We start from the raw sequence: 288,358 nt of genomic DNA, 5'->3' as shown, positions 1-288,358 counted from the left end.
TAAGAGGGTTCCCTTTTCTCCACACCCTCTCCAGCATATATTGCTTGTAGACTTTTGAATAGCAGCAATCCTGACTGGCGTGTAATGGTACCTCATTGTGGTTTTGATTTGCATTTCTCTAATAATGAGTGATGTTGAGCATCTTTTCATGTGTTTGTTAGCCATCTGTATGTCTTCTTTGGAGAAATGTCTGTTTAGTTCTTTGGCCCATTTTTTGACTGGGTCATTTATTTTTCTGGAATTGAGCTGCAGGAGTTGCTTGTATATTTTTTAGATTAATCCTTTGTCTGTTTTTTCATTTGCTATTATTTTCTCCCAATGTGAGGGCTGTCTTTTCACCTTACTTATAGTTTCCTTTGTAGTGCAAAAGCTTTTAAGTTTCATTAGGTCCCATTTGTTTATTTTTGCTTTTATTTCCAATATTCTGGGAGGTGGGTCATAGAGGATCTGGGTATTGAATTTTATCAAAAGCTTTCTCTGCATCTATTGAGATGATCATATGGTATTTATCTTTCAATTTGTTGATATGGTGTATCACATTGATTGACTTGTGTATTTTGAAGAATCCTTGCATCCCTGGGATAAAGCCCATTTGATCATGATGTATGATCTTTTTAATGTGCTGTTGGATTCTGTTTGCTAGAATTTTGTTGAGGATTTCTGCATCTGTGTTCATCAGTGATATTGGCCTATAATTTTGTGTGTGTGTGCTATCTTTGTCTGGTTTGGTATCAGGGTAATGGTGGTCTTGTAGAATGAGTTGGGAGTTTTCCTTCCTCTGCAATTTCCTGGAAGAGTTTGAGCACAAAAGGTGTTAGCTATTCTCCAAACTTCTGGTAAAAACATCCTGTGAAGCCATGTGGCCTTGGGCTTTTGTTTGTTGGAAGATTTTTTATTACAGTTTTGATTTCCATGTTTGTTCTGTTGTTCTGTTCATATTTTCTATTTCTTCCTGGCTCAGTTTTGGAAGGTTTTACTTTTCTAAGAATCTGTCCTTTTCTTCCAGGTTGCCCATTTTATTGGCATAGAGTTGCTCATAATACTCCCTTATGATCCTTCATATTTCTGTGTTGTTTGCTGTATGTCTCCTTTTTCATTTCTAATTTTATGGATCTGAGTCTTCTTTTATTTTTGATGAGTCTAGCTAATGGTTTGTCAACTTTATTTTCTCAAAGAATCAACTTTTAGTTTTATTCATCTTTGTTATTGTCTTCTTCCTTTCTTTTTCATTTATTTCTAATCTGATCTTTACAATTTCATTCATTCTACTAATTTTGGTGGGGTTTTTTGTTCTTTTTTTCTAGTTGCTTTAGTTGTAAGCTTAGGTTGTTTATTTGATGTCTGTTGTTTCAAGGTAGACTTGCACTGCTTTAAAATTCCCTCTTAGCATTGTTTTTACTACACCCTATAGGTTTTGAATTGTCGTGTTTTCATTGTCATTTGTTTCTAGGCATATTTTGATTTCTTGTTTGATTTATTCAGTGATCTGTTGGTTATTCAGGAGCATGTTATTTAGCCTCCATGTTTTTGTGTTTTTTATAGTGGTTTTTTTTTTTTTTTTTTTTTTTTTTTTCTGTAGTTGATGTCTAATCTTACAGCATTGTGATCAGAGAAGATGCTTGAAATGATTTCAATTTTTTTAAACTTACCAAGGCTTAATTTGTGGCCCAAGAGGTGATCTATTCTGGAGAATGTTCCATGTGCACTTGAGAAAAAAAAAGCAACGTGAAATCTATTGTTTTTGGATGAAATGCCATGTAGATCTCAATCAGGTCCAACTGGTCCAATGTATCATTTAAAGCCTATGTTTTCTTGTTAATTTACTGCGTGGATGATCTGTCCATTGCTGTGAGTGGGGCATTAAAGTCTCCCACTATTATTGTGTAACTGTCAATTTCCCCTTTAATTGGTATTAGCATTTGCTTTATGTGTTGAGGTATTCCTATTATGGGTGTATATATATATTTATAATTGCTATATCTTCTTCTTGGATTGATCCTTTGATCATTATGTAATGTCCTTCTTTGTCTCTTGTAATGGTCTTTATTTTAAAGTCTATTTTATCTGATATGAGTATTGCTACTCCTGCTTTAATTTGATTTCCATTTGCATGGAATATCTTTTTCCAGCCCCTCACTTTCCATCTATATTTGTCCCTAGGTCTGAGGTGAGTTTCTTCAGACAGCATATATAGGGGGTCTTATTTTTGTAATCATTCAGCCAAAAAGCCAACAGTCTTTTGCTTGTCTGTAAAGCTTTTTTCTCCTTCAAATCCGCATGAGATCCTTGCTAGATAGGGTAATTATGGTTGTAGGTTTTTCCTTTTTATCACTTTAAGTATGTCCTGCCATTCCCTTCTGATCTGCAAAGTTTCTGTTGAAAGATCAGCTGTTAGCCTCATGAAAATCCTTTTGTATGTTGTTTGTTTCTTTTCCCTTGCTGCTTTTAATATTTATTCTTTGTGTTTAATTTTTGTTAGTTTGATTAATGTGTGTCTAGGCATGTTTCTCCTTGGGTTTGTCCTGTATGGTATCCTCTGGGCAGTCTGGATTTGGGTGGCTATTTCCTTTCCCATTTTAGGGAACTCTTCAACTATAATCTTCTCAACTATTTTCACATGGCCTTTCCTTTTGTCTTCTTCTTCTAGGACCCCATGATTAGAATGTTACTACATTTAATGTTGTCTCATAGATCTCTGAGCTTGTCCTCATTACTTTTTACTCTTTTTTTTTTTTTTTTTTTCTTTCTTATATTCTGTTTTAGTTATTTCCACCATTATATCTTCCAGCTCACTTATGTGTTCTTCCACCTCAGTTACTTTATGGTTGGTTCCTTCCAGTGTATTTATAATCTCAGTTGTTGTGTTGTTCATTGTTGATTGTTTATTCTTTAATTCTTCAAGGTCCTTGTTAAACATTTATTGCATCTCCTTAATCTATACCTTTAGTCCAGTTATCCATGCCTCCATTTTATTTTCAAGATTCTGTGTCATCTTTATTATCATTACTCTGATTCTTTTTCAGGTAGACTGCCTATTTTCTCTTCATTTGTTTGTGAGTTTTTACCATGCTCCTTCATCAGCTGGATGTTTCTGTGGCTTTTCGTTTTGTTTAATTTAATGTGTTTGGGGTCTCCTTTCTGCAGGCTGGAAGGTTGTAGTTCCTCTTAATTTTGGAGTCTGCCTCCCCTGGGTGGGGTTGGACCAATGCAATGCCTTGTGCAAGTTTCCTGGTTTGTGGGATTTATGCCTGTGTTCTAGTGGATGGAGCTAGATCTTGTGTCTCTGAAGGGCAGTGCTGTGTCCAGTAGTGTGTTTTGGTGTGTCTATGGGTTTCGTATGGCTTTGGGCTGCCCATCTGCTAATGTGCAAGGTTGTGCTGTTTTGCTGAAGGATTGGTGTGGGGCATTCAGCACTGGAGCTTGCTGGCTTTTGGGTGGGGCTTTGCCTCAGTGTTGAAATGGAGGCTTTTGGGAGGGTTCTCATCTATTAATGTTCTGTGGGGTCAGGAGTTCTCTAGTGGTCCAAAGTCCTGGAGTCGAGTCTACCACCTCTGTGGTTTAAGCCCACCCCTTACTGTAGCATCAAGATTTCACAGGACACACAACAGAAGACAAAATAGCAAAGATCACCCAAAGAGATTCACACAGAGAAGAAAAGAGGGGAAAGAGAAGGAAAGAGGGGAAATGGAGAAAAAGATAAAAAGAAGAGTCAAGAGAGAGCAATTAAGCCAATAATTAAACCCCTAAATGAAAATGGATACAAAAAATATTAATAGACTCTCAAAGATACAAAACAAAAACAAAAGATAAAAAAAAACCCATATCAAAAATGTAGAAAAAATTAGACTCTCAAAACTGCAAAATCAAAAATAAAACATCTAAAACAAAAGTCGAAAACTTGGAGTTTATTTTTAAAATGGTTCTTTAAAAAAAAAAAAAAAAAGAGGGAAAAGTAGGTTATAAAAAATAACAATTAAAGGAGTAATAAAGAATGACATTAGGACAGTATGAGGAAAAAAATAAAAAGGGGGGAAATGGAGGGGAGAATATATATATATATTGAAAGGTGAGAGGAATATAGTCAGAGGAATGTGCACGTAGTTTCTCTGATTTCCTGCTCCAGTTGATTTGTCTACTCAGAAAGTCTTCCAGTATATCTAAGAAGGTCTCTGGACCTGTTTTGGGCAGTGCGGGGGTCTGCTCAGTCTCAGGTCTTGTCTTGCTCCTGCTTGTACTTGCTCTCATAGTCTACAATTGCTCCTAAAGCATAGTCTCAGGCTAAATGCTGGGATTTAAACCACCACAGCTATAACTTCTGGGATGACTTCCCCTTTTTTCCTTTGCTCACACAGACCCTGGTGTTCTGCTTTGGTTTGGGGCCCACCTTTGCCTTTAAATCTCTCTCTGACATCTGTTCACTGACCAGACAGGAGGTGGTGAAAGGAGCCACTTATTCAGGTTCACTTGCTCAGTTGTGCTGGGGAGAGGGGTTCAGTAGACTCTGCTGTGGTATGTGGGGAGTACTCGCCTCAGCTGGGCTGCACGGGAGGTCGCCACAATCTGAGGCGGTAGTGTACTTCCCCAAAGGAGTTGGCTCTGGGCTGTGGGGCACACCCAAGCCCCTCAGGCTCCCAGGTAGCCGTGGGTGGTGACCCACAGCCACTCACAGCTTGGCAGTAATTGCAACCTCTGGGACCGAGATCGTAGCTGTCTCCTGCCTTCTGCCTCAGGCACCACACCTGACTGTCTCTGGGGCCACAGACCGCAGCTGGCTTGCCACGCTTCCGCGTTCGCTTGGGCAGGGTCCCTTGTTCCGTGAGTGGGTGGATCAAAGCCTGGCGTTAGAGCCTTCCTGGGGGAACGATTCTTTGCTTCTCACAGAACCAGAGTTTTCCTTGTCTGCCTCTCCTGTGCTGTGCCAGCCCCCTCAAAATATCTTAACGTCAATCAGCCCCGGCCCTCTCCCTGAGGCCCGGAAGCCTGGGCCTCAGCACCCAGCTCCCTCTCCCTGTTGGCAGACGCGAACACATGAGCCGCTTCTCAAATGGAAAGTGCCATTAGGTGCAATCTCTGTGCTGAATTTCCTCTGCTTTGCCTTTGGAGCACTTGTCTTGCTGTTTTGCACTTCTCTCTGAGGTTCTGAAACTTCCACTGACTCTACCTGTGACGGGGTTTCCTAGTTGTGTGGAAACCTCCTCTCCTTCACGGCTCCCTTCCCCAGAGTGCAGGTCCCCATCCCGAAATCCTTTGTCTCTCTTTTAGGCTCTCTCTTTTACCCTACTTCAAGGAGATTTGTTTGCCTTCCTGGAAGTCTGGGGTCCTCTGCCAGCGTTGAGAAAATGTTCTCTGGGGGTAGTTCTACATGCAGGTGATATTTTGATACATTTGTAGGAGAGAAGGTGTTCACCCCATCCTATTCCTCTGCCATCTTGAAGGTCCCCACCTTTAAGCCAGATTTTTCACACTCCTCTTTCACCTTCATCAAGAGGCTCTTTAGTTCCTCTTCACTTTCTGCCATTAGAGTGATATAATCTGCCTATCTGAGGTTGCTGATATTTCTTCCAGCAATCTTGATTCCAGCTTGTGATTCATCCAGCCCAGAATTTCGCATGATTTACTCTGCATATAAGTTAAATAAACACGGTGACAGTATACAGCCTTGATGTACTCTTTTCTCAATTTTGAATCGATCGTTTGTTCCATGTAAGGTTCTAACTGTTGCTTCTTGACCAATATACAGGTTTCTCAGGAGACAGGTAAGATGGCCTGGTACTACCATCTCTTTAAGAATTTTCCACAGTTTGTTGTTGTTGTGCCCGGCATGCTGCAGTCCATGGGGTCGCTGAGAGTTGGACGTGATTGAGCGACTGAACAACAACACAGTCAAAAGCTTTCATGTAGTCAATGAAGCAAAACCAGATTTTTTTCTGGAATTCCCCTACTTTCTCTATGATCCAACAAATGCTGGTGATTTGATCTCTGATTCCTCTGCCTTTTTGGAACTCAATTTGTACATCTGAAGGTCTCAGTTCACACACTACTAAAGCCTAGCATGAAGAATTTTGAGCATTACCTTGCTAGCAATGTGAAGTGAGCACAATTGTACCATAGTTTGACCATTCTTTGGCATTGTCCTTCTTTGGGATTGAAATGAAAACTGACCATTTCCAGTCCTGTGGCCACTGCTGAGTTTTCCAAATTTGCTAACATGCTGAATGCAGCACTTTAACAACATTATCTTTTAGTATTTGAAATGGCTCAGCTGGAATTCCATCACCTCCACTAGCTTTGTTTGTAGTAATGCCTCTTCTGTTTTGTTTTGTTTTGGTGGTTTTTTTTTTTTTGTAGTAATGCTTCTTAAGACCCACTCGACTTCACACTCCAGGATGTCTGGCTCTAGGTGAGGGACCACTTCATCATGGTCATCTGGATCATTAAGACCTTTTTTGTATATTTCTTCTGTGTATTCTTGCCACCTCTTCTTAATATCATCTGCTTCTTTTATGTCCTTACTGCTTCTGTCCTTTATCATACCCATCTTTGCATGAAATGTTCCCTTGGTATCTCTAATTATCTTGAAGAGGTCTCTAGTCTTTCCCATTTTTACACTGTTCATTTAAGAAGGCCTTTTTATCTCTCCTGGTTATTCTCTGGACCTCTGCATTCAGTTGGGTGTATCTCTTCCTTTCCCCTTGCTTTTCTCTTCTCTTCTTTTGTAAGGCCTCCTCAAACAACCATTTTTGCCTTCTTTCATTTCTTTTTCTTGGGAATGACTTTGGTTACCGCCTCCTGTGCAATGTTATGACCCTCTGTTCATAGTTCTTTAGGCACTCTGTCTATCAGATCTAATCCCTTGAATCTATTCATCACCTCTGCTATATCATATCATAAGAGATTTGATTTAGGTCTTATCTGAATGGCCTAGTGGTTTTTCCTACTTTCTTCAGTTTTAAGCCTGAATTTTCAATAAGGAGCTCATGGCCTAAGCCACAGTCAACTCCAGGTCTTGTTTTTACTGATTGTATAGAGCTTCTCCACCTTCAGCTGCAAAGAATATAATCAATTTAATTTCAATATTGACCATCTGGTGATGTCCATGTGTAGAGCTGTCTCTTGTGTTGTTGGAAAAGGATATTTGCTCTAACCAGTGTGTTCTCTTGACAAATCTGTGTTAGCCTTTATCCTGCTTCATTTGTATTCCATGGCCGAACTTGCCTATTATTCCAGGTATCTCTAGACTTCCTAGGATGAAAAAGGTGTCTTTTTTTGGTGTTAGTTCTAGAAGGTATTGTAGATTTTCATAGAACTTCAGTCAACTTTAGCTTCTTTAACATTAGTGGTTGAGGCATAGATTTGGATTACTGTGATGTTGAATGGTTTGCCTTGGAAACAAACCAAGACCATTCTGTCATTTTTTTAGATTGCACCCAGGAACTGCATTTTGGACTCTTTTGTTGACCATGAGGGCTACTCCATTTCTTCTAAAGGATTCTTGCCCACACTAGATAAAATGGCCATTTAAATTAAATTCTCCTATTCCCTTCTATTTTAGTTCACTGATTCCTAAGATGTCAATGTTCTCTCTTGCCATCTCTTGCTTGACCAAGTCCAATTTACCTTGATTCATGGACCTAACATTCCAGGTTCATATGCTATATTGTTCTTTATAGCATCAGACTTTACTTTTACCACCACTTTCACATCTGAGCATCATTTCCACTTTGGCCCAGTCACTTTATTCTTTCTGGAGCTATTAGTAAAAACCTCTGCTCTTCTCCAGTAGTGTATTGGACACCTTCTGAGTGGGGGGGGGTGGGGGGGGGGATCATCTTCTGGTGTCATATCTTTTTGTCTTTTCATACTGTTCATTGGATTCTCACAGCAAGAATATTGGAGTGGTTTGCCATTCCCTCCTCCAGTGGACCATGTTTTGTCAGAACGCTCCACCATGACCTGTCTGTCTTGGGTGGCCCTGTATGGCATGGCTCATAGCTTCATTGAGTTACACAAGCCCCATCACCATGACAAGACTGCAATCTATGAAGTGGTAGGCTCCTTTGCATAGAACTAATGGCGCCTAGTGACATGCAAGTTCCACCTTTGGGCAGAGCTTCTAGCATGGTAAGGGGCAAAGGCAACTTTTAGACACTTTGGGTCTTCTGGGCAGCGACTGCATTCATGGTCAGGTGAAACTGGTTCAGGGCAGTTGACTCTCCCCATCTTGGGCCTTTCTGACTCCAGCTGGTTCTGTGGTTTTGCTGTGTCATCTGCCTTAGTTTCTGTTAAGTGAGCACAGATGTGGGCATAGATCAATGGATTGTGGTGGGGAAAGAGAAAGTAGGTTAGTTTCATATAGGTATGGGTCTCCTCCCAGTGATAGTTTCATGTTAACTTCTGAATTAGCTTTTCTGGGGCTTGATAAACTCTATTTCTTCATCTTCACCTTAATCAGACTTTCAGATAATGATTTTGAAAGGACTATAGGCATCTCCCAGGCATTTTAGAAATTTTAATTATTATCTATGGAGGAAAAAGTGAACTGCAGAATCTAAGCATCTTTTTTTTTGAGAATATCTGGCATGAGAAATCTCAAGAGGAGCAGTCAATTTAGAGGAAAAGAGTAGAATGTTTTATGGGACTTTAGCAAGCCAAGTGTGTCAAAGTTCAGATTGTTCTGGGAATAGAAAAGAATCATTCTTGAGGATTAGCAGCCATTATCTTTAGCAATCTGCAGTTTGCCTGCAGTGCTAGGGAAGAACAGATAAGGGCTAAAGTCCTGTGCCTGAAGGTTGGGCAGAAGAACTGTCGGGACAAACACCTTCCAGGTTCTCAATGGAAATTTTCTAGTCTTTCTTTTCTAGTCTTTCAGTCCCTTGTTTTGGTTGATGGGGATACTGAGTTTCATACTAGGTCTTACTACATCTTGGCTTGTTCAATTCACTAGATCTATGTTGCCCCTGAAGACTCTCTGAAACACAGACATTCAGGATTCCCATGACTTTTGCCTTTGTAACTCCAGTCACCAGATGAGTGAGTGCTTGCCTAGAGGAGAAAATAGTAAATGAATGTCAGCTGTCATGGACTGCCCATTTACATTCCCCCCACCCCCCCACCCCCCCGCCCAATTCAGATTTGAAACCATAATCTCCAGTGTGATGGAATTTAGAGATGGGGCCTTTGGGAGGTGATTAGGTCATGTGGATAGGGCAATCATGATGGAATTAGTGCCCTTAAAAGAAGAGACAGGAGAGAGCTTGTTCTTTCTGTTCAGCACCATGTGAAGATGTAGATAAAAGATGGCTGTGTGGAAATGGGAAAAGGGTCCTCATCAAGAGCCCAACCTGCTGGCCCCTGAGTCTATAGAGAAATAAGATTCTATATTAATGTGTTTTTGTAACACTCTCTTTGCTCATCCTTCTCATTTTCCCAAAGTAACAAACATCAAGGGAAGAAACTTTAAGAATTTCATTTTAGCAATAAGAGCTTTAAATTAACACACAAAGAAGAGATAGCCAAGCAAAAGAAGAGAAAGAGACAAAGAAGAGTGTGGCAGTCACTGACTTCAGGTACACCTGGATTCTGATTCCCAGGTATTGGGTAGAAGTTACCCACAGCTAGCCACCTGCTGCATAGTCTGAGGCTCTTGGGAAAATGGTTTCCTTCTTGATGCTTCTGTTTCTGATAAATTTCCTCCCAGTGATGCTCAAGACAGTCTTACAATGTTATGATTTTCAATAAGCCAAACTCTCTTGGGTGAAGGTCATGCAGAGGTTTACCTTTTAGAAAAGTGGCTGAACCCATTTTATAAATTGGGAAATTCTGCATTCACCCTCACCTTTTGCCATATCGGACTGTACAAGAGCAACCTCAAGGGTAAGGGTGAGATCCACAGATACTGAAGAGTTCAGTGAGTAGCTCACATGGGGATTGTCTATGAGTTCTTTTTGGAGTGACCCTAAAGGCCAGGAGAGCCTTTGGCTGCAGTAACCGGAGTTCCTTTGGTAGTTTCATAAATTACCAATTATTCAATTTTCCCTGAGGACTAATGGTGATAAGGCAGCAAAGCTTATGTGTGACAGAGACCTAGAGAGTTCCCTAACTATTTCAGTGAATTGGGTTCCTCTATCACTAGGCAAATTAGGTGGATTTTCTCCAAGTGGGAACATTAGAACTAAAAAAAATTTTACTACCATGAGAGCAGTTGCTTTATAAGAGAAGGCTTCTACCCAACCAGAAAACAGAGACAGAGTAGTAAGAACACATTTAGAATTCCATGAGAAAAAAGCTGAGTTAAATCCATCTGTAGAGGTTTAAAAGGACATAAAGGTTTTTGGCTCACTTCAATGTTCCTTCTTTAAAAGGTTTCCTAGGAATATGGTTTGGATGGATGGATCACATTCCAGAGATATCATCTGAAATCTTACAGAAGATTTCCTAAAGGCTTATAAAAGACTGTGATATCATAAGATATATATATTTGGTCATTGTTCCTGGTACAGATTGTAGCTTCACCCTACCTGACAAAATTTGGGTTAACAGTGAGGTAGCTATATTACCTAGTGATAGAAACAGCTCACTAATCTTATAACCCTTTACTATATGAATCAGGGTGCACTGAAGGGAGGTTCCTGCTAGACTGGTTTTGCTGCCTGCAGACTAAACCAGCAGTGTAGCCAAACCCTATGTCCTTCCAAAGGTGGAGAAATTTGGGTATAAGTAGAGAGGAGGGATGGAGAAGGCAATGGCACCCCACTCCAGTACTCTTGCCTGGAAAATCCCATGGATGGAGGAGCCTGTTAGGCTGCAGTCCATGGGGTCGTGAAGAGTCGGACATGGCTGAGCGACTTCACTTTCACTTTTCACTTTTATGCATTGGAGAAGGAAATGGCAACCCACTCCAGTGTTCTTGCCTGGAGAATCCCAGGAATGGGGTTGCATAGAGTCGGACACGACTGAAGTGACTTAGCAGCAGCAGAGAGGAGGAATAGCAGTATAGGAATGAACAAATGAGTTATTAAATAAGGGAATCCCAATATTACATTAATACCTCAAAAGAGATTCAGAGCAAGAGATGAATTTATCAAATGCCTGAAAGGATGAAGCCAGATACTGCTTGCAGTGCTCCTGCTTTTAGAACCTGACAAGATGAAATGGAAGTTTGCAAACCTGAGTGACTTTCCCTGGAGAAATTTTTCCCTGGAGACGTTTTTGTTCAGTAAGGATTCCAGTCCAGAATAATTATTAATGACTGAGTCGGTTCTAGTCACGTGCCATATCTCTTAACTGTTAGGATCCTCAGACCTGTGGCATATATAAAAATATGTGTTTGGTCTTTGTCCCCAGTTCCTGGCACAAAGTTTCTAAAACCCTTGGAATTTCCTGTTATAGGAGCATCTTTTATTACTCATAACAAGCCCTTTTCAACCAACCCTGAGTTTAAGTGGATGAACTGATTCTTGGTAAACCTTTAGACAGCTTCAGGATGGGGGCAGGTCATCAGAGGAACAAGCCTTATGACTGGAGAGCTGGAACATTCAACCCCACTCCCAGAACTCAGGGGAGCAGAAACAGACTGGAGATGGAGCTAATTACCAATGGCCAATAATTTAATTGATCGTGTCTACCTAATGGAACCTCCATAAAAGCCCCTAAATGATGGGGTTTCGGAGAACTTCTGGGTTGGGAAACACATCAGGATTGTGGAAGGGTGGTACTCCTGGAGAGGGCATGAAAACTCTGACCTACCTCCCTCCTCAGTACCTTCTACTACATATTTTTCCATTTGACTGTTCCTCAGTTGTAACTAGTGCTGTGCTGTGCTGTGTTCAGTCATGTATGACCCTTTGCGACCCCATGGACTAAAATCCATCAGGCTCCTCTGTCCATGAGATTTTTCAGGCAAGAATACTGGAGTGGGGTGTCATTTCCTCCTCCAGGGAAACTTTCCAACCCAGGGATAGATTGCACATCTCCTGCATTGGCAGGCAAATTCTTTACCACTGAGCCACCTGGAAATCCCAGTAAGGTAAATCACTTTCTTGAGTTCTGTGGGTTGTAGTGATTTACTGAAACTGAAAAGGGGGTTGTGGGAAGCTCTGACTTCATAGTCAAGTTGGACAGAAGTGCTGGTAACCTGAGGACTGGGTCCCAGTGACTGGTGTCTGCAGTGAGGGCAGTCTTGTGGGACTGAGCCCTTGGACCTGTGAAATCTGATGCTAACTACAAATGGATGGTGTCAGAATATCCCAAGATTCATCTGTTGCTGATTTTTATTTCATTCCATTGGAATTAGAGAGCACACTTTGTATGATTTCAATACTTTTTATATCATTGAGACTCACTGATATCATTTTTCACCCAGCATACTGTCCATCCTGCAGAACTTTCCATGTGCACTTGAGAAGGATGTATATTCTACTGTTATTGTCTGTAGTGTCTATTGCTGTTCAGTAGCTAAGTCTATCCAATTCTTTGTGACCCCATGAACTGCAGCACACTGGGCCTCCCTGTCCTTCACTGTCTCCCGGAGTTTGCTCAAGCTTATGTCCATTGAGTTTGTGATGCCATCCCACCGTCTCATCCTCTGCCAGCCTCTTCTCTTTTTGCCCTCAGTTTTTCCCAGCATCAGGGTGTTTCCAAAGAGTCATTTCTTTGCATCAGGTGGCCAAAATATTGGCGCTTCAGCTTCAGCATCAGTCCATCCAATGAATATTCAGGGTTTGATTTCCTTTAGGATTGACTCGTTTGATCTCCTTGCTGTCCAAGGGACTTTCAAGAGTCTTCTCCACCACCACAGTTCAAAAGCATCAGTTCCTTGGTGCTCAGGCTTCTTTATGCTCCAACTCTCACATCTATATATGACTACTGGAAAAAGCATAGCTTTAACTATATGCACCTTTATTGGCAAAGTGACATCTCTGCTTTTGAATACATTGTCTAGATTTGTCATAGCTTTTCTTTCAAAGAAAAGTCTTTTTCTTTTTTTAATTGGAGGCTAATTACTTTATAATATTGTGGTGGTTTTCACCATACATCAACATGAATCAGCCATTGGTGTACATGTGTCCCCTCATCGTGAACCCCCTTCCATCCTTCCTCCCCACCCCATCCTTCTGGTTGTCCCAGAGCACCTGCTTTGAGTGCCCTGCTTCATGTATCAGACTTGCACTGGTCATCTGTTTTACATAGGGCAATATACATGTTTCAGTGCTATTCTCTCAAATCATCCCACCCTTGCCTTCTCTCACAGAGTTCAAAAGTCTGTTCTTTATGTCAGAGTCTCTTTTACTGTCGTGCATATAGGGTCATTGTACTGTCTTTCTAAATTCCATATATATGCATTAACATACCATATTGGTGTTTCTCTTTCTAACTTACTTCACTCTGTGTAATAGGCTCCAGTTTCATCCACCTCATTAAAACTTACTCAAAAGTGTTCTTTTTTATAGCTGAGTAATATTCCATTGGGTATATGTACTACAGATTTCTTATCCATTCATCTGCCAATGGATGTCTAGGTTGCTTCCATGTCCTAGCTGTTGTAAACAGTGCTTCAGTGAACATTGGCATACATGTGTCTCTTTCAATTCTGGCTTCCTCAGTGTTTATGCCCAGCAGTGGGGTTGCTGGGTCATATGGCAATTCTATTTCCAGTTTTTTAAGGAATCCTCGCCCTGTTCTCTATAGTGGCTGTACTAGTTTGCATTCCCACCAACAGCGTAAGAGGGTTCCCTTTTCTTCACACCCTTTCCAGCATTTATTGTTTGTAGACATTTTGATGTCAGCCATTCTGACCTGCATGAGATAGTACCTCATTGTGGTTTTGATTTGCATTTCTCTAATAATGAGTGATGTTGAGCATCTTTTCATGTGTTTGTTAGCCATCTGTTTGTTTTCTTTGGAGAAATGTCTGTTTAGTTCTTTGGCCCATTTTTTGATTTGGTCATTTATTTTTCTGGTATGGAGCTGCATGAGCTCCTTGTATATTTTGGAGATTAATTTTTTGTCAGTTGTTTCATTTGTTATTATTTTCTCCCGTTCTGTAGGCTGGCATTCTTTTCACCTTACTTATAGTTTCCTTCATTGTGCAAAAGCTTTTAAGTTTAATTAGGTCCCATTTGTTTATTTTTGTTTTTATTTCCATTACTGTGGGAGGTGGATCATAGAGGATCTTGCCGTGATTTATGTCAGAGAGTGTTCTGCCTATGTTTTCCTCTAAGAGTTTTATAGTTTCTGCTCTTACATTTAGATATTTAACCCATTCTGAGTTTACTTTTCTGTATGGTGTTAGAAAGTGTTCTAGTTTCATTCTTTCACAGGTGGTTGACCAGTTTTCCCAGCACTACTTGTTAAAGAAATTGTCTTTTCTCCATTGTATATCCTTGCCTCCTTTGTCAAAGATAAGGTGTCCATAGGTTCATGGATTTATCTCTGGGCTTTCTATTCTGTTCCATTGATCTATATTTCTGTCTTTGTGCCAGGGCCATACTGTCTTGATGACTGTAGCTTTGTAGTAGAGCCTGAAGTCAGGCAGGTTGATTCCTCCAGTTCCATTCTCCTTTCTCAAAATTGCTTTGGCTATTCGAGGTTTTTTGTATTTCCAAACAAATTGTGAAATTATTTGTTCTAGTTCTGTGAAAACTACTGTTGGTAGCTTGATAGGGATTGCATTGAATCTATAGATTGCTATAGATTGCTACTCATTTTCACTATATTGATTCTTCCAATCCATGAACATGGTTTATTTCTTCATCTAATTGTGTCATCTTTGATTTCTTTCATCAGTGATTTATTGTTTCCTATATAGAGGTCTTTTGTTTCCTTGGGTAAATTTATTCCTAGACACTTTATTCTTTTCATTGCAAAGGTGAATGTGATTGTTTCCTTAATTTCTCTTTCTGTGTTCTCATTGTTAGTGAATAGGAATGCAAGAGATTTCTGTGTATTAATTTTATATCTGGCAACTCTACTATATTTTTTGATTAGCTCTAGTAATTTTCTGGTGGTATTTTTAGGGTTTTCTATGTAGAGGATCATGTCATCTGCAAACAGTGAGGGTTTTACTTCTTTTCCAGTCTGGATCCTTTTATACCTTTTTCTTCTCTGATTGCTTTGGCTAGGAATTTGAAAACTATGTTGAATAGTAGTGGTGAGAGTGGGCACCCTTGTCTTGTTCCTGATTTTAGAGGAAATGCTTTCAATTTTTCACCATTGAGGATTATGTTTGCTGTGGGTTTGTCATACATGGCTTGAATTATGTTGAGGTATGTTCCTTCTATGCCTGCTTTCTGGAGAGTTTTGATTGTAACTTGGTGTTGACTTTTCTCAAAGGCTTTCTTTGCATCTATTAAGATAATCATATGGTTTTTATCTTTCAGTTTGTTAATATTGTGCATCACATTGATTGATTTGTGAATACTGAAGAATCCTTGCATCCCTGGGATAAAGCACACTTGGTCATGATGCATGATTTTTTAAATATGTTGTTGGAGTCTGTTTGCTAGAATTTTGTTGAGGATTTTTGTATTTATGTTCATCAGTGATGTTTGCCTATAGTTTTCTTTTTTTCTTTGTGGCATCTTTTTCTGGTTTTGGTATTAGGGTGCTGGTGGCCTCACAGAATGAGTTGGGAGTCTACCTTCCTCTGCAATTTTCTGAAAGAGTTTGAGTAGGATAGGTGTTAGCTCTTCTCTAAATTTTTGGTAGAATTCACCTCTGAAGCCATCTGGTCCTGGGCATTTGTTTATTGAAAGATTTTTTATTACAGTTTCGATTTCTGTGCTTGTGATGTCTCTGTTAAGATTTTCTATTTCTTCCTGGTTCAGTTTTGAAAGGCTATACTTTTCTAAGAATTTGTCCATTTCTTCCAAGTTGCCCACTTTATTGGAATATAATTGCTCATAGTAGTCTCTTGTGATCTTCTTTATTTCTGTGTTGTCTGTTGTGATTTCTCCTTTTTCATTTCTAATTTTATTGATTTTTCTCCCTTTTTTTCTTGATGAGTCTGGCTAACAGTTGGCCTATTTTATTTATCTTCTCAAAGAACCAGCTTTTAGTTTTGTTGATTTTTGCTATAGTCTCCTTTTTTTTTTTTTTAATTTATTTCTGCTAGATTTTTATGATTTACTTCCTTCTACTAACTTTGGGGTTCTTCTTTTCTTCTTTTGCTAGTTGTTTTAGGTGTAAAGTTAGGTTGTTTATTTGTTATTTCTCTTGACTCTTGAGGTAGGCTTGTATTGCTATGAACTTCCCTGTTAGCACTGCTTTTACTGAATCCCATAGGTTTTGGGTTTTCATGTTTTCATTTTCATTTTCATTTGCTTCTATGCATATTTTGGTTTCCTTTTTTATTTATCCTGTGATCTGTTGGTTATTCAGAAGCATATGGCTTAGCCTCCATTTGTTTGAATTTTTAATAGTTTCTTTTCCTGTAGTTGACATCTAATTTTACTGCATTGTGATCAGAAAAGATGTTTGAAATGATTCAGTTTTTTTAAATTTGCCAAGGCTAGATTTATGGCCCAGGATGTAATCTATCCTGGAGAATATTCCACGTGCACTTGAGAAAAAGGTGAAATCCATTGTTTTAGGGTGAAATACCTATAGATATCAATTAGGTCTAACTGGTCCATTGCATCATTTAAAGCTTGTGTTTCCTTGCTAAATTTCTGTTTCATTGATCTATCCATAGGTGTGAGTGGGGTATTAAAGTCCCCCACTACTACTGAGTTATTGTTAACTTCCGTTTTCATACTTGCTAGCATTTGCCTTATGTATTGAAGTGCTCCTGTGTTGGGTGCATGTATATTTACAATTGTTATATCTTCTCAGATTGGTCATTTGATCATTATGTAGTGTCCTTCTTTATCTCTTAGCATGGTCTTTATTTCAAAGTCTATTTTATCTGATATGAGTATTGATACTCCTGCTCTCTTTTGGTCTCCATTTGCATGAAATACCTTTTTCCAGCCCTTCACTTTCAGTCTGTATGTATTCCTAGGTTTGAGGAGGGTTTCTTGTAGATAGCATAAATAGGGGTCTTGTTTTTGTATCTATGTGGCCAGTCTTTGTCTTGGTTGAAGCACTTAGTCCATTTACATTTAAGGTAATTATTGATAAGTATGATCTCATTACCATTTATTTTATTGTTTTGGGTTCATTTTTATAAACCTTGTCTGTGTTTCCTGTCTAGAGAAGATCCTTTAGCATTTGTTGAAGAGCTGGTTTGGTGGTGCTGAATTCTTTCAGCTTCTGCTTGTCTGTAGAGCTTTTGATTTCTCCTTCATATCTAAACGAGATCCTTGCTGGTTAGAGTAATCTTGGTTATAGGTTTTTCACTTTCATTGCTTTAAATATGTCCTGCCATTCCCTTCTGGCCTGAAGAGTTGCTATTGAAAGATCAGCTATTATCCTTATGGGGATCTCCTTGTGTGCTATTTGTTGCTTTTCCCTTCCTGCTTTTAATATTTGCTCTTTGTGTTTGATCTTTGTTAGTTTGATTAATATGTGTCTTGGGGTGTTTTGCCTTGGGTTTACCCTGTTTGGGACTGTCTGGGTTTCTCGGACTTGGGTGGCTATTTTCTTCCCCATTTTAGGGATGTTTTTGACTATTATCTCCTTAAGTATTTTCTCATACCCTTTCTTTTTGTCTTCTTCTTCTGGAACACATATGATTCGAATGTTGGGGCATGTAACATTGTCCCAGAGGTCTCTGAGGTTGTTCTCATTTCTTTTAATTCTTTTTCTTTTTTCCTGTCTGCTTCATTTATTTCCACCATTCTATCTTCCACATCATTTATCCTTTCTTCTGCCTCAGTTATTCTACTGTTGGTTCCTTCCAGAGTGCTTTTGATCTCAGCTATTGCATTGTTCAATATTGATTGACTCTTCTTTATTTCTTCTAGGTCCTTGTTAAACATTTCTTGAATCATCTTAATCCTTGTCTATAGTCTGCAACTCCATTTTGTTTTCAATATTTTGGATCATCTATACTATCATTATTCTGAATTCTTTTTCAGGTAGACTCCCTAACTCCTTTTTTGTTTGGTTTGGTGGATTTATATCATGTTCCTTTACCAGCTGAATATTTCTCTGCCTTTTCATTTTGTTTACACTTCTGTGTTTGGGGTGCCCTTTCTGTAGGCTGTAAGTTCATGGTTCCTCTTAATTGTGGAGTCCCTGTGGGTGGAGTTGGACTAGTGGCTTGTCAAGATTTCCTGGCTGGGGGAGCTTGCATCTGTGTTCTGCCAAGTTTAGCTGGATCTGTTTCTCTCTGGAGTGCAATGAAGTGTCCAGTAGTGAGTTTTGGAGTGTCTATTGGTTTGGCATGACTTTGGGCAGCCCATCTTTTAATGTTCAGGATTGTGTTCCTGTTTTGCTGGAGAATTAGCATGGCACGTCTTTCACTGAAACTTGTTGGCTCTTGGGTGGAGCTTGATTTCAGTGTAGGTATGGAGACTTTTGGGTGAGATCACAATAAACTGTGGAAAATTCTGTAAGAGATGCGAATACCAGACCACCTGACCTGCCTCTTAAGAAACCTGTATGCAGGTCAGGAAGCAACAGTTAGAATTTGGACGTGGAATGCTCGCTTCGGCAGCACATATACTAAAATTGGAATGATACAGAGAAGATTAGCATGGCCCCTGCACAAGGATGACATGCAAATTCGTGAAGCATTCCATATTTTTGCTACCAACGGTATATTTCACAGAACTAGAACAAATAATTTCACAATTTGTATGGAAATATAAAAAACCTTGAATAGCCAAAGTAATATTGAGAAAGAAGAATGGTACTAGAGGAATCAACCTGCCTGACTTCAGGCTCTACTACAAAGCCACAGTCATCAAGACAGTATGGTACTGGCACAAAGACAGAAATAAAGATCAATGGAACAGAATAGAAAGCCCAGAGATAAGTCCACGAACCTATGGACACCTTATCTTTGACAAAGGAGGCAAGGATATACAATGGAAAAAAGACAACCTCTTTAACAAGTGGTGCTGGGAAAACTGGTCAACCACTTGTAAAAGAATGAAACTAGAACACCTTCTAACACCATACACAAAAATAAACTCAAAATGGATTAAAGATCTAAATGTAAGACCAGAAACTATAAAACTCCTAGAGGAGAACATAGGCAAAACACTCTCCAACATAAATCACAGCAGGATCCTCTGTGACCCACCTCCCAGAATATTGGAAATAAAAGAAAAAATAAACAAATGGGACCTAATGAAACTTAAAAGCTTTTGCACAACAAAGGAAACTATAAGCAAGGTTAAAAGATAGCCCTCAGAATGGGAGAAAATAATAGCAAATGAAGAAACAGACAAAGGATTAATCGCAAAAACATACAAGCAACTCCTACAGCTCAATTCCAGAAAAATAAATGACCCAATCAAAAAATGGGCCAAAGAACTAAACAGACATTTCTCCAAAGAAGACATACAGATGGCTAACAAACACATGAAAAGATGCTCAACATCACTCATTATCAGAGAAATGCAAATCAAAACCACAACGAGGTACCATTACACACCAGTCAGGATGGCTGCTATCCAAAAGTCTACAAGCAATAAATGCTGGAGAGGGTGTGGAGAAAAGGGAACCCTCTTACACTGTTGGTGGGAATGCAAACTAGTACAGCCACTATGGAGAACAGTGTGGAGATTCCTTAAAAAACTGGAAAAAGAACTGCCATATTACCCAGCAATCCCACTCCTGGGCATACACACTGAGGAAACCAGATCTGAAAGAGACACATGTACTCCAATGTTCATCACAGCACTATTTATAATTGCCAGGACATGGAAGCAACCTAGATGCCTATCAGCAGATGAATGGTTAAGGAAGCTATGGTACATATACACAATGGAATATTACTCAGCCATTAAAAAGAATACATTTGAATCAGTTCTAATGAGATGGATGAAACTGGAGCCCATTATACAGAGTGAAGTAAGCCAGAAAGATAAACACCAATACAGTATACTAATGCATATATATGGAATTTTAAAAGATGGTAACGATAACCCTATATGCAAAACAGAAATAGAGAAACAGATGTACAGAACAGACTTTGGGACTCTGTGGGAGAAGGCGAGGGTGGGATGTTTTGAGAGAACAGCATTGAAACAAGTATACTATCAAGTGTGAAACAGATCACCAGCCCAGGTTGGATGCATGAGACAAGTGTTCAGGGCTGGTACACTGGGAAGACCCAGAGGGATCGGATGGGGAGGGAGGTGGGAGGGGGGATTGGGAGGTGAAACACATGTAAATCCATGACTGATTCATGTCAATGTATGGCAAAAACCACTACAATATTGTAAAGTAATTAGCCTCCAACTAATAAAAATAAATGGAAAAAAAAAAAAAAAAAAAGAGCTGGACTTGGAACAGACTGGTTCCAAATACATCAAGCCTGTATATTGTCAGCCTGCTTATTTAACTTATATACAGAGTACATAATGAGAAACGCTGGACTGGAGGAAGAACAAACGGGAATCAAGATTGCTGGGAGACATATCAGCAACCTCAGATATGCAGATGACACCACCCTTATGGCAGAAAGTGAAGAACTAAAGAGCCTCTTGATGAAAGTGAAAGAGGAGAGTGGAAAAGTTGGCTTAAAGCTTAACATCCAGAAAACTAAGATCATGGCATCTGGTCCCATCACTTCATGGCAAATAGATGGGGAAACAGTGGCTGATTTTATTTTTCTGGGCTCCAAAATCACTGCAGATGGTGATTGCAGCCATGAAATTAAAAGATGCTTACTCCTTGGGAGGAAAGTTATGACCAACCTAGACAGCATATTGAAAGGCAGACATTACTTTGTCAACAAAGATCCATCTGGTCAAGGCTATGGTTTTTCCAGTGGTCATGTATGGATGTGAGAGTTGGACTATAAAGAAAGCTGAGCACCAAAGAATTGATGCTTTTGACCTGTGGTGTTGGAGAAGACTCTTGAGAGTCCCTTGGACTGCAAGGAGATCCAACCAGTCCATCCTAAAGAAAATCAGCCCTGAATATTCATTGAAAGGACTGATGCTGAAGCTGAAACTCCAATACTTTGGCCACCTGATGTGAAGAGCTGACTCATTTGAAAGGACCCTGATGCTGGGGGAAATTGAGGGCAGAAGGAGAAGGGGACGACAGAAGATGAGATGGTTGGATGGCATCACCGACTCAATGGACATGGGTTTGGGTGAACTCTGGGAGTTGGTGATGGATAGGGAGACCTGGCGTGCTGCGGTTCATGGCGTCATGGAGAGTCAGACACGACTGAGTGACTGAACTGAACTGAACTTGTCTATTAAAGTTCCCTGGAGTCAGGAGTTCTCTGATTTTTAAAGTTTTGGAGTTAAGCCTCCTGCCTCTGGCTTTTGGTCCTTCTCTTACAGTAGCCTCCAGCACAGAAGATAAAATCCCTAGGTTAATGGTGAAACAATTCTCCACAGCCAGGAACACCCAGAGAGATTCACAGGTTTATATAGAGATGAGAAGAGCAAGGAGGGAGGGAGAGGTGACCAGGAGGAGAAAAGGGAGAGTCAAAAGGGAAGAGAGAAATCTAGCTGGTAATTAAATCCCTAAGTGCTCTCCACAGCCCAGAATACCTGGAGAGATTTGCTAAGTTATGCAGAGATAGGAAGGAGATAGAGGTGACCTGGTAGAGAAAAGGGAGAGTCAAAAGGGGAGAGAGCAATCAAGCCAGTAATTAAATCCTTAAGTGAAAATGGATACTGATTAGTTTCTTAAAGGTAAAAAATTTATAACAAATATAAAAAGCAAAGATTAAAAAGCTAGAATACAGGTTAGACTCTCAAAAACACATTATAAAAAATACAACAAACTCAATTACAAAAATTTTAAAATATATATAAAGAATTTGTTTAAAAAAAATAGGGGGGTTTTTGGAAAGGTAATAGCAGGCTATAAAAAAAATGAAAGTTAAAGGCATAATAAAGAACTAAAATTTTTTTAAATTAAAAAGTGGTAATAGTAAAAATGTATCTAGGAATTTCTCTGGAGCTGTTGTGGGCAATGTGGGGTCAGTTCAGTGTCAGACAGTCCCTTGTTCTGGCTTGTACTTGTTCTCAAGTTCTATAGGTGTCCCTCAAATGCACAGTCTCAGTATTAATTGCTGGATTTTAATCTGTTGCACCTGTCACTTCCAGAATGGTTCCCCTTTCTTTGTTTATTTTGGCTTCCTCTGTTTGCAAGTCTCTTCCGTATCTAATTTCCGCCCTGACACAAGGATGAAGGTGGCCACTTATTTAGGCTCACTTGTTCAGTTGTGTTGTGGGGAGAGAGAGACACTGCAAACAAATACTGCTGTCATGGGTGGGGAGCGCTCTCAGTGGATGGACCACACTGCGTTTGCCACAACCCAAGCCAGCGTGTGCTTCCCAGGTCTCCACTGCTCAGGCTCCAGGCTGCTCTGCAAGGGCACTGTCCCAGGTGGGCCCTGCATGTCGTGCACTTCCCAGGTCCAAGCCACTCAGGTTCTCGGGTGCTCAGCAGGTCACAGACCCAGATGGGCTGTGCATTACAAAATTACCCATCCCAGGTCCGGGCAGCTCAGTCAACTGGGTGCTTGGCGAGTGCACTCTCCCGGGTGGGCTGTGCATCTTATCACCTCCCTGGTCCAGGCTGCTTGGTTTCCCAGGTGTGCCACGAGAGCACCGTCCCAGGTGTGCCATGTGTCTCTTCTGGGGAGCTGTTCTCAGGCGGTGACACTCCTGGCAGATGTCAACCATCCAGGATCCCAGGAAGACGTGGTTAGCAACTGGGAACCTGCTCATAGTTGGATGGAAGATGAGGACTCTGGGGCCGAAAGTGCAGCAGCCCCTTGCCTTCCAGGTCAGGCTGTCACATGCCTGCCTCTACGCCTCTGGGGAAGGAGGGCCCTATGAGGCAGCCAGTTTGCTCTCCTTTGGTATTCGCTCAATCCTTTGTTCTGTGAGTGCACCTGGGATCACTGTGCAGGATTAGAGCCTTCATGGGAAAGGTCTCTTTTTTCCTTTCTTTCCTTTTTTTTTTTTTTTTTTTTTTTTTTTTTTTTTGTCCTCTGGCAATTCCACAGTTTGGGTTGCAATCTCACATACGATCCCTCAGATTGTCCTCAGGGCATTCAGACCCAGTCCTTATCCTAAGGACGGATGATGCAGCCTGCACGTCCCTGCCCAGCCCCCACTCGCTGGTGGCAGATGCGAACAGCTGTGCCACTTCTTTGTCTTCACTTGTAGTTGCAGTTAAGCGCATATTCTGTGGAGTTTTTGGAATTTTTTTGTTTGTTTGTTTGTTTTCCCTCCCAGTTATGTTGCCCTCTGAGATTCCAAAATTCCCCACAGACACACCTGTGAGAGAGTTTCCTACTGTGTGGAAACTTCTCCTCTTTCATGACTCCGTCCCCTAGATGGGTCTCTGTCCCTAAATCTTTTGTCTGTTTTTGTCTTTTATATTTTGTCCTACCTCCTTTTGAAGAGATTGGGCTGCCTTTCAGGGATGTCCTGATGTCCTCCACCTGTGTTTAGAAGTTGTTTTATGGAAAATGCTCAACATTGAAATGATCCTTGGATGAATTTGTGGGGGAGAAAGTGGTCTCCCTTTCCTATTTCTCTGCCATCTTTGGACCACCCCCCAAAGAGCAACCGTCTTAATTTCATGGCTGCAGTGACTGTCCTCCATGATTTTGGAGCCCAAGAAAATAAAATCTGTTACTGTTTCCATCTTTCCCCATCTATTCGCCATAAAGTGATGGGACAGGATCCCATGATCTTTGTTTTTTGAATGTTGAGTTTTAAGGCAGCTTTTTCATTCTGCTCTTTCACTTTTTATCAGGAGGCTCTTTAGATCTCTTCACTTTCTGCCGTCAAAGTAGTATCATCTGCATATCTGAAGTTGTTGATATTTCTCCCAGCAATCTTGATTCCAGCTTGTGATTCATCCAGCCTGGCATTTTGCATGATGTACTCTGCATATAAGTTAAATAAACAGACTGACAATAAACAGCTTTGAAGGACTCCTTTCCCAATTTGGAACCAGGCTGATTCTGGTTCAGACATGATTCCATGTCTGATTCTAACTGTTCCTTCTTGTCCTGCATACAGGTTTCTCGGGAGACAGGTAAGGTGGTCTGGTATTCCTATCTCTTTAAGAATTTTCCATATTTTGTTGTCATGCACACAGTCAAAGGCTTTAGCTTAGTCAATGAAGCAGAAGTGGATGTTTTTCTCAAATTCCTTTGTTTTTTCTATGATCCAACAGATGTTGACAATTTGAGCTCTGGTTCCTCTGTCTTTTGTAAATCCACCTTGTACGTTTGAAAGTTCTTGGTTCACATATTCCTGAAGTCTAGCTTGAAGGATTTCAAGCATAATCTTGCTAGCATGTGAAATGAGTGCAATTGTACAGTAATTTGAACATCCTTTGGCATTGCCTTTCTTTGGAAATGGAATGAAAACTGACCTTTTCCAGTCCTGTGGCCACTGCTGAGTTTTCCAAATTTGCTGACTCATTGAGTGCAACACTTTAACAACATCATCTTTTAGGATTTGAAATAGCTCAGTTGGAATTCCATCAACTCCACTAGCTTTGTTCATAGTAATGCTTCCTAAGGCCCACTTGACTTCACACTCCAGATGTCTGGCTCTAGGTGAGAGACCACTCCATTGTGGTTATCTGGGTCATTAAGACCTTTTTGGCATAGTTCTTCTGTGTATTCTTGCCACCTCGTCTTAATCTCTTCTGCTTCTGTTAGATTCATACCATTTCTGTTCTTTATTTTGCCCATCTTCAGATGAAATATTCCCTTGGCATCTCTAATTTTCTTAAAGAGATCTCTAGTCTGTCCCACTCTATTGTTTTCCTCTGTTTATTTGTATTGTTCACTTACAGCTTTCTTAGCTCTCCTTGCTATTCTCTGGAACTCTCCATTCAATTAGGTATATCTTTCCATTTCTCCTTTACCTTTCATTTATCTTCTTTTCTCAGCTATTTGTAAGGCCTCCTCAAACAACCACTTTGCCTTCTTGTATTCTTTTTCTTGGGGATGGTTTTGGTAACCACCTCCTGCACCATGTTACAGATTTCCATCTACCAGATCTAATCCCTTGAACCTATTCATCACCTCCACTGTATAATAAGGAATATGATGTAGGTCATACCTGAATGGCCTAGTGATTTTCCCTCCTTTCTTCAATTTGAGCCTGAATTTATAGATGCCTAGTTTGTCTTCTATTTCTTTATTGATCCTCTGTCTATTTGTTCTGGTTATTATTGAAAATGAGTTATCCCCACTTCTTACTAAATTTTCTACTTCTTTAAATTCTGTCAGTTTTTGCCTCATCTATTTTAGGGCTTAATTATTAGATGTGTATATGTTTTTAATATTAACATATTTTTGATGGATTGGCTATTTGTCATCATATACTGTCCTTCTTTGTTTTTTGTAACTATTTTTTGTCTTAATTGTCTAATACTGTTACAGCCACTCTTTGCTTACTCTTGTCATAGAATATCTTTTTCCATTCTTTTACTTTCTTTTATTTCATGTCTTTAAATGTAAAGCAAATCTCTTCTGGACAGCATATAGTTAAATCATGATCTTTAAAAAATTCATTATGCCAATTTCTGCCTTTTAATTGGCATTTTAATCCATTTAAGTGTATACTGCTAAAACAGGACTTACTTCTGCCATTTTGCTACTTGTTTTCTCTGTCACATGTCTTTTTTTTTTTTTTTCTCTGTCTTTGTTCTTCCATTACTGCCTTCCTTTCTGTTACGTAGATCTTTTCTGGTGTACTATTTTAATTCTCTTGTGGTTTGTTCTGGTATTCATTTTTTTGCTATTTTCTTAGTGGTTGCTCTGGGATTACAATTAATATATTAACTTATAAAACCAGTTCAGATTAATGCCAACTTAATTCCAATAATATCCAAAAATTTTGCTCTTACATAGCTTTATTTCTCCCCCTCTCTTTTGTGCCATTGATGCCATACATACTACATCTTTATACAGTCTATGCCCATTCTGCCCATGAAATCCTCCAGGCAAGAATACTGGAGTGGGTTGCCATTTCTTTCTTCAGGGAATCTTCCCAACACAGGAATCAAACCCAGGTCTCCTACATTGCAGGTGGCTTCTATACTGTCTGAAGCCCTTCTATGCCTATTAGCATAAATTTGTAGTTATTGCTTTCTGTAGTTGCATTTTAAATCATTTAGGACAAGAAAAAAGTGTTACAACAAAAAAACATATTTCTAGTGTCCCTTTATTTCAACCTCGAAAGATTTATTTTACTATTCATTTGCTATAAAAAAATTCTCTTGGTTTTTTTTTAATCTGTAAATATCTTAATTTCTCTGACATAGACAAATTTGAACTTCCCTGGGTGATCCAGTGGTTAAGAGTCTGCCTGACAATGCAGAGTACATGAGTTCCATCCCTGGTCTGGGAAGATTCCACATGCTCCAGGGCAACTAAATCCGGGTGCCACAACTACTGAGCCCCAGTTCTAGACTCCACGAGCCACAGCTACTGAACCCACATGTTGCAACTACTGAAGTCCATGGGCCCTAGAACCCATGCTCCCCAACAAGAGAAGACACCCAACAATGAGACATTCACATGCTGCAACTACAGAATAGCCCCCATTCACTGCAACTAGAGAAAGCTGTGAGCAGCACAAAAACCTAGCACAGTCATTAATAAATAAATAAATAAAATCTTTTCTAAAATAAATAAATACAATAAAATAGACAAGTTCGCTCAGCTCACAACCCACCTTCTTGGTAACCACCTTTCCTTCAGGTCATAGAAGGACCCGTGCTATGTTCTAGAGGGTTGTCTCCTCCAGCTTGTCTGCACTGTGACCCTGCCTCCTGATTCAGATGGCCTAAGAGAGGAAATGACTGAATTTGGACTTGGAACCAAGAAGACTCCTTGGAACCACCTGACTACTAGCAGCTGTCAGAATATATTTCCCACCAAGTGAAATGGACAGTAGATACATTGAATAGATAAAGTCATGCTTGGAGAGGTACAGTGTAACCAGGGCCTATGGAAGATACAAAGAACTATTAAAGTGTTCTTATCTTCAAGGAAGGGACAAGAAAGATAAATTGAGCAAAAGGGAGTTCATATTGTGCCCAGGTCTTAAGGTAGTCCCTAAAAGTCAATAATAAGTTAGTCAAAGTCCTCAGGAAACTTATCATCTTATGGAGAAAATTATCAGAAGGACAATCACAGTTTGATCAATTCTAGCACTAAGTATAGGATGCTGAAAGCACTCAGAAGCAGTCTTCCTAATCCAAATTCAGGGCCAGGGAAGAAGCTTCTTTAAGAGAAGCCTAAGCTAATTCTTGTTATAATAGTAGTTAGCATTATTTAACAGATCATTGTCTCATTTAATCTTCTCTATAACACTATGTGGCTTCCCAGGTGACCAAGGGGTAAAGAATCTTCCTGCCAATACAGGAGACACAGATTCAATCCCTGGGATGGGAAGATCCCCAGGAGGAGGAAATGGCAACCCACTCCATTATTCAAGCCTGGGAAATCCCATGGACAGAGGAGCCTGACAGGCTACTGTCGATGGGGTCGAAAAGAATCGGACACAATTTAGCAACTGAGCACATGCACAACACTACGTGTTAAGTACAAATATTATGTCCAATTTACAGATGAGGAAACTGAGCTTTGGTGAAGTTCAGGGACTTGTTAAAGGTCACACAGCTCTGAAGTGGTAATGCTGAGCAGCTCTAACCAGGCAGAATGAGTTTAACCACCCATACTCATAACCACTGTGCTGCTGCAGCTCTCTAGCAGTTCATGGGGCTGGATTGGGAAAGGGGAACTTCAAGTCAAGGGGGTCAGGAGGAGAAAAGTGGATGGGTGAGAGTGCAGGATGTGTTCTGGAACTGAAGTTCAGAGTGGCTAGACTGAGAGAGTGAAGGGGAAAAGGGCAGGAATAGTAGGTTGGAGGAGGGATTCATAAAAGAGAACCACTGATGGTTTTAAGCATCAAGAACTAAGCTAAGATTTTGACAGTATGCAGAACGGATCATGGAAAGTGTATGACTAGAGTCAAGGAAATCAGACAAGAGATGGTTGCTTAATTCCAGCAAAAATGATGACCTTAATGAAGATTGCAGCAAGAATGGAGAGAAAGAACAGATTCAAGAGACACAGAAACATACTCAGAAATGTGGCGGTCAGCTGTTTTTCTACCTGAGCAACACACTGTAAGAGGCCTTTGCAGATTCTTGGTAGAATCTAGAAATTTTGCAGAGAACTAAGGCAAATGCACTGTAGACTCTTTTCCTTTGATGATAACACCCACCATTCTGACTTGAAGAATTGTATGTGTGTTAAGCTGTACTTACCTTCTCAGTCATGTCCGACTCTTTGTGACCCTATGGACTGTTGCCCACCAGGCTCCTCTGTCCATGGGGATTCTCCAGGCAAGAATATTGAAGTGGGTTGCCATGCCCTCCTCCAGGGGATCTTCCCAACCCAGGGATTGAACCCAGGTCTCCTGCACAAACCCAGGTCTCCCTCATTGCAGGCAGATTCTTTACCATCAACAATGGGAAGTGGCAATACTTCCCTAAGTAGAGAAGTCCAAGAAAAAAATTTGCATGGAATATATAAATTCAGTTTGAGTTCATCTTGAGTTTGAGGTAACTGAGGGAATCTGGGATTAAGGAATATTCTAGAGGCAGCTGGGTATATTTCTGGAGTTCAAGAGAGTTCTGGTTTAGATGTGGTGTAGACAGTCTGCAAGATGACCAGGTGCCCAGATCTGAGAGGTTTCCTGGAACATGAGATTTTCAGTGCTAAAACCAGGACAGTTGCAGGCAGAGCAGGACAGCTAGTTACCCTTGGACAAGTCTGGGACCCCAGAGAGAAAGCTGAGTTAGAAACATATGTGTGGGCAGCACCAGTCTATAAGTGACAGCCAGGAAGGGATGGAATCACCCAAGAAAGATATTTGTGGTATAAAGAAAAAACTGCAAGGAACGAATCTTGAGGATTGCTAACACTAAATGAAAAGGCAGAGAAATAAAAAACTGGCTCTCTGTTGGTTGTTTACCCAAGAGCCATTCTCCTTTCTTTAATTTTGGGCCACAATGTACTCAGCTGAGGGTAAGTGGTGGACAATTGTCTCCCCCTTTCCAGGGATGGGTTTAAGGGTGGGCATGTGACCCAGTTCTGATAAATGAGAGTCATTGGTCCCTTCAGCAAGCAAGGACTGATTGCCTACCAGTCATCAAAGCTGTGGGGATACTTTTGAGATGAAAATCCTTAACTTCACGGAGTCTACTTTTTCATGGATAAGAAAGAAAGAAAGGCATGTGTCGGCTATTGATAATCCCTAAGAAGAAAAAGCAGAATAAGGGGAATAGGTTAATGTGGGTTGAGCTAAACCAAAATTTTATTTGGAGGAATGGAAAGGCCTCAGTGGTAAAATGATATGAAATACATGGGACACTGTTCTGGTGGCAGATACCTACCAGAGATTTCAGCGCCACCTGGTGACCACAGAGGGAGATACCACTGAATCAAATCCAAGGGAAAGAGCCTGGATTCTTGATGACATCACTGAGCAGCCAAACAGGGGTGGAAAAGGAAAGAAGGAAAGGAGGGAAGAAAGTCATAAAGCTTTGTGTCCTAGAAACTAAGGGGAAGGAAAGTTAACAATTTCAAATGCTACATGGAGGCCAAGGAAGATAAATGTTTGAAAAGTGTCTAATGGTGATCTTGATCAGGGCCATTTCAGCAGAGCTATGATCACATGATCACACATTTTTTGGGACCCTGGTGTGGAAATGGAAGGTGAGAAGAGGACACAACCGCCAAATGAGGGATATAAACCAGAGGGTGAAACTCATAAATCCATCTAAGCTTGTTTTACATTGAGGAAAAGTAAAAAACAATAGACAGGGGGAAAGCTAAAGACATGGGAGTTAATTGATAGAGACAGTATTCAGGGGCAGGGAAATCACAAATGTACAAACTGCTTTTCTTCTCATAGAAAGCCAAGTCCTTTCCGGCTTTCAAGGCCCCCTCTACAGCTCTGCTCCCGTCCCCAGCCCCCTCCCCACACTCCTTTGAGGCTTCCATCCAAGCCTTCTTGCCGCTCCTCCCTCCAGCTGCTCATCATTCTTCCCCCAAATATCTAAGTTCTCCCTTCCTTCCTTCTATGCTTTGCTCACAGATCACCTTTTCAAGGAGTCTCCTTGACCAACTGATATAAAGTAACACCGCCATGGGCACTCTGCACTCCCAATCCCTTGCCTAATTTATTTCCGTGGCACTTATTACCACCCTTCTTCTTCTCACTTTCCATCTACCATTCTTCTCACTTTCTTAATCGTCCACTGCCTGTCTCCCCACAACTAGACTACAAGCTCCACGAAAACAAGGCCTTTGCTTTGTTCTCAGCACTGAGAACATTGTGTGGCACATAATATGCATCCAACCAATATCTGTGGAATGAATGAATATGTGGCAAACAAGGAGCAGAGACAACATATGAACTTAGAACATATGAATTGCTGGGACGTGGTGGTCAGAAAAGGCCTAGGTCCAAGAAGGCAGCACGAACAATAGGAGCTCACATACTGCCCGCTAGATTTTGTTCTAAGTACTTTACATAAATGGTCTTTTAAGTTTCAAAATGGGTCTAGAATGCAGGTGTTCTTGTGACCTCTGGAGGCACAGAGAGGGTAAGTCATGTACCTGAAGTCTCATACATAATTCACAGCAGAGCTGAGATGACAGATATAGGCAGTCTGGCTCCAGAACTGAGCACATAAAGATCAGGCTCTATTCCCTTAGCCTTTAAGGATTTAGACTTGGGGGTGAGAGAGGAGAAAGATATTTCGGGCACAGAGTGAAAGGCCAGAATTTACAAGTTCATTATGGAAAGAATAAAGAGCCCAGCCTAACTGGAGAGGAGCATTCATGAGCTCCAGGAAATGGGAGACAAAATTAGAAAGACAGGGTGGGGCCAGCTGGCGGGCAGCTCAATTGCCAGACTTAGAAGCTTAGATTCCATTAAGAATTTCAACCGGGAGTCATGGTAGACATGTGATCAGAGGAGTGACAATATGTCAACAGCAGTGCAGTAGCTGTGGGCATGTTAACGGCCTCTGAAAATAAAGCAGACACAGTTAGGAGTATTGGGAGAGTGAAAGAAAAGCTTTACTCTGTATTTTAATTATGTGTTTTAAACAGATGAAGGGTACTGACAATCCTCACCAACTTCCCTGTCTCCAGCAGACAAATTTAGACCTCCTAGTCAGTCCATAACTGGGATTCCCAGGTGGTGCTGTGGTAAAGAATCTGCCTTCCAATGCAGGACACAGGCGATGCGGGTTCAACTCCTGGGTGGGAAAGATCCCCTGGAGGAGGGCATGGCAACCCACTCCAGTATTCTCGCCTGGGAAATCCCATGGACAGAGGGTCTGGCAGGCTGCAGTCCATGGGGTTGCCACTGTGAATAGTGATGATGCAGTCATGACCGGTAGCACCCGAGTACTGCATTTCACATCATTTACATGAAGGATTTCATTTAATCTGCACAGCAACCTGTTCATGAGAGGAAACTGATGCTCAGTTCTAGAATCATAGACTATTAGAATGAAAAGCAACTTGACTATCATCCACGCTATCATTTAGTTTTCTCTACAACATGTGAAGCTCACCAGAGCCTGGCCTGTCCAGGTCTAGCTGCTACTGAGAAGAGGGACAGGCGGTATTTCACAAAGTCAGTCTCTCACTCTCAGCCCAAAATGATCCTTAGAAGCTTAAAGAACATTGAAGAAGAGACTTCCCTGGCAGCTCAGTGGCTAAGACTTAGAGTTCCCAATATGAACAAGGGGCCCTGGTCCGATCCCAGGTTAGGGAACTCGACCCCACACACTGCAATTAAAGATCCCGAGTGTCACAACTAAGAGCCAGCACAGCCAAATAAATAAATAAGTACATTTTAAAAAATCAAACAAAAATATCATAAATAGCTCAAGGATAGTAAGTGTTGTTACTTCAGAAATTAGAATATGTATATCTGTACACAGAAACATTGTAATAGATAATATTCAGTTCCTAGGCCCTCAAACAAATGACTGTTTAAGCCATGCTGTCACTTAAGACTTTCAGGTTTGCAGTTTAAAACAAATTTAAAACCATTCTTTTGGGAGCGAAATGGGAGAGAGGTTCAAATGGGAGGGGATATATGTATACCTAAGGACTGATGCTGAGGCTTAAACTCCAATACTTTGGCCACCTCATGTGAAGAGTTGACTCATTGGAAAAGACCCTGATGCTGGGAGGGATTGGGGGCAGGAGGAGAAGGGGACAACAGAGGATGAGATGGCTGGATGGCATCACCGACTCGATGGACAGGAGTTTGAGTGAACTCCGGGAGTTGGTGATGGACAGGGGGGCCTGGCGTGCTGCGATTCATGGGATTGCAAAGAGTCGGACACGACTGAGTGACTGAACTGAACTGAACTGATGGCTGATTCATGTTTAGGTTTGACAGAAAACAACAAAATTCTGTAAAGCAATTATCCTTCAACAAAAGAAATAAATTAATTTTAAAAAATGAAAAAAACCGTTCTGTTGTAATAGCAGAAAATAACAAAAAAATTATTCTAAATATAATCAGTAGCTTTTTATTTATCTTGAAAGCTGACACTTTAAGAAAAAGAAAGTAGACTTTTAATGAAAAGGAATATGGAAATTCCTGACAAGATGAAAAGAAACATCTGGGTACTTGAAAGGCTTTAGAAGTTGACACTGTATGTTTTTAGAAAGTCTTCTTTCACTCAGGACTTCTACGGCTTCTGTCCCCAGTCACTATTAGCAGTGGTCTTGCAACTGTACATGGAATTAAAAGAAACAGAAGAAGACATTTTCCTTAAAACAATATCTATACATGTGGAAAAGAAACCTGGAAGGCAAGTAAATCCATTTTAAGAAAAAAAAAAAAAAGAATCTCCAAAAAGAAAAAGAAAATATTATAACAGTTGTTGATTTTAAAGCACTGTACATTCACACCTACACTTTTAATGATAAACAATGGTACCCAGCAAATAATGCAGCTGGGATCCTGTCCAAAGCTTCCTGCCAGCCAGAGGTACAGGGTGCCATCTGTGGCACTGTTTGCCCGTGTGGTTTAATACTTTCCTGTTTCCTCTTATTTTATTTTTTATTGTTTGCCTTTTAAAATTTATTTTTAACTGGAGGATAAATGCTTTACAATATTGTGTTGGTTTCTGCCATACATCAACATGAAGCAGTCATAGGTACACATATATCTCCTCCTTCTTGAAACTCTCTGCCACCTCCCACCCATCCCACCCCTCTAGGTTGTCACAGAGCACTGGTTTTGAGCTCCCTGAGCTCTGATTTTGCCTTATATCAATGAAAAAAATCAGAGAAAATTCTAAAATGAAAACAACATGTAGACCACATTAATAGAATACAATTGAGACAGAGAGGGTTCTCAAAAGAGCACCTCTTGAGTTTCAGTTGAATGTTCACTAGTCAAACTATGAAAGAAAAGAAAAAAAGAATATGAGCCAAGTATTAGAAATAAACATTTGAAGAGTGTGAAATAAAATTAAAGATTTGATTACTCATTTTAGTTCTCTTTAGTTTTAACAACTAAAACTCCCATAACACATAAGTTCATATAGAGTACCTAAAGCCAACTTTCAAACTTTTGATTCTCAGAAATGCTGCACTGTAAGTACAAGAGTAAAGAGATTAAAAAAAGATATTAAAAAAAAAAAAAGATAAAAAAAAAAAAGAGTAAAGAGATAGCCACTACAAAGCAAGGAAGCACTGTGCCAGGTGATTCCCCAGGGCGGCCACCAAGGGGCACCATCCGGTCATTCATAAATAACTTGCTCAGGGAGCTGTAAGTGAGGCAGGGCTGTTTCCAGTGTGGTTTAATAAGGAGCTGTTTCACGCATTCATTCAGTTGGGACTTGTAAAACTTAGTATTTGCAGCTGAGAGACTGCCAGAGATTCAGAATGTAATTTGATTTTTGCTGTGGCACTGAACACATCTCCTGTATAAATATAGTCTTGATTCTCACTTCTCCATTCTCTTAAGGGCTTACAGAATTTTTCCATTTCTGACAAGGCCCCAGTAGCTTCATCTGCTAGAGTGAATTCTCTTATCTCTTTGAACTCTGAAACACCGAATCTAAGTAAGAATATGACCTTAGATTTTTTTATTTAAATTAGATAAACTGTTGCACTTACATTTATCTGCATAAATGCTATTTGTGTCAAGACAGGAGGCAGATTCTAGACCAAACTAAACTCTCAGTCAAGAAAATGGCAGCCCTCTCGGTTCCCACGGCTCTGCTCCCAGGAAGACATCCAGTGTTGCTGAGTGATCTTGCACTAATTGCTGTCCAGCATGCTTTCCCTTTTCAGGTGTTTCCTGTTGCTGACAATTGCTTATTTTAAGGCCTAAGGTGCTATAAACAATTTAAAAGACAACTTGGTGTGAGAAGCTTTGGCTGGTAAGCCTTGCTGCCTGCTAAAGAGGGTCTTCCTGGGAGGCAGAAAGCTGGTGGGAACCTCACATTCAGGATCTGGCCCCAAAGTCAGCTTTGATAAGACACAAAGATAGAGACTTACACTGCCACATTCCCAAGAGTCTACTGTACAAAGAACAATATACATTTATTACAGCATAATGAATAAACAAGGTAAAGGGGCACTGACGGAGGCTCCTCCATTGTTTGATGGAAAGAGCTCTTATTGAGTTGTTTCAACTGCCTGATCCATCAGAAGCAAGTTTTGTTTGTTCATTTCTCAAGGGGCACATCATTTCCACATGTGGGGAATGCATTTTCCTATAATATCCCTCACATACTAGACTCTGTGTGTGTGTGTGTGTGTGTGTGCGCGCGCGCGTGTGTGTATGCACACTTAGTCGCTAAGTTGAGTCCGCTCTGCAATGCCATGGACTATAGCCCACCAGGCTCCTCTGTTCATAGAATTCTCCAGGCAAGAATACCGGAGCGGGTAGCCATTCCCTTCTCCAGGGGATCTTCTCAACCCAGGGATAGAACTCGGGTCTCCCGCACTGCAGGAAGATTCTTTACCACCTGAGCCACCAGGGAAGCCTTTTAAAGTTAAAAGTAAAAGCGTTAGTCACTCAGTCATGTCCAACTCTTTTGTGACCCCATGAACTGTAGCCCTACCAGGCTCCTCTGTCCATGGGATTTCCCAGACAAGAATACTGGGAAATTGCCATTTCTTCAGTGGGTCTTCCCAACCCAAGGATCAAACCCACATCTCTTGCAGGAGATCCTGCATTAGCAGGCAGATTCTTTACCACTGAGCCACTTAGGAAGCCCAGGGAAGCCCTTAAAACAGTATGAATGTGCCTTATTGTGCAGTCACTCACCACACTGTACATCCCACACACTCTCCCTCCTCATGTTGAGGTGGCCCCTCTTTCCAATAAAGAGTAAGGATGAACATAGCGTGGTGTTAAGATAGTTAGGCTCTGCCAGGTAACAAACAAACCCTGAACTCTCAATGGCTGAATAGTATAGAAATGTGTTTCTCAATCGTGCTGATGTTCCTGGTCAGAGGGTTTTCCGGGACAACTGTTCTCTAAGCAGCGACTTCCAGAATTGGCGCTGCTCCTATCACACACCTCTGCCATCTCACAGTCTTTGCTTTCAGCCTTACAGATGGAGAGACAGCCCAACTAAAAGAGCATGAGGAAGTTTTATGTAAGGGGTCCTGGGAAATGTAGAGTTCCTGTGCATTCAAAAGGAAATGAAATGATTTGGTGAACACATAGAATCAGCTCTGCCATGATCATGAATCATTATTTCTATTTTTTTTTTATTTTATTACTTCACAACATTATTTCTAAAAAGGAACTTTCTGTAAACATCAAGTTCATCTTCCATTTTAATCTCACCTTCTTGGATTCTATAACATTTCTAATAACATGGAGAAATTAAGTCAAAATTTTTCATCCTTGTGATTTTATTGCCTGTATAACCTACATAAGTATCTTAATCTATGTAAGATTTCACTTAACCTGGAAGAATATTTTAATTATAAGCCACCCTTTGTAGATGGAAGAACATTGACCACACTGTCCCTCACCCTAACATTCCACCTTGAGACTTCACAGCATGTTACAATTGGAACCCACAACCATTTGCAAGGCCTTGCTTCTCCACAGTTACAAAGCCTTAACCCTCCCAAACACAACAGAGAACATTAAACTAGAGTAGAGTTTTCAAATTCCTGACACATATTAATCTTTGGGATTTAGGAATGAGATATCAGAATCCCCAAGAAGCCCAGAAACCATTTTCCTTAAAATACTGCCAACATTCTTCCTACTCTTTATTCATGATTATGAATATTGGAAACAAATATAATAATTAATAAATATTAAGTTTAGTGGTATTGCAGATAACTACAGCCAGTGGCAAATATTAAAACACTGAAGAAAAGTGGGTGAATGTTAGTAGATTGAATAACTTGATAGTACTTGAATTCACATCTCCCAGCAAGGTTAACAGCACTATCAGAATCACGAGTGAAAATTGCCAACTTAAGCATTCGTTGTACTTCCCAAACATGTTATTTTTGTAACAGCACTCATAGGATTTGTGTAAGGTATATGATGCACATAAATGAATTGATACTTTCTTTGCAAGAATGACTCAGTTAGCAGCAGATGGGACCATGAATACACCCGTGTAACATGGCAACAGCTGCAAGCAACACGGCCTGATTAGATGGTGACCACTTCTCTCTAAGTGTTGACTCCAGTCTCAGCTCCATGCATCAGCAAAACCTTACTAAGCAAAGCTCAACAGAATTCTGGCACAGACATGGTGAATCGGGACAAGTTCAGCTAACTCCTGCACTAGAACTGTCTGCTCCCGCTGATTGCCAGTCTCTTGCCTTTGTCTGACTTTTGATGAGTCCTTTGCCTTCTACCCTCTTCCCAATGCTGACTAATTCCCATCCACTTGGTGAGACCCCCTGAGTTCTAAATGCTTCTTTCCCCTAGGTGTCCCTTCTCAGGCTCCCCGCCCTCCCCAAGCCCCTGCTTTACCTACTGCCAGCTTCCATTACCACTGATGCCTCCCACTGATCCTGATAACTAACCTTCCTCTGTGGGCCTTCATGGAAGATACAAATATAAACAATATCTTAGAAAAGGGAACCCTCCTACACTGTTGTGGGAATGTAACTGGTACAACCACTATGGAAAATAATATGGAGGTTCCTCAGGAAACTAAAATAGAGTTGCTATATGATCCAGCAATCCCACTCCTGGGCATATATCCAGAGAAAACTCTAATTTGAAAAGGTACATGCACCCCAATGTTCATATCATTATTTACAATAGCCAAGACATGGAAGCAAACTAAAGGTCCAAATATATTCAACAAAATACTAGTCAACCATAAAAAAGAAAGAATGCCATTTGGAGCAATATGGATGGACCTCAAGATTATTATACTAAGTGAAGGAAGTCAGACAGAGAAGACAAATATCGTATGATATCACTTTATATGTAGAATGTAAAATATGATACAAATGAAATTATTTACAAAACAGAAACAGACTCACAGAAAACAAACTTACAGTTACCACAGGGAAAGGGGGGAAGGGATAATCAGAAGTTTGGGATTAGCAGATATAAACTACTATATATAAAACAGATAAACAACAAGATCCCACCGTACATAGCACAGGAAACTATATTCAGTACTTGTAATAAACTTGTAATAATGGAAAAGAAAAAACCAATATATTAAATCTACAGATTGAAATAAAATGCTTTATATAAGATCTCAATCTTAACACATCTGAGAGATGAAAACAATGATAGCATTATTTCCTCAATCTTAAGATGAGAAAAAATGGTGAATATGAAAGTTGTGGTAAATTTAAACAGGTCAACTTTTAATACAGCTGAACCGGAATCAGTGTTTCTTTTTTATTCTTTGAATGGATAACTGAATGCCTACTAGTGCCGGGCACTTAAAGCAGTTTCCTTTTTATTTCTTTATATTCTCTATAAGGGAATGTGCTTACATCAATGGTGAAGGATAGTGCTCTACCACTATGATATTTTAACCAGATATTCACAACAAGAGGTTACAGAGGTAGAGTCTGTGTTGGTTCAATGTTATTTAGAAAGCATTAATCATATCTGAGCACTTTCATTAACAGTTTCTTAATGATTGATGCTAAGAGCTAATTCATCCATCTTTGCAGCCCAGAGAGGAAGGCTTGAGGAACTGTCAGAGAAAGGAACTTGGAGCACTTTCCAACTTATAAAGTGTTACTAACATATCCTCTAATATAATCCTCAAGTTTCTGAAGGGATATGGCCAGGATTATCTTTATTACATAAATGAAACAAAGACAGGGGCATAAAAAGAAATCCAAGGACAAACCTACTCTTTCACTCTTGATAAATTTTGGAACAGTCTTTGTGGAATCCCATCCGCCCCCACCCACCCCACCCCCCCCCCCCCCCCCCGCTTGACTCCCCTGGTCAAGAATGTGGCAAGAAAGTGACGGTGATGAAATATTCCCAAATTTAGTTTTACCCAACTGACAGAAGTAAGTAAATCTTTCAGTTTGGAGAAACCCATCCCAGTTTTTGACAATACATAAAGGCTTAGACTGACTGTACCAACCCCATTTGTTTGTTTTTGGCTGCGCTGGGTTTTTGTTGCTGGGTTTTGGCTGCATTCAACATGCCAGCAAATTTGGAAAACTCAGCAGTGCTTACAGGACTGAAAAAGGTCAGTTTTCATTCCAATCCCAAAGAAAGGCAATGCCAAAGAATGTTCAAACTACCACACAGTTGCACTCATCTCACAAGCTAGCAAAGTAATGCTCAAAATTCTCCAAGTCAGGCTTCAACAGTACGTGAACCATGAACTTCCAGATGTTCAAGCTGGACTTAGAAAAGGCAGAGGAACCACAGATCAAACTGCCAACATCCACTGGACCATCAAAAAAGCAAGAGAATTCCAGAAAAACATCTACTTCTTCTTTATTGACTATGCCACAGCCTTTGACTGTGTAGATCAAAACAAACTGTGGAAAATTCTTAAAGAATAGGAATACCAGACCACCTGACCTGCCTCCTGAGAAATCTGTATGTAGGTCAAGAAGCAACCGTTAGAACTAGACATGGAACAATAGACTGGTTGCAAATTGGGTAAGGAGTATGTTAAGGCTGTATATTGTCACCCTACTTATTTAACTTAAATGCAGAGTACATCATGCAAAATGCCAGGCAGGATGAAGCACAAGCTGGAATCAAGATTTCCGGGAGAAACATCAATAACCTCAGATATGCAGATGACACCACCCTTATGGCAGAAAGTGAAGCGGAACTAAAAAGCCTCTTGATGAAAGTGAATGTGAGAGTGAAAAAGCTGGCTTAAAGCTCAACATTCAGAAAACTAAGATCATGGCATCCGATCCCATCACTTCACGGCAAATAGATGGGGAAACAGTGGAAAAAGTAACACTATTATTTTGGGCTCCAAAATCACTGCAGATGGTGACTGCAGCCATGAAATTAAAAGACACTTGCTCCTTGGAAGAAAAGCTATGACCAACCTAGACAGCATATTAAAAAGCAGAGACATTACTTTGCCAACAAAGGTTCATCTAGTCAATACTATGGTTTTTCCAGGTGTCATGTATGGATATGTGAAAGTTGGACTATAAAGAAAGCTGAGTTCTGAAGAATTGATGATTTTGAACTGTGGTGTTGGAGAAGATTCTTGAGATTCTTTTGGACTGCAAGGAGATCAAACCAGTCAATCCTAAAGGAAATCAGTCCTGAATATTCATTGGAAGGACTGATGCTGAAGCTGAAACTCCAATACTTTGGCTACCTGATTCGAAGAACTGACTCATTGGAAAAAGACCCTGATGCTAGGAAAGACTGAAGGCAGGAGGAGAAGGGGACAATGAGGATAAGATGGTTAGATGGCATCAGCGACTTGAAAGACGAGTTTGAGCAACCTCCGGGAGTTGGTGATGGACAGGAAAGCCTGGTGTGCTGCAGTCAATGGGGTTGCAAAGAGCTGGACACGACTGAGCAACTGAACTGAACTGACTGGGTTTTTGTTGCCACCCTCGAGCTTCTCTTGTTTTGGCAGGGCTCAGTAGTTTCACCCACTGCATTTGTTGCTTCAAGTTAGCAGCGCTTTCTATTGCGTTCCTATTGTATTTACACCACAGTGAAGCTTTGTAACAGCCTGGATTCAGCTGCACATAGTTTCCGGGTGACCACCGTTGCAGTCTCATCAGTTACCACAGAAAAACCACATAGCAACAAGCATGTAACCCACTCAACTCCTATGGTTAAAACCAAAAAGCAGCTACGGTAACATTGAACTTGATACAGAGTTGTGATTGAGAGTTTGGGACACTGAGCCCAGTCAGCTCAAGATCTGGCTTCATTATTTACCAGTGGTGCAACTTGAACTGCAAACTCCTCTGTGATTCTGGCTCCTTATCTGTACATGGATAACTAATAGCACAGCCTCGGAGGTGGCTGTGAAGATGAAGGGCAGCAGAGTAAGCCTGCTCAAAACAGGCCACTTTGGCCTGAGGATTATTTTGAGCTAAAGGTACACAGCAAGTGAGCTGACCAGCTCTCTTTTCTTCCTAAAAGCAGGAGATAAACTGCCCTATGGCCTTCCTGATGGCTCAAGTGGTAAACAATCCGCCCTCAATGCAGGAGACACAGGGGACTGGGGTTCGATCCCTGAGCAAGGAAGATCCCCTGGAGGAGAAAACAGCAAGCCACTCCAGTATTCTTGCCTGGAAAATCCCATGGACAGAGGAGCCTGGCGGGCTACAGTCCAGGGGGTTGGACACGACTGAGCAGGCACACACTGTTGGAATTGGAAACCGGCCCATGAGAGATGTCCTCCTACTGAAAGGAAACAACGATATCATCAAGGGTGGGAAGGGGAAGGCAAGAGACTTCTGTGCAAGCAGACCTTGTTAAAATAACTCTTATCTTTCTTTAGCTTCCCTGTTTATTTTAGTTAGTTTTCCACAATTACCTGTCTTTGTTCATAATGAGGTCTTTATTTCCTTATAAGGGCTTTCCTGTCACATTAAAATTATACTAAATAAATATGCATGCTTTCTCTGGTTAATCTGCCTCATGTAAATTTAAATCTAAAGCCCAAATGAAAACTCTAAGTTGTTCAGTCACTAAGTCATGCCCTACTCTTTGCAATCCCATGGACTGTAGCACACCAGGCTCCTCTGTCCTCCACTGTCTCCCAGAGTTTGCTCAAATTCATGTCCATTAAGTTGGTGATGCTATCTAACCATCTTATCCTCCACTGCCCCCTCCTCCTTTTGCCTTCAATATTTCCCAGCTTCAGGGTCTTTTCCAACAAGGCTTTTCAGCTCAAGTGGCCAAAGTACTGGAGCTTCAGTTTCAGCAACAGCCCTTCCAATGAATATTCAGGGTAGATTTCCTCCGAGATTGACTGGTTTGAGCTCCTTGAAGTCCAAGGAACTCGCAAGAGTCTTCACTAGCACCACAATTCGAAAGCATCAATTCTTCAGCCAAAGGTTAGGTAACATTTTGCCTCCTCTACAGGGATTAAACAGGATAACTGTATCTGAAACACCTTCATATGGAAGAAACACTATTATTATCTACTAAATATATGCATATACGCGAATGTGAATGTAAATGCCAAAAAAAAAAAAAAAATGCTCTGGAAGGGAGCACGCAAAAATGGTAGTAGTTGTCATTCTAGGGAAGGGGAGTGAGATTCAGGGGAAGGGATGGGAATGATGGGTGACTTTTACCATTTACTCTGTATTTTTCTGAATTTTAATTTTTTTCAATGAGAATTTCTTCATCAATGAATTATTTGTGGAACTTTAAAAGTGATATATAGGGAATTCCCCAGCAGTCCAGTGGTTAGGACCTTGAACTTCTACTGCATGGGGCATGTTTGATCCCTGGTAGGGAAGCTAAGATTCCCACAAGCCTCATGACCCAAAAGCCATGTGAAACGGCCAAATAAAAAAAATTTTTAATTAAAAAAACTGACATATAAAAGTCAACCTTTGCAGTAGTGTTAGAAAAATCACATCATGTACTAAAAGTACATATCATTTAATCAAGTAAAACAGGTTTTGTATTTTCTAAAATAACCTGAAAATATCTTTTAAAAAATATAAATCTGATATTTTTTAAACCATATCGGTTTTACCATAGGAGAGGATTGCCTTAGGAAGTAGCTAAAACAGTGTCATAGGAAAATGTATTAATGTGCTCCAATCACAACATCTTAGAAACCTCTTGTGGTGTAATTATAATGGAAGTTCTTACATGATGATGCCAACCTTTTTCATTACTGTGTCATTGTCTAGAACGGTCATTGCTTTTAGTCTTCTGCAGTCATATCATCATGACTATTTGAGTTTCCACACCATAAATATATTTATATGACAAAAAAAGAAACATACCGTTGTCGTTACTTCACCTAGGCCACAGCCATGCATTATTATATAGGACACGTTTTATTATAGGTAATAAAAGTCACAACAAAAATAAACTTTTAAATCTAAAGCCAATATTCTGCACTAGTCCAGGGTATTTCTGGTGACTTTTGTGCCTCACTTTTGGGAATATTAAAACAACAATTTACCTGAGCAGTTTATCCCTTATTTCAAGGGTGTAAACTCTGGGAAGAGAAACTGTGGTAGAGATGCTTCTGGAGCTCCTATTCCCCCAGACTGAGCCTAACTGTACCCCCGGAGGCCCCTGCTGACCCTTCCTCCGTTTCCAGGTATATAGAGAAAGTGCAGGGGCGGTAAAGGCTGAAGCTTGAGATTCCCCAGCTGATGAAATTGAGTCGAAGATAACTAAATTAGAGAAACTTCTTCAGTATGGTCAACCATTCACACTATCCCAAAGGAAATAAAGCCTTTTCCAGAGGGATATTAGCGGGGGCGGGGGTTGGGGACAGATGTGTGTGGGGTGGGGGGTGGTGAAGAATCCCCTTGCCAATGCAGGAGACGGGGTTCAATCCCTGATCAGAGTAGTCCCACATGCCCAGGAACAGCTAAGCCCAAGGACCACAACGACCGAACCTGTGCTCTAGAACCTGGGACCTGCAACGACCGAGCCGAGGTGCTGCAACTATTAAAGCCAGTAGGCCCTAGAGCCCAGGCTCCAGAACAGAAGCCACCACCATCAGAAGCCACCACAATGAGAAGCCCTCCCACGGCAACTAGACAGTAGCCCTACTCACCACAACTAGAGAAAAGCCCGAGCAGCAATAAAGACTCAATACAGGCACAAAAAAAAAAAAAAAAGAAAGAAAGAAAGAAAAAAGAACAAACAAAAACGTCTGCCTTAAAAAAAGAGAGAGAGAGAGAGAGAAAGGGAAGGAAAGGAGTGGCCTTTGAGAAACCAGCCCAGATGAAAGCTCCTGCGATTGCATAACATCACCACCAGGTGGCGCGCGGGAAAGCATCAAACTCGGGCCTCGGCGGACTACAGTTGAGTCACTCAGTCCTGTCCGCCTGTTTGTGACCCCACGGACGGCAGCACGGCAGGCTTCCCTTTCCATTACCAAATCCCGGAGCTTACGCGTGTCCATCGAGTCGGACTACAGTCTTGCGTTGAAGCCACCAGCCCCTTCGGTTCCCACCAGTAGTCAAACAAAGCAAGGGTGGTCTCGCTTTGGCAGCCCATACACTAAAACCGGAACCATATAGAGAAGGTTAGTATGGCCCCTGCGCAAGGATGACACGCAAATTCCTGAAGCGTTCCATATTTTGTGCCCTTCCCCACCGTCCAGACACCGTTTGCGTCTTAGCCCCCAAGGAAACGCTTTTTTATCAAAACCACAACGCCTGGCACTTAATTCTGAACCTGTGATTTTTCACTCTAAAAAATAGAGCAAGGGTGACTGTAAACGCCGTGGAATTGTGCCGCATAGATAGGAGGGAATTGGGAGGGGCTCATAAAAGGGTTTGGGTGTCTGTTAGATGATTTAGGGAAGAGTTCATCAGGGTGAGGCTTGCTCTGGACCAGGTGCCGTCAGAAAGGAGGGGTAATTTGGTGATTATCTTGATGATTTTCATCAAAGGCATGACAGGAAGGGGACCAAGCTAACGCCGTCATTCAGAAAGAACCATAAAGAAGCGGTAGTTAACGTGTTAGCTAGGAAATGGCGGGGGGGCGAGGGGCCCGCGGGGCAGGAGGCGCGGGAGTTTGGTTGTTTCTGTGGTTCTAAGAGCCGCTTTGGTTTGTGCTGAAGGCATGGTTGCAGAATGGTCTCTGTCTCACCCCACAGAGGGCTCTCAGGAGACAGTGCCTTTCTGAGAAAAGGTTTATGATTGGTAGTACTAAACCAGTTCCCAGCTATGGGGGCCAGGCCGGTTGCCAGCTGACAGCTGTGGAAACTTCTTTTTTTTTTTTTTTTTTCTTCACATGTTTCTGCATGTCCTCCGGTTCCCCGCTGTCAGAAGGAGCATCCTAGGAAGTCATCCCCAGAGAAGCCTGTGGCATGGTAGCTAAATGGCTGGACCATGGCTTTAGACTGACCTGACTGTGCTTCTCAAGTCTACCATTCACACTGGCTGTGGGACCTTGGATAAGTACTTAACTTCTTTGTGCCTGTTTCCTCTTTTGTAAAAGAAAATAAAAATAGTACATGGAAACTGAAACTGGGAAACTGGGAGAATGAAATGAGATAGCATATGTAAAGCACTCACAACAGTGCCTAACACATGATAGGCATTTAATTAAGACTAATCTACCCTGTTCTGGAGGAGGAAATGGCAAGCCACTCCAGTATTACTGTGTGGGAAATCCCATGGACAGAGGATCCTGGCGGGACTACAGTCCATGGGGTCACAAAAGAGTCCGACACGACTTAGCCACTAAACAACAACAACCCTGTTCATTATTTGTCAGAGGTCACAATGCTCAATGCACTCTGGAAACCCATCAGGGGACTGAAGAATCAAGTAATATTCAGTTTGTAAAAACACTTCTACTATCAGAAGATGCTCATGCATATACCACTACTATATATAAAGTGGATAACTACTGATAATAAGAACCTACTATATAGCACAGGGAACTCCATCAATACTCTATAATAGCCTATATGGGAAAAAAGAAGGGATATGTGTATTCGCTTTGCTATTCACCTGAAACCAACACAATATTGTAAATCAACTATACGCCAGTAAATTTTTTTTAATGTGTTCATTACATAATGCTTCTTTTTTCTGACAACTTGAAAATAAAATCAGAATATTAAAAAGAAAACAAAAAAGATTACTCATAAATGAAGTTGAAGTGTTCTCTTTTATTTCAAGTTTGTCCAAAGCATATCTATTCCAGACTTAGTAAAAAGAGACTTGTATTCAAAAGGATTACTGCAAGGGGGGAAGGAAAATACTGCAGTGAGAGAAGGCTGTGACATAGGTTTGCCGCAAGCATCTCAGAGATGGGCAAAAGGATTTTCCTCTGTTATAGAGAGGAGTAAACAAGGCTGGGAAGAGCCAGACTCAGGGAAGTGGGATGAAACAGTGGTGTGAGGACCTCCCTGGTGGTCCAGTGGTTAAAAATGTGCCTGTCAATGCAGGGTACACAGGTTCAATCCCTGGTCCAGGAAAGTCCAACATGCCACGGAGCAACTAAGCATGTGTGACACAACTCTAGAGCCCAGGCACCACAACAAGAGAAGCCACTGCGATAAGAAGCCTGTGCACTGCAACTAGAGAGTATCCCCTGCTTGCCATCACTAGAGAAAGCCAATGAGCAGCAATGCAGACCCAGTGCAGTCAAAAATAAATTGAGGGGAAAAAAAGAAAAGAATTTAAAAAAGAGTGGCATGAATGGATGGTAGATTAGAGAATATTTGACCCTGTTCTCAGAAGCTGTGTGTTGTGATGTGTGTTCAATCATGTCTGACTCTTTGTGACTTCGTGGATTGTAGCTCACCAGGCTCCTCTGTCCTTGGGATTTTTCAGGCAAGAATACGGGACTGGACTGCCATTTCCTTCTCCCAAAGGATCTCTCTGACCCAGGGATCAAATCTGCATCTCCTGTGTCTCCTACAGATTCTTTATCATTGAGCCACTGGGGAAGCCCTTTCTCAGAAGCTGAAGTGAAGTGAAGTCGCTCAGTCGTGTCTGACTCATTGTGACCCCATGGACTGTAGCCTACCAGGCTCCTCTGTCCATGGGATTTTCCAGGCAAGAATACTGGAGTGGGTTGCCATTTCCTTCTCCAGGAGAGCTTCCCGACCCAGGGATCGAAACCGGGTCTCCTGCATTGCAGGCAGATGCTTTACCGTCTGAGCCACCAGGGAAGTCACTGAGGGTGGGCCAAAGTTCAAGGACCTCGAGGAAGGAGAGAGCTTACCCAAACTTTGGTTAACATTAACCAAACTTTGGTTAACTTTGTTAACACATTAACATTGTGTTGCGTTATTTGGTGGGGACAAGAAGTTCAGCTAATCATTTATGAGGCAAAGAAAGGAAATCATGAGGGTCTATGTCTGGCCTTGTCACAGTGAACAAGGGACATCTTGCCTACATTGGCCAGGAAAGGACAGGTCTTAGTATTAAGCAAAGGCTGCTGGGGGATTTCTGAATCCTGACCAATGTTTTCCAGGATAACAGGGCTCAGGTAAGATTCAGCATTTATTCAGGTTGCAAATTATAATACATGTTTCCTATTTCTTAAATTGCTATGTTTCACATAAAGGAGGAAATATCCTGAGAGATCATGAAGTGCGTGTCTGTAAGGCAGAAGGGCCAGGGAAGGGCTGGTTTATTTGCAAAGCCCTTGGCAAATTGAAGTGTTTAGAACGTATACCTTGTGTGGCACTTGCATTTCTTTGGGCCTACAAGTGAATCCTTGTGACTCAGTGGTGAAGAATCTACCTGCTAATACAAGGAGACACTGGTTTGATCCCTGGGTCGGGAAGATCCCCTGGAGAAGGAAATGGCAACCCACTCCAGTGTTCTGCTGAGATAATCCCATGGACAGAGGAGCCTGACACGCTATAATACATAGGGTCACACAACTGAGTGACTAAGCATGCATGCACGCACAAGTGGATCAATAAAAACTAAAACTTGAAATGAAGCAACATCCACACATATGTTGAAACCTCATTTTAGTTCAAACCCTGTTGAGGGCCCAGCTCTCTTCCAGGGCTTTGGGGAGTCTCAGTGTTAAAATCCTGCTCAGCCCACACCCCCTGCAGGGCGATTGCTATGCTGCCTACTTCCCTTTGCCTGTAAGGAGTCCAGCCTTCATGTAGACCATCTCCCTCTCATTCTGTTCTCTGCTTTCAGAGCCTTTCCATTTGCAGTGACACAGCTTGAGGCTGCTCACATATTCCACTGTGGAGCTGGGCGATCTTGTAACTCCTGCATTTTGCAATGTGTCCTGGAGGCAGCCTGGATCTGCGGGAGACCTGAGAGGCTCCCCATGCCTGCCCTCCACCTCGGGGAACGTCTTTATTACACGCTCTTGTCAGGTTCTGAGCAGTCAAGCTTTGATTTACTTTCCCTTCCGAGAGCCAAGGGAATAAAACTGTCAAGTACAAGCTGATGATCTGAACTAGTGCTGAAGATTTATGAAAATGCTCAAAATCCAAGCAGGGCGTGAGGAGAAACAGCCTGACATCCTCAGCCAGGAAGTGCGTGCAGTGGGTCTCACCACTCTCCGCACTTGACCGCCCCTTCCTCTTTCCTGAAGAGATTCCTCTCCCCCTCCTCCCCGCCATGTCAGGAGACAATGCTCTCCCCGTCTTGAAAACAAAACCAAACCCTGCCTGTTCTGAGAGAGAGGATATGAATCAGAGGATCCATAACTGGAAGGAACTTGACTGACTTGTCTGGTCCCCCTCCCGCCTTTGGAAAACTACTTGTGGCTCCACATTTGGAAAGTTAGCTCCGCCCTTTTTCTTTACATCTAGGAAGGTTCTAACTACGAATCTTTCAAGGGGCTTCCCTGGCAGCTCAGACAGTAAAGAATCCACCTGCAATACGGGAGACCTGGGTTCGATTCCTGGGTTGGGAAGATCCCCTGGAGGAGGGCATGGCAACCCACTCCAATATTCTTACCTGGATAATCCCCATGGACAGAGGAGCCTGGTGGGCTAACAGTCCATAGGGTCACGAAGAGTCAGAAACAACTGAGCTACTTAAGAACAACTGCAGGTGTCCTCACATACTCAGTCCTCTCTGGTTCCTTTCTTCCCGTGAGCTCAGAGAGTGTTGTGTGTTTAAATTCTAAATAGATGAATGGTAAGTATTAGTTTTGCTTGAAGATGAGCAGAGCTTACAGTGGGGGATTGACAGGAAGCAAACTAGAGGCATGAGCTAAGAGAGCCGAGGAGGACCTCCTCAGTGAGTGACCACCTATTCAGATGAAAGGCAAAGTAAAATTCCTCCCAAAGAGACACAGGAACGGTTGGAGAACAAAATCCTTCTAAGGCTTGCACCTTGACAAGCATATAGACTTTCTGAGGCACTGCAAACTATAAACTGTTTCAATCCTCTTAGGAATGCATTTGTTAGCATTTAGAGAAAAGAAAATTTTACCTTTTGACCCACGTTTTAAATGCCTATTAATAGCTAACTATCACAAATTGTAAGGCTTAATATAACCATTTTTTAAAAAGATTTATTTATTTATTTGGCTGTGGTGGGTGTCTTTGTTGCTGTGAGAGGGTTTTCTCTAGTTGGGTCGAGTAGGGGCTACCCTGTTGCAGTGTGCAGGCTTCTCATCGTGGTGGCTTCTCTTGTTGTGGAGCACGGGCTCGAGGCACATGGGCTTCAATAATAGCAGCTCATGGGCTCAGTAGTTGTGGTTCTCAGGCTCTAGAGTGCTGGCTTAGTAGTTGTGGTACATAGGCTTAGTTGCTCTACAGTATAGGGGATCTTCCTGGACCAGGGATCAAACCAGTGTCCCTTGCATTGGCAGGTGGATCCTAAACTACTGGACCACCAGGGAAGCTCTTTTCAACCATTTGTTTTGCAAGTAGTTTTACAGGTAAGCAATTTGAGGACTCCACAGGGCAGTCTGTCTGCCTGACTTCATGTGGGGGCAGCAAAGTCTAGTGACAGCCTTCTAGGTGGTGTCTTTGCTCATGTGTCTGACGTCTCAGTGATCCTTGGGCTTTTCTTGATGCCCACCTGGGGCTTCAGACCCCAGGGCTTCTTCATGTGGCTTGAGCTTCTCATAGCATGGTGGTTTCAAGAAAGCTGCACTTTCTAGAAGTAGGAAATAGATGTTACTACGGCCAATTAAGGGCTATATCTAAAACAGGAACAGTGTTACCACTGCCATATTCTAATGGTCAAAATAGTCACAGAGCCCATCTAGGTTCAAGGGGAGTGTCAAGTCCTTATTGCAGAAGAGCTATGGGGTTGGGAGATATTATGTGGCCATCTTTAGAACGTGCAACCTATCACAACGCATAATCTTTTTAGGAATATATCACATGGAAATTATGCCAGAGAAGTACAAAACAGAGAAGTTCATCACAGCTTTTGTAGGAAAAAACCTCCAAACAGTGGAAACAATCTACAAGTCTACCAATAGGTAAACAACTACATCAATTGTCACGCACCAACTAACAGGAATAAAAAGCCATAATAATTTAAAAGATTATGAAACAACATGAATAAACGTTACTTATAGCTCAGTTGGTAAAGAATCTGCCTGCGGTGCAGGAGACCCGGGTTCAATCCCTGAGTCAGGAAGATTCCCTGGAGAAGGAAATGGCAATCCACTCCAGTATTTTTGCCTGGAGAATTCCATGGACAGAGGAGCCTAGCAGGCTACAGTCCATGGGGTCGCAAGAGTCGGACACGACTTAGCGGCTAAACTACTACTACTATAAAAGGAGAAAATGTACAATTGAAAAGCATATGTACTATGATGATAATTATATAAAACCCTGCACACATCTGGGTAAAGTCTGGAAGGAAATATGCAGAAATGGAAATTATTGCCTTGAGGTGGTAAGATTCTACATACCTTCCATTTTCCTCTCTATTGTTACAGCTTCATGAAAAATGAAATTGAGAAGAAAAGAAGTAAAGCTTTAATTGTCAGTGCTCAGTGCTTGGCAGGTACATGTAGAAGTCCAGGGAAGGTATAGGGAACACACAGCTCTCCCTGTAATTCACTCATTCAGATAAACTGCCAGGTTGGAGGATCCACAGACATTCTTCTTGTATAATTAACTTTCTGCTTTGACTTCTCATTTTCCGAATGCTGATTGTCATGGAAGCAATAATTGTCATATTAGCCTTGCTATGTTCTTAAGGCTGTTCATGATATGAGACTGTAAATACTTTAAAAAGCTAGTATAACATAAAACATAAGGTGATATTTTAATCTTTTTCATAATAATTCCATCTACCCCACCCCTACTTCTAACCCTGTCTCCTATGAAACGCTCCCAGTAGTGAAGCCTCTACGCAGTCTCCTGAATCTGGGCTGACGTTGTTGACCCTATTAACCAATAACATACGCCAGAAGTGATGCTGTGCTAGGTCCAGGCTTCAGTCTTGAAATGATAGTAGCTTCTACTTTTTGCTCTTGGGAGCCCTGAGCTGCCATGTACGAAATCCAATTACCTTGTTGTAGAGACCACATAAAACTAGGAGGTCAGCTGACCAGGGAGAGGGGAGGCCTCACTCAATATGCCAACTGATTGCAGATACACAAGTGACCACTGGCAAGATCAATAGAAAGATTACTCAGCTGAGCCTAGCCCAAGTGAACAGTTGATTTAAAACACTAAGTTTGGGGATAGTTTGTTATGCAGCAACAGAAACACCAGATACCTGTGCCTTTTTTTGATGTACTCATTCCAAAATATTTATTGAATCTGTTGTTGTTGTTGTTCAGTAGCTAAGTCATGTCCGACTCTTTGCGACCCCATGAACTACAGCACTCCAGGCTTCCCTGTCCTTCACTATCTCCCTGAGTTTACTCAAACTCATGTCCGTTGAGTCAGTGATGCCATCCAACCATCTCATCCTCTGTCGCCCCCTTCTCCTCTTGCCCTCAATCTTTCCCAGCATCTGGGTCTTTACAAATGAGTCAGCTCTTCACATCAGGTGGCCAAAGTATTGGAGCTTCAGGTTCAGCATCAGTCCTTCCAATGAATATTCAGGGTTGATTTCCTTTAAGATTGACTGGTTTGGTCTCCTTGCTGTCCAAGGACTTTCAAGAGTCTTTTCCAGCACCGCAGTTCAAAAGCATCAATTCTGCAGCACTCAGCCTTCTTCATGGTCCATCTCTTACATTGGTACACAACTACTGGAAAAACCATAGCTTTGATTATATGGACCTTTGTCAGTGAAGTGGTATCTCTGCTTTTTAATACACTGTCTAGGTTGGTCATAGCTTTTCTACCAAGGAGCAAGCATCTTTTAATTTCATGGCTACAGTCACCTTCTGCAGTGATTTTGGAGCCCAAGAAAATGAAATCTGACACTGTTTCCACTTTTTCCCCCATTTATTTGCCATGAAATGATAGGACCAGATGCCATGATCTTCATTTCTTGAATGTTGAGTTTTAAGCCAGCTTTTTCACTCTTCTCTTTCACCTTCATCAAGAAACTCTTTAGTTCCTCTTCACTTTCTGCCATTAAAGTGGTATCATCTACATATCTGAGGCTGTAGATATTTCTCCCAGCAATCTTGATTCCAGCTTGTGATTCATCGAGCCCAGCATTTTGTATGATGTACTCTGCATATAAGTTAAATAAGCAGGGTGACAATATACAGACTTGACATACTCCTTTCCCAATTTAGAACTAGTCCATTGTTCCATGTCCAGTTCTAAATGTTTCTTCTTGATCTGCATATGGGTTTCTCAGGAGGCAGGTTAGTGGTCTGGTATTCCCATCTCTTTAAGAATCTTCCACAGTTTGTTTTGATCCACACAGTCAAAGGCTTGAATCTCTAACAGTTCCAGTTCTAGGAACTGGATACAGTGTTGAAAATTAACAATTAAACAAATAGATAAACACTTCCTAAGGAAGTTGGTTTTGAGTAGAGATCTATATGATTAGATGGAGCCAACTATACAAAGATTAGAAGGAAGCATGTTGCAGAGATGGTGAAGAGATGCAGTCAAAGAGGTAGGCAGGGACTAGATCATGTTTCAGCCCTGGAAGAGTTTGGATTTTATTCTATGTGTAACAAGGAGTTTATTGGAGAGTTTAACAAAATGGAGTAATATTGTCTAATGTTGTCCCTTTAAAGATGATTCTGGCAGTCATGTGGAATAAAAACTGTAGGGTCACCAGACAGGATCAGAGAAATTAGCCAACTCTTGCCATAGTCCAGGTAGTATGTAAGTCCGGTTCAGACTAGAGAAGTAGATCTCAAAGTATGGTCTTGGTAGTTTAGTGTTTCCTTATAAAACTAAATATTGAATTGCTATACGACCTAGCAGTTCTACTTCTTGGTGTATAACCAAGAAAACTGAAAACACATGTCCACACAAAAGTTTGCACACTGATGTCCACAGCAACATTATCGATAATAGCTAAAAAGTGGAAAGAACTCAAATGTCTATCAACTAATGAATAAATAAAATGTAGTATATAGCCATGTAATGGAATATTATTAAGCCATATGAGTAAATGAAGTGCTGATAGATGCTACACATGAACTTTGAAAATACTATGCTAAATAAAAGAAGACCACTGAATTGAAAGTTCAATTCAGTTTTTATAAAGCACCCAGAATTGGCAAATCCTTAGAAAAAGAAAGTAGATCAGTGGTTATCAGGGGCTGGTATGAGAGTCAATGGGTAAAGATTGCTAAAGCAGAGATAATTGCACAACTTTGTAAACATGCTGAAAACTATTGAACCATCGGTCTTTCCTTTCCTTTTTTTTTTTTTGGCTTCTCCACACATCTCATGTGCTCTTAGTCCTTCCACCAGGGATTCAACCCAGACCCCCAGCATTGGAACCTTGAGTCCTAACCACTGGACCATCAGAGAATCCCCTGTTGGTCTTAAAAGAGTGAAGTTCATGGTATATAAAGTATAGCCCCCCCCCTTTTTTTTTTAATGTTAAAAAGTGCTTTCTGGGGAGCCCTGAAGATCCCTCTGAGACATTCTTGTGGGTTTGTAAGGTCAAAAGTACTTTCACAATAGCAGTAAGACATTACTTGCTTTTCTTATTCTCATTCTTTCATGAGTATACAGTAGAATTTTCCAGAGGCTATGTGACATGTGATATTGCAGCATACTGAATGCAGAATTAGCTATGAATGAAAATGCAGCCTTTTTTTTAAAAAAGTCAGACATTAAAGAGATTAGCAAAAAGTAAAGCAATGCTACTATTATTACTAAATTTGGGGGGATATGTCTACTTAAAAAGTGTATTATTTATATTAACATGATACAGACTTATTTTTTAAAGGGTAAATAAATATTTTAAATTGTTTCAACTTTGATTTCTGAAGCTAGTGATAATTATTAATACAACTCACATAAACATAACAGGTCTTTGGAGTCCAAAACAGGAATTTCCAAGAGTGTGAAGGAACCCTGAGACCAAAATGTTTGAAGATTGCTGAAGTAGAATGATAGCAATGGAAACATTAAAAAGTGGTTTGAAATAAGCTCCATTACTGAGGATTTAGATGTTAGCAGTAAGAGGAAGAAAGAATCAAGGATGGCTTCTGGTTGGGGGGCCTAAGCAAGTATGCATGGTGGGGCCATGAGCTGAAATCAGGAGAACTTCAATATGTCAGCAAATCTGGAAAACTCAGCAGTGGGCACAGGACTGGAAAAGGTCAGTTTTCATTCCAGTCACAAAGAAGGACAATGCCAAAGAATGTTCAAACTACTGTACAGTTACACTCATCTCACATGCTAGCAAGGGTATGCTCAAAATCCCTCAACTTAGGCTTCAGGTGTACATGAGAACTTCCAGATGTACAAGTTGGGTATAGAGAAGGCAGAGGAACTAGAAATCAAATTGCCAAAATTCATGGGATCATCGAGAAAGCAAGGGAATTCCAGAAAAAATGCTTACTTCTGCTTCATTGACTACGCTAAAGCCTTTGACTGTGTGGATCACAAGAAACTCTGGAAAATTCTTAAAGAGAGGAATACCAGACCACTTACCTGTCTCCTGAAAAACCTGTATGCTGGTCAAGAAGCAACCATTAGAACTGGACATGGAACAACAGACTGGTTCAAAATTGGGAAAGGAGTACGTTAAGGCTGTATATTGTCACCATGCTTCTTTATAACTTATGTGCAGAGTATATCATGTGAAATACCGGGCTGGATGAATCACAAGCTGAAATCAAGATTCCTGGGAAAAATACCCACAACCTCAGATATTCGATACCACTCTAACGGCAGAAAGCAAAGAGGAACTAAAGAGTCTCTTGATGAAGGTAAAAGAGGAGAGTAAAAAGGTGGCTTGAAACTCAACATTTAAAAAAACCAAGATCATGGCATCCGGTGTTATCATGTGTGTGTGCTAAGTCGCTTCAGTCCTGTCTGACTCTATGCGACCCCAGGGACTATAGCCCGCCAGGCTGCTTTATCCTTGGGATTCTCCAGGCAACAATACTGGAGTGGGTTGCCATGCCCTCCTCCAGGGGATCTTCCCAACCCAGGGGTTGAACCTGCATCTCTATGTTTCCTATCTTGGCAGGCGAGTTCTGTGCCACTAGTGCCATCTGGTGCCCTAGGGTGGAAACCCTCTGGTGCCATCAGTTCAGTTTAGTTCAGTTGCTCAGTCGTGTCCCACTCTATGGACTGCAGCATGCCAGGCTATCACCAACTCCTGGAGCTTACTCAAACTCATGTCCATCAAGTCGCTGATGTCATCCAACCATCTCATCCTCTGTCACCCCCTTCTCCTACTGCCTTCAATCCTGCCCAGAATCAGAGTCTTTTCCAATGAGACAGTTCTTCACATCAGGTGGCCAAAGTATTGGAGCATCAGCTTTAGCATCAGCCTTTCCAGTGAACATTCAGGTCTGATTTCCTTTAGGATTAACTGGCTTGATCTCCTTGCAGTCCAAGAGACTCTCAAGAGTCTTCCACAACACCACAGTTCAAAAGTGTCATTTCTTCAGTCCTCAGCTTCCTTTATAGTCCAACTTCACACACATACATGATAGCTTTGACTAGATGGAGCTTTTTTTGGCAAACTAATGTTTCTGCTTTTCAATATGCTGTCTAGGTTGGTCATAGCTTTTCTTCCAAGGAGCAAGCATCTTTTAATTTCATGGCTACAGTCACCATCCACAGTGATTTTGGAGCCCAAGAAAATGAAATCTGACACTGTTTCCACTTTTTCCCCATTTATTTGCCATGAAATGATAGGACCAGATGCCATGATCTTCATTTTTTGAAAGCTGAGTTTTAAGCCAGCCAGCTTTTTTACTCCCTTTCACTTTCATCAAGAAGTTCTTTAGTTCCTCTTTGCTTTCTGCGTTAAGGATAGTGTCATCTGCGTACTTGAGGTTACTGATTTTTCTCCTGGCAGTCTTGATTCCAGCTTGTGCTCATCCAGCCTGGCATTTCGCAAGATGTTTGCCCATCTTTGGATGAAATGTTCTCTTGGTATCTCTAATTTTCTTGAAGAGATCTCTAGTCTTTCCCATTCTACTGTTTTCCTCTATTTCTTTGCATTGGTCACTTAGGATGACTTTCTTATCTCTCCTTGCTATTCTTTGGAGTTCAGTTCAGTCACTCAGTCGTGTCCGACTCTTTACAACCCCATGAATCACAGCATGCCAGGCCTCCCTGTCCATCACCAACTCCTACTCAAACTCATGCCCATCGAGTCGATGATGCCATCTAGCCATCTCAGTTTGTGACATTGTACAGGAGACAGGGATCAAGACTATCCCCATGGAAAAGAAATGCAAAAAGTCAAAATGGTTGTCTAAAGAGGCCTTACAAATATCTGTGAAAAGAAGAGAAGCAAAAAGCAAAGGAGAAAAGGAAAGATATTCCCATTTGAATGTAGAGTTCCAAATAGCCAGGAGAGATAAGAAAGCCTTCCTCAGGGATCAATGCAAAGAAATAGAGGAAAACAACAGTATGGGAAAGACTAGAGATCTCTTCAAGAAAATTAGAGATACCAAGGGAACATTTCATGCAAAGATGGGTTCGATAAAGGACAGAAATGGTATGGACCTAACAGAAGCAGAAGATATTAAGAAGAGGTGGCAAGAATACACAGAAGAACTGTACAAAAAAGATCTTCACAACCCAGATAATCTTCACAACCCAGATAATCACAATGGTGTGATCACTCACCTAGAGTCAGACATCCTGGAATGTGAAGTCAAGTGGGCCTTAGAAAGCATCACTATGAACAAAGCTAGTGGATGTGATGGAATTTCAGTTGAGCTATTTCAAATCCTGAAAGATGATGCTGTTAAAGTGCTGCACTCAATATGCCAGCAAATTTGGAAAACTCAGCAGTGGCCACAGGACTGGAAAAGATCCGTTTTCATTCCAATCCCTAAGAAAGGCAATCCCAAAGAACGCTCAAACTACTGCACAATTGCACTCATCTCACACGCTAGTAAAGTAATACTCAAAATTCTCCAAGCCAGACTTCAGCAATACGTGAACTGAGAACTTCCAGATGTTCAAGCTGGTTTTAGAAAAGGCAGAGGAACCAGAGATCAAATTGCCAATATCCACTGGATCATCGAAAAAGCAAGAGAGTTCCAGAAAAACATCTATTTCTGCTTTATTGACTACGCCAAAGCCTTCTACTGTGTGGATCACAATAAACTGTGGGAAATTCTGAAAGAGATGGGAATACCAGACCACCTGACCAGCCTGTTGAGAAACCTGTATGCAGATCAGGAAGCAACAGTTAGAACTGGACATGGAACAACAGACTGGTTCCAAATAGGAAAAGGAGTACATCAAGGCTGTATATTGTCACCCTGCTTATTTAACTTATATGCAGAGTACATCACGAGAAATGCTGGGCTGGAAGAAGCACAAGCTGGAATCAAGATTGCCAGGAGAAATATCAATAACCTCAGATATGCAGATGACACCACCCTTATGGCAGAGAGTGAAGAGGAACTAAAAAGCCTCTTGATGAAAGTGAAATAGGAGAGTGAAAAAGTTGGCTTAAAGCTTAACATTCAGAAAACTAAGATCATGGCATCTGGTCCCTCATGGGAAATAGATGGGGAGACAGTGGAAACAGTGTCAGACTTTATTTTTTTGGCCTCCAAAATCACTGCGGATGGTGATAGCAGCCATGAAATTAAAAGACGCTTACTCCTTGGAAGGAAAGTTATGACCAACCTAGATAGCATATTAAAAAGCAGAGACATTACTTTGCCAACAAAGGTCCATCTGGTCAAGGCTATGGTTTTTCCTGTGGTCAAGTATGGATGTGAGAGTTGGACTGTGAAGAAAGCTGAGTGCTGAAAAATTGATGCTTTTGAACTCTGGTGTTGAAGACTCATGAGAGTCCCTTGGACTGCAAGGAGATCCAACCAGTCCATCCTAAAGGAGATCAGTCCTGGGTGTTCATTGGAAGGACTGATGCTGAAGCTGAAACTCCAGTACTTTGGCCACCTCATGGGAAGAGCTGACTCATTGGAAAAGACCCTGATGCTGGGAGGGATTGGGGGCAGGAGGAGAAGGGGGTGACAGAGGATGAGATTCTTTGGAACTCTGCATTCAAATGGGATTATCTTTCCTTTTCTCCTTTGCCTTTCACCTCTCTTCTTCTATCAGCTATTTGTAAGACCTCCTCAGACAACCTCAGACAGCCTTTTTGCCTTTTTTTTCTTGGGGATGGTCTTGATCACTGCCTCCCATACAATGTCATGAACCTCGGTCTATAGTTCTTCAGGCAGTCTATCAAATCTGATCCCTTGATTCTATTTGTCACTTCCACTGTATGATCATAAGGGATTTGATTTAGGTCATACCTGAATGGTCTAGTGGTTTTCTCTACTTCCTTCAATTTAAGCCTGAATTTTGCAATAAGGTGTTCATTATCTGAGCCACAGTCAGCTCCTGATCTTGGTTTTGCTGACTGTATAGAGCTTTTCCATCCTCAGCTGCAAAGAATATAATCAATCTATTCCAGCATTGACCATCTGGTGATGTGCATGTGTAGTCTTCTCCTGTGTTGCTGGAAGAGGGTGTTTGCTATGACCGGTGTAGTCTCTTGACAAAACTCTGTTAGCCTTTGCCCTGTTTCACTTTGTACTCCAAGGCCAAACTTGCCTGTTATTCCAGGTATCTCTTGACTTCCTACTTTTGCCTTCCATTTCCCTATGATGAAAAGGGCATCTCTTTTTGGTGTTAGTTCTAGAAGGTCTTGTAGGTCTTCATAGAATCATTCAGCTTCAGCTTCTTCAGCACTGGTGGTTGGCACATAGACTTGGATTACTGTGATATTGAATGGTTTGCCTTGGAAACCAACAGAGATCATTCTGTCATTTTTGAGATTGCACCCGAGAACTACATTTTGGACTCTGGTTGACTATGAGGGCTACGTCATTTCTTCTAAGGGATTCTTGCTCACAGAAGTAGATATAATGGTCATCTGAGTTAAATTCACCCATTCCAGTCCATTTGAGTTCACTGGTTCCTAAACTGTCGATGTTTACTCTTGGCTCTTGCCATCTCCTGTGTGACCACTTCCAATTTACCTTGATTCATGGATCTAACTTTCCAAGTTCCTATGCAATATCGTTCTTACAGCATCGGACTTTACTTCCATTACCAGTCACATCCACACCTGGGCATTGTTTTTGCTTTAGCTCCGTCTCTTCATTCTTTCTAGAGTTATTTCTCCACTCTTCTCCAGTAGCATATTGGGCACCTACTGACCTGGGGAGTTCATCTTTCAGTATCATATCTTTTTATGTTTTCATACTGTTCATGGGGTTCTGAAGGCAAGAATACTGAAGTGGTTTGCCATTCCCTTCTCCAGTGGACTGCGTTTTGTCAGAACTCTCCACTATGACCCATTCATCTTGGGTGGCCCTACATGGCATGGCTCATAGTTTCATTGAGTTGGACAATGCTGTGGTTCATTTGATCAGTTTGGTTAGTTTTCTGTGATCGTGGTTTTCATTCTGTCTGCCCTCTGATGGGTAAGGATAAGAGGCTTATGGAAGCTTCCTAATGGGAGAGACTGACTTTAGGGTTCACTGGTGCCTCACTTCATGGCAAATAGAAGGGGGGAAAGTGGAAATAGTGACATTTTAGTTTCTTGGGCTCCAAAATCACTGTGAACAGTGACTCCAGCCATGAAGTTAAAAGACCCTTGCTCCTTGGAAGCAAAGCTATGATGAACCTAGACAATATATTAAAAAGCAGAGACATTACTTTGCTGACAAAAGTCTGTATAGTCAAATGCATGGTTTTTCCTGTAGTCATGTACGGATGTGAGAGTTGGAGCATAAAGAAGGCTGAGCCCAAAGAACTGATGCTTTCAAACTGTGGTGCTGAAGAAGACTCTGATGAGTCCTTTGGCCTGCAAGGAGATCAAGCAGTCAATTCTAAAGGAAACCAACTAACTACTCACTGGAAGGGCCGATGCTGAAGCTGAAGCTCCGATATTTTGACCACCTCATGGGAAGGGCCAACTCACTGGAAAAGACCTTGAGTCTGGGGAAGATTGAGGGCAGGAGAAGGACTTGACAGAGGATGAGATATTTGGATAGCATCTCAACAATGGACATGAGTTTGAGGAAATTCCGGGTAATGGTAAAGGTCAGTGAAGCCTGGTGTGCTGCAATCCATGGGGTCACAAGTACTGGACATAACTTAGCAACTGAACAACAGCAACATGTGAGGAAGAAGTTTGGCAGAGAAAAATTAACTTCTACATCAGAAATTTAGATACTCAGACATTGAAGGACGACCTTATTTAATGCTCTCTCCAATCTGATGAATTAGATATTTTATCTTCATTTTACATATGAAGACATTGTAACTCAGAATTTGCCTAGAAAGCAGGAGATGAATCCTACTCTGAACAAGGTCTGACTGAAATCCACGCTTATCTCAGTTTCCCTAAACTAAATTCACCTAAACTCCCAAATGACCTTCCCTGATGGCACAGTGGTAAAGAATCTGCCTGCTAATGCAGGAGGTACAAGAGAAATGGGTTTGATCCTCGGGTCAGGAGGGTCCCCTGGAGTAGGAAATGGCAACTCATTCCAGTATTCTTCCCTGGAAAATTCAGGGAGGTTGGAGGACAGAGGAGGTTGGAGGGCTACAGTCCATGGGGTTGCAGAGTCAGACATGACTGAGTGCACACACACACACACACACAAACTCCCTAATAGGAGGAACTAATAACGGGGTTTAGGTAAAAGTGATATTTAAAGTGTGTAGCAACCATTTTGGTACCCTGTGAAGGCTTCAGTTCCCACAAGTAGCCACGGCAAGTTTCCTGTGAGATGGTACAAGATGAGAGATCAAGTGGGCACCAAGCATGTCCACGAGGTGTGGCCCATCAGAGCCCAGTCCTGCACTGCAGAGGGCCAGAGAAGCCAGGGCCTGGGTCAGGGGGAGAAGGAGGGGGAAGAAGTGCTAGGGTGAGTTTTCACCTTTTAGGAAGAATTTTAATATTTTAACAGAGTGCAACAACTGCAGTGTAAAGCCAGCTGAAGGTCAGCTGTGATGTTAGTAAGGTTGGTGCTAAAATATTTCCCCTTTCTTTCTGGACTCAGAGAAATTGTTTTCAAAATCAGAGATTGGGCTTCAGTTTTTCTCTTTTTCTTGTCTTGCAAATAATCAACTTGCTCTATTTCTAATCCTTGGATAAAATAAACCACCTACGCAACCAATCTATCAAATATGGGAATGTGATTTATAAGATATATTCATTTTAATATAATTTCAGCATAACAAAACAATACATGGAGACAAACTCAAAATTCAAATTCCTGCAAGTTCAATCTGAAAAAATGTTTGTATTACTATTGTTATCTAAACTAGGTGACTATCAATAAGACCTTAATATTGCTTACTGTATATTATTTGGTATTAAAGTTTTCATTTTTTCACATTTGTAAATGGCATTATGATTGCGCTTTTTAAAAAAAGTCAATATCTTAGATGTACATACTACAGTATTTCTGATGAGATATTTTATATCTGACAGTTAATTTCCAACAATCTAGTGTGGTGGAGTGTGGGGTTATAAATGAAACAAGATTGGCCATATATCAATAAATGTTGAATCCAGGTAATCAGTAGATAGTAGCAGTTTAGTCACTAAGTTGTGTCCAACTCCTACAACCCCTGCCAGGCTCCTCTGTCCATGGGATTCTCCAGGCAAGAATACTGGGGTGGATTGCCATTTCCTGGGAATCTTCCCGACCCAGGAATTGAACCCAGGTCTCCTGCACTGCAGGCAGATTCTTTTCCAACTGAGCTACGAGGGAAGCCCAGTACATAGCTTTGCGGGAATCAGTACATAGGGGCTCATTATTTCATTCTTTCTACTTTGTCTATGTTTGGAAATTTCCAAAACAAAAAATTTAAGAAAAAAGTTCAATATTTATGCAATCTTTGGAGAGTCCTGCTATTCAAAAAAAAGGGACACAGGATACCAGACAGTAAATTATTTTCTGTATTTCACTTGCTTTAGGTTCTTCTTTTTTTTTTCTTGAAAGGGTTCTGTGAAATCGTACATTTCAAGATGAATATAAAAAGTAGTATGTATTTATCCATAATTTCCTTTTAGTAGTTTCTGGGTGTCTTCTATATACTTCTGATTATAGCAATGAGAGTAAATAATTCCCCCTAATTTGGTCTTAACTCTCAACTGCTGTCACATTAATTGCTACCTTTGTGTAGCTGCTGCCTAGCAATACATTACTAGACAAGACAGATATTTTAGAATCTAAATTTAGAATCTAAATCTAATATTAACTTAGCAAGTTTTTCATTTCTTATTAATTTACTTTTTTTAAGGTGAAAAATTTTTAATTCTGTTATTGGCTTAGCTCTTTCTTATAATCTGGGCACATTTTGTCGTAGAGGAGTCTCCAGAACTCACTTTTTACCCAACAGTGTTCGAAAGATGGTTCCACAATATTTTAACATTTCTAGCTATCAATTAATTTTTGTATCCCTAAATTAGACACTCTTGCCACCCTTACCACCAACACCCCCTCACCACCATGTGAAGATATAACTTGAAGATGGTTGTCTGCATACTGGGAAGAGCACTCTTCCCAAACAACTAAGCTGACCCTTTGATTTTGGATTTCTCAGCCTTCAAAACTGTGGGAAATAAATTTCTATGCTTAAACCTCCCAGTCTATGATAATTTATTACTTGCAGCCTTAACTAAGACATGGAGCTTGGTGTTTTATAAGCCTAGATAGCAATTTTGTAAAGTGATAAAAGTTAAGCAAACAACAAAATTTAAGGACAGAACAGCTAAATACAGAGAGTTGAAACTGTATTATCTAGCTCAAACCTTGAAGAAATGGGAGTGTAAATTTAAAATGGTTGTTTCCTGCTCTTGGTTCTTCAGTACTAGACAGTGTTCTTTCCTACTGTTAGTTAATAACATGCATATCTAAAATTAAGCCTCTTGTGTTGCCTTGGATTCTGTTACTTTAAATAGGCACCCACCAGATTATAATTTTTACTTGTTTGAAGATTGTTGGAGTCTGATATTAATTCTTTCCTGCCAAAGAATCACAATGGGCAAGCTGGAAGTCAGAAACAATTATTCAGGATAGTACAATTAAATTGGCTTTTCTCCCAGCATCTTTCTTGTTACCTTTAATTATCGTTGGAGTCTGAAGTTCAAGGAAATAGTCATAGGAGAAGAATTCTCTTTTTTTTTTTTTTTTGAGAAGAATTCTTTTACAAAGAGAGGGGGAAAGGGAGAGAGATTGTGAGAGAAAGGGTCCAGTTTTCCTAAAACAGAAGCGGTACTTTCCACAATGTATTCTAAAAACTGTTACGTAATCTAAAATTGCTCCCTGGAAATGATCAAGGGAGTTCTAAGCTTGGAGGATTACAGTTGCTTAGAAGCAACTAAGGTGAATAAACATCCTACGATTTCTTTCTGAGATTTCAAGGCTAATTCAATGATGTGGTTATGTCTAAATTGCTAAGCTTAAAATAATTGCCTCATGAATAGTCTTATTGATTATGACCGAAAAACACAGAGGATCTGTGTTCTATTTTTAGTTTGAACATATGCTCTTTGTCGAGGAAGCCGAGGGATGCATTTAGTCAACTTTTTGAAAGAGTAAACTGTCATGCGTGGATGTGAGGAGAGAGAAAACAGTTCCTAACCTCCATAAGCTCTCAGCTACACAAGTTGGAAGAAAAAGATATATATATATATATGAATTAATTAATATTGCAGGAATACACTGTGTGGGACTAAATACAAATGCCTCTGAATTCAGAGTGGGAGAAAGTAGATGAGTGAGAGTTTTGTGATTTAGAGAAGGTATTCGAAATTGTATACGAAGTCTGAAACTGAGAACTCAGGTTTAAATTCCGGCATGTGGTAAGAGTCTAAAAATGGTGGATCCGAAATACACCCAAATCAAGATTGGTAGTTTTATTTAGTTGGCTCTTCAATTTGGTGCTTTCAACCATGAAATTTATAGTTGAAACTGAGGAAGATTACACATTTATAACATGAAATTGAGTTCATTACTGAATAGCCAAATTAAATAGTTTTGATGATTGAAAATTATGCATACATAAACATTAAACCCCGCTATATTTCAACATTTATAGTTACTTGTATTCCTGGGACTATTTTGGATCTCCTTATGTGCAACACTATGAATCTATAGGACTCTTTGACACATCACTAAAACACTGCCGGACGTATAGTAGGCACTCAGTAAGAATTCTTGAGGACTTCCCTGATAGTCTAGGGATTGGGAATCTGCCTGCTAATGCAAGGGACATGGGTTTGCTCCCTGCTCCGGGAAGATTTCACATGCCTTGGGACAACTGAGCCTGTGTGCCACAACTACTGAGCCCACATGACCTAGAGCCCAGGCTTCGAAACAAGAGAAACCATCGCAGTGAGAAGCCTGTGCACTCAACTAGAGAAAACCCGCATGCAGCAATGCAGCAATGAAGACCCAGAGCAACCAAAAATAAATAAATGAAATTATTTATAAAAGAATTGTCAATTCATTCTCCATTATGCATGCATGTGTATGTATGCATATATTCAATATGACTTTATCTATAGTCATTCGAATTACCCTAAAGAATAAGTCAGCAAAATAGTTGCAAGTGTGAGTTATGTATATGAGAATGTCTATGATTCACAATGTTGATAATCTTTTCTCAGAGAAAAATACACATACACACTTAAAAAGAAAGATTTTGAATTACAGAAAAGCAATAGATGACTGTTGTACAATTTTTAATAATTTATAAATTTAATATTCAGAGATATAAAAAATAAAAAGTGGATGCTTTTCATATTTTTAAGCACAAACATGTATAGTTTATTTTTAACACAGAGTCATACTACATATTTTATTTCTTGATTTTCCATTCGACCATGTAGTGGTTAATTTTTTTTTTTCCATCAATGCAACTTCTTTCTTAGCATTACACCACATAAATATACTATAATTTATATAACCACTTCCTCTTGGTAGAAATAAGATTGCCTCCATTTTTTTAAATATCATAAACAATGTTTCAGGTAACATCATTGCACACATATCCTTTATGTGTATGTTTTTGTAGGAGAGGTTTTGAGAAGCAGAACTGTTGAACCAAAAGGCAGGAGTGTTCTAAATTTTGATGGAATATCTGTATTTTAATTGCTACTCTTACATTCTCAATCTTGCTTTGTGACAAGGAATCCATCCAACCAAAAAAACTATCAACTTCTTCCTCATTCTATGGGCCCTGATTCTCAGTGGGGAGCCTGCCCTAGTTGCCCAAGATTCTAGTGGCTTATTGTTGTTACCTCCTTGGGAAGAGATAAGCCTGGGTTGTTTTTTCCTCCAGAATATGGACTTACATATTCTTTCCTTTTAGGTATAGAACATGTACAATTTTTTCTTTAAAACTGGCAAGGATCTTACAGATCAGTCCCCTTATTTGGGGGGCATACTTTTAGTTGCAAGTAAAAGAAAAATAACCCAAACTGGTTGAAACACTAAAAGGAATGTATCGGCTCACATTAACCGACAAATTTCAGATACTGAGCTGGCTTCTTGTGTGATTTGACCCAGAGTTCACGATACAATCTGCTTTTCAGAGTTTCTCTGCTCTCTGCACTGACCTGTATGTTGGCTTCATCCTTGGTCTGGCTTTCCCCTATAGGGCTACCAGCAATTCTGTATTCTTCCTTACTGACATCCAAAATGAGAAGATGGTGCTCCTTCCTCTAACTGTCAAACAAATGTTCTGAACCTCACACTAAGCAGACAAGCTTAGGACAATTGCACATCTCCAAATCATTAACCCTTGAAAGGGTCATAGGTTCACAAAGCCTCACCCTAGAGTTAGTGGTAAGGCCAATCCCACCCAAACATCCAGGCTACACAATGAAGGGAGGGGAATGGATTCTGATTAAACAAACACTCCTTAGGGAGGAACTTCCTTTCCTCTTGCCTCATGTTTCCATAAGGAGGGACTTCTACTACTGTAACACTCGTAGCACCTCATTTACCCTTACTGTTCTTGTGGGTGACGGATAACAAAGTCTAACATTCATGGTCCTCATTTCTCTGATGGAAGAAGCTAATCTAATTAAATGTTGCAAGCATTGAAGATTCAGCTGTTTTCTTTCCTCCTAGAACTTACATGGGATGGCAATACTAGGGTAAACGTAGATGCTCTGCAGTCTCAAATGTTCCCTTCTGTGTGCTGTGTCAGAGTATGGCCTGGGGGAAGATTTCTGAGCACAAAATGCAATCTATCAACAATTGAGGAAATAAATCTATGATATTTTAAATATAGTTTGCTATTGTTTCAAGAAGTAGATAGATAAGGTACACTTAGTTTCTATAGGTTTATGTATTTATAGTTATATAGAGATCTTGAGGGCTTCCTAGGTGGTGCTAGCAGTAAAGAACCTGCTTGCCAATGTGGGGAGATGTTAAGAGACTCAGGTTCGATCCCTGGGTTGGGAAGATCCCCTGGAGTGAGGGAAGATCCCCCACTCCAGTATTCTTGCCTGGAGAATCCCATGGACGGAGGAGCCTTGCAGGCTGCAGTCCACAGGATTGCACATAGTTGGACACGACTGAAGTGACTTAGTATGCACACACACAGAGGTCTTTAAAACATACAGAAATAGAGCTTCTCTTCATAGCTTTTGAATCAGGGGCTGAGTGGATGTGTAGACAAGTCTTTATACTTTTTAGCCTGGGGTAGCCTGAAGGTTTTGCCCAATTCTTCCTATCAACATTCTCCAGGCCAAATTTTGGCTGCAAGTGGCAGAATCCAAACTTAAATTACCTTAGGCAAAAAAAAAAAAAAAAAAAAATGTCAAATTCACAATAACAATAGAGGATGTTTGCTGAATTTGTCTTCTCTGTCTTGGGTGTCAGTCTCATTCTTCTCTCTCGCTGCAGACTATTTTTCTTCACATAACAGAAACATGACCACTGGTATCTCCTGAGGTTTTCAGCTTACAACACTGGCCATCTGCAGAGAGATCACCTCAACTCTCTGGGCCCTAAGTCCAAAACCAATGGGGAATCGCTTATTGACCCAGCTTGAGCCATAAGCCTTCTTCTAGACCAATCAATTCTTCTGAGAGGAGTGTGTGTGTGTGTGTGTGTGTGTGTGTGTGTGTGCGCGCGCGCGCGCACATGTGTGTGGCGTTGTAGAATATCATTGTAGCTCCTGAGAGAGCAATTTGGTTGGAATGAAAGGAAGGAGGTTCTCAGAAGGAGGCAGTCCCGAGAAAACAATTACACATAAATCTACTAAAGTATTATTGGGAAAAAGAGAAAGAACAGGACTAGATGATGAAAAGGAACTAATGTTGGGTATTTTATGTGAGGTAAAAGGAGAAAAGAAAGTCTAGATATTTCATTGAGAAAGTAAGGAAACATTTACGTGAAACTTTAGATACGACAGACATATTCAAAATGTTGACTAATCTTGTACCTTATTTACTTTGAAATACTTCAGTCAAATGGAGGAGGAAATGGCAACCTGCTTCAGTGTTCTTGCCTGGAGAATCCCATGGACAGGGAAGCTTGGTGGGCTATAGTCCACAGGGTCACAAAGAGTTGGGCACGACTGAGTGACTAACCACCCACGAAGTTCAGTAATAAAACAATTAAAGGGCAAAATGTTAATATTCAAACTGGGTGACGGGAGAATAGTCAAATTCACAGAATCATAAAGTACCCTGGTAGATGGTAGAAGCAGGAGGTTGGGACGGGGGAGGGAGAATGGGTAGTTGGTGTTCAATGGGGACAGAGTTTCAATTTAGGAAGATGAAAAATTCAGGAGGATGATGGTGAGAGTTGCACAACAATGTGAATGTATTTAGTGCCCCTGAACCATACTGTTAAATATAGTTAAAATAGTATATTTTATATAATGTGACTTTACCATAACAAAAAAATTTTAAAAACTAAGTGATAGGTATACAGGTGTCCATTATTCTAGTCTTTCCATATGCTTGAAAAATTTTCTTCACAAAAGAAAAAATAATCAAACTCTGAAATGGACCTCTGATGAGAAGTCATAAGCAGAACAGAGGGAAAAGATTAGTCAACTCAGGTAGAGAGATTTCATAGACTTACAGACATCAGAGGGCTTCCCAGGTGGCTCAGTGGTAAAGAATTGGCCTGCCAATGCAAGAGACTCAGGAGACACAGGTTCGATCCCTGGGTCTGGAAGATCCCCTAGAGAAGGGAATGGCATCCTACTCCAGTTTTCTTGCTTGGACATTTCCATGGACAGAGGAGCCTGGGGGACTACAGTCCATGGGGTTGCAAAGAGTCAGACATGACTGAGTGTGTGTGCACACATACACACAGACATCAGAGCTGACAAGGCCTTAAATAGTCTACAACCCAGTCTTTGGTTTTGTTCCCGGTCCCACCACTGACAGTGTGTGTTTGGGTAAGTCACAAAAATCCCATGGAACTTAAGACATTTTCATTTGTAAAATGAGGGAGATAGCTTAGTTGATTTCAAATATTCTGTGTTAAATTCATTCAAAGCTAGCTAAGCCGAGCTCTCAGGTATCAGCAAAACCAAGAAAGTGAGTCACCCCTACCGCCTGGCATTCAAGGCTCTTCATGCTATGGCTCCAACTGAACTTCTGTCCTCTGTACACTTTTATACTCCAGTCATTTCTTCTGTGTCTGAATGTTCCCTCCCAGTTCTACCTCCTATTTCTCTTATAAGACCATTTCAAATATGACCACTTTCGTGGCGTCATACTGGATTCCTTAATAAGATCTGACTTCTGTTCACTATATCCCACATATTTATAGAACGTGTCACGTGGAGTATACAATATTTTATTTTTTACTATTTTTAATGGTATTTTAATTTGTTTTGAAAAATATTTTCCTTCCTTGTTGTTGTTGTTCAGTTGCTCAGTCATGTCTAACTTTTTGCAGTCCCATGGACTGCAGCATGCCAGGCTTCTCTGTCCTTCACCATCTCCTGGAGCTTGCTCAAACTCATGTCCATTGAGTCTGTGATGCCATCCAACCATCTCATCCTCTGTCATTCCCTTCTCCTCTCCTCTCCTCCATGCCTTCAACCTCTCCCAGCATCAGGGTCTTTTCTAATGAGTTAGCTCTTTGCATCAGGTGGCCAAATATTGGAGTTTCAGCTTTAGCATCAGTCCTTCCAATGAATATTCAGGACTGATTTCCTTTAAGATTGACTGGTTTGATCTCCTTGCAGTCCAAGGGACTCTCAAGAATCTTCTCCAACACCACAGTTTAAAAGCATCAATTCTTCAGCACTCAGTTCTCTTTATGGTCCAACTCTCACATCCATACATGACTACTGGAAAAACCATAGCTTTGACTAGACAGACCTTTGGCAGCAAAGTAATGCCTCTCATTTTCAATATGCTGTCTAGGTTGGTCATAGCTTTTCTTCCAAGGAGCAAGCATCTTTTAATTTCATGGCTGCAGTCACCATCTGCAATGACTTTGGAGCCCAAGAAAATAAAGCCTGTCACTGTTTCCATTGTTTCCCTATCTATTTGCCATGAAGTTTTCCCATCTATTTTCCTTCCTGCTAGACTATAAACTCCTGAAGAAGAGGGATTGTGTCTTATTTAGTTTCATATTCTCAGATCATTAGCATAATGATTTAGACAAAAGGTTTTTTATAATCTTAGACCCATCGTTTAAGGTGGAAACAGATTTATGTAAAACTGTGAGTTGGCTGTTTTGCTTCCAAACTCTACTTTTTTTTTTTGGTTGCATTGGATCTTCGTTGCAGTACAAGGGCATTCTCTAGTTGTACCTTGCATGGGGCTTCTGGTTACAGTGCTTGGGCTTCTCTTGTTGTGGAGCATAGGCTCCAGATTGCATGGGCTCAATAATTGCAGAGTATGGAGATCAGTCCTGGGTGTTCATTGGAAGGACTGATGTTGAAGCTGAAACTCCAATACTTTGGCCACCTGATGTGAAGAGCTAACTCATTTGAAAAGACCGTGATGCTGGGAAAGATTGAGGGCAGGAGGAGAACGGGACAACAGAGGATGAGATGGTTGGATGGCATCACCGACCCAATGGACATGGGTTTGGGTAGACTCCGGGAGTTGGTGATGGACAGGGAGGCCTGGCATGCTGCGGTTCACGGGGTCGCAAAGAGTTGGACACGACTGAGGGACTGAACTGAACTGAACTGACAGGCTAAGTTGCCCTGAGGCATGAGGGATCTTAGTTCCCCAACCAAGGATTGAACCCGTGTCCCTTCATTGGAATGTGGATTCTCAACCTTTGGACCACCAGGGAATTTCTGCCACCAAACTCTTATTGGCATAAACTAATGCTTTTTCTGAAACTAATGATGAGGGAATATGATTATTGATTTTCCAAATAATTTTTCATTGCAGTAAGATTTTCCCAGAAAGCTTTTTAGCTAGCAGAAGAAAACGTTACTCAAAAAAATTCTACCACAAGAGAGAATCTTTTGTTGGAATTGTGATTATTTGGCATGTTTGGTGCTATGGGATTGTTGCCTCCACTGTAGGTTTCCAGTCGGGCAGCATATGTACCAGGAACAGCAGCAAAATGGAAGGCAATGCTGTAAGTATTTGAGCAATGATCTCTAAAGGACTCTCTGGTAAAACCTCCGATGGGGGGGATGACTTATGTGTGGAGAGGTTCAGCCATGCCAGGGTTTGCTGCTTGCAGGCTGCACAGGAATGAGGAATTAACTGATTACTGCTAACCTGGCACAACATATGGTGACTCTGACTACTAGTAAACTGTGGTCGAAGGAATGTCTAGGGCTCTGAGTAGTTTCTTTAGCAATCCTGTGTCTCTTGGTTATGAATATGTGTAGACGACATGGTGGAAAGGAAGAATGGTACCAACAAGGGTTATCTTAGCCTGGGAATAGGGATATGATCTCTCCCCTCCTCAACACAGTTTAAATAACTTGTAAGATTTAAGTCATTTTATTCACTTAGCTAATTTATTTCTGTGTCATCATTTTAGAGGAAAACATATGTGCATTGATGTATAGTTAATTCTTTTTTTTTTTTTTTTTACTGAGATCTTCATCATGCAGGATCTTCTGTTGTCTTAGGCTCTCCAGCTGTGGCACACAGGCTTAGGTGCTCCAAGGCATGTGGGCTCTTACTTCCCTGACCAAGGCTCAAACCCGCTTCCTCCGCATTGCACAGCGGACTCTTAAATACTGTACCGCTAGGGAAGTCTCTCTTGGTTATTCATTCAACTTTGTTTTATTGCAGCTTAATGCAGAATATACCACAGTGTTGCTTCGATGTGATAATTAGGAACATACCCAGGTATTTTCAAATTAGAGTTTTAACCTTGTAATGTGTGATAACTCTATTGAAACCTTTAGGGAAGATTTTAGCCATGACTGAAAGATCCCACATAGCACAACTAAGATCCGGCACAGCCAAATAAAAGTTTTTAAAAAGTCAGTTGCTTTTCAAATCAACAAAAGTACCATATCCCTTGGCTAGTTCAAACAGTGAATTCGTTTTTTATTGTCCTCTATTAATCTAGAATCAAACAAACATTCTGTAAGGATCTACCAGCAAAGATAGGAGAAACACATACATATCCTGTCATTCCCTCCCCTCCTTATTAGTGAAATTGTTTTACATATTTCAGTTCTGTCTATATGAGAAAAAGCAATCATTTTATAACAGCAAATTAGCATATGTTTATAAATATGTCACAGATAGAGTTTCTGTATTTTCCTAGTAGCATCAACAACTTGTTACTACTGAGATAACCACCCTTCTTTCATTCATTTAATAAACATGAATTGAGGGGCTAGATGGATCAGGGTTCTGCTAGACACTAAAAATAGAAACAGGCTGAACCTAGCAGGATCCTGACTCCAGTGGAGCAGACAGACACAGAAAAGGTCATTGTAAGTGTTTTGAAGGAAAAGTGCAGGGTGCAATAGGAGCTAAAGGTGCATTACCCAGGCTGTGGCTCATTCTGATTTTTTTAATTCTTCTTACACTTCAAACCTGAAGAGAAAGTGAGGGTACAAGCTACAGTAAATGATGGTACGCATGTGTGTGCTCCATGGACTGTAGCACATCAGGCTCCTCCATGAGGTTTTCCAGGCAAGAATACTGGAGTGGGTCGCTATTTCCTTCTCAGAGGGATCTTCCCAACCCAGGGATGGAGCTTTCGTCCCTGGGGTCTCCTGCACTGGCAGGCAGGTTCTTAACCACTGAGCCACCTGAGTGAGTGTTCAGTCGCTCAGTCGACTCCGACTCTTTGCAACCCGGTGAACTGTAGCCCGCCAGGCTCCTCTGTCCATGGGATTCTCCGGGCAAGAATACAGAGTGGGTTGCTGTGCCCTTCCCCAAGGGATCTTCCAGACTCAGGGACCAAACCCCTGTCCCTTAGTCTCCTACATTGGCTGGGGGGCTCTTTACCATTAGCGCCCCCTGGGAAGCCCACTGAACTTCCATACATATCTTTCAGGGAGAACATTTTCCAGTCAAATAACTGAGGTTCGGTCTCTCAGTCCACCTTCCTGGAGTATTTGCTTGTGTGTCTACGAAGTGTCACGACGCACACCCACACGCTCCCCTCACCCCACCGCGTACCTTATACCCAAATCCCTAAAAAAGCGTACCGAAGTGGTGTGGAAGGGGTGACAATGTGGAGATAGTATGGATTTAGTTTTTCACTTTTCAAAGGAGTAAGAGAAGATCTGTGATGTCGTTGTAAAGAGGGGGAAGTCAGAGGAAAGAGCAGAGTAAGAAAGCCATAGCCTTGTGAAGAGAAGAGTTCAGGGTTTAATTCCTTTTGTCTTATCAGCCGCCGATTGTACCTGCTGGAAGAGCAGATAAGTTCAAATGAGTACAGAGCTGGGGAACTGGAGCGCCTTGACTACATTACACTGACCTGGAAAATGTCAGGATAAATTACGGAATGGGTCGGCTAGGGGAAGTTGATAACTGTGGTCATTTTAGAAGTCTTAAAGCTTTGTGGATATTGAGTGGGTTTTTTTGTTTTCTTTGTGCCATTGAGTAGGCACCGATTCGGTGAGGAAGGATGGCTTGTGAACGGGGTTGAGCGCTGGTGGAAGGATTTAAGGACTACGATCTTAAAAGAAGATGGACATCCGCACTTGTCAGTTTAAAGTATGTTGATGGTCCAGATCGTTGTGGGAAATGATTTCGGAGCAGCCGTTAACCTTTCCCCAAGCTGCATTTCTTTTTTAAAAATTCAGGATAGGAAGCATCCCCTCTGCGGCTTTGCCTCTTGCTGGCAGCCGGAGGCGCGTGTGTGGGGTCGCCCTTGAGCCGCAGCCCGGGCCGCCGGGCTGGCACGAATTCCGCCAGCATCCGGTGCTCCCTCCGAGCCCGCTGGACGCGCGCGCACGTACAGCCGAAACGCGCGCTCCCGCCCCCTCGCGAGCGCGCCCTCCCCTCCGCGCCCGCGCCCGCGCCCTCCCCGCGCTCCCACCGCCAGAACGCCGCTCAGCTGACCGGCGGGCGCCAGACGCCGAGGCTCCCAGCTCGCGAGCGCAGCTGCGGCGACGCGGGCCTCTCACGGCGACACTCCCCCCGTCTGCCCCTCCCGCGCCGGGCACCGGGAGCGGGACCGACCGGGCACGAGCTCGAGGCCGCTTCCCCGGCGCCGAGCGAGGAGCGAGGCTGCGCTGACGAGCGGCGGCTGCGCGGCCATGGGCTCGCCCGGGTCGCCCTAGGGCGGGCGCGCGGAGACCGAAGCCCGAGCGGCAGCCTCAGCAGCGTGTCCTCTCAGGCGACGGCGGCGACAGGAGCAGCGCGGCCGGGATGAGCGGGAGCGGCGCGGCGCCCGGCCCGGCCTCGGGCTCCTCCCCGGCCGCCTGCCGCTTCGCGCACTACTTCGTGCTGTGCGGGATCGACGCGGACAGCGGGCTGGAGCCGGACGAGCTGGCGGGTAAGGCCGGGCTGCGGCTGCGCGGGGTCCCCTCAGGGACGCGGGGGACGCTGCGGGGACGCGCGGGAGGCGGGGTGCCGGCTCCAGACAAAGTCAGCTCCCGGTGGCGCTCGCTCGCTGGCCGGCCAGGCTCTCGGGCAGCGATTTAATGACATTGTTATTTATTCCGCGTGCAGGGTGCTCTACTGAGCCCGCGGGTGCCCGCAAGCCGGCCCCCTCGCCCGCAGCTGCCCGCGGGGGCGGCCGGTGAGTCACCGGGCGCGTTAACTCCCGGCCTCGCTGCGCTCCCGCCCCCCACCCTCAGCCCGGACCTCGAAGTTTCAGCCTCTGCACGTGACGCGGCGCCCCGACCCTTCGGGGAGGGGGTGTCCGAGGCCGCGGGGCCGCGGGGCCGGAGTCCACCCAGGCGGCGGCGGCGGCCCGCGGGGCGAGCGCCGGGCGGGAGGCTGACTGGACTTCATCCTTGAGTGTTCGCGGTCTGCGCCGCCTCCGGCCTCGGGTTCTGCGCTGACGGTGGAGTCACCTTTTGGAATCCTGTCGATTTGGCAGTATCGCGGGGGCTGGCGAAGATCTTTGAACCTCGGGACTTAGGACGATGCTTTGTTGATACCGCCTATAGCGTTCCGAGTTTAAGTAGTTAGTAGACATTTCCACTCAGCTGGGTGCACCGAGTATTGCTGCCTGGGTTTTCCCGGAGGGGCATCGTGCGTCCTCTTGACTCATTATTTGATGGCGCACTGCGGGGCTGAGCTGGGGAGCAGCCTCTGGAAAGGGGGCTGTTAAAGGCTGGCGGTGGAGGGGGCAGGGGTGTGTGCGCAGTGTCAGGAGGAGCCTAGGGAGAAATGACTGATTTCATTTTGCACGCCTATTTCTTTCTGCTTGCCTTCTTGGATTCTGAATCTCGATTTTTTTTTTTTTTTTTAACGTGTGAGACAAGTGACATCTACCGCTTGAACTTTATCTGTGTCAGTGTTAAACACTTAGGTCATAGCCTTTCAGAACAGCTTTTTTGGACATAGCATTCTTGATTGCACCAGTGTGTGTGTGTGTGTGTGTGTGTTTTCCTTTTTTGGCGGGGAGGGAGTGACTGTGAAGAATGTATTAAATAATAAACAGTAGTAAACAGGACTGTTCAGCCTTTAGAACAATACCCACCAACTCACCTCTTGGCTAAATGAATATCTTAAGTCAGTTTCACAGCAAAACATTTTCAACAAAATCTATGTCTAGTTTTACTTAAAAATTTTATTTGAAAAGATAGATGAGTACCAGGCTGTGTGTAATTATATATTCCTGTCGTTTCTTCATGTACCTTTTAAGAATGGCTTTGTTAAGTGTTATGGAGTTAGAAAAAAGAAATGTTTGGAGAGATTCCTCTTTAAGGATTGGTGAAGGGGTTATTTTAGGTTTCTAGAATTCCTTTCCCCCTAGACATTTCCCTAAACATTTATGACACTGAGTCACTTGGAGACCTTCTGTCAGTGGCTACTGATGACTGGAAAAAGCCTGTATTTTTTTCTTCATTGAGTCTGTATGCCTAGTAAAGCTAAAACGACACCTGTAAGTGTGACCTGAGTCTGTTTGGGCATAGTGCAAATGGCTTTAACAAAACAGTAAAAAAAAAAAAAAAAAAAAAAAATTTAATGTATTCATTCAGTAAGTAGTTTTGAAAGCCTTTAGGTGTAGATTGTGTTCTAGGCGCTGGGCTCAGCTGTAATCAAAGCAGTCAAAAAAATCACTGCCATCATAGAGCTTACATTGTAGTGTAAAGAAATAATAAACGTATGTAATTTTGTCAGAGGTTATTAAGTGCTGTGAGGAAAAATACATCTGGGAGATGAGAGTAGGCCAGTGCCAACAGAATGATGAAATTTGTAGGGTTGTAATGATTTTAAATAAGATGGTTAGGGAAGGCTTCACTGATAAGGTAATGTTTGAAAAGAACCCTAAAGGAGCTGAGGAAGCTGGCCATGTGGATTGTCTCAGGGAACAGCATTGTAGGCAGAGGAAACAGCATGTGCAAAGACCTGAGGTGGAAGAGTTCCTAGTTTTGTGGTAACAGCAAGGAGGCCATACTGATACCGAGTAAGAAGGAGAGTAATAGCTGTTGTCATTGAGAAGAAGTAGGGCTTCATAGACTGTTAGACTTACAGATGGGAAACCATATCACTAGGCTTTGAGCAGTGTATTGAGATCTGATCTGTCTTCTAAAAAGATGGCTGTGGCTGCCATGTTGACTAGACTATATCAAGAGGCAGACCAGTTAGGAGACTCTTTTTCACTCTTTGAGACGAAAGTTGTTGGGGGTTAAACCAAGTTATGTGGTTAGAAGCTGAGTATATTTTGAAGGTAGAGCCAGCAGGACTTCGTGATGAATTGGGTATGGTATTCATAATAAAAGAAAATGATTAAAAAAAAATGACTCCAGGATTTTCTCCCTAAACAATTACAAGCACCTGTTTACAGAAATTGGACGACTGATGGAGAAGCTGGCTGGAGATTAGTTTAGCTTTGGACATATTAAGTTTGAGGTGCCCATTAGACATTCAGATAGAAATACCAAGTAGGCAAGACATCTGTCAGGGCCCCTAACTTTATTTTTAGGTGTAAGTTGAAAGCCTTGAAGTTGGGTGTTGTCACCCAGGGAGTGGATATAGATAGAAAAGAGAAGAGGCTTGAGGATTGAGTCCTGGGGATATTGGAACATTCTGAGGTAAGAAGGATGAGGTGGAAACAACCGAGGAGTTTAAGAAATGCGGCTAGTGTGACGAGAGGAAAACAAGAGAAGGTAGTATCATGAACCCAACTACTAAGTTCTTACCTTTTTCCACAGAGCTACATTTAGGGATCAGGAAATAAGGCTGGTGAATTAAGCAAATTAGTCACAAGGTTGTTTCTGTTTTGCTGCATTAATTTCAAAGTTAATGATAGTTAGGTTTCTATTTTACTTTTCTGGAACTAATCTATTTTTATCATACTGTTTCTTAGCAAGTTGTCACCCTGCCTTTAGAAGATCTTAATTGACTTCTATTAAACATAAACCAGTTGCTTTGTAGACTTTTTCTTAACATATACATATTCCTAGACTTTACACTTTGCAGGTGGTGGGTCATTGTTATCAAATGACGAACTTGAACCATATGATGAAGTAACAGTTAAATAGACTGAGATCTTATGAGAAATGAGATCTTGTAATTCAGTGATCTGGGCTCTAGCTTGCTTTTTAGACACTCCTCCAGTAAAGCTTTGCTTTACCAACATTGGAAAAGACTTCTTTCATTGCATATAGGTCTTTTAACAACTGAAAATAATTTAAATATATATAAATTTAAAATATGGAAGTCCTAGAGATTTTATGGAGGTGTCTCTCTCTATATGTATACTGATATAGCAGTATTGAGCTTCCCAGGTGGTGCTAGTGGCAAAGAACCCACGTGCCAATGCAGGAGATATAAGAGATATGGGTTCGATCCCTGGGTCAGGAAGATCCTCTGGAGGAGGGCATGGCAAGCCACTCTAGTATACTTGCCTGGAGAATCACATGGACAGAGGCGCCTGACGGGCTACAGTCCATAGGGTGGTAAAAAGTCGGACACAACTAAGTGACTTAGCATGCAATCACACACAGCAGTATTGCCTGTTGTTCTTCTCTGCCATGTCTTAGCTGTTGTGTTTCTCCTACTCACTGTGTATTTTCAAGATGTATTTGATCCATAAACAAAAACGTTCCTTAAATGTTAAAGCAGAAATATTTAAATTTCCTTTGATGTTAAAGATAAGATGTTTCAGACTGACTATTGCATAAAGAAGAAAGGAGGTGTAAATAGAAGTCACTGGAATTAGTTGATGTGAAGGGAAGTAGGTCATTTTGAAATTTTCCTTTATGTCTCTCATTTCCTCTAAGACCAAGCTGTAGGAATTTATGTGACTTGATTTACAGCAACAGATCTTTTAGGCAGTGGAAAAATGAAGGATGTAATTAGACCTTTATCCAAGTAAAGTAAATGTGCAAGCCCCCAAATATTCCTTCCCTCAAGAGGGAAAGTCTTTGCTGCTCTCTTTCATAGTACCTTGTACATAGTGTTTAATGAGTCTGAAAATTGTGTGGTGACCAGAATATTCTTAAAGCTTTTCCATGGTATCTTGGATTCAGGAATGCTGATAGATATGGAAGTCTGATGGATGAGATCCCTGCTTTGTTTTGAGATCTTCCTTGGTGCCTCCAGCTGTTTATTTTTAGCTTTGGTGTCTTGGCTGTGGTTTAGAGCTTAGAGGCAGTGGAGACCATGTTCTGAATTCAGATATAAAATTTCATTAAAACTGACAGTATCATGCCACAGTAGTACTGGAAGGGACCTTAGACATCATTTAGAGTGGAGAAACCAAGATTGAGAATTTAAGATCTCAGAGATTCCTTTTGATCAGAACAGGCACCAGACTAAAGTCTGGTTGTTCTTTTTTTTTTTGGCCGTGCCATTCAGCTTGTGGAACTTTGCTTCCTTAACCAGGAACTGAAACCAGGGCTCTAGCAGAGAGAGCAGCAAGTCCTTAACTACTGGACCACCAGTTCCAAGCTTGGTTGTTGTAATGCACAAAGCTGCATAGTTATTTAAACTCAAAAAAAAGATGAGCTTAAACTTGGTTCAGCAAGCATTTCAGGGTTACTCTTAATCCAGACTGAATGTCATAGTCAAGACTGTGCTAAAGTCTTTTAAAAACCAATGCCAGTGGGGGGCGGATCGGGATGGGGAATACATGTAACTCCATGGCTGATTCATGTCAATGTATGACAAAACCCACTGCAATGTTGTGAAGTAATTAGCCTCCAACTAATAAAAATAAATGGAAAAAAAAAAAAAAAACCCAATGCCAGGCGTACAGGGCTGGGTGGGATAGGAGCTTCCCTGATCTGAGCACAATTGGTAGTGCCTCAGTTGTTAACTTTGCTGACATCCTTGGTCCACAGTAGATGATGTTTGGGAGTTTGGAAGGTCTGGCCTGGTAACTGGGGTGCTGGGGAAGGAATAATACAAGGATCGATTTCCGTTCGAATGGGGCCAAAGAAGATTCAAGGTCTAATTGCTGTGGTATAGTGATACTTGATTTTAAAAATCCACTTGGAATAAAATTCTTTACAGTGAAATTGTCCCAGCAGTGAGGGCAGCTACGTCCGTGTGGTAACCCTAGGGCTCAGGCATCTGCTGCCCTGGTTCATGCAGGACATACCAGCATAGGGAGCTCAGAAGAGCAGAAAAGATGAGATGGTTAGGAAAGAGGGGAGGACGGAGGAACATAAGTGTCTTTGGAGGAGAAATAGTAAGAGAAAGGGGAGGAAAGGGGACGAGAAGATAAAAAGGAGGCTGGAGGAGGGCACGTACATAATATCCAGTGCTGAGGAGTTGAGACAGACTGTCCTGACATCCCTGAGTATATTCTTTGATTTGCATTTCCACTTCTGGTCACAGACACTCTTGGAGTAATAGAAGTAAATGTCTAGAATACAATGCATTGTTAGTCATAATTTCCATTGAACTCCATATGGAAGAAAACATTTTCTTCTATAATTTGTTAGAGGGTAGAGGCAGTTCCTACGTAAGGTACTTCAGTCAACTATACTTCAGTTTTAAAAAATAGGTACTTTAGGAAACAAGTGCCATATGTCCAAATCCTTAACAGTTTTGATTAATAATGACCTAAATTTTGTTTTTGGTAAAGCCATAGCTAGCCTTTATGCTTTGGATTAATTTTTCAGTGTTAAATGCTTAGAGTGTGCCACATTGAGGAGTATATAGGTGACAGTCACTGTTTTGAAAGAATCTACAACAAAATAGCAATAATAAAATAACTTTTTGCATGCTAAGCACTGGCTAAATGCTTCATAACTATTACCTCATTTCATCCTGACAACACCCTTAGGAGATGGCATTATTTTCTTTATTTTACAGATGAGGAAACTGACGCTAGAGAATTTAAGTACTTTGCCTAGGTTCATATAAGAAGTGAGAAGCCTGAATTAAAAGTCTGACATGATCCGTCCATGCTTGTAACCTCTACATTCGATGCCTCCTTCATAATACATACTGTATCACACAGGTTATAAATTCTGCCAGTACCCTACATAGATAACCTTATAATAAAATGTGATTATTGTTTAACACCTCTGTAGAAAAAAAGGTGTTAAGAAGGAGAAGACTAGTCTTTATTACCTTTTAAGACCTGGCCTGGCTTGTCTCCTTGCAGGCAGCACTGCATGTATTCTTTTATTCATTTATCAAAACAAAAATAAAAAAACAGTATATATTTGATACTACTCCTGTTCTTATTAATGAATATAAGATATAATGGAAGTGTAAGGTATTTACTGCACAAATAAAAATACTACTTCCAAAAAATTTTAAACCTTTTGTCCTTCTTATTGGATTTTATACCTATCTTTTCTTGGCATAAATTACCTGTCCTTAGATAAGTTTATAGTTTTTAAAAAGAATGTTGCTTATTTGTGAAACCTTGGCTGGTGTGACTGTCAGTACAATTGTTAAAGCTGTACGCACAGTCAGAAGCTGAGAATCTGGTTCTGGGTCTGTTATTTAGGACAGCTGTGGGTCTCACATGTTTTTATATGTATTGAAGGTGTTAAATGAGGTACTTGGTTTCTGAATTTGCCACTCCTGTCTTTATGGGTTGGAAATTGTTTTTGAATGAAAAACTAAGTGTATCAGTTTTTTAAAAAGTTAATCCTAAATGACATAGAACATGAAGACTGAATATACCCCATATTTCACATGAGGATTGATGAGTAATTATAATCTCAGCCACACGGAATGGAAGAAAATAAGTTAGTCTGTGTTGTGCAGTTTTTTAGTAAGCTTTTTGAAATGTTAGTTCATGCGCACTCAGTTGTTATCTGCATGGACTCTTAGAAATCCAGAGATCTCTGTTTGAAATGACCATGTTAAGTAATCTCTAGAAGTCTGTATTCCAGCAGTGTGGATGATACTGCCAGTTCTCCATAAAATAGCCAGTGGGATCTTAGAATAATTTTTTCCACTTAAAATTCTTCAGTAACTGTCTTTGTATTCAGATCAAGATTCAGATTCTTTATTGGTATCTTAGTTTATTCAGGCTACTATAAAAGAATACCATGTACTGGGTTGCTTATAAACAAGAAAAATTTGTTTCTGACAGTTCTAGAGGTTGGGAAGTCGAGATGAAGGTGCTGGTAGATGAAGTGTTGATGAGTTCCTACTTGCTGGTTCCTAGATGTCTGTCTTGTGTGAAAGGGGTGAGGGTGTGTCTGAGATCTCTCTTATAAGGATTATGTATGAATTCCATTCATGAGGGCTCCACCCTCGTGACCTAAGCACGTCCCAAAGGCCCAAGCTCCAAATATCATCACATGAGGGATTAAATTTCAACATAGGAATTAGGGGGGTGGGACACAGATATTCAGTCTGTTCACCCTGGTTGGCAGAGCCCTTCATAATCTGCTCTCTGCCTGTCTTTCCAAACTTTTCTGATTGGAACAATCTTTCCTGTTGCATTGGTTTTCTTAAAGGTTCTTAAACATGGCAAACTTCTTATCTCATGGCATGTTTATCTTCTGTTCTCTCCCTAGAACCTCTTCCCCTAGACGAGCATGGTCCATTATAATTATTAATATAATGTGAGACACATTTATAGTTTTAAAATTTCTAGCCACATTTAGAAAAGTAAAAAGAAACAGGTAATATTAATTTTAATGATATATTTTATTTATATATCTAGATTATTTCAACACATAATCAACATAAAAATTATTCGTGAGATATTTCACGTTCTTTTATTCTTAGAAAATGTTCAAAATCCAGTGTGTATTTCATGCTTACAGAATATCTCAATTGGACTAGCCACATTTCAAGTGTTTGGTAGCCATGTTTCAAGTGTTCAGTAACCACATGTGTCAGGTAGCCACCCTTTGCACAGGGTAGCCCTACATCTTTGCAAGATTGACTTCTTCCTGTTCAGGTTTTTGCATAAGTGTTGCCTTCTCAGAGTAGCCTTCCCAGACCATCCTATATAAAGTTGTGTCCTTCCTCTCTATGCCTGCCCAACCCTTGCAGTCTCCCTGCTTTATTTCCACATTATTTATTTCCAGGTATATTGTACTTGGCATGTCAATATTTCCCATTCGATTGTCGGGTCCTAGAGGGCAGATTGTTTGAATAAATGAATGAAATCACTTGAGATGGGCTTTCATGATAGCTCAGTTGGTAAAGAATCCACCTGCAATGCAGGAGACCCCAGTTTGATTCCTGGGTCTGGAAGATCCGCTGGAGAAGGGATGAGCTACCCACTCCAGTATTCTTGGGCTTCCCTTGTGACTCAGCTGGTAAAGAATCCACCTGTAATAAGGGAGACCTGGGTTTGCTCCCTGGGTTGGGAAGATCCCTTGGAGAAGGGAAAGGCTACCCACTCCAGTATTCTGGCCTAGAGAATCCCATGGACTGTATAGTCCATGGGGTCACAAAGAGTCAGACATGACTGAGCAACTTTTGCTTTCACTTTCACCCAGTGACTAGATTGTTTGAATAAATGAATGAAATCACTTGAGATAGATAAATATAGAACTTTTCTTTTTGTTACCAATAATAAAAGTTAGTATATTTGGTTTATTTGTGGGTTTTTTAACCTCTAAAGTGGACTAGCTTTTTTTTTTTTTTTAAATGGGAAACTTGAAATTGATAAAGATGCAAGAGAATAGAAGAATGATTAATCTTTTAAAAGGTCTATGTCAGCTTTGTGGAAAGCTATTAAAATTTCTTATGTTTATAATATTTTTAGTCTATTCCTTTCTTCTTGAAATAAGCTATGATAGGTAAATAAAATTAATAAACTTTTTTGTAAACACCAATTTTAAGCAAGCATGAAGATACCAGCAAGGTATCAAAGGATTTTTCCTCTTAAGCAGACAACATGTCTTATTTATTTCTAAACTAGTGCCGAGTGATGAACACATAAATGGTAAGTAGTGTTCTTGAAGTTTCAGAAAGTGGCTGTATGAAAGAACACTGATAACTTCAGTTGTGTCTTTAGAGGGATACTTCAGGAAATTGCGTTTCATTTCCTCCTTTGTGGACATGCACATCGGTTTTGGGCCTGGTCAGCCAGGACAGTTTTCTTTTTCTATAAAGTTTAATCCTTTGTAATTTTTCCGCATTTATATTTTGTTTTTATTGTACTTTGTATAATGTTCTCTTCTGCCTGAGACTTGACTTTTTAAGATTTAATAACCTCTTAGCCAGAGAGTCCAGAAATTTTCAGTATGAGGCTGTATTCTACACTACTTTTCAAACAGAATGCAAGGATAGCTGTTTTAGTGTGAGGAGATAAGAACTGAGAGTTCTAGAAATAAAAATGGAAATGTTTTATGTACTGCTGAGACAGCACATCATGAGGCTAGAAAAATATGAAACAGTTGCTTTCCCCTTCATTACTGCACTTTTCCCAAGAATCCATGATTTTTACTAACTTTTTCTGAATTAAATATTGTAACTTTTAATTAATGGATTTCTTAAGTTAGTGCCTTTTATTTTCCTTTCATAAATTTTTATACATCACTGGTGTAGAAAGTTAAGTTTGAAATAATGCTTTTTTTTTAATGACTTTCAAAGATACATGCTAGCACCATTAAGTCAGAAGTAGCTCCAGGAAATCCCCTTTATATAACGAAGCTATGAAAATAGTTAATGTTTATTGGGCCATGAGCTGTGGTTGATGATTTATAAACATTATCTTGAATCCCCACAATAACTTGAATGTATTACTATCATCACTTTATAGGCGAGGAGGCTGAGCTTTGGTGAGTTGCTGCCCAGAGTCACAGAGACAATGAAGGCCAAAGCTGGAATTGCATCCTGGTGGCCTCTTCCACTGTGCCCTGCTGCCCCTCCAAGTCCTCCAGACCAGCTGTCCTCAGCTGCTGGGTGGTGACATATTTCCAGGCCTGGCGGCTGTGAATTGGGTCACAATTATTAATAATAGTTGAGGACTTTCTGGTGGTCCATTGATAAAGAATCCGCCTGCCAATGCAGGGGACACAGCTTTGATCCCTAGTCCAGGAAGGTTTCATGTCCCATGGATCAGCTAAGCCCGTGTGCCACAACTACTGAGCATGTAGTCTAGAGCCAGAGCTTCGCAACAAGAGAAGCCACTGTGGTGAGACGCTCTTGCACGCAGCAGAGTAACCGCTGGTTGCTGCAACTGGAGAAAGCCTACTGACAGCAGTGAAGACCCAGCGTGGCGAAAAATTAATCAATAAAACATAGGTGAAATGCTGAGGTTTTAAGTGGTGTTTTTAAATAAGTGGAGTTAATTCAGTATCCGCCCTCTAATGATGTCATTCTCACTTCCATTCCTATGTGCTTTTATTAAGTGGTGGAAGAGAAAGTTGGCATTACATGCACTATGCCAGCAATTGTGAATAGCCCCACACAGGATAGGAAATCTATCTTGTTATGCTACCGCCAAGCTGGTTATTCATGAGCTGTGAACAGTTTTCACATATTCCTATTCTATTAGGAATACCATTGCAAAAGTAGTCTATTTGCTTCCCTTCCATGTAGATTTTTTTTAAAAGATTATTCATAGTTCAAGGACACATATGGGAGTATGTTTTTGAACTCTTCATGCTGATCTAGATTATTTCTCGATACTTTTCTCAATTATGAAATGTGACAGTGTTTTGCCAAAGAGCTTTCTAAACTATAGGATAAAAATATGAGGTATAATTATAATTTTAGAGTTGTAGAATTTTTTAAGTTCAACCCTGCTGTGGACTAGTAGGCCGAACCCTTAGATACAGCTTGTAGACCTCTAGGTTTTAAATTTGAAACCCAGTTTAGAGATATTTTAACTTTTTTTCTATATCCCAGAGGCCTTGTGATGTAAGTCCATCTGTCTTGCATAATTTTCTGGTGCTCTGGCCGAAAGAATCCAGGTTTCTGCTACGAAGATCTTGTTTTCTTCCCCTCTTTATCTCCCTCTTTTCTAGTACAGGACACGCATACTGTCATTTATTTAACACAGAAAATTATTCTATAATTTGAAGAAATATCATGTAGAACTGGTATCTAAATTAAGTTTCAGATAGTCATCATGGCACAAGTTTGCTCACAGGCCAGGTTTTTGTACTTTTTTCCCCCCAATTCATTCTTCAGAGATCACCCTTATTTTCACTTTAGTCCTCATGAAGCCACAGCTTGCTCTTTTGGTTCTTTTGTCCGTAATAATGGGGAGAAGCTTTTTTTTTTTGGCATAATTTTTAATTGTCATTAAAATCTCATAGGGAAGAAATTCTGAGGTCTCACTGAATCCTCCAGTTACCTTCATCCTTAGCAGAACAAGGAGGAGTTTTTATTTTATTTTTTTTGGCCTCACTTTGTGACTTGTGGGATATTTATTCCCTGACCAAAGATGGAACTCCAGCCCAGCAGTGAAAGCACCAGGTCCTAACCACTGGACTGCCAGGGGATTCCCAGGGAGGAGTTCTTATTTCCCACAGCTATTCAGGTTTCATACTTTTTGTTTCTAGTATCCTTTCCATTTCCCTCCTTTTTCTTCCCTCATAGTCTTTTGGGAAAACAGGGACAGTCTGCTAGATCAACAGTCTTTCTCTATATTAAAATTATATATTTTTTTCTCCCAGGACTAAAATAACAGAGATCATGTCCCTATAGGCAGATGAAACATGATTGTTTCATAATCATCCCATTCAGTCAGTTCAGTTCAGTCGCTCAGTTGTGTCTGACTCTTTGCAACCTCATGAATTGCAGCACGCCAGGCTTCCCTGTCCATCACAAACTCCTGGAAGTCCTCCCTGTTATAAGAATCAACACCAACATATCAACTGGAATTCCATGAGAATAATGTATTGACTTTAATAAGAGTAGTTTGGGCAGTAGGAATTTAGGACTGTGATTGAGTTTGATCCCTGGGTTGGGAAGATCCCCTCGAGAAGGAAACGGCAACCCACTCCAGTATTCTTGCCTGGGAAGGCCCATGGACAGAGCAGGGGGTGATAGTCCATGGGGTTGCAAAAGAGTCTTGTCGACTTAGTGACTAAAAACCACAACATATGTTTAAAGTTTATGGATGATGCACTTCTAGCACCACGTTTTGTTTTACTTTCTTGGTTAATTTGCTTCATTTTAAGTTTAATCCTAACTTTTAAGGAAATTTAAATGGCTGGGGTAACAAGATAATAAATTGTTTAAAAATATTTCCCCATCTATGTCAGGTATGTTCTTTTTCCGAATAAATAAACTTTTGTTCAGATTTTTAAATATTCTGGCTCAGCTCCAGGGAAATGAGCTTTGGTACTTGACTGTTCGCTTTGTGCCATTGTTCGTTAGAACAGTGACCGTGATTTCACAGTTTATTAAAACAAAAGCATTGGTACCATTGAGGTGATTTGATTATGCCAAAATAGGTTATTTTGTTTAGTTGTTCTCACTCCTGTCTGGCAGTGCTTATTTTTCCATTGGCAGCCCTGTTGTAATTCTGTTTTAAATAAATACCTGAAAGCTGTGTGGGCTCGAACGTAAAATCTTTCTTATTCCTCACAGTGAAGGATTGAGAGGTCTCATTTACTGTGAAGCACTAGTAAGCTGTCTTGTCCCTGGTAGAAGGAGCCACAGGGCAGAGAGGTAAAGTATGTATGTAGAGAGGGTGGAAGGTAATGGAAAACAAAAAGTTAAAACCTTACTTATTATTCCGAAATCTTCTATTCCTGATCTTGCTGATCTGGTACTGTTACCCTGTCTTCTGGAACACAGTTTTGTGGTTGGAGTATGATAAATGGTACACAGATATCCAGACAGATGCCCTAGATCCTGGAGTTCCCACAGTAATTGTGTGAAAGAAGTCATTACAGAGTCTCCTGTACAAATGTCACACCTGCTGAAAGTTTAACAGAATCGTAGTCACTCTTCCCTGGAATGAAATCTCCTGTAACTGAAATAAAAATGTAGCTTTTTCTGAATGTGGCCATAAGGTCAAGAAGTAGACATATTTTGTTGAATCATTAGGGAGTAGAAGCCTTGCTGTGAAATGTCTGTTGACATGTATGTATATTTAGTATTTATTTCTGTGCCCCAGTGAACCCTGTTGAATAGATCAGGTGACAGCTTTTATCTGAAAGTCAGTCTTAGAGGGGCAGCTGAAGCATGGGCCTGTGAGTGTGAGGGATTGGTGTTTTTTCAATGTCGGGGAAAGAAGTAACTTCTTAAATTCCTTGCTCTTAAAAATAAGGAATATTTTCATAAAATTTCAGATTTGCTCTGGGACTTAAAGGAAATGGTTGTATTATTTTAATGTGTGTGACTGAATAGTTTTTTAATGTCTTCTGAAATAATGAGATATAGGCTCCTCTCAAGTGTGGGAACTGTTTTGCACCCTGTTCCCCTGTTCACTGACCTCTGCCTTCTGACCCTGCTGCTTTGTGACGAGATTATGGGCCTTTGAGCTTTTCACCAGTCCACCCAGATTTAGGTTTCGTTACACAGAAACATAAAGCTTTAAGCTTCCTTAAAAGATGTTCTTAGAATTGAGGCGAACATTCAGATTTAATTGTGGGCATGAGCTTTTATAAATATTTTTTCTTTAAAAAGTTTGTTTTTTTCTGTCCAAAGTATTATATATTTTCTAATAGGAACTTTAGAGTTTTGTGGATGTATATATGACTAAATATGTTTTTTTCCCCCTTCAGAGTAAAGTGTCACACAGTAACAGTGTTTATTTAGGGAGAGACTTAAAATTCAAGTTTTCTAGCTTAAGGGAACCAAGGGAGACCCAACTATTTGCTCTCCATTGTTGTCTTTTTAGGCATGAGAAGTTAAAAATCTGTATTTGGAGAGTGTTATACAAGAGCAACAAATCAAATACTTCCAGAGAGAATCAATGCTTTCACCTGTTAATCTTACAGTAAATACTTTTTAGACACCTTGCCAGATGCCCAAAATAGAGAAGGAAGAAAATCAGGCACAGACAAAAAGAGATAAACTCATTTAGTTTTGCTACTTATTTGTAGTTAATGTGATAGTTTTTGTTTTGTTTTTGGAAAGAGGGTAAATTTAGTGTCAAAAATAAAGGTTTGTTGATTGTTTGTGTATTTTATTATTGTTTTACATACTGTCTTCAAGATTATCCAGAAAACTATGCATTTGATCTTCAAACATTTTCTGAAGAATGTCTGTTTACACGCTGTCCAAAGGATTTATAATAATGAAGCTTTTGGACTTTTGTTTACATGGCATTTTCCTGCTACTGAATATCCTACCAAAGTGAGGATAAGCAAAACAATTGTCTTGAGATAATAAAAGACAAAGTGTTTTTTTAAAAAAACATATGGCTTTTAAATTATAAAAATAATGTATGTTCAATTTAAAAACTGAAGTAGGTAGAGGATTGTAACAAGCATTTGTTATCCCAGAGGGGTGGAATTTAAAATAAGAATAGAAGTTTTGATTTCTGATCACCAATTAGAAGCCACAGTGATCGTTTTACTAAGGTGTTGTGGTTAAATGAGCTGAGCAGTAATCTGAGAAACACGTAAGATTTTCTTTTGTTCAAGTCATTGCCATTGATTTAGTAAGACAGTTGTGATGACCTCTGTGAAGAACTGTTGAAGGAGTGAATGAATAAATAATATGGAGTTGTCTACCTAGGTGTTTACTTTGAGGGATAAAAATTAAATACTTAGTACTTAACAGAATTTTTAAAAAACCAAAATCCTCTGTAAGATCAGTAATTACAATGAAATAGGAAAAGAAATAGTGGCTTTGAATCTTAAGAGTTTGACATTAATATATATTTTTTCATTATGGAAAAAGAAAAGTGACAAATGAGATAGGTAGAGCAAGGAGAAACTGGTAAGCAAAAGAGGCGGCTTGGTAACAAATGAGGTAAACTCTTGATCTCCATCTTACTGGGAATCCAGTTTATTTATAGTCACGTAGTGGAATGGGAATGTGTTTAGATGGCATAAGAAACTTCTGATGGAAAAGCTGCTTGTCCCCCCTCAGGTTGCTGAGCCTGGAAGCAGCAGCAGATCTGACACTTGTCCCTCACAGCTCCCGGCCTGTCTCCCAGGGAGGGCTGTGTAAACATTTCAGGAGCAGTGCTGGCACTGGCTGCAGAGAGGGCTTGCTGTTTCCTTTTTCATGTAGCAGAATAATAACAGGGACAGTCTTTTGATTGTCTTGCAGTGTTTTGGCTGTTAGTTCTTTTAGATCTTTTCTGTTAACTACTTTCCTCCTAAAAGATACTTAGTCAGATGTTTAAAGTCATATGTTTAACTAACCAACCAGAGACCTTCACATACCAAAAGGGGGATGTTTGTCATCGTAACTGAAAAAAACTTTACAAGAACAGATGTGTTGCTCTCATTTTCCTTAAACCTGTCCGTTTCCTGCCGTGAATGTGAGTTTTGTCAATAATGACTATGCATTCTAAAAATTGTATGAGTAAATGAGGCAAAACTCCTTCTCCAAGAGAAATTTTTTTAAGGGGAGAGAGAGACAGATAAGGAGGGAGGGAGGGAGAGAGGGAGAGAGGACTTTAGTTCTTATCTGGAGAGGTATTATTTGCATTTTTGTTTCTGTTTAGTTATTTTTATTTTTTTAGGATGGGCTGAATTGAGGTGAATTTTAGTTGTTCTAAGGTCTGTGTGTAGCAGTGATTCTTGAAAAATTTTTTTGAGAATATTAACACATTCACAAAAGAAAGTAGAGAGGCAAACCATGGTGAAGAGAGGGTTTATTTATGCCCAGGTCTCTGCTCCCACTTTTTGTTTCTGTAACTGGATATGTACCTTACCCACTTAAAAAGAGGTATATAGACTAGCCTCCTTTAAGCATCTCATACAATGGAGATGAGTTGAGTCTAGCTTTTAGAAGTTTTTTCTGTCAGTTAGAATGCTTGTGACTATAGGTCAAAGAGGACCTGAGAAATGAAGGAATTTGACTGGTTCACACAACAGTTTTCTTCGGGAGAAGGTGATCAGGTCTAGTTTAAACAGAGCACTCGTCCCAGTTCACTGCAGTTCTTTACGCTCTGTCTGTCCCCAGTGTTTACTTCCTCTTCAGTTTGGCTTCCTTCATGGTATTAAAATGGCTTCACATTTGCACCTCATGTCTTCCCTAGGGGAGATTTAACTTTTCCTCCTCCACTCCCCACTCATGTCTGAAATAAGAACCTGGGTCTTTGCTATGACCGGTCCACTTTAGGTCACACTGCCTTGAGGGCATCCTTGAACCATTAGTGTGGCCAAGGAAAATGGGGTTAAGCTAACTGTTTAGAGACCAGTTTGGAATGAAAGTATAGGATCTCTTCACAATGGAAGAGTGGAGGATTGGCTGCTGAAGTGCAGCCTCTTTGAATGCTAGACTTTGAAGACAGAATGTGCTTCTGGGCTGAGTTCTAAGAATATCACTCTGGATGAGGGGTTAGAATAGAATTAAACTGGGGAGAAACTAGAGAAGGGGAACCAATTAGATTGTTTTACAAAACAAACTAGAGAGGAAGGGCCTGAATTAGGGTAGTGGTGGTGGGAGTAAAGAAGCAAGGATGGATGTAGGAAACAGAATAGACATACACTAGTGTATGTGAGGTTAAAGGGAGGTGAGATGCACATGACTAGACTTTGCCCCCCGGGCAACAGGGCTCTAAGAGTGTCATTCATAGCAGGAATACAGGAGGAAATAAGTTTGAGAGACGGAGATGAGTTTAGTTTTGAATTTGTGGTAGTGATGGTGCTGGTGTGATGTTATTTTTCTTTATATTGGGGTGGACTGAAACCACATTCTCCACATCTTATAATAATAGTGATTAACTGTTAAAGGGTGTGTGTGTGTGTGTGTGTGTGTGTGTGTGTGTGTGTGTGTGTGCGTGTGCAAGTATTGGAACTAGAACTTGAATTCAGGGCTTCAGACCCAGAATTCCATAGCCTTTATATTATGTCACATTTACCACTATTTATAGACATAACTCATGCACTCTTTGTTCTCCTTTTCTCTCCCTCCTTTTTTTTCCTTGGAGCCAAGAATGTATGTGTGTTCATTTAAATCTCTGTTTTTAAACATGAAGTATTAAAAAATACCATAGGGACTTCACAGGTGCTCCAGTGGTTAAGACTCCGAGCTTTCACTGCAGGGGGTGGGGATTGGATCCTTGGTCAGGAAACTGAGATCCCTCATGCTGTGTGGTGCAGCCAAAACAAAGCAAAATTATTATTAAGGAAAATATGGAAACTGCCCAGGACACAAGCTGAGAGACGTGTTTTTTGAGTTAGGATAATTCATTGGGCATTAATTAGTGAATAATTTACCTTTCTCCCCAGCGCTTCAGTTCGTAGTTAAATGCACAGCTTTTGTGGCAGGCTTTAGTAGAGCATTTAGAACGCATCTGTATTCTTCAGCTGTGAGGCAGTGAACCATATGCTGCATAAACTCTCTGGAGTTTGTACATCAAACAACTCCCTCACCAGTTCGTAAGTGCTTGTACAGGGTTCTAGGCATTCCTGCCTAGAACATTCAGGCCTTTTGTTACTGCGGTAGAGCTCTGCCTACCAGTGGGCTGAAGCTGCATGTGTAGTGCGTACTGTAGAGGCTGGTAAGATATAATCGCTCAATAAACAGTAGCGACTACTCTTATTAACATATTGATTGGATTAAACCCCAGACACTGGTGAGGTTTAAGGTGTTTCTGGAACTCTCCTTTAGACATTAAAAGATAGTCCCTAGGGCTGTGTCCTTTCTTTAAAATGACAGCTAATTTTATCCATTATTTTTGTTTTTAAATGTTTATTGATTGATTGATTTGGCTGCCTCGGGTCCCTGTTGTGTCATGTGGGATCTTTCACAGTGTCGGGCAGACTCTCTGGTCGCTGTGTGTGTGTTCGGTAGTCGTGGCCTGTGGGCTCCCTAGTTGTGGCACACAGCTTGGTTGCTCAATGGCCTGTGGGATCTTAGTTCCCTGACAAGGGATCAAACCCTTATCCTCTGCTTTGCAAGGTGGATTCTTCACCACTGGATCACCAGGGAAGTCCATAATTATTTTTGAAATAGATAATATACTCATGTGGTATCATTTTTAGAAGATACAAAAAGATTACATTAAACAATATGTCCCTTTTCCCAGCTGTCTAGTTCCTTTCCTCGAGGCAACTTTAGTTATCACTTTCTTGTGTATCCTTCTGGAGACATACTATGTTCCATGACATGTTTCTTATCAGTTTCAGAGTGTACTCTTAACCTCTGATCTTTGATATATTTCTCTTATCCATATTAATTGCCCTTTTACCCCACTTTAGTGAGTAACATTAATGATAAAGATATTGCCCAAGTTATATTTTTTATTGCTTATAGCAGGTCAGGTACTAACCCTGGCTTGCTGTTGGCAGTCATGTTCAGAGATTTTAAGTAATATGCCTAAATTTGCATTGCTTGTGGTAAAAAAAGAACCAGAAAGGGTCTTCTGGGTTCAAATTTAAGCCCCTTTTCCTACAGAAGAACTTAACGGTTTTCATGAGTAAAAGAGCCCACCCCTTTAATCTGATAGAAAGTATGGCACTTACATTGTACTTAAAAAGAATCATAATAAACTCATTAAACTTAAATCACATTCTAAATGAACACAGGACCAACTTTGGGCTGTTGTACACATGAGAATTACAGATTTTATTGGTTGACCATCTGTTTTAGGGATAGATTATCTACACATACAGACATGATTTTTGTGTGTGTGTGCACTTTGCTTTATTACTTTTCATCTTATGGACTGTTTTTTTTTTTTACCCTGTGTCCAGCAAATCTGTTGATGCCATTTTTCCAATAGCAGCTGCTCACTTTCTGTCCCTTTGTCACATTTGGTAATTGAAGTATTTCAGACTTTTTCATTATTACTGTAATATTTGTTATGGTGACCTGTGATAAGTGTCTTTGATATTACTATTGTAATTGCACCACTAACCAAGCCCATGTAAGATAGAACTTAATCGATGTATGTGTGTATTCTGACTGCTGTTTGAATCCACTCTTCCCCTGTGTCTCTCCCTCTCCTCAGGCCTCCCTGTTTCCTGAGACACAGCAATATGGAAATTAGGCCAGGAAACCCTACAATGGCCTCTGATGTTTAAGTGAAAGAAAGAGTTGCATGTCTCCTGTTTTAAATCAAAAGCTAGAAATGAGTAAGCTTAGTGAGAAAGGCAAGAGCCGAGGCAAACAGAAAGCCAGGTCCCTGTGCCTAACAGTTAGCCAGGCTGTGAATGCAAAGGAAAACGTCCTGAAGGAACTTGAAGGTTCTCCTCTAGTGACTGCATGAATGATGAGAGTGAAGCAGCTTTATTGCTGATGTGTAGAAAGTTGTAGTGATCTGGATAGAAAAACAGGCCGCAACGTTCCCTTAAACCAAAGCCTAATTTGGAGCAAGGCCTTAACTCTCTTAAATTCTCTGAAGGCTGAGAGAGGTGAGGAAGCTGCTGAAGAAAAGTTAGAAACTAGCAAAGGTTGGTTCATAAGGTTTAAGGAAAGAAGCCATCTCCCTAACATAAAAGTGCGAGGTGAGGAAGCAAGTGGTAATGTAGAAACTGAAGCTGTTTATCCAGAAGCTATTGCTCAGATAATTAATGGAAGTGACTACACTAAACAACAGATTTTCAGTGTAGATAAAGCAGCTTTCTATTTGAAGAAGATATCATGTAGGACTTTCATAGCTGGAGAGGAGAAGTCAGTGCCTGGCTTCAAAGAATGGGCTGACTCTTGTTAGGGGCTGATGTAGCTGGTGACTTGAAGTTGAAGGCAGTACTCATTTACTATTCTGAAAATCCTAGGACCCTTAAGAAAATGCTAAATCTACTCTGCCTGTGCTCTGTAAATGGAACAACAAAGACAGCATCTGTTTACAACATGGTTTACTGATTATCTTAAGTCCACTGTTGAGACCTGATGAGAAAAGAAGATTCCTTTCAAAATATTGCTGCTCACTTGACTATGCACCTGGTCACCCAAGAACTGTGATGGAGATTTACAATGAGAATTCATGTTGTTTTCATATCTGCTAACACAGCATTCATTATACAACTTATGGATCAAGGAGTAATTCTGACTTTCAAGTCTTATTATTTAAGAAGTACATTTCATAAGACTGTAGCTGCCAAAAACAGTGTTTCTTCTGCTGGAACTGGGTAATGTCAATTAAAAACCTTCTGGAAGGGATTCACTATTCTAGATGCCATTAAGGACATTTGTGATTTATGGAAAGAGGGAAAAATACCAACATTTATAGGAGTTTGAAAGAAGTCAGTTCCAGCTTTCATGGATGATTTGGTGTGGAAATAGCAAGATAAGTAGAATTAGAAGTGGAACCTGAAGATATAACTGGGTTTCTGTAATTTCATGATAAAACTTGGATGGATGAGCAGCTGTTTCTTACGGATAAACAAATTGGTTTCTGGAAATGGAATTTACTCCTGGTGAAGATGCTGTGAAGATTGTTGAAATGACATATTACATAAACTGAGTTGATAAAGCAGCAGCAGGATTTGAGAGAATTAACTCCAATTTTTAAAGTATTCTCACTGTGGGTAAAATGCTATCAAACAGCATTGCATACTACAGAGAAATCATTCAGGAAAGGATGGGGCAAACTTTACTGTTGTATTATTTTAAGGAGTTGCCACAGAAAATTCCATGGTGGTCCGGTAGTTAAGATTCCGAGCTTTCATGGCTGAGGGTGTGGGTTTGATCCCTGGTAGGGGAACTAAGATCCGACAAGTCACACAGTGCAGCCAAAAACTAAAAACTAAAACAAAAGAAACTGCTGCAGCCACCCAAGCCTTTAACCATCCACCACCTGATCAGTCAGCAGCTATCAGCCTCAGGACAAGAACCTCCACAGAAAAAAGATTGCAACTCACTGAAGACTCAGATGATAGATAGCACTTTTAGCAATAAAGAATTTTTAAATTATGGTATGCACATTGTTTTTTTTAGGCGTAGTGCTGCTGCACACTTAGACTACAGGATAGTGTAGCTGTAACTTTACTATATGCTGGAGAACCTAAAAGTTCATGTGACTCACTTTATTGGAATATTAGCTTCAGTGCTGATAGTCTGGAACCAGACCTACAGTATCTCGGAGGTATGCCTCTGATTGACCAAAGACACCCACATACGCAAGACTTACATATGTATGTTGGAAGGGCTCAACAGCATAAATGTAAAAGGACTCAATAGATATAATCCTTTCTTTTTTTCCCCTTCATATTAAGTGTCTTCAGGGCTTCCCCAGTAGCTCAGCTTGTAAAGAATCTGCTGGCAGTGCAGGAGACCCTGGTTCAATTCCTGGTCAGGAAGATCCCCAGGAGAAGAGAACAGCTACCCACTCCAATATTCTTGCCTGGAGAATTCCATGGACAGAGGAACCTAGCAGGCTACAGGGTCAGTCAAAAGGGCTGTATGTCGGTCAGAAGGGATCAATGACATAAATGTAAAAGGACTCAATAGATATAATCCTTTCTTTTTTTCTTTCATTTTAAGTGTCTTCATATTTATTTATTTTTTGTTTATAGTGAAAGCCCAGTAGTTGCAATAGCATAGTTTTAGACAAGCATATTGTTTCAGATTCCATTTCAAATTACAGAGAAATGCCTGGAATCTCATTAACTGTGTTTTAACACATTTAACACAAATTTTCATGTTTATGCCTAACTGCAGTTGCATCCTTCCTTGCTGACACAAGTATCCCCTGGGTGGGCCTCAAAGTCTATGAGACTGGCTGGCCAAGTATGGCAAAATAACAAAGGACTGGAAAATAAGATTATTCTTTCTTTTAATAGATACTTGAAAATAATTCAGAAGTAGAACTACATGTGCTGCATTGATGAAAATTTTACTTTAAAAAACTTTATTATCAGGAATTTCCTGGCTGTCCAGTGGTTTCACTGCTGAGGGCCTGGGTTCAATCCCTGGTTGGGACTAAGATCCCACAAGCCACACCTTGCAGTCAAAGCAAACAATATTATCTAAAGAAGTACAGAACACACGTTTGATTAACCTTTTTCTTTGGTAAGATGCATTTCTATAAATCATGTGACATCACCTTGATTTCATGGAGTCTTGGTATGCTGAATGGACGTTTTGGTGGATTTTGGTAGTTAAGTAGGAAATTAGGCAGTGTAGAGTATATTTTGTTCTGTCTCCTTAGGAAGGAAAAAAAAAAAAAACAGGCCAAAACAAAAACTAAATCCCTCATTAGTATGGAGGGTTTAACACATACTTGAGAAAGAGTAGTTTAATGAACCCTCATGTGCCTCCATGGACAGAGGAGCCTGGTGGGCTGTAGTCCATGGGGTCACAAAGAGTCGGACATGACTGAGTGATTAAAAATGCACAAACATATGTGCCCATCAGCTTACTAGCATATTATTTTAGCTTCCCCCTCTTTCCTCCTACCTACCAGTATAGAATTACTTGAAATAAATGTCATATATTGTCATTTCAACCACAATCTTTTAAATGTTACTCTAAAGATTAGTACTTTTTTTTTTTCCATTTATTTTTATTAGTTGGAGGCTAATTTACAATATTATAGTGGTTTTTGTCATACATTGACATGAATCAGCCGTGGATTTACATGTGTTCCCCATCCCTATCCCCGCTCCTGCCTCCCTCCCCATCCCATCCCTCTGGGTCTTCCTAGTGCACCAACCCTGAGCACTTGTCTCATGCATCCAACCTGGGCTGGTGATCTGTTTCACCCTTGATAGTATACTTGTTTCAGTGCTGTTCTCTCAGAACATCCCACCCTCGCCTTCTCCCACAGAGTCCCAAAGTCTGTTCTGTACATCTGTGTCTCTTTTTCTGTTTTGCATATTGGGTTGTCGTTACCATCTTTTTAAATTTCACATATATGCATTAGTATACTGTATTGGTCTTTATCTTTCTGACTTACTTCACTCTATATAATGGGCTCCAGTTTCATCCATCTCATTAGAACTGATTCAAATGAATTCTTTTTAATGGCTGAGTAATATTCCATAATGTATAAAAATATGGAATGCTTCACAAATTTGCATGTCATCCTTGTGCAGGGGCCATGTTAATCTTCTCTGTATCGTTCCAATTTTAGTATATGTGCTGCCGAAGTGAGCACAAGATTAGTACTCTTTTATGTACACTTTTAGTAAAATGAATTTTGGTTTTCTATTTAATCTTCAGATCCCAATTGCAGTTTATGTGATAGATAAACAATATGAAATGTCTCATTAATAAAATGTAGTAATTAAATCTAGAAGTAAATCTTTTAACATTTTGAAAGTTAAATTGACATAGATTTTAAAGATGTGACTAATCGGGGGGGGGGGGGGGGGCCCACACCATGTGACATGTGGGATCTTAGTGCCCAGACTAGGACTCAAACCTGTTCCCCCTGTGGTAAAAGTGTGGAGTCCTAACCACTCAACTGCCAGGGAATTCCCAAGATGTAACTAATTATTTAAAGCACCAATGTTATTCTGGCTTAGAAATTTAGACCTTTTTTTGCTGATCTTTTTCTACTTCTTTTTTTATAATTGAGATTTAGTTGATTTACAGTATCATAAATTTCAGGTAATTTTCAAGAAAATTAGATACCAGGAGAACATTTCATGCAGAGATGGGTACAGTAAAGGACAGAAATGGTATGGACCTAACAGAAGCAGAAGATATTAAGAAAAGGTTGCAAGAATACACAGAAGAACTATACAAAAAAGATCTTAATGACCCAGATAATCACAATGCTGTGATCAGTCACCTAGAGTCAGACATCCTAGAATGCGAAGTCAGGTGGGCCTTACAAACTATGAATAAAGCTAGTGGAGGTGATGGAATTCCAGTTGAGCTATTTCAAATCCTGAAAGATGATGCTGTGAAAGTGCTGCACTCAACATGCCAGCAAATTTGGAAAACTCAGGAGTTTTCAGGACTGGAAAAGGGCAGTTTTCATTAAAGTCCCAAAGAAAAGCAGTGCCAGAGAATGTTCAAACTACTGCACAGTTGCACTCATCTCACATGCTATCAAAGTAATGCTCAAAATTCTCCAAGCCAGGCTTCGACAGTACATGAACCAAGAACTTCCAGATGTTCAAGCTGGATTTAGAAAAAGCAGAGGAACCAGAGATCAAATTGCCAACATCCATTGGATCATCGAAAATGCAAGAGTTCCAGAAAAACATCTATTTCTGCTTTATTGACTACACCAAAGCCTTTGACTGTGTGGATCACAACAAACTGGAAAATTCTTCAAGAGATGGCAATACCAGACCCCCTTACCTGCCTCCTGAGATATCTGTATGCAGGTCAAGTAGCAACAGTTAGAATCAGATTTGGAACAACAGACTGGTTCCAAATCAGGAAAGGAGTACATCAGGGCTGTATATTGTCACCCTGCTTATTTAACTTATATGCAGAGTACATCATGAGGAATGCTGGACTGGATGAAGCACAAGCTGGAGTCAGGATTGCTGGGAGAAATATCAGTAACCTCAGATATGCAGATGATGCCATCCTTATGGCAGAAAGCAAAGAAGAACTAAACAGCCTCTTGATGAAAGTGAAAGAGGAAAGTGAAGAAGTTGGCTTAAAACTCAACATTCAAAAAATGAAGATCATGGCATCCACTCTCACCATTCATGGCAAATAGATGGGGAAACAGTGGAAACAGCGACCAACTTTATTTTATTGGGCTCCAAAATCACTGCAGATGGTGGCTGTAGCCATGAAATTAAAAGACGCTTGCTCCTTGGAAGAAAAGTTATGACCAACCTAGACAGTATTTTAAAAAGCAGAGATAGGAGAAGGAAATGGCAACCCACTCCAGTATTCTTGCCTGGAAAAGTCCATGGACAGAGGAGTCTGGCGGGCTGAAGTCCATGGGATTACATGACTGAGCATGTGTGCACGAGGGTGGAGGGAAGTGCGTTGGTAGCAATAAAGTGGTAGAACTAAAAAAAAAAAAAAAAAAAAGCAGAGATAATACTTTGCCAACATAGGTCTGTCTAGTCAAAGCTGTGGTTTTTCCAGTCGTTGTGTATGGATGTGAGATTTGGACCATAAAGAAAGCTGAGCACCGAAGAATTGATACCTTAGAACTGTGGTGTTGGAGAATACTCTTGAGATTCCCTTGGACTCCAAGGAGATCAAACGAGTCAATCCAAAAGGAAATCAGTCCTGAATATTCATTGAGACTGATGCTAAAGCTGAAATTCCAATATTTTGGCCACCTGATGTGAAGAGCTGACTCACTGAAAAAGACCCCAATGCTGGGAAAGATTGAAGGCAGGAGAAGGGGGCGACAGAGGATGAGATGGTTGGATGGTATCACCGACTTGATGGACATGAGTTTGAGCAAGCTCTGGGAGTTGGTGATGGACAGGGAAGCCTGGTGTGCTACAGTCCACAGGGTCGCAAAGAGCCAGACATGACTGAACGACTGAATTGAACTGAAAGAGAATGCTTCACTTACAGTTATTATGAAATATTGACTGTATTCTCTGTATTGTAAAATAAAAGGCTCTTTCTATTAACATCTGTTTTAAGTAAGCTGTCAGTAGGGCCACTTGCTTGTATTAGTTAACTATTGCGATGGAACAAATTATCCTAATATTTAGCACTGAACAGAAGTGTTTATTATCTTGCATACTTTCTGAGGGTCAGAAATCCAGGGGGGGCTTAACTGGATGGTTCTGGCTCAGAGTCTGTCTATTACAAGGTTGCAGTCAAGCTGCTGGCAGGGAGTGCAGTCACCCCAGGGCCCTGCCCAACTGTTCCTGAAGAGTCTGCTTCTAAACTCAGTTGTGTAACTGTTAGCAGCCTGTTTCTTACCACTTGGGCCTCTTTGTAGGCTGCCTGTTCATCCTAATTACACGACTGCTGACTTCCCTCAGAGCAAGTGGTGAGAGAGACAGACAATCACAGATAGACTGATGGAGAGGGGGCTTATGATGGAATCTGTGGGGTTTTTTATACCTTATCTCAGAAGTAAGATACCATGGCATACCATGGTTCCTGTCTTATGTGTAGGACCCACAGTCCTGCCCTGGTTCAGTGTGAGAGGGTATCCTCAGGGCTGTGAATGTTGTCAGATGACGGGGATTGAGCTGTCTTGCAGGTTGGCTACCACAATGATTTTGGCAATATTAAAGCCTTTAAATTTCTGATTTAGGACTTAAAACCTTCAACAGTGATTTTAAATAGAATGTGTCAAAGCTGTGGTAGTAGTGTGCAGGATTTTGAGCAATCTGTATTTGAAAGAGATAATACTGATCTGCTGTTTCAGAGAGGCATAGCGAGCAGAATTTGAGTGCAGGCTCTGAAGCAGACTGCTTTGGGCAAGGCACTTAAATTTCCTCTACCTGATAATAATAGAACTCTAACTCCTCTTGGGATTTGCTGGTCAAATGCTTAGAACAGTGCCTGGCACATGAAAGTGAAAGTCACTTATTTGTGTCCAACTGTTTGCGACGGCTTGGACTGTATAGTCCATGGAGCTCTCCAGACCAGAATATTGGAATGGTAGCCTTTCCTTTCTCCAGGGGATCTTCCCAACCCAGGGATCAAACCCAGGTCTCCTGCAGGCAGATTCTTTACCAACTGAGCTATTCTGGGCACACAGTAGGCACTTAAATCTTATTTGTAATTTTAATTTTTATTGTTAAAAGAGCTTGAGTGAATTCGGCTGCTTTTGTCTCTGGAACATAGGTTAGAGTGTTAGAAGATGAGTCTGGAGAGGTAGGCAGGGACCTGTGTGCTCTGGGAAGGATGAAGCTTCACCTCTGCTAGCTAAGCAGAGCTGATTTGTATTTATGCCTGATAACGCTTGGCAATTAGTGTTTATTTTAAACTACTTTGTTTAGAAAAGAGTAGTTAGGATTTTCTAGCACTTCCTTTGTTCATTTTTGCTTCAGTAATAACACCTAGACTCATACTTTGTCCTCAGCAGTACAGAGGATACAGGTATTCTTTTCTTTAAAAATTAAAAAAAACACCAAACCAAGAAACAGTCCCATTTGAAAGAGAAACGATGGTGGTATCGCTCTTTAAAAAAGGAAAATGAAAAAAGAAAGAACGAAAAGGGTGGTAGTAGAAGGGAACTGAAAAGTGCTTGATAAATTATGTAAGGAAGCATTTAGCTTTGGTCAGAAATTTAGTTGTTAGCCAGCTGCAAGCAAACCCATCTGGCACCCTTTTTCATTATTCTTCTGAAATATTCATGGGCTCTAACAGGCCTGCCTTGTTTCCATTAGTTCCTCACATATTCTCATGTTCGGTAGCCAATCTGGAGTTGCAGTGAGTTGCCCTTGTTTTGTTTCCTTGTTGCTGTGGATGTAATCAATAAAGAATAGACACCCAAGGAAAACTTTGTGTATACTCAAATTCTCTTGAAAAATAAACTGTGAGCCAAATTAAATAATGTAGGATTTGAACAAAGTAATCACTACAGTTCATTATGCTTAAAAGTATCTATGATACTCTAAGCATTTCTGAATTATGCATCTCTTTTGATCATCAGCAGTACCATTCATGTTCATTAAAGAAATTTTATTTTTTATTTAGAGAGTATAGGATTAGTAAAGTAAACTTTAAAAAATTGTTTGTAAAGGTATTTGCATGTTTCTTATTTCTCAGAGATCTCTTGGAGTCATTTAGAATGTAGGTCAAGAGAATATAAGCAATCCTTTTATATTTTAAAATTAGCTTCTTTATTGAAGTATAGTTGGTTTATGATATTAATTTCAGGTATAATACAGTGATTCAGTATTTTTACAGATTAAACTCCATTTAAATAATGGCTGTATTTCCTTGTGCTGTACACTGTATTCTGTTGCTTATCTATTTTATACAAGTAGTTTGTATCTCTTAGTTCCAGACTCCTAACTTGTCCCCCTTCTCTTTCCTCTCCCACTAACCACTAGTTAGTTCTCTGTGTCTGTAAGTCTGTTTCTTTTTTGTTATATATATTTGTTTGCTTTTTTTTTAGATTCCAGGTATAAGAGATAAGAGTATTTGTCTTTCTCTGTCTAACTTGAACATTAGAGTGCATGTATCTTTTTGAACTAGTGTTTTCATTTTTTTTGGATATGTACTCAGGAATGAAATTGCTTTATTATGTGGTAGTCCTATTTTTAATTTTTTTTCCTATTTTTAATTTTTTGAGCAATCTCCATACTGTTTTCCACAGTGTCTGTACCAGTTTACATCCTTACCATCAGTGCACAAGGGTTCCCTTTTCTCTACATCCTTATTTCTTGTCTTTCTAATGATAGCCTTTCTGATAGGTGTGAGATGATATCTCACTGTGGTTTTGATTTTCATTTCCCTGATGATTAGTGATGTTAAGCATCTTTTCATGTGCTTATTGGCCATCAGTATGTTTTTGGAAAAAATGTCAATTCAGAGCTTCTGCCCATTTTTTAAATTGGATTGTTCAGGGTTGTTTTTTTTAATATTGGATTATATGAGCTGTTTATATATATTGGGTATTAACCCCTTATCAGTCATATCATATGCAAATATCTTCTCCCTTTCAGTAGATTGTTTAACTTCTTTTACCCCATATCATTGATATTGGAATTGTTTTTAATATTCAGAAAAAGGTTCTGAAAACTGGTCATATAAATTTCTCTCCAGGTTCACAAAAGTGCTCTTTTTACACATCTGTTATAGTTATTCCCATTTTTCTCTCCCCCCACCTTTTTATTTGGCTTGCTGTTACTGTTTTATCTCAAATTCTTTAATGTGGGCTTTAATGGAGGGATATCCAGCACTTTGGAGGGGATATTGATGTCTTAAAAGGGCTGTCTTGTGAGAAGCTTAAGAGCCCCATTACTCCGTGCTTCTTTTTTCTAAAAAAAATTTTGTTTTTGTTTTTAATTTTATTTTTTCTTTTTACCTTTTGACTCCTTTCAGCAATTTCTCTAACTTCTCCCCACCCCTGCCACCTCTGGCACCACCAATCTGTTCTGTGAACTTGGGTTTATATGTGTGTGTGTGTGTGTGTGTGTGTATACACATATGTATATAATATATATTATATATAATTTTTATATTTGCTATATGAACTTCCCTGATAGCTCAGTTGGTAAAGAATCTGCCTGCACTGTGGGAGACCTGGGTTCAATCCCTGGGTTGGGAATATCCGCTGGAGAAGGGAATGGCTACACACTCTAGTATTCTGGTCTGGAGAATTACATGGACTGTGTAGTCCATGGGGTCTCAAAGAGTCGGACACAACTGAGCTATTTTCAATGTGTTAAGTTTTCTTGCCTGGGAAATCCAATGGACAAAGGAGCCTGGCAGGCTATACAATCTATGGAGTTGCAGAGAGTCAAACATGATTGAGCACACACACATCTATATATATATATACACTTATATATGTGTTTGAATAGTTTTTAGATTCTGTGTGTAAAAGACATCATACGGTATTTGTCTTTGTCTGGCTTTCTTCACTTAGTATAGTGCCCTCGAGGTCCATCCATGTTGTCATAATGGCAAGATTCTATTCTTTTTATGACTGAATAATATTCCATTATATGTATATGTGTCTGTGTGTATGTCTCAGTTTTTTATTCATTTGTCCAGTAATGGACACTTAAGTCGTTTTAGTATGTTGGCTGTTGCAAACAATGCTGCAATTAATATTGGGGTGCAAATATCTTTTCAAGTTAGTGTTTTCATTTTCTTCAGATAAATGCCCAGAAGTAGAATTACTAGGTCATATTGTAGTTCTGTTTTTACTTTTTTGAAGAACCTCTATACTATTTTCCATAGTTTCTGCACCAGTTTAACTTCCTTTCTTTTGGCCCCGCTGCATGGCTTAGAGGACCACCCAGGGAATTCCTGTCAGTTCAGTTCAGTCCCTCAGTAGTGTCTGACTCTTTGCAACCCCATGGGCTGCAGTACACCAGGCTTCCCTGTCCATCACCATCTCCTGGAGCTTGCCCAAACTCATGTCCATCGAGTCAGTGATGCCATCCAACCATCTCATCCTCTGTTGTCCCCTTCTCCTCCTGCTTTCGATCTTTACCAGCATCAGGGTCTTTACCAATGAGTCAGTTCTTTGCATCAGGTGGCCAAAGTATAGGAGTTTCAGCTTTAGCATCAGTCCTTCCAATGAATGTTCGGGACTGATTTCCTTTAGGATGGACTCGTTTGATCTCCTTGCAGTCCAAGGGATTCTCAAGTCTTCTCCAACACCACAGATCTAAAGCAACAATTCTTCGGTGCTCAGCTTTCTTCATAGTCCAACTCTCACATCCATACAGGACTACTGGAAAAACCACAGCTTTGACTAGACGTACCTATGTTGGCAAAGTAATACCTCTGCTTTTTAAAATGCTGTCTAGGTTGGTCATACCTTTTCTTCCAAGGATCAGGTGTCTTTTAATTTCACGGTTGCAGTCACCATCTGCAGTGACTTTGGAACCCAATAAAATTAAGTCTGTCATTGTTTCCACTGTTTCCCCATCTATTTGCCATAAAGTGATGGGACCGGATGCCAGGATCTTAGATTTTTGAATGTTAAGTTTTAAGCCAACTTTTTTACTCTTCTCTTTCACTTTCATCAAGAGGCTGTTCAGTTCCTCTTGACTTTCTGCCATAAGGGTGGTGTCATCTGCATATCTCCCAACAATCTTGATTCCAGTTTGTGCTTCATCCAGCCTGGCATTGCTCATGATATAAAATAAAGTAAAATAAGCAGGGTAGCAATATACAGCCTTGAAGTACTGCTTTCCCAATTTGGTACCAGTCTGTTGTTCCATGTCTGGTTCTAACTGTTGCTACTTGACCTGTATACAGATATCTCAGGAGGCCGATAAGGTGGTCTGGTATTCCCATCTATTGAAGAATTTTCCATAGTTTGTTGTGATCTACACAGTCAAAGGCATTGATGTAGTCAATAAAGCAGAAGTAGATGTTTTTCTGGAATTCACTTGCTTTTTCTATGATCCAGCAGGTGTTGGCAATTTGATCTCTGGCTCCTCTGACTTTTCTAAAACCAGCTTGAACATCTGGAAGTTCTCAGTTCACATAGCTGGTTCACAAGCCAGGTTGAAGCCTGGCTTGGAGAATTTTGAGCATTACTTTGATAGCATGTAAGATGAGTGCAATTGTGCAGTAGTTTGATCATTCTTTGGCATTGCCTTTCTTTGGGATTGGAATGAAAACTGACTTTTCCAGTCCTGTGGCCATTGCTTTGTTTTTCAAATTTGTTGGCATGTTGAGTGCAGCACTTTCACAGCATCATCTTTAAGGAATTGAAATAGCGCAACTGGAATTCCATCACCTCCACTAGCTTTATTCGTAGTGATGCTTCCTAAGGCCCACTTGACTTCGTATTCCAGGATGTCTGACTCTAGGTGAGTGATCACACCATCGTGATTATCTGGATTGTGAAGATCTCTTTTGTATAGTTCTGTGTATTCTTGCCACCTCTTCTTAATATCTTCTGCTTCTCTTAGGTGCATACCATTTTTGTCCTTTATTGAGCCCATCTTTGCATGAAATGTTTCCTTGGTATCTCTGATTTTCTTGGAGAGATCTCTAGTCTTTCCCTTTCTATTGTTTTCTTCTGTTTCTTTTTGTTGATCACTGAGCAAGGCTTTCTTATCTCTCCTTGCTATTCTTTGGAACTCTACATTCAAAATGGTATATCTTTCCTTTTAACCTTTGCCTTTAGCTTCCTGAGGGTTCTCTTTTCTTTACATTCTTGCCAGTGCTTGTTATTTTTGTTCTTTTTGATGTTAGCCATTCTGACAGGTGTAAAGTAATATCTCATTGTCGTTTTGATTTGTATTTCCCTGATGATTAATGATGTTGATCATCTTTTCATGCACCTGTTGACTATCGGTATGTCTTTGGAAAAATGTCAGTTCAGATCTTCTCCCCATTTTTAAATTGGATTTTTTTTTTTTTTGCTATTGTAAGAGTTCTTTGTATATTTTAGATATTTACCACTTATCAGATATATGATTTGCAGATATTTTTTTGCATTCAGTAACTTGCCTTTTATTTTGTTGATGGTTTTCTTTCCTGTGCAGAAGCTTTTTAGTATGATATAGTCCCACTAATTTATTTCTGATGCTATTGCTTTTGGTATTAGATTTAAAAAAAATCATTGCCAAGACCTATGTCAAGGAGCTTACTGCCTATATTTTCTTTTGGGATTTTAATGGTTTCAGATCTAATGCTCAGATCTTTAATCCACTTGATTAAATCCATGAATGGTGAATTTAATCCATTTATGGTGTAAGATAGTGGTTGAATTTTGTTTGTTTGCATGTGGCTGTTCAGTTTTCCCAACATGGTTAGCTGAAGAGACTGTCCTTTCCCTATTGTATTCTTGGCTTCTTTGTTGTAAATTAATTGACCATTTATATTTGGGTTTGTTTCTACATGCTCTCTTCTATTCAGTTGATCTGTGTGTCTATTTTTATGCCAGTCACATCTCTTTTAATTGCTATAGCTTTGTAATATAGTTTGAAATCAGAGAGTGTGATGCCTCTAGCTTTGTTGTTCTTTCTCAGGATTGCTTTTACTATTTGGATTTTTTGTGTGTGTGGTTCCTTATAAATTTTGTGGTTTTTTTGTTCTGTTTCTTTGGAAAATGTCATTGGAGTTTTGATAGAGATTGCAATGAATTTGTAGATTGTGTTAGATAGTTATCATATTTTAATAGTCTTGATTCTTCCAATCCATGAGCATGGAATATATTTCCATGTATTTGTGTCATTTTCAATTTAAAAAAAAAATCTTCAATATACAGATCTTTGATCTACAGACATTTTCAATATACAGATTCATTTGTGTCATCAATTTTTTTATTAATGTCTTTGATATATACAGAAAATTTTGATATATAGGTCTTTTTCTTCCTTGGTTAAATTTATTCTAGATATTTATTCTTTTTGATGCAATTGTAAAGGGGATTTGAATTGCAACAGTTTTTTTGTATATTGATTTCATGTCCTACAACCTTACTGGATTTGTTTATTAGTTCTAATAGAATTTTGATGACTTCATCAGGGTGTTCTATACATACCCACTTCTTTTTTAAGAAGAAACCTTGCCACTATTTAGGGATGTCTTTAGTGGTCGTATATGACATTCTTCTATTAGCTCCCTGTTCTACATGGGAAGAAAACTCTTGTATATATTTTAAAGGAGATTCGCAGTTTTTATGCATACCAACTGCTGAGATTTTACCTACTTGAATGATAGATTAAAATTTTTAACAGAGTGAGGTCAGTCTTTTCGTTTTTGTAGGTTAGCATTATGACAGTGGTGTTAATTAAAAAACAGGGGCTGTTTGTGTCACAAATTTTTATGATATGGATTTTAATGTTTATATGATCTTACTTTGGTTTCTCTTTTAGCTTTGGCTCCTTTGTCTGCTCTGGTCTTGCAAGATGAAGAGACATAATGACTTTTTTGGGGTCAGTGCTTCCAGAAACCTGGCTGGCTTTATTGGTCAATAGGACCCATTTGCCACCTTTTTAAACAAAGGATTTGAAGGCCTTGCAGGCTGCCCATCTGTCCTAGGAAGTTTTGTATAGCTAACGTGTAGAAAGAAGTTTTACTTAGAGGCAGAAGGAAGCCTTTTCTATATAAGTATTTAGAATTTATGAAAAAAGTTTCTAGGTAAATACATAAAAATGACTTTCAGTTTCGTTCTATATTCCAAGTCACCTGATTTTGTTTTCATGTGTTAGAAAGAGATAAGTTGAACAGAACTGAAGGTCTTGTCACTGAAGGAATTAAATTATGGCACAGCAGTCTTTTTAGAGTAGAAAGGACTTAGTTGCTTTTATGTGTTATTTTCATTCATTTTATTACTCATGTAAAATTGCCATCATTATGTGCAAGCCATTTATTTCTTTAAGTTTGTCCTTTAGGGAGTAATTCTGTACTGTAAGATGTGTGCATTCTTTACCTGTGTATACTTAATTTGCCATTTTTATTTTCCAGGTAGACTTTGGGGCACTAATGAGGTGGAGCTGGCCACATGTATTAACATCATTTCTAAGCTCATGTTTCTGTCCTCCAGACTTAAAGCTAGTTGAGGGAAACAGTTTAGCATAGCAGTTGAGTGTATGTGTTCTGGAGTTTGAAGTGTCTGAGATTAAACCCCAACTCTGACTCTTGCTAGTTTTGCTTCTTAAATTTTCTAAGCTTTCATCTCTAAAACAAAGAAGTTTAACTCATAAAGTTGTTAGATTAATAAATGAGATAATATGCACTGTCTGGGATACATAGGAAACAATAAATATAATCTATTGTTTACTTTTGTAATCCCTCAGCATCTAGTACAGTGCCAGAATGCATAATCATTGTCAATATAATTGTTAAGTATGCTTAAAAGCAAATGCTTATGATTTGATATTTGTATCTTATTTTGACTGTAGTCACTACACTCAAGGTCATATCAGCTCCTATCACAGACCTGACAAATATTAGGTACCCAAGATGTGTTTGAATAAATTGTTGATTTTTCCCTTATCCTTGAAATGTCAAGTTTTTCTGTTTGTCACTTTATGTTATTCTAAATAGAATGGAGCTTTTGGTGTCCTTTTTGAAGACTGAAACTATAAATTCAGGATGTTAGATGCTGTCTAAGATTTCAGAATGGTGATGAGTCTTGGTTTTGTTTTTGTTTTTTGTTTCTAAAGCTGATCATCTCAGCTTTAGGTTTGCAGGTAAAACAAACTGTTACAGGTATATACTTCTAGCAGAAATTATTAATTTATTTGCATTTACCTGGCATTGAGATGTATTTCCTTATTTCTCTTTTGCCATGTTTGGGTAAGGAAATGCTTGCTAAGCTTTAAATTATATTTGATTTGCTTTTTTTTTTTCCCATGAAACTCTTACATTAGTGCGTACCAGGTATATATACATATATATATACACACACACACATATACATACACACACACATATATATATATATATACACACATATATATCACATGACTCAGAGCCTCTGAGTGTAGATCTTTCTTGGTAAGAGAACTCCTCCTTTCTTTGTCCTTTGCACAGAGTTCTTCTTTTCAAGTCTCTAAGCATGACTGGAGTCTTGACAGAAGGTTCCAGCTAATCTCTTACTCCATTTTCTCATGGGAATATACTCCTAGTTCTAGTACTATCTTCCACAGTCTTTGCAAGGTGAAGTGAGTTCACTGAGGGTGAATTTCTTCCTCCCTTCTCCTTTCTTTCCTTCCTTCCCACAATATTAAGCATACTGGCCAGGGTAGGCCTCACTGAGAAGTGATCTTTGAGCAAAGACCTTAAGGAAGTAAGGAAGTTAACCAAGTGAATGTTTGGGATAAGTGTCTTCCAGGTAAGAATTTTTATTCCATTTTACTTATGTTAAAGTTAGATTTATTGAGGTTTATTTCCACAAAGTAAAATTAAACCATTTTAGCTCATGGTGTTGTGCATTTTAACAAGCTCATACAGTTGCATAAACACCACTGTAATCAAGACACAGAACAGTTCCAACATTCCCCCCAACCCCTCAGCACCTGGCAGTCACTAATCTGTTTTCTGTCACTATAGTTTTGGCTCTTCTAGAATATCAGGTAATGTATGGCTGCATGCATCAGTTTATTCCCTTTTCTTGCAGAGTAGTATTCCATTGTGTGAATGCAACATAGGTTGTTTATCCATTCACCCATTTAAGAACATTTTGCTTATTTATGGATTTTGGCAATTACAAAAAAAAACCACTACGAACATTCTTGTACAAGTTTTTGTGCAAACATAAGCTTTGTCAACCAAAATTTTGACAGATAATTTCTGTATTTACAGAAGATAGAAAAGGAAAAGGAGAGGGAGAAAAAAAAACATTGAAGTCTGAGATGACCATTCCAAGGAGCTTCTCTTCACAGGGTGTTTCATAGTAGGAATTAAAAGAGTTTTTAAGGATGGATAGAAAATCTGATGATGTTTGAGGGCCTTTCCAAAGGAGGAGGGAAATTCTTAACAAAACTGGAAATTGGGAGTAAGAAAAGCAAATAAATTGGATTCAAGATGAAAAGAGAGAACAAGAAAAGCACGGACTCTCGGTGTGATTCTGGTGGTTGTCTGTGTCTCCAAGGAACCTTAAGGATCCTGGAGGAATGAACAGGAGGAAGGATAACAGGAGAGGAGGACAGAAGGGTCACTATACAGTCCATGGAATTCTCCAGGCCAGAATACTGGAGTGGGTAACCTTTCCCTTCTCCAGGGAATCTTTCCAACCCAGGGATCGAACCCAGGTCTCCCGCATTGCAGGTGCATTCTTTACCAGCTGAGCCACAAAGGAAGCCCCAGAAGGGTCACTATGAGGTCAGATCCTGAAAGGCCTTATATCACTGAAAGGACTTTGGCTTTTAACTCTGAGAGATGAAGAGCCATGGCAGGGTTTGAACAGAAGAGAGACCTCTGGCTTAGTTTTAAAAAGATCATTCTGGCAGCTGTTTCAAGACTGAACTGTAAGGGTACAAGAGTGGAAGCAGGAAGATCTGTTAGGAATCCTGTAGTAATCTAGGTAAGAGATGGTGGTAGCTCAGAATACATGGTGAGATATGATTAGTTTTTAGATATATTTGGAAGATTGAAGCAATAGGATTTCATTACCAAATTTTGGGATGTGACAGCAGGGTAGGAATCAAGAACAACTCCAAAGGTTTGAACTTCAGCAACCTGAAAAATGGAATTGCTGTCAGCTTAAATGGGGGAATACTGTGGGTTACAAAGGTTGGAGGGGTGGCAGTGCAGATCAGGACATGGACATGCTGAGTTTGAAATGCTTATTAGATATCTTGGTCAAGTATGTTGTTAAGTGTATGAGTTTGAAGTTAGAAAAGACTGAGCTGAAATTAAAATATAATTATGCATGTATTTAAATCCTTGAGACTGGATAACACTACCTAGAGAGAATTATAGTTAGAGAAGAGGAAAAGAGCCAAAGATAGCTCATGGACACGCTAACATTAATACTGTATCAATAAGCAAATATAAAGTATTTTAGGGAAAAATTATGAGTATTTTTTAAAGAATAGGATAATAAAGGATGGTGGCTGTACTCAGAGACTGAACTGTAGGGGTTCTTTTTTCTTCCTGTTCTTCCTTTGTTTACAAAATTCTTAAAAAATTTTCCTTTGGTAGTAAGCTGAAGGTCAGAGTGAACCTACTCAGTTCAGTTCAGTCGCTCAGTCATGTCCGACTCTTTGCAGCCCTATGGACTGCAGTATGCCAAGCTTCCCTGTCCATCACCAACTCCTGGAGCTTGCTCAAACTCATGTCCATCGAATCAGTGATGCCATCCAACCACTTCACCCTCTGTCGTCCCCTTCTTCTGCCTTCAATCTCTCCCAGCATCAGGATCTTTTCCAGTGAGTCAGTTCTTTGCGTCAGGTGGCCGAAGTATTGGAGCTTCAGCTTCAGCATCAGTCCATCCAATGAATATTCCGGCCTAATTTCCTTTAGGATTGACTTGTTTGATCTTGCAGTCCAAGGGATTCTCAAGGCAATTTGATCTCTGGTTCCTCTGCCTTTTCTAAAACCAGCTTGGAACATCTGGAAGTTCTCGGTTCATGTACTGTTGAATGCCTAGCTTGGAAGATTTTGAGCATTACCTTGCTAGCATGTGAAATGAGTGCTAAAATATTTGTGTTTCAATAATTTTATGTAGTTAAGCAGTATTCATAATGAATGATAGAAAGTAGCTGATCCAGCAGCTGGAAAATTCTTAGTGATAATTTTAGTGAGTTGAGTGGAGCTGATTCTGTACTATAATGTGACTTAGAGGACTATGTCCTTTCTTATCTCTTCTTCCATTCTGTATCCAGTTCTTGAGCTTGTCTTTGAATTTGTTGAGGAAAAGTACTTACGGAGAGTAGCTTGACTTGCCATCAGTTCATTTCCTCTACTAATTGATCAGCTAAAATAGGCTGGAGACTGATTATTTTTCCTTCACTAGTAATAAGGATTATCAGTACTAAAATGATAGAAAGTTTGCTTTTCATTTTTCACCTGTTGTTAAAACTTCTGTTCTGAATGATATACTTAGCATTGAATGAAGGTATATTTGGTTATTGAACGTGTGATATTTGGGAAGACAAGTGTACTTTTTTCCTCTCCTCACAGGTAATGCTTCAACAATGCTGATTAAGTTGGCAGTTAAGAGTCTTTAATCACTCCTGGTGAGGAATGAAATTGTGTTAGTTGCATTTGTTAATAAAAATCAGTAACAGACCATATTCATGAGGTTTCTAGTTTGAAGAATCACAGAGTTTCAAATACTAAAACTTTCAATTGCTAAATGGATTCTTAGTCATTAGGCTGATTGGTTTGGGGGCTTTACTTCTATAATTAAGTCAGTCCTTTAGGAGGAGGGAAACAGAGGGGAGTTGATTTAGAGTACTGTACAAAATCATTGTAGGTATTATTCTTCTTTTATTCATGAAGTCATGGGTTCAAAGAAGTTTTAAATGCCCAGTTTTATTTCCAAAGTCAGAATGAACTTTGAAAATAAGTTTGTAACACTTGGGTACAAACTGAAAGTCTAGGGAAGGGAGTAATTTGGATCTTGCATCTAAAATTTAGAAGTTCTAGGGAAAACTTTCTGTCTGATTTTGGATATCTGTAAGTCTCCATAGATCAAAGAGCTGGGGTTCACTTTTCTTCTTTTGCTATTCCTTCACTTTCACTGCAGTAATCTTTGTGAAATGATATCATTGCAGTTGTTTTTTGTTCCAAGCCTAGGAAAAAGAAAAAAAAGAGGAAGAGAGAAACTCTCTGTAACCCCATGGACCATAGCCCGCCTGACTCCTCTGTCCATGGGATTTTCTCAGCAAAAATACTGGGGTGGGTTGCCATGCTCTCTTCCAGGGGATCTTTCCAACCCAGGGATTGAACCTGCATCTCCTGCACTGCAGGCGAATTCTTTGCCGCTGAGCCACCAGGGAAGCCCCGTTGAGGAAATTTAGAACTGCCCTTTATGAGGAATTAGGTAATTTTACTGTAAATATCACAGTAGAGCTTTGTGATATGTTTCCATATAACTTTAGAACAGGTTCAGTGTCTGAGGATAACCAAAGCTAGATTATCGTGATGGTGAGCTCCTGAGACTGGTCTCTGTGGTTGGTTTTGTTTTGGGTGGGGTGGTGGGCTTAAAAGCAGCTTCCCTTGTGCTGCTTCTGCTGTGGTAAAAGTGGTGAGCATCTCTCTGGCCTAACAGGTTGCTCATTGTTCCCACTCTTTCAGTTGTTTTTCTCATTTCTCCTTTTCCCTACCCTCCAAGAGACCGGAAATGTAGTAGAGAGGTGGGGAGGGCTTTGCGTTTCTATTATTTTTTTCCATTGTTAAGCTTCCTTATTTATTCTAAGCCTTGAATTTGCACTTCTACTTTTTGGCTTTAAAAATGAATATATTGGACTTAACTGGTGGTCCAGTGTTTAAGACTCTGTGCTTCCACTGCAGGGGGTCTGTGTTCAATCTTGGTCTGGAAAGTTCTGCATGCCTTGTGGTGCAGTCAAAAAAAAGAGAATAGTATTTTTTAACTGATTATAAATATATATGGTTTGTAGAAAATTCAAGCAGTACAGGGAAATATAAAGGAGATAAAAATGAAAAGCAGCCCAACAATTGAGGAGATAACCACTGATGCATTTTATTGGATATCATATCTCCACTCTCTATACATGAAGATACAACATATAATAAATTATTTATTTAATATTAATAGTAACTTTAATATATATGATTTAAATGTGTCATTTAATATATTTTCATAGTTATAATGTTTTTTTCACTGTACAGAAACAATGGGAGGGCTTCCCAGGTGGCACTAGTGGTAAAGAATATGCCTGTCAATGCAGGAGATGCAAGAGACTCAGGTTCAGTCCCTGGGTCAGAAAGATCCCCTAGAGAGAGAAATAACAACCCACTTCAGTATTCTTGCCTGGGAAATTTCATGGACAGAGGAACCTGACAGGCTACAGTCATGGGGTTGTACAAGTCAGACATGAGTGAGCAACTAACACTATTCTTTTAATAGTAGAATACCATGTGTTTTATCCATCCAATGAGATGGTTGGATGGCATCACCAGCTCAATGGATGTGAGTTTGAGCAAACTTCGGGAGATGGTGAAGGACAGGGAAGCCTGGCGTGCTGCAGTCCATGGGGTCACAGAGTTGGACACGACTGAGTGACTGAACAGCAACAAAATATATTTTATGATGCATTTATTTATTTACATATTGTCTTCCAAGAGGTTCTTAGGTTGTTTTGAATTTTTTATTGGTAAACAGTATAGTGGGGTGGAGTGGGAGAAGCTCAAGAGGGAGGCGATGTATGTATCCTTACCGCTAGTTCATGTTGTCCTGTGGGAGAAGCCAGCAAGCACACTTGCTTACAGCATTGTAAAGCAATTGTCATCCAGTTAAAAGAAAAACAGTGTTGCATGAAACTTCCTAGTAGGAAAATCTTTGCACACATTTTAAATTATTTCTTTAGGTCATTTTCCTAAGGGGGAAGTTACTGGGTCCAGTGGTATATATATTTGATTTTTTAATGTATTTTGCCAAACTGCCCTCTATAAGGGCTATACTTGTTTACCAGTGCTATTTTTTAACCTGTATTCTTGAAGGAATATTAATGGTTTTGACATTTTTTTAATCCTCCACTATTTATTTTGTTAAGAAAACACATTCCACTGAAGGTTTCAGAATCTCTTTATTCTGTAGAAGATGGATTTCCTAATAGTGTCCTGCAAAACCTCTGGAATTTCTGGTGCTGTGAAGTTCTCTGAAAATTAAGAGGGGCCTCTTAAAGAAACTCATTTGGTCAAAAAATTTTTTCTAAAGAAATACGTAGATAACATTAATTAGTATTTGCCTTCTAAAATAATTTTAATAATCTTAGGTTTTGTGCACAACTTTCAAAATTATAATTCCTTTTCTTAGAATGAAGAAAAAGAAGTTGGTGCCTTTTTAGTGTAATGAGGAGACTTGGTTATCATTGCTGATGCGAATGGATGATACATTTTAACTCATTTCTGAATTTTCTTACTGAAGCCACATTAGAAAATGAGTTTGGCTTTCACTACTGTGCTTATTGATCCTACGATGAAAGGCTTAAGTTTTCAGTTGCACCTAATAATATATTTTCTGCATAAGGAAACTGTAGTACTGACCTTTCAAAAATACATAACCATAAATTAATTAAATTGGTTCTCTTGAGGGCACTCTTGCTGAAAAGGTCCATCCTTTTACACAAAGAAGGAGGAAGTTTGATTAATATACAGATTTTACTGTAGCATATTATGTAGTATTTGGGAAAATGTCAGGCTCTCATGAATTTAAAAAACCTGTACTATGGGAAATTTACTTACTTGTTAATTGAATTAGTTTCCAGAAGGATGTGAAAGCCTCAGAAGGTCTTGTGATGGGAATCAGGTTTGTTGAGAGGCAGTATGTCATGTAAGAAAAAAAACCTTCTCTCGGAATCAGATATTCTGTGTATTACTCCTGTGGGGAGACTCACTTGATCTCTCTCAGCCTCAGTTTTCTCAGCTGAGCAGTGTTGGTTCAGTTTCTGGGACTTAAGTAAGCATCCCTGTCTTGGGGACAGAGTTGGTTCAGTAATTCTGGGCTGAGTCTGAAGTTCTGCCTTTTGAACAAGCTCCTAGGTAACGCCAGTGCTTCTGGCCCAAGTCTGTTTCTGTAGCAAGGAATATATGTTTCTTCTAGCTCCAAAAGTCTAACTGAGGCTATAGTAGCATGCATACTCACTTGTGTTCCACTCTCTGTGACCCCCTGGACCATAGCCCGCCAGGCTCCTCAGTCCATGGAATTTTCCAGGCAAGAATACTGGAGTGGGTCGCCATTTCCTATTCCTGGGGATTTTCCCAACCCAGGGATGAAACACACATCTGTTTCACTACCTGCATTGGTAGGCAGATTCTTTACCACTAGCACCACCGGGGAAGCTATAGTAGACATTGTTTAATATCTTAACATTTAAGTTTTTTTTTGGCCATGCCACACAGCATGTGGAATTTTAGTTCCCGTACCAGGGATCAAACCCAAGCCCCCTGCAGTGAAAGTGCAAGCAGGGATCTTAAACACAAGACCACCGGGAAGTCCCCATTTTAAGTGTTTTTAATATTGTTAGCTTTAAGTGAAAGAAGACAAGTATCTTTACAAATTTTAAGTTTGCTAATGAGAGACTTTCTTCTGATCATGTCCAAGATTTGTTTTCAAGTAGTCCAGTATTCACTCCCTCCCTTAAAAAGTTGTGAGGGTGGGGCATGGGGCATAGATAAAACCAGAATAACAAATGTTGGTAATTGTTGAAGCTGGATGACGGACACATAGGGGTTAACTATACTTTTCCGTTATTCTCTGTCCTTATGTGAATGTTTGAAAATTTATTTTTTTTAAAAAAAGAAATCACAAGCAATAATAAATTAATACATACATGTATAGTTTTAGGCACCATTTCTCAGTACTAAATTGTCTAATATGAAACAACAGTGGCAGTGATCTGAGAGAAGCTCTTTGAAGGAAAAAAGCACAATAGCTAATGAAGCGCATTTGCTGGAAAGAAAACTCAGAGCTGCCATCCTCCATGTGCAAGTCTTAAGACTGTTTGTTTCTTTTAAACATTGCAAATATGCTTCTGCCAACTAAACTTCAGTATGTTAAAATGATATTTTTGGAAATTGACTTTGCAAACTGTAAACTCAGAATAAATTTTGGTCGCTATAGTTGGATATATCAAATTTTGTATTTTTTTAATAGAACAAAGATACTTAGTGTACAGGAAGTACACATTCAACAGATGTTTCCCACAAATCCAGGGGCTTTTAGATATGGGGTTATAACGTTGCTTTTAAAGCTAGAGTGATTTTTACACTCTGAGCATCAAAAACTTGATTCCCACTAAACATGTATTTTTCAGGGAGGAGTTGAAAACAAAATGGAGAAAGAATATCAGAGCTTTGTTTTGGTAAGATTTCAAGGAAATGATCAGAAAATAGTTATAGAATGGTACCCTATTTAGGAAATAACATTTTCATATGAGATAAACAACTATCTAGATTAGTTATTATATAGGTCACAATATAGTTTATACTTTGAAAATAAATACTTAAAAAACACAAATTTTGCTGTTAATAACAAAAACTAGAAAAAAAATTTAGAAGTGTAAGCCCCAGGTACAACCATTGTTAATATTTCTTTGTATGTCTGTTTTTAGTGGGATTTTTTGTTTTTAATGTGATTTTTTATAGTTTTCTCCTTCTTGATTAATCCTTTTATCCTGTTTTTTTTTTCATTCACTATCATAACATATGCACTTTTGTTATTATACAGTCTTTTATAGATATAATCTGAGTAAAGTAATTCTCTGTTAGGTCAGGATAAAGACCTTCATGGCTCTCAAATGCATAGTTTAGAAGTATCCACTTTGATTAGGTCTAGGTTATCTGTTATGATGAGTGAAATGGAGATAGAAAGTAATTTTCTGTTGGAAAAAACAAGGCAGTTGCAAAGTTTATTCGATATTTTGAGTTTTGAACTGAATGAAATTTTTATATTCATCTGAGAAAGAATGTAATCCCAGGTTGAACGGAGCCACACTGGACTTTTATAAAGTCCAGACAAGTGACAGCTCTGATGCCAGGATTCAGCACTTGGAAGGCTCTTCGTAGGGAAGTCACACTTCTGAATCAAACCCCAAAGTGAACTTTTGGGGATAAATAGGATACGATACTGGTGATTCTTGTCAGTCCAGGGAGTTCAAGTCTCAGCAGACAACAAAACAAAAAGTCTGTATACACAAACATGGATTAAGTGAACTGATATCAATAAAGTGCTTAGAATAATTCTTACCACATAGTAGGAATATAAATGTTAAATACTGTGTAAAGAACTGAAGAGAGTTTATGGCAGCTTTATGTTTAATGTTAAAAGTAGTGTAAGTAAAAGTTCAGTTTCTTTGAACACTGAATATGCTGAACCAAGTTGAAAATAATGATTAAGCCCGTTTGCCTCTCCTTCTCTTTCATGGTTTACCCCTGTTATTGATGACCTTTCTCAATGTTACCTATTTCTCTATTTTAAGTCTTTTTTTAGATTCCTAGAGTAGAGTAGGAGGTGAATCTTACTATTAGAAGCAGGGGGAATTAGCTAATAACCTCACTGGTAACTGAGAGCAGTAACTTAAATTTAAGGTCCTAGGCTTCTGTTCCTTTAAGGTTTAAAGTTTTCAGAAATAAATGTACTTACTCTGTTAAGGACATTCTTTGGAGCATGCTTTCATTAGAAAATTTTCCTGGTATCTAAACCTGACTTGAACTTGACAGATCTCCCTTATTATCAATGCAATTGCTTTTAAAGGTGTGAAAGTATATTCTTTTCCTAAAATTCAATAAATATTTCAATCCTGACACATTCAGCTTGTGGTTTATTTTGATTTCCAGATCTCTAGTGATGTTAACTTTCAAACCTGAAAGTTTATACTATGTTAAAATATAATAAAATATCTGAACCTTCTTTTTCTGGAAAGATGTATGTACATTCAAAATGTTGTATATAGTGTGAGACTTTTCACATATATCCTGAAACTTATCCATATATTGTTTTTAAAAACTGTTGCTCCTCCTAAGTTAAAAAAATAAAATAAAGATTCCTTCTACCAAAAAAGAAAAAAAAAGAAAAACTGTTTCTCTTCCTTAGCTATATTACTAGTCTATTTCCATTTCGTTAATGTCTTATTATATTAAATTTTAAAATTGAACTACAATGCTATAGTATTTAATTTGCATAACACAAAAGTTCTAGATTGTCTGTTTGTAAGTAGTAATAAAATAGAGGAAGGCTAGTTGTGTTCACTGGATTTTTTTTGGAGGGTACAGAATTCAAAGCAGTGACTACTAAGGCAAATATAGCTATCCTTATTTTATATGATTTCCCTGGTAGTTCAGCTGGTAAAGAATCTGCCTGCATACCAAAAATTTAGAGAAGAGCTAACACCTATCTTACTCAAACTCTTCCAGAAAATTGCAGATGAAGGTAAGCTTCCAAACTCATTCTATGAGGCCACCATCACCCTAATTCCAAAACCAGACAAAGATGCCACAAAAAAAGAAAAGTACAGGCCAATATCACTGATGAACATAGATGCAAAAATCCTTAACAAAATTCTAGCAAACAGAATCCAACAACATATTAAAAAAATCATACACCATGACCAAGTGGGCTTTATCCCAGGAATGCAAGGATTCTTCAATATCCGCAAATCAATCAATGTAATACACCACATTAACAAATTGAAAGATAAAAACCATATGATTATCTCAATAGACACAGAGAAAGCCTTTGACAAAATTCAACACTCATTTATGATTAAAACTCTCCAGAAAGCAGGAATAGAAGGAACATACCTCAACATAATAAAAGCTATATATGACAAACCCACAGCAAGCATCACCCTCAATGGTGAAAAATTGAAAGCATTTCCCCTGAAATCAGGAACAAGACAAGGGTGCCCACTCTCACCACTACTATTCAACATAGTGTTGGAAGTTTTGGCCACAGCAATCAGAGCAGAAAAAGAAGTAAAAGGAATCCAGATAGGAAAAGAAGAAGTGAAATTCTCACTGTTTGCAGATGACATGATCCTCTACATAGAAAACCCTAAAGACTCTTCCAGAAAATTACTAGAGCTAATCAATGAATATAGTAAAGTTGCAGGATATAAAATTAACACACAGAAATCCCTTGCATTCCTATATACTAACAATGAAAAAACAGAAAGAGAAATTAAGGAAACAATACCATTCACCATTGCAACAAAAAGAATAAAATACTTAGGAGTATATCTACCTAAAGAAACAAAAGACCTATACATAGAAAACTACAAAACACTGATGAAAGAAATCAAAGAGGACACAAACAGATGGAGAAACATACCGTGTTCATGGATTGGAAGAATCAATATTGTCAAAATGGCTATTCTGCCCAAAGCAATCTGTAGATTCAGTGCAATCCCCATCAAGCTACCAACGGTATTTTTCACAGAACTAGACCAAAGAATTTCACAATTTGTATGGAAATACAAAAAACCTTGAATAGCCAAAGTCATCTTGAGAAAGAAGAATGGAACTGGAGGAATCAACCTGCCTGACTTCAGACTCTACTACAAAGCCACAGTCATCAAGACAGTATGGTACTGGCACAAAGACAGAAATATAGATCAATGGAACAGAATAGAAAGCCCAGAGATAAATCCACGAACCTATGGACACCTTATCTTTGACAAAGGAGGCAAGGATGTACAATGGAAAAAAGACAACCTCTTTAACAAGTGGTGCTGGGAAAACTGGTCAACCACTTGTAAAAGAATGAAACTAGAACACTTTCTAACACCATACACAAAAATAAACTCAAAATGGATTAAAGATCTAAATGTAAGACCAGAAACTATAAAACTCCTAGAGGAGAACGTAGGCAAAACACTCTCCGACATAAATCACAGCAAGATCCTCTATGACCCACCTCCCAGAATATTGGAAACAAAAGCAAAACTAAACAAATGGGACCTAATGAAACTTAAAAGCTTTTGCACTACAAAGGAAACTATAAGTAAGGTGAAAAGACAGCCCTCAGATTGGGAGAAAATAATAGCAAATGAAGAAACAGACAAAGGATTAATCTCAAAAATATACAAGCAACTCCTGCAGCTCAATTCCAGAAAAATAAATGACCCAATCAAAAAATGGGCCAAAGAACTAAACAGACATTTCTCCAAAGAAGACATACAGATGGCTAACAAACACATGAAAAGATGCTCAACATCACTCATTATTAGAGAAATGCAAATCAAAACCACAATGAGGTACCATTACACACCAGTCAGGATGGCTGCTATCCAAAAGTCTACAAGCAATAAATGCTGGAGAGGGTGTGGAGAAAAGGGAACCCTCTTACACTGTTGGTGGGAATGCAAACTAGTACAGCCACTATGGAGAACAGTGTGGAGATTTCTTAAAAAACTGGAAATAGAACTGCCATATGACCCAGCAATCCCACTTCTGGGCATACACACTGAGGAACCCAGATCTGAAAGAGACACGTGCACCCCAATGTTTATCGCAGCACTGTTTATAATAGCCAGGACATGGAAGCAACCTAGATGCCCATCAGCAGATGAATGGATAAGGAAGCTGTGGTACATATACACCATGGAATATTACTCAGCCATTAAAAAGAATTCATTTGAATCAGTCCTAATGAGATGGATGAAACTGGAGCCCATTATACAGAGTGAAGTAAGCCAGAAAGATAAAGAACATTACAGCATACTAACACATATATATGGAATTTAGAAAGATGGTAACGATAACCCTATATGCAAAACAGAAAAAGAGACACAGAAGTACAGAACAGACTTTTGAACTCTGTGGGAGAAGGTGAGGGTGGGATGTTTCGAAAGAACAGCGTGTACATTATCTAAGGTGAAAACAGACCACCAGCCCAGGTGGGATGCATGAGACAAGTGCTCGGGCCTGGTGCACTGGGAAGACCCAGAGGAATCGGGTGGAGAGGGAGGTGGGAGGGGGGATCGGGATGGGGAATACATGTAAATCTATGGCTGATTCATATCAATGTATGACAAAACCCACTGAAATGTTGTGAAGTAATTAGCCTCCAACTAATAAAAAAAGAAGAATCTGCCTGCAATGTGGGAGACCTGGGTTTGATCTGTGGGTTGGAAAGATCCCCTGGAGAAGGAAAAGGCTATCCACTCCAGTTTTCTGGCCTGGAGAATTCCATGGACTGCGTAGTCCCTGGGGTCACAAAGAGTCGGACATGACTGAGTGACTTTCACTCCCTGAGTCTTTTTATTTTTTGATGCGTCAAGTCACTCTGTCCTCTGCTTATCTTAAACTTACATTGGTCGAATTTCAAGGTTATTCCTTCTTTTGTAAATGTCAGAGTGTTGTGGCTAGCTCACTTGATTGATTCATCCAATGTTAAGTAAAAAATTATTGAGGGCTTACTTCATTCCAGGAGTTCCAGGCCTCAGTGAGGGGGGTACATCGGAGCAAAAGCAGGGAAGGTCCTTGCTTTTCATGTACCTTATTTTCCAGTGGGGTGATTTTTGTACGAATGAAAACCTGCCCATTAGAGGCTGCCTTTATCCAGCATTTCAAGGCTTGATAAGCAAATCCAGGTCTACTTTGCTCATGCTGTTGCTGATTTTGTTGGCTTGGGTCATAGCACCTTTCAGCTTTCAGTTTTTCAGACCAATGTTTTAATTTTTAATAATCTCTTACACAGCAGGAGCCTGAAATCCTTCTTGGCATCCTTATTCCTCTTTTTGGTAGTGTTATACTTGAAATTTTTTTCCACTGTTGTTTGTAGGAATTACTCACAAAGTCTGATGAAACATAAAAGTTACATAAATATTTTAAACATTTTCTCTTAGAACATACTATGTATATTTCATAGGTGTTTTGTTGTAGGATCAAGGCTTTTCATTTGAATAAGGATCTGCTGACTGTGATTTTCTATATTTATTTTTTTAATATTCAGTTATTTGTTTGGCTACGTCGAGTCTTAGTTATGAAACACAGGCTCTTCGTTGCCGCGCACAGGCTTCTTTGTCACAAGCAAGTTCTATGATGTTTCTTATGTAAACCTTGCATAAAAAAATGAATCACCTATGGTTTTTGGTTTCCATTTCTGTACAGTAGAGTGAGAATTTAAAGCCATTTCAAAGAAATCTGAGTGCAAAATCTATTTTTATGATTTTTCCACCCTCATCTAATTAGATAGCTTATTATTTTTGTAGCAACTTGCCTATGATTTAGCTTCATTTTTATAGAAATTCTGAATCCTTTCACAACCATATTTTATAATTTATTTACTGATTAAGTTATGAATTAAGTATCATATCAGGCTGCATAAACAGGTTGGAAATGGCTGTGGCAAGCAAATTCAAGGACGGAAAGCAGAAGCGCTACTGAATATGACCATTTTTGGCTCACTGTGGCCATCAGCCATAATGTTTTACAGAAGCAGGATTAGTTCAATCCAGGCTATTGGTTAAGGAGAAATGGTTAGGATTGTTGCTTTTATATATTCCAAGCTAAGTCCTCTTCCACTGTTTTCTCCTAGTACTCTATGGAGACCTCTTTTATAACACTTACACTGCTCTCTAGTCATCTACTTGTTTGTCTTCCTTATGGGATTTCATAGTCTTTGAGGGAAAGGTATACTCTCTTGTTGTTATATTCACATATTCATAGTTTCTAGTATATTCTTGGTATGTAAATTATTCATTCAGTTTTAAAAAACAATTGACTGTAAGCTCAATATAATTCAATAATATGACCAGTTCAGTGTGATTCCTAGGTTGCACTTAGTTGTTTATAGTGTTCAGAATAGTTCCACTGTATTCATGTTGTTTTGAACTAGGGTGATAGATTTTAAGATCCGTATTGACTAACTTGAGCACATCCCTTAAAAAGTTAATTCAGTGTGACTGTGTCTGTTTTATGTACTACTGTATCCCCCGTACATTATAAGATAGAGTATTAATGCCTGGCAGACCAAAGGTATACAGTTTCTTAAATTTTTAAATTACTGAATCCAAACAATGGAGGATAAGATGGTGACATTTCTTTAGTATTTCTTGAGGAATGGTAAAATGAATAGAGTGTGCTTCCTTAGAAAAGGAAGTCAGTGAATATATCAACCAAATTTGAGGCCTAGTGATACAGAAGAGAATGTGGATCTCATTAGCTCTAGAACTGAACTGAAACTAGAGAATATAAATGGTAGAAAAGCAGATGGTATCTTAACTTTTTTCTAATTATTAGGACTTAAAAAATAGAAAAATAGAATGAATTGTTTCCTGAGGTCACTGGGACAGAAGTTTAATAACTTATTTCAGGGATGTAAGAAAAATAAATTTTTGTATGAAGTGTGAGACTGGTTTATCTAGACAAGCCAAATTCATCCTGATTTAGGCCCTGTAATCTCTAGTTTCAGTCTTCCATAGCATTAATATTCTTCATCAGTCATTTACTTATAAGCTATTATAGGTCTTTGGACATTAAGGAGAAAAAGTGACTTTTTATCTCCCCAGTTAATTTTTAAGTTTGATGGAAAGCAGATACTGTATCATCAATTCAGTTCAGTTCAGTCACCCAGTCATGTCCAAGTCTTTGCCACCCCATGGTCTGCAACACACCAGGATTCCCTGTCAATCACCAACTCCTGGAGCTTGCTCAGACTCATGTCCATCATATCCGTGATGCCATCCAACCATCTCATCCTCTGTCTTGCGCGTCTCCTCCTGCCTTCAGTCTTTCCCATAATTAGGGTCTTTTCCAATGAGTCAGCTCTTCGCATCAAGTGGCCAAAGTATTGAAGCTTCAGCTTCAACATCAGTCCTTCCAGTGAATATTCAGGGTTGATTTCCTTTAGGATTGACTGGTTTGATCTCCTTGCAGTCCAAGGGACTGTTAAGAATCTTCTCCAACACCACAGTTCAAAAGCATCAATTTTTCAGTGTTCCAACTTTCTTTATGGTCCAACTCTCACACTCATACATGACTACTGGAAAAACAATAGCTCTGACTAGGCGGACCTTTGTCAGCAAAATAATGTCTCTGCTTCTGAATATGCTTTCTAAGTTGGTCATAGCTTTTCTTCCAAGGAGCAAGCAACTTTTAATTTCATGGCTGCAGTCGCCATCTGCAGTGATTTTGGAGCCCCCGAAAATAAGTATCTCACTGTTCCCATTGTTTCCCCAGTCTGATTTCCAGGAAGTGATGGGACCAGATGCCATGATCTTAGTTTCTTGAATGTTGAGTTTTAAGCCAACTTTTTCACTCTCCTCTTTCACTTTCATCAAGAGGCTTTTTAGTTCTTCACTTTCTGCCATAGGGGTGGTGTCCTCTGCCTATCTGAGGTAATTGATATTTCTCACGGCAATCTTGATTCCAGCTTGTGCTTCATCCAGCCCAGAATTTCGCATGATGTACTCTGCATATAAGTTAAATAATCAGGGTGACAATATACAGCCTTGACATACTCCTTTTCCTATTTGGAACCAGTCTGTTGTTCCATGTCCAGTTCTAATTGTTGCTTCTTGGCCTGCATACAGATATCTCAGGAGGCAGGTAATGTGGTCTGGTATTCCCAGCTGTTGAGGAATTTCCCACAGTTTGTGGACTGTGTGATCCACACAGTCAAGGGCTTTGGCGTAGTCAATAAGGCAGAAGTAGATGTTTTTCTGGAACTCTCACATTTTCCTGTAATCCAGCAGATGTTGGCAATTTGACCCTCTGCGTTTTCTAAACCCAGCGTGAACATCTGAAAGATCTCAGTTCAGGTACTATTGAAGCCTAGCTTGGAAAATTTTGAGCATTACTTTGCTAGCATGTGAGATGAATGCAATTGTGTGGTAGTTTGAACATTCTTTGGCATTGCCTTTCTTTGGGATTGGAATGAAAACTGACCTTTTGCATGGTCATGGCGCCACTGCTGAGTTTTCCAAATTTGCTGGCATATTGAGTGCAGCACTTTAACAGCATCATCTTTTAGGATTTGAAATAGTTCAACTGGAATTCCATCACCTCCGCTAGGTTTGTTCGTGGTGATGCTTCCTAAGGCCCACTTGACTTCACACTCCAGGATGTCTGGCTCTAGGTGAGTGATCACACCATCGTGATTATCTGGGCCATTAAGAACTTTTTTGTATAGTTCTTCTCTGAATTCTTGCCACCTTTTCTTAATATCTTGTTTCTATTAGGTCCATACTGTTTCTGTCCTTTTTTGTGCCCATCTTTCTATTAAATGTTCTCTTGGTATCTCTGATTTTCTTGAAGAGATCTCTAGCCTTTCCCATTGTATGGTTTTCTTCTATTTCTTTGCATTGATCACTTAGAAAGGCTTTCTTTTTATTTTATTTTTCAAATTGCTAGTAAATTTATTTTAACAATGTACATAAAGGGCAAAACTGGGGTTACATGGAGCAATGCAAGCTTGTTTGGCTTTCTTTTTTTAAAAAAAATTATTATTGTTATTATTATTAATTATTTATTTTAATTGGAGGCTAATTACTTTACAGTATTGTAGTGGTTTTTGCCATACATTGACATGAATCAGCCATGGGTGTACATGTGTTTACCATCCTGAACCCCCCTTCCACCTCCCTCATCCCATCCCTCAGGGTCATCCCAGTGCACCAACCCTGAGCACCCTGTCCCATGCATTGAACCTGGACTGGCGATCTGTTTCACATATGATAATATACATGCTTCAGTGCTATTCTCTCAAATCATCCCACCCTCGCCTTCTCCCACAGAGCCCAAAAGACTGTACTTTACACCTGTATCTCTTGCTGTCTCGAATATAGGGTCATCGTTACCATCTTAGAAAGGCTTTCTTATCTCTCCTTGTATTCTTTGGAACTCTGCTTTTCTATGGGTATATCTTTCCTTTTCTTCTTTGCCTTTTACTTCTCTTCTTTTCTCAGCTATTTTTAAAGCCTCCTCAGATAACCATTTTGCCTTTTTGCATTTCTTTTTCTTATGGATGGTTTTGATCACAGCCTCCCATACAGTGTGTTACAAACCTCTATTCATAGTTCTTCAGGCACTCTGTCTATCAGATCTAACCCCTTGATTCTATTTGTCATTTCCACTGTATAATTGTAAGGGATTTGATTTAGGTCATACCTGAATGGTCTAGTGGTTTTCCCTACTTTCTTCAGTTTAAGTCTGAATTTGGCAATAAGGGGTTCATGAACTGAGCCACAGTCAACTCCCAGTCTGTTCTTGCTGACTATAGAGCTTCTCCATCTTCAGCTGCAAAGAATATAATCAGTGTGATTCTGGTATTGACCATCTGGTGATGTCCATGTGTAGAGTCTTCTCTTGTGTTGTTGGAAGAGGGTGTTTGCTATGACTAGCACATTATCTTGGCAAAACTCTGTTAGCCTTTGCTCTGCTTCATTTTATACTCCAAGGCCAAACTTGCCTGTTACTCCAGGTATATCTTGACTTTCTTACTTCCTACTTTTGCATTCTAGTCCTCTATGGTGAAAAGGACATCTTTTTTTTTTGGTGTTAGTTCTAGAAAGTCTTTTAGGTCTTCATAGAACTGGTCGAGTTCAACTTTGACACCAGTGGTTGGGGCATAGACTTGGATTACTGTGATATTGAATGGTTTGCCTTGGAAACAAATAGAAGTCATTCTGTCATTTTGAGATTGCACCCAAGAACTGCATTTCAGACTCTTGTTGACTGTGAGGGTACTCCATCTCTGCTAAGGGATTCTTGCCCACAGTTGTAGATATAATGATTGTCTGAATTAAATTTGCCCATTCTAGTCCATTTTAGTTCGCTGATTCGTAAAATGTTGATGTTCACTCTTGCCGACTCTTTTTGGATCACTTTCAGTTTATCTTGCTTAGTGGACCTAACATTCCAGGTTCCTATGTAATATTGTTCTTTACTGCATTGGACTCTACTTCCATCACCAGTCACATCCACAACTGGGTGCTGTTTTTGCTTTGGCTCAGCTTCTTCATTCTTTCAGGAATTATTCTCCACTCTTCTCCAGTAGCATATTGGGCACCTACCAACCTGGGGAGTTTATCTTTCATGTCTTTTTGCCTTTTCATACTGTTCATGGGGTTCTCAAGGCAAGAGTGCCAAAGTGGTTTTCCATTCCCTTCTCCAGTGGACCACGTTTTGTCAGCACTCTCCACCATGACCCCTCCATCTTGGACCCTACACAGTATCTTTCATAGTTTCATTGAGTTAGAGAAAGCTGTGATCCATGTGATCAGTTTGTTTAGTTTTCTGTTTCTGTGGTTTTCATTCTTTATGCCCTCTGATGGATAAGGATAAAAGGCTTATGGAAGCTTCCTGATGGGAGGGACTGGCTGTGGGGGAATCTGGGTCTTGTCCTTGATGGGCGGGGCCATGCTCATGATTTAAATATTAAAACCAATTTTCTGTTAATGGGTGGGGCTGTATTTCCTGTTTTCTGTTGATGGGTAGGGGTAATGGTGTTAATTACTAGAGAAATGCAAATCAAAACCACAGTGAAGTATCATCTCACACCCATCAGAATGGCCATCATCAGAAAGTCTACAAATAATAAATGCTGGTGAGGGTGTGGAGAAAAGAGAACCCTCTTACACTTTTGGTGAGAATGCAAACTGATAAAACCTCTATGGAGATTCATTGTGGTTTTACTTTGTATTTTGTGTGAGTTGCGTGTGTGTGCATGCTCAGTCTTGTCTGACTCTTTGCTATACCATGAACTGTAGCCCACCAGGCTCCTCTATCCATGGGATTTCCCAGGCAAGAATACTGGAGTGGGTTGCCATTTCCTCCTCCCTCGAATCTTTTCGACCCAGGGATCGAATCCATGTCTCCTGCTTGGCAGGCTAATTCTTTACCATTGAGCCACCTCGGAAGCCCTAATGACTAATGATGCTGAGCACCTTTTCATTTGCTTATTGGCTTTTTGTATATATAAAATTTATTCTCTTGTTCAGCTCTTTTGTCCATTTTTTTTAAAATGGGTTGTCTTTTTAAAATTACTGATTATTATAGGAATTCTTTTAATCTGGTAAACAAATCCTTTGTTAAATGTAAGGACTTTTGGTTTTAAGAATTAATAAAGTATTCAATTTAGATGTTTCGAGATTCTTTGGGCATCAGAATAATAGGTCAGTTTATTATTGGCAGAAATTCCATTCCAATTCTAAATCTAGGGTTCCAGAAGAAAATTGGTTAGGGGCATGTGGATTTTCCGGTTATCTATTGCTGTGTAACAAGCTATCCCATAGTGGCTTAAATCACCAGTGATTTGCTGTTTCTCACAATTTTCTGGGTCGGTTAGGCAGGTTCTCTGGTTCACGCAGTGCCTACAGGAGTTGCTTATTTGGCTTGATGTCCCAGGATGGCTTCTCTCACTTGATTTGGGTGGCTGTAATGGCTATAGACTAGGTCGACTTCTGCTTCTCCATGGCATCTCTCACTGTTATTTAGTAGTTTAACCCAAGTCTCTTTATGTGGTAGCTTGATTCTAAGAACAAACAGGAGCTGTCAGGACTCTTAAGGGCTAGGTGTAGAACTGGCACACTGACACTTCTGTCACATTCTACTGGTTAAAGCAAATCACAGGGCCAGCCCAGATTCAGGGGGAGGAAAATACAGCCCTTCTTTTGATGGAAGAGGCAGCATGTACACATTCGGGAAAGGGGAGAATTTTGGGTGGTCATTTTTTGTGGTATTTTATCACAGTGGAGGAGATGTTCAGAATTCCCTAATAAAAGATGATTTCATTAAAAATATAATCTGTAAGTTATCCCTATATTATTTCTAAGTATCTTTCTAATTTGTTTTTATTTCATGCATTTATTTATCCCTACTGCATAAACTCTGCTAGCAGTGTTTCTCAGACACGATTCAAAATTAGAGATGATTAAAAAAAAAACCTCAGTAGTTTTCACTGAAAAAACAGCAAGGAGGCTTACTGAACTATTACAGATGTTAATTAGGGTTCATTTCCTTTAATATGCTAGAGAGAGGTTATGATGCCACTTTACTGATGAACAAAATGAGCTTAATCACATCCTGGGTGCTAAATATTCTGACATTATAATCTTTTTTCTCAGAGCCCATCAGAGCAGTCTTAGGATTCAGGATAAGATGCTGGGTGACATTATAGGGCCAAGTGTGTCATGTACAAACAGTGAAGGACAGGAGGAAGGCCTTGGTAGTCCTGCAGTGTTTTTCACTTTCAAAAATTGGGGTAAAATTTCCCTAACATAAAGGTAACCATTTATCATTTAAAAGTGCACAATTTAGTGGCATTTAGTATATTCACAGTATTGTATGTATCCTCTCCTCTTACTTTATAAAGGAAGTGTTTATTTCAGGGAAATGAACAATAAAATTCGGGCCTCCCAGGTGATGCTAATCCACCTGGCAATGCAGGAGATGGGGGTTTGATCCCTGGGTTGGGAAGATCCCCTGGAGTAGAAAATGGCAACCCACTCCAGTATTCTTGCCTGGGAAATCCCAAGGACAGAGGAGCCTGACAGGCTACAGCACATGGGGTCCCAGAGAGTCAGACACAATTGAGCACACTCTCATGAAAACTAGGGCAAAACAGACTAATAAGATGTCTAAACATTAACTCAGAAAGAATTCTTCTTTGGTGGAATGCTTTAAGAGATATGCTGGGACCACTGCCTTCCCACTGAAGTGCCAGTGTCTGATCAGCAACAGCGTGGCCTAAGCATTCTCCTTCTCATCTCCTGCCAGTCTCCTAAATCCTCCAAAATTGCAAGATTAGTTCAACTTTATCTTACCTTCCTTCTTCTAGGGACGGTAAGCAGTCTCAGGGAATTCACCACATTGGTCCTCTGTATCACAAGGCTTGGGAGTTTCACAGATCTTTATTCCAGATCTGAGAGAAGCGCTTTTCCTGGGAGCAGGGATTGTGGGCATCGTTAGCCTCTCCTGGTCCTTTTCTCTGCCTCAGAATGACTGACACACAATTGTCCTGAGGTCCAAGGCCACCTGAAGTAAACTTAAAGTTTACTTGAAGAGGCCCAGCTCCCTTTTCCCCTAAACATGGAAAGATATTTAGATGTTTTTGTCATTGGTGCTTTACCTGGGACCTGGTAAGACCTGAACAGATATGGTAAGTCATTCGAGATTATAAAGATGTCTTAAAAATTTAGCTATACTTGCCCTTACACACTTAAAATAGTCTCAGGACTTAGCTGCCACCTCCCTTGACCTAAAAAGGGGTGGAGAGATGGGGAGAAGGAGGAGACATCTGTGAGGAAAAAGAGATACTTTGCCCAGAAGAATGAGTCATTCCAATATCCATCTTAATGATTAGAATAGGATGGAATAGAAGCAAGAAGATTAAAAAGAATATAACCTCCTTGCTGCTGCTGCTAAGTCACTTCAGTCATGTCTGACTCTTTGTGACACCATGGACTATAGCCCTCCAGGCTCCTCTGTCCATGGGATTCTCCAAGGAAAAATACCAGAGTGGGTTGCCATGCCCTCCTCCAGGGGAATCTTCCCAACTTAGGGATTGAACCATGTTTCTTAAGTCTCCTATATTGGCAAGTGGGTTTTTTACCACTAGTGCCACCTTAGATAGTGGTAATGCAGTAATTTTTTTTTCCAACAAGATGTTGGAAAAGCAGTGCTGATGATTATGGGGCACACCAAGAATAATATTAGCAACCTTATTAATTAAAATGTAGTACCAGTCATAACTTATTTGATATTTCCCTCATCTGTGAAATGGAGATCTACCTTACTCCCAGAGAAAGGTGCATTTAGAACTGCAGAGTACAGCGAGTTTCCGTTCTCAATAAGGCCATGGTATCCTGAGAAATTTCCAGAGGTATTTTAACCTTGATTTTGGCCTTCTGTGATCACATTGTAGACAAAGCCTTGTAAAATTTGGCTCCGATGCACACCGTGATAGGTGTTGAAAAGGAGGTTTAGCGAAATGCATCTAACATTCCCTGGCAGCATTTCCCTGAGATTGTATCACTGAACTAGGAGCAGATGTTTGCTAACTTGGCAGGGATTGAGGGGAGAATGTCTTAAACTGAGTGAAAATATTTGTAAAGGCAGAAAGGGGTAAGAATATGACAGAAGTAATTCACTCTAGCTAATGTGTGAGGGAAGAAGATGAGTTGTTAGTAGAACTGGAGAGGTAGTCAGGGACCAGATGTTCAAGTTAAGGAATCTGGGGCTTCCTAGGTGGTGCTAGTGGTAAAGAACCCACCTGTAGGAGACACAGAGACTCAGGTTCAATCCCTGGGTCCGGAAGATCCCATGGAGGAGGACATGGCAACCCATTCCAGGATGCTTGCCTGGAGAATCCCATGGACGGAGGAGCCTGGCAGGCTACAGTCCATAGCATTGCAAAGAGTCCGACATGACTGAAGCAGCTTAGCACGCACACAAGGCATTTGGGTTTTTATTCAGCATTAAAGGGCCACTGAAGGATTTCATGCACAGGATTGTAACGATCAGACTAGAATAATAACAGCAGTATAGAGGCCAGATTGACAAGGAGGCCAGTTCGGAGTCTACTGGAATACTCTGGGCAAGAGATGATGACTACCTTAACTAAGGCACTCCTTACGTTGAATTAAAAGAGAAGCTAACTTCAGGAATCTAATGCTGTGCTGCTGAGTATGGGGGCACTTAGCCAAACATGGCTCTTGAGCACTTAAAACTTGACTATTGCAAAGTGAGATATGCTATAGATGCAAACACTCACCAAATTTCAGAGGCTTGGTGTCTCAGCAGAATGTTCTTGTATATTGATGACAAGTTGAAGCAATATGTTGAATACATTGGGTTAAGGAAAGTGTATGAGTACAATTAAATTTTCCTGTTACTATTTACTATTTCAAGATTGTGGCTACTAGAAAATTTTAAACTACATGTATGGCTCACATTGTATTTTTACCTTTTTCATCGCTGACTAAATTTATTTCAGTTTAGTTGCTTGCCTAATTTATGCTAGCTGTTTGACTAGAAAGTGTTTCATTTTAATTTGTAATAGGTCTTAAAACTGCAGTAATGCAAAATGAGTTTCATATATTTGGGAAACAAGGTTGAAAAGCTCTGTAAGACCATATTTTTATTAATTTATTTATTTTATTAATACGAACCTCGACACTTGAGTATCTGCAGGAACCTGGCTTTTGCAGATGAGGTCACAGGGCATTTTGAAATTCATTGTTAGATAATGTTTATTCACTCTTCTACAAATAAATTATTTCTACAACAAATATTCCAAAGCTCATTCATGGATAAGAATGGACCAGAGAAAAAGTTTTATCTGAAAAACATTTTTTGAAACTTTTTAGGTGTTGTCTGAACACTCTAGAATTTTTCCTACCATGTTCCAGTTGATAAGGCCAAGAAATGCCCTCACAGGTAACAAACTTTCATAGCTAACAGGGATGGCTGTTATTGTCGAAAAACTCTTGTCTACTTATAGGTACAGAGGTTTTGGTTTGTTTTTTTTTTTTTTTTCAAATGATGAAACATTCTAAAATTCGGAGAAGGCAATGGCACCCCACTCCAGTACTCTTGCCTGGAAAATCCCATGGACAGAGGAGCCTGGTAGGCTGTAGTTCATGAGGTCGCTAAGAGTCGGATATACAACTCTGTGACTGTCCCCCAAACCTCTGAATTTTATACTTTAAAAGGGTGAATGTTAGTGTGTATGAAACATATCTCAATAAAGCTGTTATTTAAAAAGCTCAATCTTTACATGCACATCTATTGTAGTTACTGATTTCCTAGTTATTTAATGAGAATTATGTGAGCAGATACAGAAAAAGCAACCATATGTTCAAAAATTACTGTGATCAGACAAAAACAGTTTATCCTGTTTTGGCTTCTGTACTGGCCTCACAGACCTGGCGGTACATGGGGAAGCCTAGTAGCCTCCTTTGGTGAGTACTTGTGAAGCTATTAAGCATTGTTTAGCTTAAGAGAGTGAAAGATTGAGTACACTTGATTCTCATTCATGTTCTAGTACACAATGAATGTGAGTAGAAAAAATAATACTCTGATATTTGATCATTTGATGTTGAGGAATTTCTTAAAGTTTTTAGACAGAGTTCTAAGAGTTGGTTTTTATGTACTCTGGATTTTGTTAGGCACGTCTCCTGTTTCTTGTATCTTGGTTCATCCTGTAGAATACCATGCCGTCTGACTCACTAGATACCCAGAGGACAGCCATGGACTGTTTTCAACTCAGAAACTGGCAGAGGATGCCTTACTATTTCTTTTCCATTTGCTACCATCTGAAGGAGGATTTTCTGGCTCATCACCACACACCTATCATCTCAGAAAGGAAGAAGCAGGGTGGATTTGGTGCAGCTTTTTTTCTCTCTACAACCTCTTTCCGAGTCATTTCCACAGAACTGCCATGGTACAGGAGTGAAGCTAGGCACCAGTTTTTCTGTCAGAAGCAGAGCTCTTCAAATAGATTTTTACACAGCTGCTGCATTTGTCCTAATCCTTTTCCTTGTGCAGCCTTGTTACCGCAGCCTTGCTCTAGAGCTGCTTTCAGCAACCTCTCTGACACAGGTTTAATGCTGATTAGTTCCCAAACAATTCTAGGGCAGAGCTCCCTGCCAGGATAAAGAATGAACAAAATTGGTTTGCACAAGGCCAGCTGCAGTTGCTGCAACTTGAGCCTGTCAAATACGGACCATTTTCTTGTTTACCAAGATGAGGATAACTTAGCACAGCATGAAGCAAAACGGATAAAAAAAAAAATTAAACTAGCTATGCTAGTTGAGTAGGATGCGGTGAGTGTGGAATTCAGGTGATTTTAAGTTAATTTGAAAAGGTAAGGTAGTATACAGCACTAAAAGCTGATTAAAAGTCACTTGACAGATTGCTTGCTCTATATGGGGCGGGGGTATAAGTGGACTGTATAATCTTTGAAGGGTTATTCAGGTCTACCATGGTATGAATTACTCATTTATGAAGTTATTTTCTAAAATATTTGAATCAGGTTTTATGCGTTTATAGAGCGATCTCTGGCAGACAGACTTCCAGACTAGATGAGAAAGCAAGGTGAACTATGTAATAAGAGAACCCCGAACCCAAGAGGTTTCTGACTTCCAGAACTTAAGTATACGAGACTCCCTTCCTCTTTCTTTTGTGCGGAGCCTGTGCACAGATCCTCTCTTGGGAACCCAAAACTTCCATCCGTTACATTCAGGGCAGGTTGAGGGGAAGAGGTAGAATAATTAGCTGAGGAGTGGAAGAAGAAGTATAGGAGTAGAAAAGGAAGAAAAGGCACATACAGAGAAGAGTGTGAGACAAAAAGTACAGTGTCTCATCTGACTCCCGAGCCACTAAGCTTCACTCCCTCGTCCTTCATTATCTGTGGATTTGAGAGCTCCAGATCTTCTCTTTGCTCTGACCATCCCAAGTTCTTGTCCTAGATTGTTAGGTGTTTTGCCCCTGCTAGTTTAGGGCTGGAGAGAGAGAGACACTTAACCACCTATAACATTGTTCCTAAGGGAAATGAATTCTCTTATAGACCAGTCCCTGAGTGTAACCATTAATTAAATTAAGGCTATTAAACTGCAGGTTGTGTGGTAGAGAGAGATCTTTTTACCAACTCTGCACTTCTCATTCAGCACTGTACTGTACATTTCACTATCCATCACCTCCACTGAGATAATGTACTTAATGTCTCAAGACAAGGAAGCAACAGGAGTATTAAGACACAGCAGCATAATCAGCAGGTTACCTACTCACAGGGCATTATCAGTTCAGGCTGGAGAGAACTCACAGAAAAATAAGGTCTGCCTGTATTGGAAATAAAGTGGGTTGGATTTAGAGAAAAGAGGAATCATTGTGGACTGTAGTAGGGTAGTTTATAATTTAGACTGTGTCCTGAAAGAGGATTGACTGAGTGAGGGCGGACTAGTGTTCTTAGTTCCAGGCCTAAAGGGGTCAGGGAGGGACATAAAGGGGACTTTTATATCTAAAGTTTTATTTCTGTTTTTAAAAAATTGTGAAGAAGCTATAGCAACATGTTAACATTTGTTAAATTCACGTAGAAGATACCCACACAAGTGTTGATTATTCTTCTTTTACTTTTCTCTGTGTTTGAAATGTTTTTTAATTACAAAAAGGAAAATAAATAGCCTTAGAGCTGGGCAGTACAAGAGAAAATTGGGCTTCCCAGATGACTCAGCGGTAAAGAATCTGCTTGCCAGTGCAGGACGCAGGTTCAATCCCTGGGTCAGGAAAATGCCCTAGAGGAGGAAATGGCAACCCACTACAGTATTCTTGTCTGGGAAATCCCATGGCTGGAGGAGCCTGGCGGGCTACAGTCATGTGGTTGCAAAGAGTCGGATGTGACTTAGTGACTAAACAACAGCAACAAGAGACAAATGAAAGAACTTAAAGAACATACAAGTCAGTAACCAACTCTTGAGTAGGAAGGTGGTAATGGTAGTCATTTTATCAAGGGTCTTGAAGAAACATACAAATAGTATATTTTTCTCCAAGCAAAGAACTGATAAATGATCAAAATGATCCATAATGAAAGATCAAATTAATGAAAAAGTAAATAAACCAAAGCATCTTCATGGCTTGGGCTTAACCACCTTTAGGTCTGGAGGTATGCTAACACAGAAAATACGTTGTGTATCATTGGAGGAAGTGAATTGTTGTTCAGTCGCTCAGTTGTGTCCGACTATTTGTGACCGCATCGACTACAGCATGCCAGTCTTCCCTGTCCTTCACCATCTTCCAGAGCTTGCTCAAACTCGTGTCCTTTGAGTTGGTGATGCCATCCAACCATCTTGTCCTCTGTCATCCCTTTCTCCTCCAATAAATTATATATTTTAGTCACTATAATCAAAAGGAGCAAGTTCAGGAGCAAAGGAATTAAGCATAACCACTTGGTTTTCACACCTATGTTTATCATGAAAAATAACCATAGGCATAAGAATTATTTTTTTGAGAGATTGACTTTAAAACATATATATATAGGGATTCCCTGGTAGTCCATTGGTTAGGACTCTCCTCTTTCATTGCAGAAGGCAAGGGTTTGATCCTGGTTAGGGAACTAAGATCTGATATGGTACAGCCCCACCTCGAAGACCATATATTTAAATTCTGTAAAAATATACTGTATGGCCTCTCTTTTTCTGATATAATTCTCTCTCTTTACCAGCTTGAATTATTGCCCTCCCAGGAATTTCTTCTATAAGCATTGAGGGGAAAACCATTACTAATAATCTTTCTGTATTCCTAATATGCTTGATTAATTTTATAGAAAGAGCTAGATATATTTGTTGGTTGGCAATAGAGAATTGTGAGCAGTATTTTAACTACTGGTTATACTGTGTTCTGGGCTTCCGTGGTGGCTCAGATGGTAAAGCTTCTGCCTGCAATGCGGGAGACCCAGGTTCGATCTGCAGGTCAGGAAGATCCCCGGAGAAGGAAATGGCAACCACTCCATTAGTCTTGCCTGGAAAATTCCATGGACGGAGGAGCCTGGTAGGTTATAGTCCATGGGGTCTCAAAGAGTTGGACATGACTGAGCTACTTCACTTTGACTTTTCACTTTCATACTGTGTTCCTAGTGAATAAAACAGTTTAATCTTAGTGCGAAAACTATGTCCATGTAATGTAGTTTTTCAAACTGATATACTACTGATTATATGTAACTGAATGAAGTTTGAATTTAATGGATTTTTGTTCATTCATTCATGCAAAATGGAAAGGCCTTTAAAACTCATTCTAAAAGTACCTCTCTCCTATTAGGATGTCTTTTTTCTAAAAAACCAGAAGCAAGGAATGTTGGTGAGGATATGGAGAAACTGAATAATTGAGTTAATTAGAATGTAGAATGGTACACTTGCTGTGGAAAACAATATGACCGTTCTTCAAAAAATTAAAAATAGAATCACCATATGATCTAACAGAGGGCATATACCTACCTGAAAGAATTGAAAGCCAGAGTCTCAAAGAGATATTTTTGTCAGGTTCATAACAGCATTATTCACAATGACTCTGACAAGGAGGCAGCCCAGGTGTTCATCAGTGGATGAAAGGGTAAACACATTGTGGCTTATGCTATACAGTGGAATTATTCAGCTTTCAAAAGGAAGATTCTTCAGTACGCTGCAACATAAATAAACCTTGAGAATATTATATTTAAGTGAAGTAAGCCAGGCATAAAAACACTCTGTGATTCCATTTATATGAGGTGCTTAGAGTAATCAGTCATTCATATGAGGTACTTAGGAGTAGCCCTCATAGTCAACAAAAGAATCTGAAATGCAGTAATTGTGTGCAGTCTCAAAAACGACAGGATGATCTTGGTTTGTTTCTAAGACAAACCATTCAACGTCATAATAATCCAAGCCTATGCCCAAACCACTAATCCGAAGAAGCTGAAGTTGAACATTTCTGTTGAGACCTACAGTCTTCCCTGGTGGTTCAGATGGTAAAAAGTCTGCCTGCAATGCAGTAGAAATGGGTTCGATCTCTGCGTCAAGAAGATCCCCTGGAAAAGGAAATGGCAGCCCACTCGAATATTATTGCCTGGAGAAACCCATGGACAGAGGACCCTGGTGGGCTACAGTCCATGGGTCACAGAGAGTCAGACATGACTGACAGACTTTCATTTCACCTCACTTCATTTCATGAAGACCTACAAGACCTTCTGGAACTAACACCAAAAGAAAAAAAAATGTCCTTTTCATCATAGGGGACTAGAATACAAAAGCAGGAAGTCAAGAGATACCAGGAGTAACAGGCAAGTTTGGCCTTAAGTACAGAATGAAGTAGGGCAAAGGCTAACAGAATTTTGTCAAGAGAACACACTGGTCATAGCAAACACCCTCTTCCAACAACCCAAGAGATGACTATGGACATCACCAGATTGTCAATACCGAAATCAGATTGATTATATTCTTTGCAACCGAAGATGGAGGATCCCTATACAGTCAGCAAAAACAAGACTGGGAGCTGACTGTGGCTCAGATCGTGAACTCCTTATTGCAAAATTCAGGCCTAAATTGAAGAAACTAGGGAAAACCACTAGGCCTTTCAGGTACAACCCAAATAAAATCCATATGATTGCACAGTGAAGGTAATTAATAGATTCAAGGGATTAGATCTGATAGAGTGCCTGAAGAACTATGGATAGAGGTTCATAACATTGTACAGGAGGTGGTGACCAAAACCATCCCAGAAAAAAAGAAATGCAAGAAGGCAAAGTGGTTATCTGAGGAGGAAGACTGAAGGCAGAAGGAGAAGAGGGCGACAGAGGATGAGATGGTTAGATGGCATCACCGAATGAGTGGTGAGTTTGAGCAAACTCTGGGAGATAGTTAAGGACAGGGAAGCCTGGCATGCTGCAGTCCATGGGGTCACAAGTACTCAAAAGCTAATTAGTGACTGAGCAGCAACAACAATAATAATCAAAACCATAAAGACAGTAGAATGATGATTGCCAGGGGCTGAGGGATGGGAGCGAATGTGTAATTTTTTTTTTTTAATGGCAATAGGGTTTCAGTTTACTAGATGATAAGAATTATATAGATGGATTGCAGTGATGGTTGCACATTATAAATGTGTGTAATGCCACTGAATTGTATACATAAGAATCGTTTAAATGGTATATTTTACATTATGTGTATTTTGCTATAATGAAAAAATTGAAGGAAAAAATTAATCCTAAAAAGAATTTGACTTGTATTCTGTCACAGAAATACAAACATTATGGCAATAAAATTTAACCACAATACAAGTTTATCTACAAAATTATATGTATCTGTAATGGTCATGGCAGGAGCACAGAATCCATAATGTACTTCCCTGGTTATTTCTCACCTATTTCTGCATAATTAATTCAGTTCAGTTGCTCAATCATGTCCAACTCTTTGCGACCCCATGGACTTTTCGACCCCATGGACTGCAGCACACCAGGCCTCCCTATCCATCACCAACTCCCAGAGTTTACTCAAACTCATGTCCATTGAGTCGGTGATGCCATCCCACCATCTCATCCTCTGTCGTCCCCTTCTCCTCCCGCCTTCAATCCTTCCCAGTATCAGAGTCTTTTCAAATGAGTCAGTTCTTTGCATCAAGTAGCCAAAGTATTGGAGTTTCAGCTTCAGCATCAGTCCTTTCAGTGAATATTCAGGACTGATTTCCTTTAGGATGGACTGGTTGGATCTCCTTGTAATCCAAGGGACTCTGAAGAGTCTTCTCCAACACCACAGTTCAAAAGCATCAATTCTTCGGTGCTTGGCTTTCTTTATAGTCCAGTTCTCACATCTGTACATGACTACTGGAAAAACCATAGCTTTTACTAGGTGGACCTTTGTTGGCAAAGTAATGTCTATGATTTTTAATATGCTGTCTAGGTTGGTCATAACTTTTCTTCCAAGGAGTAAGCGTCTTTTAATTTCATGGCTGCAGTCACCATCTGCAGTGATTTTGGAACCCAAGAAAATAAAGTCTCTCACTGTTTCCACTGTTTCCCCATCTATTTGCCATGAAGTGATGGGACCAGATGGCTTGATCTTAGTTTCTTGAATGTTGAGTTTTAAGCCAACTTTTTCACTCTCCTCTTTCACTTTCATCAAGAGGCTGTTTAGTTCTTCTTTGCTTTCTGCCATAAGGGTGGTGTCATCTGCACATCTGGGGTTAGTGATATTTCTCCCAGCAGTCTTGATTCCAGCTTGTGCTTCATCCAGTCCAGCATTCCTCATGATGTACTCTGCATGTAAGTTAAATAAGCAGGGTGACAATATACAACCTTGACGTACTCCTTTCCTGATTTGGAACCAGTCTGTTGTTCCATGTCCAGTTCTAACTGTTGCTTCTTGACCTGCATACAGATTTCTCAGGAGGCAGGTAAGGTGGTCTGGTATTGCCATCTCTTGAAGAATTTTCCATAGTTTGTTGTTGACACAGTCAAAGGCTTAGGCATCGTCAGTAAAGCAGAAGAAGATGTTTTTCAGGAACTCTCCTGCTTTTTCGACCATCCAGCAGATGTTGGCAATTTGATCTCCGGTTCCTCTGCTATTTCTAAATTCAGCTTGAACATACGGAAGTTCACAGTTCAGATACTGTTGAAGCCTGGCTTGGAGAATTCTGAGCATTACTTTGCTAGTGTGTGAGACGAGTGCAATCGTGTGGTAGTTTGGACATTCTTTGGCATTGCCCTTCTTTGGGATTTTAATTAAAACTTACCTTTTCCAGTCCTGTGGCCACTGCTGTGTTTTCCAAATTTGCTGGCATGTTGAGTGCAGCACTTTCACAGAATCATCTTTCAGGATTTGAAATAGTTCAACTGGAATTCCATCACCTCCACTAGCTTTGTTCATAGTGATACTTCCTAAGGCCCAGTTGACTTCTCATTCTAGGATGTCTGACTTCAGGTGAGTGATCACACCATCGCGACTGTCTGGGTCATGAAGATCTCTTGTATAGTCCTTCTGCGTATTCTTACCACCTCTTCTTAATATCTTCTGCTTCTGTTAGGTCCTTGCCATTTCCGTCCTTTATTGTGCCCATCTTTGTATGAAACGTTCCCTTGGTGTCTCTAATTTTCTTGAAGTGATCTCCAGTCTTTCCCATTCTATTGTTTTCCTCTATTTCTTTTTGTTGATCACTGAGAAAGGCATTCTTATCTCTCCTTGGTATTCTTTGGAACTCTCCATTCAAAATGATTTCTCTTTCCTTTTCTCCTTTGCCTTTTGCTTCTGTTCTTTTCACAGCTATTTGTAAGGCCTCCTCAAACAACCATTTTGCGTTTTTGCATTTTTTTTTTCCTTGGGGATAGTCTTGATCACTGCCTCTTATACAATATCACGAACTTCGTCCATAGTTCTTCGGGCACTCTGTCTATCACATCTAATACCTTGAATTTATTTGTCACTTCCACTGTATAATTGTAAGGGATTTGATTTAGGTCATACCTGAATGGTCTAGTAGTTTTCCCTGCTTTTTTCAATGTAAGTCTGAATTTTGCAATAAGGAGTTCATGATCTGAGCCACAGCTACCGGTCTTGTTTTTGCTGACTGTATAGAGCTTCTCCATGTTTGGCTGGAAAAAAATATAATCAATCTGATTTCATTATTGACCATCTGGTCATTTTGGTATTGACAGACTGAAAACCACAGTTACAGAAAACTAACCAATCTGATCACATGGACCACAGCCTTGTCTAGCTCAATGAAACTATGAGCCATGACATTTAGGGCCACCCAAGATGGATAAGTCATGATGGAGGGTTCTGACAAAATGTGGTCCACTGGAGACGGGAATGGCAAACCACTTCAGTATTCTTGCCTTCAGAATCCCATGAACAGTATGAAAAAACAAAAAGATAGGACACGTATAGGATAGATGACCTCCCCAGGTCGGTAGGTGCCCAGTGTACTACTGGAGAAGAGTGGAGAAGTAACTCCAGAAAGAATGAAGAGGCTGAGCCAGAGCTAAAACTGTGCCCAGTTGTTGATGTGACTGGTGATGCAAGTTAATTCCGATGCTGTAAAGAGCAATATTGCATAGGAACCTGGAAAGTTAGGTCCATGAATCAAGGCAAATTGGAAGTAGTCAAACAGGAGATGGCAAGAGTGAATATTGACATTTTAGGAATCAGCGAACTAAAATGGACTGGAATGGGCGAATTTAACTCAGATGACCATTATATCTACCACTGTGGGCCGGAATCCCTTAGAAGAAATGGAATAGCCATCGTAGTCAACAAAAGAGTCTGAAATGCAGTACTTGGTTGCAAGGCAAACCATTCAGGATCACAGTAATCCAAGTCTATGCCCTGACCAGTAATGCTGAAGAAGCTAAAGTTGAACAGTTCTTTGAAGACCTATAACACCTTCTAGAACTAACACCCAAAAAAGATTTGTACATATGTGAAAGAAACAAATACTTTACAGTAGTAGTAGTGATAATTTTTAATATTACTACAAATCTGTTTTCCTAAAATTGGTATAAACATGATAAAAATCTTTACACAGTGTCAGTAGTGACTCATGTTCTTTCTGCTAGCCTGTGTTCATACTTGTTTGCTTACTTAGTGAGTGGTCCTTGAGTTCATGTATCCTTGGCCCTGTGTAGGTCCTGGGGATTCAGTAGTGAGCAACTCTTACCTTCACAGAGCTGCAGCCTTTTCCAGGAGAAATGACTATAAGCTTAGATCTGAAGTGTGGTCAAGAATTTACAGGTGGGCTATGGAGTGGGGGTAATATTAAAAGAAGTGTTTGTGGCAGACAGGCAGCATGTGTAAAAGTCAGCTAATTTAAGAGAGCATAGTAAATATGGAGTACAGAAGTATAGTACTGGAGTACAGAATACAAAGCATATGAAAAATTCTGCAGAAAGGGTTAAGACATAAACAGTCAGGTTGTGAGAAATTTTGAAGTGATACTAGGCAATTTGAGATATAACATCAGGATAATGAAGTAGTATTGAAGGAAAGTATTGGATTTGCATTTAGAAAGTTTTCTTGGCTGCATTACAGAGTAGGGTTGGTAGGGAGTAAGCCTGGAGGCAGAACACATTTTTAATAATTCAGGTGAGAGATGGCATTGGATTGGATTAGAGCAGTGGCAGAGGGGGTGGAGAGAGCTAGATAGAGTTAAGAAAAATAGGAGGTAAAATCAGTAGGATGAAGCAACTGATTAGATGCGGGCAATCAGAGGGAAAAAGGAGTCAAAGATGACTACAGCTATCCATTTTGAGCCGCTGGTTAAAATGATTGTACTAATTGGGATGGAGACATTACAGCTCAGGGCTTTGGAGGTGATTTCCTGTTTGATCTCTAAGAATTGTCCTATTGTGGGGAACAGTTCTCACAAATCTCAGAATTTGTGATTCTTAACTTCTCTAAGGAAGCTCATTATATATCCTGCAGATTGGATCATTTTTATTGCCATTTACACGAAAGTCATTCCTGAGATGCCCGTATCCTTAATTACTCTTGGAATTCATTGTTAGAGCTCATTGGCTTTCTTGTTAAAGAGAATATTGTTTTCTGTAGGTAGTGTATAATTTTGTCTAGTTGCATTTATAACTGTTATGTATAACCCTTTGTAGGCAACATAGCCATGTATCAAATGACTCCAAAACTAACTGTAATGATAACAAAGGCACTGTTGACAAGGATGACATCATAAACATATCTGAATAAGTTAATGTTAAAAGTAAACATTTGACAATTCTCATTCATTGCCAGTGGAAATGCAAAATGGTATAGCCATTTTAGAAGTCATTGTGACAGTTTCTTACAAAACTTAACATACCTTAACCATCTTTCATTAGTCACACTCCCTGTTATCTATCCAAAGGAATTGAAGGCTTCAGTTCAGTTCAGTTCAGTTGCTCAGTCGTGTCTGACTCTTTGCGACCCCATGAATCGCAGCACGCCAGGCCTCCCTGTCCATCACCAACTCCCGGAGTTTACTCAAACTCATGCCCATCGAGTCGGTGATAACATCCAGCCATCTCATCCTCTGTCGTCCCCTCCTCCTCCTGCCCCCAATCCCTCCCAGCATCAGGGTCTTTTCCAATGAGTCAACTCATCCCATGAGGTGGCCAAAGTACTGGAGTTTCAGCTTCAGCATCAGTCCTTCCAATGAACATCCAGGACTGATCTCCTTTAGGATGGACTGGTTGGATCTCCTCGCAGTCCAAGGGACTCTCATGAGTCTTCTCCAACACCATAGTTCAAGAGCATACATCTACACAAAAACCCTTACACATGAATGTTTCTAGCAGTTTTATTCTTAATTGCTCAAATTTGGAAGTATTCAAGATGTCCTTAAGTAGGTAAATGGATAAAGAAGCTGTGGTATGTTCATACAATGGAGTATTATTCAGTGCAAAATTGAAAGCCTCTACAAAGCCTTGCAAAGATGTGGAGGAAACCTAAACGCATATTACTAAATGAAAGAAGCCAGCCTGAGAAGATTTCAGTTGTGTGACTTTCTTGAAAAGACTAAACAATAGAGATGGTAAAAAGATCCTTATCAGGGATTAGGGAGGAGACGGGAATGAATAGGCAGAGCACAGAAGACTTTAAATGCAGTGGACTGTTCTGCACCATCCTACAACAGTGGATACAAGGCATTGCAAATTTATAAAGACCCCTAGAATGTACATAACCAAGAGTGAACTCTATCGTAAACTATGGACTTTGGGTGATACTGATGTGTGAATCATCTCTTGTTCAGGGTTACCTTTTATTTAAACACATACACACACACGCACACACACACACAAATTAGTCAAATGGTTGTTTGAGGAGGCCTTACAAATAGCTGAGAAAAGAAGAGAAGCAAAAGGCAAAGGAGAAAAGAAAAGATATACCTATCTGAATGCAGAGTTCCAAAAAATAGCAAGGAGAGATAAGAAAGCCTTCCTCAGTGATCAGTGCAAAGAAATAGAGGAAAACATAAGGTGTCCATAGGTTCGTGGATTTATCTCTGGGCTTTCTATTCTGTTCCATTGATCTATATTTCTGTCTTTGTGCCAGTACCATACTGTCTTGATGACTGTGGCTTTGTAGTAGAGTCTGAAGTCAGGCAGGTTGATTCCTCCAGTTCCATTCTTCTTTCTCAAGATTACTTTGGCTATTCGAGGTTTTTTTGTATTTCCATACAAATTGTGAAATTCTTTGGTCTAGTTCTGTGAAAAATACCGTTGGTAGCTTGATAGGGATTGCATTGAATCTATAGACTGCTTTGGGTAGAATAGCCATTTTGACAATATTAATTCTTCCAATCCATGAACACGGTATGTTTCTCCATCTGTTTGTGTCCTCTTTGATTTCTTTCATCAGTGTTTTATAGTTTTCTATGTATAGGTCCTTTGTTTCTTTAGGTAGATATACTCCTAAGTAGCCAAAGAACTAAACAGACAGTTCTCCAAAGAAGACATACAGATGGCTAACAAACACATGAAAAGATGCTCAACATCACTCATTATTAGAGAAATGCAAATCAAAACCACAATGAGGTACCATTACACGCCAGCCAGGATGGCTGCTATCCAAAAGTCTACAAGCAATAAATGCTGGAGAGGGTGTGGAGAAAAGGGAACCCTCTTACACTGTTGGTGGGAATGCAAACTAGTACAGCCGCTATGGAAAACAGTGTGGAGATTTCTTAAAAAACTGGACATAGAACTGCCATATGACCCAGCAATCCCACTTCTAGGCATACACACTGAGGAACCCAGATCTGAAAGAGACACGTGCACCCCAATGTTCATCGCAGCACTGTTTATAATAGCCAGGACATGGAAGCAACCTAGATGCCCATCAGCAGATGAATGGATAAGGAAGCTGTGGTACATATACACCATGGAATATTACTCAGCCGTTAAAAAGAATTCATTTGAACCAGTCCTAATGAGATGGATGAAGCTGGAGCCCATTATACAGAGTGAAGTAAGCCAGAAAGATAAAGAACATTACAGCATACTGACACATGTATATGGAATTTAGAAAGGTGATAACGATAACCCTATATGCAGAACAGAAAAAGAGACACAGAAATACAGAACAGACTTTTGAACTTTGTGGGAGAATGTGAGGGTGGGATATTTCAAAAGAACAGCATGTATACTATCTATGGTGAAGCAGATCACCGGCCCAGGTGGGATGCACGAGACAGGTGCTCCGGCCTCGTGCACTGGGAGGACCCAGAGGAATCGGGTGGAGAGGGAGGTGGGAGGGGGGATCGGGATTGGGAATACATGTAAATCCATGGTTGATTCATATCAATGTATGACAAAACCCACTGGAAAAAAATAATAATAATAATAATAAAAAAAATAAAATAAAATAAAATAAAATAAAAAAAAGAAAGAAATAGAGGAAAACAATAGAATGGGAAAGACTGGAGATCGCTTCATAAGGAATGCTGAACTGGATGAAGCACAAGCTGCAATCAGGATTGCCGGGGGAAATATCAATAACGTCAGATATGTGGATGACACCACCCTTATGGTAGAAAACGAAGAACTAAAGAACCTCTTGATGAAAGTGAAAGAGGGGAGTGAAAAAGCTGGCTTAAAACTCAACATTCAGAAAACTAAGATCATGCCATCACTTCATGGCAAATAGATGGGGAAACAGTGGTAATAGTGAGAGACTTTATCTTTGGGGGCTCCAAAATCACTGCAGATGGTGACTGCAGCCATGAAATTAAAAGATGCTTGTTCCTCGGAAGAAAAGCTATGACCAACCTAGACAGCATATTAAAAAGCAGAGACATTACTTTGCCAACAAAGGTCCATCTAGTCAAAGCTATGGTTTTTCCAGTAGTCATGTATGGATGTGAGAGTTGGACTGTGAAGAAAGCTGAGCACCGAAGAATTGATGCTTTTGAACTGTGGTGTTGGAGAAGACTCTTGAAGAGTCCCTTGGACTGCAAGGAGATCCAACCAGTCCATCCTAAAGGAGATCAGTCCTGAATATCCCTTGGAAGGACTGATGCTGACGCTGAAACTCCAATACATTGGCCACCTGCTTTGAAGAACTGACTCTTCAGAAAAGACCCTGGGAGAGCTAGCTTTGTACGTCAAGAATGCTTTTTAGACATGCTTGCTATTGTGTTCTCTTTTCCTAGCATTTGGAGGAGGATTTTGAAACTAACCTTTATAATATTTATAATTTTTATGGTATAACTTCATTCATCATTGCATTTTCCTTTCTGGAAAGCACAGAAAAACTTAGTTTGCTGAAGGTCACATATGGCTTGCTCATTGTATATATATTTATGTTCCAGAAACAGAAAGCTAATATTCATTCCCCACATTGTGGGAATGTTGAACTCTCTTCATTTCAGAAAATACTTTGTATGCTAGATGAATTCTACTTATATTCATTCTATTTTTTCAACCTTTTTCAAGAGAATAGAGTCAATCCCAGGTCTTGGCTTGGATGATTCTTGGTCTGTCCAATATTATAGCTACTAGAAATGTATCTTATGCTGCTGAGGAACTAAATTTTAAATTTTATTTAGTTTTCATTAAAATATAGAAAAAAATAAAATGTAGATAATCCATGTGTTAATCATGGCTACTTTATTGAGCAGTGCAGCTCTAGATTACCGATTAGAAGAAAGGACCATGTTAAACTCTAGTAGGGGGAGGCAGTCAGCACAATTTAGACTGTGGGAAACTCTGTCAGGATCTTCAACAGAGAATCTCCAAGCGGGGAAAAAGATGTGGAGGGAAAATCCTAAGATTAAAAGAGACTTAAAGGGCATATCAGCAAATCACAATGTATGGACTTTGAGTCCTGACACAAACTGTTAAAAATATTTATTACATTTATGAAATAATTGAATAACAGCTAGATTTTTGGTATTAGGGAATTATTGTATTTTTTTAAGCATCATGATACATTGTAATTTTCTAACAAAAGGAGGAGGGTGAGTCATTATCTTTTAGAAAGATGTTGAAGTATTTACTTCCTGCCCTTTGAAGCTAGGCTTATATTTACCACATTTTCCATCAATGACCTGTTTTCTTTTAGCATTGATTTAAAAAAAAAAGAAAAACTTCTTATATGGAGAATTTTGAACACATGCAGGTGGATAGAGTAGTACAGTGAATCCCCATATACCCATTATCCAGATTTAAGAATTATCAATTTATGACCAACATTGTTTCCTCTTCACATCCCCATATTGTGTTTTATAAGCAAATCCTAGACGTTTTATGATTTTATTTGAAATATCTCAGCATATATCTCTGAAAAGTAAGGCTGTAAACAGATAAGGTAGGGAGTTTCTGAGAAAGAGAGCCAGCATTGCTTTCTTGACGTAAGAGAAGCCATTTTTGGCCTGAGCCATTTTGTGATCTAAGCCTGTCCTAGTGCTTGTCCTTGAATAGGTCTCAGAAATTATCTTGAAGGGACAAAAATAATGCACAAACAAACTGTAACCGAGCAAAAGAAGTAACTTTGCTGTTGTTGGAAAGATATCAGTTGTAAACGTTGCTAGTTCTGTTAAAGTGGTATAAATTAGTCTGAAGTGTTCAACCACTAGATCAACTGAAACTCAAAGGATAAATATATTGAGCTTTTCTGACCTTCCTGACTTCAATCAGGAAGCTTGGACTCTAGACCTATCAACTGCCCAAGCCTTTTCATGAATATGCATGCATCTTTAGCTTAAAACTTCCCAATTTTGCTGTTCAGGAGACACTGCATTGGGAAAGATCCTTGGTGTTCTCCTTGTGTGTATGTGTGCTAAGTCCCTTCAGCCGTGTCCAACTCTTTGCGAACCCATGGACTGTAGCCCACCAGGCTCCTCCATCCATGTTATTCTCCAGGCAAGACTACTGGAATGGGTTGCTGTTAGCTTCCTCAGGGGATCTTCCGACCCATGGATTGATCGTCCCAACCACGGATTGAACTGTCTCTTAGCCTCTTGCATTGGCAGACAGGTTCTTTACCACTAGTGCCACTTGCTGTAAATAGTGGGTCCTTTTCCCAATCTTGGCTTGACACCACTGAGAGGCAGACCCAGTTTTCAGATAACATGGCCTCTTTGGTTTTCCATTTCTTCAGTACAATTACCAAACCTAAAATTTTTAAATAATATTATTTTTAAAATACCATTATTTTATATTCAAATTCCCACTTGCTTCAAAAATTTATAGTTTACATCTAAATGACCAAACATGACAATTCTGTAAATAAACCAAGTTACATGATCCATTTTATGTTAACAAAGTGGCAATGTAAAACAAATGTTGCATGAAGTTACTAATTATGTAAAGGATTGTGTAGAGCTTTGTGACAGTTATGAATTAAGCCAACAATAATGTAAGGTAGCATTGCATTTGTCAAGTTGATAAGTCTCGTTGTAAAGATACTTGAAATGTAATGGGAAAGCTTTTTTAGAAATTTTTCTTTTAAATTTATTATTTAGTACTGGGTCTTTGTTGCTGTGCACAGGCTTTCTCCAGTTGCAACAAGCAGGAGATACTCTCTAGCTGTGGCACATGGGCTTCTTGTCGCAGTGGCTTCTGTTGTTTTAGATCATGGGCTCTGGGGCCTGCGGGCTTCAGTAGTTGTAGTACATGGGTTTAGTTGCCTCAGAGCGTGTGGAGTCTTCCCAAAGCAGGGATCGAACCCATGTCCACCGCACAGGCAGGTGGATTCCTATCCACTGGACCACCAGGGAAGTCTGGGAAAGCTTTTTAGAAAATAAATAAGATATTAGAGTGGAAACTACTCGAAGGCCTCTATAAAACTCTTTGGTTTGGACAACTTGAATCATAGAGTTCATGAGAAGTTAAATAATGATTGTACAGTATAGACAAAATGGGATAAGATGAATAAGTTTTAATAGTAATTTACCTTGAGTGTTGCTGAAAGAGCGTAGTGAAGAGATTGCTAGGGAATAGAAATTTTTTTTCTTTAAAATGCCCTCCTATATAATAATGTGAAAGAAAGTGAAGTCGCTCAGTCGTGTCCGACTTTTGCGACCCCATGGACTGTAGCCTACCAGGCTTCTCCGTCCATGGGATTTTCCAGGCAAGAATACTGGAGTGGGTTGCCATTTCCTTCTCCAGGAGATCTTCCTGACCTAGGGATTGAACCCAGGTCTCCTGCATTGTAGGCAGACGCTTTACTGTCTGAGCTACCAGGGAAGTCCCCTATATAATAATAAAAAATACATTTTTCAGTATTTGAAAGATTTAACACCATCCAAAATAAAAAATTCTGAAAAATACAGGAATTCCACAGAAATACGGATATACTCATTTTGAATTTACTCATTTCTTGTCTTGAATATGCTCAATTTTTGTCTCCATCTGGCATGGATGAGATTCATAAAATCTTTTCACATGTGGGCAGCATAGGGTATTATTTGCATTAAGAGTTTCACCTGTTTTGCACCTACATTTGTACAAAACTACTTGTAAATTTATATAAAATCAGTTATTAAGTCTATAAAAATATGCTTGGCATCTTTTCTCTGAGGATCTCAACAAAGATGTTAAAAATTGTATCTCCCATTGATCCTCCAGGTTAAGAATTGAGGAATATGTAGAGATAGGTTATTAGAGTAGAGGAGAATGGTGCAATCATAATATGAGGCAACTGCTGAAAATATTATAAAGAACAAATCCTGTATAAGATATTGTTGTGAAGAAGTTTAAATTTTACTTATAAATTAGCTTTGCCAACCATCTCCTATTTCTGAATATTTAAGTGGAAGATAAAAACAAGTTAACTTCTAAAGGGCTTAGATGCAATGGTATCCCAGTACAAATGAGTGCCCAGTCTTGATTTCTAATATGATTCCCCAGTTAATGGATTAAGAGAGATCCTTGAAGAAAGGACTAACTCTTGAACTAGAGGAAGAAACAAAGATGAGCCTCGAGCATCTCATAGAGTTGGAAATTAAGGAAATGCTAAAACCAAAATAAATAAAACACATAAATAGGAGTATGTCAAAAGGCCACAAGAGCCAAATGAAAGAGTTCCCATTGGCCATGTGAACAGCAAAATAGAAGTCCCGTTGGTTATGACCCCAAATATAAAATATCATAAGTTTTCACTGATATAAATAAACAATCCAATATATTAATAAATAGAAGAGGAGAGACACATCTCCCTTGCAGAAGAATTCCAAATAATTTATGTAGATACTCTGCCTTCAAGGACATGGAGCACAACTCTCTTCTCCAGTGTGGGCTGGTTACAGTGATTTCCTTCTGAAGATTATAGTTGGAGAGGAAGAAAATAGAGGACCTTTACAATGGATAAATGTTGTTTCAGGTAATCAAAGTGATCATCAACAGTTATGAGTCATGTTGATATGTATTCCTAATATGATGTGATGAAAATGGTACTTTACCTTCATGGTCTTCTTTCCCAAACCCATAACCTCAGTTTCATCATTAGAGAAACATCAGGCAAATCCCGTTTGAGAGACTTTCTACAAAATACCTGACAACTACTCTTCAAAACTGTCAATTGATATCTAAAACAAGGAAAGAATGAGAAATTGTCACAGCCAAGAAGAGCTTAGAGAGACATGATGCAATGTGGTATCCTGTATGGGATTCTGGAGCAAAGAAAGGACCTTAGATAAAAAATCTGAAAACCTAAATAATGTGTGAAAGCATTTAGTCACTCAGTTGTGTCTGACTGTTTGCAGTCCCATGGACTATAACCCACCAGGCTCCTCTGTCCATGGAATTTTCCAGGCAAGAATACTGGAGTGGGTAGCCATTCCCTTCTCCAGAGGATCTTCCTGACCTAGGGATTAAACCAAGGCCTCCTGCATTGCAGGTGGATTCTTTACTGTCTGAGTCACCAGGGAAGCCCTGAAAAATGAATAGATTGGGTAATAATAATGTGTCAGTATTGCTTCATTAATTATAACAGAATGCTTACTGATAGGGGAAACTGGTTGGAGGGTATATTGGAACTCTATACTTGTCTTCCCAGTTCTGTAAATCTAAAACTATTCCAAAAACTAAAGTTTACTTTGGGGGAAAAAAAAAAAAGTTAGCCATGAAGTCCTGGGTTCAAAGCAAAGAATAATAAAGTTCTGGTTGTGTGATACCACCATGGGCATATGATATGATAATAATATCCTTATGTCTTATGTTTGACATAAGGTAGGTATCAAATTTTAATGTATAAGTTGGTACAAATTGGAAAAGAAAATGTTCTAAAGAAAATGGACTAATTTTGTTCCTTTACTTATATTACTTTTCAGTTTATATAGTCAGAGTTTGGAAGTGAGTCATTTTCACAGCTATCAGTTCTTTAAATAAGTTTTCCAAATTGTGGAGTATATGGTTCAGATCCAAGTACAATTTTCATTTTCATTTATCCATTTATGCAGCAAACATTAATGAACATATGTACCAGGCACAGTATTAAGTAGATGCTGAGGATGTAAGAATGAATAATATGTTGTATAGATTAAAGTCTAAAGGAGGAGATAGAATTGAACAGTTTTAATACAGTATGTTAAGTGGATAGCAATATGCAGAGCAATTATGAGAACAGAGTTCCAAAACCTAAACAGTTCTATTTCTTTAAAAAAAAAAAATCATTATATTTACGTATTATGTGTCAACCAAGAAGAAAAATGCAGTGTCCTGAACCTTAATATCAAGGAAAGTTTTTATTTTAACACGTCAACTAATACATATTTAGTACAATGTCTGTACAATTGTGATTTACTTAAAAATTAAGCTCATGGAATTTAAAAGATGTTGGACCATAAAACTTATCTGTTCTAATTAAGGTTTTGTGTTGAAAAAACTCCTTACTCTTTCTGTGCTTAAAGACTTTGTGAGACCTGGAGCAAAGGAACTGCTGGGCCACACTGTGCCCAGACTTCTGGCCCACAGAAACTGACGAGAAGTGTGGGTGTTGTTTCAAGTTGCCAAGTTTGTGGTAATTGATTAAGGGGGTAATAGAAAATCAAGATGGAAGAAGCCATTCCAGACACAAGACCACAGTGCTTAAAGGGAACTGCCAGTCATTGAACTTAAGTGCAGGTGTGTAGGGAGCGGGGAGATTCAGAACCTGGAGCCAAACATGTAGGCTGGGGCTGGATCACAGTGGTCCTCAGGTGCCACCTGAGGAATCTGGGCTCTGGGTGACAGGGGTCTGAACTCAGGAGATTGGTGTCTTTGATTTTCCTGAGAGACAAGATTAATTCACTTATCTTCACTTGAGTCTCTGCCCAGACATCATCATCTTAATGAAGCCACCTGACCTCCCCATTTAATATTGCAGCTGGTGCTCTATGCTGCCCTTCTTACTCTGCTCTCTTACCTTTCCATTGCACTTGTTGTCTTTCAACATACTGTATAATTTAAATTTATTATTTTTGTTTATCTCCTCCTAGAATATAAACTCCATGAGGACAAGGATTTTTTTTTGCCTTTTTGTTCACTGTTTGTTCCAGTTATTTATTGTTCCATAACAAACCAGATAGAGAACTCTCTGCTTAAATGATGGTCATTTACTTGACTCACGGGTCTGCGATTTGGGCAGCCCGTGGTGATGCCACCTTGTCTGTGCTCCATGCTGCATCAGCTGAGTGGCCTGGTAGGGCGAGAGCACACACTTGCAGGTGGCTCACTTCCAGGACTGGCAAGCTGTTGCTCACTGTTGGCTGGGCCCTCAGTTTCTCTCCTTCCCACAGCATGTGACTGTGTTGTAAGGGCATGTGTCCCAAGAGCATACAGTGGAAATGCCTGGCATTTTTTATGACTTAGCCTTAGAAGCCATAACCTCATTTCTCTGGTATGCTTATGTTTGAGGCAGTTTTAAGGTCCTTCCAGCTTTAAGAGCAGGGAACATGGACTCACCTCCTGATGGAGTCTCAGAAGAGCATGTGGATAGGAGATATTGTTGTGACCATCTTTGGAAAATATAGTCTGTGTGCTGTTGTATCTCCAAAGCTAGAACAGTGCCTTGGCTGGTAGAGCTCTATAAATGTTTGTTGAGTAAATGAGTAAGTGAGAGAAAGAGAGAGAGGAGGAGGAGGAATTAGAAGGGAATTGTGTACAGTGTGTGGCAGGGAGACTAGAATTTTGGAAACCGTAAGTATTCTGAGCCCGGCTTGAGATTCAGAATTAACAAAGTGGCAGTGAAAGTAGAAAGGAAAGGCTGATTGGGAGGGATAGTAAGGAAACATAAATTATAAATTTTAATGACTGTTTGAATATAGAAGGAAAGGGATGGGGTCCAGATGAGGGAAGGGGGAGAAATCTAGAATCTAAATCTAGAATGACTTGTAGTCAGTCAGCTATCCAAGCTATGTGCTAAGTACTAGAATAAAAGTAGTGAATGTGATACCTTTTTGATAGAATTATTCTTAGAGTTAAATTCATCCCTCTTCAGAGATGAATAGTAGATAGTAATATTTGAAAACAACATGGATTATGGCACTGTTAACAGCAGAAAACCTTTAGGGGAGGGAGTTTAGCTTTGAAAATGAAGTTAAGGCTGATGGTACTGAGACAGATGAGTGAAGATTCTTGGTGAGAAGAATTGTGAATTGAAACTCAGGGCTAGAGATCATCTTGAGGGTTTTCTTCTGTGTTTTTATGGTAGAGAGAGGAAGGAAGAGATTGTTTTTTCTGTGGAGAAGAGGAAAATTCTACTCCTCCCTCCCATTTTTATCCTTCTTGGTAGGTTTTGTTTCATGTTAATTTTGAAAACTTCAGAAAGTGATTGAAAGGACTTTTTTCCCCCGCCAAAGTTGATTTTCTTCTTTCGTAATATACTACATAGTAGCTTTAGGAATCACAGTCCCTTGTAGAAATGAAAAGTCTTAGGTATCATATAGGTCACATTCCCTCTGACCCCCACCCCCACCCCACCCCTAGTGTATGTGGACCATTGGGTCTGTGCTCAACCTCAATGCCATTTTAAAACATAGAGTTTAGTTAGTTCGTTTTAAAGCCTGAGTGTTCTAGTTTACACTCAGCATATTAGCGGAGGCCTGGAAGGCCTTTGGTGAATGCACACCGATGCAGGGAGAGTCAGAGGTGGTCACGTCAGTGAAACATTCTGGCTGCCAGCAGCTTCAGGTAATTGTTGGAATGATAGTTCTTCTCTTTGATTCTTGTAGGAATATTCTCTTTCCCAGTGAATCCTGTTACTGATACTTATTTTGCCTGATTTTGCTGATGTTAGAACAATTTCATATACCATGGGGCAGTAGCGTTAGTAAAACAAATGTATCCTTCCCTGAGAACATTGTTGATTTCTTATGCAGGAATTTTTTTGTTTTTGAAAAGTGTAGGGGGAAGGTAAAGGGGTATTCCTGTGAGAGTTAATTGCTATTCCTGTGTAAACTAACTGTGTGTATAGGTAAGCATAGTACTGAATGGAAATGGAGGGAAAAGTCTGCTTGAGCTCTGTGCAGACAGTGCTTCTTGGAGTCATGCCGTAGAACACCTTCAGTTTGAATGAATCAACTCTAGCTCTGTAGTATTACTTGTCAGCTATAAATATTTTAACAGTGGGTGACTTTCTTTTGTTCCTAAAGGCAAAGGGTGGCTCTCTTATAGGCTCTTTAGCAGAGAATAAGTTCTTTAGCAGTAGAGGAAGATTCGTTTTATTTTGTATGATAAAAAGCAGCATGAATAGTAACATTGACATGCTTTTTTTTGGAAAAATGATTCTCACAGCAGAGAGATATCTAATAATACTACATGCTAATAATGTGTTGTTATAGTAATAAAATAATCTGTATTTTATGTATGAGGATATTTTTGTTCAAAGAAATTCTGATTTGCCCTAGGCTACTAGAACTAGAATCTTGTTTTCTTGGGTATAATTATTATTTGAAAATCACTTCTATATAAAAATAATAGAAATAATTTACTAAACACTAGTGAACACATGACACTTGCTTGATTATTAACCTAAAAATTATGATACTTTCCTCTTAGAGAGTTTCATGATATCACTTATACTATTTCAATGGCTTTTTAAAGTTTTTTTTTTCTTTTTTCTTTCTTTTTTCATCATTTTATTGCAAAAGGGATATTATGACAAGCATGGGTTACGATCAGAATGATTTGTTATTTCATCTTTAGCAGAGGACCATAGAACCTGGTTTCATTGTTAAGATTTTTTACAAGTAAATAGTATACTGTTATATTCTACGCTTGGTGGTAGGAGGCACAGTGCCTCATAATAATTTATCTGGTCTTTGTCCCAAGTTCCTGGAGCAAAACTTCCAGAACCCTGAGTATTTCCTGGTAACAGGAGTGTTATCCTAATGAAGCAACTACTGATGGGCTCCTAGATAACTTCAGGTAGGACTTGGTCACAGAACCAACCTAGCAGAGGGGAGGAGGTTGGAGATTGAGTTTCAGTAACATGGCTATGATTTAACAAGTCGTGCTTATGTAATGGTGCGCTAATAAAAACTTCAGACACTAGAGCTTAGTGGGGCTTCCTGGTTAATGAACACATTGTTGGGAGTAGGAGTGTGACACACCCTGATTCCACAAGGAGAGAGCATGAAAGTTCTTCTCTGATCTCAATCTGTGTATATCTTCATTTGTCTAGCCCTTCTGATTTGTATGCCTTAAAATGAAACTATAATCATAAGTGTAGTGCTTTCATGATTTCTGTGAGTTGCTGTTCAGTCGCTAAGTTGTATCTGACCCTTTGTGACCCCATGAACTGCAGCACGCCAGGCTCCTCCATCCTTCACTGTCTTCTGGAGTTTGCTCAAATTCATCTCCACTGAGTCAGTGATACTGTCTAAGTATCTGATCCTCTGCCACCCTCTTCTCCTTTTGCCTTTGATTAAAGGCATCAGGATCTTTTCCAGTGAGTTGGCTCTTTGCATCAGGTGGCCAAAGTATTGGAGCTTCAGCTTCAGCATAAGTCCTTCCAATGAATATTCAGGGTTGATTTCCTTTAGGATTGACTGGTTTGATCTCCTTGCTGTCCAAGGAACTCTTTAAGAGTCTTCTCTAGTATCACACTTTGAAAGCATCAGTTCTTTGATGCTCAGCCTTCTTTATAGTCCAGCTCTCACATTTGTACATGACTGCTGGATAAACCATAGCATTGACTGTATAGACCTTTGTTGGCAAAGTGATGTCTCCGCTTTTTAATATGCTGCCTAGATTTGTCATAGCTTTCCTTCCAAGGAGCAAGCATCTTTTAATTTCGTGGTTGGAGTTACCATCTGCAGTGATTTTGGTTATTAATTGCCTAACCTGAGGGATTTGGGGGAACTTCAAGATGTATATCCAGTCTGTGAACAGTGCAGGTGGCCTGGGGAACCTCTGAAATCAGGGCAGTCTTATTGGGAACGGTGCCCTTGGAGGGTTAATACCTGGCACTAACTCCAAGATTAAATTGGGATACCTCTGGTTGAGTTTAAAGCAAAATATCTGTATTGTGTACTCTTTTGATTCCCAGTGAATAAACTTCAGTATTATGAGTCTCTTAGAAATTAAAAACTTACTGGATTGCTGTTGATGTACTTTATTAAGCTTTTAATCGAGATAAACTTTTAGGATTACCAGAATTCAGGTTTCTTTATCGATGAACATTCTTCAGTAGGGCCTATGAATTTTCAGAGACAGCTCTACCTTCTTTTGCTTGATATTCTTTGTGACCAGCAGCCTGTACCTGCAAAATTGCAAATTGATTTAGAGTTTTTAGATTTAGAATGACTAATAAGCCCATCATGAATTAATACCTCTTGTCTTGATTAGTAGCTTAGTGATTGGTATATGAAAGATAAAGAGCATTCACAGAAAATGGGTTAATTCTATCCTGTATTTGAAGGACTATACTCATCATGTATTTGAACACAGTACCAGGCAATGTAGAACATTACTAAGGAAGCGATGGTGGAATATAGTCAGGGATTGATGTTAGAGTCAGAAGGTCAAGACTAATGCAAGTTAAAACTCGGGCTAATCCAGAAACATAAAAATAGCTAACTACTGTAATAACAACCACAGACTGTCAGTGGCTCAAAACAATAGAAACTTACTTCTCATTCGTTGTTTAGTCTAATGTAGGCCAAGGTGGAGAGAGGCTCTAATTTGCAGAGACATTCAATGACCCAGGTTTCTTCCATGTGTGACCATCCATCTTTACAGCCCCATTTCCATTTGCATTTAGCTGGTGAGTCACAGAAGAAAGACAGATTGTGTGCCTCAGGCTGGAAGTGATACACATCACTTCTGCTCACATTTCATTGGCACAAGCTAGTCTTTTGGCCCCCACCCAGATGCAAGGATGTTGGGAAGGAGAGGAGAATAGGGATGTTGGTGAGCACCTGCTGTCTGTCATAAATTCAGGATCAGTGATAGCTATTCCCTGATGCTAAGATAATTGGCATGGCTTATCCAGTGAGAATGATTTGGGATTGTTTCAAGGAGTGCCAGAGGGAGAAAAGATGCAATCCCTTATGGATTTAGTGTCCTGTATAAATGTTATCAAACTCAGGTTTGGCTGCTCAATGCTTGAAAGCCAGTACAGGTGCTGGTAGGAATGGAAGTGTTGCTGCATTCAGGAGACCAGCAACTTTGGACACAAGCAGGCTTGTGTCCAAAAACCAGCTCCAGGGATTTTGCTTTATCATGAAATTTTTTAAAGGAGAATTACTCAGGGAAGGGTTCAGAGTCTTTGTTGTCTTTCATTATGTGCAGACGTTCTTCTGATTGATTAGTGGTGAGGTAACAGGACAGTGTTCCAGGACTCTGGAGCTCAGCCTGAAGTTACCATTCTCTATCTAGGTAGGGGCTTTAGTTCTTGCAGAGGAACTCAAAGGTGTTTTGTTATGTATGTTCCTTGTGGAGGAACCAGACACAGCGTAGGCACAGGGGAAATGTTGCTTGAATGTGTTAACATTCTCCTGTCTTTAAGAAAACAAAATCTGAAACCCTTCCTTCAACCCCACATTCTCCTCCAGTATTATCACTCATCATCTTTCCAACAGAACTCCTCAGTTCAATTCAGTTCAGTCGCTCAGTCGTGTCCGACTCTTTGCGACCCCATGAACCACAACATACCAGGCCTCCCTGTCCCTTCACCAACTCGGAGTCCACCCAGACCCATGTCCATTGTGTCGGTGATGCCATCCAACAATCTCATCCTCTGTCGTCCCCTTCTCCTCCTGCCCTCAATCTTTCCCGGCATCAGGGTCTTTTCAAATGAGTCAGCTCTCCACATCAGGTGGCCAGAGTATTGGAGTTTCAGCTTCAACATCAGTCCCTTCAATGAACACCGAGACTAATCTCCTTTAGGATGGACTGGTTGGATCTCCTTGTAGTCCAAGGGACTCTCAAGAGTCTTCTCCAACAGCACAGTTCAAAAGCATCAATTCTTCAGCGTTCAGCTTTCTTTATAGTCCAACTCTCACATCCATACATGACTACTGGAAAAACAATAACCTTGACTAGACAGACCTTTGTTGGCAAAGTAATATCTCTGCTTTTTAATATGCTGTCTAGGTTGGTCATAACTTTCCTTCCAAGGAGCAAGCGTCTTTTAATTTCATAGCTGCAGTCACCATCTGCAGTGGTTTTGGAGCCCAGAAAAATAAAATCTGACACTGTTACCACTGTTTCCCCATCTGTTTGCCATGAAGTGATGGGACCGGATGCCTTGATCTTAGTTTTCTGAATGTTGAGCTTTAAGCCAACTTTTTCACTCTCCTCTTTCACTTTGATCAAGAGGCTCTTTAGTTCTTCTTCACTTTCTGCCATAAGGGTGGTATCATTTGCATATCTGAGGTTACTGATATTTCCCCTGGCAATCTTGATTCCAGCTTGTGCTTCATCCAGCTCAGCGTTTCTCATGATGTACTCTGCATATAAGTTAAATAAGCAGGGTGACAATATACAACCTTGACATACTCCTTTTCCTATTTGGAGAAGCGTTAATTATACTCTCTTCCTTGACTTCCTCTCTCTTGCAGTCTTTCTTGGAACCACACCAGGCAGGTTTTCACCTCCACACCCCGCAGAAATCTCTTTGTCCAGGTCACAGTGACTTCCTTGTTGTTGACAACCTTCTTTAACTTGGCTTCCATGATACTTCTGGTTTTCTCTTATTTTACTGACTGCTTTTTCTCTTTTACCTTTCTGCCAGTTCTTCTTCCTCTTCCCAGCCTGTTAATGTTGCTTGAGTGCCCTAGGGCTCTGACCTCAGACTCTGTCTCCATTTGCAGTCATTTCCTAGGTGATCTTATCCAGCACTGTGATGTTAAATATGGTCTCTTTTATGTAGACCCCTGAGTTTCTAAACTTTTCCCTTGAATTTAAATTCATATATCTAAATGCTTATTCAGAAATGTCTCTTGGTTATCTAGTAGGCTTCTCAGACTTACCATATCCAAAACTGAATTCTTTTTTTTTTTTTTTTCTTTTCTTTTTTTTTTTTTGGTGGGTTTTGTCATACATTGATATGAATCAGCCATAGATTTACACGTATTCCCCCTCCCGATCCCCCCTCCCACCTCCCTCTCCACCCGATTCCTCTGGGTCTTCCCAGTGCACCAGGCCCGAGCACTTGTCTCATGCATCCCACCTGGGCTGGTGATCTGTTCACCATAGATAGTATACATGCTGTTCTTTTGAAATATCCCACCCTCACATTCTCCCACAGAGTTCAAAAGTCTGTTCTGTACTTCTGTGTCTCTTTTTCTGTTTTGCATATAGGGTTATCGTTACCATCTTTCTAAATTCCATATATATGTGTTAGTATGCTGTAATGTTCTTTATCTTTCTGGCTTACTTCACTCTGTATAATGGGCTCCAGTTTCATCCATCTCATTAGGACTGATTCAAATGAATTCTTTTTAACGGCTGAGTAATAATTCCATGGTGTATATGTACCACAGCTTCCTTATCCATTCATCTGCTGATGGGCATCTAGGTTGCTTCCATGTCCTGGCTATTATAAACAGTGCTGCGATGAACATTGGGGTGCACGTGTCTCTTTCAGATCTGGGTTCCTCAGTGTGTATGCCCAGAAGTGGGATTGCTGGGTCATATGGCAGTTCTATTTCCAGTTTTTTAAGAAATCTCCACACTGTTTTCCATAGCGGTTGTACTAGTTTGCATTCCCACCAACAGTGTAAGAGGGTTCCCTTTTCTCCACACCCTCTCCAGCATTTATTGCTTGTAGACTTTTGGATAGCAGCCATCCTGACTGGCGTGTAATGGTACCTCATTGTGGTTTTGATTTGCATTTCTCTAATAATGAGTGATGTTGAGCATCTTTTCATGTGTTTGTTAGCCATCTGTATGTCTTCTTTGGAGAAATGTCTGTTTATTTCTTTGGCCCGTTTTTTGATTGGGTCATTTATTTTTCTGGAATTGAGCTGCAGGAGTTGCTTGTATATTTTTGAGATTAATCCTTTGTCTGTTTCTTCATTTGCTATTATTTTCTCCCAATCTGAGGGCTGTCTTTTCACCTTACTTATAGTTTCCTTTGTAGTGCAAAAGCTTTTAAGTTTCATTAGGTCCCATTTGTTTAGTTTTGCTTTTGTTTCCAATATTCTGGGAGGTGGGTCATAGAGGATCTTGCTGTGATTTATGTCGGAGAGTGTTTTGCCTATGTTCTCCTCCAGGAGTTTTATAGTTTCTGGTCTTACATTTAGATCTTTAATCCATTTTGAGTTTATTTTTGTGTATGGTGTTAGAAAGTGTTCTAGTTTCATTCTTTTACAAGTGGTTGACCAGCAAAACTGAATTCTTCATTCCAGCTCCCTGACTGCTATCCTCCCCCCAGCAAAACCTCGTCTTCCTTCTTTCAGTAAGTAGCTACACTGTTAATCCAGGTGCTTAGACCAAAATTCATGGTATCACAATATCCTTCTTGACTACTTCTTTCTCTCAGATCTAATTCATCAGCAGATCATCTATTTTATGCCTTCAGGATATATTTAAAATCTTATGATTTCTCACCACCCTAGCACTTAACTGTCTCTCTAATCTGTACTGCCATCATCTCTTACCTGGACTGTTGCTGAAGGTCCTAACTGATCACTTTTCTTCTACTCTTGCCCACTATAATCTGTTCTCTCAGCTGCCAGGGTGATCTTTTTAAAACAAACTCGCTTCTCTGTGGAAGACACTGCAGTTATTTCCCACAATGCATGCTAAGTTGCTTCAGTCATGTCCAACTCTGACCCTATGGCTATATAGCCTATCAGATTCTCTGTCTGTGGGATTCTTCAGGCAAGAATACCAGAGTAGGTTGCCATTTCCTTCTCCAAGGACTTCCCGGGATACTTAATATAAAATCAGAAATCCTCACCATTGCTTACAATCCTCACCTGTTTTATCTGACTATTGGGTATCTCTGACTTCATCTTCTACCACCTCACTAGATGCATCTATGTCCTGGTCTTACTGCAGCTCAGCTGGGACAAGCTCACTTGTACCGCTGGGATTGTCCACTTGCTATTTCCCTTGCTAGAAATACTCTTTCCTGAGATGACCTCGTACATAGAATTAAGAGCACAGGCTCTGAAGTCAGACTGCTTAGGTTTGAATTTCCTTGTTATCTGACCTGAGCAAGTTATTTAACCTTTTTGTGCCCCAGTTTCTACATCAGTAAAATGAGAATGATAATAGGATCTACTTCATATAGTAATTATGATGATAAAATGGGTTGATATATGTAGAGCACTTAGAATAACACCTGCCTCTAGTAAGCTCCGAGTGTTAATTGTGTGATGGTTACTACTTCATAAGGTCTCTACTTATACATCACCTGTTCAGAGGTGTTTAGTTGTGGGATCATCAGAATGAATATTGAATATATGCAGCCTCCTGGGGGACCTGCTTTGAAGAGGACAGCTTACTTTGGTGTAGAGACAGCACATGTGTAGCAAATGTCTTTCTATGAATGTCACAGAAGTGCCCCCTTATTTTATTTATCACCCTGATGGTGCCCTCTCCTCCTCACCCACGCCTGCTTTGCTTTCCCTATGAAAGTGAAAGTGAAGTTGCTCAGTCATGTCAGACTCTTTGCGACCCCATGGACTGTGGCCCACCAGGTTCCTCCATCCATGGGATTTTCCAGGCAAGAATACTGGAGTGGGTTGCCATTTCCTTCTCCAGCTGATCTTCCCAACCCAGGGATTGAACCCGGGTCTCCCGCATTGTAGGCAGACGCTTTACTGTCTGAGCCACCACGGAAGTCCCACTGCTGCCCTAGTGTTCCCCTTCCCAGCTCCTGCTTATGCCAATTCAGGTTGGGTCTTCGGAGACAAACATTTGGAGACCTGTCGGGGGAGACATGGGAAGGAGGAGTTGTCACCATCACATCATTCCTTTTTCTTTGCCTCAGCATAGGTTTCATCATAGGTAGCATCCATAGTGTCTCCATTTCCTTCTGTCACCTTTGTTATCATACTGAGGAAGATTTACTGATTGTGAGTATTCTGTCCACATGTTTGTGTGTTTTAACTTTCCTTTAGAGAGAAAAGGAATAAAATGAAAAAAGACAGGGCAGAAGAGATTACCTCTTTCAACTTCCCTTCTGTTTTCATTGTTCCGATCAACAAATTTTCTTTAAAACATCTAGACTTCAGTGATATCCTTCAGGCACATAGGGAAGTATTGGGAGCCTTGGCCTTGTTTTGTAGAGAACTACACTGCTCAGAAATAGGCTGTGGTGGAAATGGATAATGAGGGAGGGAATTCATTGGGGCCCTAGGAGTGAGAAGGTTCAGAGAGGAAATGAGTGAAGAAATATATAACAGGGACACTCAGCCTGAGAAATAGCTCTGAGATTCACAGATCTCTCTCTGCTTACAATGTCATGCACAGACTAGAGAAATCCTCACCGGTAGCTTGGAGCAGGGGCAGTGTCCCTACTCCCTTTTGCCAGTTGAAAGGAAACGTAGAGATTCCAGAAGATCAGATCTTATGCTCCCAACCACAGGGGAAAGAGGTATGTTATTGATATTCTCACGTCATCTGTAAAGTGAAAGGAGGCTCAGACTCTTTGTAATATGCCATATTTCAGAAACTCTGAGAGTTTAAGAAATGTTTAGAGCTCAATCCTTCTGGACCTGCCTGTATACATTTTTGTATGTTAAGTGAAATATTAGTCACATTTCTTTTGTAGTTATACATTATCTTTTTAAATATATATGCTATAAAGTAGACTGAAATCCAAATTTGGTCTAATGGTGATTCTCATTATAGCTTTGCATGAAGTAGATGCACTCATTTCACTGGAAGTTCTCTCAATTATTTAGACCATTGTTAATTGGATTTTGTTGATCTGGAGGTAGTGATAAAATAATTGAACCTCAAATCTGTTAACATTAATTTTGCTTATGTACCATTTTCTGTATAACTGGTCAGAATAAAATGATCTGAAATAACTTTCGTATTTTTTTATTTTGGGCCAATGAAACCAGAAACAACGGCTATATGAAATAATTGGGACTATTGGTAAATATAATGGCATCGATACTCTGAACACAGCCAAGAATTTCTACCTTTATCAGGGCAGATTTAGGGTTTAGATGAGAGCTGGGCAGAATTGTCAGACCGTTGAATGGATTAGTTTCCCTGCTTTGTGTCTCATTTTTATAAGAAGGATATTCAGTATCGGTAGTAAAGTTCATGCTCGCTTTTCCAAACGGGGAGATTTTTGTGCTGCTTGGAGTAGTCCAATACTATTCTACTCTGCTACTCAGTTCAGTTCCGTTCAGTCGCTCAGTCGTGTCCGACTCTTTGCAACCCCATGAATCGCAGCACGCCAGGCCTCCCTGTCCATCACCAACTCCCGGAGTTTACTCAAACTCCTGTCCATCGAGTCGGTGATGCCATCCAGCCATCTCATCCTCTGTCGTCCCCTTCTCCTCCTGCCCCCAATCCCTCCCAGCATCAGGGTCTTTTCCAATGAGTCAGCTCTTCCCATCAGGTGGCCAAAGTATTGGAGCTTCAGCTTCAACATCAGTCCTTCCAATGAACACCCAGGATTGATCTCCTTTAGGATGGACTAGTTGGATCTCCTTGCAGTCCAAGGGACTCTCATGAGTCTTCTCCAACACCACAGTTCAGAAGCATCAATTTTTCGGCGCTCAGCTTTCTTCACAGTCCAACTCTCACATCCATACATGACCACAGGAAAAACCATAGCCTTGACTAGATGGACCTTTGTTGGCAAAGTAATATCTCTGCTTTTTAATATGCTGTCTAGGTTGATCATAACTTTCCTTCCAAGGAGTAAGCGTCTCTCAATTTCATGGCTGCAGTCACCATCTGCAGTGGTTTTGGAGCCCAGAAAAATAAAGTCTGACACTGTTTCCACTGTTTCCCCATCTATTTCCCATGAAGTGATGGGACCGGATGCCATGATCTTAGTTTTCTGAATGTTGAGCTTTAAGCCAACTTTTTCACTCTCCTCTTTCACTTTCATCAAGAGGCTTTTTAGTTCCTCTTCACTTTCTGCCATGAGGACAGTGTCATCTGCATATCTGAGGTTGTTGATATTTCCCCCAGCAATCTTGATTCCAGCTTGTGCTTCCTCCAGCCCAGCATTTCTCGTGATGTATTCTGCATATAAGTTAAATAAGCAGGGTGACAATATACAGCCTTTACGTACTCCTTTTCCTATTTGGAACCAGTCTGTTGTTCCATGTCCAGTTCTAACTGTTGCTTCCTGACCTGCATACAGGTTTCTCAAGAGGCAGGTCAGGTGGTCAGGTTTTAGCATCTCTCTCAGAATTTTCCACAGTTTGTTGTGATCCATACAGTCAAAGACTTTGGCATAGTCAATAAAGCAGAAATAGATGTTTTTCTGGAACTCTCTTGCTGTTTCAATGATCCAGCAGATGTTGGCAATTTGATCTCTGGTTCCTCTGCCTTTTCTAAAACCAGCTTGAACATCTGGAAGTTCACAGTTCACGTATTGCTGAAGCCTGGCTTGGAGAATTTTGAGCATTACTTTACTAGTGTGTAAGATGAGTGCAATTGTGTGGTATTTTTAGCATTCTTTGGCATTGCCTTTCTTTGGGATTGGAATGAAAACTGACTTTTTCCAGTCCTGTGGCCACTGCTTGTAGTTGTTAATCTTTTGACCCAGAAAGAGGAAAATGCCATAGTGTATATTTAGTGAGTGAGATCTGCTTCTCCAGTTCTTGCATGTTGGTCCCAGTTATAATAATATTGCCTCCCTGGAATCCCAGAGAAGTGAAGGAGTGCACTGACTTGTGTCCCCACTGGTACACCTTCAGCCGAGGGCTTTGCATGCTGGGTATATGCGTAGGGGCTCTTCAGAGGTCTACTTTGGGTCATCTATCCCTGATAGTAGATGGATGTCAATTCACAGTTCTGACTATCCCTAAAGATCCAAATAACTTCCGTCGTGATTTCAGAGTACCTTCAGCCATTTATGAGCTTCCCTTGTGGCTCAGCTGGTAAAGAATCCACCTGCAATGCGGGAGACCTGGGTTTGATCCCTGGGTTGGGAAGATCCCCTGGAGAAGGGAAAGGCTACCCACTCGAGTATTCTGGCCTGGAGAATTCCATGGACTATATAGTCCGTGAAGTTGTGAAGAGTTGGACACGACTGAGCAATGGACTTTCACTTTTGCTTTCAGCCATTTTTAATGAATCAGCTCCTTTATTCCTTCAGTTCAGAAGCTCCACAGGCACCTTTCCCAGTCCTGTTTTTGTTTTATTTCGTGGAGGGAAGGCATAGAAAGTTTCTGCAAACCTTGTCTGGAATCTGGAACTGTCACAATATCTGTGGGTAAATAGCCCCCCAAAGTAGCAGCTTAGCCTCTTGGGATCATTCCAGCCTTTGAGATGTGGATGGGAAGATTTGGACCCATGATTATCATTATTTGGCTCTTTAAAGGAAAGACTCTGACATCTTTTTAAAGATGTCTAAAAACTGTAGACATCTGGGTAACCCATAAAATACGGAAGCTTGAACACTCTCCAAAGCTTCCAAGTCACAGAGCTCTATTGTACATTCCCCCCTTCATCCACAGGTGTGAATATTTTAGTAGCCTGTGTCCTCATTGTAGTAAAACTTTTCCCCAAGAGTTGATAGTTCTTAGATAAAGTACCTAAGAGGATATAGTTGACTAATGGAATCTCTACTGAGCAAACTTCAGCTCGTGTTTGCATGGTAATTTACAAAGATATAATAATTAAAAGATTGGATGCAATATATGTTTTTGTCCTTACATTAAATCATTTTAAAATTTTTTTAATTTTTTAAAATTTAAACTTTATAATTTTTAAAAATTTTAAAGACTTGTTTTTAAAATTTTTTAAAGCAGACTTGATTTTTAGAAACAGTTTTAGATTTACAGAAAAATTGAGAAGATAATGCAGAGTTCCCACACACCCCCCTCCATCCATGCACATAGTTTTCCGTATCATTTACATCCTAGGGTGGTGCCATACCTGTGTTGCAATTAATGAATCAATATTATTGTTAACTAAAATCTATACTTTATTCAGATTCCCTGGTGTTTACTTAATATCCTTTCTCTGTTGGAGGAGCCCATCCAATATACCACATTACACCTGTCTTCTCTCCTTAGGCTCCTCTCAGCTGTGATAGTTTCTGAGACCTTACTTGTTTTTGATGACCTTGACAGTTTTGACAAGTATTCATCCAGGTGTATTATAGGTTGCTCCTCTTGGAATTTGTCTTACTTTTTTCTACTGGTTAGACAGGGGTTGTAGGATCATATGGACTATGTTTAGCCTTGTAAAAACTGCCAAACTGTCTTTCCTAAGGGGTTATACCTTTTTGCATTACTGCCAGCAGTTTATGAGAGTTCTGTCTCTTTGCATACTTGTCAGATTTTGGTATAGTCAGTTTCTTCAACTTCAGCCAATCTGATAGGTTTACAGAAATTGGGATGCAATTTCCATAGTTCATCATTTAGTCTTACTATCATATTTTATTGTATCTGGCTGTAGAAACATTAGCTTTCTCCTGATACTTCTTTTTAAATTAGCATTAAAGAAAAGAACATGTACCTTTTCCCATACGAATAACTGTTACAGATGTTTAAATGTCATTTCACTTATTACATTAAAATGCAATTACTTATTCTCTTTGCTTTATCACTAATAGCCTATAAGCTACATACTGTTGGTGTTGTGTTCTGTTGATGTTAATGCCTCATGTTTAATTGCTTTTGTTTAATTTTTTAAATTCTTATTTTCCATTCTTCAAAGTCATTATTGCTTTTTTGTTTGTGTTTCTTTGTTCATAAAAACTTTTTTGTTTCTATTACATTATGTAGTTTTATACCAATGGCTAGAAGCAGATCGTCATGGCAAGAGCCAAGATGCTGCAAATACGACTTCAGGTAAAAATAAAAAGTTGAGGTATTAGAAGTTATTATTTTAATTCACCACAAGCCCATCATAATTGTTTCATTATTCAGTTTTGCTTAGGCAAAAAAAAGTGTTATTTTGTATTTCTGTTCTCTTATTTACATCTTAATTTTTGTAAAGATCTCATTTGCTTCAAGCCTTGAAGAAATTAATTCATTAGTCTTTAAGCTCTCTTGGCAGATATGTTCTATTTTCTTAGGAGGAAAGGCTCAATTGTAGTTTAAGTTTAGTAGGAGGTTATTTGACAATATTACTTGAAATTAAGTCTACTTGTAGTTGTTGCGGGAATATTAATAATTGCACAAACTTATATTCCTTGTTTATTTCAGGATAGTGTTTGAAAGGTGGATTTTAGGTTAATTACAGCATCCTTATGTAATTTCCATTTCCTGGGAATCAGATTCTTAGACTGGTTCATTTTTCCTGCTAAGTCCTAACAGTAAATTCCAAGTTAGAGGTTTATGGGTTCAAAATGCAAAAGTTAGGTTGTTCCTCTGTCTCACATCTCCAAAAGTCATCTCCACGATTCTTTTCTTTGACTGATATTAGTAGGAATACCTGCATTTACTCACTTCTAAATCCCTGACAGTGTTATCAGAATTTCCAGTCAGCTTTTCTTCAAAATAATATTTGCCAAGACAGCTGTATGTATAGCAATGATCTTCCCCGCTTTTAGAGCAGTCTGATAAGTGGTGCTGGTGCTGGTGCTGGTGGTGCTGGTGGCGGCGGCGGCTGTGGCGGTGGCGGCTCTGTTTTTCTTTTGTTAGATTTGTGTTTCTGTTTCCTGGGGTTTTGTTTTTGTGAAATTCTTTTTCTCTCGAGGTGGTTTTCTTTCTCTCTCTTCTGGTTGATTCATTGTTCCTCGAGGGTGTGGTGTTCCTTAGTTAACAGGACAATTATATTGAAAATAGCAGTGTCATGACTTTTTCTGACTTATTTCCTGTCACATTAATAACTTGATATATGAATGAAGATAAAGTTACTATTTTAACCAAACTCAGGCAGGAATTCATTAAAAGGTAAGTGTTGCAAGGATTTATATCCTCATTATATGCTGTTTCCTCTGCCCCTGCAGTATTTCATCTTTTATTTACATTTGTGAATGATAAAATAAGCATTTTTGGTATTTGAGGGCAGGTAAAGGAGAGGGTTTCTTGATGGCTAGGTATTATCTAAGGTGAGATTATCCTTTTGCTATGTCACTGGCACAGTCAGCAGCATAAACCTTAGAACCACGAGAGAATTTTAGTTTTGCTTTTTCTCTGACTTAAACTAAAGTGAAATGTAACCTTTTTTAATGAAGAAGTAAATAAAAATTCTTAGTGTCTGCCTAAGAATTTAGTGCCACCTTAAAGATACCAATTACTCTTTCTGAAATCAATCATGAACCCTGACTCATTTCTTTGGACATAGTAACTCTTGAATGGTTTCACATTTTCCACGGACTTTTCCCATGTTCACATACCCTAGAAGCATGGTGCAGCAATTGATAAACTTTCACTGGGGACACCTTTGACAGTTTCTCTTTCTAGAAGTGAAAGCTCTTTACTCTGTCACTTAGAAGATGAAAATATGAGGTAGAAAGAGAGATGGAGTGCTTGCCTAAATAACTAAAAGAAATCCAAAGGAAAAAGATTGTTAGCCAAGGGCCTAAATTAGAAGTAATAGGTTAGTTGTTGCAGCAGATCTGTTTAAATTATGTGCCTTTATTCAAAAACACTCCTGTGTGTTTTATATTGCATTCTCCAACAAAATTTTAAAGTGTGACTTTTCCCTCCATCTGAGATCTGTTAAGTTTCACACTGAAAGGTGTTTTAGTATACATCATTTAGATTTTTACCAGAGATGGAAACTGAATCTAACTAGGTGTCCACATGTGACTCATGAATTGCTTTATGATATTTTTGCTTGTACAAATACTTGTAAATAGCATTTATCTTTGGATATATCAGCTTGTGTTTTGTAATTAGAACCTAAAAAGTAGAAAAAACACAGGAGACAGATGGTATTGCTCCCAAGGTCTTTCTAATTCCTTAATCTCAACTTTTTGACACAGAATTTAAAATCCATCCATATTAAAATATTTTATGAAACTAAGGCATTTGGAGGTAGCAGGTCTCATGGAAGTTAATTTGGTTAAAGACTTTAAAGAACTGAGCTGACAGCTTTTCTGAATTTTGTTATATGTAATGATCAAGGCGTAGCCTTTTACCTTTTTAGGATTTTAACATGTGATGAATTTGGCTTAGAATAGCTTCTTTTTAGAGGTTAGTGTTCTTTAATGTGTCCTGTCTACTAAACCAGATAGCTCAGTAATGATGTTTCTGATTCTATTAATTCTTGTAAAAGCATGGAGAAGCAATGACATTTATCAGAGGATTTTGTGGAAACTCAAGCAAACTTACCTCCTTTGGGCACTGTACCGTTAAGTTTATCTATATAAAAATTTCAGAATCTTAATTACAATTAGTTTATTTTGAGATGTTTCTTTAGTGAGTTAAATGTTTCCAAATAGGATTTTTTTTTTTTTTTTTTTTTGCCATCATGTGTTGAAATGAGGACAGTAATTAGGTCACAGCAAGGATTATTTTAGCATATCTTGATTTTTAGTATCAGCTGTCTAGCCAGGATTTTAAAATTTGTATTCTAAAGTTTTAAATGCACATCTCTTATTAAAAGTTCCTTTTTAGTTGTCCATGGAAAAATTTACAAGCCAGACTATTAGAGGTAGAAATTGAATCAGATTTCAACATTATCACTCAGCGTATCTACAAAATAAAAATAAAATTATGACATGCTTTTGAAAAAATTCTAGATATTAACTAATTATTAATTATCTGTTGTAGGTGAAAATTTTGACCAGAGTCCTTTGAGAAGAACATTCAAATCCAAAGTTCTGGCTCACTATCCTCAGAATATAGAATGGAATCCTTTTGATCAAGATGCAGTAAACATGGTATGTGGGTTTTTTCTCCTCTTAAGCCTTCTTTTTATTTTATTAATATGACAGTTGTCACTATATTTTGAATTTATATGTTATTTCATTTAATTTAGCCCTTTAAATAAAAAAAATTTTTTTTAATGGTATTATCCTCATTTTATAGATGTGGAAAATGAAGCTCAGAGAAGTTAAGTAACTTGCCTATGATCCCCACAGCTAATTAGTACGTACAACAGACCTTCAGCAGCCCATTTTCTTTTCCTGCCATTAATCTGTGTGGTGAATTTGCATTAATTAATACATAGATGCTTTGATAACAGTGATAATAGTTTGTTTCCTGGAGAGGAGCCTGATGGAAGCTGCATGATTACAGTTTTTATATTTCCAGGAATGTTATATGATGGGTCTGTAATTTATCATGTTCACAAAGTAAGGTAGGAAAGGAACTTAAATGTCTCATTTAGACATTAGTAGGAATTTGTTTATAAGGAATGTAAAATAATGTAATGAGTTACCAGTGGTGATTGTAAGTCCCATTAGAGGTTCTTAAAAATTTAGTCGGTCATAATTTTCAGGTCAGTTAGGAACAGTTCTTCCTAGAAGTCTGGAAAATATTTTGTACCTCCATGAACTCTGCAATTATAAAAATCAGGGGGCCCCAAAGTGAGCAAATCAGAGATGAGGCACCATAGGCACAAAAATGATTAAAGGTGGACTAAGACACATAGATGTGGTTCTTTTTGAGTATTTTAAAGGTGGAACCAAAAGATCCCATTATGATGTGGTACTGTAAGGGAAGAAAATATTTGGTGGGTATCTGTTAGGTCCCTTATGTGTTACTTTCACACACTTGCTTACATGTGCCCGGTGAGGAGGATTATTCGTATTTTGCAGAGATTGTTGCCCAGAGTTGTACAGGGAGTCTCAGAGATTAAATACAGATTATTTTCACTCTGCATGCTGCTTCCCCCAAAGAAAAACTATATATTTTTAATAACTTGGTTTTCACCTGCTCAGTGATATATTTCTATATCACAGTAAACCCATTCCAGTCTGATGTTACTCCAAGAAGGGAATATCATGGTACCTTTTCTAAGGACAGATGACTAAGGTACATGGTACTTCGACTTTGATTCTTTCCAGAGCATGGTATAGTTACTTCTCTAAACTGTTGCCCTATTCCAGAGTAACAGGAGATGTCACTTTGCTAGAAGTTAATACTGTAGGGCCTAGCCTCATCTTTGGTGAAGATAGCACTGTACATATTAAGTAGAATACAACTGTTAGTCATACTTAGGAGACTTGAAGAAGTGCAGACAAGCTTCTGACTAAAATAGTCAGCAAACAGCAGTGACAAAAAATAAATTATCAGCTGCTTATGCCAGAAAATTAATGGAAATATATTAATGATATAAGAGTACCTAAATGAAACAATGGAAAAATGGATGAGAATGTAAATAGATCATAACACGAATCTTCTTAAATTAGTAATATGTTTCAAAGTATTTATAAATTATTCTGTGAGAAGTCAGAATGGTGTCCAAAACTAGATTCTTATTATCATATGAATCCACAGTCATTTTGAACAAAATGCCACACTTGATGTGTTTTATTAATCATTTGGGTGTCTTCATAGTAATATATCTGTGTTAACCTTTGCCTCTGTCTAGCATTTATCTTTTGGAGAAGGAAATGGCAACCCACTCCAGTACTCTTGCCTGGAAAATCCCATGGACGGAGGAGCCTGGTAGGCTACAGACCTTGGGATTGCGAAGAGTTGACACGACTGAGCAGCTTCACTTTCACTTTTCACTTTCATGCATTGGAGAAGAAAATGCAACTAGAAAATGCAACTAGGCTAGGCAACCCACTCCAGTGTTCTTGCCTGGAGAATCCCAGGGATGGGGGAGGCTGGTGGGCTGCCGGCTATGGGGTCACGCAGAGTCGGACACGACTGAAGCGACTTAGCAGCAGCAGCATTTATCTTTAAAGCAATTGTCTGCTTCCTTGACTGTCTTTAATATTTTCTTTACCTCTTTTCTCTGAGTTATTTTATGTAAATAGGAAACATTTCCCTCTGAAGAATAGACTCGTAGGCTTGTGTTTGGATGCTTAAACACAATACAGCGTTTTGTTTATTGCTGCAGATCTAAAAGGATTTGCTAGTACTCCTTGAAAATCTCTGTAATGCATTCCATTAAACTAGTCTGCATTTGGGTCATAGATTTACTGCCCTTAATTTCCTCTTTGATTTATTAGTAAGTGTATTTGTATGAAGCTATAATTTATTCCCACCTAAAGGTAGAAAGCTTTGTTCTTAGCTTTAGTAAACCCCCACTCCAGTAAGTTACTGCCTTCTATAATATCACTCATTCTGCTAACAAAGTGGAGCTTTGAATAAGAATCATTAATTTCATACAAATTAAGTCCCCAAAAGCAATGAAATTTGTTAAACAAACGAACAAAAAAAATCCATGTATATGAGTGCAGTGCATATGTAACAGAAAATAGGTATGTGACATTTGAAATTTTCTGAATTAATTGCTTTTATATCTCTTTTGGTTGTGGATTCACAGATTTTTGTGGGGGAAAAAATGGAAATATCATAAAACAGAGCAAAACAATCATATACCCACCACCCAGAAATAACAGATGTCAACATTTGACAAATTTGCTTCAGATCCATACCTTTCCTCTTAAATGAAACAAAGCAATGCAAATGGAGCTGAAGTTCCCCGCCCCCTCACCCCTCCATTTCACATCTCCTAATGAAATGGATAGGGAGGCCTGGCGTGCTGTGATTCATGGGGTCGCAGAGTTGCGGACACAACTGAGCGACTGAACTGAACTGAATGAAATCTGTGTATTAGTGTTTGTGACTGACTGTCTATGTAATGTTCTAGTAGATAGAGCTTATCCTTAAGAATGTAGTGAACCTAGGAATGGTTAGGAAGAAAATGTGGTCAATACCTTTTTAAGCATGTTCTGTGAAATATAAAGATTCCATTTTGTGTATATGTCCTGTAAATAAAACATCTGATATATAAATTTTGAGATAATTGAAGAGTAATAACTATTATATAGCTCTTTATAAAGCTCAATTTACTGTTTACTTTGATCCCAAAGAAGAGTGGAGTGGAAAGATGAGTAAAGAGTAAAGGATACATTGTAACTGGCCCCCTGCTGCCTCTCTTTTTCATTCTCCATACTACAGCTTCTGTTTCTGCTTTCCTTCCTCTCTGGAACGCTCTTCTACTTCTTCCTCTAGTGAATTCTTCATATTGACATTTCAGATTTCATTTCATTTCATTTATTTATTTATTTATATTGCTTTATTTATTTGGCTGCACCGGATCTTAGTTGCAGCATATGGGATCTAGTTTCTTGACCAGGGATTGAACTCAGGCCCCCTGCATTGGGAGTGCAGAGTCTTAGCTACTGGACCACCAGGGAAGTCCCTCAGATATTTAAACATGATTTCCTCAGAGAAGCCATCCTTGACCACCACCTTCCACCACCCTTCCAACATTTAGCCAGGTCCCCTTAAGTTCTCTTGGCACCTTATACCTTTTTATAGCACCATTACAGTTACAATTAATTAACTGTATAGCTGGTTGTCCTACTCCTTGTCTCCTGCTATAAAGTAAGAACCACTAGGACAGGAACACACACTTATTCATTGTGATAGGTGGCTCAGAGTTAAAGAATTCGCCTGCTTAGCAGGAAATGCAGGTTTGATCCCTGGATCTGGAAGATCCCTTGGAGAAGGAAACGCAACCCTCTCCAGTATTCTTGCCTGGAAAATTCAATGGGCAGAGGAGCCTGGCAGTCTACAGTCCATGGAGTTTCAAAGAGTCAAACACTACTTAGCGACTAGACCACCGTATCCTTAGCTTTGCACATAGTTGAGGTTCAGACCATTAAATAAATGAAGGACTATATGCTCACTTATAGAACTTCACTTCCCCATCTTTGATCAGGTATCACCTCCATTGCAAAACTGTCTCTTAAGCAGAATAGTTAAGTGCTCTGTCTTCTCTGTTCCTGAAACACATTGAATACACTCTGTAGCAATAGGGATCACATTATTTTGTAATTGTTGGTTTATATATCTCTCTTTCCTATTAGAATGTAAGCTCCCAGAAGTAAAGAATTATTTTCATATTTGTCTTCTGAGTTATATGACATAAAGTAAATGTTTATTAAATGAAGAAGGGAAAGAGAAGGAAAGAAGGAATGGAAAACTGACTCATTAAGAGTTTTCTGAATAGCTTTTATTTGTAGTATAAGAGAAAAGGAATGGGATTAATAGAACCGTAGAAAATGGGGGAAAAAACTGTTATAGTTCTAGCCACACTGACTAAAAGAGTCCAGAGAGATAATAAGGATATTTGGTCTCTCAAACCAGGAAAGGTACACAGCATTGTGAGCCTACTGTGGCTCGAGTAATCTAGCCAGTGACAATCTGGTTAAGTTTTTTAGTTGTGAGAGTTGGGTGGGGAAAGGATATTGTTAGTAAACATCAGTATTAGAGGATAAAAGATATTGATTGTCATGGTGAGCAAATCTTGATTTATAGCTTAGAATTATGAAAAATAAACAATTCATATGATTCTCACTTTTAAAAATGAAAAAGCAATAGCATTTTCCAATTATGGTTCCCAGATTAGAAATATAATTCTTAGTTTTTTTTATTTGTAAGAGAGTTTAAGAGTTCTTAATCTCTGTTATCTGTAGCATGGAAAGTCATTCTTCACTTTGGGCACAACTTTTGGAAAGATTTTCCTGTAAATGTTTGAATGCATGCTAAAGAAAGCCACAGACCCTTAAGGGAATATTTGGCAGCTCTTCAAAAACAGTTTGAGCTTTAATTTAATGGTTTATGATGTCAGGAAAGCCTGACAATTAAATTAAGTCTTTATGTTGACTTTGGAGGTCACTGTGTTTCTGTATTGCCTACTTGATGTATAAAGAGAACCATGGACTGAATGAAGAGATGAACTAAATCTGATCTTGTACCCTGAGCTGTTGTTTCTGATTGTTTTCTTGTTCGTTGATTTATTCATTCATTTAAAAGATACTTATGTATCCTGTGCACTATGCTGTGCAGGTTTGAGCTTAGCCTGAGGCAAGACTGATTCAGATCATCCTTCCTGTAACCTTTATTGACTCTAGTAAATGTGTCAGATGAATTTTCATTCATAATCAGTAGAGGATCTCATTGACTTGTTATAACGAAAGCAACCTGATTCTAAAGGCCTAATTATGAAAATATCCTGCCATGGCCTTTTTTTCCAAGATTAGGAATAAGCAAAATTTCCCCCCAACAAATCCAGATATTCATGTGTTTTATCTAAATCTGTATCTTATTCTGCCCAAATATACGCAGTAATTTAATTTTTGTCAACATACATATATAATAATGATTAAAGCTACTATAGCTGTTTCCAATTCTCATGTTCAGTGATGTGAAATATAAAAACATTTTCACTGAGATATTTATGCTGAGCTTCACAGTTTTTGCTTTTTACCTTTATCAGTCACCATTTATTATGGCCCAAATACTACATTGTTCCATGTGTGGTACTCTTGAATGGTTAGAGCTATTACCAGTCCTTGAGTAGTTTTTCAGTCTAGAGATGAAACAAAATTAGAAAAATGTCTGATGTGTGTCATACATATGCAATGTACATATATATACTGTGGTGCAAGGCTTTAACTACTTCATTCAGTAAAAGCTTTTTAGAGAAGTGACATTTTAATGGCATTTATGGGATGAAAATACTATTTTTTTATGGAAAGAAAAATTAAGGCCTCTTTAAGGTAGTTATATGGAGACTTACAGGAAGTAAGGAAGTGTTCTGGGTATCCATAGCTGCGTACCAAACCATCTCAGTGTTACTTAAATGACTTAAAACATAGACTTGCAGTTTTTTTTTCCCCACACAAAGGGCCAGATAGTAAATAGCTGAGTGTTGTGGGCCGTGCAGTCTTTTTCACTGTGATTCAGCTCTATTGTTGTAGTGCAAAAGCAGCTAGACAGTGCTTAAATGAAGAAGTGCCAATAAGATTGTGTACCAATAAGATTTTATTTTCAAAGGCATGTGGCAGATTGGATTTGACCTAAAGGCTCTTCATTTAAAACAACAAAGCCATCATTCTGCTTACAGAACTGCAGTTTGGGTAGGGTTTGGCAGAGTAGCCCTCCTCTTTCTAGCAGGTGTCAGTTAGGGTGGATTGAAGGCAGAGGACTAGGATTGTCTGAAGGCCCACAGCAGAGTAGGTGAGCTGAAGAGCAGTGGAGGGTGGAGCAAGAGCTGCTGGGGCCGAGTGATGTAGGGCCTCACAGGGGCCTTGTAGTGTGAAGATTTCACCTTTCTAACAAAATGAGAGACCATTGGAGGGTTTTGAATAGTGGCAAGATCGAACATATTTTTTTAAGAATCACTTTGGCTGCTATATGAGGAGCAGGTTATTGAGGACAAGGACAAGGAGATGGGTTAACAGGCTATTATATTAAATAGTCATCCAGATGAGAGAAGAGTATGGCTTAGATTAGAGTAGTAAGAGTAATAATGGAAGTAATTTGTTCCTGAATATATTTTTGAAGGTAGAACTGGTCTTTTTTGATGGATTGGGTAATGGAGTGAGCGAGAAAGGAGTCAAGGGTGACTCCGAGGCTCTGAGCATTCCTGCTGCCTCCTTAGAACCTCTGGGGAAGCCACCGCCCTCACATGCCAGAAGGTTGATGTGCTTAGCAGCACTCTGTTTCTGTCCCTGTCCTGCTGAAAACCCTCCAGAGGTTTCTCATCCCCCTCCTCAGACTTCTGCTGTGACTCTCCAAGGCCCTTTGGGGTGCAGTATCTCCTGCAGTCACTCTCCGCTCCCCGCACCTTCCATTCTGCTCCCCACCCACAGTGAACCTCATGTTCTGTCTTCTGGGCTTTTGCCCATGCCGTCTGTACCTTCATTTCATCTCGTTAACACCTGTACTTATCCTCAGGTCTCCACTTGGGCTTCCTTCATTTTTTTCCCCCTGGTCATTTGTTATTTTTAGTCACTAAGTCATGTCCACCTTACCTACCTCCTGAGAAATCTGTATGCAGGTCAAGAAGCCACAGTTAGAACTGGACATGGAACAACAGACTGGTTCCAAATTGGGAAAGGAGTACATCAAGGCTGTATATTGTCACCCTACTTATTTAACTCATATGCAGAGTACATCATGCAAAATGCTGGGCTGGATGAAGCACAAGCTAGAATCAAGATTACCAGGAGAAATATCAATAACCTTAGATATGCAGATGACACCACCCTTATGGTGGAAAGTGAAGAGAAACTAAAGAGCCTCTTGATGAAAGTGAAAGAGGAGAGTGAAAAAGTTGCCTTAAAACTCAGCGTTCAGAAAACTAAGATCATGGCATCCAGTCCCATCACTTCATGGCAAATAGATGGGGAAATAATGAAAACAGTGAGAGACTTTATCTTTTTGGGCTCCAAAATCACTGTAGATGGTGACTGCAGCCATGAAATTAAAAGACGCTTGTTCCTTGGAAGAAAAGCTATGACCAACCTAGACAGCATATTAAAAAGCAGAGGCATTACTTTGTTGACAAAGGTCCATCTAGTTGAATCTATGGTTTTTCCTGTGGTCATGTATGGTTGTGAGAGTTGGGCTATAAAGAAAGCTGAGCACCAAAGAATTGATGCTTTAGTACCGTGGTGTTGGAGAAGACTCTTAAGAGTCCCTTGCACTGCAAGGAGATCCAACCAGTCCATCCTAAAGGGAAATCAGTCCTGAATGTTCATTGGAAGGACTGATGCTCAAGCTTTGGCCACCTGATGCAAAGAGCTGACTCATTGGAAAAGACCCTGATGCTGACAAGGATTGAAGGCAGGAGGAGAAGGGGACGACAGAGGATGAGATGATTGGATGGCATTACTAACTTGATGGACATGAGTTTGCACAAGCTCCAGGAGTTGGTGATAGAGAGGCCTGGTGTGCTGCAGTCCATGGGGAGTCAGACACAACTGAGCAACTGAACTGAACAGAACTGAAGTCATGTCTGACTCTTCTGCAATCCCATGGACTGTAGCCCACAAATGCTCCTCTGTCCATGACATTTCCCAGGCAAGAATGCCGGAGTGGATTACCATTTCCTTCTCCAGGGGATCTTCCTGATCCAGGGATAGGACCTGTGTCTCCTGTGCTGACAGGCGGATTTTTTTATCACTGAGCCACCAGGAAAGTGCCTTTAAAGCCATGGTACCTCCCTCTTTTCTCATTTATGTCTTCCTACTGTGTTTTTCCTAGCAGCCTATATTTACCCTATCACAGCACTTCTCATGGTTTGTAGTTTATATATATTTTTAATAGTCTGTTATCCTTATTGCACTGGAAACTCCAGGGAAGCAGAAACTGTATTTCTCACCATTGTATCACTATCATAGGGCCTAGCTCAGAAAGGTGGTTAATAAGTGTTTGTTCACAGTTTTAATGAAAGTCATAACTCTTAAGGGAATTAAATTTTTTTGTAATGTGGGGATTTGGGAGAACTTCTAAATTTTATACCAGATCGATTATTAAATCTGAAATAAAGGAAAAAAAAGTCATAATGTATGGTAAAATTATTCCTATGCAGAAAGCATATTGTAATACAAAAGTAGAAAGGAATAATAGAAAAATTAATAATGATCATTATTTTAGGATAGTTCAATTATAATTCTGTTTTCCTTAGTATATTTCAAATTTTCTATAATTTTTCTTGTTTAAATATTTTAGACTCAATTCTAATTTTTTATGCTTTATAAAGTATCTTAAATATAGCATCTTTATGTTTTCAGGTAATTTTATTCTCAAATTTGACTCAATCCTGGGTTGTTCCCAAGACCTGGGGCAGAATCTCTGCTGGAAATAATCTCAAGTGTTTGGCTCTACCCTTCTCCTTCAGTAAAGAAAAATCAATCTGTTTTCAACATTTATTTTTCTAAGGACAAAGTATTATATTGTTCAAAAGAGCAAAAATTATACTTTTGTTTTTGTTATTCTGTGTTTAACTTTTTCCCATTTATCAAATGAACCTTCACCTGTTTCTGTATTCCTCTGAAACATTATCGACTTTACTCTAAAAATAGTCCTTCAATATTAAATATTTGTAAAGTGTCCTTGCATATTTTGTCTTAAAGTCACTGATGCCGCAAATGTCATAAATAAAGAAACTAAGGCTCAGAGAAGTTACATGACTTAATGAAGGTCATAAGCTCAGATAGAACTTCACAACCATTTTTCTCTGGTTTGAATTTGTTCATATACTGCCTTCTGATGCTTTTCTTCTCCTTCCTCCACAGTTGTGCATGCCTAAAGGGCTGTCTTTCAGAACACAAACTGACAACAAAGACCCTCAGTTCCACTCATTTATAATTACCCGGGAAGATGGTTCTCGTACCTACGGTTTTGTTCTCACTTTTTATGAAGAAGTTACAAGTAAACAAATCTGCACAGCAATGCAGACACTCTACCAGATGCACAATGCAGAGCATTACAGCAGTGTGTACGCTTCATCCTCCTGCAGCATGGATTCACTGGCAAGCAGTATTGATGAGGGAGATACAACTTCCCTTTTGAAACTCCAGCGATACAACTCCTATGACATCAGCAGAGACACCCTGTATGTTTCAAAAAGTATATGTTTGATCACACCACTGCCTTTCATGCAGGCCTGCAAGAAATTCCTCATCCAACTTTACAAGGCAGTTACCTCACAGCAGCCACCACCTTTGCCTCTTGAGAGCTACATCCATAATATTCTCTATGAGGTGCCCCTTCCACCTCCAGGGAGATCACTGAAGTTTTATGGTGTTTATGAACCTGTCATCTGCCAGAGGCCGGGGCTCAGTGAGCTCCCCCTCTCCGATTACCCTCTCCGAGAGGTCTTCGAGCTCCTGGGCCTGGAGAACCTGGTGCAGGTGTTTACCTGTGTTCTTTTAGAGATGCAGATCCTTCTCTATTCACAAGGTAGGTCTGCCCTAAATTTTAGGTCTCCCAAAACCAAGTACTTATGCTCTCTGCTACTGGGGTGTATTATTAGGGCCAAATAATTGGTAGTCAGTAGTCTTTTCTGTCTTGTGTAAAAGGAGAGGGTTTTAGGTAGGACCAGATGCCAAGAGGTTACTTCTCTTTTAGGTGACTATGGCTGTAGAGAAAAAAAAAGGGAAGAAATATAAAAGCATTAGCTTGGCTGACTTGCATATATTATTTTTTTTAATGGAAGTAACCCTTTTTTCCTGATAATACATATTCATTGTAAAAGAAGCATATTTCTCTTTATAATAAAAGGGAGAGAATCCTCTTACTACCAAGACCATGTAGACTTCTCTTGTTTTTTTTTTCCTACAGATTAGTAAAGGTTCCCATCAAAACTCAGCTGACATTGGAAAGGGACAGACAGAATTGTTAACTCTGAAGCTTCCTAAGGTGATCACCTTTGGATCTTTGCCTATGGGTGATTTCATGGAGTGAGAGAAGGGTACAGGCGTGTGAAACAGACACGATTCTCCTAGGTCTAACAGTTCCACCGAAGTTAGATGGAGTTTTTATGTTTTGTTTTTAATCCCAAAGGAAGCTATCGTTGTGATGCTTTTCATTCAGAATTCTCCCAAAACATACTTTAAAAACAAACAATTTGGGTTTTATTTTAACCAGTGCACCTGCGATGACTGATGTTGAGCCTAGACTAAAGCACTGGTTCTAGTCTGAACCTGAATTTGCAGAGGAGATAGAGAATAGAGATGCTGTGTTTTTTGGATAGTGAATTGACAGAAAATATAAAATAGTACCTGTGCGTTGATGGGTGTTTTGAAAAAATGTGGCACAAATATTTGGTTTAGCATTTTGCTAACTTGTATTTAGGCTGGCAGAACTGTAGTGCCGTCTTCTCACTGTTGCTGTCAAACTTATTTTACCAGTTTCCTTTTTTTCTTCTCTATTTTAAATTATAAATGAGGCTAAGCCAAGTAGGCTGTATTTGTACTTCCCCATCTTGTGTGTATGTTGACACTGTTTGTGTGTTGACAGCCCTTCACGAGGTTGTATTTTCTTCAGTTTATCCCCATCATGTTCTCTGATAATGTGTTCCAATGTCTCAGTTTTTGTTGTCAGGAAATTCTTCTCTAATGACTAATTTAAATTCTTTCCTGTCCTCGTGCTCTCACTTTCTTAGTGCTGGTCATTACCTGCAGATCACCCTTTGGTATCCAAAATATTTAGTGTTAAGTAATTCTCTCTTTTCAATGTCTTCCTTTTTTCCCTGAAAGGATTGGGATTGGAGAGTTGCTTGGAGGGGCAAGGGCTTGGAGCTTAATACTTTCAGGTTTATTAACTTATTAGTAAAAAGAATTTTAGATCCTAAATTTTCAAGAGATCTTCCCAATCATTTAGTTCCATGTCCTGTTCTACCTAGAGAAGCAATTTGGTTTTTGAAGTGAAATTTTGAATATTGGTTTTTGAAGTGAAAACAATCATGGGTTCAAATCTCTGTTCTCTAACTTGCTAACTAAACCTTGGGCAAGATACGTAATCTTCCTATGTGTAAATCAGTTCATCTTTATGGAGATAACAGGTTTTTTCTTTCCTCTCTCACTGATTTGTTCTGACAAAGAAATCTGTGCTGACTAAACGATAGCCAATGTTGTTGTAATTATTATCAGTTTTATCAGTCCTACATAATCCTTTATAAATTATGCACATCTTAAGTTGTGAGAATCTGACATATTCAGTTCAGTTCAGTTCAGTCACTCAGTCATGTCTGACTCTTTGTGACCCCATGGACTGCAGCACGCCAGGCCTCCCTGTCCATCACCAACCCCCGGAGCTTTCTCAAACTCACGTCTATCAAGTAAGTGATGCCATCCAGCTAACTCATCCTCTGTCATCCCCTTCTCCTCCTGTCTTCAGTCTTTCCCAGCATCAGGGTCTTTTCCAATGAGTCAGTTCTTCCCATCAGGTGGCCAAAGTATTGGAGTTTCAGCTTGAGCATCAGTCCTTCCAGTGAATATTCAGGATTGATTTCCTTTAGGATGGACTGGTTGGATCTCCTTGCACTCCAAGGGACTCTTTTTAAGAGTCTTCTCCAACACCACAGTTAAAAAGCATCAATTCTTCGGCGCTCAGCTTTCTTTATAGTCCAACTATCACATCCTACATGACTGCTGGAAAAACCATAACTTTGACTAGATGGACCTTTGTTGGCAAAGTAATGTCTCTGCTTTTTAATGTCTCATATATTACTGCATTTAAAATATTAACTGTTAAATTAAATAGTCCAGGCATTTGTTTCAGGGTTGAGAACTTAACAAACTTTCTCTTATACTGAAAGTCATGCTTTTTAAAGGAAAAAAACCCTTCATTATCACACTTCCTGTTTTAAATAGCACTGTATGTCTTGGTGCTTTTGCACTGTCTTTCTGCTCTACTTCATTAGCTAATTCCATTTAGTTTATGGAGTCTGTTGAAAAGTTACAATTGATTAATATCTACACATTTATTTCAATTTCAAACTAAGAAGGCAATATTTATGAGCATGTTTTTGTACTCAAATGAGTTTAGTTGGTTTTTTTTCTTTCTTTTTGAAACTTGGTCTTTGATGCTGAGAAGAAGAATGAATCCTGAGATTGTAGAATTGTACATATATATTTTTTTAAAGTGTCATACAAAAAAAAAAACCTTATAATTTTCTAATCATTTACAGAAATCACTTTGTATTAGGAATTATATGTTAAAATGCCTTGTACATTTTTGTTTTTCCCCCAACACTTAATCCTCTCAATAGTGAGTTATTACTGCCCATGCTTTTAATGTAGGGGGAAATTAATGTTCAGGGAAGCTTAGTAACCTACCCAGAATCACATAGCTGTTGGGTAGTGTGGTAGAGCTGAGAATGGGCTGGGATCTGTCTTTCTGCAGAATTCTTACCCAGTGTTAGCTGTATTGGACACTGCACTTAACCTCTCCTTATCTATCTCATTATTTATTTTTATTTTTTATTTTTAAAATTTTTTGGCCACAGTGCCCAGCATATGGGACCTTAGTTCCCCGATCAAGGATTGAACCCATGCCTCCTACAGTGGAAACTTGGGAGTCTTGACTGCTGGACTGCCGGAGAAGTCCCCATGTCTCAGTATTTATTTTTAAATTATAAACTCACCTCTGAGGGTCTTTTGTAAAGGTTCCATATTAAATAATTGTACATTATCTGTGTAAGTGCACATCTTAACAGCAGGAGACCCCAGTTCAATTGGTGGGTTGGGAAGATCCTCTGGAGAAGGGGTAGGCTACCCACTCCAGTATCCTTGGGCTTCCCTGGTGGCTCAGCTGGTAAAGAATCCGACTGCAATGTGGGAGACCTGGGTTCAGTTATGGGGTTGGGAAGATCGCCTGGAGAAGGGAAAGGCTACCCACCCTAGTATTCTGGCCTGGAGAATTTTATGGACTGTATAGTTCATGGGGTTGCAAAGAGTCGGACATGATTGAACAACTTTTACTTCACTTCTCCCATTAGAGAAAGAAAGGAATGAACTAAGAGTTGTTGGGTTGATCTGTACTCTGGTGCCATTTTTCATTTCTCCTGACTGTGTTTAGGGTTTTTAATATATCTGATCATTTCTTGTTCACTGATGTCATAAAATTTTAAAACATTGCAAATGTTGAACAATTACCATGAAAACCCAAAGTGAATAAAAGTATAGATGGATTTCAGTGATGAAGATGTCTTTCTAGACTGATTTGAAATTCTTATCCATAGCCCATATAAATCTATCCAGTCTGTTGTTTTGAAAGTGTGTAAATCACAGTCACTTTGCAGTGGTAACTAGCTAGACATTTTATTTATTTATTTTTTTTTTTTTCATTTATTTTTATTAGTTGGAGGCTAATTACTTTACAGTATTGTAGTGGTTTTTGCCATACATTGACATGAATCAGCCATGGATTTACATGTGTTCCCCATCCTGAACCCCCCTCCCCCCTCCCTCCCCATCCCATCCCTCTGGGTCATCCCAGTGCACCAGCCCCGAGCACTTCTCTCATGCATCCAACCTGGACTGGCGATCTGTTTCACACTTGATAATATATATGTTTCAATGCTATTCTCTCAGATCATCCCACCCTCGCCTTCTCCCATAGAGTCCAAAAGTCTGTTCTGTACATCTGTGTCTCTTTTTCTGTTTTGCATATAGGGTTATCGTTACCATCTTTCTAAATTCCGTATATATGCGTTAGTATACTGTATTGGTGTTTATCTTTCTGGCTTACTTCACTCTGTATAATGGGCTCCAGTTTCATCCATCTCATTAGAACTGATTCAAATGAATTCTTTTTAATGGCTGAGTAATATTCCATGGTGTATATGTACCACAGCTTTCTTATCCATTCGTCTGCTGATGGGCATCTAGGTTGCTTCCATGTCCTGGCTATTATAAACAGTGCTGCGATGAACATTGGGGTACACGTGTCTCTTTCAGTTCTGGTTTCCTCAGTGTGTATGCCCAGAAGTGGGATTGCTGGGTCATATGGCAGTTCTATTTCCAGTTTTTTAAGGAATCTCCACACTGTTCTCCATAGTGGCCGTACTAGTTTGCATTCCCACCAACAGTGTAAGAGGGTTCCCTTTTCTCCACACCCTCTCCAGCATTTATTGCTTGTAGACTTTTGGATAGCAGCCATCCTGACTGGTGTGTAATGGTACCTCATTGTGGTTTTGATTTGCATTTCTCTGATAATAAGTGATGTTGAGCATCTTTTCATGTGTTTGTTACTGGCTAGACATTTTAAGCAGAGAAGGAATTCAAGAGGTAAAAACTCTTTTTTAGAACCCTGAATCAGAAAAGAATACTTTTCTTTGAGGCCTAGAAATACTTGGAGCAAGACAGTGGGAAGATTGGAGTCTGATCATCTTTTCAAAGAAACAGTGGAAGAATAAAAAGAATTTAAACAGCAGGGTCTAACTTTTGATACCAGTAATTAAGGTCTCAGTACACTTTTGGACCTTGCTTATGTCCTTTGATTGGTCACAATGGAAATAAGCAGTTACTCACAGCCCATGCTGCACTGGCTGCCTGTGAGCCTTCACAGTGCTCCTCTCCCTCCCCTCTCTTTGCAAGCTGTGCATGAATTAACCTTGTCAGAAAGTAGAAGCTGCTTGAAGCTTTCTTGTTGGGAGCTTTCTAAACACAGATTGCTAGTTATGCTCAACTAAACTTTATAGCTTATTTATTATGGAACTGATAAATCAGAAAAGCAGACGTGATATTTTGATGGCAAAAAATGAATTCCCCTGACCAATATCCAAAAAGCATTAGAATTTTAACAGCTTGAGCCAATATCTTTATACTATTAGTTTTACATTGTAGTAAATGAAATCTTAATATTAAGAAATTTTTCTTAAAAAATTTTTATTCCATGTTCAAGAAACTTGGTCAGTTATATGACTAGTACATATCTCCTTCCAGTTCGTGTTCTTAATTTTCTTTTAGGGATCTTTTGATGAATTAAGATACTCTTAATCATAAGTGATTAAGATGTTCTTAATCATAAATTCCAATTTACTGATCTTCCTTGTGAATTAACTTTGTGTTCTATTTAAGAAATCCTTCTCTATTCTGAGTTCATAAAAATGGTCTACATTTTTTCCTAAACGTTTTAAAGTTACGTTTAGCATGTAAGGCCTTAGTCTCTAAGAAATTGATTTTTGTTTATGTTGTGAATAAGAGATCAAACTTAATATTTTAGAAATATCTGTAACTAGGTATTCTATGTTAGTTATTAGATAACCATTCTTCACTCTGATCTGAAGTGCCGCTTCTGCCTTGTGTAAGTTTCTGTATATGAAGTTCCTGTATGTATTTCTATACAGTAAGTTTATTCTGCCAGTTTTTGAGTCCCTATACTAAATCACACTGTTGTAATTACTACAGCTTTACACTAAGTCTCAGAATCTTGTAGGATAGTTCTCTTCACCACCTCTTTTTTATTGAAGTTTCATTGAATCTAGTTTTGAGACAATTGACATATTTAGAGTATTATCTCCCCTTCATGAAAATGGCATGTCTCTCCACTTATAAGGGCTTTCTCTAGTGTCTCTAGGTAAAGATTATGACAACAAAGTAGATGATAAGGTACAAATAATGATGATTTTATTTCTTAATTTTCTATCTTTGTCACCTTTCTTTTTCTTGTCTTATAGTCCTAACTAGGCTTTTCAGTACTGTGTAGAATGGAATTGATAGTAGCGGACATCCCTGTCTTTTTCCTGATGTTAAAAAGAATCCTTTTAATACTTCACTGTTAGCATTTGTTGTGGTGTTTCTGGTAAATATCTTGGACCAGATTAAAGACTTTTCATTTATCCCTAACATGTTCAAAGTTTTTAAAAATCATGAATGCATGTTGTATATTATTGAGTATTCTTTCTGCATCAAGTAAGGTAATCTTGTTTTTCTCACTTTAATCATTTAGTAAGATGAAAAATGTACATTCTGCTCTTATATTCCTGAGATAAACCTGCCTTGGTCATGGTTTTCACATATGGCTTGCTAATATTTTGATTAGAAGTTTTACATCTATGTATTTTATTGATTTGGCTTATTTTTATTTCTTGTACTGTCTTATGTGGTTTTTGGTATTAAGATTATTCTAGCTTCATAGAATGAGTTGAAAAGTATTCCATTTTGCTCTGGAAAATAAAATGGAGAAAAATTCATTCAAGATTGTCATTATTTGATCCATGACTATTTGAGGGAAACTGTCAGTCTGTTGGTCTTGTTGGAAAGATGTTAAGTACCAGTGCAGTATCTTTAATGGTTTACTTAGGTTTTTCTATATCAATAACCTCAGATATGCAGATGACATCACCCTTATGGCAGAAAGCAAAGAAGAACTTAAAGAGCCTCTTGATGAAAGTGAAAGAGGAGAGTGAAAAAGCTGGCTTAAAACTCAACATTCAGAAAACTAAGATCATGGCATCTGGTCCCATCACTTCATGGCAAATAGATAGGGAAACAGTGAAAACAGTGATAGATTTAATTTTGGGGGACTCCAAAATCACTGCAAATGATGACTGCAGCCATGAAATTAAAAGACGCTTGCTCCTTAGAAGAAAAGCTATGACCAAGCTAGATAGCATATTAAAACCAGAGACATTACTTTACCAACAAAGGTCCATCTAGTCAAAGCTATGGTTTTTCCAGTAGTCACATATGGATGTGAGAGTTGGACTATAAAGAAAGCTGAGTGCTGAAGAATCGATGCGTTTGAACTGTGGTGTTGGAAAACACTCTTGAGAGTCCCTTGGACAGCAAGGAGATCCAACCAGTCAATCCTGAAGGAAATCAGTATTCCTTTGAATATTTCCTTTGAGTTCAGGGAATCAGTATTCCCTGAATATTCACTGGAAGGACTGATGCTGAAACTGAAACCCCAATACTTTGGCCACCTGATGCGAAGAACTGACTCAAATGGTTGGATGGCATCACTGACTCAATGGACATGAGTTTGAGTAAACTCTGGTAGTTGGTAATGGACAGGGAGGCCTGGCGTGCAGCAGTTCATGAGGTTGCAAAGAGTTGGACACGACTGAGCAACTGAACTGAACTGAAGGGATTTCTCCTCTCCCATCTCCCTCCTACTCCTCCTCTGTCATCATTATCATCATCATCATTGTCACTATCATCAACTGATATTTTTGTTATACGACAGGCTTTGACTGTGATCCCTTATAGCACAAGGATCCTAACAGTTAAGACAATGTTGGCATATTACTGGTCCCATTGTTATTACTGCTTAGTTCAGTCTGTCATCCTGTTGTATGAAAATATCTCCTAGGGCATTGCCCTGGGAAGCACAGAGGTATCTGTATAGTAGTTGAGTGTGATCACACACTTGAAAAGGCATATAAGTCAGTCCTTTATGCTTTTGTCTCACCCTTTTAGACAGCAGATGTTTCAACTGCCTCTTCTAATTCTCAACTAAGCCATTACTGTGAGGGTGATAAACAGTATCATATGTCCATTTGATGTGGTATCTCTTCACCCACTGTTGGACACTGTGCTATGAAGCATGTTGTGTCCCATACTCTGAAAATGTGTAACTTGGCAGCCCACATTGGTGGAGTATCTTCTGTTCCACTCCTCTCCTAGTATTTTAGGCATTTGCATCTACTTCAGACTGCAAAGCCCAGTCTGAAGCATCTATTCCTGGTAGGACCCATTTACAGCCCTCCCACCAGGGCTGCTGGCATTAATCCAGTGTAATCTACTTGCTGGCTCTGTGTAGTAGGGCCTTCCCCCCTGGGGAATCTTCCCCACAGCCATCTGCAGCCTCTTTCTCTCTTGTTAGCAGACAAAATAGTTCTTGTTGGTAATTTGTGCCTCAGAGGTTATAAGAAGATTATGTATAGATTCAGCCTATTTCTGCATTGCTGAAGTCCTCTAGGTGGGCACTTCAAGGGAGTATATTAAAAGGTTCACTTGGAGGTCACAGTTACCTCCCAAACCTGAAAGCGGGTTCTTCTGATGAGCGTTAGCAGGTCCTATTTAATGTGGTCCATGGATTCCCAGAGGGATTTCCATATGGGTGAACCTTACACGGACATCCTTTTAGTAGTCCAGTTTTCCACTGTGCATGAGTCAGTAAAAACCTAAGCATATGTACTTTTGGGTTTCCCAGGTGGCTCAGCAGTAAAGAATCTCCCTGCAGTGCAAGAGGCACAGGAGCTGCAGGTTTGATCCTTGGGTCAGGAGATCCCCTGGAGGAGGGCATGGCAACCCACTCCAGTATTCTTGCCTGGAGAATCCCATGGACAGAGGATCCTGGCAGGCTATAGTCCATGGGGCCACAAAGAGTTGAACACAACTGAAGCAACTTAGCACACACTCACGCATGGACTTTTCCCATTGTTTAGTTTTTCCATCACTGCTAAGAAAACAGCATGCAAGTCAGTCCACTGAGCCCATTTGTGTTTACCTGCTTCAATCAAAGTAATGGCCATTCACCTTGAATCTGTCACCCATAACCAAGAAGCTCTATGTTGGTCAGTTGAGAAGTATTTATGCTGTCCAAGTGACAATATAATCTGGTACCTCCTCACTCAGTTCCAGAGTCAGTTCTCTGGAGAAAAATGCTCTTGGTTGTATCTCTACCTTGAATTTTCTTCCTAACAAGATTCTATATAAACTCTTGTGTACATTGTCTTCCTCATTAGAGTGTTTTTCTGATTACCCGAGACACCATGATTATATAGGGTTTCAGCATCATTTTGTCTTTCAGTTTATGGGGCAGTTTAGACTAACGTGCAGTAGCAGGCTAGTGATTGCCTCTCAAAGGGAAGTTCTCCAGTCCAGAATCCCAGTGTTTTTTGTCACTGGGAGTCAGTCATGGGCTTTTGCCGTAAGTGCCAGTCTGTGCTCTCTATAGCGCTGCTGTACAGAGTTTGTCTCCAGACTCCAGCTTCTTGTCTGCAACACTGTATGGACTCATGTATGCAGGCAGTCTTTTTTCATTTAGCATTATGTCCAATTAATATTGCTTGGAGGGCAGTTGACATGGCATCTGTTTTATGTTGGGGGAAGGTGTACCCCGTTTAGACATAGTATCTATTCCTATAAACCATTGAGGTAAGCCTGTGGACGACTCTACACATGGGGCTTCACCAGATGGTTAGTACTGAAATCAGATTGGTTATATTCTTTGCAGCCGAAGGTGGAGATGCTCTACACAGTGAACAAAAACAAGACCTGGAGCTGCCTGTGGCTCAGATCATCAGCTCGTTATTGCAAAATTCAGGCTCAAATTGAAGAAAGTAGTGAAAACCACTAGGCCAGTCAGTGAATGTGAAAGTATTAGTTGTTCAGTCATGTCCAACTCTGTGTAACCTCATGGCCAGAAGACCCCATGGACTATAACCTGCCAGGCTCCTCTGTTCATGGGATTCTCCAGGCAAGAATGCTGGAGTGGGTTGCCATTCTCTTCTTCAGGGGATCTTCCCGATCCAGGAATCAAATCCAGATCTGCTGCATTGCAGGCAGATTCTTTACCATCTGAGATACCAGGGAAGCCCCCAAAACATATGGGATAAAAATAAAAAAGAATACTAGAGTGGGTTGCCATTCCCTACTCCAAGGGGTCTTCCCAACCCAGGGATCAAACCTGGATCTCCTGCACTGTAGGCAGATTCTTTACTGTCTGAGCCACCAGGAAAGCCTAAGCCATTCAGATATGAACTAAGTCAAATCCCTTATGATTATACAGTGGCGGTAATGAATAGATTCAAGGAATTAGACCTGGTAAACAGCGTGCTTGAGGAATTATGGACAGAGGTTCATAACGCTGTGCAAGAGGTAGTGATCAAAACCATCCCCAAGAAAAGGAAATGCAAAAAGTCAAAGTGGTTGTCTGAGGAGGCCTTACAAATAGCTGAGAAAAGAAGAGAAGCAGAAGGCAAATAGAAAGGGAAGGATATACCCAACTGAATGCAGAATTCCAGAGAATAGCAAAGAAAGATAAGAAAGCCTTCTTAAGTGAACAATGCCGAGAAATAAAGAAAAACAATACAATAGGAAAAAATAGAGATATTTTCAAGAAAATTAGAGATAACAAGGGAACATTTCTTGGAAAGATGGGCGCAAAAAAAGGGTAGAAATGGCAAGGACCTAACAGAAGAAGAAGATATTAAGAAGAGGTGGCAAGAATACACAGAAGAACTGTACAAAAAAGGTCTTAATGACCTGGATAACCTCGAAGCTGTGGTCACTCACATTGAGCCAGACATCCTGGAGTGTGAAGTCAAGTGGGTCTTAGAAAGTATCACTATGAAAAAAGCTAGTGAAGGGGATGGAATTCCAGTTGAGCAATTTCAAATCCCAAAGGATGATGCTTTTAAAGTGCTGCACTCAATATGCCAGCAAATTTGGAAAACTCAGCAGTGGCCATAACACTGGAAAAGATCAGTTTTCATTCCAGTCCCAAAGAAAGGCAATGCCAAAGCATGTTCAAATTACTATACAGCTGCATTCATTTCATATACTACCAAGATTATGCTCAAAATCCTTCAAGCTAGGCTTCAGCAGTCCATGAATGGAGAACTTCCAGATGTACAAGCTAGATTTAGAAAAGGCAGAGGAACCAGAGATCAAATTGCTGACAACTGCTGGATCATAGAAAAGGCAAGAGAATTCATGAAAAACATCTACTTCTGCTCATTGAATGTGCTAAAGCCTTTCACTGTGTGGATCACAACAAACTGGAAAATTCTTCAAGATATCGGAATACCACCTTACTGCCTCCTAAGAAATGTGTATGCAGATTAAGAAGCAGTAGTTAGAACCAGACGTGTAACAACAGAGTGGTTCAAAACTGGGAAAGGATTACATCGAGGCTGTATATAGCCACCCTGCTTATTTAATTTCTATGCAAAGTACATCATGCGAAATTCTGGGCTGGATGACTCACAAGCTGGAATCAAGATTGATGGGAGAAATATCAACAACCTTAGATACACAGATGATACCACTCTAATGGCAAAAAGTGAAGAGGAACTAAAGAGCCTCTTGATGAAGGTGAAAGAGGAGAGTGAAAAAGCTGGCTTCAAACAACATTCAAAAAGCAAAGATCATGGTATCCAGTCCCATCACTTTATGGCAAATAAGATGGATGAAAAGTAGAAACAGTGACAGACTTTATTTCCTTGGGCTCCAAAATCACTGCAGATGGTGACTGCAGCCATGAAATTCATAGACTCTCGCTCCTTGGAAGAAAAGCTATGACCAACCTAGACAGCATATAAAATGGAGAGACATCACTTTGCCGATAAAGGTCCATATAGTTTTTCCAGTAGTCATGTATAGATATGAGAGTTGGACCATAAAGAAAGCTGAGCACAGAAGAATTGATGCTTTTGGATTCTGCTGCTGGAGAAGACTCTTCAGAGTCCCTTGGACTGCAAGCAGATCAAACCAGTCAGTCTTAAGAAAATCAACCCTGAATATTCCTTGGAAGGACCAGTGTTAAAGCTGAAGCTCCAGTACTTTGGCCACCTGATGCGAAGAGCTGAGTCATTGGAAAAGGCCCTGATTCTGGGAAAGATTGAGGGCAAGTGGAGAAGAGGGCGACAGAGAATGAGATGGTTGAATGGAATCACTGACTCAGTGGACATGAGTTTGAACTAACTCTGGGAGATAGTGAAGGACAGGGAAGCCTGGTGTGTTGCAGTCCATGGGGTGGCAGAGAGTTGGATACAGCTTAGATACTCAACAACAACAAAGCCTATTTATTGAAAGATTCCAGTTTTCACTCAGACTTTCACCTTAACCCAATCAACCTTAACTTTTTTCATATTCTTTTAATCTTAGTTGTAGCCTATGTTAAGACTTCACCAGAGGGTTTTGGTATCATAGTGCATGAGGTCCCATCCAAGAAAAGGAGTCCCAGAAACTTCTCTTCCCTTATTTTAGCCAGCAAGGGGTTTGAGCCAAGAGACTTTGGTCCTTCTTGTCAGTCTTCATCTCAAATAATCTGCCTGTTCCCCTGTAGAGTTTCTCATTATAATCATTGCTTTCCCTGTGTCTTAAATTTGTCCAAACTGGGGTAGATAGACTCAACTAGTTTAACGCCATTTTATATAGGGGTACTAACAGGGCCCCTTTGATCCACCCAGTCTCAGATAGTACTGTGTTAAAGCCTTTGTTTCAGGGACTTCTCTGGTGGTCCAGTGGTTAGGGATCTACTTTGCAATGCAGAGGACATGATTTTGATCCCTGATGGAAGAGCTCAGATCCCACATGGATTTAGTAAGCCTGAGTGTTGCAAGAAAGACCCAAGGCAGCCAAATAAATAAATATATATATATATATATATATATATATATATATATATATATATATATATATATATATATTTTTTTTTTTTTTTTAAATACCTTTGTTTCAACCCCATCAACACCCATTTTATTCATCCCATTTCTTAATAACCATCCACAGATTTCCATCCTCCTGGGATGAGTCCTGTGATGACTTTCTTTCTTTTTCCTCTTTTCCACTCCTCTGCTGCTGCTGCTGCTAAGTCACTTCAGTCGGGTCCGACTCTGTGTGACCCACCAGGCTTCCCCATCCCTGGGATTTTCCAGGCCAGAACACTGGAGTGGGTTGCCATTTCCTTCTCCAATGCATGAAAGTGAAAAAGCGAAGCCGCTCAGTCGTGTCCGACTCACAGCGACCCCAGGGACTGCAGCCTTCCAGGCTCCTTCATCCATGGGATTTTCCAGGCAAGAGTACTGGAGTGGGTTTCCATTGCAGTATTTGCTTATTCACCCAATTTCTTAATACCTGTTTAAAAATGCTGGGTGCGTCTCTTCACTACTTCCTCTCCTCTCCACTACTTCCTCTCCTCTCCACATTTTCTTTTTAATTAATAAAATGTTTTTATTAACATCTGTTACAATTTATGACAGGAAGCTGAGACAGGCTTCTCTGACTGTAAGATTACATGGGTTGCTAATGCAGAAAGGGCCCACAGTATTTACCATGACCTGAGTAATGGGCGTTTTCAGTTGTAAATATTCTGATTATCATAACAGCAATCCCATGTGGCTTGCATATGAATAATATGGGGTGAATTCATCTGGGGTGTTCTACTTCACATTTTTTAGAGGGAGTAAGGCAGTCCCTGTTCTTTGTGTAAACATAGTAGCTTTTATCCAGTTCACTAGGCTGGCTGTTGTATCACGAATAACCCGCTGTGGTGTCTGTGTCATGGATAGCCATCTGTGATTGTCCCATAGTTAGCTGTGGTCCTGCATCAACCCTTCCACTCTACAGCATTTAAAAAGAATATACTGCTCCTAAATTTCTCTCTTAGTCCTTTAGTAAAGCTTTTTCAGGAAGCTGGTGGTGCCATTCCACAAAGGAAATGATAGTTCCTTCACAGTAAGCCCCTGTTCTTAGTAGTTTCTTGGTTTTGCCCTTCCCACCCCCCCAGACGTGAACCTTGGTGACCTTTGTTGTCCCCAAATAATTGTTCCCTTTGGGGGCAGCTTTGAAGCTAGATTGCCCAGCAACAAAATCTTACCTTGCAGTCTCTTTTACTTTTGTTTTAGCTGTTATAGCTAAATCAATCAAGGGATTGCACGTGCCACTTTTATTCTTAGTGGTTTCTTTATGCATCCATTGAAACAACTCCCCAGGAGTTAGTTCCATCAATAAATTCCATTGATAACTTTTACCTTCAGTAATTTATCTGAGCACAGCTTTTGCTCTATACCGTGATTAACCACATGGCCTCCCAGGGGGTCAACAGTTACTCATACTCTGCCCTGCTCCTCATCCTTTCTCTCCTCAGACCACATGTTTCTATAAGCCTAGGTCTTCTATTAGCTCCCACATTTTCTGACACTGAATCAGAGTTTTTTTTCTTTCCTGACATCCATCAAACGTGCTACTGGCAACTTGGTTCACTTCTGACACTAACCACCTGGATTTAACGTCAGGTTTAAAGTTTTGGTCCTGCAGAACTGCCCTCACTTCAGACACCAGCCACAAATAGGGTGGTCAGGTTACCCACATTTCTGTCCAGCCAACTGTGAATTCAGGATTCACCATGACCTTTCCTTCAGGTTCCATAATTCACTAGAGCAGCTCATAGATCTCAGGGAAGCATTTTACTTACTGTCACCATTTATCATAAAGGCTACAATTCAGAAACAGCCAAATGGAAGAGATGTATAGGAGAACGTATGCAAGGAGGAACGCATAGCTTCCGTGCCTGAAGGGCGGGCATCCTCCCCCACCTCAATGTGTTCACCAACCTAGAAGCGCCTCTATTTCTTCTTGAATCAATTTTTGTTCATTTCTGTTTTATCTAGGAAAAATTCTCTTACCTTTCAGTTTATTGACATAAAATCTTCATTATATTTCCTTATCATCTTAATCTCTGCTATGTCTGTAGTTTTGTTCCCCTTTTCATCCCTAATGCTAGTTATTTGTGCCTGCTCTCTTTTTTCTCTTGATGATTTTCCCATAAAGTGTGTCAGTTTTACTACTCTTTATAAAGAACTTTTACCTTTGTTTGTATTTTCTGTTGTATCTTTATTTTCTGTTTTATCAATTTATGGTTTTGTTTTTTGGGTTGGGCCCACCCCACCCCCAAATATTAGCATCTTAAGCATTTGAGTGCTGTGATAGTTGTACCCTACAAGTCTTCAGTTCAGTTCAGTCACTCAGTCGTGTCTGACTCCTTGCAACCCCATGGACAACAGCACTCCAGGCCTTCCTGTCCATCGCCAACTCCCAAAGTTTACTCAAACTCATGTCCATTGAGTCGGTGATGCCATCCAACCATCTCATCCTCTGTCATCCCTTTCTCCCACCTTCAATCTTTCCCAGCATCAGGGTCTTTTCAAATGAGTCAGTTCTTCGCATCAGATGGTCAAAGTATTGGAGTTTCAGCTTCAACATCAGTCCTAACAATGGACTCCCAGGACTGATCTCCTTTAGGATGGACTGGTTGGATCTCCTGGCAGTCCGAGGGACTCTCAAGAGTCTTCTCCAGCACCACAGTTCAAAAGCATCAATTCATCGGCACTCAGCTTTCTTTATAGTCCAACTCTCACATCCATACATGACTACTGGAAAAACCATAACTTTGACTAGACAGACCTTTGTTGGCAAAGTAATGTCTCTGATTTTTAATATGCTCTCTAGGTTGGTCATAGCTTTTCTTCCAAGGAGCAAGCGTCTTTTAATTTCACGGTTGCAGTCACCATCTGCGGTGATTTTGAAGCCCAAAAAAATAAAGTCTGTCACTGTTTCCATGTTTCCTCATCTATTTGCCATGAAGTCTTAGTAGCTGGTATTTTCATTATTCAATATTCTAATGATTTAAAATTTTTCATTTATTTTAACCATTTGCCTTTCACCTTTTTTTTCTTTTTTGCCTTCTTTTGAAATAATTGAAAGATTTTTCTCATTCATTTTTAAATTTAATTATTGTAGATGTTATATGCTCTGTTTTACTTTATTAATGATAAGCTTTGAGATTTTAACATGAACACTATTATGTTAATAAGAATCTTTGAAATGCAGATACTCTAAAAATGCTTTGACTTCAGTCACCCCCATCATATCTTACTTATTATAGTTGTTCAAAATTTTAATATCCCTCAAGTTAGATATATTTATTTACTATACTTGATTTTGCTTAAACTTACTTATAATTGCCATTTGTTGAAAATTCACATTCCATTTTGTATCTTAAATATTTCTTCCAGAATTAGTCTCCTTATTCCTAAAGTTTATCCTTACAAGTTCCTTAAGTGAGATGGCATTCTCTATTAGATTTTGTTCATCTAACAGTGTTTTAAATTTGTCCTTGTTTTTGAAAGATGGTTTCATTAGATATTAAATTCTGTGCTGAAAGGTTTGTTTTCCTCTCCCTCTTAGCACATTATATTCCAGTATCCTCTTGAAACCATTCCATTCTCATTTAAATGAGAAGTCATTCGTTACAGTCACTCTCATTTGTCATTCATTGGCCAGAAATCTTTTTTCATTCTGGCTATATATATGATTTTCTGTTTCTCTTTGGTGTCCCATATTTTGACTGCAGTTTATCTAGATGAGGGTTTCTTTATTTGTCCTGGTTGTGATTCATTGTTTTTCCTGAAATCTAGGATTAATATTTTTCACCAGTTTTGGAAAATTCTCAGTTTTCTTTCTGAATTTTACTTCCATCTGTCTTTTTTCTTTTTTTAGCATCTTGAAACTTTAATTAAATGTGTTACTCTGTCTTGCTCAGTCTTCCATATCTTTCAACCTCTTTTTCTGTCTCTCTGTCTTTTTGCTGTATTCTGGTTGATTTATCTCTCACCTTATTCTCCTTTTGCCCATGTTTAATCCATAGTTAACCCTTCCTTTGACATTTTAATTTCAGTGGTCCTATAAATAGTCTTACTCCTAATTTTTCCCTTAATTTCCTTAAATACATTAAACATACACATCTTGTATTCTTTTTCACATAAATTCAGTATCTCATGAGTTGAGGATTGAGGATTTATTCCTTCAGGGAGGGTTTGTGTTTTCTTTCACCAAGTACCTGAATTCACTGGCAACACAGATTAGTTTACTTTAAGTTATAGTTCTCACTGTGAGTCTTTCTTTGGGCCTTACAAATAGCATGAGAGCCCTAAACACCTTTGAAAACTAGCCAGTAGATAGGAACTTACAGGAAGGCTTTTTTCCACCTTCCTTCCTGGGCCAGGCCAGGGCCAGACCAGATAACTTTCGTTGGCAATACAGATTTTTTTGTCGTAATCATTTTGGTTTCATTTTTTCCTTTCTTGGTCTCCTTTCCCTGGGGTTTTTGCCCTTTTTAGGTCTGACTTTTTTGCACGGGAATCTCCATTTTAATTCTAGCTGTTCTTGCACTTTGTTCCTCAGCATGCATAAAAGTAGTTCTGACGCTCTAGGCCACCTTGGTTCAGTAAGCACTACACAGACAGCCAGACTTTCAGCTTTACCACACTGAACTCTCACTCCCTCCAATGACTTCCTTTATATTTTTTTGCAAATTCATATAGTCACTTACTGGGTGTTAAATAGTTATTTTATTTACCATTTTAGGTTAGTTTTGGAGCCCTAGTCCATAACACTGTCATAAATAGAAATGTTTAAAACAGATCACTGAACTAAAAATGAACAGATTGACTGTGACAGTTATTACAGAATATAACAAATGCTAGGTATAATATAACTCTTAGTAATATAAAAAGGGAAATAATACAGATCTTTTTTCTCTTTTACCAGCAATTACCAATTATATTTAATCTACGTTAAATAAGTATGTGTGTAAATATTTTGTTTTTGTTTTAACCATTGTTGAAGCAATAAGAGATACTACTTTTCACAGATCCTCATGAGTGTTAGAAAATTACATTTTTGTGAATGTATAGATATTTATAGGAAGTTATATTTAAAATTATGAATGAAACAAGACCTTTAATATAGAAAAAAATTTTCAATGAATATATATTTCATTACCTACTTTGCAAGACTATTTGTCTTTGAAACCTATATATACTTTCTTAAAAAGTCATCTAATATCAAATAAAAAATCATTTTCAAGTCAGATTCAAATTATTTATTCTTATAGATCCATTTTGGGGGGATTCCACTTCCCACAGATTATTTCCGTATAGATTAGATTCAGTAAGTTTTTATTTTTATTTTTTTATTTTTTTTTTCAAAGCTTGTGTTTTTGTTTTCTTTTCCTTTCTCTTTTGTAAAAACCTGTAGCTGCTTTTTAAAACAAAAAGCCTCAAACTAAAACGGTCCTGCTGCCAGATCAGTAAGTTTTTAAAACTGTAGTAAGAAAAAAAAAGATGTATAAATTTACCATCTTAACTACTGCTTAGTGAAAAATTCAGTATATTCACATTGCACTAAGTATATTCAGATTGTTTTGCAATCAGTCTCCAGAGGTTTTTCATCTTGCAAAACTGAAGCTCTACACCCATTCAACAATAACTCCCCATTTCCTACTCCTCTTAGTCCCTTCCTGACAACCACCATTCCTCATTTGTTTCTATGAATTGACTACTTTAAGTACCTCATCCAAGTGGAATTATGCAATATTTGTCTTTCTGTGACTCGCTTATTTCACTTAGCATAATATCCTTAAGGTTCATCCACATTGTAGCATATGCCAGGATTTCCTTCCTCCTTGGGGCTAAATAACATTCCATTGTATAAAATTTTTTTAAAAAAGAAAAAAAGCATTCCATTATATGTATATGCCACATTTTGTTTATGCATTCACCCATTTTGCTTCCACCTTGGCTGTGAATAATTGTACTATAAACATAAACATTTGACTATATCTTCAGCACTCTGCCTTCAGTTCTTTGGATATATGTACCCAAAGTACCCAAATTCCCAAAGGGGAATTTCAGCAAGTTTTTAGTACCTAGCTGCTTCCTACTGCTGCCAAACACATTTTGGTTTTCCATGGTAATAATATAGATATACTTTTAATAGCTTTAGTATATTTCATTATATAAGTGGCCATAAATCTAACCCTTTTGTTAGTTACTTAGGATATTGCAAATAGTTTACTGTTATAAATAACTGTTTATACACTTTAAGCATCTATGTACATATGTTTTTGTTTATTTATGTGATATATTAACTAGAATTGCTGGGTCAGATGATCTGTTTATTTTTAAGCTTTTGAAAAATATTGCCGAGTACAGAGGTCTAGCAATTTATACCTCCTTTATAAGACGATGTATGAGAATACTCTTTCCTCCACATTTTTGCTGTGATTTTCTTTTTTAATCTTTGTCAGTCTGATAAGCAAGATATAGCTCACTCTTCAGCCATCATTGAGGGTAATTTTTTAAATGCTTATTTGAATTTGTATTCTGCCTTTTGAGATAAAGATTGTGAACTAGTCAGGTCGAAGGCCTCAAGCCAGTCTGGCTCAGTCAGTAACCAGTCACTGCCCTCGGTTAGTACATGTGTAATCTTCCAGCTTTCATCAGGATGTTTACCAAAGGTATGCTGGACACCACCATCTTCACACCTCCATGGGCAGTGCTTCGTAATATGTAAACCCCAGTAAGTGTGGCCTTTCCATGGGCTATTGCACCACCAGCCAGCACTAGACCTGCCCTGTGTCACTCAGCCACCTCCTGAGGCTGTAACCTGAATCCTGTGCTCCCAGTCTCAGTTCCAGCCTCAGGCTGCTTGACTGTCCCCATAGGGCTGACCTTATTCTCCACAGTGGTGCTGGTGGACAGGGGCCAAGTCCCAGGGATGAGATAGCAGAGGCCAGGCCATCTCAAGGTCCGTGCCTTTGCCACTGCTAGGCAAAATTTTTTTTTTTTTTTAGGCAAATTTTTGACAGTGTGTTTTGTTGTAAAACATGGTCAAGCATAATGTCCGGTAGTTTTATTTCATTTTACATGCCTTACATGTTCACATAATTTCTCAGTGTACATTTATTGACCATTCACTATATAGTAGGCCATGTACCAAGTGCTGGAAACTCTGAGATTAAAAATATAGTCATTGGTGCTCTAACAAATGATGGTTAGCAGGGAAGAGAGGAGAGACACATAAATAGATAATTATAATAGAATTGTAATAGTTTTACTGGGAGGAATAATTACTGTGATGAAAATAGAGGTGGGATACTGTGGAAGCATGTGGAAGGGACTCTAGTGCCAATAAAAGTATTTAGGGAATGCTTTCCAAAGGAACCACTGCCTAAAGAAAAAGTGGAACTTAGCCAGGTACTGCAAGGCAAAGAGACATCCTGGGCAGAGGGAAAGGGTTACAGAGGCACAGGGACCTGTTATGTTCAGAACTGAATTTCTAGCATATGATTTGGCTACATATGTGGTGGTAAGAAATGAGGCAAGAAAGGACCAAATTATGAAGCTGAGACATGTCTTAATACATGTCTCAGCTTAATACACATTCATCACATTGAGTATCAAAGAAAAAATAATTTTCCTAAGTTATTTAATTTTTTTAAAAAATGCTTAAAGGCAAAAACTACCCTTTATTTCTTGATTCAGTTAAAAAGAATTGCCTTGTTTCTGCTAAGTAACTGCATTGTTAAAAAGTGTGTGGCATTTATACTGTCCTTGAGAAAGCAGAACTAGAAAGAAGAATAGACATGGAACACCCATAACAAGTGGGTAGAATTGTGGTGAAGGGAAAATAAACTATGTATATCAGTCTTTCATGTCTGCTAGAAAGGTGGAAAACATATAATTTGTTTTCACTTCCCCGTGTGAAAGTTTTCCATAATTAAGACAAGAAAATAGCCTAAGATGGCTGGTTGCCATTCCGTAAAGAATTTATTTTTCCTTTGAGATTAAACATTTTCCCATTAACAGTGCATAAAGTAGCCAAGCTGCTAGGGATTTGATTTGCGTGCTTAAAACCCTCTGCCTTTCAGCATAGGTCCAATCAGGAGACAGGTTAAACCACACAGTAATTTAAACAGAGGAATGTGGTATGAAGAATTATTAAGCTATAATAGGAAAGTAACTATAAAGACATGAAGAACACTCTAAAGGGTACCCTAGGAAGGACCAACTTGGAAGGAGGCCTACTTCCCAAGGCTAAGGTTCATACCTCATTGAAGAAGGTGTGGTTTCAGCTCATTGGATGGTGGAGGCCAGTGGGTTGCCTGGGCTGGAACTGATCCTCAGTCAGACAAGCAGAAAACAAACCTCCCAGGTCCAAGTGAGCAGTGGCTGTGAGATATGAGTATGCCCTATCCTTACTGGGAGAGCCTAGTCACTGAGACTGCCCACTCTAGGTGTGTGGCCAGGAAAGTGGACCATCAGATGTCCTCACAAATCCACACCACTGATCAGCCATGCAGTAGGAACAAAAGCACACAGAACACTGCATGCACCTTATCCACTGTACTCCAAAACCATTAAGAGAAGCCCTTCCTCCTGCAGTGTCTCTCCAGTTATCTGTACTGGCAAAGCTTCTGGTGTGCTCACTGTAAAAGGAACGTGCTAATGGCTAGTCCATTTTCATAGACCACCTGCGGAGTGAATTTGGAGCTCAGTAAATAGATCAGTAGATAACCTGCACACAATCTGACTGCTTAAAACCCGGAACATTTCACCCGTGTCTCGCTTATAATTGAGAAACAAATTAAAAAAAACCCTGAAACCCAGGAACTGATGTAGCTCTCACAGCTCAGCCTCCCTGTCACCACAGACTGATGGGATGCTCACAGCTGAACCATGCTGTTTTGTTGAGCATAAGCAGTCCCATGGGACCATCCACTACGAGCAAGGTCACTGTGCAACCCACGAAATACGAAACACCCTCTTCCTTCAAGCTGCCTGGTATATGTTTTTAGAAGTGCTCCTCTAAGCAGGTTTTCACCTAACACTTAATAATGAATCAGATAAGGAAAATTTTAAATACATGTAGGCTGTGGGTAGATGATAATTCGTGACCAAAATCCTGTTGTAGACTATTAAAAGTAGTCATTTATAGATTATAAAACAACACAAGAAAAATTTTAATGGAAAGCATCTTGCTTGTGTGTGGTTGGGTGTTCTTTGAGTTTGATATGAACCAAGTAGCATCAGCTCATTTCCCTTAACTTTTTAAAAAAGTCTCCCCCAAAGCCTGCTCCCTCAGATTTTACTGTATTTGTGCACAGTGAATTCTGTGAGATAATTATTACAATTCTACAATATCCATTCTGAAGACCAAACATTTTTTGGTAACTCATTTATTAGTAAATTATATCTGAACCAGCGTGACCCTATTTTGATTCTTTGGGTATACTGGGACACTCATATAGTTTGCTGCAGAAACATTAACTGATTATAAGGTGCTGCCCTAGGTAGTTCACATATGTGTTGTATGCACAGTATTACCTTTCTAAATTAAGTTATGAAATATGTCTGCCTCCAAAGGTTTAAATAGGGATTATAGACATACGTCTGTACCACTGGTGGCTCCTGCCAGTTGCTGAAAATGCAGGTTCTATCCCTGGGTTGTGACGATCCCCTGGAGAAGGAAATGGCAACCCACTCCAGTAGTCTTGCCTGGGAAATTCCATGGATAGAGCAGCCTGATGGGCTACAGTCCATGGGGCCGTATAAGAATCCGACAAGACTTAGCAACTAAACAACAAACAACAATAGATATATGTATGTATAGCATCCATGGCATAGTGGTTTTAGAGGGCACTTCATTTGTAACTATGTGAGTTAATGAATATTAGCTAAACTTACTGTGGTAATATATTTTCCTGTTTGTACATATATCAAATTATCATGTTATATACCTAACACTAATATAATATTATATGTTAATTATATTTCAGTAAAACTGTGATGAGGAAAGAGGCCACTTTAATATTGTGGACAGTTTTTAGTTTTGATAAATTAGCTCATGTAAACAAAATAATAAGAAAAGCAACCTTTAATTTTCCAGTAACTTTCCATTTTGTTCTGGATTTCAGTTGGAGGTTAACATAGGAAGTGTGACTATGAATATCTTCTATCCCTGAAATGAAGGCTAAAGTAAATATAATCAGGACAACTATAAGCTATAGCCATGATCATTTATACAAGAAAAAAAGAACCTCTGAATTGAGGATTGCATAGATAATACGTGTATATAAAAAGGGATCAATAGCAGTATTCTTACACATTTTCAATGGGAGAAATGCCAAGAGCAATTTTATTAGTTCCTGTTTGCTTTGCATTTTAAAGGAATGTCAGTTCACATACCAGTGTTTTCATAAACAAAAAGTTTGATGATGTTTCCCACCTACTCATACCCCCTGAAAATCATTCGAGTGAAGCCTTTCAGCTCTTTAATTATGATGGGATAGCACTGACTTCTTTTCTGTGTGGTCATGAAGAAGCATTTTAGCTCAAAAATTTAGCACAAGAATTTTAGCACTTTAGGATTTTAGCACAAGAATTTTTCTGGAAATTGATGTTTTTAAGCTTAATGCAGTGATTATGTTTTGACGTGGAATCTCCCCTTCCGTTTCTGTTGTTGTTCTGTGCAGATTACCAACGCCTGATGACTGTGGCTGAAGGCATCACCACACTTCTGTTCCCATTTCAGTGGCAGCATGTGTATGTACCCATCCTCCCTGCTTCTCTGCTACATTTTCTTGATGCTCCTGTCCCTTATCTGATGGGCCTTCAGTCAAAAGAAGGAACTGACCGTTCTAAGCTAGAACTTCCTCAAGAGGTAAAACTTAAAATGAATGATGCAGCATTTGCTCTTTGTTAATTTAGGTCAGGGCCACTTTTGTTAGATAGCATTGTCTTTGTCCAAACTGAGTCTCTGGCTATTCTGAATTTTCCAAGTAGGTCTAGGGCAGACACTCGGCCAGAGAATTCAAATCCTGACTTCTGATGGTTATTATATGACATAGTCAATAATTAAACATGGTTCAAAACAGAACAGTGGCAAATTTTCACAGCTGTAAATTTGTGAAGATGGAGTGATAGTAGTATTACCTAGTTGCTTTATTATTCTAATAACATTTATTTCTTTATTCATATTTTAAATTTTGTTTTTAAGTGGTACAGCCCAGTTTTAACATCCTTCAAAATTATTGTATTAATTGAAGTGAATTTGACTCTTGACCTCTGTCAAATGAAAAGTAACATCTTTCTGCAAACTAAGGATCATGGAAATATTAAATACTTAGTCTGTGTTTTCAGACATAAGACCAGTTATCAACTTTTCCTGAGTGTCAGCTTAGCTAGCTGGGTGAGATAAAAATTCTAACCCTTAGCTTTTAGGCCACCTTAAGATTACTATACTTTCTGTGTGTTATATTTTCCAATGTTGTTTCAAAAAAAAATAAACAGGAATTTTTGAAAGCACTTTGAATCTAATTTTTAGCTGATGTTAGTAGTACTCAGAATTGAAATGTAAAGCCTTTGAATTAAAATATTGTTGAGAGAGCCATGGACTATTAAAAAACATAAAATGGTTAATTACATTATATTATTAGCAATTTAATTAGCACCTTTCTCAGTAGAATTTTTCATGCTGTGCTTCACTCTTATTTGCTCTTATTTCCCATAGAGATTCTCCTTTTAATAAGTGAATTTAAAATAACACTCTAAGCCACAGCTGTTATACGTAGAAATGATTCCTGTAATCATCCATTGCTTGCTTTATCCTAATGAATGTTTTCTTACCAAAATAAACATTTTTGTTCAGGGGAAAGTAGCCGATTCAGGTCATATAGTATATACATGCAAATTGTCTTGCCCCTTTTGAGCTTGTGCATGTTCTCTGCTTCTTTCTCGGATACCTCTTTTTTCTTATAACTGAACTCTCGTTTTCTCTTTTATTAAATTAAGTGTTTTGTTGGTTCAAAGAAGTAAGTCCTTTAAATTTTCAAGGAAAAAGAAATAGACTAGCCAAATGCAGTTTGGTTTAAAGATTTAAACTGTGATGTGTTTGAGTTTTGTTGAGTAATCTACTCTATTTGCATGTTAATTAAATTATATTTGTTTAGACACAAATATTACATTTCCATTTTTGCATGAGTAATAATTGTTGAGAAATTTTTACTTATTTATTTACTTTTAGAGAATTTTAAATGCCAGCTTGATATATTTGTTGTTAGGAAATCTTTCTGTTTCTGTGTGTCTGTGTGTATCCTCTGTGTGTATGTGTCTATGTGTATCCTCTGACTCTAAAAAGGAACATACTTAAATACTATGAAAGCTCTTATAGTAATATCTGTGATTTTCTGATTTTTCATTCACTAAATCAATACTTCAATAAGTATACATACTTATCTGTTCATAGAGTAGAATAATATGAAATAACCTGAATCAGCTGTGAAAATAGTAGAGCTTCTATATAGAAAGCACTGTACATGTGTGCATTACTGACTTAGAAGGAAAGGCTAATGGCGTATCACTTTGCTGTTGTTTTACAATGAGATGAAATAATCCACACACATAATTTGGAGGAGGAAGTGGCTATAAAAATAATCATTTTTTTAAAGTGGCTAGTAATATTCCCCTTTCCCTAAAAACTGCAAAATAAAATAATAGCTAAAAATAGTTAGAGGGTTTCTTAGAATAGTTGTGAAAATAAGTTTACAAAATGATTAAAGAAGATATGACTTTAGTTGTTAGCTAACTAATGTAACTACATAGGCTTAAAATTAACTACGCACTCACTAGCTCCATAATTCCAAAATGATAAGCACAGGTAGCTGTTTCTCACGTTGTTTTTGGCGGAGTATGGGAAGGTGATGATGCAAGGATGTAAGACTAAGGATTAGTTGTATAGACTAGTACCTCACTTTCTACCATCTTTACAGTGAATGGTAGACAAAAAGCAAGAGAAAAACTGAAATAGCATTGCTTTTGCTATTTTCTTTTTGTTAATATCTTGCTTTTGCTACTTTCTTGTTGTCATATCTTGCCCTAAAATTCTATGAAACTGTTAAATTAGACTCTCTGACATACACTTATACCATCTTAACTTCAGCCATTAAGAAAGCAGAACTCTTACCAAACATGGAGAGAGCTGCCCTGGCCTCACATTTCTGGATGCTTTATCCTCTCGCCTCCATTTTTAAGGTTCCATAAAATAACCATCTCCTTATTCATTCAAAGAATGAGTTCATTCAAACAAGAGCAAACAGTTGTCTCATACACTACTAGTGTGTGATATCCTGGGAGATATCTAGAGGAAAAAAGTCACCTTTAAGAGCTGTTCTGTTTTCCAGAATAAGACATTTACAAATATCAATAGCAGAGGCTAAAAAAAATAAGTAAGAAAAATGAAAGATCGAAGAATGTACACAAAGGAAATCAAAATGCCTTTAGGATTGGGACAGGCTTCCTGGGAAAAGAGATCATTAAGCTTCAATCCTTTGTCCCCTTACTTTTGAGGGAATGTTTGTTGTTTTTAATTGGTAGTAATTACATATCATGAAGGCTTCTGGCAGGTTGATTAGTAAAGTTATAGAAGTATTTAGTCCTAAAACAACATTGGATTAAGATATTGAGTATATTTTTCATTCTTGAATTTTTAAATTTTTTTTAGATTTAATGGTATTAAAAATGAGAAACTGACTTACAAGAATACCCTATTGTATGCAGTTCTTTTCTGTTGTAGAAAAAGGGCTTTTTGGTTTGTCTTCAGTAAATTTTTATAACACAAGTTTACACTCCCTATCTCTTCTTTGTAATAAAGCCACAATTTGGGCCCTTGCAAGCTTGCATAGGAGGGTGAGAGAGAATCGCAGTAATATGGAGAGAAGCCAGTAACTGTGGTGCAGGAACACCCACCTTGCCGTACATTTTTGGCTCAGTAGTGATTACGTGAGCATGACAAGCTTTAAAATTTCCCCAGATGTATCATTTTTCTCTTTCTATGGAGGAAGGAGAGGGATAGAAAAGGATAACAGGAAGGCGTTAATGGTGGGAGACAGTACAAAATCTAACTTGGTGAGGGGTTGCAGGTTAACATTTAGATTAGCAAATCAGTGAATTTTTTTCTTCCATTTTTAAAGATATTGAATCATCCACTTGAATTTTGGTGACCTAGTTTCTCCCTTTAAGCCTTACAATACATCCTACTTTCTAGAGACTGTAAAAACATATATAAAGATGTGGATTTAAATAAAACTGTAAGTAGCACTACTGTCTTCAGTAAGATATAACTTCAGCTCTTACTTTATTTTGAGAAAACTATTAACATTGGAGATGAAGCATAATGGAAAAGAAAAGAATCCATTAAGCTACCAGGCTGTTTGAAGATGCATATCTGGAACAGGTGTCAGGAAATCATGTACGTTCTTGGGCCTCAGTTTCTTCTCTACAGAATTAAAAGGTTGGATTCAAAGGTTATCTTAGGCTTAAAGAGTCACTGTTAATTCTCTGGTTTTGGATAGTGAAAATCTTGAGCTTTTATTGATCTTAATTTGGAACTCTGCTGTACTTCTTGCTTATCAGTATCTAACACGAAGAGCAGGGATCAAAAGAGAATAACAGAGACCCAACTGTTTGCTCTCCTTTTTTCATGTTGGTGGTGGTGGTGGTTTAGTCGCTAAGTCGTGTCCGACTCTTGCAACCCCATGGAGTGTAGCCTGCCAGGCTCCTCTGTCCATGGAATTCTCCAGGCGAGAATACTGGAGTGAGTTGCCATTTCCTTCTCCAGAGGATCTTCCCAACCTAGGGATTGAACCTGGGTCTCCTGCATTGCAGGCAGCCCAACCTAGAGATTGAACCTGGGTCTCCTGCATTGCAGGCAGATTCTTTACCAGCTTAGCTACAAGGGACATTAGCATTCAAAATCAGAGGACAGTGTGAATTCTGTCTTTGTTGGCCTTGGGGGCATTGTTGGGGGGGCAGGTAGAGGGAAGTATAAGGTGAGACTTCCTATTCTGTTTACTGACTTCACCTTATGCATACTAATGCAGTCAGGATCAGTTTTATGTGATGGACTACCTTGCCCTCCTCCTCCCCCCCAATTTAGGAGCCCAGTTTTCCTTTACTCTGACAACCTTGTTCTGACTAAGAGGGTATGAACAATAAAGGTAAAATGCTGTTTTTGCATATATTGTCATCAGGTACCTGAGGGATAATCCAAATTTTATGCAGGTACTTAGCCCCTTGAATTTTATTTATCTACTTGAAAGATATTTAAAAGTCTTTTAATTCAAAATCTTGAGTGTAAGCAAACGAAAAAAAAAAAAAAAAAGCCATTTTCTCTTATTTCAACCTCTTCTTTTCCTTGACTCAAAAATATTCAAGTCAAGTCTGAATTACTCAGGGGTCACTTACCTATCTCTAGGCACTAACCCCACCCCTCTCTGCCTCCTGCTCTTTGTCCTGGCTTCTGAAATGGTCTTGCCATGTAAGAGGTTGAAGCTAATTTTGGATAAAGTGAAAATTTGTGGATTTTCTGTGAACTGTAATGCTCTTTGCCAATTTCTTTCCATTTTGGAGTACTGTAGCTGCTAAATTTTAGCAATTACTAATTCTAAATTATAAATGGTGTTAGAGCAGTGGAATGGCATAGAAAGTTCAAGCTCAGTGAGCATTTTATTTTACCCTGTGCCTTCTATTTGTAAGGTACTATGAATCTGTGCATTTTTACCTGTATAAGGAATACTTACTGGATGCCATATATTGCAGAGTCATTTGTTCACCAGTTATAATAAACTGATGACACCTGGGGAAAATAATTTATATATATGTTAGAAATAAAATATTCCTTTGCATAGGGGAAAATGCTGGCAACAGAGATTTATTTTTAAAGAATAAAAAATTCTTAACTCTGAGAAGGTTAGCATAAAAGGCTGTAGAAACCTGTGGTTTTGTTAATAATGGCTGGCAAGAATATTTTAGAACATAATTTTCCTTTACTTGAAAACCTTTGTATTTCTTTTTTCTCTTTCAGGCTAACTTGTGTTTTGTTGATATTGACAACCATTTTATTGAGTTGCCTGAAGAATTTCCACAGTTCCCCAATAAAGTAGATTTTATCCAGGAACTCTCTGAAGTTCTTCTTCAGTTTGGGATCCCTCCTGAGGGCAGTCTGCATTGCAGTGAGAGTGCCACCAAGCTCAAGAATCTGGTTCTGAAAGACTTGGTCAATGACAAGAAGAATGGCAACGTCTCTGCAAATAGCATCAGCATGTATGAGTTACTGAAGGGCAACGAAACCATAGCCCGTCTCCAGGCTCTGGCCAAGCGGACTGGTGTGACTGTGGAAAAAATGGACCTCTCTGCCTCTCTGAGTGAAAAAGAAAAAGACTTAAAACTGCAGTGTGAAGAGGCAGAACTGAGGGACTACCAGCTCAATGTCCAGCTCCGAGAGGTCTTTGCCAACCGCTTTACACAGATGTTTGCAGATTATGAAGCGTTTGTGATTCAGACTGCCCAGGACCTGGAATCCTGGCTGACCAACCGGGAACAGATGCAGAACTTTGATAAAGTAAAAAGAACCAGAGTTTCCCTTTTTGTGGTTCTTAATAGGCTATATGTTATTGATTTTGTTAACTTTTTTTAAATACAGATTTTCTCCCCACCCTTCCCCTTAAGAACTTTTTTTAACCACTATTTTATAATAGATAAAATAATTTCACAGGAAAGTAAATGAACTAGCTCATTTAAGCTGCTCACTGAATCATGTATTAAATTGCCTCTAACGTCATTTTAAAATTTTCTATATTTTGAAGATACTTGAAGTAGAAACTCTTAAATTTCATTCATTTGTCAAATCTGTTAACACTACCTCACCTTGTAAGAGTTTTATTTACTCATATTTTAGGATCAAGTCTAGTTAAATGAAGCCTATTCCTTTCTAATAAATCGTTAGATTATTGTCTTCATCCCACAGTGAAGTCACAACTTGCCCAATAAAGGTAACAAACAGTTTACTTTCAGAAGGTAAATTTTTATCTCAGCATCAAAAGAGAAAAAATGAGGTTTTATGAGAAAAATGAGGTTTTATGACTGTTAGACTGTGTTCTGAAGTATCAGAAAAGGAAGACAGAAAGGGATACTAGCTTTTGATTGTCCTGCTGAAGTTGAAGCTTCTTTCTAAGGTCTACTATGTTCTTCTGCCAGTTTTTCTGGACATATTCACCAGATTTCTTCCCCCCACCACTACCCTCTCTGCCCAGGACAAAAGCACTTAGGGGTGTACATTAACTCTTTCAGGTCACTAGGGTGTAGTTCAGTCCCCTGCCTTTATGGTTGCCAAGGCATGATGTTGCAATTAGAATAAATTATGGCTTTTTGCTAAATGGTATCTTTGTGTCATGGAAGACCTCTCAGAGAAGCTAATATGTTCCAAGAGGCTAATCTACAATCTTGGAGCATCTGCCAAATAAGTATTAACAAAAAATTTCTGTAAAGGTGGGTAGTATAAAAGATTTTTTTCTGATTTTATCAGGTATTTTTTTAGATAGTTATATAAACCACATTTAACAGTTAAGTTCTGATCCATTTTATGTTAGAGAAAACTTCTTTAATAAATTAGGAGACCTTCACCTACCCAAATGTATTCCTGCTGTTAGGTTCCTTTCTCATTAAGCTTAACCATTTCTCCACATTTTTTCCTAGCCAGCTTGGAACTAATCTGTGTATACTCATGATTTATCTTTGTAGCAATTCAAATTCTTTTCTAAATCAAGCACTGGTACATTCTTCCTCTTAATCTTTATGTAGCTTCAAACTATAAATGGAATTCTTTTTATATAACCCCTAGAGAAATGAAAGTTTCATGTTGAATTCCAGAAGGCTTGTAATCATCTCATTTTTCACTAGGAAAATTTACAGAACTATCACATACTAGTCCTGCAAGCCAAGTCTTTGCTGACTTAAAGTCATATAGCCCACAAGGATCTGAATCAAAAAGCCAGATATTTGGTCCATTTAGGAAAAAAGGCTGTTTGCTCTATGAAAAGTAAAGTTGATATTTATCTCTAAAATAACTTTTTAAGAGGTAAGCTGACTTCTGGATACTGCTATGAGCCATTCTTTGGCTATTTGGATTTGTGTGACTACATCTAAGCTATGAAGGCACTTAAATTGAATAAATGGATTTCTGTAAGGAAGTTTGTCAAAGACATCCTAAATATCAGAATTTGTTTCCTAAATAAATATGCTGGGAGGAAGCTATGAGTATTAAGGAGAGTAATCATAGGTCAGGACATATACTTCCACCTTTCCCCTTCTGGCTTTTGCCACATTGCACCCAATCAAAAGAATGAAAAGCAGAGGCATCCCAGTAGCTGAAATAGTAGTCCACTTCCAAATTTTAGCTGGTGCCAAGTTGTGACTAGAATTCCTCTACAGGCATGGACCTGAAGAGCCAAAGGAAAGAAATGAACCCTTTGAATTAGAAGCTGATTCCAGTTTCCTGAGCCATTCGGTGCAAGCAGACAAGCTGGTGACAGCGACATGCGGCTGGTTGTACATGTTTTCCACAGGCTTGGCTGGCTTTGGATGGCTTTCCAGGCGGTGCTTATTTTTAGTGGTTAAGGCCCAGGCTCTTCTGTCAGCACAGGTCTGGATGGAGTTTGATCTTGAATTAGTACTCATCCATCAGTTTCTAACTGTGGGCACCTAGGAAAACATCTACTCGAAGAACAGATGATTTTACTTATAAGCACAAATTCCATATTGTTGTTTTTTTTTAAAGAGTATTGCTTATGTATATATTAATGCTATTATTGTATCCATTAATCACCTGGCTGCCTTATGACTTGGAGGTATTTGGCATAGTCTAGGAATAGAGAGTGGAAAAAATTACAGCTCACTGGGGAAAAGGTGTTAAATTTAATGGCAAGTGAAGAGAATAATTGACGTTCATGTAGTGACTGATCCACCATCTTTCATTAACAATGCTCTCTTTTCTGCTTGATGGTCATGAGGACCAGAACGTAAATCAGTTTTGAAAGGTAGGAGCAGCGTTAATGACTTAAGTGACCTAAATTCTATGAATTTAGAAGATAGGTGGGAAAAAGTGGTGTTTTAAGGATTTTTGAATTTCATACATTAGTTTTGCATGTTATAAGATTGAAAAGGAATGACCTTAGCAACAGATAATTTTGGGGTTTATCATGTAGTATTGAGATGATCTCTTTGCACTAATTGCCTGATTCTCTCATTACAGGCTTCCTTCCTGTCTGATCAGCCAGAGCCGTACCTGCCATTTCTTTCACGTTTCATTGAAACACAGATGTTTGCCACCTTTATTGATAACAAAATTATGTCTCAATGGGAGGAGAAAGATCCTTTGCTTCGAGTCTTTGACTCTAGGATTGAGAAGATAAGACTGTATAATGTAAGGGCACCCACCTTGAGGACATCTATTTATCAGAAATGCAGCACTTTAAAAGAAGCAGGTACAGTTATCATGCCTTTAAAAACTAACTTAAAATCCATGATCATTTCTTTTTACACATTGTTGACCTTATAAACCACAAAATTATTTTTCAGTTTTAGACTTCGTGGTTAATCTTTGTGCTATATCAATAAATGCTTTCTGTAGTTTTGTTTCGTTCTGTTTTGTGAGCTAATGTCTGTCCTATTCCCACTTGACATTCCTCTTCCCTCAGAAGACGAAAAACGGTAACAAACTGAATGGAATAAAACTATTAGGTTGCTGTAATTTCTGTCTTATTCTCTTTATTACCTTAATGAAAAAATATTAATTTTTGTCTTGCTGCTTATTTTGCTTTTTTTTTTTTATTTTGCTTTTTTTGCTTTTTACCTTTTCTCTCTTCATCCAAGGAAAATGGTATTAATTTAACATAGTAAATTTGAGTTGCTACCTAATTTACATGATTAAAACTATTTACTTTAGTGGTACCATTAATTGAAATAGCTTCATCTATTGAAATTACACCTCTAGATTCTCGTATTCAAATGAGAGATTCCCAACCCTGATGTTAGTTTTTCTCTCAGAGAATTATGAGTCTTGGCCAATCTTGTCTGGCAGTGTAATACTATAGTCAGTTAAATAAATAATCATATTAATAGTGTTTACTGAGTGCATACTCTTGCTGTTTTATGTGCATTTTTGCATTTGATCATAATGAGGAGGTATAGACACATTTTATTGTCTGTTTTATTGCTGCCTTCATCTTACAGTTGAGAAAACTTAGAGGTGAAGTCACTTGCTTGTGATTGCGTAGCTAGTGGTTGGTGGAGCCCGGATTTGAACCAGAGTTTGACTGATTCTAGCACCTGGAGTCTTAACACATTAAGCTGTTCATTCAATAAATAAACATGTAAAATATACCAGTCCACATAGTTTTATATTTTCATACCCGGTTCCTAACTCTTTCTTAGTTTATTTCTCAGCCAATAAGCTGACTTTTATCACTTGAGTGCCCCTTCCTTTTATATCTTCCCCTTCAAGTGTAGAGGCTGTTTGAGAGCAACCTTCTTTTTCTTTTTTTTTTTTTTTTTTTGAGCAAAAACCAGCAGATGTGGATTTTCTTTGCTCTGCGTCTGTTGCTTGCCTTTCTCACTTCATTTGAGGTAGAGCAGAGTTGCTCAGAGGTTAAAGCATCTGCCTCCAATGCGGGAGACCCGGGTTCGATCCATGGGTTGGGAAGATCCCCTGGAGAAGGAAATGGCAATGCACTCCAGTATTCTTGCCTGGAGAATCCCATGGTCGGAAGAGCCTGGTAGGCTACAGTCCATGGGGTCGCAAAGAGTCGGACACGACTGAGCGACTTCACTTTCACTTTTCAGAGTTACAAGAGTGTGGTGATGCTGTAACTGTTGCATGTTTTAAGGAAAGAAGTATATAAATGATGTCTCTTGTGTAGCCTTCAGAGGTTTCTGATAACTTGAGGAAACAACATTCTGTTATATCCCACTTATGAGGGTATATCCTTGGAGCCCTTTAGGAAGTGACAGTTGCCTCTCTGTTTCTGAAAGTTGGGGGAGCAGAGTAATCAAAATTGTCTATGCCTGTTCAGAGAGTAGTATGGCTTTCAGTGCTTTAGTAGCCATTTAAATAGTATAATGCCTTGTTGAGCAAACTTTATTCCTCCCTTCCTGACAGAATTTTTAAAATGAAGATAAGTGCTGATTGCTTTATTTGTGTGCTTCTAGAAAATGTTTTCAATTAAAATAAATTGTTCGCCTCTCAGAGTTTGGTACTCATACTGTCATCACAAAAATTATATAATACTCTTAAAAATGTACCATTATAGATTTACCATATATGAAAGAGATTAAACTAAGTTTAGAAATAGTCTCCCAGGAACTTAATTTATCAAAGACTTTATTTAAAGGGAGGCAATTGGCTGTGACTATATCTTTCTCTCATGAATACAGTTATTTCTTTTATCAGGTAAAAGATAATAGACTTTTGTCTTTTAAAAGACTTACCTCACCCTCACCCCCATCCCAGCCCCAACAGAAGCTGTGGAGATTGGGATTTTGTTGTTGACATTGAATTTTATTGTGTATCTTTTTTTTGGTCCTTAGTTGTTTTGCTTTTGTTTCTGTTTTGCCTCTAACTAAAAAGAATTTTGATTTGCAGGTGAATGCTTTAGGCAGAGGCTATCTGCTGCTGATATTGTGGCACCAGAACCTCATGATTTCTTTGCAGAGAGACAACAAGTTGCTAGTAACGCAGTTTTCTATTCCTTACTCATCACAGAAAATGAGTTTTGGCACATAGCCTTGAAAGTCTAACAACAGGCCTATGACCTCTTGAAGCAGGCATTTAATAATTTCTGAATGTTCAGTATTCACTGATGGTATAATCACTGAAATGTAATGTTGCAGTGTGCTCCCTGAGGCAATCTTGTAAACCCAGATAATTAATTGTGAATCGTGATTTTTGTTTCTACAGAGCTTCCTAACTAAAGGAGAATAACTCAATATCAGATGGCTTTTTCTATCATTTTAAATCCAGCAGAAAAACTGACACTACTTTTCTTTTTTTCCTTTTGTGAGAGTAGAAGCACTTCTTGGCAGAGGTGGAATTTTGTAGTAGTTCATGGAACATAAAATTGGCAGGGACTTCAGAGAATTCCGCACCATGAATCTAAGCATTATTTGCCTAAACCCAATTGTGTTTTATAAATATTAGGAAGCATTAAGAATATATATACTATAGTGGAAAGTCAGAGGGCATCATTGAAAATTAAATATCACCACATGAAAGCAAGTGACTTCCCTGGTGGCTCAGATGGTAAAGCGTCTGTGTACAATGTGGGATACCCGGGTTCAATCCCTGGGTGGGGAAGATCCTCTGGAGAAGGAAATGGCAACCCACTCCAGTACTCTTGCTTGGAAAAGCCCATGGACAGAGGAGCCTGGTAGGCTACAGTACATGAGGTCGCAGAGTCGGACACGACTGAGCGACTTCACATACACATTAAAGCATGATACCCTTTGGCCCAGTCTAGAATATATGGACTGTATTTTGAGAGAAGTTAAAAGTTACACATTAAAATGAAATTTTTAAAAGTTTTGGATAAAGTCATGTGAGTTATAAAGAAAAATTAGGAAAGCTTAAAGTAGATGTCTCACACTTCGATGTTCAGTGTAATAATGCCTCTGTACACATCTCTTAATGCTGCAAACACAAGCACTGGCTGGGAGGCGTCGATCTCACATAAGATGATCTTAAGTAGGTTCTTTTGACAAGAGTGAAATGTGTCATTCACAGACCTCTTCCCACCCCAAAAGATTTTCTTTAGAATATATATGGAGAAGAACCAGCAATACTCAATCTGCTGGTATTGAATGGGGCAGAGTAAACTGATTCTATGAAATATGTATAAGAAAATACCTTTTTACTTCTCTCAGATCCCAAGATTGGCAGTGCCCACGATGTGTCTGTTTATCACACACACAAGCAGTATCACAGGTACTGCTTGCCCTCCCCTGCAGTAATCTCTAAGCAAGGGATGGGGACCTAACCTTGGTTTATGAGTGTTATGTTTTCTCTTATAAATTCAATTGATAAAGACATTTAAGATCAGATTTTTTTTAAACCAGAGAAATAGTTCACTGTTTCTTTCCTGAGCCTTTGAAGCATCTCCCAGCTTTCAGTGGTTTTAAAATAAAAATATTGAGTAATGTCTATTTTTTAACTCTGGCCTATGTTATTCTTGAAATGGCAGTTTTTTATTCTCTGGACATTTTCTAAATGCCTGCTCATTTTATTTTTCTCTGCATTACCCATTTTGATCTAATGAACACTTTTAAATAACTCCTAATGAGAATGTGACTGTTGCTAAAAATGAAGGTAATAAACTTTACACAGTTCCTTGTTCTTTACAAGTGGAAAAGCATGAATATTTAGTGGATCTTTGCAAAAAGAAATGAAGTAACATAGGGCTACAGTGCTTGCTTTTACCTTCCCTAATTTTGTCTTTCAGCTCAAGGAAGATATTTTATTTGCCATCATTTTCTTTAATGTTGTACTTAGGACCATATTTTCATTAAGAATATGAATTTCCCACTCATGGGAAACTGTTTCAGTACTAAATTATAGATTGTTTTTTAACCCCACTGCCCTGCTTTTGCCAAATGCAGAAAATAGTATGAGAATTCATCTTCTAGTATTTACTTAAAACTAAACTTTTTATACTTACATTATACTGATTTCTGAAAAGCTTTTGTAGAAATCAATTTCAAGCTATCACAGAGATTGAGTTTCTTGTCACTGCATGAGTAGAGGAAGCATTATCTTTTAAGCTTTAGCCAATGAAATGTTTCTAACATCCTATAAATTTAATTTATAGCCCAGTCAATTGAGCAGCGACTGATGAAAATGGATCACACTGCAATCCACCCACATCTGCTTGATATGAAAATTGGTCAAGGCAAATATGAGCAAGGATTTTTTCCAAAGTTACAGTCCGATGTCTTGGCAACAGGACCAACTAATAACAAGTAAGCATGTTCTTCATTTGAGTCGTTGATTGAAGGAGTGAATGAAGGGCACAGTGCTCTGCACCTCTTATGGGGACTGCTAAACTATTAAACATTTTATCAATCATTACTTTTTCGAAAACCAAATTAATCCACTTGAAATATGAATTGACAATGAGTATTTGACTTTTAATTCCATCATGTAAGAAAAGCCAAAAGTAGAGATTTTTTTGTTGTTGAAGTAATGTGCACTTAGGAATAGCTTAGTTTTAAATGACTGTTTAAATATAATGCCAATACTGTCTAATGAAATTAGAAAAGTTATGCCTTCACAGTCTGTATTAGTTTCTAGGACTGCTGTAACAAAGTACTACAAACTTGGTGGCTTAAAATGACAAATTTATTCTTTCATAGTTCTGGAAGCTGGAAGTCCAAAATCAAAATGTTGGCAGTGCCATGCTCCTTCCAAGGCCTATAGGAGACGATCCTTTCTTGTGTTTTCCAAGTTCTGGTGGCCCCAGGCAGTATTTGGCTTATAGTAACATAACAGTCTCTGCCTCTACTTCACATGGCTACTGTCCTTCTATGTCTATGTTCAAATGTCTCTCTTCTTATAAGGACACCAGTCATGTTGGATTAGGGCCCATCCTAATGGCCTCATCTTAACATCTGCAAAGACCTATTTCCAAATAAGATCAAATTCACAGTGTTGGGATTAAGATTTCAGCATTTATTTTAGAGAGACACAATTCAACATGACACCATTTTGTACTTCTAAGTATCAGATACAGAAATTATAAAACAACCAAAAATAAAGATAAACCCTATCATTCTTTATGGTAGATGATCCCATTCAGAAAATATTTGAATATGTTTAGAATGGAAAACACTTATTTGGGTTTAAGGGAATTCTTGATTTTAGGTGAATGCCTATATGTATGCTCAGTCCTGTCCGACTCTTTGCAACCGTGTGGACTGTAGCCCATTTTCATACCGTTCATGGGGTTCTCAAGGCAAGAGTACTGAAGTGGTTTGCCATTCCCTTCTCCAGTGGACCACATTTTGTCAGAACTCTCCACCATGACCCATCCGTCTTGGGTGGCCCTATATGGCATGGCTCATAGTTTCATTGAGTTAGACAAGTCTGTGGTCCGTGTGATCAGATTGGTTAGTTTTCTGTGATTGTGATTTTCACTCTGTCTGCCCTCTGATGGAGAAGGAAAAGAGGCTTATGGAAGCTTCCTGATGGGAGAGACTGATTGAGGGGGAAACTGGGTCTTGTTCTAATGGGCGGGGCCATGCTCAGTAAATCTTTAATCCAATTTTCTGTTGATGGGTAGAGCTGTGTTCCCTCCCTGCTATTTGCTGCTACTGCTAAGTCGCTTCAGTCCTCTGACTCTGTGCGACCCCATAGACGGCAGCCCGTCAGGCTCCGCCATCCCTGGGATTCTCTAGGCGAGAACACTGGAGTGGGCTGCCATTTCTCCAATGCATCCAAACTGGGCTTCCCTGGTGGCTCAGAGGTTAAAGCATCTGCCTGCAATGCGGGAGACCCAGGTTCAATCCCTGGGTTGGGAAGATCCCCTGGAGAAGGAAATGGCAACCCACTCCAGTATTCTTGCCTGGAGAATCCCATGGAGGGAGGAGCCTGGTAGGCTACAGTCCACGGGGTCGCAAAGAGTCAGACACGACTGAGCTACTTAAAAAAAAAAATGTGGTGGAAGTACTGAAGATAATGGTGACCTCCTTCAAAAGATCCCATGCATGTACTGCTACATTCAGTGCCCCCAACCCTGCAGCAGGCCACCATGACACACGCCTCTGCTGGAGACTCCTGGAAACTCCCAGGCAAGTCTGGGTCAGTCTCCTGTGGGGTCACTGCTCCTTTCTCCTGGGTCCTAGTGCACACAGGGTTCTGTTTGTGCCCTCCAAGAGTCTGTTTCCAGTCCTGTAAGTTCTGGCAGCTCTATGGTAGGGTTAATGACGACCTCCTCCAAGAGGGCTTATGCCATACCCAAGTATGCTGCACCCAGAGCCCCTGCCCCTGCGGCAGTCCACTGCAGACCCATACCTCCACGGGATATACTCAAGTAGTTCTGTCTCGGTCTCTGTGGGATCTCTGGGTCCTGATGTGCACACAGTTTGTTTGAGCCCTCTAAGCGTCTCTGGCGGGAATGGGTCTGATTCTAAATGCAATCCGCCCCCCCTGCCATTGTGCTGGGGCTTCTCCTTCACCCTGGACGTGGGGCGTCTCCTCACAGCCTCTGCAGCGCCACGCAGCTGCCACTCCAGCACCCACAGTCCTGCTGGGGCTCCCCTGACCGTGGATGTGGGGCACCTCCTCACAGCCTCTGCAGCGCCACACTAAAGCAAAAGCAGCACCCACTTGTGGATGTACTTGGTGACAAAAGCAAAGTCCGATGCTGTAAAGAGCAGTATTGCATAGGAACCTGGAATGTTAGGTCCATGAATCAAAGCAAATTGGAAGTGGTCAAACAGGAGATGGCAAGAGTAAATGTCGACATTTTAGGAATCAGTGAACTAAAATGGACTGGAATGGGTGAATTTAACTCAGATGACCATTATATCTACTACAGCAGGCAAGAATCCCTTAGAAGAAATGGAGTAGCCATCATAGTCAACAAAAGAGTCTGAAATGCAGTACTTTGATACAGTCTCAAAAATGACAGAATCATCTCTGTTCGTTTCCAAGGCAAACCATTCAATGTCACAGTAATCCAAGTGTTTCCTCTGACCAGTAATGCTGAAGAAGCTGAGTTAAACAGTTCTGTGAAGACCTACAAGACCTTCTAGAACTATCACCCAAAAAAGATGTCCTTGTCATTATAGGGGACTGGAATGCAAAAGTAGGAAGTCAAGAAATACTTGGAGTAACAAGCAAATTTGACCTTGGAGTACAGAATGAAGTAGGGCAAAGGCTAACAGAGTTTTGCCAAGAGAATGCACTGATCATAGCAAACACCCTCTTCCAACAACACAAGAGAAGACTCTGCTCATGGACATCACCATATGGTCAATACCGAAATCAGATTGATTATATTCTTTGCAGCCAAAGATGGAGAAGCTCTATATAGTCAGCAAAAACAAGACCGGGAGCTAACTGTGGCTCAGATCATGAACTCCTTATTGCCAAATTCAGGCTTAAATTGAAGAAAGTAGGGAAAACCACTAGACCATTCAGGTATGACCTAAATTAAATCCCTTACAATTATACAGTGGAAGTGACAAATAGATTCAAGGGATTAGATCTGATATACAGAGTGCCTGAAGAACTATGAATGGAGGTTTGTGACATTGTACAGGAGACAGGAATCAAGACCATCCCCAAGAAAAAGAAATGTAAAAAGCAAAATGGCTCTGAGGAGGCCTTACATATAGCTGTGCAAAGAAGAGAAGTGAAAAGCAAAGGAGAAAAGGAAAGACATTCCCATTTGAATGCAGAGTTCCAAAGAATAGCAAGGAGAGCTAAGAAAGCCTTCCTCAGCAATCAGTGCAAAGAAATAGAGGAAAACAATAGAATGGGAAAGACTAGAGATCTCTTAAAGAAAATTAGAGATACCAAGGGAACATTTCATGCAAAGATGAGCACAACAAAGGACAGATGGTATGGACCTAACAGAAGTAGACAATATTAAGAAGAGGTGGCAAGAATACACAGAAGAACTATATGAAAAAGATCTTCACGACCCAGATAATCATGATGGTATGATTACTCACCTAGAGCCAGACATCCTGGAATGTGAAGTGAAGTGGGCCTTAGAAAGCATCACTATGAACAAAGTTAGTGGATGTGATGGAATTCCAGCTGAGCTATTTCAAATCCTGAAAGATGATGCTGTGAAAGTGCTGCACTCAACATGCCTGCAAATTTGGAAAACTCAGCAGTGGCCACAGGACTGGAAAACGTCAGTTTTCATTCCAGTCCCAAAGAAAGGCAATGTCAAATACTGCTCAGACTATCACATGATTGCACTCATCTCACACACTAGTAAAGTAATGCTCAAAATTCTCCAAGCCAGGCTTCAACAGTACATGAACCGTGAGCTTCCAGATGTTCAAGCTGGATTTAGAAAAGGCAGAGGAACCAGAGATCAAATTGCCAGCATCCGTTGGATCATCAAAAAAGCAAGAGAGTTCCAGAAAAACATCTATTTCTGCGTTATTGACTATGCCAAAGCCTTTGACTGTGTGGATCAAAACAAACTGTGGGAAATTCTGAAAGAGATGGGAATACCAGACCACCTGACTGGCCTCTTGAGAAATCTGTGTGCAGGTCAGGAAGCAACAGTTAGAACTGAACTTGGAATACCAGACTGGTTCCAAATAGGGAAAGGGATACATCAAGGCTGTGTATTGTCACCCTGCTAATTTAACTTATATGCAGAGTACATCATGAGAAATGCTGGGCTGGATGAAGCATAAGCTGGAATTAGGATTGCCAGGAGAAATATCAATGACCTCAGATATGCAGATAACACGAGCCTTATGGCAGAAAGTTAAGAACTAAACAGCCTCTTGATGAAAGTGAAAGAGGAGAGTGAATAAGTTGGCTTAAAACTCAACATTCAGAAAGCTAAGATCATGGCATCTAGGCCTATCACTTCATGGCAAAAAGATGGGGAAACAACAGAAAGAGTGAGAGACTTTATTTTGGGGTCTCCAAAATCACTGCAGATGGTGTCTGCAGCAATGAAATTAAAAGATGCTTGCTCCTTGGAAGAACAGTTATGGCCAACCTAGACAGCGTATTAAAAAGCAGAGACATTGCTTTGCCAACAAAGGCCCATCTAGTCAAAGCTATGGTTTTTCCAGTGGTCATGTATGGATGTGAGAGTTGGCCTATAAAGAAAGCTGAGTGCCGATGAATTGATGCTTTTGAACTGTGGTGTTGGAGAAGACTTGAGAGTCCCTTGGACTGCAAGGAGAGCCAACCAGTCCATCCTAAAGGAAATCAGGCCTGAATATTCCTTGGAAGGACTGATGCTGAAGCTGAAACTCCAATACTTTGACCATCTGATGGGAAGAACTGACTCATTTGAAAAGACTCCAATGCTGGGAAAGATTGAGGGCACGAGGAGAAGGGGATGACAGAGGATGAGATGGTTGGATGGTATCACTGACTCATTGGACATGAGTTTGCGTAAACTTTGGGAGTTGGTGATGGACAGGGTGGCCTGGTGTGTTTCAGTTCATGGGGTCTCAAAGAGTCGGATCCGATTGAGCGACCGAACTGTACTGAACTGGACTGTAGCCCACCAGCCTCCTCTGTCCATGGGATTTCCTAGGCAAGAATCCTGGTGGGTTGCCATTTCCTTTTCCAAGGGATCTCCCCAGACCGGGGATCAAACCTGAGTCTTCTGCTTTGGCAAGAGGTGAATACAGGTGTGTAATAAAGGAGTATTTTATAAGAAGAGAACTCAAAGACTAGTAATGGGGAATATGTTAAGTTAGAAAGAAGGTTTTGAATTGGAATTGGCAGTTTTGAAATTTAGTTCATTCCTGACCACTTAGGATTCTCGGACAGTTGCCTCTTGGAATCATTTGCCTCTTTTCTGATCTGAAAACACACTAACATTCTATAACATCTGTGATTTTCTTAAAGAGGCTCAGAGAAGGAAAGGGAAAAGCCAAGTAGTGGCAAAGAAATGGTAAAAGACTGTGATAGAGAGTGGGTGCACAAAATGGGGTGGCATTGAGCCACCAGAATTGTCAGTTGGCAGGTAGAGAATCAGTGAGGAGAATAAAACAGGTGGAATTATGCCTTTTAACCTAAGTGACCTAAAATAAATATTGATAATACTATGCAGGTTCTTGAAAAATGGCTAAAAAGTGTGATGTTTCTATCTTCCAGATGATCTGCTGAGCTATTTGTTGGAGAAGTTTTGGTGCTTACCTTTTTATTTCCCACGATGCTTGTCAGGATTTTATTGTCAGGAAAAAAATGAAACCTTGTAAATTATCACATGTGACAGTAATGCTTGGTTTACTTTACTGAATACTATCTAAGCTAAGTATTGTGCTGTTGGAGTTTCTTGGGGTGTATATATGTGGTAATATTTGTAGATCCTTGTGTTTGTATAGTTACTGTCCTATTTTTAATAACCTGAAGGGAATGAAATCCTTACCATTTTCTCAGCTAAAGGTGTTCCATTAAATATGTTTCTGAAATTTGTCAAATTATTGATTCTTTTAGGTTTACATGTGAGAAAACTATGGTGATAGCAAACACATCAAAGGTCGAAAGAGGGTGTGTATGAATTAAGAAAGGCTTCCCTGGTGAAAGAGAAAGTGGCTCAGTCGTGTCCAACTCTTTGCAACCCCATGGACTATTCAGTCCATGCAGTTCTCCAGGCCGGAATACTGGAGTGGGTAGCCTTTCTCCTCTCCAGGGGATCTTCCCAACCCAGAGGTCGAACCCAGGTCTCCCCCATTGTAGGCGGATTCTTTACCAGCTGAGCCACAAGAGAAGCCCAAGAATACTGGAGTGGGTAGCCTATCCCTTCTCCAGCGGATCTTCCCAACCCAGGAATCAAACCACAGTCTCCTGCATTGCAGGCAGATTCTACCAACTGAGCTACCAGGGAAGCCCCGTCGGTCAAGAATCTACCTGCCGATATAGGAGACAAAAGTTCCGTCCCTGGATCAGGAATATCCCCTGGAGTAGGAAATGGCAACCCTCTCCAGTATTCTTGCCTAAGAAATCCCATGGACAGAGGAGCCTGTCAGGCTAAATCCATGGGATTGCAGAGTCAGGCACAGGAACTTTGCCAGTGGTCCAGTAGTTAAGACTCTCTCTTCCAATGCAAAGAGTCAGACACAACTTAGTGACTAAGCAACAACAACAATGAATTAAGGCAAACAGTCACAATACTGTATACATCACCATTTCCCTTGCTTTCAGAGTATAGTACAGGCACACCTGATACTGTGATTTTGGTTCCAGATCACCACAGTAAAGTGAATATCACAATAAAGGAAGAAGTTTTCAGGTTGCCAGTGCATATGTTTACACTATGCTGTTGACTATTCAGTGTGCAATAGCATTATGTCTAAAAAAATAATATACGTACCTTAATTTAAAATACTACTAAAAAATGCCTATGATCCTCTGACAGCACAGGTTGCCACTAACTTTCAATTTGTATAAAATGCAGTATCTTCAAAGTGCAATGAAATGAGGTATGCTTGTATTTATCATTATAATAATCCACCTCCTTTCAGATCTCAGTCAAAAAATTTGGAAATTTTCACCATTGCTTTACTTAATTATCCTTCTTTGTAGCCCCCCTTTTCCCCCTGCTTTCAAAAGCAGTGCCTTTCCTGCCAGTGGAGCCTTCTCCATGCCAAGAGAGTGTTAGTTGTGGCAATAATGCTGATAATAGCTAGTATTATTAAGCTGGTCTGCACTAGCTTCTTTGCTGACTGCATTAAGTATATTAGTTCTTTGATCCTTATTATAAGCATATCCCTACATATAAACCTATATTGTTTTACCCATTTTATGATGGCGGCTCAGAGATGATCAACAAGTCGCTTCAGGATCACACAGCTAGGAAGTGGTGAAACTAGGATTCAAACTTAGGTCTACTAATTCAGAGCCCAAGCACTTAACCATTGTACTATATATACCTGACTCTGTCACTCTCATACAAAGGTGATGTGTGCCTTTTGTTGCTTCTGAGCTGGATGTTTTACTTTGGTAGCCCCCTAAGAAACTTTGAATATCCTAAAATACTGAATGTAAGAGAGTTCAGCAACAGCCTGTCATACCAATCTGATGAGGTCTTTCAGAATGAAAGACCTCTCATATGCCTCAGCCCTGCCTCACCCTGGGCTCTGTGAAGAGGGGTAGACCCAAAAGAAGATAGGATAGTATCCTGGGAAACAGGGTACATTCTCAGGTGCCATTTTGCTTCATGAAGAGTTTCATGAAGCAAAGATTGAGATCAAAGAGCCTAACCCTGAAACAGTATCATCATTACGTGTTGCTAAGTGTACAAGCTTGGATTAGTAGCAGAGTTAGGATTAGAACCCGGGTTTCCTTATTACTGGCACCATGTTCATGATGTCTAATTCATAAGAACTGTGGGAAGGTCTGGAAAATCTTCAGTACCAGCATTCTTTTACATATTTGGAAAAAGAATACTATGCAGTAAAGTGAAGTGTGGATTTTTAAAAAGCTTTATTTGATTGAACTCTGTTATTTAAGTAGGTTGCTTCAACTCTAATGAAGACAGTGAAAGAGGATGATTCACTAGAAAGGTGGAAAAGTTATATGTTCAGAATGAAATCTTCCTTTCCTGTAGAAATGCAAGTGTTTATACTAAAGTCTTAGGGAGGAAGGTTGCAGAGAGAATTAATATGCTGCTTATGAGATGGAAGTAAATAGCTCATGACTGAAAATTTTACTCACTTACTTAGTTAATTTGCAGAGTTTCACCCTCCAGTGAAGAGTTATCCTTGCTTTTATAAACACTGAATTTGAAATGCACTAAAGACATGTTGACTGTTATGGGGATTCAGACTTTCCAAATGATTGTACTAGATACAGTATTTTATTTTTCACAAGTGGATAACAAAGTCATCAGTTCACTCATTTTTCTCTCATGGTTATAAATTATCCTAATTTTTTGAATCAGTTTGACATGGGCAGACTATTAATTTTTATTAATTATTTTTAACAATTAAAATAATTTTTAATTTTTATTTCCTTTTGATAGCATTAGAGTGCTCATTCATTCATTTGGAAAATATTTATGGAACCCATACTATATATGAGACACTGTCCTGTTCATTGGGACTTTAGCAATGAACAAAATAACAAAAATCTCTGCTTTCAGCATGAGGAAGCAAACAAGGAACTTATTAATATGTAAAATAAATAACCTGTCAGAAAGTGATAAGGTTGTGAAGAAAAATAAAGTAGGGAAAGGAAGCAAGGAGTGCAGAGGAGGAAAGATTTCAGTTTTAAAATCTTCCTGCCATATTTTATTGCTTTTAATCTTACATATAATCTCAAATTTTCCCATTTCCACACAGAGCCTCAAGAATTACATTTTTAACTGAGTTGTAGTCTGAAAGCATTACATTTTCACCTAGATTGTAGTCTGAAAGAGAATAGATCTCAGAATTAGTTACAGGGTAAAGGGATTTATAACCATGACTATGCAAATGATTGATCAACTGTTCGAATTCCATAAGCTACTTACAAAACAAAAACAAATAAGCAGTCTAGTATTTCAGCAAATGTACTTTTCTTTGGTAAAATTATACTTAACAAATGAGGTTTAATAATGTAAAGAATAAATTATTTAACAAGATGAGAAATGTGTGGACTTCATAGTAATTTTTTAAAGCAGATGCCCATTTCCCTGTTTTGAAAAGAAAATTAACCTGGGCATTTTGTCTCAAAGAATGAGATAGTTATATCCTGAGAGTTAATATTTATCCTTGTCTTTTGTGCTTTTCCAGTTTGCCTACCAGAAGAAATGTTCAGCCATGTGTATTTTGTGCCTTCCTTTATTCATTATATAAGTTCATTAGCTGGTGTTTATAATCCACCTCATATTTTTACTATTTGTTTAGTAACCCTAATTTTTTAATCTGAGGAAATTTTACTATCATACATGACAGGGGTTTTTTTTTTGCTACAGGGCTGTTTCCAAGGCCTCCAGGTCTTTATATATTGTGTTACTTATATTTTACTCTTTCTCTTCATTACATAAGTTCATCAGCTAGTATTTATATTTTGCTTCCGAGTTCTTAGAAAAAAATTCATGACACTTGTTGAAGAGGGTACCTTTATTTAAGGTATAGAGACCACTGCAGTGGGGTCTTGCAGTGGAAAGGGAGATTAGAGGCTTCTCTGAACACTGCATGGACATATGGGAATTCATCACCAAGGAGCAGAGTGGAGATCAGTGAGTAGGAAGTTACCAAGAGGGAACATCAGGGGTAAAGGGGGATTCTGAGTGAGCTGACCCAATAGGATTCTTGCTGAAGACAGACATGAGTGATTAGACATCACCTGGGGGATGGTGGAGAATTCAGAACTTGATCGGATGTCCAGAATGATCATATAATGAGAGGGGAAATGGTTTCTGCTAAGCTGACTTAGCAAGTTTCTTACTAAAACTAGATTTTACAAAGAAATACATAGATAGGCTTAGGAGAAGGTCCAGGGGTCTGACTGAAGTTTGATCAAGCAGAGAATCTTTTTAAGTGTCTTGATATGCTTTTTTTTCTGAATCTTCCTTTTCGGTATCCTTCTTACAGTCTTATACAGTCTTACATTGATCTTTTGCTTTAGGAACATTTCCAAGGATTCTACTTCAAAGATCTGTCACTAACTCTTTGCATTTTTTTCTCAATATAAACCTATTCTTTTTTAAAAAAAACAGAAAACTATTTTAAGAGGGGCTACTTTACTTTGCTACCATTTTTATCATAATTATTCAGTGTTCCTCTAAATAGCAGACTGAAATGAGATGATTCATCAGTTTGAAACCAAAGGCATGCATAAATTATTTAAAGAGCAACAAAAGAAGCAGCACTCTGATTTTAAGCTTTTTGTAAATTGGATACTGTATTAATAATACATTTTAAATCATCAGTTGTCGGTCATTCAGTGTGACTTGCTGGATGACAAAAGTATAAATTCACATCTTGTGTATAGCTCCGTGCTCTCAGGGGTTTATCAAGAGTAAATAGTTCTAGAATAGTGCAATAAATGCAGTCATGGGCATGATAAATCAAGAGCTGAAAAGTCTTTTAAAATAATTTGATATATGAAGAAAACATACACTATTTGACATAAATTGTAGCAGTATTTTTTTGGATCTGTCTCCTAAAGGAAATAAAAGCAAAGATAAATAAATGAGACCTAATTAAACTTAAAATTTTTTGCATAGCAAAGGGAGCCATCAAGAAAAAAGACAGCCTACTGAATGGGAGAAAATATTTGCAAATGATATGACTGATAAGGGATTAATATCCAGCATAAATAAATGGCTCATCTAATTTAACATAAAAAAAAAAACAATTAAAAATGAGCAGAAAGTCTGGATAGAAATTTTTGAAAAGAAGACATACACAAATGGCCAACAGGCACAGGAAAAGATGCTCAACATCATTAATCATCAGAAAAGTGTAAGTTAAAACCACAATGAAATAACATCTCATGCATACGTCACTCAGTCGTGTCAAACTCTTGTGACCCCATGGACTGCAGCCCACCAGGCTCCTCTGTCCATGGGGATTCTCCAGGCAAGAATACTGGAGTGGGTTGCCATGCCTCCCTCCAGGGTTTCCTCCCAACCCAGGTCTCCTGCACTACAGGCGGATTCTTTACTGTCTGAGCCAGCAGAGAAGCCCAAGAATACTGGAGTAGGTAGCCTATCCCTGCTCCAAGGTGTCTTCCCAACACAGGAATCAAACCATGGTCTCCTGCTGGGGTCTCCTGCATTGCAGGTGGGCTCTTCATGAGCTGGACTACCAGGGAAGCCCCAAATACCACCTCACACTTGTCAAAATGGATATCATCAAAAAGACCACAAATAACAAATGTTGGTGAATAAATGGAGAAAAGAGAACCCTTGTACACTGTTGGTGGGAATATAAATCAGAGAAGTCACTATGGAAAACAGTACGGGTGTTTCTCTAAAAACTAAAAGCTATTTTATAGTTCTATTGCCATATTTTATAGTAGTTCTATTTCTGGGTATTTATCTGAAAAAAAAACAGAAAAGGCTAATTCGAAAAGATACATACACCCCAGTATTCATAGAAGCATTGTTTATAATTGGCAAGATATGGAAGCACCCTTAGTATCTTTCAATAAATGAATGGATAGAGAAGATGCGATATCTGTACATATACACAATGGAGTAATACTCAGCCATAAAAGAAGAATGAAATTTTGCCATCTGCAACAACATGGATGGACTTGAAATAAGTACAAGAAATAAGTCAGAGAAAGACAAATACTGTATAATATCACTTATATGTGGAATCTAAAAAGTAAGACAAATTAATGAACATAAAACAGGAACAGATTCACAGATACAGAGAACAAACTAATGATTATCAGTGGGGAGAGGGAAGGGGAGGGAGACACAAGATAGGAAATTAAGGTAGAAGATTAATCTAAGGTAGGAGATAGGGTAGGAGATTAAGAAGTACAAACTACTATATATGAAATAAATATACTACAAGGATATAGAAGAATGTAGGGAAGACCACTTGGCCATTCAGGTATGACCTAAATCAAATCCCTTATAATTATACAGTGGAAATGACAAATAGATTCAAGGGATTAGATCTGATAGAGGGCCTGAACACCTATGGACAGAAATTTATAACATTGTACAGGAGGCAGTGATCAAAACCATCCCCAAGAAAAATGCAGAAAGGCAAAATGATTGTCATAAGGCAAAGGAGGCCATACGAATAGCTGAGAAGAGAAGCAAAAGGCAAATGAGAAAAGGAAAGATATAACCATATGAATGCAGAGTTCCAGAGAATAGCAAGGATAGATAAGAAAGCCTTTTTAAGTGAACAATGAAAAGAAATAGAGGAAATCAACAGAGTGGGAAATACTGGAGATCTCTTCAAGAAAATTAGAGGTACCAAGAGAACATTTCATGCAAAGATAGTCTCAATAAAGGGCAGAAATGGTATGGACCTAACAGAAGGAGAAGATATTAAGAAGAGATGGCAAGAATGCACAGAAGAACTATACAAAAAAGATCTTTTTGACCCAGATAATCACGATAGAGTGATCAGTCACCTAGAACCAGACATCCTGGAGTGGGCCTTAGAAGGTATCACTATGAACAGAGCTAGTGAAGGTAATGGAATAGCTGAGCTATTTCAAATCCTAAAAGATGATGCTGTGAAAGTGCTACAGTCAATTTGCCAGCAAATTTGGAAAACAACAGTGGCCACAGGACTGGAAAAGGTAAGTTTTCATTTCAGTCCCAAAGAAGGGCAATGCCAAAGAACATTCAAATTACCGCACAATTGAACTCAAAATTGTACTGCACAATTGAACTCAAAATTGTACCGCACAATTTTACATGCTAGCAAAATAATGCTAAAAGTCCTTCATGCTAGGCTTCAGCAGCATGTGAACTTACAGATGTACAAGCTGGATTTACAAAAGGCAGAGGAACGAGAGATCATATTGCCAACATCCATTGGATCATAGAAAAAGCTAGAGAATTTCAGAAAAATAAATGCTTCATTGACTACACTAAAGCCTTTGACTGTGTAGATCAGAACAAACTGTGGAAAATTCTTCAAGATATGAGAATACCAGACCACTTTCAATGGACTGTTTCCAAACTGGGAAAGGAGTACATCAAGGCTATATATTGTCACCCTGTTTATTTAACTTACATGTAGAGTACATCATGTGAAATGCCAGACTGGATGAAGCACAAGCTGGAATCAAGATTTCCAGGAGAAATATCAGTAACCTTATATATGCAGATGACACCACCCTTACGGCAGAAAGCAAAGAGGAACTAAAAAGCCTCTTGATGAAGGTGAAAGAGAGTAAAAAAGCTGGCTTAAAGCTCAACATTCAAAAAAACAAAAAGATCATGGCATCCAGTCCCATCACTTCATGGCAAATAGATGGGGAAACAATGAAAACAGTGACAGATTTTATTTTCTTGGACTCCAAAATCACTGCAGATGGTAACTGCAGCCATGAAATTAAAGGATACTTGCTTCTTGGAAGAAAAACAGTGACAAACCTAGACAGTATATTAAAAAGCAGAGACATTACTTTGCCTACAAAGGTCTGTATAGTCAACACTATGGTTTTTCCAGTAGTCATATATGGATGTAAGAGTTGGACAGTAAAAAAAGGTTGAGTGCTGAAGGATTGATGCCTTCAAATTGTGGAGAAAACTCTTGAGAGTCCCTTGGACAGCAGGGAGATCAAACCAGTCAATCCTAAAGGAAATCAACCCTAAATATTCATTGGAAGGACTAATGCTAAAGCTGACAGTCCAGTACTCTGGCTTCCTCATGCAAAGAGGACTCATTGGAGAAGACCCTGATGCTGGGAAAGATTGAAGGTAGGAGGAGAAGGGGACAACAGAGGACAAGATGGTTGTATGGCACAACTGACTCAATGACATGGGTTTGGGCAAACTCCAGGAGATAGAGGAGGACAGGGAAGCCTAGCGGGCTACAGTCCATGGAGTTGCAAAGAGGCAGACACTACTGAGCAACTGAACAACAGTAACAACAAGGATATATCATACAGCCCAAGAAATGCAGCCAGTACTGTATAATAACTGTAAATGAGGTATAACTTTAAAAACTTGTGAATACTTTGTTGTATACTGAAACTTACACTGTATATCAGCTATACTTCAGTTAAAAATTAATTGAAAATAAAAAGAAAACCACCTATAATGCCATCACCACGAAATGTTAACTTTTGGTATTATGCCCTTCCATTGTATGGATCCTTGTGTGCATGTCCATACTTGTTTTGTTAATTAGAAAATTACTTACACAGCTTTGTATCCAGCTTTTTTGTTCATTATTGTATCATGACCACTGTCCCATATTATTGATATTCCTGAAAGTGAAAGTCTTAGTCGCTCAGTTGTGTCCAACTCTTTGCAACCCCATGGGAAGTAGCCCACCAGGCTCCTCTGTCAGTGGCATTTTCCGGGCAAGAATACTGGAGTGGGTAGCCATTCCCTTCTCTAAGGGATCTTCCCTACCCAGGAATCAAACCCAGGTCTCCTGCATTGGAGGCAGATTCTTCACCATCTCAGCCACCCTGGAAGCCCCATTGATATTCCTGGTAACTTAATTTTTTTAATGACTTTCATTATAAAGGTCTTTCATTGTATCACCCCCTACTGTTGAACATTTAGGTTGCATTGAGCCATGAAATTAAAAGACGCTTGCTCCTTGGAAGAAAAGCTATGACCAACCTGGACAGCATATTAAAAAGCAGAGACATCACTTTGCTGACAAAAGACCCTTTCGTCTAGTCAAAGCTGTGGTTTTTCCGGTAGTCATTTATAGATGTGAGAGTTGGACTATAAAGAAAGCTGAGCCCCGAAGAATTGATGCTTTTGAACTGTGTTGTTAGAGAAGACTCTTAAGAGAGTCTCTTGGACTGCAAGGAGATCCAACCAGTCAATCCTAAAGGAAATCAGGCCTGAATATTCATTGGAAGGGCTGATGTGGAAGCGGAAACTCCAGTAGTTTGGCCACCTGATGCAAACAAAGAACTGACTCATTGGAAAAGACCCTGATGCTGGGAAAGATTGAAGGTGGAAGGAGAAGGAGACGATAGAGGATGAGATGGTTGGATAGCATCACCGACTCGATGGACATGAGTTTGAGCAAGCTCCAGGAGTTGTTGATGGCCAGGGAAGCCTGGCGTGCTGCAGGTCATGGGGTCGCAAAGAGTCGTACACAACTGAACTGAACTGAGCAACTGAACTGAATTGAGCATGTTTACTTGATTCTGAGTAACCGTTGGTTGTAAGATCTGCTATTAATTCAAAAGGTTTTGGAAAAAATTATGCTTTAAACTTGTGTATGACATAGAAGATTCATCCTAGTTTCAGAAACTTTTATTTTTTTTTAATATTTATTTACTTGGCTGTGCTGGGTCTTAGTTGCAGCATGTGGGATCTAGTTCCTTGACCAGGGATCAAACCCAGGACCCCTGCACTGGGAGCTCAGAGTCTTAGCCACTGGACCACCAGGGAAGTCCCCTCAGGAATGTTTAAAAGCCAAAATGTGAGTCTTGTGTGTGTAGTCACTCAGTCATGTCCAACTCTTTGCTGCCCTTTGGACCGTAGCCTGCCAGGCTCCTTAGTCCATGGGATTCTCCAGGCAAGAATATTGGAGTGGGTTGCCATTCCTTTCTCCAAGATATCTTCCCAACCCAGGAATTAAGCCCTCGTCTCCTGTTTCCTACATTACAGGCAGATTATTTATCCACTGAGCCATTGGGGAAGCCCCAAGTGTGAGTCACTAACTTACTCAAAATGTGAGTCTTAGAATAAAGGAAACTCAGAATTCATTATTGCATATATGCTGTGATGAACATCTGTAAACCTAAATATTAGACTGTGTCTCTGATTAAATTTATTTAGGGTGTATTTATAGAAGGAATAGGTGATGTAGTTGACTTTGCAGATAAAATGGCTTATAGAAATGACATCGACCCTTCAAGCATTTATAGCAGAAAGGATTATATAGAAAATAGAGTTAAGTTATTATAAAACACTGTGATAAAAGCTATAATTGGAGAATAGGAGAGGGATAGCTAATTTAAATTTGGAGGAATCATAGAACACTTTCTATGTAGCATCTAAAGCTGTCTGCGAGATGAATAGAAGGGAAGAAAACTTAATCTTCCAAGGCTCAAATGTGAGAGATCTTACCCCATTGGGATCACTGAGATATTTGAAGACATCTGGAGGTTTAAGGTAGAAGGATCAGCAGAAAGTGTAAGTAAGCTAAGAATGGAATTACAGCCATTGGATTGGCAGTTAGGGCTATAAATGGCTTCATCAAGATCATTTTCAGGAAAAGAAGCTGATTTGAGATGAACAGTAGATCCGAAGATAATTAAGCAGAGGCCTTACATGTAAACTTTTCTTAATGTTTACATGAAAGAGCAAATAAACAGATTGAAATGTAGTGTCAGAGAGACCAGCATACTTGTAAGCTAAAGGGCAATACTCATTTGAGAGAAAAAAAATTGGAGATATGGCACATGAGATTTCTAATGGAGAAGATTGGAGTAGGCAAGAGAGGACTGGTCAGGGATCCTGGTGGAAGAAAGTTTCGAGCTGTGGCCAGTATATATTACACTTTGGGATTAGGAGAAAGATGAATGGGGGGTGGGTCTGTATGTGTGTATCAGTGAAGTAGAGAGCAGCAGGAAGGAGGCAAGGCTGGGTCATCAAGTTGAGGATAAAGGGAAAGGTTTGGTAACAGTCTTTAAGAGAAATGGAGAACAGTGTGGAGATTCCTTAAAAAACTGGAAATAGAACTGCCATATGACCCAGCAATCCCACTCCCGGACATACACACTGAGGAAACTAGATCTGAAAGAGACATGTGCACCCCAGTGTTCATCACAGCACTGTTTATAATTGCCAGGACAGGGAAGCAACCTAGATGCCCATCAGCAGATGAATGGATAAGGAAGCTATGGTACATATACACAATGGAACATTACTCAGCCATTAAAAAGAATTCATTTGAATCAGTTCTAATGAGATGGATGAAACTGGAGCCCATTATACAGAGTGAAGTAAGCCAGAAAGATGAAGACCAATACAGCATACTAACACATATATGAAATTTTAAAAGATAGTAACAATAACCCAATATGCAAAACAGAAAAAGAGACACAGATGTACAGAACAGACTTTGGGACTCTGTGGGAAAAGGCGAGGGTGGGATGTTCTGAGAGAATAGCATTGAAACAAGTATACTATCAAGGGTGAAACACCACCAGCCCAGGTTGGATGCATGAGACAAGTGCTCAGGGCTGGTACACTGGGAAGACCCAGAGGTATGGGATGGGGAGGAAGGCGGGAGGGGGAATCGGGATGGGGAACACGTGTAAATCCATGGCTGATTCATGTCAATGTATGGCGAAAACCACTACAATATTGTAAAGGCCTCCAACTAATAAAAATAAATGAAAAAAAAAAAAGAAATGGAGGAACTTGATAAAGGGCAGCAGGTTCAGTGATTCTTGGTAGTCATGAGGGAAATCAAGAACTAATCTATTAATACATGGATATGACAAAAGAAAGTGCTAGGGTGGTCTCTATCCAGACTTGGGGCTCTATTGGGCAGGTAGGTGGAAAGGAGAGAATCATTACAGACACTGTACATTTTTTAACCTCAGTTTGAAAGAAGCATTGATTGTGGTGAGGGTTGCACATCTCTATGAGTATGCTAAAAACCACTGAATTGGATATTTTAAATGGGTGGATTATATGGTATCTCTTGGAGAAGGAAATGGCAACCCACTTCAGTATTCTTGCTTTGAAAATTCCATTGTCAGGGGAGCCTGGCAGGCTATATAGTCCATGGGGTTGCAAAGAGCTGGCCGCAACTGAGCCAATATCTGGTATCTAAATTACATCTCAATAAAGCTGGTATACACGTGTTTAAAAAGAATCTATTGAAAAGTAAGTATTGCTGGTCTTTAGTTTTCAACCGTACATCCTTTCTATTTTAAAGACAGGTGAGATCACATTTTATTTTTTTGTTTGATTGTTTGTTTTAACCTACCCCCTTCTGTTCTTTCAGTCGCTGGGTGAGTCGGAGTGCCACTGCACAGCGCAGGAAAGACCGCCTTCGCCAGCATTCCGAGCACGTTGGGCTGGACAATGACTTGAGGGAGGTATGTAGGTTGCCTTCTTGGGACGCCTTGATGCGGGAACTGTTAACTAGGCTTATTTAGTCCAGCAGGTATCATTGTGTAGGTTCTCTTGCATTCTTCTAAAAAAAAATAATTGTTCAGTTTATGTTTTAAAATAGTAATTATTTTATACTGACTGACATAGCTGAAACACCTTTTTTTTTCCATTTTGTAATTTTAATACATCTAAAATAAGGCTGTAAAACAAGTCTCCCTGTGGACCACATCAAGTAAAGGCTGAGCTTAGGATAAAGTTTTGGTCAGTATATATCCTGCAGGGGAAAAAATGTATAAGAAGCATAGACTTTCTAAGTTTCAAGCATAATTAAAGCTTAGTAAATATATATTTGCCTGTGATGTGTCCTTGGCTTGTTCTCACCATTTTTAGGAGTGTTTTAAAATTACTTTAAATTAATATCCTTATGCTTTATTTTTTACTATTTGAAAATAAAACAGTAATTATACATTTGAATAATGATAAGTAATCTTTAATTTTTTCTTGTGATCAAAAAAACGTAGTCAATTATCTTTTAACTCTTTTCTAAACTCAAATGGGTAAAAAAAAAAAAGCAGAAAACGTCGTTCTGAATATATATATTGCTTTTTGTTGATTTGTTCATACATACATGGTTTTAAACATTTTCTTAAGAACTGAAGCATAGCCTGTCTACTGCTTTTCTTTGTGCTACTGTATTTCTCTCCCTTCCCTTCTGCTGTGACTTTATCATATGCATGCTTGTTTTGCTTGTCTCTTTCTCCCATCCTTTTCTTTTTTGCTTTTCTGTCATTTGCACTTCTCCATCCTCATAGCCTTCCGGGGAACTTGTGGTCTGTCAGAACTCCATGGCATTCTGGGAGTGGGATCAGGGTCCACCTCCTCCTGCACGACTTCCTAAAAAATCCTTCTCTGAGTGCTGCCTGGTATGTTCTTTGCCTGAAAGTCCTTTGCAGATGTTCCTGAATCTTGTCTGTGGTGTTCCTTGAATTATCCATGTGTGTGAGTGCACATAGCTCTAGATGCCTCACATCACCTTGTGACGTGAAATCTTAGCTCTCCACTTCCTTTTGTGACTTGTACCTCTTCATGATGGTGTTTGCGCTAACGAGTATTCTCTACTTTTGGCAGAGAAAACTGATTATTTGAATCCCAAATCAGTGGTATTTTTGAGGGAGAAGAAGGGGACTAGATTTAGCACATTGTTTTTCTTCCAAAAAGGGGAAATATATTAAGTATTCAAATTTTCTTTTACTTAAGCATTTTGCAAAAGTGCAGAAGTGATTCATTTTCAAACAACTTTTCTTTTGCTGAGTTTATCTCTGCAGTGTTTTATTTTACCCTTCCTTGTTCCTGGTCTGTATTTTATGTGGTCAGAAAATCAGATCTCCAATATCGAATCTTAGTGCTAAGAGAAACAGTTGAGGTATCTTTGTTCAGCTTGACATGATTTAACCTAATCCAGGTGTGAGTTGATCAGTCACATCTGACTCTCTGTCTCCATGGACTGCAGCCTGCCAGGCTCCGCTGTCCATGGAATTTTTCAGGCAAGAATACTGGATTGGGTAGCCATTCCCTTCTCCAGGGGATCTTCCCGACTCAGGGTTCGAATCTGGGTCTCCCACATTGCAGGCAGTCTTTACCATCTGAGCCACCAGGGAAGCAAGTCCAAAAGGCTTTGTCTAAAGTCAAATGGACACAGAGGCAGAGCTAGGCCCACAGGCCAGGCTCCTGACTCCAAGCCAGTACTCTTCCCAGGCCCCTGCACACTGGGTTGCACTGAACATGACTCACCTGAGGGCCAGAGTTACTTAGGACTTCTGGTTGTATTTTATCCCATTATGACATAGTAAGATAAATGTACTTAACTTTACATTGGTCTGCTCTTCACATGCTCCATGTTGATTAGAGGGACAGGGTATTTATTATATGAAAGCCTGTACTGGAGAGCAATTATTTCAGTGCTTATTGAATAATAGGATATGTTTTCATAGGTAGTTCCTACTATTTTGGGCTTCCCTGATAGCTCAGTTGGTAAAGAATCTGCCTATAATGCAGGAGACCCCAGTTCAATTCCTGGGTCGGGAAGATCCACTGGAGAAGGGATAGGCTACCCACTCCAGTATTCTGGCCTGGAGAATTCCATGGACTATTAAGTCACGTAAGAGTCACATAAGGGTCACAAAGAGTTGGACACGACTGAGCAACTTTCATTTTATTCATTCACTTTCCTACTATTTTTGGCTTAGACAGAAATGAGGAAGAGCATAGTAGAAATCTCAGAAGAAACCTGGGGTGACCTTCCTACGTAGGAAAGTGGACTTTATTATGAAACCACTCCCTGTGAAAGATTTCCTCCATCTCAGTTTTTTATCTTAAAATGCACCTTTTCCCCCAGTTACCCCGAGGAAAGCACGTCTTTATTGTCGCTTGTTTACTGTGAGGGCACTGCTTTGCTTTTGCAGTACGCAGAGGCCGCCTCACTTCTTGCTGCAAGAAGGGGTCTTTAACTACCCCTGTATTCATTCTGCACATGTCCATGGAGTGTGGCTTGTTATGTGGCCTCAACAAAGGTGCTCAGAAGGAGAGTTTGCATGCGGCTCTGTGGAATTCACTGTTGGCTAATACTGTATCCGCCTCATATGTGTTGGCTGATCAGTAACTATGGCCACTCAAAGGACAGTCCCATTCTAGCTTGCTGTCATTTATATTATAAAACAGAACCTAAATTTTAAACAGTGCTTAATTTTTAATCCAACTATTGACTTTTTAAAATCTATTCATATATTTCAGAGAAAAGGAAAAATGCCTGAGGCTTCTTCCTATTCTCTTGCTTTATCATGTACCTCACTTCTTTCATTGTAGCTAGTGTATTTCTTCCTAAGCCAAGTGTGATACTTCAGTGTTCTTGAGAATTGGATCTTGTAGTGGTTCTCTCTGCATTTGCATGGTCCTAAAGATGGAGGAATTAAGGCCTGTGGAGAAACAGAACCCTTTTAACATTAGCAGTTAACATTTGTTTTTACCAACCATTTATCTCTAAGTTGTAATGTTCCAAATAACATTAGTACAACCTGAAATGATAGGAAATGTAGATAATTGTAGTCTCATATATGATCCCTGTCTTACATCTCAGGTTTATTTTTCTGAAATTCTTCATTTCCTGCTTTTATTTATACTAACCTTCAGGGTGTTTCACACAACTCTGTTACCCTTAGTTTCCCTGGTGGAGATTGTTGCCTCTCATTGTCAATTTTCCCTCTTCCTTTTACCCTCTAAAAAGGATTTGAAGTGGGAAGAAATATACACAACTAACCATGTGCAGAGTCCATTTAATTTTTAAATCCATCCTTAAAATAAGTACACTGGAAAAGAGATTATTTTGTAAATGCTGCCTTTTGTCAGGAGGGTCGGGAAGTAGAAGGTAAATGGCTCTGTTGAATCCCTAATTGGTGAGATTTTGAACAATTGTACTAAATTTAGCAGGTTATTTTTCTTCCAAAGGGGAAATGTGTTAAATGTGCAAAAACTCTCTTTTATTTAAAGAATGCAAAAGATTTTACACATATTTTTCTTATACTATCAAATCTCCCCTTAAGATAGTAAAGATAGATTTCACATATGTGTCTGTGGGAGGATGTGCTGGCTTGCAGTCTCTCTCACTCCAATAAACTGCTGGTTTTACTATATAATTAGAGGAATTATTCTCTAAATACAGACCTAAGACACTTAGACTTCTTGGAGATTCTGCCCTGCGGTCCTGACACCAACCTAAGGTATCCGGATGAGCTTTTGCAGGTGCCACAGAAAGAAGAGAGATAACAGCTGTCCTGAACTAATTACATGTAGTGCTTCTCTTACTGGAAATTCACTAACCAAAGTTCAAGAGCAGTGGTCTGAGTTTCTATGGTCCTCTCTGAGCTGTCGTATCTCCTAAAATAATATGATATTTCCGATTTCTTTTGACCATGGAACAAGGCAAAGTAGGGATGTCTCAAAGAGTCTTGGAAATAAGAAGTCACCTCCTGCATTGGGAGTACGTGATACTTGTCAGAGTGGTCTCATAGCCTTTGTTAAGAGGCAGGTGGTCTTGTTTTATGCCCATTTTATGAGTAAGCACATATGCCTGAGGTCATAAAATTCATTGCAGCCATTTTCCAGAGCTGACTTAATTTACTGTTGTGACTTGATTAGAACAAAGGACAGCACTGCCCAAGAGGCTGGAAGCGCCTCAAGGCTCTTGATCTGTAGGGAAATAGGTGGAGGAAACCAGTGATTTGAGAATCACTGGGTTCCTGGAAAACCCTGGGTTTGATATTCATTCAGACACCCCAGTTTTTCCATCCTAGCCATAATCCCAACTAATCGCACACTGGGTATTCCCAGTGAAAAGCCTGAATGAGTTTTTATTTGCTGTGGCTTCTGTCACTCTCATTTTCATGGGACTAACAGTAGAGGGAATGTGACTACCCTCTGCCTTTCAGTGTACTAAACCTTGAACTGCTGTTGCACATATATAGACGTACGGCCTTTTTTGCATTTTGTTCCTGCACTTATTTTTAAGGTTAAGTAGGTTAGAAGAATATCTGATGTTTATGCATTAAAAATACTCTTTAATTTTTAGAAATACATGCAAGAGGCACGAAGTTTAGGAAAAAACCTGAGGCAACCCAAATTGTCAGACCTTTCTCCTGCAGTGATTGCACAAACCAACTGGAAATTTGTAGAAGGCTTATTAAAAGAATGTAGAATGAAGGTACGTATTACTCACTGGTGCAGGACAGTGCGCATCCATGTTCACTCCATGTATGAAGCTAAAATGAACTGAGCCAGCCCCTACTTGAGTCTTTAGCTTCACTAGAAAGACACTAATACTGGGGCATAAACCTCGTGTGCTCTTTACTAAAGTCATGAACCTCTGTGGGTTCTGTCACCCACAGAATCAGTGACATGGGAGCCCTGCAGTTTTTCTCACCTTTCAGCTGTTGCTGTCTTCTCTCCAACATGGACAGATATTAAGCCAATCACAAGTTCTGTCAGGGATGTTGTCAACTTATGTGAAAGGCAGCACATTTTTTGTATGTGTTTGTATGCATCTTTATGTGAACCTGTGTAGAACCTCATCTGTGCCCATATGTGTGTGCATATACCCATAAGGAAGAAGATCTTAGCTGTGTTGTAGGTTTGTGTGTTATACATGAGTCTCCTCTCAGATGTCTGTGTTTATCAGAGGTAGCACTACAAGTTGACAAAACTCAGAACATCATTTCAGCCATTCATTTATTTGGCAGTCATTTCTTGAGTACCTTCTCTGTGTTCAGTAAATGCACCATGTCAGCATCAACTTGCAATGCTGAATCACACAGACATGGTCCTTGCCTAAAGTAACTAGATTTTCTCTCACTTACATTTTATGAGGACAGTTAGGTCTGCTGTAAGTTACCATACTTGAAACTGATTTCCATTTCCTTTCCATTTTCTGGTACATACTCATTCCAGAGAAGAGATGAAAGGGAAAATGAAGAAGGAAAAAAGAGGTCTGCTTCACTTAGAAATTACAGAGTTCTGAAAAAATTTAGAACTGCCTGTTTGTATTGTGGTTTTTGCCTGAGTGCAATCAAAACAAAGTGTGAATATCTTTAGTGTGCTAAGATGGAGCATGAGTGGTGGTGGCAGGATGGAGTTTCAGATTCTGTGATATATAGTAGATCTGATGTAATTGCCCAATGTTATTCAAGTTAGTAGCTTCCCTGGTGGCTCAGATGGTAAAGCGTCTGCCTGCAATGCTGGAGACCTAGGTTCGATCCCTGGGTCACAAAGATCCCCTGGAGAAGGAAATAGCAACGCACTCCAATACTCTTGCCTGAAAAATTCCATGGGCTGAGAAGCCTGGTAGGCTACAGTCCATGGGGTCACAAAGAGTCGGACATGACTGAGCGAATTCATTTCACTTCACTTCATTCAAATTAGTAATCTGAAAATTATTGTACATAAGCATTTTCACGAGGATACTTTAAAATAGCATCAGACTTTCTCTTTAGTGGCTCTCTATTTCTCTGATAGAATAGTTATACATGATATTATTCATTAGTTGACCACAGAGATTAAGACACTTTCCCCAAAGCGATTCCAAATCTGCAGTTAGAAATATAGTGAAGAGGACCCAGGTCTCCCGATTCAGGAATTGACTTGGCGGCTCATTGCTGGAATAACACTTGAGACCACATGTGATATTTTCAGACGAAACGCATGTTGGTGGAGAAGATGGGACACGAAGCAGTGGAACTGGGCCATGGGGAAGCAAACATAACTGGCTTGGAGGAGAACACCCTGATTGCCAGCCTCTGTGACCTGTTGGAAAGGATATGGAGCCACGGCTTGCAGGTCAAGCAGGTAACAGGTTCAAGAGGCACTGCTGACAGGACCAGTTACAAGTCCTGTTAAGAAAAGCAACAAAAAGGAAAAAAGCCATAAAAATGAAAGGATAAGTCCCTTTGTCACAGGATAATGAGAAATATACCACAGACATTTTAATTTCAGAAAAGGAAAATACAACCCATGATTAGCAAGCAGTTTGGGGCTCCTTTCCTGGTAAACAGGAAAAGATAAAAGAACACATTCACTGCAGGGACTGTATTCACTATAGATTCCATTAAGTATCTACTTTCATCACTGTCTAAGAAAAAAATCTAAATATTAGCCAGAATTAATAGTTCTTTGCCATTTTAAGTTGTCTGGTAATTCAGGGTGGAAAAATTAGATGCTTTCTTTGCTTTTGTCCCTCTTATCTCCCTTTCTGTTTTTTTTTTTCCTGCTGTGTGCATCTTTCTTTCTTCCTCATCTTTTCTGTTTCTCCTCCTGCACCACTTTTCTTCCCTCATTGCTCCTGTATACATTCAAACATATTTTGCATACACAAATACATTCTGTGTTGCTAGAGCCTTTAATTCCACGCTGACTAATGTGGCCAGTGTAGACAGCCCTAGTTACATACATTGAAGTAACAACCCAGCTGAAGTTGGGAATTTCCATGCCTGCACTTCTGGCCTTTGCTTAGCTGCCCTTCCCCAGGCTGCTGCCAGCCTTGTCAGTGAGGCAAAGGATGACCCTCACTACACATGGAGTGGGATGCTCAGGATGTCACACACCTAGGAATGGATGAACTGCAGTTTCCCAGCTTCAGAATAGGCATTTCAATGTGAACGGTTTTGATGATAAGTTATTTTTTAATGAATTGTTTCTTATAAAATGAAAAATTATATATGCCTTGTACTTTCAGGGAAAGTCAGCTTTGTGGTCACATTTAATTCAGTTTCAGGACAGAGAAGAGAAACAAGAGCACCTTGCAGAGTCGCCAGGTGAGAATTCATTAGCTTGATTGTTTCTAGAGCACTGGCAGCAGTGGACCATGTGAAAAATCAGTTCCTATGGCTTTGTCCTCACCTCTCTCTCTCTCAAACTGACACTCACTCACCCCATCTTGCCAATAGTGGGCAGACTAAGAGGAGGAATATTACTTAATAGCTCTGAGACCTGGGAAAAGTCCCTTGACCTTTTTGATCTTCAGCTTCCTTACCCACAGATTGGGAAAATAATATGAGCCATGCCAAGGCTATAATGTTGATCAAATCAGATAACATTTGAAAACTTCTAATAAGGTGTAAAGAATCATATAAGTAGTATTCCTACTCTAACCAGTATTAGGGTATGGTGTATACTAATTTTTTCTTGAATAAAAGTTTTATCACATTGTTAATAATCTTTCAGGGGAGAAAGCATGTATATATATATATATTTCAAAAATCTTCAGAAATCATATTCTTCAATTTATAATGAGACATCTTATGTTACACTATCATGATTCATTAGCTCTTTAATTATATAGGATTCCTAGATGCTCTGCCTGTTGTATATTTTTCATAAAAAGGAGCTTGTTTTTCTTTAAGCAAAGTAACCATCTGTTTCATAAAAAGAAGTAATAGTAGAGAGCTAGTAGAGATAAAATGTTTTATACTGAATCAGCTATTTGGGAACATTTTCTAAAATTATGAATTAGACATTGAAAAAAATATTTTCTAAAGACTTCTTTAAAAAAAACAAACTCATAAGCCAACCACTAACTTTAGAAACAAAGCACTGCAGAGACTTCGCAGTGCTAGGTGGGTGGCTAGGGCTCCATCCCCTAATGCAAGGGGCCTGGGTTCAATCCCTGCTCAGGGAATTAGATCCCCCATGCCACAACTACAGATCCCACAAGCAGCAACAAGGATTGGCGATCTTGTGTGCCACGCCGAAGGCCCAGCACAGCCAAAAAAATAAATATTTTTTTAAAAAGAAGGAAAAGGAAGCATTGCAAGTATGATTGAAGCACACTATTTCCATTCCCCTCACTGCCTCTAGAGGGCAATACTACTCTAAAAGTGGTGTTTATTATTGGAAACCTACTTTTTTCAATGTATCCACTGAGACAGCTAGGAAGAGGAATTGGATACTACACTGCCCTCAGTTCAATTCACTCCCTCAGTCATATCTGGCTCTTTGTGACCCCATGAATCGCAGCACGCCAGGCCTCCCTGTCCATCACCAACTCCTGGAGTTTACTCAAACTCATGTCCATCAAGTCGGTGATGCCATCCAGCCATCTCATCCTCTGTCGTCCTCTTTTCCTCCTGCCCCCAATCCCTCCCAGCATCAGGGTCTTTTCCAATGAGTCAACTCTTCTCATGAGGTGGCCAAAGTATTGGAGTTTCAGCTTCAGCATCAGTCCTTCCAAAGAACACCCAGGATTGATCTCCTTTAGGATGGACTGGTTGGATCTCCTTGCAGTCCAAGGGACTCTCAAGAATCTTCTCCAACACCACAGTTCAAAAGCATCAATTTTTCAGCATTCAGCTTTCTTCACAGTCCAACTCTCACATCCATACATGACCACAGGAAAAACCATAGCCTTACTAGATGGACCTTTATTGGCAGAGTAATGTCTCTGCTTTTTAATATGCTGTCTAGGTTGGTCATAATTTTCCTTCCAAGGAGCAAGTGTCTTTTAATGTCATGGCTGCAATCACCATCTGCAGTGATTTTGGAGCCCCCAAAAATAAAGTCTGACACTGTTTCCATTGTTTCACCATCTATTTCCCATGAAGTGATGGGAACAGATGCCATGATCTTAGTTTTCTGAATGTTAAGCTTTAAGCCAACTTTTTCACTCTCCTCTTTCACTTTCATCAAGAGGCTTTTTAGTTCCTCTTTACTTTCTGCCATAAGGGTGGTGTCATCTGCATATCTGAGGTTATTGATACTTCTCCTGGCAATTGATTCCAGCTTGTGCTTCTTCCAGCCCAGCGTTTCTCATGATGTACTCTGCATATAAGTTAAATAAGCAGGGTGACAATACACAGCCTTAATGTACTCCTTTTCCAGTTTGGAACCAGTCTGTTGTTCCATGTCCAGTTCTAACTGTTGCTTCCTGACCTGCATACAGGTTTCTCAAAAGGCAGGTCAGGTGGTCTGGTATTCCCATCTCTTTCAGAATTTTCCACAGTTTATTGTGATCCACACAGGTAAAGGCTTTGGCATAGTCAATAAAGCAGAAATAGATGTTTTTCTGGAATTCTCTTGATTTTTCCATGATCCAGGGGATGTTGGCAATTTGATCTCTGGTTCCTCTGCCTTTATAACCAGCTTGAACATCTAGAAGTTCACGGTTCACGTATTGCTGAAGACTGGTTTGGAGAATTTTGAGCATTACTTTGCTAGCATGTGAGATGAGTGCAATTGTGCGGTAGTTTGAGCGTTCTTGGGATTGGAATGAAAACTGACCTTTTCCAGTCCTGTGGCCACTGCTGAGTTTTCCAAATTTGCTGGCATATTGAGTGCAGCACCTTCACAGCATCATCTTTTAGGATTTAAAATAGCTCAACTGGAATTCCATCACCTCCACTAGCTTTGTTTGTAGTGATATTCAATGTAGTTTACCCTAATTAGAATAAATTCCTAGGAAGAAATAACTATTTGTAGGATGAAATGTTGCAAAACCAAGCTTTGTTAGGCAGGGAGGCATTTGACTTCTACTAAACAGGCATGTGAGTTTGAGTAAACTTCAGGAGTTGGTGATGGACAGGGAGGCCTGGAGTGCTGCGATTCATGGGGTCGCAGAGTCGGACACAACTGAGCGACTGAACTGACTGACTGACTGAAACAGGCATGTGAGAATGTCCATCTGTTAGAGTGAGCAGCTACCAGGCAACACCAGGAAGTTCATGGCTTTGAATAACCAAATCCTGGGTGGTTGAGCTAGAGACCAGAGACTCAGCCATTTGCAGGGCGCTTCAGGCAGTCGGTAATGACACTAGTAAAACTCCAGTCAGGGTTCAGAAGTACGGAACGTGTCAAAGCCTCATGCAGCCGTCGTGCTGCACTGCCAAGTGTCAGTGAGGGCTGGTAATCAAAGAATAAACATAAGCTAAGTATTACACTGGTCCTAAGTAGGATTAATGTAAGCTGTGTAGCTTTTGAAATCAAATTGGCTGTCTGTTTGGAGGGGTGGATTTGATAAATATTGCTCTAACACTTGTGATGATTCAGCCCATGAAGTTAGGACTTAAAAATAAGACTGTGAAATGTATGTAAAAACATCAGTTTAAAAATAAAATTCATTATTGAGAAACAGTGTTCTAATTATACAGAAATTAGCAGTTCCCTGACTTTAATGATTTTAAATCTGGTGGGGTTTTTTTTTTTTTTTCCCAAAAAAATTGTTTGCCAACTACTTAGCTTTCTAATTAATAGCAGTAAACAGTATGCATCTTCATATTATGCAAAGATCCTCCAAGTCCTTAGAGATTCACAGTGAATTTGAACACAGCTCTTACTAGCATTGAGCCAGGAAGCAGCCCTAAACAAGAATCAGACATTTTAAGGATTGTAGAAGAATGGAAAAAGTCTGTTTTAGCAAAAGGACCATAGCAGGGTAGACTGTCTTAAGATTTTTTGATAGATTTTATTTTTAGAGCAGTTTTAGGTTGATGGCAATATTGAGCAGATGGTTCAGAGATTTCCCCTAAACCCTCTACCCCTGCACATGTATAACCTCCCTCATTATCCTGCTTCTCCACCAGAGTAGTACCTTTCCTGGAGTTGTTGAAACTTCGTCGACGCATCAGCACCCTAAGCCCATATTTCTTTACATTAGGTTTCACTCTTGATGTGTCATACGTACTATGGGTTTAGACAGATACGTGTTAATGACACGGATCCACCATTATAGTGTAATATAGAGTAGCTTCACTGTCCTAATAATCGTCTATTCCACCTATTCATCCATCCCTCTCCTCTAACCCCTGGCAACCACTGATCTTTTTAATTGTCTCCATAGTCTTGCCTTACCTAGAATGTCATATAGTTGACATCATGTGGTATGAGGCCTTTACAGATTTGCTTCTTTCACTTAGTAATATGCACTTAAGTTCCCTCCATATCTTTTAGAACTGTCTTAATTTTGACCTCATCAAATTTTGACCAAGTCACTGTATCTAGTAGTTAGAAGTCCTATTTAGAGAGAGGATCTCAGAATGTAGTTGATTCTAGAATGAGAACCATTCTTGATATGTCACCCAAAAGTTTCTACCTTTAAAAATGTGGACCAACTTAGACATGGGTGTTTTCTCCAAACCTTGCATCCTCCGATAAGTTTCGACTAAACTTTAAATGCACTTTTAAAATAATTGGCAAGGGACTCTGTGGGAGAAGGCGAGGGTGGGATGTTTCGAGAGAACAGCATCGAAACATGTATATTATCTAGGATGAAACAGATCACCAGCCTAGGCTGGATGTGTGAGACAAGTGCTCAGGCCTGGTGCACTGGCAAGACCCAGAGGAATCGGGTGGAGAGGGAGGTGGGAGGGGGGATCAGGATGGGGAATACATGTAAATCCGTGGTTGATTGATGTCAATGTATGACAAAAACCACTACAATATTTTAAAAAAAGAAAAAAAAATAAAGAGATGCTCTGTTTGCAAAAATAAAATAATTGGCAAGGAGTGGGGTAGAATGCAGAAGGGAATAGAAATAGTAGTTTAAATGGTTATTCTAGATCTGGCCAAGAATTTGGAGTCACTCTTTAAACGTCTGATCTTCATCAAAAGTTTCTTTTATTACTTACCTGCCCGTGGGTGTATTATGACTCTATAAAATAATACATGCAGTCTCTATACTCTGTGTACTTGCTGTCTATGCAGTAGCATTCATGCAGGCAGAATACAAAGGACATTTCTGTGGCTGAGTATTAAACCAGTGTTTGTATTGAAGGAGAAAGTAGCCTATTGCATTTGAGTATAGCGAATTAAGAAACACTAAGAAGTTCCCTGTTGAACTAGTGGTTAGGATTCCAGAGTTTCACTGCTGTGACCCAGGTTCAATCCCCTGGTGGGAACTGAGATCCTGCAAGCTGTGCAGTGTAGCAAAAAAAAAGAAAAAGAAATACTAATAGAAATATACATTTGAATAGTTTATAAATTTTTCTTCTGTCTAGAAGAGACTTCATGGAAACTTTCTTAGATTTTAGATCTCTAGATTAAAACTATGGCCTCATTCCTTAACTCCTTAATCTGCATTTTTGTTCACAGGCTTCTAAACTTTCCTCCAAAGGTTACTAATAAAATACTGTATTAATTTCTTGTAGTTGCCATTATATAGGACCACAAATGGGATGGCTTAAACGACAGACATTTATTGTAGAAGTACTGGGGGGTTAGGACTTCAGCACCTTTATGTTGACAGCTAATGCACTGTTATCATCAGTCTATCCCATTAGCAGATTTTTCATAAGTCTCTATCTCCAGCCCTATTTCCTAGACATCCATAGCCCAGTAGGACCTCAAACTCAACTCATCCTGAAACAAACTCATTATCTTAGCACCTCTCCCTCCTGTCCCAATCATACTTTATTCCTTCTTCTCAATTTCACTTAATGACATCATAACCCTCTTCTCAGTCAAGAAAGCCAGAAAGTCATCCTTAATGTAACAGTCCACTGGACGTGACATCAGAATACTCTACCCCTTTTAATTAATGGAATTTTTTGGGCAGGTTTCTTAACCTCTTTGAGCATCAGTTTTTTCATTTGCAAAATCAAGATTAAATAAAGGAAAGTTATGATTATGGAATAGTATATAGTAAAACAGTTTATCTTCATACTTAATATTGTTTTGACTCTTGAGTCTTGCTTACCCTTAATCTAGTTATTTAATTCCACTGCGTGTTTCTCCTCTTTGTTTTCGCTGACTGCCCCTGTCTTAGTTCATCTACAAGCTGGCCTCTGAAACAACTTCTAGCTCATCTCCCTTGTAGCATTTATACCATTAACACTGGGCTCCCCTGGCTCAGATGGTAAAGAATCTGCATGCAATGCAGGAGACCCAGATTTTATTCCTCAGTTGGGAAGATTCCCTGGAGAAGGAAATGGCTACCCACTCTGGTATTCTTGCCTGGAGAATCTCATGGGCAAAGGAGCCTGGCGGGCTCCAGCCCTTGGGGTCTGGAGAGTCAGAGGTGACTGAGGGCTAAGTGCACACACACCATCACACTGTCCTCTACCTGACTGAAAAGCGGTAGGGAACTTCCCTGGAGGTTCAGTAATTGAGACTCTGCACTTCCACTGCAGGGGGTGAGGGTTCAATCCTTGGTCAGGAGGTAAGATCCCACATGCCATAGCATGTGGCCAAAAAAAAAGCACTGAGAAGCATATCATTTCTTTTCAAAATCTCTTTCCCCTCCCTAGGATTTCTGTATGTTTCTAACTTGTTGTTTAAGGTTCTGCCATCTGGCCCTAAATAATCTTATCTTCCTCAATGAGTATTTGCTCAGCATTTTCAGGGGCCCTCTGGATATTCTAAGAATAGGATATGACCAAGCCTCAAGAGGCATATAATTTAATAATAAGTAACAGAAGTGTTAAATTGTGGTAGATTTGTGATAGAGGTTCAGTATTACAAGTCCCACAAGAGAAAGGGAATAACTTATCTAACAGTGTGCCTAGGGGAGAAAGTATATTCAGGAAAGATTTCACACAGAGGCAGAATTAAAGCTAAATTTCTTCTTTTTTCTTTTGAGAATTTACTTTGTGCCAGGCATTATTATAAGTGTTTTACATCTGTTTGAATAAGGTAGGTATTGTGACTGTCCCCAATTTGCAGGTGAGGAAACAGACTATAGAGGGTTAAATGACCCACCCAAGGCCAGTGAGCTATTAATTTCTCTGTAGCATTTGAGAAAACCATCTTCTTAACCATTATGCTGTACTGCTGTCAATCTGAGGTGATAAACAGGCCATCAACAAGGAGAAAAATACAGAAACACTGTAAATGCAAAAGCTTTTAACAAATTGCATGAAGACATGAAAAAGTATATTGTATGTTTAAGGAATATGGTACTGATGAACACTTTTGCAAAGCAGGAATAGAGATACAGACGTAGAAAATGGACTTGTGGACACAGTAGGGGAAGGGGAAGGTGGTATTGACATATATACACTACCATGTATAAAACAGATAGCTAGTGGGAAGTTGCTGCATAGCACTAGGAGCTCAGCCTGGTGCTCTGTGATGACCTAGAGGGGTGGGATGGTGGGAATGGGAGGCAGGCTGAAGACGGAGAGAATATATGTAGACTTACGGCTGATTCACATCCTTGTACAGCAGAAACCAACACAACATTGTAAAGCAATTATCCTCTAATTAAAAATAAATTATTTTTTTTTAAAAAAAGGAATATTGATCAGTGAAGGGTGGCATGGAAAGAGGATTCCAAAATAGGATTCCTGGAACATGCTTAGACCTGTGAATGTTCTTTTTGTGGACGCTGCAGCTTTTTTAAATGTCAGGCTCCTCTATTTAATATCTCACCTGTTCTCTGCCCCCTGAGGCATGATTCCTTCTATTGTCCTGTCTTCCTCTGGTCAAGTTGCCAGATTATGGTAACTCAGCCCCTTTCTCCTGCCTCATGGTCTTTTTCTTTTTCTCTTCTCAACCCATTTCTTACCAGGTGTGTGGCCGTCTTACATGCTGTCTAATCATCTGGGGTGTAGAAGCATTCTCTGAGGCATTTCACTTTCTCTCCAATAAGAGGGATGTGCTTTCATTAATTAACACAGTTATGTGGTAATAATCTCAAACAGGAAGACAAACAGCATATTGCCTGCAAATCTCTGAAATAATGTCCTCAGTGTCTATTACCTCTTGGGTATTGAGATCAACCAGTGTTTTCAGTGACCCATTGAAAACTCCCTCCCCAGACTGCCAAGACAGATGCCCTATTTATTACCCACTTGGTAGGGAAGGCCCTCAAAAGAACTGCCTTTAGGTTGGTCTGGCTACATTCTTTTTGTCCTGGCAACTCCATCAATGTTCATTTATGTTATACCTGCCAAGTATCAGTTGAGCTTCTTGCATCAAGTGCCAAAAACTTGCAGATCGTTATCCACCAAAATGTTCCCTGTCTTCCTTCAGTGCCAGCTTCATATAAACTTATGTGTTCTGATATTGTATCCTAGCCCCCGAAAGTAGAATGGGTCTAAATGTAAGTTTAATGTACAGTGAAAACCCGCATCCTTAATTCTCATTTTGTGATGTAAATTTGCCAAGTGTGATGTTGCAATTTAGTTTTCATTTACAGATGAGGAAATGGAAATAAAGGGCACTAAACTCCACAGAATCTCACTTAAAGTGAGATTGAGCACGCCAACAATATTGTTGTTACTGTTTAGCCCCTAAGTCGTATCTGACTCTTTGCAACCCCATGGACTGCAGCCCACCAGGCTCCTCTGTCCATGGGCTTCCCCAGGCAAGAATACTTGAGTGGGCTGCCATTTCCTTTTCCAGGGGATCTTCCTGACCCAGGGAAGATTCTGAGTCTCCCACATTGGCGCCACTGAGGCACCAGGGAAGCCCAACTACAGTATATTAGCCAATAATTGATTGTTTAGCCATTATTATATAAAAAAATAATCTTTCCTTCTTACATAAATGTTAGCTCTTCAGGCTTCATAAGAGAATGACTCATAGACATTGTACTTCTAACTGTCCATTTAGATTACTCACTTTGTTTATCATACAAACTGTTACTTGGATTCTGAACTTGAGGTAGAAACTTATCAGACTATAGAATCCAAACTCTTAAGTTTTTCTTTTTAAACATTTTTTCAAAAGGGAAATTTTATGATTGTAGCTAACGAGACCAGAGATGATTCATGTATTTAGTAGGTTAATTTACAGACACTGCTTTCCTGTAATTGTTCAGAGCTATTAGAATGATAACTTTAGAAAATGACTGGCCCTTCTGGCCAAAATGTACACACATTGTCTTATTTGCTATGTGGGTTCTTATGATTCATTTAAAATTTTCAGATAAAGCCCCATATTAACAAGGAAGAAAATAGCTAGTTTACTGTAATGATAAAGTAGGAATACTGGGTAAAGAAATTTGAGCTTTTCTGTTATCTTTAAAATTTGTTCATATCAAAGTAGCTTCAAAGTATTTATTTGTGGAATGTGAACCATGTAGATTTTTTTTTTAAGTCTCTACTGTTGTTTTTCTAATACTTTGCTGATATTTTTCTACCTAGTTGCCCTTGGACCAGAAAGAAGAAAATCTGACTCAGGAGTTATGTTGCCAACCCTCAGGGTCTCTCTTATCCAAGACATGAGGTATTTGTTATATGTGCTAGCATATGGTGATAACTTTTGAAATATTCATGGTTTTCATATAAATTGCTCAAATAACTGTGACTATGGTATTTTTTGCCTATGTATTCTGAAGAAAACATTTTTTATAATCTCATTTATTTTATTTTCGTACTGTTGTGATTTTCCTGACATTAAATCCAAAGGCAAAATGCAACTGAGAAGTTTTTTAAATATCCCTAAATTATTTTACAATTTCTTTTGTTTTTTTTCTTTTTAGTATCCTTAAATTCTTACTATCCCCAGATATAAACCAAAAAATCTGCAAATAATATCAAGTTACTTAACAGAAAAATCTCCGTCAGGTAGATTTCCTTTGAAGCAAGTGCAAATCTGAAAATTATCACATGCAGTTACTGGTTTTAAAAATCATTAGAAGGCATCAACATACCTAAAATAGATTTATTGAATGAGGAAGACAGAAGTTTTTTCTTTTGAACATTTTGGTTCCTTTTTAGTTAACTTTTAAAATACATGGGTTTAATGTTACAACATTTAATTATTGATGTTTATTTGATTTGTCAAAGGCTTACAACTGAAAAGCATAACTTTTATGAGTAGCGTCATAATACAGTAGTAGCACATCCTGACTTCACATAAGCTGTGTGATCCCAGGCACTTTTGTAACTTCTCTTTGTCTCAGTTTTTCTTTCTCTCGTTGTTCAATTGCCAAGTTGTGTCCAACTCTTTATGACTCCGTGGATTGCCTCACTCCAGGCTTCCCCCTGTCCCTCACCATCTCCCAGAGTTTGCCCATGTTCTTTCTCTCAAATAAAGATAAAAACGAGTCTCTAGCTCGTGAGACTTAAACAAGTTAGTCCATTATACTAAAAAGTTTCAAGAAGTTCTTGGCTCGTCCTAAGAGTTCAGTAAGTGTTGGATTTTGTTTTCTGAATCCATTTCCATATTTTTATCTTAAATGCTCTTTTTGCTTGATAGATGAAATGTAGTTGTCCTCATGTGGCTTATGATTCCTTTTGAGGTCAGTAAGAGATGAATAGTTCTAACTATGAGAGGAATGCACTCCCGCTCTCTTAATGGAAACATAAAACCACATGTGTTATGCCTTGATTTCACAGTAGCCATCATTTTAAGGTGACGATTGTTGAGAGCTTTGCAGCGGTGACCTCAAGGACCAAACTTCTAAAACCTAATTAGAAGATGATCACATTACACAAGGCTACCCTACTCCTTCCAATTTCCTGCATATTTACTTTTATCTCCTTTATGTTGTTGGTTTTGTTTGGGGAGGGGTATCCAGCCTTGATAAACTCCCTTCATAAAAGGGAGTCCATTTATCCCTTTGATAAAAGGCAGTCTAGCATGCTGATTAAGATCTCAGACAGTGGAACCAGCCCACAAGGGTTGCTGTTTTAACTCTGCTGCTTACTAGGCTCTGTGGCCAAGGGCAGTTGCTCATATTCCCAGTTTCCTCACCTATTAAATAATAGTGTTTCTCTTAAAAATTTTTGTATAAATATTCAGTGAGTTAATAAATGTAAAGCACTCAGAATTGTCCTGGAAATAAAAGTATGCTTGTGCACTCATGCATACATATACATCTATATTTATTTCTGTTTCTATATTTATTTATATGTGTGAATATGTATTTTTATACACACAATTTTTAAGACCATAAATTCATAATGAGATCTCTGATTCCAGTTCTGTACCACAGGGGTCATTCTTGCCTTCTCCCTTATTTGTAATTTTTTTCTCAAACTATGAGAAACCTGGCTCTCATTATCTGAAATATATTCACTTATTTGTGCAACCTGTAAGGTAGTTTTGAAATTGCTGCCTCACACCCCTGTAAGAAACAGGGGTACTAACTAAACACACTGTTTGCATAGCTCAGTTTTGTCATTAGCCTTTCAGTATCCAGTCAAAATATTGTTTTCCAAAACTTATGTTCATTCTTTTTTTCTCCACTCCCTTCAGTGTGGTCTTACTATTCATTTGTAACAGTATTAGGTTGATTTGTTACCTTGTATTCCATTTGGGCTTCCCTTCACATCCTAGTGATTTTTGTTTGGGGTTTTGCTTAAATGTATATACAGTGAAATTCATTCTTGGTGTGTAGTCGTATATGTTTTCATAAAAACACAATTGTGATGCGGAACAGTTCCATCACCCCCTTGTGCTACTGCTTTTGCATCAGCCCCTCTTCTAGCTTCCTACTCTTGGCAGTCACTGATATATTTCCAGGCTCTTTCCACTGAGAGAGCCTAGTAGTAATACCCCATCATTAGTGAGCACAGCTAGTGCCCACAGACTGGTTTCTGGATACCATTCTCCAACGAAAGGAACCACGACTATCTAGAAAACTGATTGATTCTAGGAACTGAGGAAGGGAAAATATAGGATGAACCAAGTGTATCTTGGATAAGGCCAAAATCATGTAATAAAGACATAGGAGGCAGCCTGAAAGAGCTCCAACTGGCCAAAGCTGAAACAATTTGAGCAAAAAAAGTAACTTACAGTAGTAATAAAATAAATAAGGTGAATATCCAAGAGCCTTTTCCAATATAAATAGTTAAATAAGTGAATACAGTGGAACAGCTGTTTTTTACAGAAGCACTCCAATTAATAAATGTAGAAAAATGAAGTAGAAAAATCAGTGGTTGAAGCATCTAAGCTGAAACAAGAATATTTGCATAGTCTCAAAAGTATTTTCCCCAAGAATTTATTAATTACAAAGGAAAAAGTATTAAGTTTACAATGGATTTCCCAGGCAAGAATACTGGAGTGGTTTGCCATTTCCTTCTCCAGGGGATCTTCCAGACCCAAGAATCAAACCCTCATCTCCTGCATTAGCAGGCAGAATCTTCACCACTGAGCCACCAGGAAAGCCCCTTACTCATAATATATTTACCTATATCTCAGTGGATGTGCTTATTTCTGTTTCCAAGTTCTTGGCAAGAACTTCATTGTAATCCCTAGTTGCAATCTAGATAGTTCATGTGGACCTTTTTCCTTAAAGAGAAATACCTAAGTAATATGCTAAACTTTGACAGATAAACAGAAAAACTTGTTTTCTAAAGATTAGATGACATAGATCTCAGAGTTCATTCACACTCTGTCGGCCTCTTGTCCTGCCAGTACCTCCTGTCTCCCAAATTTCTGTCTTGGGGCAAAGACATGGGCAGTTTAGAGACTTTGAGTCCTTATAGTTGTCAAGAGTCTTGGTACCAGATTGCTCAGCAGCTGCCATGAATCAGGACGATGTGTCTACAGGCTATCCCCTTTATCTTAGTATCTCTGACAATTCCCTAGAACTTTCATAGATACTAGGTATCACTGTACTGTCAATAATAGAAGGATTTCTTTTCTTCCAAAGAGAAAGGCTTGGGACAATAAATAATTATACAGGTTATCTACATATAAAAGAGGAGTATTACCATGCCATTATCATTATTATAATTTCTTTTCAAAGTAGCTATGCATATATCATCTAGACATTCAAACCAACTTTTATTGTTAATGATAAAATGTAATTAATAATGAGGGGCATAGTAGAATATTACATGATTGAGGAGATTGTTAGTACTGTTGTCTAAGTATAGATATTCTGAATATGTCAACAAATGAGCAGGATGTCTTAAGTATATCCTAGAAGTATTTGGTTTTCATATAAAGATGGGAGTGAATTACTTGACAGTACACTTGATGGTCACTTTTATCTTTTTATGAATAATGTTTGCATATGTGCTTGTGAGCATCAGCTGTATTCTCCACTAAAGTTAAAATAAGCATGATTAATTTTGTTACCCTAGGAAGGAATATTTGAGGAATTTTTATGACTGCAGAGTGTAGACTTAAACTAAAATTGGCTAATTCCTTAATTTCTCTAATAAATATTACTGGCTTTCACTGGTGATAACAGTGAAATAAGGATCAGTTGTGGATTCGGGAAATGTGGATTCAAACTTAGTTGCTTCTGCTCTCAAGAATCATTCAGTTTTAGGCAACAGAAGCCTGTTGAAACTAGCTTCAGGAGAAAGGAGGATTTATGGGAGATATGCAAGGGTATTTTCCAGAATCCAAGCCCAAGAACTGTTGCTGGATTGGAAACAGCTTTGTCCATCTCACTGGAAGTAAACTGTCCCTGCTTTTACCTCCACTTGTGCGGGCTTCTCCTCTCCTCTGCCCCTTTCCCACCTTTTCTGCTTTACTGTGGACATGCACTCCCAAGCCCTGGCCTCAACACCCGTCTTATTTTAAGCATTCAGCAAGGACTGACTTGGTTTTTCAGTGTACTAATTTCCAGTTTGTGAGAGAAAATCTGATTGATTCAACTTAGATCAGGTAGATGCTGCTTGTCCATTCAGTTCTAGTGGACGGATAAGGAGCACTGGTCATGGTGGTACCTGGAGTTGTTTCTTCTGGTTCTTCTGGGTCTAGAGAAGGAGAACTTCTCCAAGAATGTGAGTACTATGAAGAAATGCTTGGTAGAAAATGGGTGGCATCTATAGAATAATATGTATTACTTCTGTGGTCTTGGGTGGGTCACTTATTCTCAATGAATCTCAGTTTCCTCATCTTTGAAGTGAAATAATGATGGTCTCCCCCTCACTAGATATTGTGACAATCAAGTAAGACAGAATACATAAAAATTAGAAAGCTTTGTACCAGGGTTGGAAACAAATAAAGTAAATAAGGATTTAAACCACACACCATATATACTTTGCTGTGAATCAACAGGATCTGTTTTAGAAGTAATAGCTTGTAGAATATTATGCTGAATGCCATTATAGTTAACTATAATAAAATTATTCCAATTAAAAACAGATTTGAATGGTATAGCCTTGCAGAAAAAATTTTAATAGATTTAAAGTTTAATAACAGCATAAATTGTTTTAAAGCATAAAATTAGATATAGACTTTTTACAAAGCAACAGTTTTCTGAGCTTCTAATACATATTAGGCCTTAGAGGGAACAAACAGGGATGCAAGGCTAGTAAGAAGTATTGGGCTTGTCATTCTCAGGGAGCTTTTGTCAAAATGAGAAATATGTATACCAGGAGAAAATGATAAAATAGTAGACAGTGCATGATAAATGTGAATTAGACTGTAGAACTTCATAAATTAGATCATTGAAGGCTGTCAAGGTCAAGGAAAGCTTTCTAGAAGAAGCTGGGATTTCAGACATGAATAGAATCAAATAGGGAAGCTCAAAGAAAGTAAGTACTTCAGGTAATAAAATACAGAGTCTACGAGTTAACTGCTTGGAGTAGAATTTTTTAATAGGAAAATATGTTGAGGCCAAGGCTTCATGGGCCTTGAATGCAAGCTTGAGCAATTCAGGTGATATCCTGTGAGCTTTAATTACATTAGGAAGCAGTCTTTTAGGCAGAGAAATTTCCCTAGTGCCAGTAAACAAAGAGCTTGAGAAGAGTCTGGTGGCCTCATCTCTTGATGCCCATGCCTCCTGCAAAAAAAAAAAAATAGCGCAAACATTTTGATGATGGGAATGCCAATAGCCACCTAAAGAAAATACGTTTCACTTTATGTATTCCAATTCTGCCCATTTTCCTTAACCATACATTGTTTTTCAAAGTATTATATCCCATTTTGACATTCTTGATCTATTATGTCTCCAGTTTAAGGCCAGCATAAAACTAATTTCAGTAGATTTTACTATGTTAGAGCAGTAAGAATATTTAGGGAAAGATTATACAATATAAGTACTTACCACACTTCATGTAGATTCATTTTGGGTGGATACACTTTGACAGTGTGGTATTCCTGGATCATGTGGGCTCTTATCTGGCACTGAGCTCATGGGGGGACCTTGTAAGTACTGTGAAACTTTAAGTGGTAAATACCTCAGCCTTTCCCAGTGTTGCTTTTAGTCAGCTGTTTAATCTGGGCAATGTCAGGGTTGAGGAACAGCCAGTGCTTTTTCCTAGGCTCATATTGGCTGTGCCCACGTGGGTTGTCCAGTGCCCACCACTGCTACCACCACCATAATCAGGGTGTAAATGGGGCTTGCCTGACCCCAATTTTCTTCATTTGTGACCACATGTCATGGTCTTAGCCCTTTAAAGATAAATTAAGTCTGTCATAATTTCTGAAAAAAATTCTTAGAGGTGAGGTGAGGTTGGTTAACATGAAAATGGCAACAGAATTTTCTTTTATTTTCTCATTCTGATGTGTTTTTCAGCCACTTCTTTAAGCCTCTCATGTGATGTGATAATGCTTTATTTTACATTTTGTTTGTCAAGAGGGTTTGATCAGACGCAAGGGAGTCTGCCGCAGATGGGAAGCTGGAGCTGCCAGCCTCCCTTGCCCTGCCCCTGCTGGGGGAATAGGCATGATGAGGCTGCCTAATAGGGCTGGTTTGACCTGAGCAAGTGACCTTATCAAGGGGTGGGGGGTGCACTGAAGAAGGCTGGCCTACAGCTGGGATCGAGGGGCGTGACCACACTGCAGAAATGGAACCCTCCACCCAGGGCACACGAGAAAACCAAACTGCAGGAGGAAGGAGGAAGGGACACGTGTGAACACATGAGGACTCACAAGGCATCCCAGACATGGAAGGGCAGTACTGGGGACCACAGGCGACCTGCAGCCAGGCACCCAGCACAGAGAGCATCGTGGCAGAGCAGGTGACTCTGAGCCGGACTCAGGCGTGTGGAACACTGTGGGAGGAGCTATACCAAAGCAATTCTTTCCATCAATGTATCTTCATATGTACACATCCTCTTTAAGAGGAAGATCTACCCCATCATCTGGTGGCTGTTCCAGGATGGCTTCTGCCAAAAGATACCTTCATTGTGGGCTACACCCACTCCCACTTCACAGTGGCCAACATCCGCATGCAGAGTGAGCCATTCATCAAAGCTACCCCAGAGAAGGAGCCCAAGCTGGAGGAGTTCTTTGCCCACAACTCCTACATGGCCAGCCAGTATGATGACGTGGCTTCCTAGGAGCGCCTCAACACTGGCATGAATGCCCTCCACCAGGGCCCGCAAGCCAACGCCTCTTCTACCTGGCCTTGTCCCCCAGCAGCTAAGGGACCGTCACCAAGAACATCCATGACACCTGCGTGAGCCAGACAGAACTGTATCATCATGGAGAAGCTCTTTGGGAGGGACCTGCAGATTTCCAACCAGCAGTTTGACCATGCAGCCTCCCTGTTTTGTGAGAACCAGATCTACTGCATCGACCACTACCTGGGCAAGGAGGTGGTCCAGAACCTCATGGTGCTGAGGTTTTGTTAACAGGATCTTCAGGCCCCATCTGGAACTGTGACAACATTGCCTGCATGGAGCCTTCAAGGAGCCATTTGGCATTGAGGGCCGGTGGAGCTACTTCAGTGAATTTGGGATCATCTGGGAGGTGATGCAAAATCCCCTCCTCCAGATCCTGTTTCTGGTGGCCGTGGAGAAGCCCGCCTCCACCAATTCAGATGACATCCATGATGATAAAGTCAAGGTGTTGAAATGTATCTCAAAGGTGCAGGTGAACAATGTGGTCCTGAGCCAATACATGGAGAACCCCACCGAAGAAGGTGAGGCCACCAGAGGGTACCGGAGGACCGCAGGGTGCCCCGTGGGTCCACCACTGACACCTTTGCGGCTTTTATATTCTCTGTGGGGAATGAGAGGTGGGACGGGCTGCCCTTCATACTGTGCTGGGGCAGAGCCCTGAATTAACACAAGACTGAGGTGTGTCTGCAGTTCCTAAACATGACTGGTGATGTCTTCTAGCAGCAATGCAAACACAACGAACTGGTAATCCGTGTGCAGCCCAAGGAGGCCGTGTATGCCGAGGTGATGACTAAGAAGCCTGGCATGTTCTTCAACCCTGAGGAGTCAGAGCTGGACCTGACCTCCAGGAACAGATACAAGAACGTGAAGCTCCCTGATGCATATGAGCACGCCTCATCCTGGATGTCTTCAGTGGAAGCCAGATGCACTTTGTGCACAGTGACGAGCTCCAGCAGGCCGGGCACATCTTTACCCCACTGCTGCACCAGATCGATCGCGAGACTCCCCAGCCCATCCCCTATATCTATGGTAGCCCAGGCCCCACAGAGGCCGATGAGCTGATGAAGAAAGTGGGCTTCCAGTACAAAGGGACCGACAAGTGGGTGAACGCCACATGCTCTGAGCGCTGAGCACCTGGTCCCCACCCCAACCTACCTTGGCCTGTCTCTCTGTCCTTCCCACTGTCAGACCCCATTTCAGGAGGACTTTGGGACCATAACCCTCAGCCTTACAATACTGGCTCTGGGCTCTGGCCATGCTATGCTATGGCTGCCTTGGGCCCAGTTACATTCTTCAACCACGAGCACTGGAGAATCACACTGTGACCATCCCCAGCGACCAGTGAGCCAGCTTCTGTCCATAAAACTGAGTCCCAGTGGAAGGAAAAAGAGTGGCTCTTTGTCTGTCCTGGCTCTTTCCAGATGACTGGAGTTAGAGGCCCATAGGGAGGGGCAGTGAGAGGCCTCAGTGGGCCATGGCTATCAGCAGGCTCCTCGGAACTCAGGAGGAAGGCCCAGTTGCTTCTGCACCAGCCTCAGTGCCATTCAATATTCCTGGTCACCCCTGGAAGGAACTTCCAGGCTGCCCAGCACCCGCCCCCAATGTCTTGGCTTCCTCAAATGTCCCCCTCAAATGTCCTCCCCACTGGAAACAGGCAGTAGGTGGGATGCCCCACCTCAGTCCCCTGTCATTAAACCAGCAAATAGGAATTTTAAAAAAGTATTTGATCATATGTCAGTGCCCTGGATTGAGAGGCTAAATCGTACATCCAGGGATTGAGAGAGAAGGAGGGAAGGACAGAAGTAAGAATGTGTGTATTATAACATGGATGGACCTAGAGGGCATTATGCTAAGTGAAGAGAAATCCTGCATGATAGCACTTATATGTGGAATCTAAAAAAGAAAACAAATGAACAAACATAATCAGTCATAGATACAGAAAACAGGTGGTTGCTAAGAGGGAAGGGGCTTGGGGAGAGGAGAGAAATAAATGAGGGAGACTGAGGTACTAACTTTCAGTTAACAAAATAAATTAATCACAGGTATGAAATGTAGTGTGGCGTATATAGACAGTAACTGTGTAATACTGTTGTATGGTGACAGATGACAGCTAGACTTACCATAGTGATCTTTTTGAAATGTATAGAAATCAAATCACTTTTGTGTAACAGGAACTAACACAGTGTTGTGGGTCAGTTACACTGCAGAAACAAACAAGTTCATAGAAAAAGAGATCAGGTTTGTGATCACCAGAGGCCAAGGTGGGTTGGAGGGAGATCATCTGAAGGCAGTCAAAAAGTGTGAACTCTGAGTTTTAAGTACTTAGTAGGGATATAATGTGTTGTGCAGCGTGACAAGATAACACTACTATACAATGTAAGTCAAAGTTGTTAAGAGTAAATCGTAAAAGTTCTAATCACAAGGAAAAAAACTGTCTTTAATGTGTCTATAAGAAATGGTAGATGTTTACTAAACCCATTGTGATCATCATTTCATAATCTATATAAGTCAAATCATTATGTTGTGTACCTTATATGTTGTGTGTCAATTATATCTCAATAAAACTGGGCAGGGGGAGATATGTTTTACAAGGAGGCTATTCCTTATTCCGAATGCTAGAATCATCAAAGAGTCTGCAATATTTATTACAGCTGAGATAAGTCATTCTATACTTTAAAAAAAAAAATCAAAGGAAAGGATGGTGGGTCACAATCACAAAGACTTTTCAGTGACTCACTGTACTGTTTCTATAATTACCCTGTCCCTTAGGTTTGTCCTTCCTGCTCAATCCTTCTTTCCCCCTAGGACGGGTATCATTTAGGAAGATTAATTCAGTCCTGCTGGGCATAGCATCAACTTCAAAATAGAATACTAATTTATACATATATGTAACATTCATTTGGAGGTTGATCACACAATTTGTTTGTGGCCACACAGTATCCTAAGTCTTTCAAATTTGTAAGAATTTTGAATTTATTAGTATAATACAGCTTTTCTTCTAATGCCATAGAAAATGGAATTTCATATTTTCCAGATGTTGTCAGGGCAATTTGAAAAATGATTCAGTGAATTAAAGTTGTAGTAGAGACTTAATTAAACTGTAGAACAATTATTTTGAGTAAGAGCATGAATATTCAGCCTGTTTTATTACTTTTATTTTTCTGAGGGTCAGGGATAACCAATTGCCAGTTTATATGTATCTGCAAGCATGAAATGAGAACAAAATAAAACCTGAAAGAGTAAATGAGTGTTAAATGCTTTATCTTAGAATATTGTCTATATGGTCATGTTGTAATGGTAATTCTGATGTGGGACTAATTTCATGATTCAGATGGGCTACTTGAAGTTTAATCAGCATAAATGGTGTGTGGCCTATTATTTCCTCTAAGTAGGAAACAACTTTTCTGTGCAAAGTGCTGTAATTCTTCAGTTATTTTCCAGTTCAAGGTTAACCTTAGGATTTACATCTTTGCTGTTTTACTGTTCTTTAGGCATATTCAAAACATGAGTGAGATCAAGACTGATGTCGGACGAGCTCGAGCATGGATAAGATTGTCTCTAGAAAAGAAGCTCTTGTCCCAGCATCTTAAGCAGTTGCTCTCTAATCAGCTGCTCACAAAGTAAGAGGTGGCCTCAAGGCATTTCTGTTTCCATGATCTGTGTGCTTACAAAATAAACTGCATAGACTGACAGGCTGCCTTCTTCAGCATGAGCTGTTCACTCCTGTGCACATGCTCTCTTCTTTCTAACAGGCACATGTTTCAGAAACTCTGTGTCATGACCTCCTATTTGATTATATATGGGAGGGTACAGATTTCATAGCCAGAGGCAGATGGTGCTACCTTTTTCAGAAAAAAAAAAAGCTGAGTAGTCCCACAGGTTGATGGTAACATCCAAAAAGTGAAAGTCAGTCATGTCCAACTCTTTGCAACCCCATGGACTATACAGTCCATGGAATTCTCCAGGCCAGGATACTGGAATGGGTAGTCTTTCCCTTCTCCAGGGGATCTTCCCAACCAAGGGATTGAACCCAGTTTTCCCACATTGCAGGCAGATTGTTTACCAGCTGAGCCACAGGGAAGCTTTACCAGCTGAACCACAAGGGAAATATCCAAAAGATGGGTTGAATTTATGTAAACCTTGTATCATATTGTGAAGATCACACAGGAGTAGCAAAAAAATTAAAAGGTCCACAGTAAGGAGCTTCTCTGAGAGTCTTACCAGTACTTACATTTAGTAGTGTAGAGCCAGTAAACCAGTCAAGTGCATATTAGTTAATTATTAACTGTTTTGATTGATTCCCTTTACTCCATCAGAAACCTTGGATGAAATGCATCATCCAGATAATACGTATAGTAGAATTAATTTGAAAATTAAGGGCTTTGGGGTTCTCTAGAGCAAAGGCATGCAAAGGATTCGGCAAAGACCTCAAACACAACAGTTTTGGAATCCCACCATAACCCAATTCTTTTTGTGATTTTAAATTTGTGTGTATCACTGTCGAGTTAGTTATCCCTTGGAGCATTTTAGGATGAGTCTTAATATCCAAAAAATGGGTTAGATAAAGAGTACCTGACGTGAAGTATAGCCTGTGAACCTGACCTTCTCTTAAAACTGACTACACTCCCCACACCTTATCCCTGCTGATAAGTCTTCTGCCCTTTGTGGCCAAAGTACAAAGCAGAAAATGATAATCGTTTAAAAATCTTACTACATAAAGGTAACTACTAAGTATCTTACATGTTTTCTATTGTACTTTCTTCTATGCATATTCTCTTAGTTAAGATTATACTGTACTTGCAATTGAGCTCACCCTTTTTTCAGGTTTGTATTATACCATAACATTTTATATGTTATAAAGTCTCTGAAATCTGAATGGCTGTGTTCAAATACTGCCTTTACTGTTCACTATTTGAATGGCCTTAGGCAAGATCCTTAACTTCATTTTATCACTTTTCCTTATCTATAAAAGGAGAATGCTAATAGACTTACCTCTCCTGTGATCACAAGGACTAGATATATTAATAACTATGAAATACTTGGGAAATGCTTAAATGTAAGTGCTTAATAAAAAGTTACTGTTTTAGGGAGCAGTAGTTTTTTTCTTACTCAGTTAAAATTCAGTCCTTACTTGAAATGAAACATCTGAAACACAGAGTGGTTTAAATTTTCCAGAAAGATAATCTTCCAAACGCTATAATATAGATGATTATAACTAGTCGATATTTTTAAAAATTTATCTTTAGTGAATGTAATGTCCTTCAGCCATGGGATGAGAAAAAAAAATCCACCATAGGCTATTAATAGCAGATGTGGGGAATAGTAGTTTTGTTATTGTTAAAACTCTTCTTAAACTTTTTTTTTTTAAACAAATTTTTAACAATTTGTTTTTAGCTGCACTGAGTCTTTATCCTGCATGCTGGCTTTCTCTAGTTGCCACGAGCAGGGGGCTTCTCTGCAGTTGGGGTGCATGGGCTTCTCCCTGCTGTTGCTTCTCTTGTTGCAGCTTACAGCCTCTAGAGCTCAGGCTCAGTAGTTGTGGCGCCTGGGCTTAGTTGTGCCGTAACATGTGATATCTTCTCAGACCCAGGGATTGAAGCTGTGTTCCCTGCGTTGGCTCCCTGCGTTGGCAGGTGGATTCTTATCCATTGTATCACTAGGAAAGTCCTAAACTTTATTTTAAATTAGTATACTATGATATATTGGGTTAGCCAAAAAGTTTGTTTGGTTTTTCTGTACCATCCTTTGGAAAAACCTGAATGAACTTTTTGGCCAACTCAGTATTTTTTATTTTTTACAAATAATATTCAAGTGGACATTTGTGAGTAAATCTTCGCCATTTCATATTATATCCTTAGGACTGAGTCCTTAAAATAAAATTAATAAGTCAAAGAATAATTATTTTTTAATTACTTAAATATTACCAACAAATTGCTTTTCTGAAATTTTCAGAAGATTGTAACTTTCTATTATTCACTGCCACCCCCCACACCCCCATCAGCACTGATCATTAATTTTAAATCTATTACTTTGATAGACAAAATGAATTCACAGGAGGTTGTTTCTTTAATTACTAAGTAGGTTAAAATATTAATGTATATACATTGATTTTTATGAATTGTTCTTTCTAGATTGAAGTTTCTACTCATAGTTTGTCTAAGAGGAAGTATTTTTTTAGCAGAAGACATAAGAAAAAATACACTATACTATTACTTTGTGTTTGTCTTATCCTTTCCTAGGAAGCTTTATAAACGTTATGCTTTCCTCCGTTGTGAAGAAGAAAGAGAACAGTTTCTTTACCATCTTCTTTCCCTCAATGCTGTGGACTATTTCTGCTTCACCAGTGTCTTCACCACTATCAGTAAGTCTGGAGAAGTGAATGTTAAGTGAAGTGCTGCTCAGATGACTAATGGAATAAGAGTTTATATTTTTAAAAGTGAGACATACCACAGTTCAGTGAGGCAGACACTGTAACATCCACCCCTCCCCCCACCCTCCCTGCCCTACCCCATCTCCATTTAGCAATAAAGGTTATGCCCCAGCAGCCCCACCTCCTGAAGACAACCCTCGGCTGTTAGAGGAATGTCTCACCAAAGAAAATGACCTTCCCTGATGCTGTCCGTCTTACTAAAGCCAGTCAGGATCCCTGCCTGATCCCTGGGCTGCCCCAGAACTCATTGTGATATCAGCTGAGGACTCACCGCATCAGAGCTCAGTTTCTGCCTCAGCCCACCCTTTCTTCCTCACATCTTAAACCCAGAAGCAGCATTCTTCATGCTAATTTCTGACTCAGAGTCTGCTTACCAAAGAAACCCCTCCTGCGGTAGGAAATGGGGTGGATGTGAAGACGAATCTTTTATTGAACAAACATTGCAGTGTCTTATCTGAAACCCATAAATTCAAAGAATCAGTATATGATAATAATAAACATGTAACTGAACAGCCATGAAATTAAAAGATGCTTGCTCCTTGAAGAAAAGCTATTACCAACCTAGACAGCATATTAAAAAGCAGAGATATTACTTTGCCAACAAAGGTCTGTCAGTCAAAGTTACGGTTTTTCCAGTGGTCATGTGTGGATATGAAAGTTGGACCATAGAGAAAGCTGAGCACTGAATTGATGCTTTAGGACTGTGGTGAAGACTCTTGAGAGTCCCTGGGACTGCAAGGAGATCAAACCAGTCAACCCTAAAGGAAATCAGTCCTGAATATTCATCGGAAGGACTGATGCTAAAGCTGAAACTCAATACTTTGGCCACCTGTTGTGAAGAACTGACTCACTGGAAAAGACCCTAGTGCTGGGAAAGATTGAAGGCAGGAGGAAAAGGGGACAACAGAGGATGAAATGGTTGGATGGCACCACCAGCTCGATGGACATGAGTTTGAGCAAGCTCCAGGAGTTGGTAATGGACAGGGAAGCCTGGTGTGCTGCAGTCCATGAGGTTGCAAAGAGTTGGACAGGACTAAGCAACTCAACTGAACTCATATTAAACTTTGATGATTCAGAAAGACTTCAGAATCTTGCTGAATGTTGCAGATGTTAATGACCCAGATAACCACGATGGTGTGGTCACTTACCTAGAGCTAGACATCCTGGAGTGTGAAATCAAGTGGGCCTTAGGAAATGTGACTACAAACAAAGCTAGTGGAGGTGACGGAATTCCAGCTGAGCTATTTCGGATCCTAAAGGATGTTGCTTTGAAAGTGCTGCATTCAATATGCCAACAAATTCAAAAAATTCTGTAGCAGCCACAAGACTGGAAAAGGTCCATTTTCATTCCAACCCCAAAGAATAGCAGTGCCAAAGAATGTTCAAACTACCATACAATTGCACTCATTTCGAATACTAGTAAGGTGATGCTCAAAATCCTTCAAGCTAGACTTCAACAGTACATGAACTGCGAACTTCTAGATGTACAAGCTGGGTTTAGAAAAGGCAGAGGAACCAGAGATCAAATTGCCATAGAGAAAGCTGGATTATAGAGAAAGCAAAGGAATTAAAAAAAAAAAAAAAAAATCTACTTCTGCTTCACTGACTACACTAAAGCCTTTGTGTGGATCACAACAAACTGTGGAAAATTCTTCAAGAGACGGGAAGGCCAGACCACCTTACTTGTCTCCTGAGAAACCTGTATGTGGCTCAAGAAGCAACAGTTAGAAACTTACATGGAACAACTGACTGGTTTAAAATTGGGAAAGAAGTAAGACAAGGTTGTAAATTGTCACCCTGTTTATTTAACTTCTATAACTTCTTGTATAGAAGTTAATGCCTGACTGGATGAATAAGCTGGAATCAAGATTGCCAGGAGAAATATCAATAAACTCAGATATGCAGATGATACCACTCTAATGGCAGAAAGTAAAGTTAATCTAAAGAGCCTCTTGATGAAGGTGAAAGAGGAGAGTGAAAAAGCTGTCTTAAAACTCAGCATTCAAAAAACTAAAATCATGGCATCTAGTCCCATCACTTCGTGGCAAATACAAGGGGGAAAAGTGGAAGCAATGACAGATTTTATTTTCTTGGGTTCCAAAATCACTGAGAACAGTGAATACAGCCATGAAATTAAAGTGCTTGCTCCATGAAAGGAGAGCTATGACAAACGTAGACAGCGTATTCAAAAGCAGAGACATCACTTTGCTGACAAAGGTCCGTATACTCAAAGCTATGGTTTTTCCAGTAGTCATGTATAGATGTGAGAGTTGGACCGTAAAGAAGGCTGAGCACCAAGGAACTGATGCTTTCAAATTATGGTGTTAAGAAGACTCTTGAGAGTCCCTTGGACTGCAAGGAGATCAAACCAGTTAATATAAAGGAAATTGGCCTTGAATATTAACTGCAAGGACTAATGCTGAAGTTGAAACTCCAATACTTTGGCCACTTGATGCAGAGTCAGCTCATTGGAAAAGACCCTGATGCTGGGAAAGATTGAAGTCAAAAGCAAAATGAGGATGTGGTGGTTAAATAGCTTCACTGATTCTGAATGCTAATGGACATGAATTTGAGCAAACTCTGGGAGATAGTGAAGAACAGGGAAACCTGACATGCTGCGGTCCATAGGGGTCAAAAAGAGTCAGACACAGATGTGTTTTTGATAAACTAAATTATCACATTTATTCTGTTGCATTGGTCCCCTTCCCTACTTTGGAGAATTTTTACTTGTATCAGTTAGGAGTTATTTTCAGTTGCAAATATCAGAAAACAATGGTTTAAACAAATTGGTAGTTTTGTTTTTCTTACACAGTGAGAGTCTTGAGGTAGGCAGTCCGCAGTGCTATCACGGACCCAGCTCTGTGACAGTCGTCAGTGTGTGCTAATCATCTACCTCATGGTCACAAGGTGGCTGTTCTCAGTCTACCCTCCAGCCTGAAGAAGGAAGCAGTGCCAAGGAAGAGGGATCAGAATCTGTGCCAGAAAAACATAGTTTTCTAAGAAATTTCAATAAATATAACCAGTATTTCACTGGGCAGAGTTGTGTAGGTTTTGGTCGTCTAAGGCTCTGGTAGAGGCAGACAAGGAAAATGGAGTTAGAATGGTTATTAGGCTAAGCTGTAATATCTGTCAAGATAGTGTTAGTTAATTAGAAGCTAAGGTGTTATATACAATTTTGAAAGAGAAGAAATTGCAGAGGGAGTTAGGACTCCTAAGCTCCTCCCCATATCTGCAGATTTCTCTTTATCCATGTAACTCTTAGAACTAGGGAATTGAAATACTTCATGAAATAAATATTCTGAGTTTAATAATACTACTCTTTTTCTGCTTTATGAAATCATTGTTGTATATCTGTGAGTCCTTTGCAGCCAACAGAACTGCTGACCCTAAACAAGCCTTTTTCTGCAGTTTTTCTAATCCTGTCAGTGAAAGTAGCCTGTCAGTGAAAGTAGCCTCTGGCACCTAAAATAACATCTTGCACTAACCTCTTCTGCTTTCAGTTTCAAAAATCATTTGATTCTCATGATTATTAAGCCATGAAAATATGGCCTTTTTCTCTGACATTTTCCTTTCCTTCAGCCAAAATGAAAGAACAGAAAGAGGGTTTATTCAGTCAACAGAAAGAAAGTCCTGTATGTAAAATTAGAGAAATGAACCATTTATTCCATTCCTTTTGCTCATCTAAGAGCACCCTGAAACATGAACCCCTATTGTGAGGTAGTATCTGAGCCCCTTGTCCAGTGACTGTTTTTAATCCTACGTGTAGTTCTTTCAAAGAGGACTTTTTAATAGTTCTCTTGTGACTGGATAAAGAGAATACCAACCAAAATATTGATTCTACCCTGCTTTTTTTAAAAAAAGTATGGCTCTGAGGGATAAAAATATGCTAATGTGTTTGAGCCGTCCTCATTTTTTCAAGGAAAGGGAGGTATGTGGAATGCCTGTGGTTTCCACGTTTGAGCAAAGGATGGTGTTTGGCCAGTGACATCTAGTGGCCTGCCTTTGAAGAGCCTTCAAAGGGAACGATTTCACACAGATTCCTTTCCGCATCCTGATTCTCTCCCTGAGGCACCTCTTGCCCTAGAGCCCCCTTTCCAAGTTGTAGCTAGTAGACTTTGTATTACAACTAGAATGGAGGTGCTGTTGTTTATTGGCTTTGCGTATTGGACTGTTAACACTGGGATGAGAGAGTTCTGAAGTGCAGTGCTGTGAAGCATTGCCCAAGAAAATCAGCAACAAGCAGATACTATGCAAGTAGTCACCTACCACCTTCTTTATATGAAGCCATGCCAGTAACCATGCTCATTTGTACTCCATTTTGGAACAAAATGAATAAAAACATCAAAGCAATGAAACTACTACACAGTCACTGTTTATGTCCTCAGGTATTCTGGTGCTAATGCCTGACATTGTTTATAAGATGTAGTGCTGATGATAAGTATGCCATTTATGGCATTACTTGTGGACCACAAGAAGGCTGAGTGCTGAAGAATTGGTGCTTTCAAATTGTGGTGCTGGAAAAGACTCTTGAGAGTCCCTTGGACTGCATGGAGATCAAATCAGTCAATCCTAAAGGGAATCAACCCTGAATATTTATTGAAAGGACTGTTGCTGCAGCTGAAGCTCCAATACTTTGGCCACATCATGCGAATAGCCAACTCATTGAAAAAGACCCTGATACTGAGAAAGATTGAAGGCAAAAGGATAAGAGGGCAACAGAGGTTGAGATGGTTAGATAGTTATCACCGACTCAATGTCTAAGAATTTGAGTAAACTCCAGGTAATAGTGAAGGACAGAGGAGCCTGGTGTGCTGCAGTCCATGGGGGTTGCAAAGAGTCAGATAGAATTTAGCAACTGAACAGCAACAATGCCATGTATACATAATGATGTATAAGTATGGAAACTAATAGACGTATTGGGACTTGTGGCTCATAAACCAGACCTCATCTTTCTAGACTAAAGGAGGTTATGATCTCATCCTGTTGCTTAAGTACATCTTGATAGATCATTAAAAAACAAATTATCTGTGAAAGCCAACAGAATTCTGAATATATATTTGTTTTCTTCAGGAGAACTTCATTGTAATTTTGTATTAATTTCAGCATTTTTCTTTCAGTGATTCCATATAGGTCAGTGATCATTCCCATCAAAAAGCTGAGCAACGCGATCATCACGTCAAACCCTTGGATCTGTGTATCAGGAGAATTAGGAGACACGGGAGTAATGCAGATTCCCAAAAACCTCCTCGAAATGACTTTTGAAGTAGGTTCAGTTAATTGCTTTCTTAGCACAAAGTGTCATACATAATTCTACACAATGCCAGTTTCACTTTTTCATTTTTCTCTGAGTCAAATAATACAAAGGGGTAATTAAGCATGCAGGATCATTTAGGGGATTATATACCTAAAGTCTTGAACACATGAATTTGTTTTGCATTTTTATTTTAATTGTTAAGCTGTGTATTTCTACTTGTAGTGGTGCACTGTGGGGCTTTGCCAGGTCCTTTTCCATAATTCCCAACACGTGTTGTAGAACCGGGCATGTAGAGAACATTCAGGTGAATGCTTTCCCCACAGTAGTTCTCCTCCAAACTATAAATTCACCCTGCCTGAACCTGGACAAAGGGAATGGGAGCTACTGTTCATGCTTTGGCCTTTAGACCACATGGTGATATTTATAAAGTGATCTTGTGAAAATACCTCTCACTATGATAGTCAGTTTTCAGGTCTTACCTGGTAAGGTAGTCCCATACTTTTGAGCCCACATGCTGGTTGATCCTGACATGCAAAAAGGAGACAAACACCTGTTCTCCTTTCAGAAGGGAAGTGGTACTAACTGAACGTTCTGTTCCTGGGGTCTAGGAATGGCAGTTTCCACTCAGAGTCATGACACTGCCCAAGAGCTTATTTTGACACTATCTATCCAGTGGGCTCACAGCTATCTGTATATAAAAGATTAAAATCCTTGGCTTTTCTTTGACTACCAAGTACAGAGCATAAACTGCATCATAAGTCCCATCATTGCTGTTTCCAGACTCTCACATCTGCCTGATTCATTCCATCTCTGCTGTCACAACTAATTCAAGATGCCCTCCCCCATCACCTAGATCGCTGTAATTCAAAGATGTCAAGTGCTTTGAGAACTCATAGCTTTGAGGTTCCCAGCTATACATAGTCAGTTGGGGTCTGTGATCTTTCATCAGAATTTCTAAGTCAGAATTTTGTTGACATTTATTTTTACCATTTCTATTATCATCACTTTCTTTTGTACTTATGCACAAAGGATCAGGAACGATGCTGATAACTATGCTTTTTTTTTTTTAACAGTAGCTTCAGAGACTTCTAGATGATATTTGAGGTCAATTCTACCTTAGTATTTATTAAAGCAGGAAAAGTTGGTGATTTTTTATGTCTATAATTATTTTTCTGACCTCTCTATAACTAAATCTAAATAGCATCCTTTCCCATTTTTTGGAATTCTTCTCATCCTTCAAAGGAACAAATCTACTGACTCGGTGATGTTTCTGGATTATCCAGTTGGAAATCATTGTTCCTTCCCAAGTGTTCTTCAAGCACCTGTTTACATATCTACTCTCAGACATTGTGTCATCCCTCTCATTTAATAATGTTCCTAACCAATGAATAAAAATAAATGGAAAAATAAATAACTAAATAATGTTCCTATGTCTCCTGTCTCATTAGAAGGGATCTATTTGGATGTTTTTCTCTAGTGCACAGCAGAATACATTATGCAGAGTCCTCTGCACTTGTAAATTGTTTGGAACCACTACTAAAGCTGAGAGGTGACAGGAAAAGATCAGGAACTGAGTACCCTGTGGTCCTGTCCCTGCAGTGCCAGAACCTGGGGAAGCTGACGACTGTCCAGATTGGTCACGATAACTCAGGACTGTTAGCCAAATGGCTAGTGGATTGTGTCATGGTCAGAAATGAAATCACAGGACATACATATAGGTAAGTAAATGTCCTTGGGAGTTCAGATTTGTTTTAATATTTTTAGACAAGAAAAAGTTTGAGAATTATTTTCATTCTAAAGCTTTCCCACTGCCTTTTGAATTTTACTTTAGTTTTTTGGGTTGTCTTGTTTATGTAACAACAAAGTTCTGTTATTTTGTTCCAAATACAAAATTGCCCCCAAAATACTTCTCAAAAAGACTGATTGTGTTTGCTGCTAACACTTAGTCCACAAATGTTGAAAAAGATTGGAACTCTGATAAGAAAAGAAAAAAAAAGAAGCTTAAAATAATGTCAGTAAGACAAAAGGCTCTTTTAGACACTCCTGCACTCTTTGCAGCCAGCACTCCTCTTTGAGGACATTCTCCTCTTTTTTCCTGGAACTTAACTCCCACATTAATATCTAGTTTGAAGATACTCCTGTTGAAACTAACTACAGAATTTTGATGTAGATGTATGAGAAAATATTTAAAAGTTACTTTAATTTGATAATAATTTATGGCTATACAAGAGAGAATTTATTTTTCAGAGATTCACTGAAGTAATTAGTAAAATGTCCTGATGTGTGTAATTTACTTTAAAATACTTTTAACAAAAAACAAAAATGAAGCATATGGGAGAATGTTAATATCTAAGTCATAAGAACATGGGTGTCTATTTTTTTGTCTTCTTTTTTAAGTGTTTGCAATTTTTCATAATGAAAAAAATCACCCACAGGCTGATCACCCACTCAAATAATGGGTTTCACCCTTGGTGCCATTTAAAAGTTCTGATTAAAGTGAGTGAAATATTGCGATTCTGAAGTTTATTTCTGTCCCGCCAGGTTCCCATGCGGGCGGTGGCTGGGAAAAGGCATTGATGATGGAAGTCTGGAGAGAATTCTCATTGGAGAATTGATGACATCAGCAGCCGATGAGGATCTAGTAAAGCAGTGTCGGACTCCACCCCAGCAGAAATCACCCACTGTGGCCAGGAGACTGAGTATCACATCACTGACAGGAAAAACTACCAGTAATTAGTTGTTTTTTTATTTTCCAATGTGTCTTAGATGTTTTAGGCATCATGTGGCCATTTCATAGAAAACTGTTGTGTTAAATGAATTATGGTAAGGAGATTAAAAAGAAAGCTGAGGAAAATTAATTTGTGAGAAAGACTTTAGAGTGGAGAGAGAAAAGGGGGGAATTAAGGCAGGATAATTACAAATAATTAAAAGCCTGAAGAATTTAGATGTTAAAATCCAACCAAAAAAAAAAAACACCTGCTCTGTTTTAGTTATGCTTGGAAAGTATGAATAAATAATATTTTGCCTGAAACTTCAAGGAAGAATAAGGACAGTTGTAGAACTCTCATATCTAGTTATCCAAAGCCCCTTTTTCTAAGGGGAATTTTAAAAATTCCACTCCCCACCCCACCCCCAAACTTCCTATAGAAGTGACAAAGTACATAAAAAAGTGACTTCTACAGATAGGATCCTGTGTTCACATGCCATTTTTAATAGCACATAAACTTCTAGTTTATACTAATGTGGTCTTTAGTCTCCCAAGGGTATCAAATTTTAATCCCTGAGATATGTAAATGTTACTTTATTTAGAAAAAGGATCTTTGCAAATATGAGTAAGTTAAGGATCTTGAGATAGGGAAATTATCTGGGTTATCCAGGTGGACCCTAAATGCAATTACATGTATTGCTATAAGAGAGAGGCAAAAGGAAATTAGACACACAGAGAAGACAATAGACAGATGGAGGCAGAGACTGGAGTGATGTGGGCAGAAGCCAAGGAATGCCACCTGGGCTTGAAGAGGCAAGGAGCAACTTCTTCCATTGAGCCTCCTGAGGAAGCACAGCCTTGTCCACAACTTGATTTCTACCCATTGATACTGATTTCTGACTTCTCCCTCTGGAATTGTGAGAGAAGAAATTTCTCCTTTTTTTAAGTTACTAAATTTGTGGTCATCTATTACAGGAGCCACAGAAAACTAAAGAGACAATGAAGTGGTTTTATTTCAGTTCATTGACAATAACCATGAGTTATTGGAGGTACCTTATTAATAAGAGGTACCTAAGAGGTCCTTAGTTAACAAAGCAATTTCCTTAGATATTATTCTATATCCATTTGTTAGCATATGGTGATATATTAACTATTAGAATGATATAGTCTTTAACAATCTCCCTTATTCTTTAATAAATGATCCCCTTAATCCATAATTCTTTTCTGCCTCCAGAAGTAAACTTAATACCACACATACACTAGAATAGCTAAAAAGAGGATAGACAACAGTGAATACGCATATATTACAATGGGAATGCAAAGGAAAAACCATTTGGCGATTTCTTATAAAGATATATACATGTACTAACCATACACTTCACCCAGAAATCTCAAACTAGATGTCTGTATCCTAGAGAAATGAATGCATATAGCTATACCAAGACTCATACTCAAATTTTGCAAGCAGCTTTATTCATAATAGCCAGAATGGAAACACCCGCAATATCCACCAGCTGGTAAGTGGATAAGCATATAGTGATATATCTAGTCAGTGGGATACTATTCAGCAATACTGTTGATATAGCTAACATCATGGATGAATCAAAAGTATTGTGCCAGGTGAGAAAAAGTAGACAATATACAATTCTATTTATTAAATTCTAGAAAAGGCTGTATGATAATGATGGAAAGCAGACCAGTAGTTGACAGGGGTTACGAGGTTACAAGCTGGGAAAGGGAATTGACTGAAAAGGGGAACAGTGGAACTTTTGGGGGTTGATGGAAATCTTCTGTATTTTGATTATAGTGGTTACATGTCTATACATTCTGCCAAAACTCATCAAATTACATACTTAAAATTGGTGACTATAGTTACAGATTTTGAGTGGTAAGGCTGGGATTTGAGTCTTGGGGGTCTCTTAGATTCTTTTCCATTCTGCCAATATGCCTCATTTTACCAAACTGGCAAGGCAGGTTTCATGGAACCCTGACAAGGTAGCCTGCCCTGGTGAAGTGTTTCCTGCACGGGCAGGCACAGTTGATGTCCTGTAGTACTTGGTTTATTTTCCTTGCCTGAAATTTCTGCCATTATTCATTATTTTTTAGAACCCAATGCAGGACAGATCCAAGAAGGAATTGGAGAAGCTGTGAACAACATTGTGAAACATTTCCACAAACCTGAAAAAGAGGTATGATGGGCTATGAAACTTGCTATGGTGGGATTTTAAAGCCGCTTTTATACATGGTACATAAGGCAATAAAAAGGTGCTTTAATTGTCAAGCTTCCTAATAGCTGCAAAAACATGCTTCATGGCTACCCTCAGCACTTGTTCCTCTACTGTTTTTCTTAAACATCAACACAGGAGCTTATTCTCTGGCACTGTGTGTTACTCTTCACAGAGAGGAAGCCTCACTGTGTTGCTGTGTGGAGAGAGTGGCTTAGTTGCAGCACTTGAGCAAGTTTTCCACCATGGCTTCAAATCAGCTCGCATCTTTCACAAGAATGTCTTCATCTGGGACTTCATAGGTAAATTAAAGCTGGTGTACATTGTTGTGAGGTCATTGAAATGGGTCTTAGAAAACTCAAAAAACCCAAGAATTTGAGCAAATAAGGGTTAGTGATAAGGGTATATGTTTTTCAAAGTAAATATCAAATAAGCAGTGTCTGTGCTTTTCATTCAGTCAACAAATATATCTGTGTGTGTGTGTGTGTGTGTGTGTTCACAATATTCTAAACTATTTTAGATGCTCAAGGTATACACTTCAAGTTAAAAGTAAGCAAGACACAGAAATTCCTATGGTTGACAAACTTAGAATCTTTGCGGGGTCAGGAGGGCAAACAATACACAAAATCATAAGAGATACGTAATTTATCTGATATGTTGGAAGGTCATCATTGATGCTGACAAAAATGGAGCAAGGCAAAAGGAAACGGAGTGGGAGTACTCTTTTAATTAGGAAGGTATAGACCTTGTTGATAAGGTACTGTTGGGCAGACATGTGAGGAACTGAGCCTTGTGAATGCCAGGAGGAGAGCACCGCAGGCTGAGACAAGTGCCCTGCCAGAGCAGGGTGGCGCTGTGCTTGGCTTTCTGTAGAGCAGCAAGGAGGTGAGTGTGACTGGAACAGAGTGAGGGAGAGAGGGTGGGTATTTGGAGAGAGGATTTTTATTGCAGAGCCAGGTTGTGGAGGGCCTTCTAGGTCTTTGGAAGCAGTTGGTCTTTATCCTGAACGGAATGGGAAGACTTGGAGATAAGGTGTGCTTAGTCACTCAGGCATGTTCAACTCCTTTGCAACCCCATGGACTATAGCCCACCAGGCTTCTCTCTCCATGGGGATTGGACTCTCCAGGCAAGAATACTCGAGTGGGTTGCCATGCCCTTCTCTAGGGGATCTTCCCAACCCAGGGTTCAAACCCAGGTCTCCCGCATTACAGGTGTACTCTTTACCGTCTGAGCTACCAGGGAGCTGAGGAATATGATATAATTTGTGTTTTAAAAAGATTACTCTAGTTCTGTGCTATCCAGTATGGCAACCACTAGCCACATGTGACTATTTAGATTCAGTTCAGTTCAGTTCAGTCACTCAGTCGTGTCCGACTCTTTGCGACCCCATGAATCACAGCACACCAGGCCCCCCTGTCCATCACCAACTCCCGGAGTTTACTCAAACTCATGTCCATCCAGTTGGTGATGCCATCCAGCCATCTCATCCTCTGTCGTCCCCTTCTCCTCCTGCCCCCAACCCCTCCCAGTATCAGAGTCTTTTCCAAATTTTAAATTTACTCCCTAGTCATACTGGCCCTACAAGGGGCTATAGAATTGGACCTTGAAGATATAGAGTGTTTCCATCTTCAGGAAAGTTTGATTAGAATGTGGTTCTCTAGCTCCCTAAACTTTGTCTTCTTTATTTTGCTATGCAGCTCTTCTACAATTCACAGTCTCTTTAACAGGATGATTAATCATTTCATGTTTTATAAATAAGACCTGAATGAAGTAGTTAGTTTTATCCAAATTTGAACTTTTAGACAAAGAAAGGAAAGTGGACAGAGCTAGGCCCCTAGATTGGGGTTTTTTTTTTTCCTTTTGGAATGCACTGAATCTTACTAGTCCTGCTTCTGATATGTATATTAATAACTCTTCCTCAGATTTACTGAAGGAGTTCTGTTTCAAGGATTTTGCTGCAAAGTGTTAGCCAGTCATTTTATAACTGGATCAAAGGGCTCCACCTCAATGGCTACCATGTCTTTGCTACTTCCTCCTAAAAGGATCCAGTCTTAACAGACAAGACCATGTTTATTTTTTTCTTTGCTATCAGTTGCCATTTTTGAAGGTATTCTAAAGAGAGTAAGCTTTCCAACCATGTAGAGTGTAGTCTAGACTAGAAAATAAATTCCTGGGAGCATATTGTTCTACCAGGAAACATGGGCCTTTAGGATTTATTGTGAAACCAATGATAAAATAATGGTTTTGGTTTTAGGATTGGCTATAATGCAAAGAATCATTAGTATTTCCAGAATAAATTGTTTCCTCTTTTTGTATATGAAGTATTAATGTGTATTGTGATATGCTTCTGATTTCCTTCCCCAGAGAGAGCAGTTGCTTATTTTGAAACCACTGACCAGATTCTAGATAATGAAGATGATGTCCTCATTCAGAAATCATCCTGCAAAACCTTCTGTCACTATGTAAATGCTATTAATACTGCACCCCGGAATATTGGGAAGGATGGCAAATTCCAGATCTTAGTTTGCCTTGGAACACGGTATTAAGCCAGTTCTTGACTTTCCCTGTCTTTGTCATGTGTTGAACAAGAACTTAGAAAGGTTTATACCAGACCATGCCCCTTCCAAAGCTCTCTGATTGACTTCCTCCATTCCAAGTTTTATGAGACTCCTGTTTATTGGGTGTTTGCTGTGTGTTGGGCACTATGCTTAGTACTTCACATGTATTATCTCATTTAACCCTCCTATCACTTCACCACCACCCCTGCATGAAGTAGCAAGCAATATCCCCACTGTATAGGTGAGAAAATAGAAAGTAGAAGAGGCACAGATAAGTTAACAGACTTTCCCAAGGTCACACAGCTAGTAAGAGGCAGAGCCAAGATTTACACCCAGTCTCACCCCAGAGCCCCAAGCTCTGAACCGTGACATAGTACTGCGCCATAGACAGGTGGAAGTAATTAGACACACCAGCACATTGACACATACATATTTTCTGTACAGAGCTTGTATAGTGTGTATACACTACCATATTGCTTTAAATTGGATGACATTGTAGAATTCTTACCATGGAAAGTCTCTTTAAGACAGTTTTCTACCCCTTTCTTTTTGTAAAATGACACATAGGAGCTATGCAATCCATTAATTTTAAAACAGCTCTCAGAATTGTAAGAAATTTACCACACAGACCCTTAGAAGATTTTTTATCTGTGCAATGCTTGTTTTCTTCTAAGCCCCAACACCTCTTGTAGGATGGCCTAGCTGCCTTTTCATGAAGGTGTACTGAGAGCTGCTCAGCAAGGGTGTCTAAGCAACTTAGTGACAGATACTAATGTCAGTTTAATCAGGAAACGTTAAAGATTGAGATCCTGTCCTCCTGAAACAGCTGGTTTATTGAGCTAAATTCTATATTTCTTCTTAATAAAAACCGTCCAACTTCAGCTGTGCTTTTTAAGTTCCTTTTGAGCATTATCCTTATCTCCTTTTCTCTCTTTACTGTTTTGATTTATTAGATCAATGCAACACTTCTTTTGGTTTATAAGATCTACTTAATGTTTTTCTGCTTTGATTTTGTTCCTTACCTTTTTATGTTGTGTAAATTTTTTTTTTTTAAGTGCTAGTCCCTACAATTTAATGGAGTCTTTCCTCCCAAAAGGTCTACTTTGGCATGACTTGTCACAGATGTCTGGATAACATCTCTGTTAAACAATACAAAATGACATTCCACTTCTTTTTAAAAGAGGTAGAATCAGAATAGAGAATATCTTTACCACATCTAAGTCTTTATGGCCAATTTGTGCAGACTCACTCTTAGAATCTGATGGGTTTCCTTTCCCCCTTAGCGTACACTGTTTCATTACATTTTTAACCAGTAATATCCAACTACTTGACTTTGATTTTCTCTCTGGTGACCTCAGAGCTTGGCTAGATTTCGCCCCATTCAGCCTCTCACCTTCCTGTCCACAGCTCCAGTGTGTGTGTAGTTCTGCAGCAGGGCAGCAGTGCTCAGGACTTGTTTCTGTTTGGGTCTGCAGAGATCGCCTGCTCCCACAGTGGATTCCTCTGTTAGCCGAGTGTCCTGCCATCACCCGAATGTATGAGGAGAGCGCCCTCCTGCGAGATCACATGACGGTCAACTCCCTCATCCGCATTCTGCAGACCATTCAGGACTTCACCATAGTCTTAGAAGGCTCACTCATCAAAGGAGTGGATGTGTAACCCAATTAGCTAGAAACTCAGTCCAGAACCCTGTTTCTGAACCTTCCCCGACAATGGGGACGGATTTGGACTTGTCTGACAAGGCAGTGAGTCACTGCAGGGGCGGCACGGCATGTCCCCCAATGTAAACAGTCCTCACACTGCAGACAAGGCAAAATGCTGTATTGTAGTTCATTTGAACCTGGAATTTAGTATAAAATAGAGTATTTTCATGTGTTAGATGTGTGTAAATATGCTCTCTTCTTTAAGAAATTCTATTACTCTAATAAGACTTTTCTTAGATTGAATACTCCTGTAACTTAAAATCAGTAGCTTAAAAGTATTGGGAGTTGGGTAGTGGGGAGAGTGGTGCTAGTCAGGAAGAAGCCAGTAAACATGTAAATATAGTACAACCCATTGGGGCTTTTTATTTTCCTCCAGGTACCACAAAGGAATCCAGAAAGCATTGTTATGTACTCGCCAGCCATCCGGGTGTGTTACCCTTTATATTGTGAATGTAAACAGTTTACCTACTGTAGGGGAGAGTAGCCCTCATTTACATCTTTTAAGTTTCAGATGGTTTCATAATTTGAATTGAGCCACTCTTCCAAGTCTTTTGAAAAAATTTTTTCATCAGCACAAGATAAAGATATAATTCAAATATTTTAAATACTGGACCCCAGGAGCTTGGCTGAACTGAAAAGAGAACACACAAAGCCCTGAGAAGCATATGAAATTGTGGGATTATATTAACTTCTTTACACTTTGGAAAGATTAGTCTAGACTAACTTCATCTTTGACATTTTTATTCTTGTTATTTGAGGTACTTTGGGGAGATGTGAATTTCAGAGTGTTGGCCTCAGTCTTAAAAACTGCAAAGAGCAGTTTGATTCTATACTTTTAATTTGGCCATCTCAACCCTGCAGTGGTCCCTTACCCCTCAAAAATAACCACAAACACTGTCTTTGTTTGGTTCCAATCGCCCGCCTTCCCTCTTCCAGTGCCCATCCCCCCTCAGGAAATGGAAAGAATGTCTAAGAAGGAGGAGGACTCTGTGTGGCTTGGAATGTTTTTGTGAAAGTATTTGTTGACCATGATAATGCAAATACCAGAAGAAGAGAGAAAGAATGAACCCTTTCTGGGTGTTTCAGGGCCAGCTGTATGTTCCTTTGTAAGCAGGGGTGAAAATGTAATACTGCTGGCCCAGGAAGGTAAAAGCCAGTATTACGCAGACTGGCAAAATGGAAGCAAAACAAGAGGCAACAATTTGGAAGACCAAACGTTGTGAGTAACTTTCCAATTTGGTGTTTTTTAAGGAAGTTAATACAGTGTTAGTACATTACCGTAAGTCTTCATGTTACAGTTGGTCTTGTAAGTAATTTAGACATTTGCACGTTGTTAGCAGTGAAATTGCCTTAGCAGAGCTCCAGGTTATTCCCAATTGTGACTGAGAAGCAAAGTCATGGCCTCTCAGGACCCTTGTGTTATCTGAGGGTCCTGGGCTTTAGCCAATAGTGTTGCTTCCCTTTTTCTCTTGAGGAAGAAACTAGTGAATTAAGTGCCCCACTCCCATTATCAAACACTGCATTCAGCCAAGGCATACTCCCTTTTAATATGTGACTGAGTCCTTGAGGAGGTAAGGGAGAACTGAAGGCAGCATTTAGAAACCCATGGAAAGGGTTTAAGATGGTTCTGGGTGACCTGGGTAGACCAGAAATGTGTTTGCCTGCAGCTAAAGTTTGTCCACAGTGGTGTGGCTACCCCTGGGACATGGAGAGTCTATTATGGGACATATCCAGAACCTGTTTCACACCAGGTGCTTACTGTTTCAATGATGAGAAACCATAGAATGATCCAATCTAGGGTTTTGTTTTTGTTACCTTTTCCAAAGGCCTTGCTTCTGACACATTCTGGGCAAACAGAGAGGTGACTTAGGTTAGCATGCTAGAATTAAGTCATCTCATCTAGCCTTCTCATTTTACAGATGGGAAGACTTAAGGATCAGAGAGATTAAATACTTACCTGCACACCTGGTCAGTGACGACACAGGGTGTAGAATTCATGTTTTTTTAATTATACCAGGCTACATGAGACTGGCCTTCAAGGCATTCATATTAAGTCTTTCTACCCTTGGATCTTAATTCATCCACATATATAGGTAGCAGATAATGATTAATATTCATTTATAGTAATAATTTATAGGGATTAATACTCATTTTAACAAATTGTCCTTAAGTTATAGAAAATTACACCTGTTATAAAAAGTAGGAGCAGGAATTCCCTGGCAGTCCAGTGGTTAGGATTCCACACTTTTACTGCTGAGGACCCAGGTTTGATCCTTGATCAGGGAACTAAAATCTCACACGCCTTATGGCACAGCCAAAAACAAAACTAGGAGTAAAACTGGATTTCAGACCTGTGAGTAAAACCATTACTTTAGAAAGTAATACCCCCCAAGAGTTTGACCTGAAGTTTCTTCCCATTTTCTATTGTCTGACTACAGTAGTGAAATGACCAGTTTCAGAAGAAGAAATCACACCAGAATGGACACATTCTCTAGAACGCTGTGCCCTTTAGAGTTATCACCTTGGAAGTCCATACACAGTCCAGTAATAAAGCCAGTGCTTCAGACCCCTGGGGACCTCCTTATGAGCTGCCCGAATGGCCTATAGCCCATTCTTTTGAATATTTCTAGTAATGGGTAATGGTGGCTTTTCAGAAAAAATTTAATATTTGGATGGAAACAACAATAAGCTCTTAGAACCCAAGTTGATGAATGAAAAGGATACTTAAGCAGAGTTTGGGGTCATGTAAGAAATACAGTTCTAAAGAAGTAAGACAATTCTTAACATGGCTTATAACTGTCTTTGAGTATCAAATTATTTTGAGCAGGACAACAGCAGAACTCTTAGAATAAATGTACATATAAGTATACATAGCCTTCTGACCTGACTTTGGAAAGTCACTCAGAGGTATACTTTTTGCTGTTAATAAATTAGTATATTGCTATATCATCATACTTCAGAGTTAAAGTATACAAAAATCAAATTTGACTTTTCTTCAAAATAAATTAAAAGTTGTGCCTGGAGTCATGATTAGTATTTTCACAAAATAGCTTAAGAAGAAATTATTTTAATATTAAATTGCCAAAAATGTTACCTCTTGAAATACTTATCTTCCAAGTGTTTTTCAAATGTTCTGAAACTCCTAATAATAACCTTTTTGATATAGTGGCATTACACCAGTGTTGGTATTATGTGTGAGACCCTGAAGCTGTGTTCTGTTTGGGGGCTCATCTGCACCTTAAAATGACTGAGGCTCAGTGTGGAGTAGAATAAAGTAGGGTTCTCAGTGGAGAAAATGGGGCTACTGAGAACAAAAGGAAGGCCTCCCAACCCTCCCTTCCTCTTTCCCACTGTGGCAAGAATTTGATAGAAGAAACCTAAAGCTTGCAAAATTTATGATTTCCCTCTAAATTTTATTTTAAATATTTCATACACTTTGTACCTTTTGTAACCCTGTGGTATTTACTTTAACATGGCTTTTTAAGAAATCATTTTAATGAACTTTGTCACACTGTATGAATATACAGGGGAAATACTGAATTGCTCATATTTCCTTTTTTGGCAATAAAGCACTGTTGTATGTAAATGGAAGTGGAAGAGGGATGGAGACTACACATAACAGTTTGTGTATAGTGAATGCTGACCCTCTGAGATACTCTGAAACATGAGGCAACAGACAAGGACCTCAGATTGCCCAGGGAAATATTTATTTGACAGCACTGGGAGTGCAGCTGTTAATTATAAAATAGCTTCTTTCTGCTAAGAATTATGATTTTTCAGTAGATTTTCATTTTGAGAACTGTTGAGTATTTTCTCTGTGAGGTTTATAGAAACTAGTCTATCTTTTTCACCATTTGGAAGGACAATCTGAACTGTAGCTATTTATATTTCAGTATTAATACACCTTCATTGATTGAGAATGGAGTCTTGAGATCTTCTCTACTTTTATAAAGTGAATTCTATTTCCACGTCATCCATGTCATTTGAAGTCTGTGTTTCTTGTATAAGTATTTGTTATATTACCTTTTAGTGTAAAAGGAGAAATAAATAATAAACTACTAGGTCTCTTATTCCTATTAAAATCCATTTATAAAACTCTTGAATCAAAAAAAAAAAAAAACAACTCTTGAATCCAACTGATTTCCAAGCTTTTTGGAGGGTACCAATGGAGTGTGATCAGAATAATCCAAGGAGAACCTCATCCTTTCAGATCTTAGCAGACCTGATTGTCCTCTCAAGGACAAAATAAAGATTGGATCCAGAAAGGTATCACACTGAGCAATTAATATCAGAGTGAAAAAAAATCATCAAAAACATTCTCCTCATTTGAATGAATCCAGGGTATCCTTGGGTTATGTGGGAGGGAATTATGCTTGACATATTTACCTAAATGTATTTGTGTGTGGCCCAGTCTTTATTCCAAACACCAGACAGATCTTGTTAACAGTAGAGAGATATGGTGAGAGTTCCTGTTGTCAATCAAATGAGGGTGTTAAACATATAGAAAGAATTCCCTGTGTTACACTTGAACCATGTATAAATGTATCCTGTGTATCTTTTTTTTAAATATGCGTTTCTGCATTTAAATTATATTTTTTTTTCTTTGAATTGTTAACAAAATGCATCAGAACTGGATTTTTTTCTCATCTGAACATAATTAAAATTTAAAAAGTATTGTGATATCAAGCACTTTAACATATGTATCAGAGAAACTGATGTGGGTTTTTCAGGTTTTGGAGTACATTTAAATATGACTTTTCATGCTTTGTTCTTTACAAATAAAACTGTGGGGTTGATACTTTGTTTTGCTTCATTATTGTAGAACCTTAATATTGAGTAGTGCACAGGGCCAGTGACTCCAGAAAGCAGACAGAGCAACAAAACCGTTATGAGAGATAAAGCTACATGAAACCATTATGTAGTAGAAATACGAGCTTCCCAGGTGGCACAGTGGTAAAGAATCCCCCTACCAGTGCAAGGGTAACAAGTGTAGTTGTGGGTTGAATCCCTGGGTCGGGAAGATCTCCTGAAGTAGGAAACGGCAACCTGCGCTAGAATTCTTGCCTGAAGAATTCCACGAAGCACGCACACACACACAAGAAACATCTGCTGGGCAACTGGTTATCCAGAAGTGGTAAAAAGAAAGAAAATGTGAACCCTATCTCACACCATACAGGAAAATCAATTCTTAGCTTAACAATCTACACAGCAAAATAATTTTTGAAAGAAAATGTAGAATGTATTTATGAATTTGGGAAAGGGTAGTATTTCTTATACAAGACATTCAAAAATAACTAGCACTGCAGTCCTTAGTAAAAATGAAAGGCAGAGATGCACTGATTATTCACCACATGTTAAGCATTACTTTAGGTTATGACCATACAGCAGTTTAAACACACACATCAAATTCCTGCTTTTATGGAATTTATATTCTAATGGAGCAATTACCTAATAAACATGACAAGTAATACATACAGTTGTTGTTTAATTGCAAAGTCATGTCCAACACTTTTGTGACCCCATGGACTGTAGCCCACCAGGCTCCTCTGTCCATGGAATTTTCCAGGCAAGAATACTGGAGTGGGTTGCCATTTCTTTTTCCAGGGAATCTTCCTGACCCAGGGACCAAACCCACATCTTCTGCATTAGCAGGCAGATTCTTTACCGACTGAGCTACCTGAGAAGCCCAATACATAACAGTAATTAGAGAACTAATAACAAGCAAAGAAGGATTGAAAGTATGGTTGGGGATGCTTAAAGATGGGACTGCAATTGTAAATTGGGTTAGCCAGGGAAAGCCACACTGAAAATGGAGTTGTGTAGCTGAGATTGGAAAAAGTGTAAGAGAAACAAGCTTGCAGGAAGAACAACAAGAGCTTCCTTTTGGCTGTAAGTTTGGCATGCCTGTTAGACATCCAAGTAAAGATGTTGGATAGGTGCACATGTGGATTCGGAGTTCAGGGGGAAGTAATGGTGTATTTGTCAGGATCCAAATCAAGAGACAGAAACCACAAGCAATCTGAAGAGAGGTAGTTTAATGTTTAGAACTGTTAGAATTATCCAGAGAAATAGAGCTAAGGATGTGTACAGATGCTGGTGGACTGGAAACCCAAGGAAAGAATTGTAGTTCAAGTTCAAAGATCGCTGACTGGCCAGAATTTCTTCTTGCTCAAACAAGGTCAGTCTATGCTGAATTCAGGCCTTCAACAGATTGGATACATTATGAAGGGTAATCTGCTTTACTCAAAGTCCACCAATGTAAATGTTTGTCTCATCTGAAGAACACCATCACAGAAGAAACTTCCAGAATAATGTCTGATTAAATATCTGGGCACCATGGCCCAGCTAAGTTGATGCATAAAATTAACCATCACAAACTACTATGATAAGAAACTGGAATAATGAAGGATTTGCTACTAAGCAATAAAAAGAACTCTAAAGAATACAAAAACAGCATATATAGGGAGCAGCTACTGACTAGGGCTAAGGTAAGGTAAACCTCCAAGAGCCCCCCCTACTTAGGCTGAGAGTCAGACTTCATTAGAGAGGGCACAGCACAGCCCACTAGATGCAGAGAAGTTTACTGAGATGCTGCACTTGTTTGGAATCTGCTGTCAGGTGCCAGGAAACATCCTTGGAGAGTTGGCATAGCCCAGAACTTGCTGGGAAGCCACTGGAGAAGGAGGTGCCGGGGAAGCCCTCCATGGAGAGGTGTGATACCAGTAAAGCTCACTACAGAGCCGCCCAAGCCTCCCTACCACAACAGGTTAGCCTCTGAGACCACAAGGGCTTCTGTCGTGGCTCAGCTGGTAAAAAATCCACCTGCAGTGCAGGAGACCTGGGTTCTATCCCTGGGTTAGGAAGATCCCCTGGAGAAGGGAAAGGCTTCCCACTCCAGTATTCTGGCCTGGAGAATTCCATGGACCATATTATAGTCCATGGGGTTGCAAAGAGTCAGACACGACTGAGCAATTTTCACTTTCACTTTCCACAAGGGCCAGGAGCTGCACACTGGAGGAGCTCACAGGAGGGAGCACGGCAGAGCCTGGAAGAGAAGCTCCCTCCTCCAGAGCCTCTCCAGTGCATTCTATTAACAAAGATTAACACTGTGCCACCTGTC

At 39.5% G+C, this 288,358-nt stretch overlaps 1 protein-coding gene, 3 non-coding genes and 2 pseudogenes across 7 annotated transcripts; 5 read left to right on the top strand and 1 right to left on the bottom strand.

The window, feature by feature from the left end:
- The first annotated feature begins 18,582 nt into the window (after positions 1-18,582).
- LOC133044131 (U6 spliceosomal RNA) lies at positions 18,583-18,689 on the top strand. Its single transcript, XR_009689874.1, has one exon. It is a non-coding gene; the product is annotated as a U6 spliceosomal RNA (small nuclear RNA).
- Positions 18,690-43,784: 25,095 nt separating this feature from the next.
- Positions 43,785-43,891, top strand: LOC133044077 (U6 spliceosomal RNA). Its single transcript, XR_009689828.1, has one exon. It is a non-coding gene; the product is annotated as a U6 spliceosomal RNA (small nuclear RNA).
- A 29,694-nt stretch (positions 43,892-73,585) lies between these two features.
- DENND5B (DENN domain containing 5B) lies at positions 73,586-286,039 on the top strand. 4 transcript variants are annotated; one of them, XM_061125228.1, is made up of 22 exons: positions 73,586-73,712; positions 168,185-168,250; positions 171,125-171,234; positions 180,568-181,234; positions 204,830-205,017; positions 210,217-210,753; positions 213,442-213,673; positions 218,048-218,198; positions 236,523-236,616; positions 241,254-241,385; positions 242,870-243,022; positions 243,909-243,987; positions 253,249-253,330; positions 263,853-263,981; positions 266,601-266,722; positions 271,909-272,054; positions 273,645-273,763; positions 274,587-274,774; positions 276,859-276,941; positions 277,153-277,279; positions 279,342-279,516; positions 281,011-286,039. In XM_061125228.1, exons 1-22 carry the CDS (start codon positions 73,586-73,588, stop codon positions 281,192-281,194), a joined length of 3,891 nt encoding a protein of 1,296 aa, XP_060981211.1. In that variant the 3' UTR covers positions 281,195-286,039. The 4 variants fall into 4 exon arrangements, with proteins under 4 accessions (XP_060981211.1, XP_060981212.1, XP_060981214.1 ...); XM_061125229.1 differs by lacking the exon at positions 168,185-168,250; XM_061125231.1 differs by lacking the exon at positions 279,342-279,516 and having other exon boundaries at positions 281,011-281,177.
- On the bottom strand, positions 96,793-96,899 carry LOC133044130 (U6 spliceosomal RNA). The gene has a single exon (XR_009689873.1). It is a non-coding gene; the product is annotated as a U6 spliceosomal RNA (small nuclear RNA).
- On the top strand, positions 259,561-261,127 carry LOC133043316 (glucose-6-phosphate 1-dehydrogenase-like; annotated as a pseudogene).
- On the top strand, positions 260,782-261,521 carry LOC133043317 (glucose-6-phosphate 1-dehydrogenase-like; annotated as a pseudogene).
- Positions 286,040-288,358: the final 2,319 nt, after the last annotated feature.

This window comes from Dama dama, chromosome 22, assembly GCF_033118175.1.
Source record: "Dama dama isolate Ldn47 chromosome 22, ASM3311817v1, whole genome shotgun sequence".
In the NCBI taxonomy this organism is placed as follows: Eukaryota; Metazoa; Chordata; class Mammalia; order Artiodactyla; family Cervidae; genus Dama; species Dama dama.
The sequence above is the reverse complement of the archived record's forward strand: the minus strand, read 5'-3'. Positions and strand labels throughout refer to the sequence as shown.

What these genes read in the sequence shown, in the direction of transcription:
- DENND5B (XM_061125228.1), top strand. Translation starts at nt 73,586, where the DNA reads ATGAGCGGGAGCGGCGCGGCGCCCGGCCCGGCCTCGGGCTCCTCCCCG. An exon ending in TGCTGCAAATACGACTTCAG is followed by an intron (nt 168,251 to 171,124) that starts GTAAAAATAAAA and finishes TATCTGTTGTAG; the next exon opens with GTGAAAATTTTGACCAGAGT. An exon ending in CAGCACTTTAAAAGAAGCAG is followed by an intron (nt 213,674 to 218,047) that starts GTACAGTTATCA and finishes TTTAATTTATAG; the next exon opens with CCCAGTCAATTGAGCAGCGA.